General features: G+C 42.6%; 5 protein-coding genes across 9 annotated transcripts in view; 2 read left to right on the forward strand and 3 right to left on the reverse strand.

Moving 5' to 3' along the window:
* Positions 1-38767: 38767 nt before the first annotated feature.
* kcnc2 (potassium voltage-gated channel, Shaw-related subfamily, member 2) lies at positions 38768-158308 on the reverse strand. 4 transcript variants are annotated; one of them, XM_085376684.1, is made up of 6 exons: positions 157754-158308; positions 47443-48376; positions 45172-45345; positions 42774-42779; positions 40811-40813; positions 39696-39841 (listed from the first exon to the last, which is right to left on the reverse strand). In XM_085376684.1, the coding sequence occupies exons 1-6, from the start codon at positions 158306-158308 to the stop codon at positions 39696-39698; spliced, it is 1818 nt and encodes a 605-aa protein (XP_085232810.1). The 4 variants fall into 4 exon arrangements, with proteins under 4 accessions (XP_085232811.1, XP_085232810.1, XP_085232809.1 ...); XM_085376683.1 differs by lacking the exons at positions 40811-40813; positions 42774-42779 and adding an exon at positions 44790-44801 and having other exon boundaries at positions 45175-45345; XM_085376685.1 differs by lacking the exons at positions 39696-39841; positions 40811-40813; positions 42774-42779 and adding an exon at positions 38768-38829 and having other exon boundaries at positions 45175-45345.
* Positions 158309-186978: 28670 nt separating this feature from the next.
* On the reverse strand, positions 186979-203217 carry LOC146614411 (uncharacterized). 2 transcript variants are annotated; one of them, XM_085375928.1, is made up of 6 exons: positions 202919-203217; positions 192836-193032; positions 192689-192758; positions 192517-192607; positions 192227-192336; positions 186979-188792 (listed from the first exon to the last, which is right to left on the reverse strand). In XM_085375928.1, the coding sequence occupies exons 1-6, from the start codon at positions 203058-203060 to the stop codon at positions 188455-188457; spliced, it is 948 nt and encodes a 315-aa protein (XP_085232054.1). In that variant the 5' UTR covers positions 203061-203217; the 3' UTR covers positions 186979-188454. The 2 variants fall into 2 exon arrangements, with proteins under 2 accessions (XP_085232054.1, XP_085232053.1); XM_085375927.1 differs by having other exon boundaries at positions 192836-193035.
* Positions 203218-233420: 30203 nt separating this feature from the next.
* LOC146614412 (cytidine monophosphate-N-acetylneuraminic acid hydroxylase-like) lies at positions 233421-255852 on the forward strand. The gene is made up of 14 exons (XM_085376418.1): positions 233421-233626; positions 233705-233796; positions 237131-237240; positions 237474-237664; positions 238399-238479; positions 238569-238635; positions 238772-238853; positions 238932-239069; positions 239245-239380; positions 252707-252850; positions 253371-253545; positions 254802-254918; positions 255092-255207; positions 255714-255852. Exons 1-14 carry the CDS (start codon positions 233421-233423, stop codon positions 255850-255852), a joined length of 1794 nt encoding a protein of 597 aa, XP_085232544.1.
* LOC146614413 (uncharacterized) lies at positions 242008-242743 on the reverse strand. The gene has a single exon (XM_085376079.1). It carries the CDS (start codon positions 242741-242743, stop codon positions 242051-242053), a length of 693 nt encoding a protein of 230 aa, XP_085232205.1. The 3' UTR covers positions 242008-242050.
* Positions 255853-273816: 17964 nt separating the features above from the next.
* Positions 273817-288358, forward strand: part of LOC146614414 (NXPE family member 3-like) — a 15045-nt gene continuing 503 nt past the window's right edge. Inside the window, exons 1-7 of the mRNA XM_085375625.1 lie at positions 273817-273930; positions 278299-278311; positions 278538-278950; positions 286771-287063; positions 287202-287272; positions 288006-288212; positions 288308-288358. The exon at positions 288308-288358 is cut by the window's right edge and continues 503 nt beyond it. Of these exons, the coding sequence (XP_085231751.1) occupies positions 273817-273930; positions 278299-278311; positions 278538-278950; positions 286771-287063; positions 287202-287272; positions 288006-288212; positions 288308-288358 (1162 nt within the window). The remainder of the gene's footprint in view (positions 273931-278298; positions 278312-278537; positions 278951-286770; positions 287064-287201; positions 287273-288005; positions 288213-288307) is intronic.

Consider the following 288358-nt stretch of genomic DNA (forward strand, 5'->3'; position numbering starts at 1 on the left):
TTGGATGGTTGTTGGTTCAATCTCTGTGTGCTCTAGTCTGGAGTTCTTACCAAGGTGTCCTTGGGCAAGTTACTGAACCCCAACTTGGTCTCTGATGCATCCATTGGCATGTGAACGTTAAAAAGCAGAATACAAGCAGAATACACTGTGTATAATGCTTTCAGTACTCGAGTAGAAAAGCCACTGAAGGAGTATGGGACCTGGCACATGTGCTTGGACTGTGGTAGATCATCTTTCTCTGAGGCACATGAGAGAGTCATGCATCGTCTGTCACTGGGAAGGTTAGAAGACCAGATCAGTGTTTCCTCACATTACTTTCCTCACATTACTGTACTAGCGCACATTACTGTGCACTAGTACCACTTGCCATGTGTACCTACAATCCTTTGCAGTTTCACCCCGGAAATGACATCACATTTTCAGTCTCTATTGGGACACAACCCTTCACTCAGCAAACTGACCTGCCCAAATGAGAGACAGCTTCAGTAAGTGAATGAACCGTTGTATACACCAAAGGTGAAAACCACAGAGATAGTAACTAACCATAATACAAGAAGGAACCCCAGCCCCCCTGCGTGAACACTATAGATGGTTAAGTCCATGTTATTGGCCTCTGCATTCAAACCAGCTCCACCCTCAGCCTCCTCTGTTACCCTAACCAGGAAGGACTGCAGCGGCAGCCAGCTAATTCAAAAAGAAACCATAACAAACAGACTCTATGCCATCATTTGGCCTGTAGCTTACTGCTGTCATGTATTACAAACTAACTCAAAAGTTTAAATTGGTTAATATATAATCACTGAAGCTTTACAGCACAATGCAAAAATAGGAAAGAAAGGTAAACATGAATATTATTATTAGTATTTCAGCTGTGTGGTTGCATGGAGCCTTCACAATTGTTTCTCCCAATTTTAATTTGCACAACAAGAAATGAAATAAAGCTTTTTTTTCCAGATCATCTTGGTGAATAAGCATCAACTCTATGAATTCAGTTTTTATTACCAGGAAACATAAAGGCTGTGCCATTCTCTACAGTGGATTAAGACTAGGTGCTGTTTGTATCACATCAGGTAAGGACCCAGTCATGTGTTCGTCGCTGTGCCTCTCTACTTGTGATAGCAACAGCAGATGACTACAACGCCCGGGATTCCTTTTCTGCGCCTTCGTCCTTTTCCATAAATGGGTTTTGTGTCACACAGCTTAATCTGTGGTTACGTTTCCTACTCTGAGGCTTTTCTCACTCCCTCTTGTTTTTCTGTTTGTTCAGACACAACCTGACAAGGCAAAAACCAGGTGAGCTACTTTGTGTATCTAATTTTATGTTTTTCATTGCATTTTAAGCTTATGCTTTGTGTTTTGGTTTCCAATGTGAATGTTTCTGTGATTATTGCTGAGACCTGCTGTCTTTTGCTTAAGCTTTCATTAGTTAGTTCATGACTCAACCCAGAATTTAGCCAGTTACAGTCTCAGGTCTTCCTGCCCTAGTTCTAAAATAGTTCTAATACTATGAAAATCTACTCAATAATGAAGTATGATTAATTTGTTTCTTGATTCAGGTTGGCTTATCTTAAAATAGAGCCTAATCCATATTAAATCCAAGCACAAAAACCTTAAAACAGACCTTTTTCCTAGAATACTCCTTGGCTTCTACTGAAATCACAACCAGGACAGGAGTGATATATGTCAACATTCATTCCTCTCATGAGAACAAAATCCTTTTTGTAAACAATATAGGGCTGCTGCACAATCTCTAAAGTCTAAATCAACCCTTTAAAAGGCCTAAACAGAGAAAAGAAATTACATTTTTGGCCCTAAACTTTGTAAATAACGGCATTACTGACTTAAAACTTTACATGCCTCAGGTCAAGTGTCACTAAGAAAAAAACAACTTTCATTTGTAAAGCATTATAAGTAGAGCCGTTTCTCAGGACATTTCTAGGCAAATTAGGAACAAAGTTGTACAAACGCACTACAAAACTAAACAAACTGCAAATGACCTGATAAAATCCTGCTTGGTATTCACCTATTTTTCAAAGAACGACTTCCACTCAGCTATTGCTTTCTTGTATGCACAAGTAGCAATCATGGATGGCATCCGTGATTACCTCAGTTTGTATGGCAGAGAGGACCGTTGCAACACATTTCGGGTATGTTAGGTGCAAGGTGTAGTAATATGCCATCAACACCAACATTCCTTCCCAGAAATCCTCCAAGGGGAGAGTGGTCACTGGTATGTTTCCTACAGCAACAATGCTGGTTGTCCCAGCAAAAAGCAGCACTGGGGAGGAGAGAGGCCGCTTCTCCAGGTATATCATCTTCACCCGGCTAGAAAAGCACAAAAAAAGGACAAATTCTTCACGATTTTAAATGAAAGGGTTGCTGTGCATCCAAACAGCTTAAGACACAAAAAGCAAAAGCAAGAATGTTTAGAATGATTTACTGTTGGAATAGAAGAAATAAATGAAATTTTGGAAATGTATTAATTCTGAGCATGAATTTTCTCTAGTTTACAGCCTTTTTATCGTGTATATTTGTGCTTTTTTTAAAAACTTTGTTACATATTCTAGTTTTTGAAGGCCTTTTTAAATATATAATTTTACCCATTTTACTTGTATCCCGACTGCAATGTGCTTTTGCTCTGTGCTGCCTCTCTGGAGTAGGTTTTAAATGACAATTTAGAAATCCTGAATAAGGAGTAATTTAATCCCTGCTGAATTGAACTTTGACCCTCTCTTATTAAGCATGAAAAGCAAAATAATAATATAATAATAATAATAATACAAGTAAATGGAGTACAAGTTACAGTGGCTGGTATTGCAGCTGTTCTCACCTTGAGGATATGAAGGAGAGCCTCACTGGCACTTCGGTGGTGTAGTTGGTGAAGGAAAAAGAGATGGAAGTGCATTGAAGAGAGTGACAGTAAACTCCACCGTGGACAGAGAAAAGTATCTTAATAAAGTAATCTGAACATATCTGATGGATTTAATGTATGAAAAGGCCACTTACCTCCAAGGGGAGAGGAGGTTTCAGGACCTTCTTCTAAATGCCAAAGAACTGCACCTTCGATCAAAACTCTGCCCATCGACCCTCCATGTGATCTACCGTATTTTCACGACCATAAGGCGCACTTAAAAGTCTTAGATTTTCTTCAAAAAGTACGGCGCGCCCTATAGCGCAGTGCGCCCTGTGTGTTGTAATGAGGACGTAGTAGAGAACACAATGAGAACGCTAAAGGGTGAAGTGTGTCCGAGTTGGAGGAAAGACTCGAGCGGTGGATCATCGAGCAAAGAACGAGCGGGAGAAGCGTTTCGACGGTCACCATTCGGCTAAAAGCAGTTTCACTTTCACTTTTTATGAAACGGTGCCATTTTTCCATCCGGACCAGGACTACGGTAGCGCAGCAACTTCCAGCGGATTATAAGGAAAAGCTGGCCATCTTCCGCTCCTACTGCAGCAAACACATCGGCGACAAAAACATCCAGCCCAGCCACATCACAAACATGGACGAGGTCCCGCTCACTTTTGACATCCCGGTGAGTCACACTGTGGAGAAGCAGGGGACCAGCACGGTAGCGATACGCACAACGGGGTATGAAAAGTCTTCTTTTACTGTTGTGCTTGGCTGCCATGCTAATGGACAGAAACTGCCGCCTATGGTGATTTTTAAGAGAAAGACTTTGCCTAAAGAGAAGTTTCCAGCAGAAATCATCATTAAGGCAAATGAAAAGGGCTGGATGGATGAGGAAATGATGAAAGAGTGGCTGAGGGAGGCGTATGTAAGGAGACCAGGTGGTTTTTTCCACGCATCACCATCGCTCTTAATCTGTGACTCTATGCGTGCCCATCTCACAGCCGATGTGAAAAAAACTAGTGAAACAAATGAACTGTGAGCTTGCTGTCATTCAGGAGGCCTGACAAAGGAACTCCAACCGCTGGACATCGGTGTGAACCGCCCGTTCAAAGTAAGGCTGCGAGCGGCCTGGGAGCGATGGATGACCGGTGGAGACCACAGTTTCACTAAGAGTGGAAGGCAGCGCCGGGCGAGTTACGCCACAATTTGCGAATGGATTGTAGATGCTTGGGCTAACATGTCTGCTGGCACTGTTGTTCGAGCTTTCGCAAAAGCCGGCATCATTTCCGAGGAGCCGCACGGCACGGAAAGTGACTCTGACAGTGAAGAAAGTGAACTTGGCATGTTTGATGGAGATTTAGCGCAGCTGTTCAATTCAGACACAGAGGATGAGGACTTCGATGGGTTTGATTGATGATAAAAATGTGAGTACCAAACTTCGTTTTGCTCCTGCTTTATTTTTAAATACGCACACTTGTATGCTTGTGTGTTGTTGATGATGACGATTACTGGTAATAAAAATGTGAGTAAGGTACCGAACTCAGGTTTGCTCCCGCTTTATTTTTAAATACGCATACGGTACTTGTATGCGCCCTATGATCCAGTGCGCCTTATGTGTGTGTTAAATACAGTAATGGCACACATAACTGAGACTGCGCCTTTTAGTACAGTGCGCCTTATGGTCGTGAAAATACGGTATGTATTTGCACTTGGAACCACCAACGATGCGATGCAGTTCATCCATCGCCTATGACAAGGTTGTGCTCAGTTAGTCAAGAACTAACTAAACCTATCCAGAGAAAAGCAAGGAATTTAACTGAAGGTAGTTGAACTTACATTTCCTATGTCTTTGAAGCACAGGTATGCTTCAAATATGTTTGTGGGCCTGTCTTCTTCCCTTGTAACATCTGCATCAATAAAAGCTCGTGTGGCCTCAAACTCCAGTCCAAAATTTGAGCAACGTCACTTTGGTTGGGTTTTGCATTGGGTTTCCTGTACATGTTGCTCAAGGTTTTGTAATGTCTTGCCTGCATCTTCAGGCTGTCATGGTCTGCTAGGGAAAGCAAAGAGCAATTGTAAGACAAGGTGTAACTAGACTTCAGAAAATCCAGATTTTTCTAATCAGTCATTTCTAACAAGGTTGTAGGATTATTTTTAAGTGACTGTTTTCAGTTTAATATTTATGAGAATTAATGTTTGGGTTAAATATGTTTAAGTAATGAACTGACCCTACATGTCCTGATGATTTCCCTTTATGTCCTTGTCCTATAATGATCATGGATTTATGTTAATTGTTACTTCGAACAGAATCAAATATTAAAAGGAAAGTTAAAGATGCCCATGAATAAAATCATTGTGAAAACAAGGTACAGTTTGTTTACTGTGTATACCGTTCACAACAGTGTGGACAGTGATTATGAGCTGATGGATAAAAATCTTTTAGGTAATTTGATCTATGACAGAAACACTGTGATAAAGCATGATAGATGTGACCAGCATGAGGATTTACATGTGTAAATAATCAGTACTGAATAACACCCACTACAACACAAGGTATTAAAATATATACTACTGTCTGGTGATTGTGTGCAACACTGTGTGTGTGCTATGGCTAACTGGCAAGATGGTATGAGGGATATATCATATGTTGACACACCATTGTGTGGAATACACATTTAGAAAGGGGTTCATTGTTGTAGCCATATAGTGGAACAGTTTGTAAGAGGAGACAGTCAGCAGATAGAGAGGTAGCTAAGGGTGACGGTGGACTTACCAACATCGTCATCTGGAGTTGGTGGACCTATAGCAGCCCTGGGTGCAGAGCATGAGGCTGACTTAGATAACAGTGGTGAAGCCTGGGTATTATTGTTTGACTGTGTTGGTACAGTAGAGTGTAGCTGGAATTTTGATGCTTTCTCTGAGAAAAAAAGTAGAGGATGAACAGAATTTAATAACAGGAAATGGCTAGAAAGTTAAGGCAAATATTCAAAACTGTCTAAATCTTGCAATACACTCTGAATAGAAAACTGAGGACAAAAGTTTGAAGTTTTATATGTCCAAAAGTCATTACTACAGCAGACCAGAGTACACACCTGCATTTGAGTTGTCCTTGCTGAGGTCAAGTATGGTATAGTCACTTGAACCACTTGCTTCGCCACTTAGGTCCCCTTCAGTCCCATTGCCTGTGTCGTCTGAGCTGAAAATAATCTTCCTGGGCCTGCCTCGCTGCAGCATGGAGCCCTGCTTCCTCCTTGGAGACTTCATATTTTGGAGTCGTTTGTACAGTTTGGTGTAGATGGTCAGCTGTGGTAAAATAATATATATTTGTACATCCTTTTTTTATCTCGCTCAATTTTAGATATTGTAGTGGGTAAAGAATGACTTACATATGGCATGTGTGTGTCAGCATCACGTAACATGGGGTAATAGTTGACAATCTTCTGTGACATTGCTCTCATTTCAAGTTTGGAGGGGTGTCTTACTTCTTTCCTCATGGGACTAGCATGGAGGATTGCAACCATGCTGGTGACTGTGCTCCTTATAAGTCTGCAACAGAGCTCCTTCGACATCTTACAGTCCTTTTCCTTTCCACTGTGAAGCAATGCAAAGTACTGACTGCGCACCATGTCCAGTTCTGAATCTGTATACACCACATACTCCGGTGGGTCTGGCATTTTCATTGTTTTGTCTGCAGTGTAGGAAATGGGACTGGAAGTTTGAGGCTGACATTCAGACACATCAAAGCCTAAGGGGTTACTCCCACTTCGATGGCAAGTGTTGGCATCTTGTTCAGCAGTCTTAAGCAATAACAGTTGCGGGATATAAAAAAAATACACAATTAGGCAAATTAATGCTAGACCGTAATATATTCTAGCATTAATTATAATATTAATAATATTAATGATAACATTAATTATAATATTCTTAGTTACAACACAGACAGTATGGTCAAACGCATCCAAGCCGTGACAGCGGTTCTCTAGCTCGATTCCAAAGCCTCCGCTCACAGTAGCAATATGCCACAGCTGAAGTTATTTAGCTAATGATCATGTTAGCTAGCTTGCTAACTAGCGGCCCTCACAAAACACGACTTTATCTTAATAGCACAGTTATACTATAGTGTCGTTCATAAATGTAATTATTGAACTTAATGTTACCAACCTTAAACTATTGTTTTTTTTTTTTAAATAAATGATTTTTATCTTGTAACGGTCCAGTTGGTTAACAAAGCAGGGAAAATGATTTGGTCCCAAGAAAGTAAGGTCATGACAGGAACTGAGAATGTGCAGAAAATTATTTATATATTTTTTTCAAAGTACACAAAATTCAAAAATGAAGTCTAAAATGCCTATTGCCTAAAAATAAAAATAATTGACATAATTTAAAACTGAAAAATTGGATAATTAAGGAAAAATATATTTTTAAAATTGCCTACATTTCCCATGGTCCCACGCTCTCATCTGTGGCCTTCGGTGGAGAGCGGTAAAGTATGCCGCATGGCTACAGCACATAAACAGTTCACCATGGCGCTCTGGAGATGTATGATCTGTTTGATCTTTGTTTCTTTAACTCTGAATGTGCTCCTAAGCCACATGAATGCAGCTCGTGGTCGAAGGCAGGATTTGGTGGTTTATTGTGGAAAAGATGGCTGTGAACAGGAGTTTTTAACTCGTTCTTTCGCCACATTAAACGGACGCACCCTCTGTATTTGACGAATGGAAACCCACCAAGAGGATGGAGGATCCCCCCAACGTCCCACTCTGTAGGATCGGAAAAATTGTCTGGTTCTGTGTTTGCCAACCGTGGTACTACAACAACAACCAGCACTGTGGAAATATCAACTCGTGGATCTTTGCCTGAAGCGCAGGAGCCTCAGGTTGACAGCCCGGTCACAGTAAGTAAGATAAGATAAGATAAGATAGAACTTTATTAATCCCTCGGGTGGGTTCCTCTGGGAAATTCGACTTCCAAAAAGCACAGCAACGACCGAAGTTACAGTTACAGAATTGTTTTTTATATATATATATATATATATATATATATATAGCAGCTGGATAGCGTAGTGGTTAAACTACACGCCTTTGGAACAGAGGATCGCAAGTTCGATTCCTGCCTGGGGCGTCTGTATCCAGTAAGGGTCCTAAGGCTAGACCCCCTATGCTAAGCAAGCCTACCGCAGACATGAGCGAGACAGATAAATATGAAGGCATGCCGGCTCGGACGTCGCCCGGATCAACAAGGTCCGCGTCAGGTGTTGAGGAACCAGGGCACCCTGATGAAAAGTGGGCTACTGGAACAAGAAGGCATCGGTGGGCAAGGGACGAAAACAGGGCGTTGTTGGAATGCTACTACGCAAGTAACCCCGGCGGAAGGGGCTACATGAATAGGATGAGGGACCTATGGAGGGACTGCTCTCACAGCTAGAGATTGACGAGGTACAACACAAATGCTACGGCAAGGAGGAGTCAGGACGCCAGGTCAGGGGGGAGATATCATCACCCCCACCCGAGATTGGGTACATAGCCCCAAGTGTGATAGGAGAAGGATCGTTGAGTGCGAGAGGAACTGACCTGAAAAATAGGATCATGGCCAAGCTTGAAACCTGGATCCCCCGTAGCCGGTTACCAAGATTACGTGAAGTACCCTCAGAAGGTCTGCTAGATGATGTTAATGCAGCACTACGGGCAATACCTACAACCACGATTACCGACACTAACAAGCTGATCTACAATACGGCAGCAGTGATCAGTGAGATGCTTGGCTACAAGTTGAACAGCCACAAGGGGCAGTACCCTCCATGGAGAAGGAGGCTAGAGGGCAAGATCAAAGTAGCACGGAGAGAGGTTAGCCAACTAACGGAGTTGCAGAAAGGTGCGACGAATAAGGTGCCTAAGAAATACAGCAAGCTGTCCATACCTGAGGCCTTGAAAACTGCCAAGCAAAGACTCACAGCCTTGGCCAGCCGCTTGAGGAGGTACACCAGAGAGATAGAAGGCAGGAGAATAAACCAGCTGTTCTCCACAGAACCAGCAAAGGTGTACTCTCAGTGGCAAGGGAACAATAAGAGAACAGCACCACCAAGGCTGGAGACGGAGCAATACTGGAAGAGCATATGGGAGAAGGATGCAACCCATAACGGCAATGCTCAGTGGCTAGAGGATCTGAGGGCAGACCACAGCGACCTCCCTGAACAGGGTCCAGTAACCATCACAGTGGCAGATATCCAAGAAAGGGTCTCCAGTATGAAGAGTTGGACAGCACCAGGGCCCGACATGGTTCACGCCTACTGGCTGAAGAAGCTAACTGCACTCCACGAGCGTCTGGCAGCACAAATGAACCAGCTGCTAGTTAACGAGAGACACCCGGAATGGCTAACTGAAGGCCGGACGGTCCTGATCCCCAAGGACCCCAAGAAGGGACCGGTCCCCTCCAACTACCGACCAATAACCTGCCTCAGTACTACATGGAAGCTCCTGTCAGGCATCATATCGGCTAAGATGAACAGGCACATGGGTCAATACATGAGCGGGACACAGAAAGGAATTGGCAAGAATACCAGAGGCGCAAAACACCAGCTACTGGTAGACAGAACAATCAGCCGAGACTGCAAGACCAGACTGACCAACCTGTGCACTGCCTGGATTGATTACAAGAAGGCCTATGACTCAATGCCCCACAGCTGGATACTGGAATGCCTAGAATTGTACAAGATCAACGGGACCCTAAGAGCCTTCATCGGGAACTCAATGGGGATGTGGCGTACAACACTAGAGGCCAACTCCAAGCCCATAGCACAAGTCACCATCAAGTGCGGGATCTACCAAGGAGATGCTCTGTCCCCACTGCTGTTCTGCATAGGCCTGAACCCCCTCAGTGAGATCATTAGGAGAAGTGTAGTCGGATGGTAACAAAGAGAGGGAAGGTAGTCAGAACTGAGGGGATTGAACTACCAGAAGGCAACATTGCAGACATAGAGGACAGTTACAAGTACTTGGGGATCCCGCAGGCGAATGGGAACCATGAAGAGGCCGCTAGAAAAGCTGCAACCACCAAGTACCTGCAGAGGGTCAGGCAAGTCCTGAGGAGTCAGCTGAATGGTAAGAACAAGATCCGGGCCATCAACACGTACGCCCTGCCCGTGATCAGGTACCCTGCTGGGGTAATAGGCTGGCCAAAGGAGGAGATAGAAGCCACTGACATAAAGACAAGAAAGCTCCTTACCATGCATGGAGGGTTTCACCCCAAGTCCAGCACCCTGAGGCTGTACGCTAAGCGGAAGGAAGGGGGCCGGGGACTGGTGAGTGTCAGCACCACAGTCCAGGATGAGACAACGAACATCCAAGAATAATGGCCCCAACTGACCGAGTGCTCAGTGAATACCTCAGGCAGCAGAAACCCAAGAAAGAGGAGGTAGACGAGGAACTATCATGGAAGGACAGGGCCCTGCACGGTATGTACCACCGGCAGATAGAGGAGGTGGCTGATATCCAGAAATCCTACCAGTGGCTGGACAAAGCTGGACTGAAAGACAGCACAGAGGCACTAATCATGGCAGCACAAGAACAAGCTCTGAGCACAAGATCCATAGAGGCTGGGGTCTATCACACCAGGCAAGACCCCAGGTGCAGGCTGTGTAAAGATGCCCCAGAGACAATCCAGCACATAACAGCAGGGTGCAAGATGCTAGCAGGCAAGGCATACATGGAACGCCATAACCAAGTGGCCGGCATAGTGTACAGGAACATCTGTACCGAGTATAACCTGGAAGTCCCGAGGTCAAAATGGGAGATGCCCCCAAGGGTGGTGGAGAATGACCGAGCTAAGATCCTGTGGGACTTCCAGATACAGACGGACAAAATGGTGGTGGCTAACCAACCGGACATAGTGGTGGTAGACAAACAGAAGAAGACGGCCGTAGTGATCGATGTAGCGGTTCCGAATGACAGCAATATCAGGAAGAAGGAACACGAGAAGCTGGAGAAATACCAAGGGCTCAGAGAAGAGCTCGAGAGGATGTGGAGGGTGAAGGTAACGGTGGTCCCCGTGGTAATCGGAGCACTAGGTGCGGTGACTCCCAAGATAGGCGAGTGGCTCCAGCAGATCCCGGGAACAACATCGGAGATCTCTGTCCAGAAGAGCGCAGTCCTGGGAACAGCTAAGATACTGCGCAGGACCCTCAAGCTCCCAGGCCTCTGGTAGAGGACCCGAGCTTGAAGGATAAACCGCCCGCAGGGGCATGCTGGGTGTTATATATATATATATATATATATATATATACACACACACATATATAAATACAGAGACAAATATAAATAAAATATACAAAGGGGATAAATAGAATAAATAGGAATAAAAAATAAAAATACAAGTGAATTGCACATTTCAAGTATTGAGTCTATTGCACTGTTGACTATTTACAAAAAGTATTGCACAAGGTATTGTACAGTGAGGTGAAGAGGCACTACAGCTTAGTTGTTCCCCCCTCCTTTGTCCTCCTGTTTCCCCTCCCTCTCCCCTCCAGAGAGGAGTTAAACAGTTTGATGGCGTGTGGGACAAAGGAGTAAGTGTTAACCTAAATAAAATGTAGTGTGACTTCTGATGACACAGCCATGGTCCTATATTACTTTTACTCATTTTCTCCATTTTCAAGTGTTTTTCACTATGGTTGGATTGTAAATCACCAGGATGAGTGTAAAGGTCACGTTGCAGCCGGAGCAGGCACGCACTCTGCGGCTGGCATGTCTCCTGGTGTAGTTTGCATCAAAGACACTTTGCTTGTTTAAATCGTTCATGTGGCAGCAATTTGGGCATCTCGTAGGAGTTACAAATGTTCAGTACAGTTACAGATAAGACAGTATTTGAAAGCCCTGTAAAAAAAGTAAACAAAAAATACAAAATCTATTGGCCAGAAATACTGCCAAAACGTATGCGCATGATTCTTTGGAAAATTAAATAAAATAATAAATGCATACAATAAAAATATGACATATATATTTATATAAACATCAATTCTACGTGAAAATCTAAATTACATTATTTTAAAATACATAAATAACGGGCACGGTGGTCAGCACTGTTGCCGCACAGTAAGAAGTTCCTGAGTTCAATTCCACCATCAGGCCGGGGTCTTTCTGTGTGGAGTTTGCATGTTCTCCCCGTGTTTGTGTGGATTCTCTCCGGGTACTCCGGCTTCCTCCCACCGTCCAAAGACATGCAGCTTGTGGGGATAGGTTAATTGGATAATCCAAAGTTCCTACTAGGTGTGAATGTGAGTGTGAATGGTTGTCTGTCCCTGTGTGTTGGCCCTGCGACAGACTGGCGACCTGTCCAGGGTGTACACCGCCTCTCGCCCTATGACAGCTGGGATAGGCTCCAGTGCCCCCCACGACCCTGAAAAGGATGAGCGGAAGCGAATGGATGGATGGATGGATGGATTAATAATTTAATAAATACAACAAATATGTAAACAAACTAATATCTAAGTGCGAACAAAAATTCCTTAATTACAAGATAAAATCTCGTTCTCATGAACACAATCTCTTGTCTTGTCTCATCAGAAAATGGGCAACCCCTTTTTTATTGTCTTTAACTACTTTTCCATTTCTTCCATTTCACAGCTTTAACAGTAATCACTTCATTCACTTTGTTTTTGTTTCTTTGTTTTTATGGTCTAATCATCAGGTGTAACTGATTATACCTGTTGTGTAAGAATTTTAGAATTGGCCAAGTGTTTGGAGTAACTTTGTTTGTCAAATATTTTCACAGAGAACGGTCAAACATATCATATCAGGAGTGCAACAATATCAGGCAGTTCTTCTGGATACGCTCAAGGAAAAATTGAGGGCAGTGTTTGAAGATCATGCTGAGAGAACCACTCAGCTTCAAGATGAGGCGTTGGCTACATTTGATAAGTTCATGGATCCTTTCTCCAGCATTGCTATGGACAGAGTAGAGCCATAGGGGAACTGTTCAGCCCAGTCAACTCACAGGAAGTAGTAGTATCCCAGAAGATTTGTTGGGTAAAGCAAGGTCTTTGAAGGGTCATGTCCATAAGCAACAAAAGTTTTTACTACGTACCATTAATTGAAAGTGTAAAGCAGTTATTGACTGATGAGAGAATCTGTTGAACACTGCACCACAAAGAAGCAGAGAGGGATTCTTCCATGATTTAACAAACGGATCCCTCTTTACATCTCACCCCATATTTACAGGCCAAATGCATTGCAATTAATACTGTACACAATTATAATATGTAACCCGTTAGGGTCCCATGCTTCTGCAAACACATTGGTTATGTTTTATTGTACTTTAGAAAATATTGATTCCAAATTTAGGTCAAAGTTAGCTGCAATATGACTTTCTTGCTATCGCTAAAGGAAATGACATTGCTCAGTGGGGTGTTGATGTTGTACCGAAAAGAATTCTTCAAGATCTATCACTGCTTTACAGGTGTAAGGATTGAAATGTCAAATGGTGAAATTGAATAGTTTGGTGTTTTTTATAGCCAGTTGCAGAAACATGCTATCCCAGCATGAGATTGCTGGCTTTAAAGAAGGGGTTGGTTTTGCTTATAGCAAATACAGACACTGTGAATACAGCGACAACAAATTGAAACAGTCTTGTGGACAGATGCTGATTCTTTTGAAAAAGCAAGAACAAAGAGCAAGAACAAATAAGTTCCCATTATTTCTTTATAAACTGTACTGCGACTGAAAAGTAAGATTGAAGAACACCTGTATCAGTTCATGCTACAGAATTAGCACACGAGCTCATTGATTATACTTCATACTGTTCTGTTAGTTTCAGGGAAATTGTGTTTGTGCCAATAACATAGAGTCTTTCTGATATCATTTCCCATAGAAATCAGCCTTAAGATTAGAGCTGCACCAACGTATTTTCTTAGTGTAGTGTTCTGATGTCGGTTAACAAACCCTCATCAAATGTTCCTTAAACCAATGTTAGGGTTGTGCCACAATAATGCTGGCATGCTGGGACAAACGGCTGTCTCTGAAATGAGATTTGTATCATGGATTTTGGTAAAATGTTTTCTCTTTTATATAAAAATTTGAAGTCAGACATGATTTTTGTATAAATCATTCAACAGATGCCTTGTGTGAATTTTTATTAAATCAAGCAAATGGAGTTTGTCACTGCATCTTGAAACAAGTTATATTTTGAGAGAGATCCGGTGAGAGACCTAATGCAGGCTATTTTAAGAGTTATTCTTTCCATTTCAGGATTTCTGTACTAATATAGACACAATTATATGGTTATTCTTGATTTAAGTTTATAATCTAAAATCAAGTCTTAGAAACAAACATATCATTTTCAAAAGAAGGCAAATTACCTGGCCTGTCTAAAAATAAGATTTTAAATCATGGTAAGCACCAGATAACGTGCAGTGCAGTCACACCAATATGCTTTATTGACTTTATTGTCCTTGTTTTGTGTTTCAGTGGCTACTGTTTACTTAAGCATTAATGGACCTTTTCAGTGCCAAACACAATACATAGAGAAGTTACTTTTCAGTCTATGTTTATGTATTCAGATTACATATTACAGCACACACAGGCCCAGATCTTCTGGAGGCTTGTGCATGGCAAAGTTGCCACTCTTAAAGTGATTATGTTTCATTACAGTGGAAATGGGAGAACAGGATTTCCTGGTGCCTCCGGATCAATAACCCAGCTCTCGTTCTGTGAACACACGAACACCTGCTTTACTCTCATGTCCAGGTTTGTCAGGATGTTCATGAAAACGGTCCCTATCCTCTGAGGGGTGTGGATGACGATTATTGCTTATAGATTACCAGTATTTATCTTCTGTGTATCATCTCTTTTCATTTGCATTTCTCACAAATTGATCTAATTTGCGACTCCAGTGAAATCCATTGTGTTGTTTTTATGAGCTGCAAAACAGGTGTTTTGTATGCAGATTTACAGTTCTGTGAAAAAGGGTTTGTCCTTTCCTCATTTCTTTCTCCTTTTCGGCAAAAATAAACAGTTTTAAATGATTTATTTATTAAGAAAAAAAAAGAGATCCAAACCTATCAAAAAAGTAATTACCACCTGAACCTAATCACCCTGGGCAGCAAGAACTGCAGTCGAATGTTTGTGATAACGGTAATGAGTCTTTTACATGGGTGTGGAGGAACTGTTTGAATTCAGCCAGGCTGGGGGACTTTCACTTCAGTTCAGTTTGATTTATAAAATGCCAAATGACAACAACAGCTGCCTTCATTACGTATCCTCCACGCTCCATTCAGAAGCATAACCCCTCTGGGACGGCCTTTTGTCTGCCTTCCTCTCTCCTGGTAGCATTTCATGCAGGACACCTGTCAGCAGCTTGTTTTGAGGTTGTGTGAAACCATCTCAGTTGGATTTAAGGCTAAACGTTGAATAGGCCATTCCATAATGTTCATTCATTGATTTAGTTTAACAATTCAGGGGTGAACACCCTGATACGTTTCAGATCAGTGTCCTATTGCATAACCTTCATGCTCTAAAGCTCATAACCATTGTCATTCGGGATTTTCTGTTAGTGAGCAGAATTCGCAGAGTTGTGGTCCAGGTCCTGAAGCAGTAAGTTCACTTCACCACCACCCTGCTTGACTATTGGTGACGTTCATTTTATGAAATGCTATTATGATTTTATACTACATGTAACTGGATACATTGTTCTGAAGAACCACAGTGACTCTGTTGGTTGTTTTACTCAGTCTGTACGGACTGTAAGCTGCATGTGATGTCACAGGGTGGAATTGACATGTTTTAACTTGGTGGGTTTTTTCTAATCTTTCTGCATGGGTTGCTGTGTTTTATCATTTCTAATCTTTTAATAACGTAGAGTATTTTATTCCTACATTTTTATCGCATGTTTTATTGTGCATATTGTTCCGGGCACACTCCCTACCCCTACTGATCACTAATTCGGCACACCTGAGCGGACTACAACCAATGAGGGTTCCCCTTTTGGCCGCCGAAGGCCAATAAGAAGGCGCGGCGGAATGGACGAGAGGGAGAGCCGTGGAGCGGTAACTGGCAGTAGGATGGCTGGCGTGGTGAGGGGCACTGAGACCCGACTAAAGGAAGCCTGGTGGTGGCCAACAAAGTGGGGGCGGAAGGACGTCCCATCTCGGGAGATAACGAGACACCACCCACGCGTGTTGTTTGGGATAAGTTCCCACCCGGTTAATTAATGGAGACGCTCCGCGTAAATAAAGAAACGTGACTGCTGCTGTCCCTTTTCTTCAGTGGACGCTGGTGCGAAGTGATGGAGAGGACATCTGAGGGCACTGCCGCCTTTTTAGTTGACTTTTCTTAATTAGACTTTTATTGATTTTAATTGATCGGCCGAGACTAGGACTTGTAGTTGTGCTGTTTTATATATTTAAATCCTTGTGTCCCTGGCCAGGGTATTTTAATTGTTGGTTTTAAGTTAAATAACTTATACTTTAGAAACCTAGTTTTTATCTTTCCTACTGCCTTCGCTCCACTTTTCCCATTCTTACTGTTTCAGAAGTTTCCCTTCTCAGAGAACACCTCGTGATACTAACATCAACTAAAAACAAACAGTATAAGACAGAACGCAAACTTTGACTGAAATTAGTTTTTTACCCATGTGATCTCTACAACCCTCTTCTGTAAAAGCCAAAAAGGTTTGAATGTATAAGCTCAAAGTGCTTAAGTAAGGCAGCTGGAATGGAAAAGCAAAGTACTGTGACCTGGGCACAAGAGCAAGCTACTAGTAAGTTCACGGTTGTTTGGCTGCATTTAAATCACAGGCATCTGAATTATTCACAATTCCGAGGAGGGAGGAGACGGATACTGGGTGTGGGAGGCTTCCATGCTGTAATTACTGCCTTTTTTAAAACCTAGCATAACTATTAAATATATTAGAATTTATCTCTGACACGGTTTCTGGCAATAATCCAGAACAGCAAAAATGGATTCTGTGAATTACAGCTCCCACACCTCTAATTCTATATTAAACACCCTAACCCTCAGTGCTCTCTGTCTCCCAGACATGATGACTAATTGATGTTGCTGAGCTAAGAGATTCAAAATGGTAATTTAGTCCAATTGTTCAAATTTGTATGTCCTGATTAAAGTTGAAACTTCTATGAATATCATGTGTAAAAATGGTTACTGAAGAGATGTTATAAAATTTTGGTTAAGTGCACCTCCATAACCAGAAAACCTGCTAAAGCTCTGTGTGACACCTGCCAGTCAGACGTCTAAGAATCCACCTTTAAAGGTTGTGTCTCCTATATGACATTAAAATTGTTTTAATGAGTAGAAAGATGCACATGAGTTTTATAGTTTTACAGATACGTTTGAAACACATTTCCACTCTACAGTGGATGTTAGAAAAGTACAACACTGACGTGATCTGCTGTTGTCAAAGTCGGGTCCACTCTCTGGGGAACACTGTTTTGGACAGTACTGATTCATACATTGCAGAATGGGCCTCTCACTGCAACTTTCTTATTCCTCTAAAGGCATAATAAGAAAGTTGCAATCTTCCTCACTATTTGGAGATCAACTAGATACAGCAATTTATGGTTGGGGATGAGGTCCCAATGCAAGGCTTTGGAAACTGAGTCGTATAGGGCTGCGCTTTAGAAACTGCAAAATAGTAGGCTTCTACTTGACCCCAAAAACAGACCAGAAGTTGGCGTTCCAGCAAAAGTGCAGGAATTTAAAGGCACTTTTGCAAACCAGGCACCTGTGCCAGAACATTTAAGATGGAGATGGTGTGGTTCAGTTGAGTATTTAACAGAAAAGTCATAACTAGGAATTTATTTCAACTTGTATAGTTCCATTTTGACAGTATTAGAAAATATAAGAATTAAAGCTGACAGTCTGTTTCAATCACTTTTTTCCATAAGTGTCAACCATTTCATTTGCACTTCATATTCATGTGTGACAGGAGTCATAATGCATAATTGCTGTGTCCTAAAACCTAGGCCGCATCCTTCGGAGCACCCGGCCTTCACGGGCTACATGGGCCGGGTCCTTCGAAGAACGAGAAGGCTGGAAGTGCGAGGCTGTGAAATGGGACGGTCTCGCCTTCAGATCTGCAGCACCGCTGTCACCGCCGTGGAGTTTAATAAACTCGGCCGTCTGCTCCTTGCTATCTAAAATATAACAGGACACTGGAGTAAATTTTCGACCGTCTCACACTTCTGTTTAACCAGTTGTCTGCTTGACGTTTATTCAGAAAGCTATAAACTATTGTGAAAACTAGAACTTTAATCTCAGGCAAACTGATTTACTCATAAATAAAACACTGAAAAAAGCCAAACAATAACTTTAAGTTATGTAAATGACTTGTATATCATGTTTAACCTGAGTAGTGAAAGACCACGGGGGTTTGAAAACGATGTGCCAGGAGTTTGCTGTTATCGCCCCAGTCAGCTATCGAGCTATCGAGCTATCGAGCTATCGAGCTAACCCATCAACCACCAAATCATGCAGACTGCTTCTACAAACATTTGTCAAAGAATGAGTTACTCTCAGGAGCTCAGTCACTCTCAGCATGGCACCCTGACAGGATGTCAAGACCAGTTGTGAAATTTTCTCACTACTAAATATTGTATTACTAAATAAAATCATAGTCAGCAGATGTTTGCCACCTTTCTGCAGAGGCATTGACTACAGATCTCCCAACTTCATGTGACCCTCAGATTATCTCACAAACAGCTTCAAGGAATGGCTTTCAGTGGCCGAGTCCTGCATCCAACCCAACACAACCCAAAGTGGTTTAAAGGGCACTGCTACTGGACTTCAGAGCAATGGAGACATGTCCTCTGGAGTAGTAAATTACCTTTTTCCACCTGGCAATCCAATGGAGGTGTCTGGGTTTGGCAGTTGCCAGGAGAATGATACTTGTGTGACTGTATAGTGCCAAGTGGAAAGTTTGGTGTCAGGTTGTTTTGTTTTTCGACTCAGCCTCTTAGTTCCAGTAAAAGGAACTCTTAATGCTTCAGCATACCAAGACATTTTGGACACTTTCCTGCTCCCAACTTTGTGGGAAGACTTTAGAGATGGTCCCTTCCTATTCCAACATGATTGCACACAAGTGCACAAAACGTCCATAAGTCCAGAAGGACATGGATGAGCGAGTCTGTTACAGAAGAACTTGACAGGCCTGCACAGAGTCCTGACCTCAATCCAATAGAAAACCTCTGGGATGAATTAGAACAGAAACTGCAAGCCAGGCCTTTTTGTTCCACATTAGTGTCTGACCTCACAAATGCACTTCTGGAGGAACGGTCAAACATTTCCATTAACACACCTTCAAGGTTCAAGGTTCTTTATTTGTCACATGCATAGTTATACAAGTATAACAGGAACTGACCTGAAAAATAGGATCATGGCCAAGCTTGAAACCTGGATCCCCCGTAGCCGGTTACCAAGATTACGTGAAGTACCCTCAGAAGGTCTGCTAGATGATGTTAATGCAGCAATACGGGCAATACCTACAACCACGATTACCGACACTAACAAGCTGATCTACAATACGGCAGCAGTGATCAGTGAGATGCTTGGCTACAAGTTGAACAGCGACAACGGGCAGTACCCTCCATGGAGAAGGAGGCTAGAGGGCAAGATCAAAGTAGCACGGAGGGAGGTTAGCCAACTAACGGAGTTGCAGCAAGGTGCGACAAATAAGGTGCCTAAGAAATACAGCAAGCTGTCCATACCTGAGGCCTTGAAAACTGCCAAGCAAAGACTCACAGCCTTGGCCAGCCGCTTGAGGAGGTACACCAGAGAGATAGAAGGCAGGAGAATAAACCAGCTGTTCTCCACAGAACCAGCAAAGGTGTACTCTCAGTGGCAAGGGAACAATAAGAGAACAGCACCACCAAGGCTGGAGACGGAGCAATACTGGAAGAGCATATGGGAGAAGGATGCAACCCATAACGGCAATGCTCAGTGGCTAGAGGATCTGAGGGCAGACCACAGCGACCTCCCTGAACAGGGTCCAGTAACCATCACAGTGGCAGATATCCAAGAAAGGGTCTCCAGTATGAAGAGTTGGACAGCACCAGGGCCCGGCATGGTTCACGCCTACTGGCTGAAGAAGCTGACTGCACTCCACGAGCGTCTGGCAGCACAAATGAACCAGCTGCTAGTTAACGAGAGACACCCGGAATGGCTAACTGAAGGCCGGACGGTCCTGATCCCCAAGGACCCCAAGAAGGGACCGGTCCCCTCCAACTACCGACCAATAACCTGCCTCAGTACTACATGGAAGCTCCTGTCAGGCATCATATCGGCTAAGATGAACAGGCACATGGGTCAATACATGAGCGGGACACAGAAAGGAATTGGCAAGAATACCAGAGGCGCAAAACACCAGCTACTGGTAGACAGAACAATCAGCCGAGACTGCAAGACCAGACTGACCAACCTGTGCACTGCCTGGATTGATTACAAGAAGGCCTATGACTCAATGCCCCACAGCTGGATACTGGAATGCCTAGAATTGTACAAGATCAATGGGACCCTAAGAGCCTTCATCGGGAACTCAATGGGGATGTGGCGTACAACACTAGAGGCCAACTCCAAGCCCATAGCACAAGTCACCATCAAGTGCGGGATCTACCAAGGAGATGCTCTGTCCCCACTGCTGTTCTGCATAGGCCTGAACCCCCTCAGTGAGATCATTAACAAGACTGGCTACGGATACCAACTACGGAACGGAGTAGTTGTCAGCCACCTCCTGTACATGGATGACATCAAGCTGTATGCCAAGAGTGAACGAGACATCGATTCACTGATCCACACTACCAGGCTATACAGCAATGACATTGGAATGTCGTTCGGACTGGAGAAGTGTAGTCGGATGGTATCAAAGAGAGGGAAGGTAGTCAGAACTGAGGGGATTGAACTACCAGAAGGCAACATTGCAGACATAGAGGACAGTTACAAGTACCTGGGGATCCCACAGGCGAATGGGAACCATGAAGAGGCCGCTAGAAAGGCTGCAACCACCAAGTACCTGCAGAGGGTCAGGCAAGTCCTGAGGAGTCAGCTGAATGGTAAGAACAAGATCCGGGCCATCAACACGTACGCCCTGCCCGTGATCAGGTACCCTGCTGGGGTAATAGGCTGGCCAAAGGAGGAGATAGAAGCCACTGACATAAAGACAAGAAAGCTCCTTACCATGCATGGAGGGTTTCACCCCAAGTCCAGCACCCTGAGGCTGTACGCTAAGCGGAAGGAAGGGGGCCGGGGACTGGTGAGTGTCAGCACCACAGTCCAGGATGAGACAACGAACATCCAAGAATACATTGGGAAGATGGCCCCAACTGACCGAGTGCTCAGTGAATACCTCAGGCAGCAGAAACCCAAGAAAGAGGAGGGAGACGAGGAACCATCATGGAAGGACAGGCCCCTGCACGGTATGTACCACCGGCAGATAGAGGAGGTGGCTGATATCCAGAAATCCTACCAGTGGCTGGACAAAGCTGGACTGAAAGACAGCACAGAGGCACTACTCATGGCAGCACAAGAACAAGCTCTGAGTACAAGATCCATAGAGGCTGGGGTCTATCACACCAGGCAAGACCCCAGGTGCAGGCTGTGTAAAGATGCCCCAGAGACAATCCAGCACATAACAGCAGGGTGCAAGATGCTAGCAGGCAAGGCATACATGGAACGCCATAACCAAGTGGCCGGCATAGTGTACAGGAACATCTGTGCCGAGTATAACCTGGAAGTCCCGAGGTCAAAATGGGAGATGCCCCCAAGGGTGGTGGAGAATGACCGAGCTAAGATCCTGTGGGACTTCCAGATACAGACGGACAAAATGGTGGTGGCTAACCAACCGGACATAGTGGTGGTAGACAAACAGAAGAAGACGGCCATAGTGATCGATGTAGCGGTTCCGAATGACAGCAATATCAGGAAGAAGGAACACGAGAAGCTGGAGAAATACCAAGGGCTCAGAGAAGAGCTCGAGAGGATGTGGAGGGTGAAGGTAACGGTGGTCCCCGTGGTAATCGGAGCACTAGGTGCGGTGACTCCCAAGCTAGGCGAGTGGCTCCAGCAGATCCCGGGAACAACATCGGAGATCTCTGTCCAGAAGAGCGCAGTCCTGGGAACAGCTAAGATACTGCGCAGGACCCTCAAGCTCTCAGGCCTCTGGTAGAGGACCCGAGCTTGAAGGATAAACCGCCCGCAGGGGCGTGCTGGGTGTTTTTATATATATACACTCAACAAAAATATAAACGCAACACCTTTGTTACTGCTCCCATTCCCCATGGGATGGACGTAGAGACCTAAAATTCATTCCAGATACACAATATAACCATCCCTCCCAAACAGTGGTCGCAAATCAGTCCAAATGTGTGGTAGTGGGCACATCTTCTATATTGAGATAATCCATCCCACCTCACAGGTGTGCCACATCAGGATGCTGATCTGACATCATGAGTAGTGCACAGGTGTACCTCAGACTGCCCACAACAAAAGGCCACCCTGGAATGTGCAGTTTTTTGCGCTATTGGGGGTCTGGGGACCCAGAACCGGTCAGTATCTGGTGTGACCACCATTTGCCTCATGCAGTGCAACACATCGTCGCATGGAGTCCATCAGATTGTCAATTGTGGCCTGTGGAATGTTGGTCCACTCCACTTCAATGGCTGTGCGAGGTTGTTGGATATTCGTGGGAACTGGTACACGCTGTCGTATACGCCGGTCAAGCACATCCCGAACATGCTCAATGGGTGACATGTCCGGTGAGTATGCTGGCCATGCAAGAACTGGGACATTCTCAGCTGCCATCTGCCCTGAACAATGTGAACCATGATTCATCCGTGAAGCGCACACCTCTCCAACGTGCCAGACGCCATCGAATGTGAGCATTTGCCCACACAAGTCTGTTACGGCGACGAGCTGGAGTCAGGTCAAGACCCCGATGAGGACGACGGGCATGCAGTTGAGCGTCCCTGAGACGGTTTCTGACAGTTTGTGCAGAAATTGTTTGGTTGTGCAAACCAATTGTTCCAGCAGCTGTCTGGGTGGCTGGTCTCAGACGATCTTGGAGGTGAACCTGCTGGATGTGGAGGTCCTGGGCTGGTGTGGTTACACGAGGTCTGCGGTTGTGAGGCCGGTTGGATGTGCTGCCATATTCTCTGAAACGCCTGTGGAGACGGCTTATGGTTGAGAAATGAACATTCAATGCACGGGCGACAGATCTGGTTGACATTCCTGCTGTCAGCATGCCAATTGCACGCTCCCTCATTGCTTGTGGCATCTGTGGCATTTTGCTGTGAGACAAAACTGCACATTCCAGGGTGGCCTTTTGTTGTGGGCAGTCTGAGGTACACCTGTGCACTACTCATGATGTCAGATCAGCATTCTGATGTGGCACACCTGTGAGGTGGGATGGATTATCTCAATATAGCAGATGTGCCCACTACCACACATTTGGACTGATTTGTGACCACTGTTTGGGAAGGATGGTTATATTGTGTATCTGGAATGAATTTTAGGTCTCTACGTCCATCCCATGGGGAATGGGAGCAGTAACAAAGGTGTTGCGTTTATATTTTTGTTGAGTGTATATACACATATAGTATATACACTGGGTGAATGTGCATTAGTAGCAGCAAGCAGGTGAATTCTGTACATTAATATGAATAGACATCTGACTATTTTACAGGATAGACAATATAAACATATTTAAAATTAAAGGAATTGAAATGTACATTGTGCCTTGGTTTAGTGTCTGGAAGAGTCCTGTCTCAGTCAATTATAGATGATGTGAGAGGGCGGGTGTGTGTGTTTAGGGCACGGATGGCTTGGGGATAGAAGCTCCTCTTGAGTCTCTCTGTCCTTGCCCGGAAGATGCGGAACCTTCTACCAGATTGCAGAAGTTGGAACAGTTTGTTGCCTGGATGGGACGGGTCCTTCAGTATCTGCGCTGCTCTAGTCCGGCATCTCCTGGTGTAGGTGTCCTGAAGCGGGGGGAGAGCATACAGCGTTCTGCTGTATGGATCACTCTCTGGAGAGCTTTTTGGTCCTTCACACAGCTGTTCCCAAACCACGATGTCATGTTCTGTGTGAGGATGCTCTCCACAGCGCCTGTATAGAAAATCCTGAGGATCTTTGGAGAGACCCTGAACTTCTTCAGTTGTCGTAGGTGATACAGGCGCTGCCTAGCCTTTTTGGTCTGGACCTGAATGTGGGCAGCCCATGTCAGGTCTGAGGAGATGTGGACACCAAGATACTTGAAGGACTGCACCCTCTCCACTGGAGCTCCATTGATGATAATGGGCTTGTAGTCTCTGTGCTGACCCCTTCTGAAGTCCACCACCAGCTCCTTGGTCTTGCTGACGTTCAGCTGGAGGTGGTTGTCCTGGCACCACGATGCCAGATTCTTCACTTCATCCATGTAGGCCGCCTCATCGTTGTTGGAGATGGCACCCAACACCACTGTGTCGTCAGCAAACTTCACAATGGTGTTGGAGCCGTGGGTGGCCACACAGTCTGAAGTGTAGAGGGAGTAGAGCAGTGGCGAGAGGACACATCCCTGAGGTGCTCCTGTGTTGATGGTGATGCTGTTGGAGAAGCACCTGCCCACCCTCACCACCTGAGTTCTGCCAGTGAGGAAGTCCAACACCCATGCACACAGACGGCTGTTAAGTCCCAGATCCCCCAGCTTCGTGAACAGTTTGAGAGCATCCTCACTGGATGCATCACCACCTGGTATGGCAACAGCACCGCCTACAACTGCAAAGCTCTCCAGCGAGTAGTGCGGTGCTCTGAACGGATAATTGGAGGTGAGCTTCCCTCCCTCCAAGACATCTACAGGAAGCGCTGCCTGAGGAAAGCGGGGAGGATCATCAAGGACTCCAGTCACCCCAGCCATAAACTGTTCAGACTGCTTCCATCAGGAAGGAGGTTCTGCAGCATCCGGTCCCGTACCAGCAGACTGAGAGACAGCTTTTTCCATCAGGCCATCAGACTGCTGAACACTTCATAGACACCTCAGCTTCACTACTGGAACTTCAACATTATGCACTCCACACTGTATATAAATGCCACTTGTTTTGCACATATTCAACTCTGTATATTTTATATATTTTATTATTATTATTATTATTATTATTTTATTTTATTTTTTTACTATTTAATTTGTAAAAATGTGTATACACACACACACACACACACACACACACACACACACACACACACACACACACGTAGGAAAATATTTAGTATACACATCCAGAAATGCATACACTATTATATATTGTACATATATTTATTAGTTTCAGGTTGGCCATTCTTGTATTTTGCTCGTTTGTGTTGTTGTGTTTGCACATCTCTGTTGCTTGTGGGGCTCGCACACAAGAATTTCACTCGCATGTGCTGTGCCAGTGTGCCTGCACATGTGATGTGACAATAAAAAGTGATTTGATTTGATTTGATTTGAGTCTGCAGGGAACTATTGTGTTAAACGCTGAACTGTAATCAACAATCAGCATTCGCACATAGTTACCCTGTTTCTTGTCCACATGGCTGAGAGTGGTGTGTAGGACGTGGGCGATGGCATCCTCTGTGGATCTGTTGGATCTGTAGGCGAACTGCAGCGGATCTGTGGTGTCTGGGATGGAGGAGGAGATGATGTTCTTCAGCAGCCTCTCAAACACCTTCATTACTACCGAGGTCAGTGCAACTGGCCGGTAATCGTTCAGGGATGAGGGTTTGCTGTTCTTGGGCACAGGGATGATGGTGGATCTTTTGAAGCATGTGGGGACCACAGACTTCGCCAGGGACTCGTTGAAGATGGAAGTGAACACACCTGCTAGCTGGTCAGCACAGCAGCGCAGCAGACGGCCGGTGATGCCGTCTGGCCCCGCCGCTTTCCTTGTGTTCACTCTCCTCAGTGCCGCTCGGACGTCATGCTCCGCGATGCTGGTCACCGGTCTCTCGCTGATGACGTCACTGTCCTCGGTAGTCAGGCGGTAGATAGCATTAGCCGCCTGGCTAACCTCGAAACGGGCGTAGAACTGATTCAGCTCGTTGGTGAATGCAGAGTCGGCGTTGATCGGCGCAGTGGATCACTTGTAAACACCTAAACCTTACTCTGTCCTTAAAGCAGTCCAGGTTAACACAGAAGCTTTCACTTTTTATTTTCTGATCTTTTCACAGTGCAGGAACAGAGTAGACTCCACACACGTTTACTTGATTAAATTAAATTATACCGTTTCTTATGAGGAACTAAAATTACCAGAGGTACTGCATTCCTACTACATGTGGCACACGTGTAAAAACAAGCAAACCTACAGTTGCAAATAGGTTAAAAGTTTCCTTTACCTTCTCTTGATTATCCAGTTTCTAATCTTATAATAATATTTCCCCTTAAAAGTAAACCTTGTCTACATACCCTCATCACATACTGCATGTGTACTAATTTTGAGTTGTTCCAGTTCTGTAAGCTCAAACTGACTTTTTTATGCTTAATACTTTTGACAAAATGTCTTTTTGGCTCAAATCTCCACATTCAAAATTAAGAGCCTAAAGCTGTTCTATACACTACAAAAATATCAGACACTTAAAAGCTTCAGAGCATCCTCAGGTACTCTGGCTGCTTAACTGTGACAACAGGAGAAAAGCTCAGCAACCACTGTGAGATCAAAAATCCACCATGCTAAATTTAACTGGCTGATATGAGTGCCCCTCGCAATGCCTGATGCAACGGTGTGCATCGGCTCACTTTACTCCGACTGGCTCATTAGCATGCTGCTGGGCACATGCTGTCTGTGATCTCTCTTTGTGTTATAACACAGAGGCAGCTGAGCTGGATAAAGGCTGGGCTGATCAGTGGGTATGTCTGACGCCAACCCCCACCCACCACTCTGCTTATCGTCAGGATATCAAGGCTCAGGATGTCAGGTGCTTCACTTCTACAGTACATAAAATGATTCTGGGAACCTGAAGATACTCGAAATTGACTCAGTATGTTGTAAATCTTCATCATTTGTTCAGTCGGTGATCTCATTTGCTTTTCAGTACAGGCTTTTAATGTATTTTTGGCAGCAATACAGTAGGCACTGAAAAAGTACTCATCAAACAGCTGAGACACTCATTTCGCCTCATCTTAATGGTCTTATTCTGTCTCTGGATATTTGTGTCTCATCTGTGGTTATTGTCACTTCGGAAAGCTCCTGCGAGTGTGACTGTAGCAAAAAGTGTTCTCATGCTACAGCGACACTATGAAAAACAACTGTCATTGATTTTGAAATGGTTGCTAAAAAAGATGCAGAAGACGTCTGTGACCATTAGGTTGTTGCAGTTTTCAAAGTCACTTCGAGTCAAGGCAGCAAATGTGACAACAAAATGATTAGTCTGCTACCAGTCTGCTGTCAGTTTGTGACTTCAAGCTGGCAACTACCAGTTTTTTTTTATAATCAGATGGTGATAAAATGTGACAAATAAGCAAAAATCGTCATCTGTGGCAAATTTGGCATTCACATAAAACATTGAAAGTCCAGCCAAAATGTCACTGTCACGGTCTGCGGGTTAGGGTGGGTTAGGGTTAGCAAAACTCAATACATTGACAAAGGACATGGACTTTCAAAGTAAAACAGGAAACAATGACGCAGACTTAACGCAGGACTTAAGCTATACTAAAAACACGAGTGTACAAGAACAAAACCCTTAACTGAAACATAGACTAAGAATAATAATAATCAACAAGACACAACCAGAGATTAAGAATAGCCCATAATACAAAATCAAACCAAAAGATAAGAACTCAAAATGCTGGGTCGATATGACCCAGAACCTTGACAGTCATAGAAACTCAGGAAAGGAAATCCTGAAATTCCTCCATAAATAGTGAACTAGTTGCTTCAGGATGATGATTTAACTGCAAAATGACATGGCTTGGCAACCATGCTTTTATAGAAAGTAGGAATATAACCATATTACAACCAGTTGGCAAGCAGCTGTGTCACGGTCCTGGGGCAGTGACCCAGTGTTTTGAGTTTCTTGTGTCTGAGTTTTTGTATTATGATCTTAGTTCTCTTTGTTGCCCCAGTTTATTCTTTAGTCTAGTGTCTTAGTTTGGCTTTCTTGTATTCGAGTATTTCGTAGCTGCCCTCTGTGTTTCTTCGTTGCTCTGTCTCCCCTAGTCAAGTCTGCGTCTATGTTACATTTCCTGTTTTACTTTGAAGGTCTGTGTCCTACGTGAATGTATTGGGCTTCGCTTCCCTTGGGTCTCGTTATGTCTGATTTCTCCCAGCTGTGCTCCCCGTCTGTGTCTCATTCCTCTCGTTATTTCCCGGTGTATTTGAGCCCTGTGTTTCTGTGTCAGTGTTGTGATCTCCCTCATGCTGTGTGTGAGTCTCCCTGTGGTTCCTGGTGAGCTTTATGTTTAGTTTTCCCAGTTTAGTTTTTTATAACTTGTGATGTTTTTCCAGCAATAAAGCTGTGCTTTTTAGTTTATCACCCGTGTCCCCGTGAGTTTGCGTTTGGGTCCAATTCCTGCCTGCCACACAGCCGAATCATGAAAGCTGAGTTGAGTCATCTGTTGCAAAGAAACTGGGATGGACCGCAACCAATCTGTCTGAGAAAGATTCCAGTTCGCCCAATGCAGGACTCTGATTTTTTGCCACCAGGTGACCTACGCTATCACCTCACAGAGTGGTTGCAACAGCTAATAGCAATACTAATGTTTCTTGGACAGCTTTTCTAGTGTGCCTGACCCATGACACCGACAAACCACACACTACATTGTCTTTAAAGACTGTAACTTTAAACATCTGCATTTCTATTTACACTAAGAAGTATAAAAAAACACATCAAAATAAGGCAGCCTCAACAATGTAGAGCTTGATAGGAACATTTCAAAAGCTTTGAAAGGTGAGAGAACCAAACAACAGCTTATTTCACAAAGTCAAACGCTTTGTTTTTCTTCCATCAGACATAGTGGTCAGCTCTGGTCAGTTTAACCCTCAGGGCCCAGAGGGGATAGTTCGTTTTAGAAGTGGTATGCTGAGACAGTGGCTCTCATTGTCTGTGTCACAAACAAGGCCTCAAAAACCTCTTTCAGTTCCCATAAGTGTTGATGAAAATGTTAATGGAACAGAACAAGAATCAGGAGGACAGGTGTTTCGCAGTGTGCAGTTCCTGCTAGAACGTCCCGTGTTTCGAACACCTGTTTCACATTCAAACATTGATTTCCTCTAGATGTTCCCATTGTATTCAGACAGACACGTGAGACGTTGCTGTGACGCTTTACACTATTTAGTAATACAGATGAAGAAGCAGGATGGCATTAACGTCAACGTAAATCTATCTAGTATCCATCCCTCTCTGGGGATCATTTACCTGCCACAGGGTGACCTCTGACCTCTCTGTGAAAAGAGAGACAATTCTATGTAGGAAATTAATAAAATTAATAACAGCAAAACAACCACAACAATGATGATGATAATAACATACTAATTATTATTATTATTATTATTATTATTAACAACAACAACAACAACAACAACAACAACAACAACAACAACAACAATAATAATAATAATAATAATAATAAAGCCTTGAAGTGATGAGAAATACTTTCTTTGTTATTTTGTATCTACACCATTCTCCTGGTGTGCTCAGGGATCATTAAAGTCCTGCAAACCTTCACAAAGCAGTACATAAACAAATATTATGAAACCGATTTAATGTAGCTGAAGAGAACATTTGCACTGCCATGACTCCCTCTTCCTGCAGCTAAATAAAGGATGAAAACTCTAAACTATGGAGGAGTACACATTGGTAACCCACATACTTACAGTCATGAAGTGGTGCGCAGGATCGCTCAAGGGCCGCTTCCCTGCGAAGCTGATGTGTGGACTCATTTCCTGCTGCAGCTGGAGTGTCTTTGCAGTTTGAAGTTCCTCTCATTTCTGCGGTGTATTTCTTTCTATCTTAATTGTTAACTTTCTGTCATCTCCCAAAACTGATGCTGGTATTTAGAGCCCTAGCAGGTCCTAACACTTAGCGCAGGCCACTACATGCTGCCCTTCTGGTTTTCAGTGAGGGTTTCCATGTCAGTGTGTGAGTCATTTACAGTGTCCCTGTGGCTTTTTGAGTATTTACCTATAACAAAGCCTGTAAACGGAGCCCCTACTCTACTGCCTGACTCACTCTGCCCTGGACGACTACGCCAGTCTCAGTACATGGTACTTATCAGGATTTAAATGCCACACTGCCGCTGTGTAGCAGCTCCAGGACCTAGCATCTTGCTTGCATTTCAGCAGTGTGTATAAATATACAAAGGGTCATGATTACAACAGTCATTGTCAGGTACCTTTTATCATGACACTTACCAGGGGAATCCTTTCTTAGCAATTAACCTTATTTCTTACCTTTCTTTTCCCCAGTCAAGTCTGCCCCGTATTTAGCAAGTCAAAATAAAATAAAATAAACAATAAAAGGTGAATCAAATAGACCATTAAGGTAAGGCTGGGATGGTCCATTTGGTAAAGTAAATCCGTTGGGCATCTTTCTTCACCTTTAGACAACAATTCTGATGGCAAAAGAGCCAAACGGGACAGGCAAAAAAAAAAAAGAAATTAACCTTATTTATTTTTGTCAGTTTATTTTAATGCAACCGCTGCAGTTCTATGGATTGTAAATGCTTGGGGCTGATTGGTTGTTATGTGATATTTTCTGTTGATTTTAATGACACTTCGTGGATGAACTTCAGCTATTCTAGTTCCATTCCTCATCATGTAAAGTATACCATGTGAAGTCTTTAAGAAGAGATGTAGATTTGAAGGGTGGCAATCAATGATTGAGGCAGTGCAGGACGATAGTGTTGCTGCCCCTACAACGCTGAAGTGGACGAGCAGGAGAACATGGATGGCGTGTCATTTTTGTGTACTGGACATCTTTCTTTCTTACCTGAAATATATTTACTATATTATGTGTTGTCATCCATGTATAATCTATGCAGTGAGGGAGGGTCCTCTACACTCCTGTGTGAATCCAATGTATTCATATGTGTTATTCTCTAAGACTTCCTGATGCTTTTATTAATCATCTATCATGACCATGGTATTAAACTCCTGCTTGTTAGAGAGAAGCTCCCACAGGTGTTTCCGGGTAGTCATTACTATTCTTTAAGTGTGTTTGAAAAGGTTATTAACTGGTTAGTAATGTGTTGATTAATAGAAACAAGCACTTATTACACAGAAACTACCCGAGGTAATTGAGTGTTACCCTACTATTACCCCTTTATTACCGGGTTGTAACTAACATACAAAATGCGCATAAACATGCCTACTTATTCCCAATATTGTCACAGTTACCTGTTTGCAGGAGAGTAGATGTGCAGTCTCTCGTCTCTGAACAGCTGGCAAGAGCTGGCTAAACAACAGCAGCTGGTTTATGACGTGACATTGTGCCAGCTAATGTTAGGCTTGAGTGTCCTAAAAAATTACACTTTCACTCTGATAAACAATTACTTTCTCATATCATATGAGTTTATTCACTAAGACTCCAGCAATGTTACATCCACTTCAAAGAAAGTTTCACTTCTGGCAAACGACAGCTAACAGATGCTAACAGAAGCTAACAGTGCCAGAAATGCTTAACGACAGTTGAGGATGTCCTCAACAACTCACAGTTTTATGTCTGTTATCAGTCAGAAGTGACGAACTCTGACTCATAGACCGATCTCAATTGGGATCCAGTCCGAACTGTAGTAGAAACAGGCGAGACATTTAATTTTAATGTGCAACACATCTTGCTTACAAGAAATACAAAAGGGATCAGTGGTTCAAGTGGCCAATGGAAAGGCTTGTTGCAGTAGTAGTCATCAGTACTAAGCATATCATACAATTAAAATTAAAGTAATCGTACAATGCAATGACAGTAGACCAGTAAAAATGTAGAGGTTACTTTGGTAAAATAAGAATTTTCAGGGTGCCGGTTTAGCTCAGAGTGCGATGAGCGGGCGCCTACATGCATTATGGCTGAGAGCAGCCGTCCCAGGTTCGAGTCCAACCTGCCGCATGTCTTCCACCTTCTTTCTCTGCCACTGATCTATCTAATAAAGTTGCCCCCCCCCCCCCCCCCCCCCTTCCAAAGATGTTTAAAACAGCCCATGATGCAATATTCCTGCCACGAATTTGGTATTTTGGATTTCAGCAGCGTCCCCCACCCCCACCGTGCCAAGGTTGAGGCAGGGTTGGTGGGTGGAGGAGAAGAAGGGAAACGCAGAGTTCCTGTCCTGAAAAACACACTCCCAGCTTTGGGTGTTTACATCTCCTTGGCATGTCTGTGGCTGTTTCCATAGCGACTGGAGTAAAGGAAGTTGGGATGTCTCAGAGATATGGTGTGCCGAGTGCTGTTGACTGTTGAACCCGAAGTGGGAAATGATCAGGGAAAACAGGAAGTGGGAGAGGAAGGTGCTGACTCACCATTATCTCAGCCTGAACCTGTGGGAGTAATCAGAGCTGGTCTCCATACAAAGACCAGCTGCTTTGTTTGTCTGTTACTCTCATTCACAGCTGCACTGGCTTGGCTTTAAACACACCTGTGTTATAAGAGTAAATGGGAAAGTGCAGCTACAACAATCAGCTTCCCATCAAACTGGAGTACTGCACATTTTACTGAATGACAGTTTGACCTGAGGCAATACATTAGACATATTTTGCTTGAACCACATCAGTGAAATATGATCACATACATAACGTTTTTAAAGATATGAGTAAATTTTCTCTCCAAAAAATCTCCCAAAAGCTTTATCCCAATAAACTTTTACATTTTTGGGGATCTAGTTTCCATTCTTTCTGCAGTATATACTTGCCATATAATAATTACTGGACTTGATTTTTTTATTTTTTTTATTTGCAGAATGCAAAAAAACTCAAAAAACAAAATGTGATGAAGCTCTGCACAGCTGGATAAAGACCCCTCTGCTGAGAGAGGAGAGACTCATTTTGGAGGAACGTCTTCAGGTCTTCTTTCAAGAAGATGTCCAATTGTTTTCTACATAAAGATCTTTCCTGACAGTTATCGCTGAAGTCCATGACTGAATCTGTTTGGTAAATGTGTGTTCTGCTCATCTTGGCAACCTTTCTGACGTTTTTCAAACATTATGAGCAAAACTCTGGAAACCAGACTAAGTGCAGTCTGTGGTTCTAAATGTTTAGACAACAGAACTATTTTTAGATGCTAATTCCAAGTTCATCTCTGATGCATCCATCAGATTGCTGTGGAGCACTCAGAGTAGAGCACTATATAGCAATATCAGAACCAGTCTATACCATTAATCTAAAGGAATAAAGTGATGGAACACAAACTTGCCTCCTGGCTTTAATTCAAGGTTAGAGTATACACCAGTACACCTCCAGCGTTGGTCACACGTGTAGTCAGTGATGTCATTACATTGCCACCTCTATTTATGCTTCATGTATGCAGAAATGGGACTAGCGATGTTACAATTTTACATCATCTTTGTCGGCCAGCGCTGTTGGTGTGTTCACGGCAAGTGTCAAATGACCCTTACACCCCCGCCATCGCTCAAATGTCCTCATAAGGAATGTCACACTAAGGACAACAGCAGTCAGCATGGTCACCACGACACAACCGAAATTACGGGGGGACCAGGTGTGTGACCACTCACAGCCAGCTGCCATCTTCACATCCACTTTGTGTTGAGGCGTCAATAAATGAGCGATTAGATGGATCAGTCTGGTTTCAGTAGTTAACTGAATAGGAGCAAGTTGGCTACTAACTGTAATAAACTTGCAGAAATATCAAATCTATAAATGATGAAAATCATATATCATGGCAAAAAAATGTATCTGTTTGAGATTCACTGCAGTCAGTTTAAGTCGGGCAGGTTGGCTCAGGTTGGACGGCTGATTCAATGTTGGGTGTGTTTCACACAAACTCCCTGAGCGGACACTTGGACCACTGTGAGCAACAGCAGACGTGTGCACTGTGGTCACGCCAGCATCCAATCCATCCAAGTCACATGTTTATTAAAATAATCAAATTACAGTATTTACATTTATGTTAGACGACTTAACTGCTTTATCCCACTTACAATGAAAATCAAAAAAAATCTTGTTCATGTGCAGCATGTTAACGCTATTGGAAGTAAAAATAACTTCAACTCCAATTTTGAAAACACAACTTTCTTTTTTTTTTATTTATTTATTTTTTTTTTTATAAAGCTCTGACTGCATTATGAGTCTGTGGTTTTTTGCAGCTGTTTACCTGAAAATGCAGCCAAGGCGCTTTTTAAATAAACATTTCAAAGTATTTACAGAACAATCAGCTGTTCTGCATCAAATCTGATGCCACACAAATTATTTGTGCTGCTCCAAAAAATAATTTCTGTCCACTATGAGATGAAGGAGAACAACAGCCTGATACCTGCAGGCCTGACAGCAGCAGATGTGTCACTGCTGTAACACCTGTGACACTCAGCAGGCGCCTCATTGTTCTGACACACAACAACACTACTGACTACACTACACACTGACTACACACTAACTACACACTGACTACACACTAACTACACACTGACTACACACTAACTACACACTGACTACACACTGACTACACACTGACTACACACTAACTACACACTGACTACACACTAACTACACACTGACTACACACTGACTACACACTAACTACACACTGACTACACACTGACTGCACACTAACTGCACACTAACTGCACACTAACTACACACTAACTACACACTAACTACACACTAACTACACACTGACTACACACTGACTGCACACTAACTGCACACTAACTGCACACTAACTACACACTAACTGCACACTAACTACACACTAACTACACACTAACTGCACACTAACTACACACTAACTACACACTAACTGCACACTGACTACACACTGACTACACACTAACTGCACACTAACTGCACACTAACTACACACTAACTGCACACTAACTGCACACTGACTACACAGTGACTACACACTAACTACACACTAACTGCACACTAACTACACACTAACTACACACTAACTGCACACTAACTGCACACTAACTACACACTAACTACACACTGACTGCACACTAACTACACACTAACTACACACTAACTACACACTGACTACACACTGACTACACACTAACTGCACACTAACTACACACTGACTACACACTGACTACACACTAACTACACACTAACTGCACACTAACTGCACACTGACTACACAGTGACTACACACTAACTACACACTAACTGCACACTAACTACACACTAACTACACACTAACTGCACACTAACTGCACACTAACTACACACTAACTACACACTAACTGCACACTAACTACACACTAACTACACACTAACTACACACTGACTACACACTGACTACACACTAACTGCACACTAACTACACACTAACTGCACACTAACTACACACTAACTGCACACTAACTACACACTAACTGCACACTAACTACACACTGACTACACACTAACTACACACTAACTGCACACTAACTACACACTAACTACACACTAACTGCACACTAACTACACACTAACTACACACTAACTGCACACTAACTACACACTAACTACACACTAACTGCACACTAACTACACACTAACTGCACACTAACTACACACTGACTACACACTAACTACACACTAACTACACACTAACTACACACTAACTACACACTAACTGCACACTGACTGCACACTAACTACACGAGGACAACACACTATGTTCAGACTCCAAACACGCTAAATGTCGCAAATCTCCGCCGTCACTCCTAAAACTCCCCCCTTCCTAAACAACTAAATGTCATGTTGCCATATCATTTTTTGATTGGTCGACCAGGTTTCATTTTTCCACCAATAGGAAAGGCTGGGGGGGTTTTTTTGGCGTTGTTTTTGCTGACAGGCTTTCGAGCGTTTTCCTTACAAAACGCCGTTTTTACCGTTTCTTCTGCAGTAAATATAAACAACGACAGTATTCAGGAAGAAAAACAAACATTGCAGATATTTTATCATAACTCTGGTTTTACGTGGCCGATCAACACAATTTAAAATCTGGTATAAAGTCCACACTTTGTCCGTCAGTTGTTCCGTCTGTCCTGCTCACATCTCCAATGGTTGTACACGTTGTCATTAACCTGGCTTCACTCCACATCAGCCGCTTTGCTCGCTAAAACTCCGGCACATGAGGACGCTGTCAGAGCCTGTCAACCACGTTGATTAGCTGCGTATATACGAATGTGAATCGCATCATTGGCTGGACTGTGGGATAAGGCGGCATCGTTCTGATCCCATACAGGAGCAGCCAGTCACTGACTCACACTGTGGAACAGGATTGTTAAAGTTTTAATTTTAATTTCAATTCAGGTTAGATTTTTTTTTTTTCTGTGCGCAGAGACCTGAGTCACTAATGTAAAGGGGAAAGTTTGAAGGTGGTTTAATAGGTGAAGTTAAGCATTATCAAAAGAAATAAGTCGATTTTCTATTTAGAAAAGTGGAGACGATTGACTCCTATATGAAAAGTGAGGGTTTGTGTGGTGTGCGTGAAGGTTAAACACACATTTGTGTTTTTCTGACAACCAAGAAGAAAATAGGTGAAATTAAGCAAAGACAGAGACCATCTGTTAAAAGATAAATAGTTTATGTGAGTCTCTCACATAGTATTTACCTTTACTCTATACACATTGTTTTGAACGTGATATACAATATGTCATCTTATTTTATTTTTTTTTACAATTTGACATAATGATTTTTCTTTTCAGCATGCACTTGCCAACAAAAGGCTCCACAAATACAGAATTACAAAAACTAGAATTATGCTCACAGTAAAACATACGAAACATGAACTTGGATCAAAAGCCTGACAGTTGGAGGACACGATGTAGAAGCACAGCATCAGACTACCAGGACTTTACAGGAAAGAGCAAAGTACTCCACAGTAAGACACAAAAATACATGTTCTGGTTTCAAAAAAATAAACACCTTTTTTTTCAAGTTATAACATCATCCTAGAAATACACGAAGAACGGTACCCCTTTGTCAATTCAAAGAGTGAAGCAGCGTGTGTACTACATGAGGAGGATGGTGGGTTCAGGGCGACACTGGAACAGCTAGCCTACAACTGTGCCGGTTGTGCCACTTTCAGATCTCGCCTGGCAGCTTCTCCAGCTGCTTTTTCACTCGTTTTCCTTCACCTTCCTGTTTTAACAGGCTCCTGAAATCACAGTGTGGATCGGTGCTTTTGTTTTTCGGGTGCTTATTGCGAATCCAATCTGATTGTGTGGGTATGTGGGATTGCTACGGTGCAGATGTAGCCATTCTAGAAGTCCCGCTGTATAACTTGGCAAACTTCTGCTACACGTTTGCTTCACCCCCACAAGGGGAAAGATCTGGAAGAATCAAGTTATTTTTGTTAGCCACCAGGAGTCATGAGGAATAGTCTGGTCAGAACAATTTGGTTTGTATAGAGATGAACGTCTGCAGCACTAACGCAGGGTAGAGAGGGGACTTCTACAACGGCACTGCATCACAGGGGAGCTCTGTCTCATTTCTGTTTGTGCTAAATGTACAAGAGTGACAGCATCGAGTCCACTCGCTGGTCTTCTCTGACCGGGCCTTTCAAGCTATAGACCTTACCCTGGATTGTTAGGACACGCACACACGCACGCACACACACAGTTACACACAGCAGCAATTAACCTACTGAAATTACAGAGAGAAACAAAAGCAGAGATGATCGTAATGTCACATTTGTTCAACGTTGCCTCTCTACACTGTATATACTCGGTGTGGAATTTCATATATGAACACACTCCTTGTTTTGAACACAAAGTGCCTCGAGTGATGCGTCTCAATACATTTATTGCAAGGAGGGATATCACAGCAAGAAATATGATCGACTCAGAGTGTCAACGGCGCAACGTAGCAGCGAGCCGCCTCGTACCTGACTCGCTATATCAAAAGACAGATGTGTGGACAGAGCCACATGGCCCAGATGTGCTGTGTTGTTTTGTATTTACAGGAGCAGAATCTACACACTAGATAGTCTCTTTTAAGGACGAGCCCAGTTTGCTTTCCTCTCCTTTTCAAAATAAGAATTTTTTGTGAGTCGTCCAGTCTGCTCACCGACAGCCTGTCAGTCAGTGGCTCTCGGGTGCGTCCTCATCCTTATTGTCCTGTAGGCGTGGCCTTATGGCTCCAAATGAGGTCTTCCCACTGCAATAGGTCCTCATACTGATGACAATTTATCCCACTGTTATTCAAATAGGAAATGAATTGTCTAAATAAAATATAAACACATGTCTGGATGAAAGAAATGCATCAGATCTCACCATGCACACGCTGTCTGTTTAAAAATATATGCACAAAAATCAAAACAGTACAAAATTTTATTTCTAAAGGCTCGTCTGTGTGCTGGGGTCGTTCATGTAAGGCGTGAATCAATAACTAGGTGCAAAGACAAAGACAAGCTCCTCTTTCTGATAGTTTGACTTTTTGCCGAGCTACGTGGAAGATGCATCTAGTTGTGAGCCAGTTGCTTAGCAACCTCCTGCTACTTCTATAGACACACTGTAGTGATGGGCGAGGCACACTGCTGCATGGTTACGTCTGCTTCCCCACACCTGTTGGTACGCAGAGGCAGTTTATGCCTGTCATTGTCAAAAAGACTGATTAGCTTCAATTTCAACTGTGTAGTCTGGGGACGTACATCTATTTATTTTTTGTGGACATTGTCTCATGAATAAAATGCTACCTGTCTATGCCCCCCCCCCCCCACACACACACACACACACACTGAAAAATAGCCAAGAAAAGGGTGAGATGGCACCGCACCCTCATTCCTTTACCTTTCCACTATGGCGGTGCCTTTCTTCAAGCCATTAAGATAGAACGCTGCTCTCTGCTTGTGTAAAACCAGTAAAGACAACCTCTTTGCAGTTATCTGTGAGTAAACAACCAGAAACACAACAGATTTGGTGGCACTACGTCAGAGGAAAAAGAAAATTAGACACAGAGGAGGAGAAAGTTATTCAGAAATAGCAGCAAATGAGCAGAAAGCAACGCCCAGCTGGGCTTCTGTGTTTTCAGTCTCCTCGTGGATTGTTGCTGAAGCCAATGGCAAAATGAGACATGGTACGAGTCGGGTACGCCCTCCCTCGCCTAAATCCCAACATAACAACATTTTCTAGAAACAACTCCAAGTCTGTTCTACAGATCCTCGAGCTCTCCTCCCCTCCTCTGTGCACGCTGCTTGAAGACGATGGTTACAGGATGATCCATGCAAAAACATGAGCAGGCCCAACAGCGGGTGAAAAGCGACTTGCCCCTCCTCTCCAACTCCAACCCAATTATAACACAGTTTACCATCAACAAAGTCACAGTTTGTGTGAGGTTAAAACAAAGTGACATCTCTCTTTCTTTTTCTGGAAGCACATCTATTTCAAGGTATCTAAATATAACAACATCTAATATCCCTGATTATTAAATGTCCTTTATTACACGTTATGGCTGCTACCTCTGAAGCCACCAGTAACAGTTTTTTTATTGCAAGACTCACATTATGATAATATCGAGCTAAAAGGTACATCAGGAGATGAATGTGAGCTAAGCAGATGTACCTCGAAGGAAAAGCGCAGAACTTGCTCAGGTTACTCGAGACATTTACACGATTCTTGGCTACGATGGTGGAGTACTTCTCCACTAGTCACAAGAACTAAACAGAGTTCGGATTTGATGCCAGAGGGATGTGGTTTGTTAGTGGAACGGATATGGGTTGGTTGGGGTCAAAGCGGTCCAGAGGTGGACATCTCACAGGATGGAAGGGATAGGGGAGCGAGAGCGGCGTAGCGGGCAGGGCGATCCATAGGGCGAGGTCACAGGAGACAGCCTCAGAGTGTTACCAGCCATGCCAGTCATGCCCGCTATGTTGTTTAAGCTCCGGGATTTCTCATAGCCTTCAGATGAGGGGGGCGACAAAGGTGGTGGTGGTGGTGGTGGAGGTGGTTGTGCAGGAACAGGACATGAACACACACAGGCAGGCAGGCAGGCAGGCAGGCAGGCAACGATCCAAATCCGAGCCAGCCGAGTGAACCGAGACAAGACAGGAGACAGGAGTGAGACATAGCAACAGTAGCATACTGTATGGTGAGTGCATGTACAGCACATTTCATGACACTGGCCATAAAGCATATTGAAATTCTTAGGCCTGGAGCTGCTTGAGAGGAAGAAACAACCTGACTGGCTCAAAAGTGCTTCTTAAGATTGCTTTAAGTGCAAACTATCTATATTGTTGCTGAAGTAACTGAAATATGAAATCCATTACATCTACAACAAATACAAACAACACTGGATACACCGATAGCTGTTCACATCTTTAGTTCCTGCAGTAAATCGATGCATAATTAAATTAAATTCTCTTTATTTAAATCTTTGCCTACTCTGAAACAAAATAAGTTTGTGTGGCGACATTTTAAACCCGAGCTGTTCTTTATGCTGCATTCATGCTATGCTAGCAGGGAGTTACTGGTAGCCTTGTCGTCACAGCAGATGTTGAAAAAAAGGCTACTTTTATTGTTGAACAATGCACTACTATATCAATTTATTGCCCAATAATATTATATTTTCAGATGGCAAGAGAATCTCTATGCCACATCAAATCGTCTAAATGTTTTAAAATTGAGCGATGAAAAAGTGGAAGACTTTAAAGCCCCACCATGCACAGTATTCATGTTTTTCTCTTTAGGGTCCAAAAATGTAACAATGCCAGCAGTTTAGCATGTCAGAGTTGAATCTCACTTGTGTTTGCTGTTTGGCCAGCTGTGCTATTTATTTAAAACTTTTAAGATGAAATATTGAATTTCAACAGTACGAAATGCTGTCATTTAAAAAGATCAATATTCCTTTAAGTAGATTCTTAAGAAAACATTCTGCTTTAATGAACTTGTTCCTGCTTTGACCCACATCTGCAGATCTTGATACAGAAAAGAAAGCTCTGTGATTTGTTCTGCAGCATCTTGGACCACAGGTTTGCTAACTCGTGGATGGTCAGTGAACAAGTGAATTAGTCATGGTAAAGGTTATCTGTTTCTACTGGCGTGTGGCTGCTCCTCTCTATCAGCGGCAGCGACATGTCCATAATTTCATCAGAGATGCCCCTCATAGCTGCACGACGTCACAGATGGCAGCTTTGGTGAAACTAAGTTGAAGAAAGAAGCTGCACAGCTATCTTTGGTTAGGGAGTCTGAGGTCAGTGATCAGGCCAGTGTTGGACGCACAACAGGAACATTCGTGGGATTTGTAGTCAGTCCTCTGATGCTGGGAATCTACTTCATTTCTCTTTCACTTTACTGACAATCTTTCCTCTGAAAAAGTGGTGCTTAGTTACTTAATGAAAAGTTGATATGGGACGGAAGAGTCAGCTTTTGATTTTGTTTATATTGTAGACAGTGTTTCTGTTTCTTGGTGCTTGTAATGAAAACTTAAACTAATAATAGAGCAGTCGTGCTACCCTGTAGTTAGCTAGGTAATTAGTAAGTAGCATATCTATTATATGTGTTGCCATTTGAAGCTGTATGTATCTTGAAGTTCTTTGAACTTTGCAAGCCAGCGGAGCTCCTTCGTAATTGTATTTCTGTAACTTGCACAGCAAGCTCCACCCCTGAGAAATACCTCTGTGAACTCTGTCAGAGTTTTAGCTAAATGAGAGATATTATAATTCTTTAACTTTAGGGCTGAAGAAAAAAAAAAAGTCGTTCATGTTGTGGCACCAGTGACAGCATCATTAGTATTTTCTCCCATTAGAAATGGATAAAATTTCCAAGGAACGGTTAAAGTTAACAAGTGCACATATAAACCACCAATTCATATATTGAGCCACAATATGTAGCTTAAAATGAACAACATGCATGTGTCTTAGATTATGTATCAAATGTTACTGTGTGTGTATGAATCCAGACACATACTGATGATGATGATAATCGACACACCGTAATTCAATCATCTTAACAACAACAGCTCAAACTTCTGAAAATGCTGCATGTGATGCACATCAGTAAATCTGCATTGGGTTCAAAATAACCAAACAAGCCACAGCAGCCAGCGCAGTGATGGAGCATGCCAATCGGCTGATGAGGAACAGCAAATGGAAATGTTGCCTCATTACCACTCTGCATACACCACCATTTGATTCACTGAGAGCATGGGTGCAAATTAAACTGGGGCTCTTTCAGAATGAGCCAAGCGAGCAGAACAAAAGAGAGCCTGGGTCTGAGCCAACAGGTAGCGGGAACAAGAAAGGAACCCATGTTTTATGCATTACCGTCAGTGTGGCGGCAACTGCAACCATGATGGATAAAAGGGACAGCTGCTCACCTGACTTCACTGAAAATCATGATGCGCTGTCGCTGAAGATGTGGACAGGTTAACCTGTTAGACTACTCCAGTAATCACCTCAAAGCCATCAGCAGTTGTTTTTTGTTGTTGTTGTTGTTTCTTTTGCTTAATGCAATGAAAAATAAGGCTCTGTTAGCAAGCCTAATGAATGATTTGCATTCATTAGAATTCTTGTATAATGGGTGCTTTAGCAAAATAATCAGTGGAACAGAAGCACTGATTTGCCTGCCATCCAATGAGTGCTAGGTGGCTTTACAGCAATAACATTAGGAGCCGGATATTCAGCTAGGCTCCTGGAGATGCAGCTACCTTCCCATACAAGGCAGTTAGCCAAGGCTTAACACTTCCACTTTACTTTGCAGATTAACACAAGATTCATGTCTCTGCAGGTAAATAGAAGAAGCAATCTGAATGACATATGTTTCACATAGCATCCAAATGACATTTTGGTATGTTCTCTATTTAGCAGAGATAATCTGCATCTATCAAAAAAACTGCAGTCTGAACTAATCTCTGCTCTGCGAGCTGCTTGATTTATGTGCTTTGTTTCCTGTAGTGATGTGTCGGTCGCGAATGAAATGGCTCTTAGAGCCAGATCTTTGACGTGAACGAGGCGAGCCGGCTCCTTATCGCGAGCCGTGGGTTTTTTTTTTCTTTCTCTCTCTCTCTCACTCTCTCTCTCGCACTTTTTTCGCTTCACTCCGCACGCGAGCCTTGTGCTTTGCTGGGCAGAGGAGGGAGGGGCGATAGTTAAACTCGCAGTAGCACAGGAACAGAGCGGGAGGGAGAGAGAGAGAAAGAGAGCCAGGGACAACAACCTCCCATCAGAAAGGTATTGTATCCACAACTATTTTCAGCTGTGGATGATAAAGGATTCAGAAAGTTTATTCATGCAGGTCCATATGACAGAGAATATGCATCTTCTTTTTGTTTTCATATTTTAATTTATATTTAATTGTGTTGTGGTTTGCAGTGTTTTGTGTTGTTTCACTTGAAATTTGTTTAAAAGGAAAAAGCTGAAAATTTAAATAGTTAAAAGTTGAACTGTGACTAGTTGGTTTTTGTATTATATGATTTATTTATTACATTTTATGTGGAGTGAATAAATAAAAGTATATTTACGGTGGCCCCTACAGACAAAGCACATAAAAACTCAAAACACGTACAAAACACAACAGAGGTGCTCCAGGATGCTAGGGGGCAGTGTTGAGCTTTTGTTACCTAGTGGCTACACAAGCCAGCAAGTACCAACGACCGGATTTGGCGTGTGGTAGTAACAGGTAAATGAACATTTTTTAAATTATTTGAATATATATGAGTGCCTGTGTATAAATACACAAACACATTGCGTTCAATTGTGTAATTTAAGTGATGTAGGCAGCTCTGTTTTGGAAGTTCAGTTAACGCTAGAAATGTGTTTTGGAGTTTGTACGTGCTTTGTCTCTAGGGGCCACCGCATATTGGTATATGTAAACATGTATAAATAAAACCACTCTTTTTTTTACATTAGTAATTACTTTTGTGCATAATTTCATATTATTGTTAATAATAAATTAATTAAAGCAACAAAACAACCTGAAGAGCCGGTTCAGGGGGCGAACGAGCCGGCTCTTTTTAATGAGCCGAGCCGAAAGAGCCGGTTCTCTAAAAAGAGCCGGAAATCCCATCACTAGTTTCCTGACCTTTTCTGCCTTTGATATCATACAGAACAGCAACAACACTTTTAGGAAATTCAGCAGGTGCAAACTTAACAATAACCTTTAGGCTGGGTCAAAGTGTTAGCAAGCCCTTTCTGAGTCTGACCTTTTCACAATGTACTGGCACAAGGTGAAATGTGCTATGCAATTCAGGAGGGCAAGTCTGACAGCAAATAAAGATGAATTTTATTCCTGTAGTTTTATGAAAAACATTATTTCAGTCATGCAATCAGAGCTATTTCCAACTCATAATATTTGGGAAAGTGACTTCTTCATTTTTCTGCAAACTCAAATTTAAAGAACTGCTTTATTGGAACTGATGGTTTGCTAAATAATGTAAAAACCAAAGGTACAAGGGAAAAAGTTTAAGAAACTGATAAATAGTGTATTTATCAATTCTAACAGGAGCTGATAATGTAAGCTTCTCTTCCTAGCTAGCTTCAGTCTTTAGAAATAAATATTAGCTTTATGGCCAAGAGTTACAAACAGAAACTAAAACCTCGTCTCTTTCCTGCAGATCCTCTGATGATGATGTTTGGTAGGGCTCAGCCAGTACAGGATTTGTAAGAACGGTAGCCAGAGCTATAAGACTGATATCCATTGGTGATTTATACCCTACCCTATAAATATGTTTATGAGTTGACTAAAGACACTGGGTCAGAAATGTATTCAACTGTTTCCAGGCAACCAGAAAACAGGAATAAATTGTGAAGAAAGCAACAGTTCTGAGTCAGCTGCCGGGATGCGTTTGCCCCTTAGAAAGGCCAAAAATGTTATGCAGTGTGTCTGTGGAGAGTCGCGACAGCACGTCAACAGGTTACGTTACCTGAGCTGACTAGGGCTGAACATAAAGCCTCCTCCCTTCCTGGGATGTTGGTGTGCCACTCACTAAGAACATGGATCAGCTGATGAGCATTTGGACAAGTATCTGTGATTTTAATAGTACCTTCTAAAATGATAGGCGGTTTATTCAGACCGGTGGTTCCAGGAAACTGAACTTTACTAATGATGACTGATGATTCAAGCAACTAATCAGTAGCAGTGCACAACAGCAAGCGTGGATTTGACAATGATTTCCCAATAAACAACAGATCTGCATGCTTTTTAGAATACTTTATAAAATCACATCACAATGTTCTAATTCGATGTTGAATTAAATGACATTAAAAAAGTGAAATTTTACATATCAGTTAAACTACCTGTCTTTCGTATCCCTCCGTCTGCAGGGCAGGTGTAATCACTGGCAGCAAGCAGGAAACAGGTCCCCCCACTCCGGCGGTCCTGTTCTCGGGTGCTGGACCTACGCATGGGAACCCTCTCCTCAGGAGACATGGTGAGGTCGCTGCCCCCGCTGCAGTCTACAGACAGAACTGAGAGAAAAATCCATTTGCACATCCATATTTGCTTTTGTTCATTCATGCAATTTACACCAAGCTGATGATTTTGTGGTACTTTTCCCTCATAGACATGACAACAGAAGAAGTTACCAAGCAATGAAACTACAATCCTCACGTCTGCCTTCAACAGAAAGAAACTACGATCTGAATCCATGGAATAACGACACTCTGTGGATTTCAAAGATTTCAAGAAATCTGTTTTTACTTTAACCTTGTGAAAAGATACAGGTGAGACTGATGTTTCCATTCTTACCCAAAAAGGAAAACCCTGCCAAACAGCATAATTCATAGAGCCAAAACCTGATGTCGTTTTTGCCTTGTCTATATAAAAGAGCTATGACTGTGTATTTGAGTGACATTTTCCATCCATTATTAGGAAGGAGATCAGGCTAATACATTCTTCTTAACGTGTAACTACATGCTCTGGCAGTCATAGAGCTCCTCTTTGGGGACTAAAGACACGTACTGACAGTTTCACAATTGGCCATGTCAATTTTTATGATTAAATATGTAATAAAATTGAAGGGCTGGTACATTTACGTGGTTCTAATAGTTTGTGGATGACAGTGGAGGTCCTTGGTATAGCAGTGTTTCCCTTTGCAGGAGAATCATATCAATTTTTGGGGGGGATGGTGAAGATGAAAAAGTATCAAGATTAAATAACACCAGTGTGGAGCATTAGCAATTACCATAGCTACACAGATTTATACATCTGTGCCCTCAAACGTATTAGATTTTAAATCAAACAGTGAAGACGTGATTGGTGCAGACTTTAACTGAACGGGTGCAAAAACTGTATTATCTGTTCAGGAATTAGAGTCAATTGTTTGACATAGTCTTAATTTCAGATGCACCTTCATGGCTCCAATGAATTAACTCGCATATATGTTACCTGGACAGGTGAATTCTCTATATTTGATCCAAAGAGACATCAGTGCAAGGAGCCCCTCCCCCAAAAAAGCAAAACCAAAAACTGAAGGCACAACTTACAAACGAGTGGCAATTAAATAAAGACCTAGCAGAGCATCTCAGTGGCGGAAATATACATGTAATGAGATCCATGGGCTCCAGACTTGAAAGGACTGTTTTGAATCCTTTCATTTAAAATTATGTTAGTTTGTCCAATTACTTTGAGCCTCTGACAATGGGAACTATGGCTGTGATTCATAAACAGTAAATGCAAACATTATTGTAAAACTCTTTGAATTAAAAGCTACAATTCTGTACTTTGATTACACTGTGATTGTTTGATTTAAAAAACTGCAAAAATATGTAATTGTTCAGAACAAGTTGTATGATTTGGAAAAGAAATATGTGTGCCATTACCAACAACAGTTAAAACAACAACATATTCTGATGTCATAGGGTTGGGGGTTGTATGAACTATCAGACTCAGTACAAAGCTGGTATCTATATGTCCTATCTAAAGGACACATGAGAGGAAAGTATCTTTGCAGCCTTAAATTCTAAATGACCTTTGAGAAAATCCGAGAGGTGACTACGGCAGAATGATTCTGTTTGTGCATCCAGTCAATGAATCATGAAATATTCTGCGGTTATTAAATGTAAGTTTCAGGGACTTAATAAACAGATAGTAGGGAGCACCAACCCTGAGGAATGTCTGTATTAGAATTGAAAGAAAGCGAGTATACAGAGGTCAACATTAATTTCCATCAATATCAGATGTGTCAGAGTCAATTACTGATATGGTACTGGAGGGAAAAACAGCCACCTACGGTCTGAGCACCAAATGAGCAATCCTTACAGGAAGAAACACTTGGAAACAAGGAGTCTGAATGCTTATCTCCCACTCTCTGTACCTTTGGCATTGGTGCTGTAAAAACAGCTCAGTCATCTGTAGGGAAACTGCTTTGGAGCTTATGGGTCACATGGGGAAATCAGTAGAATCTGTCAGATGGCCACGGCTTTCTAACTGAAAGGAAGTCCCTCATGAATTCTCTTCATTGTCACTACATAAACAACCCCCTTCAGTGTAATCTGAATTAACTGTTAAACAAAGCGTCTTAGTTCTGTTTTCCATATGACCTTTGTCTAAACATATGGTCTTACCTGAACGGTTGCGTTCTAGTACCCTGCTCCCTTTGACGTGGCACAGGTCACCTTGAGTACTGTTGCAGGTGGTGTTGAGATCAGCTTTGCAGTAGGTGGGGGACCCTCCCTGCACTGCTTGAGGGATATGTTTCTTCCTCTTTTTGGGTAACTTCTGCTTGGCCATAGCCAGAGAATAGTACATCCCAAAGTTATTGACGATAACGGGCACAGGCATGGCTATCGTCAGCACACCAGCTAAAGCACATAATGCGCCCACGACCATACCTGACCAGGTCTCTGGATACATATCACCATATCCCAGTGTTGTCATGGTTACCACGGCCCACCAGAAGCCGATGGGGATGTTCTTGAACTTAGTGTGGAGGGTAGCCGTGGGATCATTGGGCTTGGCGCCGATTCTTTCGGCATAGTATATCATTGTGGCAAAAATTAACACTCCCAATGCCAGGAAGATGATGAGCAGCAGGAATTCATTGGTGCTAGCCCGTAACGTGTGGCCCAGTACTCTAAGTCCCACAAAGTGTCGTGTTAACTTGAAGATACGCAGAATACGAACAAAACGAACCACCCTGAGGAAACCCAACACATCCTTGGCAGCCTTTGAAGAAAGGCCGCTCAGCCCAACCTCCAAGTAGAAAGGCAAGATAGCCACGAAGTCGATGATGTTAAGAAGACTCTTAAAAAACTCCAACTTGACTGGGCAGAAGGTCACACGCACCAGGAACTCAATGGTGAACCAGAAGACACAAACACCTTCCACATACGTAAGAGCAGGATCCGTTTCGATCTCATACTGTGGACCTGAGTCGGTCACGTTGCTGTCTCGCGCCACATCAGTCTTGTTGATGATTTTGTTGAAAGCCTCATGAGTCTCCAAACAGAAGGTGGTAATGGAAACCAGGATGAAGAACAAAGACACGAAGGCAATAAACTAAGAGAAAGAAGACAAAATAGAGAAAAACACATTATCGCCATTACATTTCATTTCAACCATGGCTTCCTATACTATTTAGGATAGATTTGACACCAAAATCCTTCATTAAGTGTTCTCATGAGAAAGGGACAAACTACAACAGGTTTATTACATTTGCATCATTTTGAAGAGCGGAGACTCAATCTGGGAATGCAGATCCAGTCTAGTAAAGCAAGAAAGGTCCAGTAGACTTCAAACCCAGTGGAGAAAGGTGACGGGGAATCTCTTCATTTGGTTTTGCATATTGAGTTACACACCCGCTCTCAAAAACATACTTCATTCTGACCTCATAGTTTAGCTGCTGTTACTATATTAGTCTAGAGCCAATAGCTCAAAGCTTACAGGGCAAATTAAAAAGGCTATTCTGCTGTAGGATGTTCAAACCCTGATCTCTAATACATCTGGGCATGTCTATTAGCAACACGTTATAAAAAATGATCATCTTAATTATAGATCGACTGACTTTGGCCTTATTTCTGTCACTTATGTTAGTGCTAAGCAATCGTCTTTGGAGTAAGATGTGACGTATGGCAACTGGGAAAATGCCATACCTTATCAAACCCTGTAAGATGCAGTATTATTTGAAAGGTCAATAGTAAATTGCTATGCTATAATAGGTTAACTGGCACCCAGTTGCAGACTTGTTCTTAACTCATTCACTGGTAGCGTACCTTACTGGACATCCTTGAGCAGATAGAAATTTGTTGCACAGTGGTAAAGTCTAAATCTATAGATCTACGATAAAAATATCATTGACATCAGTTTGGCATTAGCAATCTATTCATTTTCCCAGAGGGAGTCTGCATGTTATTAAAGTAACATCGATAATTTCCCAAGCTATTTTACTTCATGTTTTTGACATATTTTGCAAATCCTTAATGGAAACAGCTTCCTGAGCTCAAATCCAGACATTGAGCTGCTGTGGAAGAAGACATGCTCAACCCTCTCTAAGAGCTAGATGGAGCAGATTTACAGCCTGGTATGCTGCTTCTCCACCATCCTCCCACAGTCCCTCCACTGGTGTGCTCTACCTACTGTGCTCTAAAGAAGTCGTTTCACACTCTGCCTTGTTTTGGATTGCATGACTCACACGCTCTCATAAATATCATTGCCACTATTTGGGTTACTGTGATCCTGAACTGTGTGTGTGCATTCACTCAAGTGCCTCTCTTTATGTATCTTTACTACCCTGTAAGTGTTTTTGTTCATACACTTTCAATGGCACAAAGTTAAAGCCTCAGCACAGTGTGTGGGGATAAGTCGGTATCACTAAACACCATGTACTGTGGATTACTCAGTTTATATGTATTTTGAGATTGTTGATTATATAGTATATGTAGATAGATATGCAGAAAGTGCTGTAAAAAGTTTGACAGAGGCAATATAACAAGGCTGTTCAGTTCCCACCTCTGACATTGGGCTATGAGTTTATTTTTCCTCTACTACAGACTGATCCAAGCTGTAGGCGAAGGTAAACAAGACGCCATTGCTGCAGTGGGATGTCACTTCTGAACTAACACAATAAATCTCTGCAGTACAGTGCACTGCATGTGAAGGATTTTACTCTGATTTTGCTAAGAAATTAAGCAAATCATCGGACTCAATCTGGATGCAATCAAATTCTGATACCTGCTGCAAAAATAAACATCATTCAGAAGAATAATGCTCCCTCTCGAGGGCCGTGGCTGAGTCTGTCCAAACTGTTTGAAGGATTCCAAAATGCAAGATCTAAACAACTGAGACGGGTTTTCACGTCATGCACGGTTTGAATACAAAATATAAGCGTAGTTTTTGAGAGCTGAATGAGTAAAAAGTTTGTTTTTGTGGTTTAGAGCAGCGGTCTCCAACCCCCGGGCTACGGACCAGTACTGGGCCGTGCGAGAGTTGATGCTCAGGTGTGAAATTCATGGGTTTTAGGTTTTTATCGGTTTTTAGCGTTATTTTTTTAATCATTTTTATCATTAACTCTGTTTCCCTGGGTCTTTTCCTGTGTGTTATGAATAAATTTTTTGGTACCGGTACTGGTTTTATTTTGTTATATTTATCTGCGACACCTGAAAGGCCGGTCTATGAAAATATTGTTAGACATAAACCGGTCTGTGGCGCAAAAAAGGTTGGGGACCGCTGGTTTACAGGGTTTACAAGTGTGCTTATCAGCCACAACCACAACAGGCAACATGACAAATACTGATCACGTTATTAGAATGCAATGTATTGCTAGAAATCTAAGACTACTGCTGTACGTGTAGATATTATTTTTACATTTAACCCTACCAAAGACAGGCACCAACCCATGGTAGCAGCCTGTGCCTGCAAGACACTGCACCCCGCCAAGGTGTTGACCCAGCTTTGAAAATGCAGATTTGAATCTGATGGAGCATATGTGGCATGCACTGTAACATGCTAACCAGCAGGACCAAACAATCCTTTGCCAGCACCACAGGATGCCACCATAGCTCCAGTTTGCATGCCCCGATAGGTCAGAGCTCCTGTGGAAGCTCTTTTAAATTTTCACAGTGTTTGTTTGTTTTGTTTGTTTTGTAGTCGCTTCTTTGTGTACATTAAACAGAAAAATGGAAAAATTCACTACTTCAAAATTCATTCTTTTTTCCTGTGTTTCTTTTATGATGTCTTTATTTCACCTTCCCTGCTGTCTCCATCTCTGTCTTATCATGACATTGGCTGAAACGAGCAGCCTGAGCTGTTTCCTGTAGCTGTGTGGATGCTGCGCCAACTAATGACTAGTTCTGTCTCATGCTGGGATGTAATTCTGATGTGTTCACGTCTGTAGAGAAAGGATGTAGCATACAGCAGCCTTTAAAAGCTGGATCACGTCACAGTACAGCAGCTGGACCTGAACTCACACTCACATGCTGGTGTAGCACTGATGCCCCTGTTTACACACAGCCTCACAAGGTTATTTATGGTAGGTGTTAAAAATGCAAAAGTGCTAACTTATCATGTGATTGCAGCACATGCACTCTGCATGATGAAGAAGTCCTGTGCTTCTATGAGTCGCTGTTTAAAGCCAGCACAGGGAGCATCACACACACACACACACACACACACACACACACACTGTTCAGTCGATTTCAGAACAATGCAGATCTAATTTAGCCAGAGGACGAGCTCCATTTGTGTGGCATGCTTCTTCAGAGAGTTTTTCAGACACAGTGATAACGGCTGCTGAGGAGCTACGACCTGTGACCTTCATGTACGGCTGCCACGTCACGTGCACATGGGGTAGAGACTGTAGATTTGACAGTAGAAAAAGTATGTCCACCAATACTGCTGACAAAAACTATTTGCTTATTTGTCACTATAACAAGGCAGCCCTTAGCAGCTGGATTTACAGTGAGAAACGGGACAATTTTAGTGGAACAAACTTATATTTATTTGCCATACAGCTCTCCTTAAAAACAATTCACTCTTGAGCTTCTTCACAGCACAATCAACCCTCTCTAATGAGAGCTGGCAGCCTTAAATACCTTCAGCTGTCACAGACTAAACCATTATTCCACTCACAGGTGAATTCTTAAATCCCAACCTTCCACCACAGTATACAATATACCAATTTGAATAAATAAATAAATACATACATTTCACATTTAATAAATATTATAGACTTTAATCCTACACCAAACCCAATATTATAAAACCCCAAAAACCCAAGCACAAAGGATTCCCCACACTCCCTTAACCCATGGTCTCTCCCGGAACCTTTAAATGGTGTCTGGACCCCGGGGAAACATTTGCCCAAACACCTTGGAGAGAACACAGGTTTCCTTACTGGTAAAAGCTTATGTTCTCTCAATCACCATTCCTTTCTCCTCACAGACACCACCACGTTCCTAGATGAAGAGCAGCTGTGCAGGATCTGAAACAAGGCTAGCAACTGATTTTGAAATTCCCAGTAAATATTCAATTAAACTTCTTGTGTGCAAATGTTTAACTGTGCAAATCCATGCTGAAAGTGCGATGCTAAATGAAGTGCTTGATAAGGTGCCTTTAATAAAGTGCAAGGTGTTCTCTAAAGTGCTATACAGATTATAATATAAATAATAGTAAGGCAGTCCTCTTCCTTACAGTCACACGTCGATGTTTCAGTTCATTAAACACATTATAAAATTAGACAAAGTAAAAAAAGAACCCAAGTAAATACAACATGCAGTTTTTCAAAGCTGTTCCCTTAATAAAGTAGTTTGAATAACTTTTCACTTAAGCTGGATTTTGATTTTCCTCGGGTTATCTTTGTCTAATTATATTTTTTGTCTAATTCTTGTGCTGATCAATTAAAAAACATTAAGTATGAAACATTCTTCATTATGTGTGAAGAGAGAATGGGGGGACAGTGGCTCCTTTTCTGCCATCATGTTGGATAAGTGTGAGAAAATGGATCGATAGATTATTTAGATTTTATTTTACCAGTTTACCAGTCCAGTTAATCAGGAGGGCTCTACTACAGAACACTGTATGAAAAACAAATTAGAAATATGGCCTTTTTTTAATCTCCTGCATTGAAAAATTCCCCTCAAAAAGGAAACATCCATCAGTTCTACTAAAGGACCAGAGCTGTTGTATCAGTGAACTCTAACATGGTCTCTATGATTGAATGCACTCTTGGCCTAAACACGATGAATCTCAAAGGTGCCTCTGAAGCTGATTTGGTGTTTTTAACACACTAACAAAAAAAACAAAACATCATCACTGTGTTGTTTGCTCAGTTTGTCCAGTGGATTTATTCTGCAGACTGAATTGAGCATCTTGGTCTCCAAGGGCAACTAGCACAGCAATAACCTTTGGCATTGCTTTAAGCATGACTGAAATCTCAAGCATATCTTTCTCTCCCCTTACAATATATATGCAGCCGTTTGTTCTTACTGAATATCAACAAGTGGCTTGGAAAAAGATGAGACCTTCATGTTGCTCAGGCGCTGATTTTGTGTTATTTTATTGTGTCTGAGCTGAATGCTTTCATATCACTGCTGCATCACGTTAGGCTTGGTTCCCTATCTGCCACTCAGAGGAAGAACTGTCTCCTTCAGGAAAGACTTTATTTTATTATTTTATGATGTAGTGTTAACTAGGGATGGGTACCGGTGTCCGGTGCCATGATGGCACCGGTTCTGACATAAACGGTAGTAACCAGACCGAAAAGCAGCGCACATTTCGGTGCTTTATTTCGGTGCTTTTTTTTCCTGAGCTGTGATACACTTCTAGCCAATCACTTTACGTTTCCGAGGATAGTAGGCGGGGCCAGGTACGTACGTTCTGTTAGAGCAGAGCTACAGATTAAAAATGCCCAAGGCGAAGCGGTCAAAGTCTGGCTGTACTTCACAGCAAAAGATGCAAACTCAGCAGCAACAAGTGCTTTAAGCTGATACTGTGATACTGTCAAAGGAGGTAACACCTCGAATCCGATGAAACACCTGGCGACGCATAGCGGGGTTTTTTAAAGCCGAAAAATGCGCCGTATTTGATAGCTTGCTGCGAGACCTCACACCGAGCACATCTACTGCAGGTGGGTTGCCTGTTATGCAACATCCCCCAAAAACCCGAAGAATAGAGTCCTGGCCCCTAGCCCTGCCAGTGTAGCAGAATGATGAGGATGATGATGCAGCAGCAGCCGTTCTTCTCTGCGTGAGAAGCTTAATGTTGTTCGAGTGTAATTTACGTTGAGTAGGCTAACCACGTTATTACATTAATGCATGTAAGGTGAACTAGCAAACATCATCATAGCTACATGCGGCTGTCTTCTTGTTTGATGGCAGATACTCCCTTCACCCTGGCCAAAAAGGCTAAAATGACCAAAGAAAAAGTGGAAAACAGTTAAACATGAGAGGTTTTTGGACAAAGTTTGTGTTTATTCCATTGTTTAAGCACTGCTTCCAGCCAAGAGTGATACCATATATGCCCCATAGCTGCAGAAAAGGCTAACATTGTTATCTTTTTACAAAAAACAGCTGAACATGAGAGGTTTTTGGACCAATTTTGTGTTCTCCATTCTTTAAGCACCGGTTTGAGCACCGTTTAAGCACCGGCACCATTTCAAAAGTACCGATTTGGCACCGGTATCGGATGAAACCTAAACGATACCCATCCCTAGTGTTAACTCTGATTATTCAGAAAAACCATAAGCAGCATCATGAAACCAGGATTTCATAATGACTGAGAAATGAAAAGCAGGAGATGTCAAGTCATCCATGTAGTACCTCTGTTAGACGCACTGTACAAACAGAGTGATTCATTAGGAGTTTCTGTCAGCAGCCCCATCACCTCCCCAAACCCTGATGGGGTCTGATAGTTGTCAGACTTGAACCGTGGAAGCCATCCACATAATCACACAATTTTTCACCTGACATTTCTGCCTCGTGTCTCTTCTCGCTGTCCACAGCCAGGAGAAGAGACACGAGGAAAATGCCAGATCAAACTGCTGCAAACACACCAGCTTCCAGTGCATCACAACTGCCTTTGGCCTAGTAGCACAACAGATGTCACATTCAACACCAGTGTGTGTGGACTCCACAGCTTTCTGCAGTCAGGGTTGATACATGAAAGAAAGCCTTGTCCTGATTTAAACATGAAGTCAAGGCTTCGTCTACTCTGCACATCACATCTGCTGTGTTCTCGCTCAAGTACATGGTTTTAAAAAACAGAAACACTTTGGACTGTGTTTGATTCACCACCTCCATCTATGCATACTGGGTCAGGTGCTTCCATTTGTAATAGTGATCAGACAGCAGTTGGATTTATTATAGCGGAAATGTAGTAAATACCACAGAGACAAAACTACATCCTCTACAGTGCAAGAGCTCAACGTGTGTCAGAGGTTGCAGTACTGCTGAACTGTCATGGAGAGATCCATGATTATTAGCTGCCAGTCTGGAAAGACATTTACAGTCCGTTGTGACGATAAATGTCTTAAACCCCACGATTTGAGATATTCTCTGTAAATCCCGGTAGCTTTGGGTCTCAGTCATAGAGCTAAAAACAGAACGACTCTAATGGACAATACATTTGTTTGTATACTGGCACAGCAACACGTAGGATGGACAAATCTTGGCAGTCTCCCAGTGAAAAATCCCCCACATTCACATGCACAGACACAACCAGCTCACCGCGCTGCTCAGGCTCTGTTTCAGAAACTGCCCTGCTGGCTTGGCCAATCAGCACGCTTGCTGTCCTCACGTCCACCATCTGTTTGACACTATGAGTGGAAGCTCTGTGTTCAGTCCCTGGACCCGAGACCACCATCCACCACTGTGATGGTGAAGGCCCCTGTAAAGCTGTTATGACATGATGAAGCTAAGGGGACCCTGGAGGTGCTAACACAGTCTGAGAGGAAGTCAGACACATGCACACACGCGTGTGCACACTGACATGATGAAACCTGTGGGGTTTGAGCCTGTATGTGAGCTGTCTTGTGTTTCTCTTCTGATTGTCTGGTTATAATTTCAGTTTCAGGGCTTTTCCATGTCTCAGCTTAAACTGCACGTCCACATAGTCGCAGCCCTAACTCCCAGTATGCAAAGATAGCATGTACTGGGAGGGTGCATTCACCTCGAGACACCTGATCCCTCTGGCTCTGCTGCTACTCCACTAGCTCTTTAGTCCAATCCAACATTACATGAGGTTTATGACATTGTAACACAAAATGGGCAGTTACCAAGTCAATGAACTTTATCCCAGTGGTGAACAGCTGTGCTGGTGTAGTTCTTCTTCCCACCAGCAAGAGTCACTACAGTTCTTTCATGCCAAGATTTGTTTGTTATTAGCTGTAGAGTTAGTAATGCAGCATACTTTGAGAAAAGACTGACTCAGCATGTTGTTCTGATAAACATCTACATCCATCCTCTTCGTTGTTTTACAGAAAGCATCGCTTATGAGTATTTAAGTTGAACAAGAGTTAATGCAACTATATTTGCTATTATTTATGCACTCTTATGGTTAAAGGTGTACTGTATTCAGATTTACTTTCTTTCCAATGTTAGCTAGTTCAGTCAACTGATTTGCATTATCGTGTGAATATATAGACTGAATATTGCTTATTTCTTCTGTTTGTAGTTTCACTCTGTTGATAATTGAAGGCAGCGTCAATAAAAGGGACGATACACCTGTCAGTGTTCGGGGAGTTTATCTATCTGCATAACTGTATGGAGTGTAGCAGTGAGGGCAGAATAACAGCTACCACTGGGAGTGAGCACCACAGTCCTCTGGTGACCAACTGTAATGAAGAAAAAGGGATAAATATGCAGTTCGTCTAATGGCCACTTGGCTTCAGGTGAGTCAGTCGCCTGCTGCATAAATGGTTTCAGACTTCAGACCAGCTGTAGGGTTGGTCTTTTTTAAAATTCATGATTCATCCATTTCACACCAGCAGCTGTAACTAATGTCTGCCAGGCTCCGCCCCCACCAACTGGAGTAACTGAACTGGACCTATCAGCATTTGGAGAACGTTTGAATGAATGCTACGACTATCATATGGCTGTCTGTGTGATGCAGACTGTGCAAGAAGTCTGTTCTTCAGTTTGGGTGAAAGTCACACGGAAACACGGATCTATGTGCTGCACCTGCTTGCACTGACCTGCTGCAGTCATTAGATTCATTTAGAGTCAGATTTCAAAAGCTCTGATGAACTCAATTTATACTTCATTTATAATACTCATAACAACACAGCATCCAGAAGTAGATGCTGAGCACACTGAAGGTTTCGCAGCTGAAAGAGCCAGACATTTCTCAAAGAGAGCCAAAAACACGACTCCCAAATAAATACTAGAACTGCTCCGTGTGTTCGAGCTCGGTGAGCTGGTGATGGTTAAATATTTTGTTATTTCTGAAGTGAGCAAAACAACAACAACAACAACAACATTTTCATTTCAGTGTTGAAAAAAATGTAAAAATAAAAGCATTTTTCCATTAAACACAAATTTAATTGATCAAAGTTCAAACAGATCCTCTCAGTGTAAATATGTTGCTACCTTGCATTACTCTAGCTGGATCAGGCAGAGATCAGCGTGCAGACATCCAAAGCTTTCTGCTCCTTCAGTCGCTGAGCTTAGCTCCAGCTGGAAGCAGAGACCCCCGGGCAGAGACATCCCTCCGTCTGTCACTCAGTAGTGTTGTGTCTCTTCAAAGCAACTCCCCCTCCTTGCTTTCACATCACTACAACCCACTTTTCTGACAACACACCAGGGAGCGACACTGATCACCTACATAATGACGAGAGCGTCTAGCGCTGTATCTAACCCTGTCTTCTTCCTCTCTTTGCGCTGCCTAGTAACCAATGAAGTGAGTCTCGTAAACATAAATCAAACCGATTCCACAGCTGCTTGTTTTCTGACTTTTGGAAGTCTGTAATCCGAGCAGATTAGGGATTTTTGCAGCTAGCGAGAGAGACGGACAAAACAGATGGACCACATATTCCAGATGAACCGTTAGCTGTCTCCATATCTAGAAAACCTCCATGTATCTATGCCACAAATCACTTTTAAGTGTCTTTTATGGACAGAGAATTAAATTATAAAGAGTTGTTCACATTTGACATTTTAACTGTCATTGTTTTTTTTTATTTATTTATTCATTTGTTTATTTAACAAAAACATATTTGGATAAAAGTTTGGTTAGCTTGATCAGCGAGACACATTGATGCTCTGCATGTGTGGACAGGTCTACACTGATGCCTGCAAAGAGGTGCAAACAAGTGAACAATTAACACTAGGATTTTATTCGTAGGACTAGCAGACCGCTAGCAGCTACTGTCAGTAGCCTTACTGAAACTTAAACTAGTGAGCTATAAACACTTTTCATAAAGTTTGGAAGAAGCTTGTAAACGTGTTTGCAATGAGCTTCCAGTTACATGATCCCATTAGAGTCAGATTTGCGTCACTTCTTGTGTCCACACACATTTAAAAAAACAAAAAACAGAAATTCTGTTTCATCCCAAATGTATTTGGGTCAAATCTTGATAATAAACGTAAACATGATTATCATTGATTGTATTGTTACAGTACTCACTGTCGAATTTGTAATAATATACACAACACATATGCAGGTAACTAATGTTTTAGTGTTGACATCAGACAATCAGACGAGGAAAAACAACCCTTGCAAATCACAAACAGGCTCTATTTCAGCTTTTTCTGCTTTCATGTGAAAATTCCCACATGGAAAAGATATTTATAAATCGTATAAAGTTTGTATCTGTCTTGTGTGAAACTTGTATGAAAAGCATATAAGAGTGAAAACAGATATAAGATCCCTTGAAAAATTATATAATGAAACTTGTATGTTTTGGATACTTACTGGAACGATGTATGAAAGTAATGAGAAAGTGGCCACTTTCATGAGTAATCACATATAAGTTTTTACTATTTCTTTTCCATATGGGTTGATTTGAATTGAAACATCAAGTTTGATGGCAGCCCTTTCTTTAAGGACAGGCTCAGTCTACATGAAGATATTCTTCACTTGTTTGACCTTTCAAGTGTGAATAAGAGGCCAAGTGACTGACACAATCCTCCAATGATGCTGTTTTCAAACGCTGAACATGCTGCTGTCCACTCTGTGTAGTCAGTCTGCTGAATACTAACACTGAAAGCTAAGTGAACTGAGTAGACAAGGAGAGAGTATAGAAAACTGGCACCGATATAGAAGATTTTGAAATCTTGAAGTAGTTTAAAGCTAAAGTTCTGTAAAGCTCACTCGCCCTGTGGGGATCGAGAACCTTTGGATGACTGCATCCGGAGAGTCCAGCCCGTTAGCTGTATACACAGTTCGTGTATGTTCTTAGGCTTGCTGTTTGCTAGCTGGGCCACCCTGTAGGAGCACTGTGCATGCTGTCGCATTCAGCTCCCAATCTAAAATCAAACAGCAGCTAAATCAACTTTAATCAGTGTAGTTAACTGAATGGACCATTTAAAGATCATCGTACCACATACATAATTAAACCGCCAAGTAACTGATTTCCATCTCAGCCTTTATTTAATAAAAGAAAGCCCTGTGTCTATAAAATAAGCAGGGGAAAAATAGAGCAAGGGGCTGCGAGGACAGTGATGAGTCCTGGGGAATATCAGAGATGGCAAAAATAGAGTCTATTAATCTTACATTACAGTAAAGTCCTCCCCAAACGCATGTTTTTGTCAGACACAGGACTGCACTTTTCTTCATCCATGTCAGCTGCCACCATGGAAACAGCACCGTTCCTTTTTTCCTTTTTGTGATCGCTCACGATGGTGAATCGCAAATGAGGAGAGAGAAAGGGAAGAAGAATGGGAGGCGGAGGAGGCAGCAGAGGGGTAAATGAATGCTCATGTTCTTTAGCAGGGAGAGGGTTTCCCCTCACTGTCACTTCCTGCCTCGGTCTCCCTGAACTAAAAACATGTTTTTGTTGTTGTTAGCACAGACTAATGACAATGCAACATTAGCTGCTGTCTCTCAGCCTAAGAGACTGGTTTCAGCGCTTACTGAGAACCAACAGATGATGCAGGACAGATGTTAGCAAGCAACATCCAACCCCACACTGCAAACCGAAAACCACAGAATGTTCTCTCTGGCATTAGCTCCCTCATTATACTGCTCGCTGTGACATGACAGCCAGCTTACAGAGGGAACCCTTCTAAATCCACAGATTTTGGCAACCAGCCACTTGTTGGGGCTAAAAATAGCCTATCAACATTTTTTCCAGGCATGCTAATTTGAATAATTCGTTGTCACTTTAAGTGGATGAAGTCAGCGTTGGAGGAAATGTTGGGGAGCTGAGGTAGAGACAAATGAATCCTTGCCAGCCCCTGCTGTTGACTCAAAGGGTCAAGACAAATGTAGAGAGATTCAGCTTTAATGAGCACAAGGCCTAATTTATGCTCATATGATTTCTTTGGTATTGTGCAATACATCCATTCACTTCCGCTCATCCTTTTCAGGGTCGTGGGGGGCGCTGGAGCCTATCTCAGCTGTCATAGGGCGAGAGGCGGGGTACACCGTGGACAGGTCGCCAGTCTGTCGCAGGGCCAACACACAGGGACAGACAACCATTCACACTCACACCTAGTGACAATTTGGATTAAACAATTAACCTATCCCCACAAGCTGCATGTCTTTGGACGGTGGGAGGAAGCCGGAGTACCGGAGGGAACGCACGCAAACACGGGGAGAACATGCAAACTCCACACAGAAAGACCTGATGTTGGAATTGAACTCAGGAACTTCTTGCTGTGCGGCAACAGTGCTAACCACCGTGCCACCGTGCTGCCAATTGTGCAATAAAAAGTACGATGTGACAAAGCTAGGTTCATGGAGCATTTAAGATAGATTATGTTGATAGGATTCAGCCTGTGTTTGCCATTAAACCACATCTAGTTCAAACCAGGCAGCATCTCGAGAGAACTGCTGATCAACAGGGTCACAACAGTGGCTGTATTTTTGGAAAATCACAGCCTGTTAGAGCCTTTACATGGACATTTTTATTTTAATACAAACAGAATAGCTTGCTACTTCCAGTCACCTGCCTGCATTTTGTAGGGCTTGCCCTGTTTCCAAGCCTTTTCATTGCACTGTGTGACAAACCATCTGATGTGAAAAGTTAAAATAACAAAAGCTGAAGTAATAGTTCCATTTAAGGAATCAGAACAGCTAAAACCAAAGAAACTGGCCGGTGTTACATACAGAAAGGGTTTTTTTGCATATTTTTGTATACGTGGATCACCACAGTGGATCACAAATAATCAAGATATAACTGAAGTGCAGACTTAATTCAACTTATTGAGCATAACACTATATTAATCTGTTTTTTTAGATACAAAGTATTTATATAAGTAACTGGAAAAACTAATATAATTTTATACATAAGGACTGTTTGAAGTCTTGGATCCGTCACAGTCAAAATCAATGGCTGAAGTCTAGAACCAAAAGAAATCACCAAATAATGCGTACCTTCATTTACTGCAACAGCTTTTACTTGTTGCGTGTTTGTGAGTCTCTGCCTAGAGATGGACCGATCCGATATTACGTATCGGTATCGGTCCGATACTGACCTAAATTACTGGATCAGATATCGGAGAGAAATAAAAAATGTAATCTGATCCATTCAATATCACAAAACCTGCAACGTAGTGTAACCCAGCTCATAACCTTAGCGCGCCAGAGGAGTATGCGTCTCGTGATAGAGCGGTTGTGGCATGCGAGACCTGTCGGCGGTCTGGTTGAGCATTTGGAGCCTCACTACGTGCTTCCAAACCGGCATTTCATCTCCGAGACAGTTATCCCAGAGAAGTAAAGCAAGTGTGTAAGTTCATCTCTGAATGTTTGTAAAGCATTCCCAGCGACTGCCTCTCTCCCTCCCTCTCCTGTTGCTACTTCAATCATGAAACTGATCAATGATCAGCTGATTGGCTTTTCTCTCTTGTTTATTTATCGCCCACTTTGCACCAGAAAGAGGAAACCAGGCGCTAAACAACAGCAGCACGTTTAAGCTTGATCAGCTGTTGGTAGAATTTATTTAATGTTACTTTCTACACCGGCTGGTAACTGTGCAGGGGCGGGTCTAGCAAAGTTTTGCCAGGGGGGCCGATAGGGCATTAACAGGGAAAGGGGGGCACAAAGAAATACTTTTCTTTCTTATTGTCATTTAAATTGTCTAGCTTTTAATAAATAATTATCTGAATCTTTCACCCAAAGTTTTAATCTGATGTAAAATATATAGAAGTCCATTACTGTATATGAACTATTAAGTCAAATTTATACCCTAGTAAGCTATAGTACTTTTTCCTTTGGGAAGGTACCATCTGTGCAGTCTGCAATTCTGTTGAAGAAGATTTTGAATCTATTTAATATTGTAGAAAAACAATTGATTTCTGTGCATTTTTATTTATTTATTTATTTATTTTACACATGCATTAAATTAAAGTTGATTACGTCAATTAAGCATCACGAGGCGGAGAGTGGGGGTGGTTCCCTTTTTTTTTTTGCTGGGAGTTTGTAACCCTATTCAGGGCTCTAGACTAACTTTTTGCCATGGGCGTACCAGTACGCCTAACTTTAAAAAGTTGTGTTTACGTCTTTGTGTGGAGTCCGTGTACCTGCTCTCATTTGCTGTTTGGTTGTTGTTGAAATGGTTTTGTGAGCTTTAATCTGAGAATCTGGCGTTTCTGGCAAAACACAGTTATGTTTAAAAGTCGATTCAGGATTTAATGAATTGATATCGCTTTATTCAAGCTACTCACCTCCCACTTCCACCTGCACTTTCAACTGGACCACGGCCAATCAGAGAGGTCCCGCCCCTGACTATCTCTGATTGGTTTAGTCCACGATAGGGGCACAATGTGTGTCTGTTGTTGACCACAGGGAAGGTTGCAGATTTTTTATTTTTTTTGTTACCTGAACAGTTGGTCGCACAGGTGCAACCAAATATTTTTTTTAGTCGCACCACTGAAAAATTTGGTCGCATTTGCGACCAAATTGGTCGCACTCTAGAGCCCTGCTATTAGTTAGGTTGTTTAACCCTTTACAGCCGATCGGAGCGGGCACGCTCTGTTTTGCGTAACTATTTTTAAATCCCAGTAGCACTGCAACCACGTAAGCTAGCGCAAAAATTTTTTTTTGCATATGAAACCGGAGGAGTTGTACTTACATCTTATGCCATCAGCTTGTCCTCGGTCACGGTTTCCTTCCACATAAAGCTTTGCAAAAACTGCATAAAAAGCGCTTGCAGGAACAAAAACATAATATTCCAGAAACACGCTGTGCCGGTCCGATCAGCTGTTCATAACACTTCCTACGTTGGAATAGACGTCAGCGCGAACTTTTGCATTTCCGCCATTACCTGCCCAAAACCGGAAGTGACGTCATTTTCGCGGAAATGTAGTCTTTTTTACTATCAGGCCCTCAGAGCCTATACTCGTCTTTTTAAAAGTTATCTTTGACTTTATGACTTTCTGTGTCGTTTCTGGGATGCTTAGGACTCATATTGCACTGCTGGAAATAGTTTATTTTGATGCATATGCTGCTTTTTTGCAAATTTGCAGTATAATATTTATTTTCGTTTTTCCTGCAGTGTATAAAAATTGGTGTATTTCAAAAATAAAACTATGAAGACACTCAAAATAAATTTCCTGTGGTGGGAAACTATTTTGTGCAACTTTTTTGTATTTACAGTTTTGAGGGATAAGCCTCTTAAATTTCTCTAACTAGAAATATATGTTAAAAAAACAAAAATGATTTTCAATTTTTTTTGTAGTTTATTGCACTTTTTTGCAATTTATGTAATTACTATGCACTTAATGAACACATATTATTAAAATCTGGGCTATAATGGTTGTATTGATGTATAGCAACTTGAAATGCTCCCAAAAATGGCTCCACAGCAGGTAAAAATATGATATAAGCTCTGGCGGACTTGGTTCTATGGTAGGTCTTAAAGGGTTAATATTTCCACTAAGTACTCTTTAAAATACCAGAATAGGAAGGATGGAGCAGGTTTAAGTTTATTAGATTTTGCTGATCTATGAAATATTTTGGGTGCAGTGTATTTTTTGCATACAGGTATAACAGAATAGCTTTAGTTTTGTTTTGTTTTTTAAACTTGAGTATGAACTTATACAAAATGCAGCAAGATATTAAAAAAAACATTTTACTGATTATAAAATTCGCTATATCGGATTTATATCAGTATCGGCAGATATCCAAATTTATGATATTGGTGTCGGTATCGGACATATAAAAAAAAGTGGTAACGTGCCATCTCTTCACTGTACCCGGACAAATATCTAAACAGTCCAAGTTGCATCCTTTTAACTCATTTCTTTAAAGCCTATAGGCTCCATAGGTTGTGCAGTATGGATTAGGGAGGTGTGTAACCTGTTAAGAATGAAGCACTGGTGCTGAAATGCCCGTATACATCCCTTACATGAACAATGAGCAAACCAGCTAATAAAACTGTGTGTCACCACAATGTTCCTTGTATCTTAAACTAAGCACATTTCTCAGCTGTTGTTTCCTGTCAAAGCTGGCCCAAATAATGCCTGGTAAAAAAAAAAGAAAAACAAAGAATTGAAGACAAAGATTAAAGTGAACAGCAGGCAGACAGCATGTGAACGCTTATCGTAACATCACTCAAAAACCTACAACAAAAGCTGTATTCAACCTCTCCAGTCAGACAAAAATACTCCTGCTTGAAGATCCCAGTGAGAATGTGCTTCTAAATATAACCAACAAGCCTCTCTTACTGCTTTGCTCTTTCATCTGTTCATCTAACCATCAATATTTCAGCTCTTTGCCTCAGACAAATCACTGACTCATGAATGTTGATACTTATTTGAGCACGTTTACAGTACAGTGGCATGAATAGTAGACATAATGGTGCTGATGTATTTAAGAACCCGTATGTCACAAAAAAAGGTTCAGCTGGGGAAAACATGATTTGAATCCCTGCTGGTTTTATACGTTTGCTCGCTAACAAAGAAACGATCAGTCCATGATTTCAATGGTTGAACAGTGAGAGGCAGAACAAGCACCAATAATGCATTTCAAGAAAGTAATAAATTTAGTTATAAGTTATACAAAGTTATACATTTTCATGAATGAAATAAGTATTTGATCCCTTTGCAAACTGTGCTTTAATACTTGGTGGCAAAACCTTTGTTGGTAATCACAGAGGTCTGGCGTGGATCGTAGTCGGCTATAAATTTTGCCCACACCTCAGGGGGGATGCTGTCCCACTGCTCTTTGCAGAGGATGTCATTAATGTTTCGTGGCTGATGTTTGGCAGCTCGAACCTTCACCTCCCTCCACAGATTTTCTTTGGGATTAAGGAGACTGACTCAGCCACTCCAAGACCTTAATATTCTTCTTCAGCCAATCCTTTATTGCCTTAACGATGTGTTTTGGATCACTGTCATGCTGGAATACCCATCCACGACCCATTTTCAATACCCTGGCCTAGGGAAGGAGGTTCTCACCCAAGATTTGATGGTACATGGCCCCATCCACCCTCCTTTGATGCGGTGCAGTTGTCCCATCCTCTTGGCAGAAAAACTACCCCAAAACTTAATGTTTCCACCTCCATGTTTGACGGTGGGGGCAGCATTCTTAGGCAGGTCTTATCTGACCACAACACTTTCACCTCTGAATCGTTGAGATGTTCAGGGGCAAACTTGTGCTTTCTTCAGCAGGGGGACATTGCGGGCACTGCAGAGTTTCAGTCCTTCACGACATGGTGTGTTACCAGTGGTTTTCTTGGTGACTGTGATCCCAGCTGCCTTGACATCACCTCCCGAGTAGTGCTGGGCTGGTTCCACAGCGTTCTCATTTTCATTGAAACTCCACCAGGTGAGATCTTGCGTGGAATTCCAGACTGAGGGGGATATTTTATGGTTCCTCCATTTGCAAATCACACCAGCTGTTGACACCATCCCGCTGCTTGACGATGGTCTTGTAGCCCATTCCAGCCTTGTGTAGGTGCAAAATCCTGTAGCTCTGTGGTCTTGACCATGGTGAAGAGTTCTGGATAGACTGATCACTTCTATGGACATCTGCCTTTTATAAAGGTTGGGAAGACTCCCAGTGTCAGCTTATTACCAGTATAAAACACACCTAGGAGGCAGAAATCATCCTGATGGATCAAATACTTATCCCCTTCATGAAAATGTGAATTCATTTATAACATTTCTGAAGTGAATTTTTCTGGATTTATTGGTGATTGTTCTGCCTCTCACTGTTCAAATACACCTACCACTGAAATAATAGACCGATCATTTCTTTGTTAGTGGCAAACTTACAAAATCAGCAGGGATTCAAATGATTCTCTTACTGTGCTGTGTTTGGAATCTTGACAAAATAAATAAATAACAGTTAAAAAAATAGAAACTTACAAAAAGTAAAAATGTATACTTTTCCTTTAACTTAAAAGCAGCAGTAACAACATTTCATTGCTTGGACAAGTCCTACACGATCATGTGAAACAGACCAGGATCAGAGACGAGGCTCCAGTGGAAGACGAATAGCCTCATTTGACTTAACATCCTTGATGTTTCGTGGTCCACAACACATCTGATTCAGGATGGCACAGAGCGCTCTGGGCCTGGCTGTCTGGTAAGTTGAGGAGCCTCAATTTGACAACAGGATTGTCGTGTGAGCCACAGTGGAAAAAGGCAGACATACAAGCCAGTGGTTTTTTTTGTTTTGTTTTTGCCTTTCCCGTTTGGATCTTTAGCCATCAGAATTGTTGTCTGAAAGCCAAGAAAGATGCCAAGCGGATTTACTTTACCAATTGGATCATTGTGCAGCAAGCTAGATCGACAACGCACAATGTGCTTTGAGCAGCAGCCAAGAAAGGTGTAGTTTGTGTCTGTGTACACCTGTGTGGATCAGCACGCTTGGATTCCAAAGGTTTCTCCATGTAACAATCTGCTAGGGAGTGTGGGGAGCCATAGTCTCGTCCCCCAGGGCATGAAGCAGGTATGGAGGAGATCCAGGCCCCAGACATCCAGAGGCCTCAGAATACGAAGACCCGAGGAGGACCACCAGGGGAGCAACCATGCCACCCTCCTGGGAAGAGCTGAGTAGAGCCCCAAACGAGAGGTCACCCAGCAGACACGGAGCAGAGGCCAGAGGGGGTTGCAGTGGCGTGCCCGCGGGCTCTGCCGGCAGCCAGCTGTGCCAAAGAGGACCGGGCCTCATGCCCAGAGGCCTGAGGGCATCCCACCCCCCGGAAGGGGCCCAGCCAGGCCCCAGGCCCCGCCAATTGGCCACCAGAAATGAGCCGGTACATGCATGAGCGCCCAGCCCCAGACACCAAGGACCACCAACACACCAACGTCTGAGGGCGTCAGCCACCGGCATGGAGTGTGGTGAGGGGAGTTAGGCCTCCGTACTTTGGAGGGCCTGAGATGTTCCCAGAGAGGTCGAGTCTAAGACCCAACCTGACATATAGACACAGACGAACAGGCGCACGCGGACACAAACGTGCATTCCCACCCCCATATACACAAAAAAATACTCGGCACTCACCCGACGTGGAGACAGACACAAATAGACACTGTGCACACATTCACACTCCCCAAACATACTCTATATCCCAGGTCCAGGTACCCCCGTCCCCAGAGGGGCAAACCGTACCCAGACCCAGGAGATGTAACCCTTCTCTCTGGGGTGGAAAGCAGGCCGCCTCCTTATCTGCAGTAGCAGGGAGGCCCCGCATCTCAGACCCCAATCCAACGGCCAGCACCTCCTCCCAGCCCCCCAGCTGGAACTCACCCCCGTTCTGGTTAACAGAAAGGGGGTGAGTGAAGACCACAAGACCCCAAACCTCCTTCCGCCCGCTGATATGTAGTGTTGCTGTGTGCTGTTCTAAAGTGCATTTAAAACACAGGAGGGCATGGTACTAGCTTCCTCTCAGAGAGCAGCACGGCTCCTCCCGAAAACCCTCAGTGTCTATATGCATTTAAAATTGAGGGTAGGGCACCAGCGCCAGAGGTGGGTTTGAATACACAGAACATCCTCTGGATGCTGTAGAACGTGCTCACCCCCAAGGCCCTATATGTATGTGTTATGTGAGAGTGTGAGTAATGTGGATGTCTAGGTTGCAGAATAAAATTGAGGCACAGGCGGCCAGAAGGGGACAGAGGGGGAGTGCCTCGCCTGCACCCTGGTGACACACCTGCACCCCAAGCCCTGCGTGTGGTGGAGAGGGAGGCAGCTGAGGGTGGGGAGGGAAGAAAGGGAGGGGGAAGCGGCCCCTCCCTGGGGCCAGCTCCCCCGCTGACCCCAGGAGGCACCCCCACACTCTGGAATCCACCAGGGCAAGAGGGCCCAGGCCCATCCGGATCGGGGCCCACAGCAGCAGCACCACCCCACCCCACAGAGTCCGGGGCAGCCCACCCGACCCCACCGCAAAGAAAACTGCACCCACCCCATCATCCAATCTTCTCCCAGACTACACAAGACAATAGACACCCAGGTTGGGTCATTCTCCACCTCTCCTATATCTCTCCCCCACCCACAGAGTGAACTCCTGTTTTTGCTGAAAAGGAAGCAGATTTTTTTGACGTGTGTTATTCCAGGTTTATTCAACACTACCTGCTTCTGTCAGGAGAAATACTGACAAGTTGGCAAAGTCAGAGCTGGAAAAGTCAGAGCTGGAAGGGAATCGTTTTTGGCAGAAAAACTAATTTCACACTCCTTTGACTACCTTGGAACAGCAAGACAAATAAAAATACCACTGACAGACTTTAAGAAATGCTTCCAAAATCATAGGAAGCAAGAAATAGGTCAGACAGCAAAAGTAGTGTCTGTCTATCCTGGATATTCAAATGGGGCTTTTATGAATTAACTAATGGAGCTGTTATTGACACAACGTGTTTACTCTAAAGTCTAGCGGGGTGTTGCAGTACTCATTATTTAAACGTGTTCTGATTCCCTTAAGATCTGACCCAAGTGTAGAGATGTCCAGTAGCAACAAATTTGATTCTTAAAGGAAAACTTGTCTTCACTGATTTGAGACTCTATATTTCTTGGACTTGCCAGACTTGAAAATTAACTTGGAGTCTGCTCACCTGACTTAAGACATGAGACCATCATCCTGATGAATCTGTCACTTGACTTTAACTGGAGAAAAACCCCAGCAAACAGTGAAGCACATTTCCTTACCACTGTGAGAGCTCATGGTATTCATTCAATAAGCAGCGCTGGAAGTGGGCTGCATTTAAACTTGACTAAATCTTCATATTTTGGGACTAATTTGCTTGCACTGACTGAGGACTTGCAATGACCAAGGTTAGACTTTGTTTCCTTCACACTGTGAGACTGTGTTGTTCAGTGTAATAGGATTTTCAAACACATTGAATAGCAATGTAATAAATATGGATTATGTGCCTTTTTCCTGTTGTCAGTTTATAGATGAGCGAAAAGGAACATATGATTTGTGTGTTTGTCTTTGTGATAGAATGTTAAAAATTCATGTCAGTATCTGCCCTCTTTTCTGTTGTGATTAAAAGCCTAGCTGGCATTTACTCGTCCCTCCCAAGATTTCATGAATACATTATTGTCTTTTAAAAGAAACAAACATGCAATTATGTGGAGGATAAGAATAAAGAAGAGAAACAGGCCTATTCAAATGGCTCTACATACCCTCTTTGAGTGTGACTGAACACACACACACATACAGACAGTACCCACTGCTGACTTCTGCACCACTTCCTGTCAATCTCATTTTGCTAAAAACAGCCTTTACGTCACATACATACTTTTATCTGTCACTTTGCTATTATTTATGCTGTGACAAGTTTCCTGCTCCAGATTTCATCAGCTTAATTTAGACAAAAACTACACTGAAGTGGATCACAAACACACAAATAGCCCAGCTGGCAGTGTCCAAAACAGAGCAGCCTGAGTACAGATTTCTCTCACTCCATCATGGAACAGCTAATACCACACTATGGAAAATTCATAACCCCAAGCATCCTAACTGTGGCCTCCCAAAACTAGAATATTCTTCATTTTCAGGCTTTGATAAAATCCTAAAATGTGAGACAACTGCAGCCTGAAATTATGATATACTGCACACGTAGGGCACCATGAAGGACAGGGAGGAAGACTGGGAGGGGGCGATTCATCCAGTGAATACCAAAACTGCAGGTTAGTTAAGACTTTAGAGGTGCACTAACAGAAAAACTGCAGAAAGAGGTGCTGTTTGTCACTCATCATATTTTGTTCCCTTCTGTGTTCACTCTGACATCATGGCTTCTAGTGATCATTTATTCACTAACAAGGTACTCAGGAGTTTCTATAGTACACGTTCACATACTTGTATACATGCAAAGGACACCAGTGTTGTGAGGAATGCTCCTAATGAGACCATGAATGATGTCCTGGGTGATCTCCTCCCAGACCTGAACCAGGGCGTCTTTGAGTTCCTGGACAATCTGAGGTCCAAGATGGAACGACCATCTTTGAACAGAGGGTGGGGCTTACGACACCAACTGTCTGCCATCTATAATCCAGTGATGAGATCCCTTCCCAGACGCCTTAACGCCCACTCACATCCTGGGCCTTTTGACCTCAGGAAATCACATGATAGGGTGGGGCCAGGTTTCACAATGAGTTCACCTGAAACCCTGGCTGATTGTGACCCTCAGTCGGGAGGAGTGTGAAGTCAGTCAACTGTATCGATTCCGTCATCCTCCAGGAACTGCCTGCATACTTGTGTCACATGAAGTCCAGGCCTTGTGTTGCACCAGAAGGAATCCAGGATCCACGTGGATCCAGGCAATGAATCCAAGGAATGCACACTTAGGGTGTCAAGGAATATTAAAAGTCTTAAATATGAAGGTCCAGATAAAATAGACGGACAAATCCTTAAGAACGGTGTTGAGCAGTTGGCTGGGATTTTTCTTTCGTCTTTTCTCAAAGTCTCTTGAGTTTCGCAGTCCCTTCAACCTGGAAGGGCTCCAGGTTGACGCTAAATGATTTTCAGCCTGTTGCTTTGACTTCCCTTGTGATGAAAACTTGAAACTAGCAAAAACGTAACTTTTGCATGGCACTCAGGAAAACCTAGACGTCCTCCAATTTGCTAGAGAACAGAACAGGTAGAACAGGTAGAGGGGTAGACGATGCTGTGTGCACCTTGCTCTAGATGGTTCTGAAGCACCTGGATGGCATGCAAAACTTTTCCTGCTTACTTTTTTGGATTTTCCATGTACTTTTAATGACACCCAGATCTATCTGTCCATGAAGCCAGATAACACACACCAATTAGTTAAACTGCAGGAATGTCTTAGGCCCTGAAAATCTTAGAAATATGGTATCTAACCAGATTCTTACTGTCATGATCCTGGGTCCTTTTGACCCAGCGTTTTGTGTTTTCTCTTCGCGATTTTGGTTCTGTTCTCTAATTGGTGTTTACCCTGTTCCCCCCGTGTGTTCCTGTTTTATTGTGAAGGTCTGCGTCTTATGTGAGTGTTTTCAGTTTGCCTCCCTGGTCTCGTCATGTTAATCACTCCCAGCTGTGTCTCCCACCTGTGTGTAATCTCCCTGTGTTCTCTGAGTGTATTTAAGTTGTATTTTCTGTCTTAGTAATCGCTGGTTCGTCTGTGTTGTTTCCCCTCGGTCTCCCTGCGTCTTCCTGTATGTATTTCTCTGGACCTCCCTGCATCCTCATTCTGGTTTGTCTTCTTAGTTTACCCAGTTTAGGTTTCCAGTTTCATGTTTTGTCGCCACCGCTGATTGTACTTACCCACCACTGTAAATAAACACTCACCTGCACCAGAGCTGCTGCCTTTTTGGTCCTTTCCTACAATCCCACACGGCTTGCCTCGGCAATCCGTGACAGTACGAACCAGCCACCATGGACCCTGCAGCAGTAAATCCGTCCGAGGAGCTCCGGGACGACGTTACATATAACGTGGAGATTCTCCTCGGGCTGTGGCTTGAAAACCCTCCAGAGGAGCTTCGCCGCGCCGTGGAAAGTCGGCTACAACGGCTCTTTTCCGGCCTGCCATGGCTTCTAACTTCGCTTCCTCCGACCATGCAGGCTTTTCTCCGGCTCACACCCCACCTTCTCTCAGCCACTCCTGCCTCGCTGCCCGACTCGCCGGATGTGGTCTTGCCCGGCCCGTCGGAGCCATCTGCGGGGAAGAAACGCCGATCGCGCCGCGGGCGCGCCACCCCACAGCCGGACGTTCGGACTTCTAATTCGCTGGCTGTGGTGAGTGAGGACTCTGTGTCGGTTCCAGACTTTGTGACTGTTCATTCAGGGGCTGTGTTTTGTGTGGCGGATGTCAACGCGAGCCGCTTATCGCCTGTGCAGCTACCGGCAGCTCAGTTAGCTCAGTTAGCTCCCCCGCAGCCTCTCTCAGCTCAGTTAGCTCCCCCGCAGCCTCTTTCAGCTCAGTTAGCTCCCCCGCAGCCTCTCTCAGTTCAGTTTCCAGAGCCTCCCTCAGTTCAGTTTCCAGAGCCTCCCTCAGTTCAGTTTCCAGAGCCTCCCCCAGTAGCTCCAGTGCCGCCTGTAGCGCAGGCCCCAGTAGCTCCAGTGCCGCCTGTAGCGCAGGCCCCAGTAGCTCCAGTGCCGCCTGTAGCGCAGGCCCCAGTAGCTCCAGTGCCGCCTGTAGCGCAGGCCCCAGTAGCTCCAGTGCCCCCGCTACCCGTAGCTCTGGCTCCAGTATCATCGGCTTCACTCATTCACTCCGTGCAGGGAGAAAGTTTAATTTCACCTCAAGGTGCTTTTCATGGTTCAGCCGCCATTGGCACAGTTTGCCGCTCCAGGGCTTCCCCAGAGGCTAGGTCTCAGTCCCCAGCTGATTCTGGACCCCTGAAGTCTAAGCAGCTACATGAGAACTGCGCCATATCAGCATTGCCTGTGCAGAGCCCGTGCTCAGTGCATTGCCAGTTGCCTTCGTGTTTGCCAGAGGACTCCATGACTGCTGGCTTAGTGATGACTTCTGCTGGAGGGTCCGAGGGGCCGCTCCGGCCTTCGTCTCGTGTCTCCGCTGGAGGGTCCGATGGACTGCTCCGGCCTTTGTTTCCTGTTTCCGCTGGAGGGTCCAAGGGACCGCTCCGGCCTTTGTCTCCTGCTTCAGCTGGGGGGCCCGAGGTGCCCGTCCAGCAGCCTTCCTCGTCAGCTGGTGGTTCCGGAGAACCACACCAGCCTCATGCCACGTCAGCTGGAGGGCCCGAGGAGTGGCCGCCGTTGCCTTCCGCACGGCCGGCCCCCGGACCGCCGTCGCCTGAGTGGCCGCTGTTGCCTTCCGCACGGCCGGCCCCCGGACCGCCGACGCCTGAGTGGCCGCCGTTGCCTTCCGCACGGCCGGCCCCCGGACCGCCGACGCCTGAGTGGCCGCCGTTGCCTTCCGCACGGCCGGCCCCCGGACCGCCGACGCCTGAGTGGCCGCCGTTGCCTTCCGCACGGCCGGCCCCCCGAACTGTGTCCACGTCGCCGCCGTTGCCGTCCGCACGGTCGGCCCCCCGAACTGTTTTGGACTCCTGTGCTGTCGGCCCCCCGGCCGGCCCCCCAAACTGTTTTGGACTCCTGTGCTGTCGGCCCCCCGGCCGGCCCCCTGAACTGTTTTGGACTCCTGTGCTGTCGGCCCCCCGGCCGGCCCCCCGAACTGTTTTGGACTCCTGTGCTGTCGGCCCCCTGAGCTCTTCTGTTTTGAACTCTGTTTTTTCCTGTGTTCTGGTGTGCTTCGTTTCTTTTGGTTTTGGACTCGTTTTTTGTTTTTGTCTTTTTGCCTTCTGGTGCTCCGGTTTTGTTTTGCTTCGAGCCCTCCTTCCTGGGCCCCCGCCGCCCGCCCTGGTCGGGTTGTTTTCTGTTTTTTCTGGCTGTTTTTTTTCTTGTTGGGCTGTCTGGGGCCAGCCTTTTAGGGGGGGGTACTGTCATGATCCTGGGTCCTTTTGACCCAGCGTTTTGTGTTTTCTCTTCGCGATTTTGGTTCTGTTCTCTAATTGGTGTTTACCCTGTTCCCCCCCGTGTGTTCCTGTTTTATTGTGAAGGTCTGCGTCTTATGTGAGTGTTTTCAGTTTGCCTCCCTGGTCTCGTCATGTTAATCACTCCCAGCTGTGTCTCCCACCTGTGTGTAATCTCCCTGTGTTCTCTGAGTGTATTTAAGTTGTATTTTCTGTCTTGGTAATCGCTGGTTCGTCTGTGTTGTTTCCCCTTGGTCTCCCTGCGTCTTCCTGTATGTATTTCTCTGGACCTCCCTGCATCCTCATTCTGGTTTGTCTTCTTAGTTTACCCAGTTTAGGTTTCCAGTTTCATGTTTTGTCGCCACCGCTGATTGTACTTACCCACCACTGTAAATAAACACTCACCTGCACCAGAGCTGCTGCCTTTTTGGTCCTTTCCTACAATCCCACACGGCTTGCCTCGGCAATCCGTGACACTTACTCTGGATGGCATTACCTTGGCCTCCAGTAACGCTGTGAGGAACCTTGGAGTCATTTTTGACCAGGACATGTCCTTCAACGCACATATTAAACAAATATGTAAGACTGCTTTCTTCCATTTGTGCAACATCTCTAAAGTTAGAAATATCCTGTCTCAGAGTGACGCTGAAAAACTAGTTCATGCATTTATTACATCACATCACGTCTGACACAGTGGTCAGCAGCACAGGAGCACCACAGGGAACTGTGCTGTCCCCTCTTCTCTTCACCCTGTACACCTCTGACTTCTGCTACAACTCTGAATTATGCCATATTCAGAAGTTTGCAGATGACACAGCCATCATGGGGTGTATCTGGGATGATCAGGAAGAGGAGTACAGAAGTCTGGTGAGGAACTTTGTCGCATGGAGTCACACAAACCACCTGCAACTCAACACCTCAAAGACTAAGGAACTGGTTGTGGACTTTGGGAGGTCCAGAGCAGGTCCACTACCGGTTCAGATAGAGGGGGAGGAGGTGGAGGTGGTCAACAAGTACAAGTACCTCGGGCTGTGGGTGGACAATAAACTGGACTGGTCATGCAACACAAAGCACCTGTATAAAAAAGCCCAAAGCCGACTGTACTTCCTCAGGAGGCTGAGGTCTTTTAACATCTGCAGGAAGCTCCTGAGGATGTTTTACCAGTCGGTGGTTGCTGGAGTACTTTTCTATGCTGTGGTGTGCTGGGGGAGCAGCACAGCAAAGAGGGACTCATCCAGGCTGGAGAAACTGATCAGGAGGGCTAGCTCTGTGGTCGGCATGAAGCTGGACACTCTGGTGACAGTGGCAGAGAAAAGGACATTAAAGAAACTGATGGACATTATGAACAATGCTGGACATCCTCTGCACACGGCCATTAACAACCAGAAGAGTCTGTTCAGTGACAGGTTGCTTCTCCCCAAGACAAGAACTAACAGACTTAAAAACTCCTTTGTCCCACACGCCATCAAACTGTTTAACTCCTCTCTGGAGGGGAGAGGGAGGGGAAACAGGAGGACAAAGGAGGGGGGAACAACTAAGCTGTAGTGCCTCTTCACCTCACTGTGCAATACCTTTTGTGCAATACTTTTTGTAAATAGTCAACAGTGCAATAGACTCAATACTTGAAATGTGCAATTCACTTGTATTTTTATTTTTTATTCCTATTTATTCTATTTATCCCCTTTGTATATTTTATTTATATTTGTCTCTGTATTTATATATGTGTGTGTGTGTGTGTGTGTGTATATATATATATATATATAACAGTTCTGTAACTGTAACTTTGGTCGTTGCTGTGCTTTTTTTGGAAGTCGAATTTCCCAGAGGAACCCACCCGAGGGATTAATAAAGTTCTATCTTATCTTATCTTATCTTATCTTATTACTTCCAGGCTGGACGACTGCAATTCATTATTATCAGGAAGTCCTAAAAACTCACTGAAAAGCCTTCAGCTGATCCAAAATGCTGCAGCAAGAGTCCTGACAGGGACTAGAAAGAGAGAGCATATTTCTCCTGTTTTGGCTTCCCTTCATTGGCTTCCTGTTAAATCCAGAATTGAATTCAAAATCCTGCTCCTCACATACAAGGTCTTAAATAATCAGGCCCCATCTTATCTTAATGACCTCGTAGTACCATATCACACTATTAGAGCACTTCGCTCTCGCTCTGCAGGCCTACTTGTTGTTCCTAGAGTATTTAAAAGTAGAATGGGAGGCAGAGCCTTCAGTTTTCAGGCCCCTCTTCTGTGGAACCAGCTTCCAGTTTGGATTCAGGAGACAGACACTATCTCTACTTTCAAGATTAGGCTTCAAACTTTCCTTTTTGCTAAAGCATATAGTTAGGGCTGGACCAGGTGACCCTGAATCCTCCCTTAGTTATGCTGCAATAGACGTAGGCTGCCGGGGGATTCCCATGATGCATTGAGTTTTTCCTTTCCAGTCACCTTTCTCACTCACTATGTATTAATAGACCTCTCTGCATTGAATCATATCTGTTATTAATCTCTGTCTCTCTTCCACAGCATGTCTTTATCCTGTCTTCCTTCTCTCACCCCAACCAATCACAGCAGATGGTCCCGCCCCTCCCTGAGCCCGAATTGAATAAAGTGTTTATATGAAAATGTTTTAAACTTTCCTTTAATCTGCTGGTTTGGGTTTCTTAGTTTGAGGAATAGAAAGACGTTGGAGCATATTGTTAAATTTTGTTTCAAAGTGTGAGGCATAACGCTAAATGATCTTGCCTTCTGTATAGAGGGAGGGTGACCCTGAAGGCAGAAAGGAGTTGGGGTGAGAGCAAACATCCTGTGTGAGTATGAGCAGTTGCCTTCAGGGAGGAGTTATTCTTTGTCTTGTTGTAAAACAAATAGATTTAAATTCACATTTGTTCCTACCACTATTAATGTTTTAAATTCTATAATGTGATTTGTGGGTTTTTGGGTGTATGTGTTATGTGTGATATTTATGCTGCTGGCTACAAATCAGATTGCCCCTCGTGGATAATCTTGATCTTTCCTATCTCCTGGAATTTCCTCCATGCTCTTGAGACCGTGCTGGGAGACACAGGAAACATGCTGGCAATGGCATGTATTGATCTGGCATCCTGGAGGAGTTGCAGTGCCTGTGCAAACTCTATAATATCCATGTATTACAGTAGCAGTCAATGTGATTGCAGCCAAATGCAAAACCAGTGAAAAAACATAAGAAGGGAAAAGTGTCCTCCACCCATAAAACCATTCTTGTTTTGGGGGCTGTATCATTGTTGCCCCTCTAGTGTCCCTGTTGAAGCAGTTGAAACTGATTAACAAGTGACCAGATCAACACCCCTGAAGTGTAAAACCCCTTTTCCATTAGGACCTACTCGGATCGACGGTTCACTATGGTTTTCAGGGTTTTCCGTTAGTTAATAGTACCAGGTACTAAAATAGTACCTGCTCAGCCTGCTCAGCTGAGGTTCCCAGCGATATGAGCAGGTAGTAAAATGTGACATTGTCAGACTGCATGTCTCAGATAGGCTGGTCAGTAGCGTCACTCGATGAGAGCATCTCATTTCTGGAAATAAAAACAAGACAATGAGGGAAATGGCTAAAAGAAACCCGACGCTGTGGTCCCCGAGTCTGACGAAAAGACACAAACCAAGCAGCAGGTATTTTCTTGCCTCGGTGTCCACCTTTGTTATAGTGTTCATGTTACATATTAATTACGTCACCATGCACGTTTGGAGGTATTGTAATGGGAAACCAGTCCATCCAAGTTGAGTCGTGGTGAACCGTGGCAAGACGATCCAAGTAGTACTAATGGAAACGGAAACTGACTTTATGCTACAGCTGATTAAAAAGTGTTCCTTTCCTTTTTTTCACTAGTGTATAAAACCTTAAGATTGAAAGAGCGTGTGCACACAGCTAATGGAAGGAATGTTTAAACAATGTTTTGTGCAATTCTGTCATATTTGAAGCTCGTCTGATTTAACTTGTGATGCCATACATGCAGTTTTATGTCTCAGAACGACTATTGAAACTTGGTTCTGACTTGTTGATTTGTTTTGTGTTTTCCACTGACACACAAAGGTAATGTGCAATTCTGAATACCAGGAGTAATGATGACTTTATGACATCATCGTCTGAGTCACATCCTACCAGTCATGAAGGAAGTCTGAATTGTTGGATATGTAAGACAAAGTCATCACATCTGCCCCATTCACTGATTCCCACAGCAGATCAGCAACATTCAACATCTTTAGGGTCATGGCTCTAACTGAGAGATGAGGTAGGGAAAGGCACTGTTGCTATGGCGATGAGGAATGTGAACACGGTGGCTCAGGAGCACTCTGACAAAAGACGAGGCGAAATCCAACAACGACTGCACTGAATGCTAATGTGTTTTTACACGTCACCGTGTTGAACTAACATCCAACTGGAGTGCCATACCTCGGGTTCTTTACTCTCATGGCATATGCTCTAAATCAGCAGATATTTAGACATTTACACACTGATTGCATGTCATTATGTCAGACTGCAGTAAAATAATCTCAGAAAAAATACCTAAACCACAGTGTACACCGACTGACATCATACGGTGTAGACTGCTGTATTGCCATAGCTCGTTTTGTTGTCAGGCTGCAGATGTTGCTTAACAATGTTTAATTCAATAATAACACAATAGAGACTTATCACAAACACAGTGAAGCTGGCATTGCTCGATTTGCTGTTATAAAAGAAAACACAACAAGAGTTTATTTTAATAAAAAAAATTCAAATCACTCATCAGAAAAGCAAATGTTGACATTTTGCTTATGAACGACAAACTCAGACTTGGTTCCTTTGAAGGCCGGCCGTGTGATCTGATCTGTGCTGAGGTTTCTGCAAAGACTTCAGAAATAACTATCAGCACAAATCTGTTGCTGAGCATCAGCAGCTTATTTCACATCAAAATCTACTTTACCAGGACACAAACACACTCACACAATTCAGAATCACACTTTAACCCCACTAACCGCACGTCTTTGGACTTTGGAGGAAGCCAGAATACAGAATACCAGTTTAGGACAGGAGTTCCAGTCAGGCTGTACAGGTATAATTCTACCAATGGACAGAGGCTTAATTACAAAACACAATGGCCTGTATGAAACTTATTTAGATTTAATAACTCATTTGGCAGTGATGTCACAAATCCTTTGTCATAAGATGATTTTATGACTGAAGTGTGTCTGCATACACTTAACTCATTCACTGCCATTGACGTCTATAGCCGTCAATTGCAGTGAATGAGTCAATGGGTTTAACTCATTCACTGCCAATGGCTGGCAGTGAATGAGTTAAAAATGATCCTTCGGCAGTCACATAGAGGGAACCACCCTGCAGCTTATCATTTCTTATCTGTCTACAGCTGGAGAGCAGGGAGGCCCCTGATCGAGTCTGGTTGCTGCCTCATGTGTTACCTCTCTCCCCCACCCCAGGAAAGTTGAAATTGCAGGTCCCACATTGCCATCGTGCTGTGCAGGATGAATGCCCACATACTAACAGTCAGTGACTATAGCTACTTGCCATATACAGGGAGTGCAGAATTATTAGGCAAATGAGTATTTTGTCCACATCATCCTCTTCATGCATGTTGTCTTACTCCAAGCTGTATAGGCTCGAAAGCCTACTACCAATTAAGCATATTAGGTGATGTGCATCTCTGTAATGAGAAGGGGTGTGGTCTAATGACATCAACACCCTATATCAGGTGTGCATAATTATTAGGCAACGTCCTTTCCTTTGGCAAAATGGGTCAAAAGAAGGACTTGACAGGCTCAGAAAAGTCAAAAATAGTGAGATATCTTGCAGAGGGATGCAGCAGTCTCAAAATTGCAAAGCTTCTGAAGCGTGATCATCGAACAATCAAGCGTTTCATTCTAAATAGTCAACAGGGTCGCAAGAAGCGTGTGGAAAAACCAAGGCGCAAAATAACTGCCCATGAACTGAGAAAAGTCAAGCGTGCAGCTGCCAAGATGCCACTTGCCACCAGTTTGGCCATATTTCAGAGCTGCAACATCACTGGAGTGCCCAAAAGCACAAGGTGTGCAATACTCAGAGACATGGCCAAGGTAAGAAAGGCTGAAAGACGACCACCACTGAACAAGACACACAAGCTGAAACGTCAAGACTGGGCCAAGAAATATCTCAAGACTGGTTTTTCTAAGGTTTTATGGACTGATGAAATGAGAGTGAGTCTTGATGGGCCAGATGGATGGGCCCGTGGCTGGATTGGTAAAGGGCAGAGAGCTCCAGTCCGACTCAGACGCCAGCAAGGTGGAGGTGGAGTACTGGTTTGGGCTGGTATCATCAAAGATGAGCTTGTGGGGCCTTTTCGGGTTGAGGATGGAGTCAAGCTCAACTCCCAGTCCTACTGCCAGTTTCTGGAAGACACCTTCTTCAAGCAGTGGTACAGGAAGAAGTCTGCATCCTTCAAGAAAAACATGATTTTCATGCAGGACAATGCTCCATCACACGCGTCCAAGTACTCCACAGCGTGGCTGGCAAGAAAGGGTATAAAAGAAGTAAAACTAATGACATGGCCTCCTTGTTCACCTGATCTGAACCCCATTGAGAACCTGTGGTCCATCATCAAATGTGAGATTTACAAGGAGGGAAAACAGTACACCTCTCTGAACAGTGTCTGGGAGGCTGTGGTCGCTGCTGCATGCAATGTTGATGGTGAACAGATCAAAACACTGACAGAATCCATGGATGGCAGGCTTTTGAGTGTCCTTGCAAAGAAAGGTGGCTATATTGGTCGCTGATTTGTTTTTGTTTTGTTTTTGAATGTCAGAAATGTATATTTGTGAATGTGGAGATGTTATATTGGTTTCACTGGTAAAAATAAATAATTGAAATGGGTATGTATTTGTTTTTTGTTAAGTTGCCTAATAATTATGCACAGTAATAGTCACCTGCACACACAGATATCCCCCTAAAATAGCTCAAACTAAAAACAAACTAAAAACTACTTCCAAAAACATTCAGCTTTGATATTAATGAGTTTTTTGGGTTCATTGAGAACATGGTTGTTGTTCAATAATAACATTATTCCTCAAAAATACAACTTGCCTAATAATTCTGCACTCCCTGTAGAGTATCCAGCCAGTGATCCAGTCCCCTGTGGGACTGCTGAGGGTCACACAGAATGTAATACAGGTGAGGTATAGAGTTTCTCTGCAGCCTCCAGTTTCAATATGTATTCCTGGATGACAAAAACAGTCTTAACAAGTTCCAACATCCATCATTTGACAGTTCTTTGGCAGATCCATGCATAATAAACAGGATAAAATTAGAACAGTGTTTACTGGCAAAAATAGCAAATGTTCAAAAAGGAAACTGCTTTGCATTCTGCTTGGATTCATCAGAGGTGAGCAGCTGCTTTTATACAACTTTCACATTTTGGAGGGGACTTAAGTAAATACGGTATTTACTTAAGTCCGAAGTCTTGCCAAACATCTGCAGCTTGGCAGTGTATACAGCACTATAATGACCAGACCTGATTCTTTTGAAAACCTTACATCTTTCCACAGGTCTCCACTTCATCAGACATCACATAGACACAGAGCTGGATGAGACCAGCACAAACAGCAGCCTAACCGACGAAGATGATGGATCCATGGGGTCAGGAAAGCCAGAAGCAGGGCTGGAGAGGTACCTTTCATGTCCATTCACTGGAGGTGTGGCTCTATTGCATGGCGTTCCTCACATCAAGAAGCTGTCGATCAAAGTCAGTACAGCTCTTCCTGCATCTGGAGCTTGTGAAGGACTTCTCAGTCATGCAGGACTCCTGTTCACTGCTGAACAGTCACAGCTTCACAGAAAGAACCTTGAGAGCAAACTGCTGCTGAAGCTTAACCATCACCTCACTGAGTGAAGAAATGGCACATTTTTGCTGAATATGCAGAAATAGATGCACACCCATACAACTTATGGTAAACTGAGCTGCCTTGTATGAACATACGTTGAAGCTGCCTCGTTCTGTTTTCTCTGAGGCTGCTGTGCCATTTGGAGCAAAGATGAATATAAAGTTTGCAGCATATCTTGTCACTGGAAATTGTTTGCACTGTTTATATGTTTATATTATTTACTGCAGGTATTGGTGAAAAAAGCTTTATGTTGTGAAAAACTGAAACCTGGAAATTAGAATTGTTGTGCCTTATTTAGTTGTTTTTACATATATTCCTGTTGAAAATACTAAAATTTGTATATTTATTTATTTTTGTTTGATAGCAGTTATTTAAAAAATAAATTGGACATTTCAAACAGTTACTCACTACTTAAGTAGTCTTTTCACCAAGTACTTTTTTACTCTTACTTGAGTAACTTTTTTGACAACTACTTTTCACTTTTACTTGAGTAATAATGTTTTAAAGTAATGCTACCCTTACTTGAGTACAACTTTTGGATACTCGACCCACCTCTGTAAATACCAGACATTTATTGAAGAACTAATCAGATAAGAACAGTTTCATTTAGTACCAAAAGTATTTTTCCCCATAGGATTTATATTATGGTATCTCCATTCATAGTATCAGACAACTTTTCTATCACAGTACTAATACACTTCTTTCTTTCTTTCTTTCTTTCTTTCTTTCTTTCTTTCTTTCTTTCTTTCTTTCTTTCTTTTGCAGGAGTATAAACTTCTCTCTCCTTGTCAATTTGAGCTGCTTATATCGAAGTCCAAGCCTCCCCCATAGTTCAGTAAACACTGCCAGAGAAAGAGCATCACCCTGGGATACATCACAACTAAAATGTGGTTTTTGCCACTGATTTCTCCCTTAAATGCATGAATGATTCAAAGGTCAGTGCAAGTTGGTAACAAAGAAACAAAGCAAAATTCCTCTGAAAATAGCCAACTGCAAGGACTGGAGTGAAAATTCAGCTAATATCCAACAAAAAATAATTTGAAAGGCGTTGAAAGCCTGGGGAGCTCCTGGCTCCTTGGGACAAAAATGCAGATAATGAGCGCTGGCTGAAGACTATTGCACAGTACTGCCTGCACTCTACTTTCTTCTGTGAGTTGAAAATCTACAGCGTGGGTCATTTATATGAATACATCGTAATAACATGGGAATGGTTGGTGATATTAAAGTCCTGTTTGTGGCACATTAGTATATGTGAGGGGGCAAACTCCTCAAGATGGGTGGTGACCATGGTGGCCATTTAGAAGTCGGCCATCTTGAATACAACTTTTGTTTTTCCAATAGGAAGAGGGCCATGTGACACATCAAACTTATTGGTAATGTCACAAGAAAAACAATGGTGTGCTTGGTTTCAACGTAACTTTATTCTTTCATGAGTTATTTACAAGTTTCTCTTTGTTCACAGCCATTGACATGTCGAAGAGGTTAACACGTGAGGATCGAAATTGTGTTGATATCTGGTGAACGCAGTAACCGGGTCATTGCAGCAGATTTCAATGCAAGACACCCTACGAGACCACCCATCTCACATGCTACAGTTAGCAAACTGCTTGCTAAGTTTCGTGAAACTGGTTCAGTGTTGGATTTGCCAAAATGTGGACGCAAGAAAACTGTCACTAATGAAGAAACATCAGTGGCTGTCCCAGCTTCATTCAGCAAGAGCCCACAGCGTAGCACTCGCCGCATGTCACTGGAGAGTGGCATTAGTCGAACATCCCTTCGGCGGATATTAGCTACTCACAAATGGCACCCTTACAAACTCCAGCTACTGCAGCATCTCAGCGAGGATGACCCAGATCGGCCACAGAATTTGCAGAATGGGCAAAACAAAAATTGGAACAGGACCCTCAGTTCACGCAGAAGATTTTGTTCAGTGATGAGGCAAACTTTTATGTGAATGGTGAAGTTAACAAACAAAACAAACGCTATTGGTCTGACACTAACCCACATTGGATGGATCCCTCCAAGACTGTTGGAACAACAAAAGTGACGGTTTGGTGTGTTTTTTTTTTTTTTTAAGAACAGGCTCAAGACCCACCTTTTTAATTTAGCTTTTACTTAGCGTTTATTTATTTTATGCTTATTTATTCTATCCTGTTATTCTATTATTAATTTAGGCTTTACCTAATATTTATTGATTTTATTCTTATCCATTTTTTTAATCTTCTTACTCTATTTATATTTATATTTATATTGTATCCTGTTCTTATTTATTTTATCATTTTACCCTGTATATATCCTATTGTGTCATATCTCCAGTGTTTCCTCAGAGGGGGTCTCTGCACCGGGGCTGTGATCGACCGTGGCAGCTGGGGCTCTGGGGGTCCTCTCAGCCTGGCTGGGGGGCTCCTTTGCCTCCCTCCTGCTGTGTGCCCAGCCTGGAGGCTGCGGTCTGTGACCGGCTCCCGGTGCAAACGGCTCCCTGTGATAGTGTTTCCTCACTTGGCTCATGCGAACCCAGCCCAATTTTTACTCTTTAAGTGTGCGTGTGTGTGTGTGTGTGTGTGGGGGGGGGGATGGGGGGGGGGGGGGGGGGATGGGGGGGGGGATATGTGTATATTCACATCATTTATGTTAATGACAGTGTGGGGAGTGAGTTGGAGGGTGGGGTGGGCTGCTTTTAACTATGTAAAGCACTTTGTGCTACATTTTTTGTATGAAAAGTGCTTTATACCGGTAAATAAAGACTGATTGATTGATTGATTGATATGGGGTACAACGATAGTGGGTCCATTCTTCATCAATGGAAACCTCAAGGCCACTGGATATTTGAAATTGCTACATGATGATGTGTTTCCCTCTTTATGCACTGAAGCTGGCACGTTCCCTGAGTTTTTCCAGCAAGATGGTGCACCACCACATTATGGGTGCAGGTCCGAGCATTCCTAGATGAACCGTTTCCTGGAAAGCGGATTGGTCGTCGTGGGCCAGTTGAATGGCGCACAAGGTCTCCCAATCTGACCCCCTTAGACTTTTATCTTTGGGGTCACCTGAAGGCAATTGTCTATGGTGTGAAGATACGAGATGTGCAGCACCTGAAACTACGGATACTGGATGCCTGTGCTGGCATTTCTCCTGCGGTGTTGCTATCAGTGTGTGAAGAGTGGGAGAAGAGGGTTGCATTGACAATCCAACACAATGGCCAGCACATTGAACACATTTTATAAGTGGTCAGAAACTTGTAAATAACTCATGAAAGAATAAAGTTACGTTGAAACCAAGCACACCATTGTTTTTCTTGTGACATTACCAATAAGTTTGATGTGTCACATGGCCCTCTTCCTATTGGAAAAACAAAAGTTGTATCCAAGATGGCCGACTTCTAAATGGCCACCATGGTCACCACCCATCGTGAGGAGTTTGTCCCTCACATATACTAATGTGCCACAAACAGGACTTTAATATCACCAACAAATCCTAAGTTATTACGGTGTATCCATATAAATGACCCACGCTGTATATTACTCTTTTAAAATAATTTATTTTTTATCATTTACTGTCCCCCCCTTTTTTTCCCGCTTATTTTAATCTCATCTATTTTTCTTTTTTGGCTTTTGCACAAAATCACTAGACTTTCCTCTGGCGCTTCACTGTCCCATCCTCCATGCAACATTGCAAAAAAACAACGACATGCATGTTGGTATTCAATCATCTCACTTTACTGTAATTGCGCATGACCACTTCGTCTCTGTCCTGTCTTTGTTTATTATACATTGATATAGTTAATAATAGCACATTTTTATCTCTTAATTCTCACCCAAATTTAGCAAGTTATTATTTATTTGTAATTCTTAGTTTTATAGCTCTTGGAGATATATCATTTACATTATTATAAATGCACCATGGGGGGCTTGGGGTGTGTTATGGAAGTTTTCCATTAAATAAAGCCTGCAGACAAGCAATGAGCGATAGCCAACATTCTTTAATCATAACGAATGTTATGGGGCGACCGTGGCTCAGGGGGTTGGGAATCGCATCTGTAACCGGAAGGTCGCCGGTTCGATCCCTGGGCTCTCTGTCCTGATCGTTGTGTCCTTGGGCACGACACTTTACCCTACCGCCTACTGGTGTTGGCCAGAGGGGCGCAATATGGCACTGTAGCCACAGCCACCCTGGGGCGCACTGACAGAGGCGAAGCTGCCGGACACTGGCGCCACCGGGCCCTCTGACCACAACCAGTAGGCAACAGGTGAAGTGTCTTGCTCAAGGACACAACGACCGAGACTGTCCAAGCCGGGGCTCGAACTGGCAACCTTCCGATTACAAGGCGAACGCCCAAACTCTTGAGCCATGATCGCCCCAGTGAATGAATAGTGGTATTGTAAAGCGCTTTGGGTGCCTTGAAAAGCGCTATATAAATCCAATCCATTATTATTATTATTATAACAAAGAGCAGAAAACCAAGCTTGGGGGAGAGCATGCATGATTGCGGGGCAGACGGTCAGCAGAGTCTCGCTGAGCCTAACATGGCTCTCAGTTAAATACCTTCTCCAGGAACAAAAGGCAGTACACGTCTAAGGCCACGTCCACAAAATGATGCGTTTTCATTTGAAAACGCATCATTTTCTCTCCATTTTGGCCTCCCGTCCACACTGAGATGGCGTTTTCCTCAAGGAAAAACGCAACATTTTGAATTTCAATTCAATTCAATTTTATTTATATAGCACCAAATCACAACAAAAGTCGCCTCAAGGCGATTCATATACGCTCTTGAAAACGCATACAACGGAGCTGCCCCGTCGCAGTGTGGACACTCGAAAATGCAGACTTTCTAAAACGATGACGCATTTTAGTCATGTGATGCAGTCATGTGACCAATTAAACAAAGATAGCGGAGTGCATTATACAACAGTTGTTTTGTTTGCTCTCAATTTTGACAGCTCTTTGACAGTTCTCACTCACTTTTGCGCAGGACTGGAACGTCAGCGTTTTGGGCCGTTTCAATGTGGATGCTCAACTCTGTGAAAACGACTGAAAATGCGAGTGTGGACGCGGAGCGTTTTCAGACAAAAACACCATTTTGGTATCTATCCAGGCCAGTGTGGACGTAGCCTAAGAGACAAAAGACTCAACAAGAGACATGTTAAAATCCAGTGGCACCAAGGCATTATACAATAAAATAATGTGAATAATACATAAATAAAAGAACTTATACAGGTGAAACAGCATTTCAGTACGCTGTATAATGTGTATATTGTTGTATTGACAATAAATTTCTTGAATTTTGAATGTATGAGTAGCTAATATTAGCAAGTTAGCTAAGAAGAGACAACTTGTAGCATAAACAAGACAACTGCAGAGGACAGCCTATGTGCTCCCTCTGAACTTATAATACAAATATATGACACTAACATTAAGTTAGTTTTGAAAATAAAATTAAAACAGAACAAGGTCTTTTATCAGAGTTCCCAAGGGTCACATCTGCTTAGATTTAGGCACAGCAATTAATACGACCCAAATGTTGATTGTTAACAATCATTGTTCCCCTGAAGTGGAATTTGATGTCGCTGCCAAATGGAGTAGATCTGGGCTCATTCTGCAGGTCCCCCTGGGCTTAACAACCTCAGCAATGAATAAATTCATGCTTGATGTAGCTGCAATCACATCCCCCTTTTACCTCTACACACACACACACACACACACAAAACCTGAATGTTAATGCAGATGAAGGTCACGGCAGTGTGTTTTGCTCTGGGATCTAGGCCTTTTGACTGATGACTGTCCCCCGGCTAAATGTGAACACCTCCTTTTCAATCTGATGTACTCCATTTGCCATGTCACAGGGAGATATAGCATTCGGTTTATTTCTACTCGTGGGAGCTACGTGCAAAATAATTGGAAAGGAGATCAATTATTTATCCATGTAATGTTTAAAGTCCTTGTGCTGACACGGTATGACAGAAAGCATTCTTGTTTTCCACCTTCTGTCCATCTGCTTTTATGTCTCAGTGATAAACCATGGATGACACTCAGTGAGCAATAATTTAAATATATTCCTGCCATTTGTAACTAAATGTTGACAAACCCAAATTGAGCTACTGTATTCTAGTGTCACCTCCACTCACAGTGTGTCTAAACTGTAACACTTTTTTTGCCAGTTAGTCTTAAATAAGTAACAAATTTGTAAATGTAAACAAACAGAATTATTAATATCAGATGATATCTGATACCTTTAAACAGGGTCACGTTAAAACAGTTATGTCTAGAGGTGTAGATGATTTTCAGAAGTAATTTTGGAATTAAAGTGTTTGGCTAAGATCAAAGTATTACTAACACTTTATTTCATGAAGTCATTTTTAACAGTTTACTTGTGTAGATTTTGCAATTTTTTAATAGTTCACAGTCTTCATCCCTCACCTGGTTCTGCCGGAGGTTTCTTCCTGTTAAAAGGGAGTTTTTCCTTCCCACTGTCGCCAACTGTTTGCTCATAGGGCTGATTGTTGCAGATGTCTCTCTGTAATGGTAGAGTCTTTACAATAATAAAGCACCTTGAAGAGATTGTTGTTGTGATTTGGTTGTTGATTTGTTGTGATATAAATAAAATTGAATTGAACCAAATAATCAAATCAAATCAAATCAAATCACTTTTATTGTCACATCACATGTGCAGGCACACTGGCACAGCACATGCGAGTGAAATTCTTGTGTGCGAGCCCCACAAGCAAGAAGTTCCATCCATCCATCCATCTTCATCCGCTTTATCGGGGGCCGGGTCGCGGGGGCAGCAGCCTAAGCAAAGAGGCCCAGACCTCCCTCTCCCCAGCCACCTCCTCCAGCTTATCCGGGGGAATACCAAGGCGTTCCCAGGCCAGCCGAGAGATATAATCTCTCCAGCGTGTCCTGGGTCTGCCCCGGGGCCTCCTCCCGGTGGGACATGCCTGGAACACCTCACCCAGGAGGCGCCCAGGGGGCATCCTTGTCAGATGCCCGAACCACCTCAGCTGGCTCCTTTCGATGTGAAGGAGCAGCAGCTGCTCTACTCTGAGCCCCTCCCGGATGGCCGAACTTCTCACCCTATCTCTAAGGGAGAGGCCAGCCACCCTTCGGAGGAAGCTCATTTCTGCCGCTTGTATCCGCGATCTCGTTCTTTCGGTCACTACCCACAGCTCGTGGCCATAGGTGAGGGTAGGGACGTAGATCGACCGGTAAATTGAGAGCTTCGCTTTTACACTCAGCTCCCTCTTCACCACGACGGACCGGTGCAGCGTCCGCATTACTGCAGCTGCAGCCCCAATCCGTCTGTCGATCTCCGGCTCCCTTCTCCCATCACTCGCGAACAAGACCCCGAGATACTTGAACTCCTCCACTTGGGGCAGGAACTCATCCCCGACCCGGAGTGGGCACTCCACCCTTTTCCGGCTGAGAACCATGGCCTCAGATTTGGAGGTGCTGATCCTCATTCCCGCTGCTTCACACTCGGCTGCGAACCGTTCCAGTGCGAGCTGGAGGCCCTCACCCGATGAAACCAACAGAACCACATCATCTGCAAAAATCAGAGATGAGATTCTGAGGCCACCAAAGCGAAAGCCCTCCGCCACTTGGCTGCGCCTAGAAATCCTGTCCATAAAAATTATGAACAGAACCGGAGACAAAGGGCAGCCCTGGCGGAGCCCATCACCCACCGGGAACGAGTCCGACTTATTGCCGGCAATGCGAACCAAGCTCTTACAACGGTTATATAGGGATCGAATGGCCCGTAGCAATGGGCCAGACACCCCATATTCCCGCAACACCTCCCACAGGACACCCCGAGGGACACGGTCAAATGCCTTCTCCAAGTCCACAAAACACATGTAGACTGGTTGGGCAAACTCCCATGCACCCTCAAGTATCCTGGAGAGGATAAAGAGCTGTTCCGCGACCAGGACGAAAACCGCATCGTTCCTCCTGTATCCGAGGTTCGACTAACGGACGAACTCTCCTTTCCAGCACCCTGGCATAGACTTTCCCAGGGAGGCTGAGGAGTGTGATCCCCCTGTAGTTGGAACACACCCTCTGGTCCCCCTTCTTAAAGATGGGGACCACCACCCCGGTCTGCCAGTCCACAGGTACTGCCCCTGATCTCCACGCAACATTGCAGAGGCGTGTCAACCAGGACAGCCCTACAACGTCCAGAGCCTTCAGGAACTCGGGGCGGACCTCATCAACACCAGGGGCTCTGCCACCAAGGAGTTGTTTAACTGCCTCAGTGAACTCGCCCCCGGAAATTGGCGGGTCATTCCCCTCATCCCCAGACTCTGCTTCCTCCTCGGAAGACGTGTCAGTGGGATTAAGGAGGTGCTCGAAGTATTCCTTCCACCGCCCGACAATTTTCACAGTCGACGTCAGCAGCGCTCCGCCAGCACTATACACAGTGCAGGTAGAGCACCGCTTTCCCCTCCTGAGATGCCTGACGGTTTGCCAGAATCTCTTCAAGGCAGTCTGAAAGTCTTTTTCCATGGCCTCTCCGAACTCCTCCCACACCCGAGTTTTTGTTTCAGCCACTGCCCGAGCCGCATTCCGCTTGGCCTGTCGATACCTGTCGGCTGCCTCAGGAGTCCCACAGGCTAACCAAGCCCGATAGGACTCCTTCTTCAGCCTGGTGGCTCCCTTCACCTCTGGTGTCCACCATTTGGTTCGGGGATTACCACCACGGCAGGCACCAACCACCTTGCGGCCGCAGCTCAATGCAGCAGCTTCGGCATGAACATGGTCCATTCGGACTCAATGTCCCCAGTCTCCTGTTGAAGCTCTGCCGGAGGTGTGCGTTGAAGATCTCGCGGACTGGGGCCTCTGCTAGACGTTCCCAGCACACCCTCACTACGCGTTTAGGTGCACCAGGTCTGTCCAGCGTCCTCCCCCGCCACCTGATCCAACTCACCACCAGGTGGTGATCAGTTGACAGCTCAGCCCCTCTCTTTACCCGAGTGTCCAGAACATATGGTCGCAGGTCTGCTGATACGATTACAAAATCGATCATCGACCTACGGCCTAGAGCGTCCTGGTGCCACGTGCACTTATGGACACTCTTATGTTCGAACAGGGTGTTCGTTATGGCCAAACTGTGATTAGCACAGAAGTCCAATAACAAAGCACCGCTCGGGTTCAGATCAGATAATCAGAAGTTGACTTATTAAATATTAACTACAAACAATAGCTACGTCCCAATTCAGAGGCTGCATCCTCTACGTAGGCCGAGAAGGCCACAAGTGCGAGGCAGTGAAATGGGACGGTCTAGCCTTCAAGATTAGCGTCACCGCTGTCTCGATGGAGTTTAATAAACTCATCCGTCTGCTCCCTGCTATCTAAAGTATAACAGGACACTGGAGTAAATTCTCGACCATCTCACACTCACACTTTACTCAGGAACAAATAAGACCCTGAAAAAAGCTAAACAATAATATTTTAACTTATCTGAGTGACTTGTATATCATGTTTAACCTGAGTACACTGAAAAAAATAATCAGTGGGATAAACATAAAAAAATTATTGTAATCGGTTGCACGAAATTAAGTTATGTTTGGTTAACCTTAGTTTTTTATGTTATACCTGCACACATTTTTCTGGTAACACGAACATGACTTTTTTATGTTGTTGTTATGTTTTTCATTCCGGTCAAATATTTATAGAAACCACTTGTTTATCAGACATGAACTTTTTGTGTTAATTGTATTGGACTACTATGTGTTATATTGACAAGATTATTTTATGGTAAGCTTATTTTATTTTATAACAAATTTCTAATATATAATATATAATCTAATATATAATTGAGTGTTCAATAAATGAAACTAAATTAAGGCTGATCTTACTGTATGTACTGTACACTTTCTCTTCAATCAAAGAAATAAGCACAACATTTTTGAACAATGACCTGTATTTTTGAAAATACTACACAGTTGTAACAATGGACTTTCAATTCAGGCTTCCAAAATATACATGAGTCATATTTGTACAATGCATCTCTTGAAAAACATTCCACAACATTCCTCAAAGTTATCTGCTGTAACCTGAATTCAACATTGTGGGGCCTTATGACATCGCGCTTATGTAAAAAATAGTTTTATAAATGTAAGAGCCATGAGGTAATATGGCAACAGGGGTGTAATTATTAAAATGACACAAAGAAGAGACTTAAAATAACATTATAACACACAGGCACACAACCAAGAGACCTAAACTGATTAGTATTGGCTTGCTTCTATCACTAAACATCACAATCACTAATACTAGACGATGCAATCTGTTTGTAGTGGTGCACCTTGGGAAAAAAATTGCAAACTGGTGAAACTGGTGCAAGGCACCATTTCCATTGAGAAAAATGGACATTCAACGTTTGAATTTTTAAAAAAAAAAACAAAAACCATGGCTTAAAAAGTGAAAACTGCAGGAATAAAGGCCCCAAGTTGAAAAGTGCCAGAAAAATAAGTTTCACTATGTCCTGCAACTTTACCAGTGCTGGCTTAAAAGAAAGGATGGTATATATTCGAAGAGGTAAACATGTTGTTCCCACATCATAACTGGAAAACTGTTCAATCGTACAGTCTGGTCCTGAAAACACGGGCCTTCTTTGAAAGGCTGTTCCTTTTGAGCTCCATAACCAGTTTCAATAATACCTCGAAGGTATACTTTTCCAGTGGGTAGGTGAGGTTCAAAGTGTACATTAGTCCAAACAGCATTGCAGCTGCTAGGGTATAGTTATCCAAATCCTGCCAGACTCTCTGGCCTTCAAGGACTATCCCGGTGTCCTCAGGGCTGCCATTGGCATCTCTTGACTTTATGATGTAAATTCCCATGGTTGTTTCCTTATTAGATCGTTGGATAATGGCTTCATCTGTGGCCTAGAAAATGCAGAATTCCAAAATTTAATTAAACAGAACACTGGTCAAAGAACATTATATCAAATCTTATTTTAATCTGTGTCACTATTCCAAAAAATGTTAACATTAACACATTAGGTGAACAAAAATGGATTCATTACAGCATGTGATTTGAGTCCTCAGAATGCTTAAAAAGGTAATGCATGAAGTGAAATCTCCATGCAAAGAAGCAGAATACTGTCAGAGCATAGAGAGGTGTTCAACTATGAACTCCACACATAGTTCTAATGCAGGTAAAAGAAAAAAAAACAAAAAAAAAAAAAACGCACCCATGGTAAATTGTGAAAATCCCAGGTGATTTTCAACATACTCCTGGCATAGAGTGACAAGCAGCATTTTGTTAAAATTATTATTTTCCCTAAAGTGTATATACAAATGAATTTTTTTCTTACCTGGGCTGTGGGCTCCAGAATGTTCTGAAGTCTTCTTCCTATTTGTCCTCCTCGCCTTTTGAAGACCTTTATTAGTTTGTCAGATAGCACATCTATCTGCGAGAGTAATCTAGACTGCAGTGGCATGGTGGTAATGCGCTTAAACTCTGCATTTATCTAAAAAGAGAAGTTGTCACATAAAAATGCTGTCAAAATCTCAAATCTCACAAGGTTACATCCACACAAAGTTGTTATTTTTTGTCATATTACTATTTATTAGCTATGGGTCCCATGTTGCTGAGCAGTTCCATAGTTGCCCTTACTTCCATACCACCCAAAGCCTGTTTGCAACCACAGCAGTTGCCTCCTTCTGGCCATTTTGCAGTTCTGCCAAATGACCCAGAAACTACATCTAATATTGTCATATACACATCAAGGTCTTTCATTAATACTTAGTTAAATTAGTTAATTTGACCTTTCCAGAAAATTTACCTTACAGAATGTGAGATAACATATGTAAATCTTCACTAGTAAATAAAATAATGTTATTAAAAACCTTAACTGTAACACCTCTACATAACAGCGCTAGAGAATTGTTCTGAAGCAACACCAATCTGCCCTTCAGCAGGGATAAGCACCATATATCGATACAGAAAAAATAAATTTAACATGTTTATATTGTCATTATTTTTATCTCTTTAAGCCCTCCTCTCAGTCTCTCTATAAATCAGTTAAAATAATTTGTTGGGTTTTTGTGTGTCTTTAACATGTTATCAGTACATTACATTCACTGTCCCAGAACATGAAATAAAGCCCCACGTCATGCACTTCCTCTCCTAATGAGTACTGCATAGGTGTCATGCCCTAAATCAGGGGTGCCCAATCCCGGTCCTCGAGAGCTACCGTCCTGCAGCTTTTAGATGCATCCTTGTTCCCACACACCCGAATCAAATGAATGGCTTGTTATCAGGCCTTTGCCAAACATGATGGCATGCTGAAGAGGTAATCAAACCATTTGATTCAGCTGTGTTGGAGTAGGGATGCATCTAAAAGCTGCAGGATAGTAGCTCTCGAGGACTGGGATTGGGCAGCCCTGCCCTAAATAAACCGACTTTAGTGAAGACACCCCCCCCCCCCCCCCCCCCCAAACACACACACACAGAGCCCACCCCATGGCAAACTAGCTTATTTAACTGTTTAACTAAAACATTTTAGGTACAACCAGTTAACTAAATGGACACAAGTTTGTTAGTCTGTATTCACTGAGAAAAAACAAGCGAATGTGACTGGGCACACACTGAAAAAAAAGCTAATGCACATAATATTGTCTCGCAGCTTAAGCTAGCATTATCGTTAGTTAACTTAAGGAATGACTTGTTTTTTCCATTATGTTGCTCAACAGCAATTCATGAGAAAAACTTCCCCATCTAATGGATGTTCTCTTCGTTTCCTCTCAAACATGTAGTTTTCAGTTTACCTTGACAAAGTAAAGCTCAGCACCAAACGTAAACAAAGCGAAGACAAAAAATGGCAGACCGCCACAGTGAATTTTCCCTCGTAGAACACACCCTGGGGGGTGGAGTTTCAACAGAAAACGTAACTATTTTCTGTTATTTTGATATGACTGGTTTTAAAAGACTGAACATCCTTCTAAAACAAGTGAAAGGCGTGAGACTTAATTATGTTTAGACCAAAAATATAAATGATTCATGTTGGATATATTTACTGTATTTTTACTAACTTAACAACCTCATCATTGCATTAGTTGCTTTATGCTATAGCATTACGCTTACATTAGCTTGAAGCTCAAGGTCGTCATTTTATTTAATTTCTTTTTCTGGGCTTACAAACAGGACACACAACATTTAGATAACCGTTAGACTGAATCTTGGGTCTGTGTTGAGTCTTCCAGCTGCTGACTACAGAAGCTAGATTGACCTTTCAGCATGTTTATAGCGGCTGTGGCTATGTGCTGGTAATGTTACCGTGTGTGAGCAGTCACATTGGCAGCAGACATGTTTCAACAAACTAGTCATATCCCGGCCCTACATTAGCTTGTTTAATGGTTAAGACACTGCAGGTACCACCACTTACTACAGACACCGATGCAAGTTTGTAATAGTCTGGTAATTTAGACTGAAAGAATATACAAACAATATTAACTCACATTATATATGTTAATTACTAATTTGCTTATCGCATAATTTCGGTTACCATTAGCTAACTGGAGCCTAACATTAGCCTTTCATGGTTTTCGATAAACAGCCCACATACCTGTAAAATAACAACACCCAGTAAAAGTCCACATATATAAAGGGTCTACACTCTTTCTCACTGGTGTGTTAGCTTTAAAATCTTATTTACCTTCAAGTGTAAAACTCCAGATGGTAGTAGATTTTCCAAAGCGAGAGACAAAAATGGCGGACAGTGCAGCCGATTTTTCCTTTCCAGGGGGCGGAGCTTGAGGATAAAACATGACTAACTTGTTTCTTTTCAACATGATTTGTTCTAAAAGAATGAATATTCTTAAAGAATATGTGAAAATTAAAAGACAAAAATATGTTTAGATGTGAAATTTAAATTAGTCATGCTGGATATATGAAGTAATTCTATGCAAATTCAACAACCACCCTATTGCATTTTTTTCAGTGTAGGGAAAGACCGCGAGGGTCTGAAACTTTGTGCCAGGAGCTCGATGTTAAATGGACTGGACTGGTGCTTATAAAGCGCTTTTCTACTCTCCCAGAGTACCCAAAGGACTCTATACAACATGCCACATTCACAGTCTTCTAAGGTTCTTAGTGCTTCCTAACTACATACACATCACACTCCGATGGACACATATCCTTGGACTGCCCAAGGATACTTGGCATGTAGACTGGAGGAGTCAGGGATTGAACCACCAACCTTCCAAACAGTAGCGGACCTGCTCTACCACCTGAGATACAGCCACAGATGTTCTCGCCGGCTCATCGAGCTCCCGGCTAGCTATGGAGCTGGTGGGTGACAGACGTCTCTGAAAACGTCGGAGCACTTTTGAAAATATGTGGTGTCTTGATAAACCGAGCAGATATTTGAAGTTTACACAGCTACATTCTCGCCTGAAAATATGTTAAAAGTGTATTTTGTTACCTAGAAAGAGTAATAAGAGCAATATTAAAACAAGTAGCTGCCGCCATTGTTGAAAACTGGAATTGGCTGAGCCGCGCTATGAATTCTGGGATATGGTGGGCGATGAAGGATACACCTGACCCATCCTTCAAATCTGGGGGAATGGATGTCGGCCGCATTTGGACAGCCTTCGCGTCGCTGTGACCTCAGGAGGATCAAGCCCATGAATTTGGACACCCCCTTTGTTGCATCTGGCCATTTGTCTTCCTGTTTCTATAATTTTCTGGGGTTAGTCGATAGGGGTGGCTGTAGCTCAGGAAGGTTGGTGTTCAGTTCCTGGCCATTCCAGTCTGCATGCCAAATATCTTTGGGCAAGATACTAACCTCTGATGCATCCATCAGAGTGTGAATGCTAGATAGAAAGCACTTAAGCATAAAAAGTACTTGCATAAATAGGTATATTATTTTTTAGAAAGTGATTTGAGGTTTCAGGTAGAGCAGGAAAGTGCTGTAAAAGAACCAGTCCATTTCTCAAATAGGGAAATTTGATTTTCATATTTTCATAAGAAGTGACCAGGCTGGACGACAAGAAACAGGAGTATCACCCCAGTTCGAGCAGTTGTAAATAAAAATTTGGTGAAGGATTTTAAAGATGGAGCTGCAAGGCAAAAGGATTTAATGGTTTTATCAGGAGTTGAAGCTGTATTACAACCACTTTTGTAGATATTTCAGTTAGTGGGGCAGTTTGAGCTCTTGTTAGCAGAGTAGGGACAATCTGTGAAATCATTTCAGAGAGCCAACTGACCTGGAGCTGCATCAGCTGTATGTCTGAGATAAAGTAGTATTATTTTACTATTTCCATGCTCGGTACCGGTGTGAGATTTGGGTTACGAGAGCACATGTTGTCAAATTTAATCATTTGATTGGTTAGATACTCAGACATACAATATTGTTTATATGCAGAAACATAATTTAACCTTCAGAACTGTTTTGTTTTACTTTAAACGTCAGTTAGTCTCGAACAATGGCCTCAAATTATTGCGTTATGTATTGTTATGCTACAAAGGTAGCCATACTGCTTAAAAATGTAAAAAAAAAAGCTTTATACTTGTTTTAAAAAGAGGTAAACATGTTCTAAATTTAAATTACTACACCATGGTTACAACTTCTTCCTGCCTAGTTGTAATAGCAGTGTGCCAGAAAGCTCTCAGGGATAAAATTTACACTTAATTCAATAATTACATTTCTGTAATTAGATTAAAACCCTCAGAGAAAAAGACACAGATCGAGTCAGTGATAAAAAGGCTGTGAGTACAGGAAGTAACAGTGAGTGATGCTAAAAGGAAGGCACGAAGACTGAGGGAAAAATAAGATATCAGAAGTAACAAAGGAGGAAAACAAAGAAAGGCAGAGGGTGATGATAATAATGAACGGGGTTGATGGCTGTGCTCACACAGAACAATCCTAACCCTCCATGGTCCAACTGCTCCGTGTTAAATAATATAGATAATAGAGGAAAGCAGCTTGTTGTCCACATCAATTTAGTGAAATCGCCCTGTATTGCTGGGAAAAAAGTGCTTAATGATTCATGAGCTCCCATTACAATCACACCAACTTCCTAAGAAAGCCTCAGTAAAGGACGTGTGAGGAGCTGAACTATAGCAATATGAAGCTTGACTTTCATTAACAGAAAGAACAGGGTTGGTGAGCAGGTGGAAAAGTATGCACACTATGTATGTGGCAGATGATGGATCGAACATTTGACCTTCAGTCCTCACTTTCTTCTCGCTGCCCAGCAAAGCTAAAGCAATGACTGCTGGTGGTGTATGTTATAGGGTGTATGTTAGTATTACACCACCAATGTAATAATAATATTTACACTTCTGTCCAGCAAGGCGGCAGCTTTTCAGCCCTTTTTGAGATGTGACTGTGATTGCTGGGAGTTTGGCCATTAAAAACCAGCATATTAACAATGCAAAACTGAAGTATTTATAGATGGTGCTATACAGCAGAAGGTTTATCAAGGAGAGAGCACTAAATCACAGACAATGGGACCTGAGAACAGAAAGTCAAAAGTTGTATGAGAAGAAAGCCAGATGCAGAATGAAAGGCAGATTTTGGATTTGCTGTTAATGTGACTGAATAAACTGAACTGCAGTGCAGTTGGTATTTAGGTAGAGAGCTCAGAAACAGCACTGCACAAAATCTGCTTTTAGATACATAACTGAGCGACCAAATGACCGGCTTTACCCCAAACCTTTCAACAAGAATTCAGTTACTTTCAGCACTTGATAAAAAATGAACAAAATAATCTTCTACAGGAGTCATAACAAAGAAAGACTTTAACTGACATCTCAGCTTATTTCAGTGCTTCAGAAGCTACTGTCACTTTAAGTGCAGAAGCTTTCACTCCCATACTTTATTTAGCTTGCAAAGAATAAATAAAGAATGGCACCCTTTCAAATCTAACACCCATGCTTGCTATTTTATGATCTTTAACAAATTTCACATGGAGGTTTGTTATTTTTTCACTAAGACTCTCACAGCCCCCAGACTACAGCAATTACAATAATGAGTTATTATTTCCAGTATTAGGCTTAAATAATGAGGTTTGGAATTATGATAATCTGGCTAAAGAGTGAGTAAATACGCAGCGATTTCACTACAGCTTCTCCAATTAACGTGCTCAGTCAACCTGAACATTCTGCCAGGCAACATGCACAACACAAACTGACATTTCAGAGCAGCCATTCGATATGTTAGCGCTGTACCATGGAGATATCTGGCACACACTTGCAGACAGACACACAATATTGCAACCACACACACAGTCTGGTGCACAAGCAGACACGCAAGCCACCACTACCTCACTCCCCCCCTCTCCACTGTCTGTGTCTCACGCTGAGGCAGTGAGGTGCTTTTGCTGAAACAGAAAAGAGCAGCCTCCCTGCCCAGCAGAAAGATCAACACAGGCATCACTGATGGACCTTTCTGGTGTAGGAAGGCAGAGGAGCCGGCAGTGATTAGAATGAACTGTTTCCCACCATGAAGTCCAAGCTTAATCTTCTATGTTAAACAGATAGATAGATAAAAAGCTTGTAGAAGCTAATATACATAACCTCCTGTTGTGCTCACAAAAATCAATGTTTGACTGAAGGTGCTACTGTGGATAACCTCCAGGCCATGGATTGGGTGTGCAGGTGCTACATGCAGATTGTAACTCATTTCAGCTTCTAGAATGTTCTTCTTTTCAAAAACTTAGTTGTGGAATGCCGTTGGTGTTTCTGGATGTGGTGGAGATGAAAATTCAAAGTATTCACACCCCGAAACTCAAGCACCCTTAAGGAAAGTGACTGGAAAACACACCAGCAAGTCCACTTCTGAATGGCCCAAAAACCAAAACATAAAAACGTCTTTGGTGAGACCGAGTCAAAGTCTCTACTCTACTCCTCCTCATCTAAAGAAGCCAGCTGTGGTGGTTGACGAGGATGCCTCCTTAGACCACATCGTTGGATGTCATATGTTGAAAATGCACTCAACATGTCAGGCCGAAAATTTTGTTCTTCATAAATAAACTTAGAGTTGAAATATTTTAAAAAATGGTAAATGATCCACTCTGAGACAACAATTGTCCGTATGTTGCCCATGAACTGAAGTTTGTCACGCCTGTTATAAATATGCTCCGCAGGTAAGTCAGATTATAAGATTATACTCTCTCCATGAACCTTTGTGTCACAGCACCAGCCAATGGACCGCCTATACTGCAGCCACAAACAGACAAATGCATTTATCACCCCAGGAGTGTGTCAAACGTGTCAGGATCAACAGGATTTGATTATGATACATTATAATAATAATGGCAATAATCAATATTTAAGAAACAGGCCTCAGAATTAAAACTCTAATAAAAAACCAGGATACAACAATATTCTTGTCCTGTATGTTTACCATAAGTACAGTATGTCTGCTGTTCCCATCTCCCCTTGCAGATTTCAAACAGCACTTCACAGACAGACAACTACAGCACCTGTGTGTAGCATGAGCGAACCAGACTGCTTTCAGTGTGCAGGGATTTCACAAGCACTGCGAGGTGGAGGTGATCTAAGCGCTGAGGCAGGATGGATATAAACATCATTTGTTTTCCCTGAAGGTGACTGAGATAAGCAGCCCAGCGATGGATGTGTGGAGCGAGAGGGCAGCCCTGCAGATTGATGTTGTGTTAACATGAAATGAATTGCCAGAGGGAGGGAAGCTGTATAGTGTTTGGAGATATGATAAGAGATCAAGCAGAGATGGAGGTTGTGGGCATGTGCGTCACCATTCGTACGCGTGTGTGGGAACATGAATTGTTTGTGAATGAGCAGCTCTGAGAGCAAACGGCAAACCATCGTGTGAGATTCAACGGCAGTATCCAAATGCACCTCCGCTGCATTTATGGGAAAGTAGAGAGAGCAAAAAGAGTGCGAGAGAAAAGAAAGTTGAAGACAAGAAAATGTGAAAGACAGTCAGAAAGAGAACACCAAAAATGGACACGTACTCTCATCTGGGATCCTGTGCCCCTTTCCCCTCCTTTGACTGTCTGTAGCTCCAGTCTGTCTCCCTCTCACCGGTGGGTCCGAGTATCAGCTTCTCGTAATGAAAGCACACACTTCCCCTGCTCACACTACCCAGCTTCCAAATGAGGCCTGGGATCTGCCATCGACATCCATCCCTCCCTTGACTGTCTAACGGGTTTGTGATTTCCAAATTCTCCAATGTCTCAAGGTCGTTGCCATCCAGGAGGAGGGAAGGGGCTGTGACTGTGAGCTTTGTAAGCTCCTGTTTATGTAGAGGAACTTACAAACAGCTAATTTATAGAGCTTAAAAATGCAGCTGCAAAACCTGCAGTTCCTCCAGTTGCTGCTGGTTTCCCAAAAAATCCCAAATTTAGAGCATTAAGAAGTATGTCTAGGGTCTAGTACAAAGTGCAGATTGACCCCGTTGATTGTTTCTGCCCATCTTTCTTCTTTCCAACAAACCAATCACAAGGTAGTTACTGGTGCACCTTACCCATTTTTGCACCTGAACACATGCATGCCCGAGCCAGTTCAGTCAGGTGAAACCATAAATATACATCTTTAGAAATCCAGCATTACTTTGGTTTACCCACTGATGTAACTGCCATAGTGTAGAAGCCTTAGATGTAGAGGCAGCAGATGTGGTGTCAGTGGGTTCTTTGTTATACAAAGTGATTTTGCCACCAACTCTATATCACTTCATAACAACATAAATGTCTGGAGTAAATGGTGACCAATGAGGCTTTGTGCTGGAGGGCAGTTCATGCAACGATTCACTGCACATGGAGTTAAAAACACCTCACACACCATCCTTTATCATTCCTATCCCCGCCCCAAAACCAACCCCAGTAACAGCAAAGGTTCACATTTGTGTTCACAGTGGCAGAGAGAGCGTACACAGAGACACGTGCTGTTTTAAGCCAGATCTTTACTGTGCTGACATTTAACCCACAGCAATCTGAGGCAGACAATTGGTCTGTGACTATCCAGTTACTCATGGCAACCAGGAGCTATGTAAAGCAGCTAGCATGCCTCACAAACATTTTATTGCTAATTAATGAACACTCCAGTGTTAATGAGCAGAGCTGTATTTCACTCCGGTGAGAAGTGTTGCTGTATTTTTGTAACCAGTGATATCAGAGCTGCCGCTGCACAAACTCTCCTCCACTTGCACTTCGGCTGATAATCATCACAAAGCTACATCATTTTAGGACAAACCGCTGTCTGCCCTGAGACACTGACGTCTTTAACACAAGTATGGAAGCATTAATAAAGAGTTGCACCGCTGCCTGCCTTCTCATATAACTTATAGAGAATTGTCTTTCTACACTGGGTGAAACCACACTCAGTGTCCAAGTCAGCCTATTGGCAGCTACAATAAAAAAAACTGCAGTGAGCCAACATGCTGTTCTACCCTCGGGGGTAGTCTGAGGTCCTGGACCGATCTGGTAATGTACATTGCAAGTATACCTGCACAATACATTTTGCTTGTTGTTTTGTTGTTTTGTTTGCTGGCATATTCTGAACGTTGCATTTTGACTCCATCAGAGCAGCTGTAGTCCTCAGGACAAGTTTCACATTTTAGGAAATATTCTCCATCCAGCCAGGCTTTCTGCTACACTGTGCCTGATCACTTGATTGATTGGTACAGATAATGGGGTGTCACCTTTACTTTCTCTCTATTATACTGTTGTGTGAGTACGCCTGAGCCTGCTCCAGCTCATGTTGAAAACCATGAACAAAACTTCTGCTTTAGAAATAAGTTTTCCTGCCCAGCATTAACCTCCTAGCACCTGCCGTACACATATGTGGACATCACATTTTGGCTTGTCTAGACCACAATACTAAATTTTCCTCTACAAGGCCCTGATGTCATCTTCTCAGAAACTACATCAGGTAAAAATATCATTCTTTGTTTTTACATTCATCAGGTCCCAATCAGCCCAAAGAGCAAAGAGAAAATAAAAATGCAGTTCAGGTCTTTGGAGATTAGGATTATCTCCTGAACTTTGTTTGTTTCATTAAGCAGCATTAGCATTAGCAGGTTAGTACCCTGAATTTAAGGATGTGGCCTTTCAGTTTTTTGTTTCTATCTACTGATGAAGATGTCAGTGGTCTTCCACTCCCACACAGTCTGAGGAGCAAACAGGGAAAAGAACTGTTTGGTTTTTAATAGTTATGAATACTAATATACACTCAACCTGGATGCCATACACAGTTAATATTTCAAACCAAGAAGCATCTTGTTTGGCCTTGTCTTGTTTTTCATGCACAGAGAAAGTGACCTCCTCCTGCTAATCTCAGCTGCTTGCAGCTTCAACATTCATGCACTGCTTTGCAGGTGATAACAGAGTTCAGAGCGAATGTCTTATTATTACCGATCTGGGTGAATCTGCCTTATAATGGAACCCAGTTTTTGGGAAATTGAAGTTTATGGTTAGAGCATGAAAAATAGAGAATACCTGCAAACTGTGGGACAAAAAGGAAAACATGTTTTGCCAGCGGCCTGTTTTACACCTTGGGGACTGGATTCAACTTACATCCACAGCATTCACAGGCACTTTTGCACAGTTGGGGAAGATGTGAGCTCATGGTGGAGATATTGATGCCTTTGCATTTGGTGGAAAATGCCTGAATGCCATGTGAGACAGGAAAGTTGAAGGAGAGCCTCAAAGAACTGGCTCCCCAAACTGGCCTACTGGTTCCAGTAGATTGGCTTGAGATGACGTGGCACTCCAAACAAAGCTATTTCTGTCTTTCAAGCTTGCTTACTTCATTCTGATGACAAATGGCCAAAGTCTGACCTCCCATAGAGGCCATTTTACACTTTAACTCAATTCATTAATGCTCTAAAAATACCAACATTCAAACAGCAGCACAGCTCCAGATGTCTGAAGGTTGGAAAACAAAGAAACCATGTAAAACCATGTTTTCCTGAACAACAAACACTTGGAAAAAAAGGGGGGATTAGTGGATATGCATCGAGAACTTCGGCTATGCGTAGCTGGAAAACACACTTTGGTGTTTCCAGGATGTGTCTGCGTGGCCACAGAGGTAAGCAGAGCTATGCTGTCTTCTTATGCAAAAACCTTTTCCTTCAGAATAAAACTGAAGATACAAAACAAGCACACATCAAGTTAGGGCTGGGGAATGAGTCAAAGCTGTGTCCCGTGTCAGTTATTTTGGGTCTTTGTTTTTAAATGCTATTAATTCTTCAGCACTTTAAACACTACGTGACCCTGACCTGTCCAGAAACATCGTGGAGGAAAAGTCAAACGCTGGCTGACTGCAGGGCTGGAGCCATTTGTACCAAATGAAAACGCTGAGTCGGCTGTTTGTAAATAACAAAAGATGAAATTAGAAAACTGTGTGAGGAATGGCTTTGACAGTAATGCCATTAAAACCATACCTGAAACAATATAAAATAAAATAATGACTGAGATCAAATGGGAGGTCAGATCAGCCAACATCAGTCTTACTGCTGGTGTCGTGGGGTGCATGCTGTGCACAAACACATCCACCAGATAAAGTGCAGCAGGAGTTTAGATGTGTTTAGAGTCTGATGCTCAGTGATAAGAGACAGCATTCAGACAGCTACAGGAAATCTCTGAAAGTCATCTAATGATAGTGATTCCATATATTCTGCCCGTGAGTGTAGTCAGGGATGGGAGGCTTTTAGCAGGTCACATGATCCTGTGGGCTTTGTGAGAACATAACCAGAGAGCATGCAGCTGAGGTAAACACTTCCAGGTCATAGGTCACCTTGGTTGGGGGAAAGCTACTCTCTAAGCAAAGTGATGTGGAATGTATGTAAGGATGTGTTCATGAATGTTGGGGAGGTGAAGGCTAAAGAACCCGACTTAAACTCAGAAGGAACGAATGCAATGGATTCTGTATAATGACGTATGTTTGCATGAATGAACGTCTGACGTCCAGTTTTGACACAGACACGGAAAAAGATCAAAGATCAGGCCTGGTCCAAGCAAACACAGGACAGGGATCATTTCATTTTACACAAAATTAGCTCCTAAACATGGGAACTCTACAGATGGAGCACATCTAAGAACACTGTGAATGTGGGCCAAAGTCAGAGACAGAGCGTAGAGAGAACAGAGGTTCAAACTGGTCCCTGGTGTGTCTGTGTTCTTCCTGTTCCTGACTGATCACCCTGCTTCCTCTACAGGTGAGGCTTCCTGCTCCGCTGCTCGCTGCGACCTGAGCTGGGAATAGATGCTGCCTGCAGAGCCGAGGGAGTTCTGAGAATCTGAACCCAAGAGGACGTTTGGCAACAGCTCGGTGTTAGAGAGCAATTCTGCGCTCAGTCAACTGAGATACCTGTGAAACTTTCTACAGCCAGTCACCGCGCAAACCTGCTTCATTGTTTATACAAATCAAAATGGCCGACTGGAAGTTTTAGTTTCACTGAAGCCTGGAAGATTGTCCATATTCCCGACAGGCAGGCAACAGGAGGGGACAGTGGGAGATGTGATGACTGAAAACAGAATCAAAGACACAGGACGTTAGCACAATATTATGTCATGTGACTGGTTGGGTACATACAGACTGAAGAGTGCACAGCTTGTAAAATCAGGTTATCATACTTTAGGGTAAAATACTACTGTCTTTGATAACTTCTGTTCTTTTTTTGTTCTTGTGTTAAAAGCTACAAGAAATCAAATTAAAGTTTAATAAAAACTAAAAACTAAGAGCACTCGTGCAGCATCCTTTGTTATATCAGGGCTGCATGAGGTTTGTCCTGTCTGTCAGTGCTGAGATTGTTGTGCATGGTGCCGTACGACAAAGCCGCCGTTGCTGCCAGTCGTGTACGTCTTACTGTGCCGCTTTGGTGACATCAGAAGCGCAGACATTCACAGATTGGACAGAGCGAGATGTTGCAGCAGTTTGAATTTCTTCTCCTCTGCTACCTGTACTAACAAGGAGAAGTGAATGAATGGTGACACCTGTCTTTCAGGAGAATGCTGCATGTGCCATACCGGCATGCATAATGCAGGTGGCAAAGCAAATAATGCAGCAGGTGCATGTGGCCCTAACTCTGTTTGTCTCCGAGTCTGTAGTGGCAGTGAGTCGTGTGACAGACATCGAAGGTGTTGAGCTGGTCATGAACTCACTACAGAAAATCATTCTCCAAATGATCGCATGTTTTGGGGAAGAACTGAAGGAATGGATATTTGGGGGTCCTCTTCCTGACCGGGGAAGCCGGACAGCCATCTGTGGGATTCTGTGTATTTTGTGCCACGACGTCTGTAAGGCTTCATATTTTCTGAAGAGTAATCGAGGTGATCATTGACAGACGAGCGGCGTCAAGCTTGTAGCTATGATTATTCCTTAAAAAAATAAAAATGTATTTTAAAAAATCAATGTCACGAAAAATGTTTTATTTAAAGTTTCAATAAAAATGTTACATTATACATTTTTTATTGAAAAACGGGTGATACGTACTGATCGAACCGTGATGTGTGAGAGGTACAGAACAGTATTCACTAAATATTGATTGACATGATTGGTAATAATGAGCTATAAACCCACTTGTGTGTAGCTGCCCTGGGTCAGATTAACCCAGGAACATCATTGCTGTGCCTGACAAACACATAATGCAGAGCGGTTATTAACATCGTCTCCGTGACAAACTTCATGCATGAAATCCTGCCAATAACGTTCTGTTGTTATCAAGGTTTGGACTCGGGATGCTGTTGAGCGATGTTCTCGTGGCATTCCCACAAAGTGATTTATTCCACAGACACGTTTGAGGAGAGGACACACCAAAATGACTGGGAATGCATCCAGCCTTCTCAATCCAAGGAAAAGTCATCTTTCTTGTCACAGCAGTGTACATTATTCTGTCATTATGGCTGCCTGTCCCATGGTAATCATCTTAGGCCTGAGCTGATTTACGGAGGCCAGCGCTTCCCCGGAAACCGTTGAGCTGTAATGATAGACACGTCTTCCTTTTGTTTTCCCCCAGCAGCTTAGACTGTGAGCTCTACTGCCATTTAAAGCACTTAAACATTAGACTTTGCTCTCTAACACCTATTGATTTAGACCGCTTTCCACACAGCTTTGATCATCTATGAACTGTGGCTGCTTCCAAGTATCATCAACGACTGTTCTGCTCTTAACATTCAGTAGAAGTCACCGGTGTTTGGCTCAACTGATGCTTTTGGCACTTCTTACAGGCCAGTAAATTACTCATTGATTACCTAACATCACTTTCATAGGGTTCCATCATTGTAGGAAAAAAACGTCTGTAGTCCAGCATGTGATTAAACACAAAATGACCCTGAATTAAATGGAAAGAGGGCAAGTTTAGAAGGTGCAGACAGATGATGATTCCAGGAATAGGATTTAAGTGAGGAGTGTTATTCTGTGGTAGCACTTTGGCACAGGTGGCTCAGACGTGATTCACATCCAATCCTTGTGGCTATCTTTGTCTGTCCCAGTGACAGGAACTCTGCCTACCCTATTCTTTTTCAGGCTTAAATGCCAAACTGATCCTTTGTGCCCTTCTTGAAATAGAAAATCGAACTGAACTGAACTGACCTGTGAGATAAGGCTCAGTCTTAAGTTTCAAAGTGAAATTATCTGCTTCTTGAAAGAAATGATGCCACTGTACAGGAAACTCTATCCAAACAAAGTGGATACTGTTGGTATTCAAAGCAACGTCGTTCTGTGTTTAAGAAAATGATTCATTTTAGCTGATAAAAAAGTCCAACAAGAAGTAGCTGCAAAGCTGAACCAAAGACTAGAGTTCACACAATTCTTTAAATAATCAGAAATCAGAAAGGAATCAAACCTCAACCCAACAGCCAGAAAATAAAGACACTAAATCGTGAACACTGCGACAGCGACAGTTAGTAATATCATCACAGATATCATAAATGTTTGATTACAAATATTTATCCGTTTGTGTTCAAATTTCCTTTTATGGAGCAGAATCTCTGCTCGCCATCTGAGGCCGAGGCGTGTGCACAGTGGGACCATAATGGAAGCCTATCAGGTTACTGCATGCAGCAGGTTGGTCTTTGAGTGCCATTCAAGACTCGGGACATTATACTGTCGATTTTAGAGCCATGACTGTTGAGGCATTAATAGGCCCCTGTGATTGTTGTTATGTGAGCATAAGGTTAGAGGGAACACATGACAGCAGGCCGCTGGCTATGTGCTCTCCTCCATAATCACCTCTATTTGGAGGGGTTAAAGGAAGGGCCATAAAACATGACCTTTCCAAAGGCTCTAATCTCTGTCCTTGGGGCTATTCCGAATGTGACGCTTTTACAAGTCCCTTCTGACACCATTGACTGTGTTCATGGTCACTAAACATGGATAACTACGGATTAACACAGTCAGGGATGACAGGAGGGGAGGGGTGAAGGGCAATAGAAGGACTTCCTGACATATGGTCTAAGGCACTATGACAAACATCAAGAAGGCAGAGAGATTAAGATGCTGATTAGCAACAAGCATCTGGTTCAGTTTCCCTCCATTACATAAACAGTCATCTTTCATTTACACACTAAAGGAACAGCCTGTACTAACATAAAGGCCAGCATATATACAGTGTACTTAAAGTCATCAACCATCATCTACAGAAAGCACACTTTTCAGCCTCGGGAAGTTTTTTGTTGTGTTGGCTCAGTGTTTGCTTCTTTTACTTACAGAATAAAAGCAGTGTTAGTTCATGTCTTAAATATGGTGGCCAACTTAAGAAAACACCAGCTGATAGAAAATGCTGCAAAAATACGCCAAACATGATGGCGCCCTGAAACACTTCCTTTATCCAGCACGTTTTCTGTATGTATTCTGCTGTGTTTTGGGAGTTTTTGTTATTTTTCTAAAGTTGCAGTGCATTTGACCTCTCAGGGCCACCATACTTCAACCCTTTCAAAAACATTTGTGAATTTGGTCCAGCTAATTTATTTTTAACACTGTCATTTTTAGCCAATATCTCCTCCTATCAGCTCACCGTAACCATCTTTGTCTTTGAGCAGATTTCAGCAAACCTTGTATATATCATTCATTCAATGCTGCTATGACTGCATTCATGTGAAAGTGAAAGCCTACAGTGTAAAAGCAAAGGTAACACTTGTAAGTGAAACACATGAAGTGATGATAATTTTTTGGTCGTCTCTGTATATGCCGAGACATTTCTCACATTGAAAACAGATGTGTGACATGTGAGAAGGTAAAAGGCCGATAAAGTCAGAGCACTTCAGTGAACAAGAGAAAACAATGAAGCATGTTGCTTCAACCACCAGTGCTGACAATAAAACACTGCAGTTCCTCTTATGGCTGCTTTACATTGCCTCCAAAGTGAGACAGTTCCCACAAACACCCATGTTTGCATCCAGGCTGTATGGATACTCCCCCCCGTATGATGGCTGGTACATCCTGTCCAGGACACTTGTGCTTGAGTTTCAGACAATAAAGATTAGTATGTTATTATTAGCAATAATTTCTAATTAGTGCATTGCAAATCAAATCAAATCAAATCAAATCACTTTTTATTGTCACATCACATGTGCAGGCACACTGGCACAGCACATGCGAGTGAAATTCTTGTGTGCGAGCCCCACAAGCAACAGAGATGTGCAAACACAACAACACAAACGAGCAAAATACAAGAATGGCCAACCTGAAACTAATAAATATATGTACAATATATAATGGTGTATGCATTTCTGGATGTGTATACTAAATATTTTCCTACGTGTGTGTGTGTGCGTGTGTGTGTGTGTGTGTGTGTGTGTGTGTGTGTGTGTGTGTGTGTGTGTGTGTGTGTGTGTGTGTATACACATTTTTACAAATTAAATAGTAAAAAAATAAAATAATAATAATAATAATAATAATAATAATAATAATAATAAAATATATAAAATATACAGAGTTGAATATGTGCAAAACAAGTGGCATTTATATACAGTGTGGAGTGCATAATGTTGAAGTTCCAGTAGTGAAGCTGAGGTGTCTATGACGTGTTCAGCAGTCTGATGGCCTGATGGAAGAAGCTGTCTCTCAGTCTGCTGGTACGGGACCGGATGCTGCAGAACCTCCTTCCTGATGGAAGCAGTCTGAACAGTTTATGGCTGGGGTGACTGGAGTCCTTGATGATCCTCCCCGCTTTCCTCAGGCAGCGCTTCCTGTAGATGTCTTGGAGGGAGGGAAGCTCACCTCCAATTATCCGTTCAGAGCACCGCACTACTCGCTGGAGAGCTTTGCAGTTGTAGGCGGTGCTGTTGCCATACCAGGTGGTGATGCATCCAGTGAGGATGCTCTCAATGGCACAGTGATAGAAGGTCCTGAGGATGCGGGGGCTCATGCCGAATCTTTTCAGTCTCCTGAGAAAGAAGAGGCGCTGCTGCGCCTTCTTCACTGTTTTGTTTGTGTGTACTGACCACGTAAGATCCTCAGCCAGATGTACTCCAAGGAACCGGAAGCTGCTCACTCTCTCCACAGCAGCGCCGTTGATGGTGATGGGGGTGTGTACTTCTCTGCACCTCCGGAAGTCCACTATCAACTCCTTTGTCTTTGCGACGTTGAGGGTGAGATGGTTGTCTTGACACCAGTGGGTCAGGGCGCTGACCTCCTCCCTGTAAGCCGTCTCATCACCGTTGGTGATAAGACCCACCACTGTAGTGTCGTCCGCAAACTTCACAATGATGTTGGAGCTGTTAGTGGCTGTGCAGTCGTAGGTGTAGAGTGAGTACAGGAGAGGGCTCAGTACACACCCCTGTGGAGCACCAGTGTTCAGTGTGACGGGGGATGAGGTGATGCTGCCCAGTCTGACCACCTGGCGTCTGTCAGACAGGAAGCTAAGGATCCAGCTGCAGAGGGAGCTGCTCAGTCCTAGATCCTGCAGTTTCCTGTCCAGCTTCGAGGGAACGATGGTATTGAATGCTGAGCTGTAATCTACAAACAGCATCCTCACATACGTGTCTCTCTTCTCCAGGTGTGACAGGGCAGTGTGTAGTGTCAGGGCTATGGCATCATCAGTGGACCTGTTGTGGCGGTATGCGAACTGTAGAGGGTCCAGTGAGTCGGGTAGTGCAGAGCAGATGAAGTCCCTGACCAGCTTCTCGAAGCATTTGCTTACGATGGGGGTCAGGGCTACAGGTCGCCAGTCGTTCAATGAGGAGATGGTGGAGGATTTGCGTACAGGGACGATGGTGGCCATTTTGAAGCAGGCTGGGACTACAGACAGAGAGAGGGAAAGGTTGAAGATGTGCGTGAACACTCCAGCCAGCTGAGCCGCGCATGACTTGAGGACGCGGCCGGGAATCCCGTCCGGACCAGTAGCTTTGCGTCTGTTCACCTTCCTGAAGCACTTCCGCACATCCTCCTCAGACACAGTGTGCGCACTGACGTCATCCGCGGTGCGCACACTGTCCGGTCTCATGGTGTTCGCTGTGTCGAATCTAGCGTAGAATACGTTTAGATCCTCACACAGAGAGGCCGTGGTCTGCGGTGTGCTGGTTTTCCCTCTAAAGTCTGTGATCGTGTTTAGTCCCTGCCACATACTCCGAGGGTTGTCAAACTGTTGCTCCACCCTGTCCCTGTACTCACGTTTGGCTGCTTTGATCGTCTTCCGGAGTTGGTAATGTGCGTGTTTGTAGTCCGATGTGTTCGCGGAGGCAAAGGCGGTGTTCCGTGCCGCCAGTGCCGTGCGAACATCTCCGTTAATCCAGGGTTTTTGATTTGGGAAGGATTTGACTGTTCTGGATGGGACGACATCTTCCACGCATTTCCTGATAAATCCACAGACTGAGTCTGTGTACTCATCAATGTCTCTGGCGGCCACGTGAAACATTTCCCAGTCCGCGTGATCAAAACAGTCCCGCAGCGTAGACTCCGATTGGTCCGTCCAACAGTGCACCGCCCTCCGGGTTGGAGCTTCCTGTTTCAGCTTCTGCCTGTAGGCGGGCAGGAGCAGGATGGAGCAGTGATCTGATTGGCCGAATGGGGCGCGGGGGAGGGCTTTGTACGCATCCCGGAAAGAGGTGTAACAGTGGTCGAGTTGCCGGTTTCCACGTGTGTTGAAAAGGATGTGTTGATGGAGTTTTGGTGAGACTTTCTTCAGGTTTCCCTTATTAAAGTCTCCGGCTGTGATAAACGCTGCCTCTGGGTGTGCGGTTTCCTCGCTGCTGATCGCGCTGTACAGTTCCCTGAGTGCACGGTCAGTGTCGGCTTGTGGGGGAATGTAAACAGCCGTAATAATCACTGCTGTAAATTCCCTCGGTAGCCAGAATGGCCGGCACTTAATCATCAGGTACTCCAGGTCCGGTGAGCAGAAGGATTTGACCGGGTGCACGTTCGCATAATCACACCAGCTGTTGTTGATCATGAAACACACACCACCGCCTCTGCTTTTCCCAGTAAGATCCTGTGACCTGTCCGCGCGGTGCACAGAGAACCCCGGCAGTTGTATTGCGGAGTCCGGTACTTTGTCCGATAGCCAGGTTTCTGTGAGGCAGATCACGCAGCAGTCCCGCATCTCTCGCTGGAATGAGATCCGTGCCCGAAGCTCGCACAGCTTGTTCTCCAGAGACTGCATATTAGCCAGTAATAAACTGGGTAACGGTGGTCTGTAAGTGCGCCGTCTCAGTCGGCTTTAATATGGGTGGATTATGGCTGTAGCCTGTTTTCTCCTAGTATTACAGTACCTGCAAACTTCTCTGGCCTGCTATCCAAGTGAGGAAATGTCGGCTCCAAAAAAAACACTGCAAAATGTTACCATTAAGGCTTCAAGATGCAAAGTCCATAACCAATGGGTGAGTTATGGTCATGTGTTATACAAGCCGCACTCTTATATTCCATATTAACATGAATCCAGTGCGACTCATCGTGACTGACAGTTTCAACAGTGACAGGAGTGGCTGGCTTCCTCTGGAGTGAACGCGTTAGGGTGCTAATTCAGATGTACTTTGTAACAAATGGAGACCTCCTTAACGTGAACTCCTCTGAGATTGTCGCTCGGAGATGAGCCATGACAGAAAATCTGTTCTTTTTAGTTCAGGGAGCACAGTTGGGAACTGGTCAATGTCCAGAAGAAAGCATAGTAACAAACTGCATTAATTTAACAGTACGCAGTCCAGCATCAAGAGTCTCACCATACACTTTAACTTGAGGAGATCTTTAGTGAGAAACTAGAAGCTTGCAGTGACATAAGTGTGTACTCAAGAGTTCATCTGCAGTGTTTCTGCATGGCAAGCTTTCTAAATGTTGAAGAGGGAAATCTTTTTTGAAAGACCCAAAGAACAAGGACTGACAAGGCACTGAATAACAGCACAAAATACCTATGTTGTTTAGCAGGTTGGTTTCAGTTTGAGAGGATAACAAAGCCACTGACCAGGAAAGTATATAAATATTAATTAAGTGATCCTCTAAATATAGAGCAACTAAGCAGTTGTATAGGTAGATAAAGGACTATTTATTTGGAGTGTAAGAATTGGAAAAACAAAAGTCTGACGTGTGCCTGTCATGGCTGTCATACCGCAGGCTTAGAGCTCTTTAAGCAGTTGTTGGGAAACCCATCAGCACTTTGTGGCCTTGGTCGTGAGGTTGCTGAGTGTGTGAGCGTTGGGGTAGCAAGAACACCCGTATGTGAGTGACTTTACATGCCAACACCTATGAACAACACAATAACCAACAATTCTGAAAAAGCTTTGGACACTCTGACCTGAGGAAACCTTTGGGTGAAGTGGCTTACATAAGCACATGACCTGCTCTAGGACATAAATATCATAAAAGGGACAATGTGGCAGCCAATCAAATATCTGACTTTCTATGTGTCTAAGCACAAATTCTTATAACAAAAAAATCTATAAACTGCTAAGAGATGCTTGTAAAAGTGTCATTTGTCATCCAAATATTAATTCCCATTCATCAAAAATGTCTACACACAATGCCTACACCCTCAGTACCCTAAGAATTATTATGGTAGTTAAACACAGTGATAGTCACATATCATATCACTTCAAACAGAGGTGATCCAGTAATGCTGCACTAATGAATTAGACTAACTATTCACTTTAGCTAAAGTTATTAAGTTAGCTAAAGAGTTGGGATGCTGTGTAAGACATAAATAAAGCTAAAACACAAAGGTTTGGACACCGTTTTGCATGTTTCCCTACTGTAGGGGTCTCTGCAAGCATACAGAGGGGGTACTCTGAGAGGGTATAAGATGACAACTTTGGAATTCTACTAGAAACAGTCGATCATATTTGTTTGTCGAAGCTGAATCCAGGGCAAACTACGCTAAATTAGCGTTTTTAGCTAACAGCTACAATAAGCCAGGGGCGATCTTAGCCCATTTTTGGTGCTTCAGCACCCCCAAAATGAATCAAAGCACCCCCAAAGATTTCTTACTTTTTTGACAATATTTGCTGTTTGTGTGACACACTACTAAAAATATAAAAAGCATACAGTACTTGGTTGAGACGTAACATTTTAACAACAAAAGTATAGATACCCCCCCCCCCCCCCCCCCCCATAATGGTTTGTTCCGGCTCTCCCCTGCTCTGGCTCTTGCGCCGTTGCTGCCAGAGCGATGGTGGCTGAGACGCAGCGGAGTGGAGGTGTAAGTGTCTGGCTTAAAACAGGACATATTAGCTGCATTTAACCTTCAGTTACTCTTTATATAGTTGGGTAGGAGTCAGGCCATGAAAACATTACACCAGGTAACCTGCAGTGTTGGAAACATGTTTTTCAACGATGTTTGCTGCCCTACAATCCGTCCTGCTCTGTAGTAAAATCATCAACATTTCACCGTCCTGCTGCTCCCATTGAAATGTATACAGCCTGTTTAAAATCTAAAACTTAAAATTGTCCGTAGCCTGCTGTTGTTACCACTGTCCTGTTTGAAATGGATACTAACTAGCTAACTGACTGAATGCCCATTAACCTTATAACTCCTGTTGTGTGTGTGTGTGTGTGTGTGTGTGTGTGTGTGTGTGTGTGTGTGTGTGTGGTTGTGCACAGAGAGAGCCAGGTTCATAGGTTGAAAGTACACTGAGAGGACTTTTTGTTAGCGATCGTAATAGTATTTTTTTCATATTAATGTAATTTTTCATCTAATTGAATACAATCTATTTGTGTATGATTGTCAGGCCAAAGAGGGAGAGAGGAAAGAGGGAACGTGAGGAGAAAGTACAAGGTCAGGAAGAACCAGGTAAGCAAACAGACAGGGACCAGTGACAGGCAGAAACTGTTAAACGGACAAAGACAAAAAACCTGATTTTACTCACAGTCTGGAAGTTGTGTCCTCCCTATATTAAAGCTGCTGTACAGAATCTGCAAAACAAACTGGGTTGAAGCATTTTGACCCTCTTTAACAACATCCCAACATAACATTATCATTGATTGGGGAGATTCAAATTAACCCAGGCACAGAGAGACTTGATGAATTTAAGAATCTTATGATTTAATAAAGAAATTTGCAGACTTGCACAGAGATGGTAAAGCTCAGCACCCCCAAAGCTCTGATCCTAGAATCGCCCCTGTGTATGGCTATCATTTGTTAACATGACGCTTGTTCTTATACATGTAATACATTTATTACCAACCTGAGAGTTTATCCGCTGGTGATTCGACATGACGAATGACTTCTGAAGTCTTAATTCAGCTCAAGACGCTGTAGATTCCTGTCAGTAACACTTTCGGTCCGCTAGTAAAACGTAGTTCTATTAATCTGCGCTCATTACTCCGGATGTACGTCCCAAAAACTGAATTTTGGAACTGAAACTGAACGGTGAGAAGTGAATCTGAAATTATTCGAGAGCTAAACTTTTAAAGGATAAAATACAGTTTCAAAGCAAAAAATTCATTTTAAAAATATAAAATTCTATTTCAATTTAGTGATGATCATTTTCAAACCAATAAATTGAATTTCAAATTAGGATAATTCATATTCAGTTTTTAAAAGCATTTATTCAAGTTACAATTCAGATTGAATCCAAGCGATTCAAATTTAAATTTAACTTATTCAGATTCAGTTTCTGATGGCACAGATTTCTGCCCATACAGAACATTTGACTTAAAAGAGCACTGCAGATATTTTTCGATTAAAAGCATTTAGTGCTTTCTGCAGATTTTTACTCTTCTTAGTGTGGAAGCACCTCTGAGACAGCATTTTGACTATAACGGGATGCTAAACCTGAGTCATATTTTAAGAGTTGGTAAGGCACAGAAGATGACTCACCGGAAACACTCAGTGAGAGGAAAACACTGGGGTATATTTCACTTCAATAAAGAAATATCAGACAAACAACAAAGGGACTCTGCTGCTTTAGCTTGTTCCTTTTTTACATTTTGATCGGAGAAGAATGACCCATATCGTGTTAGCACAGTACTGAATAGGTGAGATCCACTGAAAGTTGCCTCTAATGTTTTCATTTCCCCATCGGGGCTTAGAAAAGGGTTTTTTTCCACCTTGTTTCATGCAAGCCAGTAAATGTAAGGCTTCTGTATACGTGGATTACAAAAACCAGCCACCCAAGCCATTTTAAACTTTAATGGCATCTGAAAGTAACACGGACATAGACCTCACCTGTTTATATGTGAGCGGTAAAAGTCAAACCCAAACTCAATGCACACTTTGACTTCTTGCCATATTTCTGCCGATGCAGAAATATGCATAATGCATAAATGCATAATTCCTAAGTCTTTGGATACAGAAGGATATCTGAATCTGGTTTTGTTTGGGATTTTTTCTTAACAATATAAGGCATAATGACTCAGTGTTTTCTTATTTCAGTTGATATTTGTGTATTTGTGAGGTTATTGGGATACAGGTTGGAGGAACTGAACCGAGTTCTTACTGCAGTTAAATAAACAAAGCAGAATCTTGGGACTCAGATCAGGTATTTTAATAAAGCTTGGTCCAACTGCACGAGGGCAACGGTCACCAACAGTCGACAAAGAAACAGGACAGGTTTACAGAGTTGTGTCAAAATTGCTGCATAATACACATAGAAAAGAATAAGGGGTTGTTTTTGCATGACTGCATACAGCTGCTCTAACTCTATAACAACTAAAGCTTTGCAGGAACTGGATCATGCAACAGGATAGTTCAACAGAGTGACTCAATCAAAGCCAAGAACTCAACTGAGAAGCTGTGATGGGAACTTAAGAGAGCTGTGCATAAACAAATGTCCACCATCTTCAGTGAACTGAAGCAATGATTTAAAGATGTGTGAGCTGAGGCTGCTCCACAGCAAAGCAAGAGACAAAGTCTAATGTCTCCTTAATGAGACAACTCCATGGACGCAGTGTGATGAAATGGCTTACCCATGACATTTAGAGAATATGCCTTTGAAACACATACTCAGCTGGACCCAGTTAGATATCACGCATGTTTCTGAATCACATAGCAACATATGACAGCAAAGTAAAGATATACACTGAGAGTCCATGAGGGCAGATTTCATGTGAAGGATAACAAGACAGACATGTAGACAACCAGACTACATCCTGTCAGATAGGAAGTTCTGACAGCAGCCTTATACTTACATGCTGGGCATGAATTTCATTGCTGTGCTGGGAGCTGGTTAGATTGAGAGCATGTATGCCGTTAATGTGTATGAATGCATGTGTGTTGCAGCAGGTGGTGCAGTGACGTTAGTGTCATCATGTGATGTTGATCGTGGAGAGCCAGAGCTGCACAGATGGTGTCGAGGCAGGGCTCCTCCAGTGTTGTGGCCCCGCTGCCGTCTGTGCTCACAGACGGTGAGCAAGAGATCAAAAGGGATGGCAGAGATACGTCACATGACTGAAACTGCTAACCATGTTCACATTCTTGGGTCTTTAAAACAAGGCTCCATCCACTGATTTTAGACTGGTCTCCCCGATGAAAGCTAAGGCGAAGCGGTAATCAGGGTTTGGGAGAACCCTGGTTGGCAAATAAACATTAATAGAAGTAATTTCACTATTTGATAGGACAGAGCATTCCCATTCCCGCAACATACCGACGATTTGTCCCGAGGCGTCTCATAGTAACGCGAAAGGTGCCCTTCGGCATCCTTGTGATACGCTCCAGACTCTCAACTGAATCCAATAGAATGCTGCTCGCAGCGGTAACACACGCTCCAGCCATCTTAACCATAACCATCAGATAGAGTTTTCCAAAGTGATCAGAGCGTAAAACACATTTACATGTATAGATTCATTCCAAATGGCTCTCGTGCCTCCGAACGCTTAACATAGCGGCGATTTGTCACATAGTGTCGGGATGAGAACGTGTTGCCTTTTGTGATAACTTTCATCCTTTATGAGTGTGCAAAAGCTTGAGTAGTACAAAAAGCACAAAACTGTTAGACTTGACAAGAAGAAAGTTCATGTAGTGATGAACTTAAACCAGTTGAACCGTTCAGGATGTAAACATCCTTAACAGTGCCTATTAGATCCTTTAATTTATTTTGCATTGCCTCTAATGATTCTCTGCTATGATCATAATTCAACAGTTGCTTGGTGATTCTGTTCAGCCTGCTTCACTCTGAGGGTCTCTGTACTCGGGCTAGACCAGTCTATCAAAAATCTACCCGCTGTTTCTGATCCAGTCCAGAAGATTGGTGATTTTGGACATTTGTGAAGCTAGTGGCTGAATTTGAATTTGAGAATATAATATTTAATGTAACATAAGTCACATTTCATGATCTTTCATTGTGTTTTTTGCTAAGGGGTGCTGTAGCTCAGGAGGTAGAGCAGGTCACCTACTGATTGGAAGGCTGGTGGTTCGATTCCTGGCTCCTCCACTCTGCATGCCAAATATCCTTGGGCAAGATACTAACCCCAAACTCCAGTGCATCCATCGGAGTATGGATGTGTGTGTGAATGTTAGTTAGAAAGCACTAAGAAAATATGCTTGTGCGAATGGGTGTGATTGGGTGACTGCACAACTTGTGTGATGCTTTGAGTGCTCAGAAGAGTAGAAAAGTGCTATATAAGAACCAGTCCATTTACCAAAACGAGGCTAAGCACAAATAATTATGGAAGCTGTAAAGGCATGGACATGGCCAGCAGAAGTACTCAGGTAGTCTGTGACATTTGCTGAGGGGCCCAAAGTAGGTACAGAAAACGTCCCCCACACCACTGCACCATCAGCAGCAGTTTAAACTGGTGATACGAGGTAGGGTGCTTCGTGGCTACCATCCACCATCTACCATCCAAATGTTGCTGCAAAAATCGAGACTCACCTGACCAGGAAACTCTTTCCCAATCTTCTGCTGTTCAATACTATTGATCCTGTGTTAATTGTAGCTTCCTGTTCTTAGCTCACAGGAGTGGCACACGGTGCAACTTTAAGCATAGCCCCAAACTAAATGAGAACGGAGGAAATTAAAAGTTGGATGTCTAAAACTTTCCTGAGCGCAATTTAACCAAGTGCTGAAAGCTGAAGTGGGCAGGAGATGAAGCTGGAGCTTTATTGGCTGTCACCCTCATTAGGATGTCTTAGTGTTTGGAAAGCTACTTATACGCACACTCTAAGTGTAGGTCTAAGTGAAAAAGAGACCCTCTCCACAAACGCACTAGCCTCCTTCAACATGCTGCTTAAGTGACTTCTAACGTGAAGAGAGTCATGGATGGAGGTAGAGCTTGGCAGAGAATGAATAGCATAATTGCCTGTGTCTGAGGAGGGTGGGGATATGAGGGTGCTACAGAGGAGAGGGTTATATTTACATGCTGGGTGGTGCGCAGACACACCATTTAAATCTGACACTGCACGTCACACAGACCTGTAGATCTCACACAGCACCTCGTTGTGTTTTACTCCCATGACTGCTCGGTGCATAAACAGTGGGATGGCTTTAGTGCAAACATGCTGCGGTAGAACACGTGGGAACTCGCGCTGCTCATTGATGACATCACTGACTTCAGAAAATGATTAAGGGGTGAAGGTTTAGCTCCAGTTTGTGCTCCACAGCCTCCCAGTACATTGACCCCAACAAGTCAAAGAAAGACTTGAGGAGCTGCTTAGATTGCTGTCACCTGGAGGACTGAGAACATACACAGAAAGATTTTATTGTGCTTCTAAATCACAAAAGCCTGGGATGAACAAAATCTAGAAAGATCTATTTATCAGAACCCTGGAGGGTAAATGAATAAACAAACCTTGGAGTAGTGAAGGGATGGTACTATTCAAGGAAAGAACAATGCAATTCTTAAGCTTTCAGATTAAAGAGATTATATTTTTATTTCTCCTGCTTATCCAACACTGGAGGTCCTGGACGGGTTGTCAGCCTATTGCAGGGCTAACATAGAAACATACACCAGTTTGCATCCACAGTCTTCCCTACAGTGAACTTCGATTAACCACTGAACCTAACATGTTTGGATTGTGGGAGAGGAAAGCCACATGTGCACATGCAAACTCCACACAGAACGGCTGGAACCAAGAACCTTGTTGCTAACCGCTCACTGCTTATGTCTGATGAATTTGAAAACATAATCCCAAATATTTACAGTCTTGAAGCTTTTTCTCTTTCTCAGTATTCTTAATAGTATGCACTTGTAAAGCGTGGCTGCATATACCGCTGGCCTTTTATTGACTTGAGTCAACGTTTTTATGAAGATCAGACCATTAAATGTGCAGTGGGACGAACTCAGCATGTTGACTGTTATTCTGAGCAGCAGATTTCTAAATAGTCTGCTGTCCTTCAGTGACCCACACCTGAGTAAGGCTTATCCTAGCAAGGCTTCTGACTTTCTGCTACCTCAACTTAAAAGTGTAATCCCGTCAAAGTCAAGCCATTTACCTGAACAGCAGACCCATTTCAGCATCTGGGTGAATGTGATACCGGAGGTCATTTAAATAAAACTCCAGACATGCAGTGACTTAGCTCTTTCTCTTTTTTACAGCAACCATCCTGCCTGCTGTCCTCTCTTTCTCATCTAGTGCTCATAAAAGGCCAACAGGCTGCAGGTATTTTAGGTTGGTGCTTTAGTAAAATAACCCATTTCTTTTTTTATTATATCTTCCAAATGAAGATGGTAGCGCTGGCTGATGGATCCACATTTTTCTCTCATGTCTCTGACTGACCTGGGCTCTCACAAACATGGTCATTTTACATATTAATATTGTCAGTTGCACTACGAAAGTTCTTATCTTCTTGCTAAATGATAAAATAAGATTTTTAAGTAGTGTATGCTGATTCTTACTGCATGCATACATAAATGTGTTCATTAAACCCGTGACTATGTGTGACATACAAACCTCACATCACTAAACAAACAGATACACACAGTCCAGCCGGACTACAGGCTACACACAGGCTCTTCTGCTTTCAACAGTATTTTCAGTTGGACACATTTCATCACAGCTATATTCACAAGACTGTGTTGCTGTGCACATGATGCTCTATACCCTGATAAAACTATGGAGTAGCTGTTGTAATTGGCCAAGGGATTTTCAACATAGTATTTCTAACACGCTAGTTTTCCTTAGAAAGCATCCATTATTTATATTTGCACACAATAACAAAATGATTTCAGAAACTTTTCCAGAGTTAAAATCAAAACCATTCACCTCCTGAAAAGCTGACAAACCACTGCTGTGCTTGCTTTGCTTCTAAAATTAAGTTCAAGCTGAGAATTATCTCCTCAATTTATACACACTATAAAAACTTCAGCAAATAATAAAGTTTATTTGTTTGTTTGTTTGCTTGTTTGTTGAAGCTGTCATTTATGTAAACAGAAAGACATCAGTTGAGAAAAACAAATGATTTATGTTCACAAAGTAGGAAACACATATATGAAGTTTTCATAGCTTTTCCAAGTGTCGAGAACTGGCGTGAGAAGAAAGAGAACCACACAGCACAGAGCAAGCATGGTTTCAAAGACTTAGGAAGGAAATCTAATGAGAGATGTGTCCAAAGACACAAGTGAAGACACATTCAAGCCAGACTGAAGTATGTTGGGGACAACCTGGACAGAGACAGTGCGTCATTGAAACTAGAGCTGATTGGAGAAAGAAGGGAGAGGAAGCGAGGAAAACGCTGAGAGGAGAAGATTCGCTGCTTATTGTCAAGGTGGAAAGAATTATGAATGATGTGCGAAGATTTTGAAAGAAAGCCTCAAGCAGTCATCAGTGTGTGCACCAGCACAATAACAACATGCCTCGCTCCAGGTGAAGACCACATGAAATGTTGCTGACTGGCCTTCACAAAGCTGTGACATCATTTTAAACATAATATTATTGGTCTCCCAGGATAGGGTTATCGGGGTCCTGCCCTGGAGCCAGGCCCAGGGAGGGTGCCCGAAGGCGAGCGTCTGCTGGCCGGGCCTTAGTCCATGGGGCCCAGCCGGGCACAGCCCGAAAAGGGGACATGGGCCACATCCTCCCACAGGCCCACCACCCGCAGGAGGCGCCGTAGGGGTTGGGCGGCGGCCAGGAGCGGAGACCCTGGCAGACTGATCCCCGGCAACCAAGACTGGAAATTGGGACATGGAATGTCACCTCTCTGGTGGGGAAGGAGCCTGAGTTAGTGCGTGAGGTTGAGAGGTACCGGCTAGATATAGTCGGGCTCACCTCTACACATGGCTTGGGCTCTGGAACCAGTCTCCTGGAGAGGGGCTGGACTCTGTCTCAGTCTGGAGTTGCCCCTGGTGAGAGGCGGCGGGCTGGGGTGGGTACTCTAATATCCCCTCGGCTTGCTGCCGGTACGTTGGGGTTCTTCCCGGTGGATGAGAGGGTTTGTTCCCTGCGCCTTAGGGTCGGGGAACGAGTCCTGACTGTCATGCACTGAGTGCATTCTTTTCTATTTCTATTTCTATTTCTTCGATGTATCTTTTTGAACATATGGGAACCCGCACTTACACAATAAACATGGTTTTAAAAGAAAATAACAGTTGAACATTACGACTGTAAATCGTATTAAACAAGTGGTTAAATAAAGTTTCAGTGGAAATGAAACAGACTTTTTTGGGCATCAAGCAAAGCTAATTCCTGGTTCTTAGCGGGGGATGATCACATCATCTTTTCCATGGCAGAGAAAAACCCTGTGAAACATCGACCCAAGTTAAGAAAACAAGCAGAGGTTCGAGTCGACGTGCTAACTTGTGACCAGTTCATAGAACAGAATCACCCGGAGTCAGACTAAACCAAGCAGCTTTAGAAGAGTATTTTCTGGACAAAAGAAACTTGGATAAAACGATGTCAAAATAATTTCATTTTTTCACATATGGAGAAGGATAGTGAGGACATATTACACCTGTAAAACAAGCCAAAGGCAGAGTGATGGATGGTTTCTAATTTCCAAAGTCACTTTTATTTACTGGTGACAAAAGACAAAAGCAGAGACATAAAGACAGCCTGCTCATACTGAGCCATAGCAGTTGTGCTGACTGACACTCCTATTGTATTGGCATGCACACATAATACTGTCTGCATGCATTCTGTTGCTGCCTGAAACATTACAGCTCTTCTGGCAGCAAACAACAGTGGCAATTTAAGATATATGACACAGCAGGAGGCACTAGCGTCTGTGAAACAGTGTCATGCACCTGGTCAGGTGAGGATTACCACACACTGGGAGCCTGGCACCGATGCAGTTGTCCTTGGATAACAGTAGGCATAATGCCGAGAGGCTGCATTTGGTGCACTTGAGTGGTTTTGAAGTCAAACTCTTTAATGGCTCCTCGGCCTGCAGGAACAGACGCCCGGTGACCCTCTACACCGAGCCATATGTGGGAAAATAATCCCACAACATTCAGTTTACTGTTCCAGAGGAGCATTCAAGGAACAGGTGGGAGCGCTCAGGCTGGAAGTGAGTTTCATAGAGACGTGCGCATCAAGCAATCTGCTGAAATTCATTTTTAGACTAACTCAAAAGTGAAAAGTGCCTCATCGTATTCAAACTCCAATACATACAGTGTGCAGCTCCAGAGTCACAGAAAACCTCTGAAATATACAGAATACCAGGAAGCATCCTTCACTCCTATTAGCACAGAGGTGTCCAACTCCAGGCCTCGAGGGCCGGTGTCCTGCAGGTTTTAGATCTCACCCTGGATCAACACACCCGAATCACATGATCAGTTCATTCCCAGGCCTCTGGAGAACTTCAAGACATGTTGACGAGGTCATTTAGCCGTTTGAATCAGCTGTGATGGATCAAGGACACATCTAAAACCTGCAGGACACCGGCCCTCGAGGCCTGGAGTTGGACACCCCTGCATTAGCAGTTCTTTCAGTCATTCACTACAAAGTCAAAGAAATGCTTAAATGTGTGACTGCATCACCAATGGTTTCATCTGTTGTTTCTTCACAGTCTGTGTGAAGGCTTTCCATAAAACCAGAAAAATCAAAAGCTCTGCTAACTGCAACCTTAATTATGCACTTTTCCCTGTATCTTTTATTTATAGAGATCTGATATTCTCCAAAAACATCAAAGATGGAGAGTTAAAAATAATTTTTCAATCGTTAACACAGGTATTAGAAGCTCTGAAGTACACTGCTGTCCAACATGGACACGGCCACTATCATGCAACACAAAGTAAGACACAGCAGCAGTTAGGTCCTCTGCTTGTTCCACCATCAAACGTTTCCTCGGAGGACGGGCTGATTATGAAACCGTCTGCCAGGTGCAATCAATCAGTGAGCTGACCTGCAGCAGCGGCGTGCTTCTCTCTGTGCCACATGGTTACGCGTCACTGACACAGGCATTTGGACCATAAATGACTTTCAGAGTGTTATCATTAAACAGCTGAATTTTGGAGTCATTTATAGAAACGGCCGGGGGCAGTGATGTCATGCCAGCCTCACACCTGCAACACTGACGTGGGAGTGAATCAGCGGTGTCCTTTGAGAAAAAAGCTCCTCTTTTGGAACATTTACACAGAAATTATGCAGAATATTTTTTCCAAATGGATCGACTCCACCTCACTCACACTCAGTTTTTCTCCGGCTGAGATAATATCAAGGCTCCCATCCATATCATCTCTGCATAAACAGGTGCTGTTTGGACGGTATGTAAGAAGACTACAAACATGGTGCCCCGTGTGCTGCCTATCAACACAATAAGTTCATCTTTAACCGAACACCAAGATAACAGTGGGACAGTCGCACACTGGAGCATTATAACACTTGTATTAGACTGCTTAAACTGCTGCTAAACCTTTAATTTAATACATTTTCATTCCAGGTGTGTTCAAAATGTGATCATAACTAATGGGCCATAGTGTATTCAGAGCAAATGATTTTTTATCATGATGCTGGAAACATACTGGGAAGGACTCTGTGGTGGATAGTGACAAAACAACAACAGATGACCGCATCAATATTTCCAATCCTAAACAAAATAAGTTAAAGAGCAGAAATATAAATAATGTCTTTGCTTATAAATCAAATCTCTGCTAATAAACTAATTAAGTTATATTATTAAGTTGACTTCATTAATGTAACTTGATTTCAGTAAATGTTTTTAAAACACTGAGTTTCACATTGTTGATGATGAAATAAATAACAGTTAGTCACAAACACCGTGTTCTTTGGCCCATTTAGTCCCATATCAACCATTTATAAATCGTACTTGCCCTTCCTTCATAAGTCATATGAACTATTTACCTGGATTTATAATAATAATACTGTCATACTAGTTGGTCTACTTGATGCTGTGTTGTGTTCAGATTCATGTAGACGGTCGTTTGCAGTGTCAGGAACTTTATAACGTTTTAACATTATGAGCTCATCATCAGGGCAAATAATTAGAATTTACACACAGAGACAAAATGTTGTCATGTTGCAGTCAGTTTGTATTAATGTGTGCACATCTGCAGTGTGTGTGTGTGTGTGTGTGTGTGTGTGTGTGCGTGCGTGCGTGTGTGTGTGTGTGTGTGTGTGTGCATGCAGCAGCTGGCTGTACTCTTTTTGTCATCCTGGACAGAAGGATGTTTGCAGATCTTTATTATTATTATCAACGATCCTCTGGATGAACTGTAACATTTATTTTTATTACATATTTCTATATATGCAGGTTAGCATGCTGATCAACATTATCACAAAAATGCAAATAATTCCCATTATATGCATTTAGTTTATATCCATGAAGTCACAAACTATTTCAACATCTATTTCATGTCATCTCGATGCACCAAAGTAGCTCTGACGAGGATCACAGACCTGCAAAGCAACCAGATCACCAACTCACTGCACACAGCTGCAGTCAATCTGTGTGGTTGTGCTTTTAATCAGGAGATGATTCCAGTCAAAACTAAAACTGAGATTTCCAAAAGTTGATTCTGTTCATCTGGACGTAGCGTTTTGTGGGAGAGCGCTTCGTCACTTGGATCTCACACACCTGAATCAGTTCATTAGTTCCAGGCCTCTGGAGAACTTCGAGACATTTAAATGAGCTGTGTTGGATCGAGGACACGTCTAAAACCTACTGGACACCGGCCCGCGAGGCCTGGAGTCGGACACCTCTGATCTAGAGCTCTTTTACTTTGGTATGAAAGTACCAAAGTAAATGTGAGTTCTATGTTCTCAAAATACACAGAATAACTCTTAATTGAAAAACATTTAGTGGTCATTGTTACATTTATATGGCTTTTATAAATTGTACTTCAGGTTATGGATCATATTTTTAAAAGTGTGACTTTTGCTCCAGGGCTTATGACTCTTATGAAGTCGTTCATGTGTAAATGCTGCTCGTTATTGCTGTTACTTTGTATTCTTTGCCTCATGCAGACTTTTCCATTGGTTGGTCTTTATCTATAAATCTGTAGTTGGGCTGGTTCCCTCTTATTATGTGTTGATGTGGGTAAAAACCACAACCAACAAAGCCTTCGTTCGCACAATATCATACAACTGATGGTCCCAAAAATCAGAACAGAATTAGGAAAAAAGGCTTTAAATACACTGCCCCTGTTTCCTGGAATGAAATGATCAGAACTGGTTACCTTGGAGGAGTTTAAGTCCATCTTAAAGGAACGAGAGAACGACTCTTTTACTCAGTGTGATTGTTTTTAATGTCGCTCTTAATGATTTGTTATTGTATATTTTTCACGTTTGTACAGGATATTGTATTTGTTTTAAATGTTATATTCTTATGTAGTACGTGTACTTTGACTGCTGTTGCCATGACGCCAGGTCTCTTGGAAATGAGATTTTTAATCTCAGTGAGATTTTTACCTGGATAAATGAAGGAACCGACTGTTAGTGCTGAATTTCAGGTTTTATCGCTGATAACTGAGGAATGAGTGTGTCAGAGTGAGCGGCCTGCTGATATCATAACTCAAATTCAACATTGTCACAAAGTATTGCATTTTGGTGACACTTACGTCCAACTGACAAGTAGTGAGCGGAGTCAGCTGAGAAGCCCCGGGGCAGCTGCCCAAAATGAACTCTGAAAGGTAGAAGCCTATAAACGCTGCCATGGTTGTTTTTTTAAAGCATTTAAGCATTTATTAGAGCGCTGGAGTCTGGGCGGATGCTGAAATCTAAATTTGATGACATACTGATCTACAGACATGTAAACTGTACGTCCACAGCTTCTGTCTTTGTTTCAAGGCTAATGTTAGTCTCTCCTTCAGGAGCAGAATTCAAATAATATTTCTTTCTTCTTTTACATCTTTTACATGTTTATTGGTGCCAAACGATCAAGGATAATTAGTACTAAATGTCTCATTGGAAACTCCCTGCTTTGCATTAATTAGTATGAATTTCTGTAGCAGGCCGTGACACTGATCTCTGGGTTGAATTGGGAAAGTGAGGCTTGTGATTGAGGCTCAGATTTCACCAAAGGCGTCATAAAAATCATTAAATATTTACCATCCTGCCATCCACCTGCCCGAAGCTCGGTCTGATCTTTCCATTTCACCCAAACACGTTTTTGGAACTGCACCATCAGTTCGAAACAAAGAAGACTGCTGCTGTATTTTTTGCTACCAAATCACAACTGTGTCACGTAGATGTGTAGTGTAGTTAACACATTGACTAACAAGTGACAGATCTGTGGTTTGAAGAGAAATCCCCGTCAGGTGGAAAGAGTCCATCTACTGTGGCAGCCCGTTCTCACTCCCGAGGCGTAACATGTCGACGTTTTGTCACGTCCCGCGGCGTTCCTGAGGAACACGAAAGGAGACCTTCGGCGTTCTTATGGTACGCGGCGGGTTATGGCTGGAATCCAGTGCAATGACGCTCCCGTGGTAATAGACGTTCCAGCCCTAAACCTAACCTTATTCCTGATCTTATCCAGGACTATAATGATGTTAAATTGCGTGTTTCTAAGCGATTTGAAGAAAAAGAGCGAACATGTGTAGACGGAGTCCAGACGGTTCTCATATTTCCTCTTTTTTCCGAGGTCGTCATTTAGGAACGTGGTGGGTAGCCGAAAACGTAATATGGTGACGATTTGTCACCTAGCGTAAAATGTTACGCTTTGGGAGTGAGAACGTGTTGACTGTGGTGATGCACCAAACATTCAATTGATCACCCGTATCATTTACAAAGGCATCGTTAAGCCTTTCAGCTATGATAGCAATCTTTACAAACATGCCGAGGCTTCAAATAACCTGCAGACATCTGACATATTTAAAGAGCATGAGGGAAATATATGTTCAACTCCTCTTAGTCCTGTTTTATCTTGATTTTTTCCTTAATAAACGCAGTGATGATGCATCTTCCAACAAAAGTCTTATCAACAAGAGGATGCAGGAGCAATTCAGCTGGCCACCAGCTGCCATGAATGAGGATAAAAGACGTTTAAAGGATGTTGCAAACACAATGAGAGAACTAGAGCGTCCCCGGCAGCGGCCTCTTAAAGTCCTTCTTCACAAACAGGACTCCAACTTTGTACCGGCAAAGCTTGTGTGGTTGTTACTGAACAGCACTCAGGCATGAATATCCTCTGTCCTGGTGCCCGTCAGAGAGAAGAGGATTGTGTGAGTAGAGGGCTCCTCTGAGACCACAGGAACCTGAATCCGGTAGAGAATTACTAATGGGATGGATTGTGTCAGGTCTGTGTCAGTGAACCACAGAATGCAAACTGAGAAGCTAGGGTCAGCTCGCCTTCACTTCAGCCACGAAGCTGATTCAACAACAGAAATGTTCTTTTTTCTGTCACTGAAGCTTAAGTCATCATTTTCCAACATCACTCAAGCATCACATGTGAGCTTCAACAATGAGGAATTTTTAAATGTACCTAAAAATATTCAAACGTTTGGATGTCTGCTGCATGAATGCTTCTACTCTCAGAGCTGCAGATCCACCCAGCATCACTGCTAGGTTTGTTGGGTTAGGGTTGCATTAAAAATAAATCTGAGGCATATTGTTTATTTAATATGTTCAGCACACTTTGTCCTCAGACTGATCCCAACATGCACAGTTCAGCTTTTCTCTGGTAACCTTTAATTTCACCACTTTGTGTCCGTACATGTGCTGCATCCTGTTCCTTTATAATGCAGGCAAGATGCATCAAATATGTTCTTGGTTGAAGACGTTGAAACCTGTTAACTTGTTATGATGAATAACTGACTAATCAAGCTGATCGCTGGATTCGAGCGTTTCGATCTAAATGTATACGTCTACTGTAGAAGGCTAAACTTAAAGCAGTATTGTTATTTCAGCAACAGGCTGGTCAGACAGTACAGACATGCTATTCCAGTGTTAAATAGTGTTTGTTTGAGTGGGTGTGAATGAGGCCTGTTGTATAAAGTGCTCTGAGGGTAGAAAAGCTCTATGTCAGAATCAGCCCATTTACCTTTGAGATCAATTGATCACATGATCTCCACCGTCGTGTGGAAAGAATGTGCTGCTGATCAGCAGCCGAGTGCTCAGAGATGTTCACAATGACACCGGGCTGCCCCTGTGCAGAAATAACTGTTCAGCAGAAACATAAATAGAATATAGAAATATTGACCATCAGTGAGCACAAAATAAATGGTTGATAATAACTGACAAACCAAAGGATTTGTAGATTTGGGTTTAACATCCATCCTTTTCCAATCAGGTTTTTTCCTAATTAGAGAACATCTAAATGTGAAAGCTTGTAAAAAAAAAACCAAAAAACCAAAACCTTACAATAACAAAAATAATCTGTACTCTTAATTCTAACCCAAGGACAGCTGACCACTGAACAGATCGAGTACCGTAAAATTAAATTTTGCCTTTGCCTTCCATAAAGCTTTTTCTGTATGGATACATACAGTAATTACACTCTCAGCAGGGTTTATACCACGAGAGACGTCCTATCACTGTGTGCAGTGAGTAAGAAGAGAGTGGATTGTTCAGCCGAGCGTAACATCTACCCAACAACATTTTCCGCTTCAAATCAAACAAGCTGCAGATCCCAGGAGGGAAACAGACTTAAGTGGTAGAGGTCTGCAGTCTGGTGAAGGTTCATCAGCAGAGGCAGAAGAGAACGTCTTCGCTCTGATTCATACAGCGATTGAAGCCTCAGCTATACATCTGAGTCATTATTTACATTATTGTGAAAATGTGTTTTTATCCAATTCCTTCTTACGTACTCAACAATATCCATTTCACATCTTATGCAGATTTCCTCCTGGAGGAAGCTATGAAATAAAAAACCTTTCTGCAGCTCCACCTCAGGCCTGACTGTGATGTTGTCAGAGGGCAGAGGCTCTGCACAGACGCCTCGTGTAGTCGACTTTCAGAGAAACAACCCACTGGGAGGACTCTTTCACTGGCTGCAGTCACACCCTGTATTATTACTACCAGCCAGAGAGACTCCTGATGATGATGACAGAAGTTTCATTAAAAGTATTTACAGTAACTGGTTACAGTTCTTGAGTCTGCCCAAGAGAAAAGACATGGAATAAATGGTAACAGGAAAACAGACAAGATGTAAACACATTTTTACTTTTGCTTTTATGAAACAAACATGACTGATGGAGTCGATGCAAAATGAATCTATTTCTTTTCCATACTGGTACCTTCCACGGTACCTTAGAGCGCTTTGAATGTTTACTGTTGTTTCTCTCTTTGACTTTTGGTAGAAAGCACAATTCACACTTTGAGTGGACACCGAGCCGGCACACTCATGTCACCTTACACCTTAGAATTAATTCTAAAAGTTCCGTAGTTTAAGATAAAGATATTTGATCCCTTTAATAAACTGTTGCCAAATTACCAAAAAAAGAAAAAAGGTGTTTGTGTCTGACTTTACTGTTTGATAACTCACTGTGAACTCAGACGATCAAAGTAACTCCCAGGTGGATGCAGGACCCAAGGTTTCCCAGCAGGACGTTACCCAAAGCTTGCCTTTATTCCGTTGTGTATCCTTGTGCCAGGTGTTCCCAAGGATAAGCAATGCACACACACCTGAGCAGGCCACCTTCTTCCATTGCTCTGTGGTCCCACAGGCCCATTGTTGGTGCTTTCAGTGGTAGACAGGTGTCAGCATGGGCACCCAGAGTGCTTTGTGGCTTTGCAGCTTCATAAGCCACAAACTGTGATGCACCGTCCTATCAGAACCAGCTTTACATTTTTGACAACTTGGACAAAGCTACAGTAGCTCGTCTGTTGGATTGGACCACATGGGGCAGCTTTTGCTCCCCACGTGCATCGAGAAGTCTTGAGTTCACTTCACCTGTCAGTGGTGTGAATCTTATGCCCAATCAGTGGATGCTTTGCAGTCTTTGTCCTTGTGTTGTCTTGTGATGGATTCTGTGACACTATCGGCGAGACAGTCCCAGCAATAGCTCAGTTTACATTTGACTCATTTGGAGCATTAAGCTTGCTGCTGACCAAGTGAATCGTTGATTTTGTCCAAGGACACAAAATGATGAAATATTTTCTCTGCATTGTCTGAAACCACAGGCTGGAAAACAAGCGAAAACCTTCAAATCAACACTGAAGCTACATATGTGTGATTCACAAGATCAACTTCTTTCCACACACTTGTTACAGGACTGTTTTGTCCTCAGTTGTCTGGCGGTCTGTCACTTTGGTCTTTTTGAGGTGTGGATTTGTCTCGCCATGTAACTGAACACCTGCTCGCTCACATGTGGCTGCATTTGACAGTGGACCCCCTTTAAGCCAGCATAGACAGACAGAGAGATCCAGGGGCTGATGCTGCCGAGTAACCAGGCACTCAGTTAGCATCAGATAAAATGACCAAGCAAACGTCACCAACGTTACTGCGCTTCACTTTGTAGGGACAGAAATAAACACCAACAACACCTTCAGCTGTTACGGGGTCAGCTTGCTCCATTATTAGGAGATGGCAGCTCGTTTCATACACGTCTGTCTTTTCCTTGTTTGTATGATATTTTTGAAGCCTGACCCTTGTGTGTCTGACAGTGTACAGTCTGTACAATGGATATTTGGCCTTTTTTCAAAGCTGTGAGGATAGCTGAGCAGTGTGCTGTCAGCCAAAAGCCTGTGTGCAACAACTGTGACTCTTGGCAGATAAATAAGATGCCACTGAGCATAAACACGTCTTTAGAAATGCAGCCTGACCTTTGCCCAAAGTCAGAGGCTCTGATGGTGCGCTCCTACAAGATGTGAGTTAATCTAAGCAGCAGGAAAGCATTTCTTCAACACTTACTTTGGCTTAAAGAAAAAAAGGTCTGAAGGATGTGCAGCTTATTAGATTTCATCAGCCTTCAGTTGCTAAGTGACTGGATTTCAAACCCTGGGTAGGAGAAGCAGACAGACAGAAATATTCTTTTACATGACTGAAAGCATTTCACTATTGGGTCAAAACATTAGCTTCACCAGGATGTCCAGCTTTTTATTGAGCTACATTTTATTTGATGATGTTTTAACTTGATGATAAAACATTGATGTATTATAATGCTTTTTAAAAAGGCCTCGTTGTCTCACACAGTTACACTTTAACCAAACCCACAGATGACATGCTCACACCGAAGTCTGGGGGATCATCATCACAGCTTAATAGATTAGAAAGAACAGTTCTGCATATAATTTTTTATCTGAGTACTGGAAATAAACAGCGTCCATTTATCTGAAATACCTCATGTTACCATATCACCCTATTAGAGCACTTCGCTCTCGCTCTGCAGGCCTACTTGTTGTTCCTAGAGTATTTAAAAGTAGAATGGGAGGCAGAGCCTTCAGTTTTCAGGCCCCTCTTCTGTGGAACCAGCTTCCAGTTTGGATTCAGGAGACAGACACTATCTCTACTTTCAAGATTAGGCTTCAAACTTTCCTTTTTTAAAATATTATAGTTGTGGTTGGATCAGAGGATCCTAAATCCTCCCTTAGTTATGCTGCAATAGGTGTAGGCTGCCTGGGGATTCCCATGATGCACTGGGTGTTTCTTCTTTACTCGCTTACCCTGTGTTTATACACCACTCTGCATTTAAGCCTTAGTTATTATTCATCTCCGGTTCTCTTCCACAGAATGGTCTTTGTCCTGTCTTCCTCCCCACACCCCTGGTTGAGGCAGATGGCCCCGCCCCTCCCTCAGCCTGGTTCTGCTAGAGGTTACTTCCTGTTAAAAGGTGTCATGGTCCTGAGTCTGCCGACTCAGTGGTTTGTGTTTCTTCACGCTTTTGTTTATCCTGAGCATGTATTCTGTTATGATTTGCCATTTGTTAGGTTTCTGTTCTGTGCCTGTCCTGGTGCCACTTCTGTCTATGGTGTCACACTGTGTGTGAATCTGTCTGTTCAGTTCAGCGTCTTGTCCAGTTCTGTGTCTGTGAGTTTCCTGTTTTATTCTGAAGGTCTCTGTCTCATGTGAGTGTGTTCAGATTACGCTTCCTCTGTCCCGTCGGCTCTGATTTCTCCCAGGCAGGGGCGTCACTATGTTTTAAGGACAGGGGGGGCTTAGCCCCCAAGAGATGCACACGATATGAACGAACGTAGTGAATGAGCACAAAATTTCACAAACAGAAAACAAGACTGAGAAATTGTTTTCGTACTTTTTTGGATAAATTAAACATCCTAGGCCACCAATAGATCTATTGTTTTATTTCAGTCTGTTTTATAATACAGTGCAACAAGAAAACAGGAAATGTGTTTGCTGCATCAATAACAAGAAAAAAACTGCACCATCATATGTTTGTGTTACACATTTAAGCTCTGCAAGACCATAGTTTTGGATCTGCTGCTGAATCTCATTTGCAATGGACTGGGCATCAAACGATTTTATCTCTGCTAGTGCAAGGAAACCTTCACTGCCCCCTCTGACACGTACCTGACACAAACAGCTAACTGCTCTGCCTTTTCATCCCTTGCCTCATCTGCCATGATGGCATAGACTTTAGACTTTGTCATTTCAGATACAATGACACCAGTAACCAGTAACTTCCTGGGCACAACAGTCAATCATGTCATTCTGGGATGTTGGCGAGATATACTGTGCATTTGATGGGGGATTATGTTTTTGAAGAAAAGGATCAAACTCCTTCAAAAGCTCCATGCACGCAAGAAAATTCCCTCTGTTGGTGCTGTCTTCACCTTCATCATGGCCACGAAAAGGGAGTCCCTGTCTCCCTAACATGGAGGTGAGTAGTAATATACCTATACTTCCCCCCCCCCCACCCCGAGGGCATTCCCCCCCCCCCCACCCCCCACACCCCCCACCCCGAGGGCATTTTCCCCCCTCCCTATCCTCCGCCGCGTCCATGTGCGTGTGCACGTGCGCGAGAACGGACTTTTTGCATGTGCGTGTGTGTCCAGGGGTCATATGAGTTCACATGTGTTTAATAGAGTATTATTTAATGAAACCATTATGTGTTTTAATTAAACTCTTTTTAAAGGATTGTATAGGTCTCAGAGTTCTGTTATTTAGACATAGGTGATTTAATTTAACTACTTTAGGGGTATTTTAACTAGTTAGGAGTCTTTTGCATTTTCTTCAGTGCTATTTAGGAGCAAATAGTTTTCAAACAGAGGTCCGCAAATAACATGTATCCCTTTAGAAATAAACAGTGATACTTTTAAAAACCGTGTATTCCCACACAGCATTTAATTTAGCTAGTTTAGGAAGATTTCACTTTTCTAATAGTTTCACAGGCTAGTAGTTTTTTTTTTAAATAGAGCACCACAAACAACATGTATCCCTTTAGAAATAAACTGTGATACTTCTAAAAGTACATATTCACACTAGCGCTGTATCAACCTCAATGTGGCTTTAATGCAACTAGTCTTATAATTATCTACTAGTCTGCAACAGTTAGACTCGATGATTACACATAGCTGATTTAACTACTTTAGTGGCATTTCACACTCTTTTTAAAGGATTGTATAGGTCTCAGAGTTCTGTTATTTAGACATAGGTGATTTAATTTAGCTACTTTAGGGGTATTTTAACTAGTTAGGAGCCTTTTGCATTTTCTTCAGTGCTATTTAGGAGCAAATAACAGGTATCCCTTTAGAAATAAACAGTGATACTTCTAAAAACCGTGTATTCCCACACAGCATTTAATAGCTAGTTTAGGAAGATTTCACTTTTCTAATAGTTTCACAGGCTAGTAGTTTTTTTTTAAATAGAGCACCACAAACAACATGTATCCCTTTAGAAATAAACTGTGATACTTCTAAAAGTACATATTCACACTAGCGCTGTATCAACCTCAATGTGGCTTTAATGCAGCTAGTCTTATAATTATCTACTAGTCTGCAACAGTTAGACTCGCTGATTACACATAGATGATTTAACTACTTTAGGGGCATTTCACTTTTCTAAAAGTTTCACAGGCCAATAGTTTTAAATAGAGCACCGCAAACAACATGTATTCTTTTAGAAATAAACTGTGATACTTCTAAAAAGCACATATTCCCACACTCTGTAACAGTTAGACAGAGGGGGGTACAGTTAGGCTCCCAACAGTCTGTAAAAAAGGTATGAAGCAACAAAAGAGGAGACCTTATCAAGAGCATCCCAGCCCAAAGGTGTTTCTTCACAAATAGTTAATTCCCACACTCTGCAACAGTTAGACCCGATGATTACACATAGCTGATCAGAGGGGGTGCAGTTAGGGGCCCAACAGTCTGCAAAAGAAGTCATGAAGCAAACAAAAGATGCTCCTTATCAAGAGCATCTCAGCCCAAAGGTGTTTCTTCACAAACAGTTAATGGCTTTAATGCAACTAGTCTTATCATGTCAGAGGCCAGCAGAAACCATGTCCAACAGAGTCTCCAAAGGCCTGCCACCTTTCTTCCTTACATCATGCTCTTTTATCTCTACATCTCAGAGGTCAACTGAAAGTAGCCCCACCTATATAAAAACACCCCATCAGACACACAGTATTTTCCTCAGCACTTCCCAACTGCCGCAAGGTATAGCGTTTTAACTTGTTATTTTTTCACCTGAATGTGCGTTGGAGCCGACTTTGCTACCCGCACAGAGCGTTTCTGGCAGTCGGGCGCTGCTTATACAATAGAGAAAAGCAACAATACAGAGTGTTTCTCTGCTCCAAGAAATCCGAGGGCCTTTCACAAGGTAAGCATGTCTGTTATACCCAGGGCATAAATGTCTGTATGTCAGTGCTGATTATTCAAACATTGTTTAAAATGTGACACATATGTTGTCCGAAAACAATTCCTCTAAATTTGCAAAGTTACTGATTTAAAAAATATATATTTTGAATTTTTAGTTCCATGTCAAACATATGATAGACTCTTGAGCATATTCGTATAGCTAAATTCACAATGGTATAACCGTGCTAAATAAAAGAGGCCCAAGCACCAATGCACTCTAATCCACTCCGCTAAACTGTATGTTGATAAGTACATGTAGCGTACCTCTACCTCTACAGCTGAAAACAGTTTGTATCCGCACTCTGAGGGGCTGCTGAATTGTTTTTAATACGGCACTTTTTGACGAACAGCAGATGATGAAATCCTCTTTATTGTAGAAACTGTCCCTAAGCTATTGTTGCTCATACTTACTGAGGTCCCTAGCTACTTCCTTACTATGTCAGTAAACTTTTTTGAAAAGGAAGCTGTTGTAGATTTAAAGAAACATCTTAATTGAAGCAAAGGCAAAAAAAAACTGGAATGAATTTTATGTGACTGTTCATATTAAAGCCAACAACAAGTGAAAATCCAAAAACGGCTCCAATCCTTTGTATTAATGATCTCCCCCCCTCTCTCTCTCTCTCTGTGTGTGTGTGTGTGTGTGTGTGTGTGTGTGTGTGTGTGTGTGTGTGTGTGTGTGTGAGTGTGTGTGTGTGTGTGTGCCCTCACAGAAGGAAGGTCACAGCAGGAGCTTTTCTCAAACGCATTATCAATCAGTTTTTTACAAGAAGTGTAGCTCATACAATGGTATAAATGTATTCTTTGCGATACTTTATAAATATGAAGCTAAAGATTTTGAGTTCGTGCACATTATGAAGCAAGAATCTAAATATCTGTGTCACAATGATTTCTATAAAAGCGTGTTGTTTATGGGGATAATGTAACAAATCTTTTGTGCGTCCTATTAATGATCAATGGTGATTGAAGAGGAACCCTGACTCAGGACATTTTCATGACAAGTGACAGCGCAGACAACTACTAATGAGAGAACATGTTTTATCATCATAAACACGATGATATGAAGCATCGTTAAAGTGTCACTTCAGTAATGTTGACTCATGTTTTTAATAATGACTTTAAAACACTAAACTCTAATTTCTGTGGTTATTTTAAGTTTACAGAATATAACATGTGGTAAGACGACGAGTTTTACTTCTCACTGTCCGTGTTATGTGTATCTATTTATCATGTATGCTACTTTGCTCTGTGGACTGTAAAATGTTTCATTGTGTTCATGAAATAAACCAGACTTTCACCGTCTGCATCTTTTACTGTTTTTCTGCTTTTCTCCTTCAAATCTCCTTCAGCGTTCAAATGACCAAAGTGAGGCCTACAGGCGTTTCTCTCAGTTGGTTGTGTTCAGGGAAAAAGCAGCTAAATACACTGAGACTGCTCCACATTGTTAGTGAGTTAACTCTGGATATCTGTAGGTTTTGTCAAACTTGGAGTGAACAAAAGCAGAAAAACAGTAAAAGATGCAGACGGTGAAAGTCTGGTTTATTTCATGAACACAATGAAACATTTTACAGTCCACAGAGCAAAGTAGCATACATGATAAATAGATACACATAACACGGACAGTGAGAAGTAAAACTCATCGTCTTACCACATGTTATATTCTGTAAACTTAAAATAACCACAGAAATTAGAGTTTAGTGTTTTAAAGTCATTATTAAAAACATGAGTCAACATTACTGAAGTGACACTTTAACGATGCTTCATATCATCGTGTTTATGAGGTGACTGCAACAATTCGTCTGAGATACTCTCTTCTTTCGACTCTCTCTCACATTTGCAGTTGCTATCATCTGTGCAACGTTTCCCTGTTTGCTAGTTCCCTGGTAGCTTTTCCATGTAACAACACTGTCCTTGTGTGTTTGTGCCATCTCATGCTTGCCAAAGATGACTAAAGCTTTCTTCCAGTTCTTGCAACCGTTACTGACCAAACTATCATGTTTGATGTTTTTGCCAAACACTCTACATGGGAAGCAGAAAGCTGCATTCTGGTTGACTGAATATTCAAACCAGCTGTGGTTAAATGCTCGCTTCTGTGTACCAAAAGTATCATGTGGATAGCTCTTCAGCTTCACCTGTCTGGGCCCTGTGTCTTTGTCACCTAAATCAAACCCTGTAGTAGAATGAGTTGCTGCAGCTGCTTCATCATTTTCCCTCTCTTGGCCTGTTTGCTCTCCTCTCTCTGTAATAACTTGATCTTCCTCTGCCTCTCGATCTATTTGCTGCAGCTCCTCTGTCTCTCCTTGCTCTCTCTGACTTGAACTTGCCTGTTGACCTTTTTCTCCCTCAGCCACTCCTTCTGCCTCACCCTTCAAGATACATTAAAACATACTGAATTGTAATGTAAATTGCTAATATCATGAGTTCTGCTCACGCCCCACAGTAATTTGTTGCTCCCAAATATTTTGAAGTTACAAACATTACATTTTGAGCACGCATGTGACTAAAATGGTTGCAATTTAAAGCCCTGAAAAATATTACTAAATTACTTGAATTGAAGTAATATTAAAATAGAACCCTCAAAATATGTGAGTCAGGCTAATTTGACTTATATATATATATCTTTGTTCTCTCCACTTTCTAACCTTGACTCTCCTAAATAAAAGCTCAAGTTAAACAGGTCTTATATGTTGTACCGTGACTGAAATGTTTCATATTTCATATCCATATTGAGTTCCATAACATTCTAATCAGACTGTCTGCATCACAAATGACTCCATCCTGTGAAATCTTAGGGATGATCTGATATCCTCGTGTTGGTGTTGTTCCCACATCATCATGAAAATGTTGTTCCAGGTTCAACATTGCAAGTGACCAATCACATTGTTGTGACGTTATTCTTTTGCGCGCCAAGCCATTCGTGCATTTATGAAATTCCAATGTTGCGAGGACAATATCAATTCTGCTTACTGTTTATTAAAGGGTTACGGTTAGGGTTAGGGTCAGGGTCCGTTGATCGGCGGACAGAGGCGGTTTCATGCAGCTTTAGTACAGTTTTTGTTTTACGCCGGTTTTTTACGCAAAAGTATGACGTCACAACATTCTGATTGGTCACTTGCAATGTTGATCCTGGAACAACATTTAGTATGATGATCTGGGAACAACACCGACACGAGGATATCAGATCAACCGAAATCTTAGACCCACCTCTCCAGCAGAGGTCTCTCCCTTCTCCCTCTCTGTGATCCTCTGCCCTGACTCCTACAGGTTAATGGGGATGGAGGAGTGATTATTATTATTTCCACTGATGATAACCATACCTGAATGAGCTCAGCTCGATTTTTCAGAGCTACAACGAGTGACAGAAATTAACATTATGCTAACAATTTAACTTAATGCGCTAGCCAGGTTTTTATTTATCAGAATGGGGAGCACCTGGTTCATTATTTACATGGCACTCTCTGCTGTTAGCTGGAGCTAACTAATTGTTACTACCAGCCAGTGATGAAGACTTACTTTCTTGAAAAACTTGCATATATCCATGATTTCTTGCTGTTTGGCGCATGCACGCTAGTGTGTCTGCAGGTGTATACGAGCGGAGTGTAAAGTAGCAGTGAAAACGAGGACTGGATTTTCAGTAATGTGGATGTCCCCTGTGAACAACTGGAACGGATTGCATAACGAAGCACTGACGCTACCTTAACAGTGTAAAGCGAAAGGGACCAACTGAGTTATGATCATATTTATGTGAATAGCGACAGGTTTATATTATTATTTCTTTAAACTCATATTCCTGCATCTTTATATTGAATTTGTCTGCAAGTTCTGTAAAAAAAAAAAAAGTTGAATTAAAAAAAAAAAAACTAAAAAAAAACAAACAAATTATTTAGGGGGGCTTAAGAATATTTTAGGGAGGTTTAAGCACCCCTAAAATAGCCTAATGACGCCACTGCTTCCAGCTGTGTTTCCCTCCTGTCTCTCATCCCCTGATTGCTGCTGTGTGTATTTAAGCCCTGTGTTCTCCTGCCTGTTGCCGGTTCGTTTGTGGTCCACGGTGTCCTGGCCCTCGTCCGTGGCGCCCTGCCGCTCCCCCCTGCTGCCCCCTGCTGCCCCCTGCTGCCCCCTGCTGCCCCCTGCTGGTACCCTCTCAGGTTTGTTATTTAGTTTTCCCAGTTTCTTTAGTTTTGTCATCCCTCACTGCCTGTTTTGCCACTACACCACTTTGTAAACATCACTAGCATTATCATCTACTGCCTGCATTTTGAGTCCTTTCTCCCTCCAACACCACACGGCTCGCCTCGGCAGCTGTGACAAAAGGGAGTTTTTCCTTCCCACTGTCACCAAAGTGCTTGCTCAAAGGGGGTCGTCTGATTGTTGGGGTTTGACTGTCTTTACCTTACAGTATAAAGCACCTTGGGGTGATTGTTGTTGTGATATATATACAGGTGTTAGAACATCATCAAAAAGTTGATTTATTTCACTAATTCCATTCAAAAAGTGAAATGTGTATAATGTGATTCATTCCACACAGACTGATGTGTTTCAAGTGTGTTTCTTTTAATTTTGATGATTATAACTGACAACTAATAAAAACCCCAAATTCAGTATCTCAGAGAATCATTGTGAAAAGATTCAATATTGCTGCTGCTGAGCAGTGAAGTGATGTTCTCTGGTGAAGGAAAATTCTGCATTCCTTTGGAAATCAGGGTCCCAGAGTTCCAGAGGTGAAATGTTTCCACAGTCAGTGATGGTTTCGTGTTGCTCCACTGTGTTTTCTGAGGTCCAAGGTCAACACAGCCATGTACCAGGAAGTTTTAGAGCAATTCATGCCTTCTGCTGCTGACCAACTTTATGGAGATGCAGATTTAATTTTCCAACAGGACTTGGCACCTGCACACATTGGCAAAGCTACCAGTACCTGATTGAAGGATCATGGTATCCCTGTGCTTAATTGGCCAGAAAACTCGCCTGACCCTAACCGCGTTGAAAATCTATGGGATATTGTGAAGATGCGATATATGCCAGACCTAACAGCTGAAGACTCCTATCAGAGAGTCTGTCATAACACCGGAGCAGTGCCACAGACTGATCGAATCCATGCCCCCCCCCCCCTTAGAACTGTTGTATTATAATACCACCATTATCATGGGCAGTGTCACATTGTTCTCACTCAGCTATCCCACCATTAATGAAGTTATTATTCATGGTTGCAGATTAAATTGTGATCTGTAGTGAGAGCAGGTGGAAGAGAGCCTGGAGAGGTGGTGGTACGCTCTGGAGAGAAGAGGAATGGAAGTCAGCAGAAGCAAGACAAAGTACATGTCTGAGAGGGAGACTGGTGCAGAGGTAGCAAACATGGATGGAGGGTGGACTGAGTAGAGATGAGTGCAAGCGATGATGCGTGACAGAGCGATGGCAGCAAAAGTGAAAGGGAAGATTTATATAATGGTAGTGAGATGTGCTATGAGGTCTTGTTTGGAGACAGGATTAGAGGTAGAGCTCAGGTGGAGTAGTTTGGAGACAAAGAGCAGTGAGTCTGAGATGATTTGGACATCTGCAAAGGAGGAACTGTGGATATACTGGACAAATCATGTAGAACACGGGAAAATAGGGACCACAGTGAAGATTCATGGATGTAATGTAAGAGGACATGGAGGATGAATAGGTTGTTCCCTTAAGGGAGCAGCTGAAGGAGGAAGAAGTAAAGGTCTAATTTTTTGACCACTTTATGTCTCTTTTATAATAGAAATCCAATATTCAGTGTTGTGGCCTTTTGTCCCTGGGGCATCAGCTACAGTACAAAGGTTACACATTCCACTGTCGTGGCAACAAATACAAAATCATACTCGTCTTTTCCTCTGCGTGCTGGATGTTTGCATGGAGAGGATTTCTTGTTGTGGCGCCCACACATGGTCAAAACAATGAATACCCCTTTTGTTACAGAAGCTCAGGTTCTCAGACACTGTTTAGATTCATAAATGTTCAGTATCATCTGCATCAGCTGATGAATGACTCGATTTACTAACAACAAATATGTGATGTGTTTGGCTAAATTAACGAGTCAAGGGTTTATGACCCACAATTTACACACAAAATTAGTAACTGCTGAGATTTAAGGGACAAAACAGGATCATCAAACCAAGCTTAAGCTGGTCCCAGTGAACTCGTGCTATGCTATGTAAGGAGCACCTGAGCTACAGTCAGCCAACTGGAGTACAGACTTGAACACAAATCAGACTAAAAGCCTGATTTATTAATTACCTTTTAATGCATGAGCCTTGAGGTTGTGCAAATGGTGCCAGAGGAAAGAAGTTTCAGTAAATCCATTGTCCTTGGGAAGCGCTCAGTCTCTTAGAGTGAATGGATAAGCATTAATTATTCAGCAGTAAGCCCAAACAAATGGCACATCTAGTGTCTCGGTGCCTGCGTCAGGGCCCCTCCTGGCAGTCGATGGGTAGAGCACACGCAGACAGGAGGAGCACACCTTTAGCATGCATCGCATTACATTCATAAATGCATGATACATAGCTTGTATCTCACCCACTCCTAAGTGCACTTCTGAAGCATGTCTTTCTACTGTATAACTGAGTATCTTTCAAGGTGTCCTCCTGCTGATACAGACATCAAAGAACAAGACCTATCTCCTTCGCTTTGATCCGTTCCAGTTCCAGCAGCACTCCTCGCAGTCTCCACCCATGGTCGCATCATTTTTTGTTTGCAAATTGAACATTAAAGCTCTTCCAGTTTGGGCGACATCGAGCCATACGCTTTCTGTGAAAACCACCACATTTTTGTGGTGACTGTCACACAAACTGGCTGTGTGCAGCAACCCATCCCACCCACCTGAGGTGTGTGCTTAAATCCAAGTCTGGTTTTTAATGGAAGACTCTAACTACCATCAGGACACAGAGGAGTGTGGCAATCATGGAAGTCAAACATGCAGTAATTGTGTCATGCTGCAAAATGCTTCTACGTTCACAATCAAATGCACATCATGCCGACTGCCTTCCACATACTGTATGTATTTTACATGAAATGCAGGAACCTTGTGGTCTTTTTTCCCAGCTGCTCCATTGAGGGCGAACACATTCAGATCAAACTGAGGTTATTGTACTCGGCCCTGAAAAGCTTAGAAATATGGTATCTAAGCAGATTCTTACTCTGGATGGCATTACCTTGGCCTCCAGTAACACTGTGAGGAACCTTGGAGTCATTTTTGACCAGGACATGTCCTTCAACGCACATATTAAACAAATATGTAAGACTGCTTTCTTCCATTTGCGCAACATCTCTAAAGTTAGAAATATCCTGTCTCAGAGTGACGCTGAAAAACTAGTTCATGCATTTATTACTTCCAGGCTGGACGACTGTAATTCATTATTATCAGGAAGTCCTAAAAACTCCCTGAAAAGCCTTCAGCTGATCCAAAATGCTGCAGCAAGAGTCCTGACAGGGACTAGAAAGAGAGAGCAGATTTCTCCTGCTTTGGCTTCCTGTTAAATCCAGAATTCAAAATCCTGCTCCTCACATACAAGGTCTTAAATAATCAGGCCCCATCTTATCTTAATGACCTTGTAGTACCATATCACCCTACTAGAGCACTTGGCTCTCGCTCTGCAGGCTTACTTGTTGTTCCTAGAGTATTTAAAAGTAGAATGGGAGGGAGAGCCTTCAGTTTTCAGGCCCCTCTTCTGTGGAACCAGCTTCCAGTTTGGATTCAGGAGACAGACACTATCTCTACTTTCAAGATTAGGCTTCAAACTTTCCTTTTTGCTAAAGCATATAGTTAGGGCTGGACCAGGTGACCCTGAATCCTCCCTTAGTTATGCTGCAATAGACGTAGGCTGCCGGGGGATTCCCATGATGCACTGGTGTTTCTGCTTCACTCACTATGTGTTAACAGACTCTCTGCATTGAATCATATCTGTTATTAATCTCTGTCTCTCTTCCACAGCATGTCTTTATCCTGTCTTCCTTCTCTTACCCCAACCAATCACAGCAGATGGCCCCGCCCCTCCCTGAGCCTGGTTCTGCTGGAGGTTTCTTCCTGTTAAAAGGGAGTTTTTCCTTCCCACTGTCGCCAAAGTGCTTGTTCATAGGGGGTCATGTGATTGTTGGGTTTTTCTCTGTATCTATGAAGCGCCTTGAGGCGACTTTTGTTGTGATTTGGCGCTATATAAATAAAATTGAATTGAATCTCCACCGAAGTTATTACGCACAGTCCACTACTTCTCTTTCATTCAAACTGCCGTTGCATCAACTGGGATTTTTTTTAAACAACTGACTGCAAAGCGTGAAGATTAAAGACAAATATGTCAGAACTAACAGTTACTAAAAATAATTCCAAGCAAAATGTGATAAAAAAATTCATGAAGAACATTATTTTTAAAAGTGATTTCAAATCGCCCCGTGAATATTCAACAGTTCTTACAAAGAGAGAGAATGACGGAAACCCACATTAGCGTCTTAGAGTGACAGTCATCATGTATGCCACAGCTGGCACTTTCATCTGCGAGGTAATAATTTAAAAGTCTCTGTGTTCTTCAGTGAAATGCTTGTGACTGTGAATATGTGAGAAAGGGTGAGTCTGTCAGAAAGACCGAGAGTGCAAGACCTGCATATAGCAAACAGCGAGACCTGTGAGGAAAGGGATCCAACCATGCATGCTGAACACTCTCTGTCATAAACTATCCAAAAGGCTCTGTCTTACCTCTGCTTTTGATTGTGCACAACAGCACAATCCTCCAAATCATCTTTTTGGTGGTGAATGCTCACTGCATTCTCACAAAGGATAAATACTCGCTTTGCTAATCTATTTGCCAATTCATAAAACACAAAAGTAATGAAGCCACTTTATTATCCAAGCACAAAAAGGTGTTTATTTATCAAATGCTTGATATTCTGATTGGTTTGGTGGGTTTGGATACAAAATGTTCTGTTTGACTGTGATAAAGCAAACAATAGATGGGTCTTCAGCTCCTGGCAGTATCTCATGTGCTTATATACAGTTATGTGGCATTTTATAATATAACATGTTAGAAGTGTTTTTATTTATAATCTTCAAACAAATTAGTAAACAATGATTTAAAGTGAATGTTATGAAATGTAAAAGAAGCAGCACATATCATAAGTAGAAATACTAGAATATAGTCAAACTGCATTTCAGTAAAGTACTTGAGTACTTTCTATCACTGATGCATCGTAAGACTAAACGACTCTAGCCCAAAGCCATTTGAGATGGGCTAGTGAGGGTCCAGACATAGTTTGGAGGGCGGTACCATCACATGACCTCCCTGTGGACACGCCCCCATTGATCAGGACAAAAGCCAAAACTTTTCAGGGGTGACTGTGTAACACCTGTGACTTATAACATAATTCCTTAGATGGGATCATGGGATACTGAATAAAAATGTGGAAAAATCTAATATTCCTCAATGATTTTAGGATAGTTTCCTTTATATGCCTAATCTTACTCATACTAAACTAATTACCACAGCTGCAGCCCCCCACGCTTCCCCCTGCACACAAGCTATTATAGTCCACCAAAGCAGCGCAGGATGATGATTGGCGGGGCAGATTAACGTGACTGGCAGCGGCTACAAACATGCCCAGCGGCGTGCCGTCACCACCCACACTCGGGCAGCCATTCGCCCTGTTCTCCTACCCAGTGTCAGGTCTGCTACTGTTTACATGTCAGACTCTATTTACTCAGCGTGGCCTTGCAGTCTGTTTGCAGTGGATCAGGAAAATTTCCTGTCTTACAGCCTCAAACTCTGCATAACAGGATTCAACAAGTGTTTCTGATGAGGCACAAGGGCCTGTACACCTGTAGCTCAGACAGAGAGTGACAAAAAGTTAAGAAGCTACATCACAATCAACATGTGTCACCTCTCACAGTGATAAGAAAACAGTTAAAGAGACATGCAAATGCAGATCTGTTGTGCAAGTGACTCTCAAACACCCTTTTTTTTGGCATCACAGAACTAACAAGCCAGCACGCAAGGGGTTACTGAACATTAAGGGTTCACGGTCGAGCAGGTTTCTGAAATCAATCAGTTTCACGGACCGGACACATCTCAATGAAAACAGGCCGTGGTGATGAGCAATGATGTTGCCATGACAACAGGAAGGCTGAGCGTGCAGCCTGGCTTCGGTATCTTCAGGCGTGCGGCAGGCGACACCCAGACGGTTTGGGTTTTTAACCTTTTAAGTGGCAGAAAGCAAGCTGCGGTTTCAGATGGGATCATGGAAAAATGGGGGCTGTGGGCGTGGGTGGATGGGTGAGGCGTTTGTGAAGAATTGGGGGTGTGGGGTGTCGGTGGGGGGCACAACAAAGTCAGGCATCATTTAAAACTGTGCCTCAAAGCATACACAGGGGAAATGGAAAAGCTAGTGGGTGGGCTGTTTTGTTCTGTTTTGTTCTTTTTTTTTGTTACCCTCCTAATCCAGCCATGGCCAACTACAGAGACATGAGAGGGACAAACAAACAGGTTAACACAAATACACACAGAGACACACAACCAAAATACATTCACTTTTCCTTTTCAGAATCATAATCAACCAGAAATGTTCAGACTTCCTACTATTAGAGACACACACACACACCAGTGGACATGCTGACAGTCACTCTTAAAACACACTGCATGCAGATTAAAGAGACAGCACTGAGAGTGAGAAGAGAACAGGATGGCTACAACAATAGAAACAGTGTGGGGAGCTCAGAGAAACACGCCTGCTACCACTGACTGCTGGCACATGAACACTCGCATACGAGCTGGTTAAAGGAACAGCTCAGACTTTGGGATTTGAGCTTACCTGCAGAGACAAACACATGAAAGGCTTTCTGACAGCTATAGACGGCTGATCTGACACAGAGCTATGCCCTGGTGCCACTCATTCTGCTGTTAATGAAGCTGTCATGTGGAGAATTGCCACACTCGTTGTGATATCATTGTAAACAAATGATCTTGTGCAAGACAAAACTATAGCATCTGAAAATGTACCTCTTTACCTTACAATATAAAACACCTTGAGGGAACTATTGTGTATGAATGTGAGAGTGAATGAATAGTGGCATTATAAAGCGCTTTGGGTGCCTTGAAAAGCGCTATATAAATCCAATCCATTATTATTATTATTATTATTGTTGGGATTTGGCGCTATATAAATAAAACTGAATAGAACTGAATCTATCAGCTAAACATCGAGCAATTTACCCTTAAATTTGTAGCACTGTTTGCAAGGTGGATGTTTTGGTCGGTCCATTTGTGAAATAGTGCATTTATTATGGGGCATGCTTTTACAGCATTTGCCATCTGCGAGCATTAAAGACTTTGAATGATCGGAAAGAACTTTTGCTCGGTGAGCAATCACAAATTTTTTCCAAAATATCTCCCCAGTGGCTTATCCAGTCTTTAAGTGTGACATCATTAGCCGTGCCTGAGCCCAAACTCTGCTTCAGGTCCCAAAGTCAAACAAACACTGCGGCATCACTGAAAGTCGTCTAAATTCTTTCATCTGTAATAGAATGATCAGCGTTCTGCTCTACCAGGTGTAACAATTAAGTTTAACATCCAGGCATCCATGAAAACAGAATTTAGTAAATTTAACGGAGTTAGAAGTTAGCAGGAAGTTAGCTCGCTAGTTTCCACCTAAGCATGATATTGCATGTTCTGACTGAGAGATTTCTGAAAAAATTCAAACGTACAGCTCTGCTATCACTTCCAACATAAATGAAAAATGGCCTGTATTTGTAAAGCATGGAGACATAAAACTAAACAGCAGTGACGTTTGTAGGGTCACTGAAGTTGAGCTAGCTGATATATAATGATGTGCTACGTGATCGCTAGCTATGCTAACAGAGGGATGTTAGCATAACATTAACTGTGAAGCTGGAGGATGAACGCTAACTTTTTTCCACTCGATAAAAGTTAACGTGAAGGTTCCTGATGGTTAGAGACAAATGCAATCGCATGGCAGGATGCTGTAAACGGACCAGACTTCAGTCAGGAGAACAACTGAGATAATCCATCCACAATTGACTATGTGCACGTTAGCATATGCTACTTCCGTTGCAGAAACTCCTGTGGGGAGCTTTGTTTCCGGTGTCCTATTCGCGCCTGGTTTACGGTCCAAAACAAGTTAAGCAAATGAATGAATCAAGCGGCGATTTACATTTCTATAGATGTCTTGGGCATTTACCCAATATATCTGTAAATGATGTTCATCGACTTGTCGATATTTTTCCCCCGCGCCTCAGAGCAAAAGAGAAAAGGGATTCAAATGTTATATTTCTCAGCTGTCCCTCGTTTATCACGGGTGTTATGTTCTAAAAATAACCAGCGATAGGTGAAATCAAGTAGGTCACACTGCTAACGATCGATGCAGCGATTCTGTACTGTACAGGAGAGACGTCACGGAGGAGATCGTCTGCAGCGATCAGGACACAATGTGACGTAAAAAAAAAGCATGCAAACTTGCACTAAAAAATCTGTGAAACAGCGAGGTGAAAGGTGAACGTTATAGCGAGGGACCGCTGTAATTTTGAAGGTAAGTCACAACATACCCTTCGTACATACTAATGTATAGAAACCGTTACCAGCAATCATTCATTTTTTGTGTGGCTTTTTTCATGGTTTGTTAACATGCTGTGTAGGTGTGTACTGGACTAGCTGATCTCGACATAATGGGGAAACATCTGGTTTGACTATTCTTCACCTGTAGTTTGAATGCTGAACATTTGCCTGTTTAGATCATGAGACCAGTCACTATACAGAGATGTGCTTCTGAGTGTGGACGAGGTGTCTTCTGCTGCAGTGATGCAGTTCTGCTTGTGCTGAGTGATGTAAACAACTGATCGATCTAAACGCTTTAAACGTCAAAATTGATCATTAGATTTTTTATGACACAACAGCGGTGAGTTTTCCCACCTCTGCTCTTTGTAACTTAACGCCATCTTTCCGTTTTCGAGTTTTGGACATGATTGTGGAGGATATCTTCGCAGTAGCGATTGACCGCAAAGTAAAGCTACCGGAAATGCACAACCCCACATCCGGTCTCAAACCAGGAAGTTAGCATTGTCTCGTGCACAGGGTCAATACGAGGTTAGTCATTCATATACTGCTGCATGGGCTGGGCTGTAGTTGCATCGTAAGGGCTTACAAACTGAGCTTTAAAAACGGAGAGAGGCCGACAGTGATCACCGACTGTTTTTAGGGGCTTTTTGAGATTAAATAGAACAAGATACAAAGCACTAAAACATGTTAAAAACACAACAGCCTTAATAAACTCTGAGTAGTTTGGACCCAGAAGCAGGGTTCATACGTCATCACTTAAAGCCCAGATAGTTCTTTTATCACTCTTTCACAGATCCAGTATTACCTTTAGTTACTTTCAGTACTGAATATATAATAGGTCACCCTAGCGGACTCGGGGTTTAGGGAACATCTCTAAGTTTGTGTCTGTAGAGGGACAATCAGAAATTAAAACGTATTTGTTCAATAAAAAAAAAAGGACTGAGATTTTTTGAGATTATTAAGGAAAGCACAACAGTTTTGAAGGTCATATCATATGAACACACAGTTCAACATAATTGAATATAATTTGCATTTTCTATCAGTTTTCCTGTTTTTGTCACAAGACGATGATACTGCACACTAGAGAGGTCAGTTACTTCCAAGAGCACAAAACTCAATAACATCTACAAATGTAAGGGCATAAAATTAGGTAAAGCAGATATGCTCCTGTGACAGGGTTCACCTCTGTGGTTTCAGTGACTGTGATCAGAAACAATCCCAGTTCACATCCAGCTGTTGCTTCTTCATCCAGCTTGCTCATTGAAATGCAGTGTAGAGGTCTGAGGTCAGTGTTATAACTAGAGATGGACCGATCCGATATTACGTATCGGTATCGGTCCGATACTGACGTAAATTACTGGATCGGATATCGGAGAGAAATAAAAAATGTAATCGATCCATTAAATATCAAAAAAGCATCTCACAAAAGTTGCGACACGGCGTAACTCGGCTCATAACCGTAGCATGTCGGAGCAGTGTGCTCACCTGATAGAGCAGCTGTGAGTATTTGTAGCCTCGCTACCAAACCAGCATTTCATCTCCGATGAAGTTACCCCAGAGAGAAGTAAAGCAAGTGTGTAAGTTCATCTCTGAATGTTTGTAAAGCATTCCAGCGTTAAGCTTAACAAGCGATATATGGAGCGACTGCGTCTTCTTGCTGCTACTTCAATCATGAAACTGCTTAATGATCAGCTGATCAGCTTTTCCGTCGTGAGTCCGTCTCTCTTGTTTGTTTATTGCTCACTTCACGCCAGAAAGAGGAAACCAGCAGCTGAACAACAGCAGAACGTTTAAGCTTGATAAGCTGTTGTTAGAATTTATTTTATATTACTTTCTACACCAGAATCTTTTTCTACGCAGCTGACGTAACTGTGCAGGGGCGATCTAGCAAAGCTTAGCCAATGGTCAATGGTAACTTTATTGTCCCTAACGGGAAATTGATTTGCAGTATGTCCGTACAAACAAACAAACAGACAACCAACACGTCACCTCACCAAGAGCCCTGTGTACAGGAGCTGCATGCAAAAAGATATTTTGTTAAAAGGGTTGGCGTAATAAGCAAATGCTTCAGCCAATACCTTTTGATTAGCCTTGTCTCATGCTTTCTTGCTTGGTGGTAGATCTTTGTTCTGTTTTCACTGAGATATTTGAATGCTAATCAATAAAAATCAAATCAAATAATATAATATAAGCCTGATAAAACAACCTAGATTTTTCATCAAAAAAGCACAATGTGCAATGGCAACAACACTCATGGTTTAGTGTTATTAACTATGATAATAGCACTAGGTACAAAAGACAGTCTATGTCTCTTTGTCTTCACTGCAGGCACTTTATAACGACGACCTGATGGAAGCAGTTGAAAATCATTAAAGAGAGGGTGATCTGAACACAACAGGACAGAGGTTGCCTTGCTCAGCACCGGCCTGTTATAAAAGTCCACAAGCTGGACCTGAGACCTCCCTGAAATCTTGACAGACACTTTAACCAGGTTGTTAAGTCTGGTCTTATTATTCAGGGACATATTACCGTACCAAGCAATGATGTGTAATTGTTTGAGAGTAGCACTGACTCCAAACAACCGTCAGGATTGCCAATAATAAAACCATGCGAAATAAAAAACCCATCTTCATTAAAAGAAGTTCCACAAAGCACAAGCCGATGCTATAGGATTTCCTCAGGCAAAAAAAAAAAAAAAGATAAAATAAAATAAAGGAATAAAAGAATGAAATAAAAAAAAGTAAAAACACTGACAGACAAAGACAACCTGCTGGTCGCCGCAAGAGCAGCGCCCTCTCCTCCTGACTGAGGCCTGGGACGACTGCCACCGGGAGCCGGGGGGGCCGATAGGGCATTAACAGGGAAAAGGGGGCACAAAGACATACTTTTCTTTCTTATTCTCATTTAAAATATCTAGCTTTTAATAAATAATTATCTGAATCTTACACCCAAAGTTTTAATCTGATGTAAAATGAATAGAAGTCAATTACTGTATATAGTAACTGTTAAGTCTAATATACCCTAGTAAGCTATAGTACTTTTTCCTTTGGGAAGGTACTATCTGTGCAGTCTGCAGTTCTGTTGAAGAAAGATGTTGAATCTATTTAGTTATTCTTGAAAAATTATTTATTTCTGTGCATTTTTTTTCACACTGCATCAAATTAAAGTTGATTATGTTGATTAAGCATCATGAGGTGGAGGGTGGTTCCCTATTTCTTTTTGCTGGGAGTTGGAACCCTATTAGTTAGGTTGCTTAATATTTCTGCTAAGTACTCTTTAAAATACCAGAATAGGGAGGATGGTGCAGGTTTAAGTTCATTTGATTGATCAGTTTTGCTGAACTATGAAATATTTTGGGTGCAGTGTATTTTTTACATACAGGTATAACAGAATAGCTTTAGTGTTGTTGTTTATTTAAACTTGAGTATGAACTTATACAAAATGCAGCAAGATATTAAAAAAACTGTTTTATTGATTAAAAAACACTATATCAGATTCATATCGGTATCAGCAGATATCCAAATTTATGATATCGGTATCGGACATAAAAAAGTGGTATCGTGCCATCTCTAGTTATAACTCACATTATTGACATGTTCCCTGGATATAAAGAAAGTGTTCGGTTGTTAGCTGTGCACTTCGTTTGGCCAAAGCTACCCCCTGAAAATCCTTACAACATCACGCCGTGCATGGCACCCTGCACAGAGGTGAACCCTGTCGCAGGATGGATTTCAGCTTGTCTTTGATTTATGGGTCCCTGAACACAGTGAGTTAGAAAGAAAACTGGGACTGCAGCAGATCACAACCCTGAGACGTTTTACAACTTCCTCAGCAGGTAATATTTATCACATACAACTACAAAAGGAAAAATATGTGGAAATCATCTACTGCTGTATATATCTGTGAAGGTTCTCAGTCATCCAGGTCATCGTAGTCAAAGGAGCTTGCAAAGAAAAGCGTCTGGACTTCTTTAAGTTGCTTGAAGACGTTTCACCTCTCATCCGAGAAGCTTCTTCAGTTCTAAGGTCAAATGGTGGAGAGTCCCAGATATAAACCTAGTGGGAGTGACCCCCCACAGAGGGACAAAAGGACCCCTGATGATCCTCTAATCGCCTGAGCCAAGGTGTGAAACTGGGTGTGGGCCCCAATCAGCCAGAGTTTCAGGCATAGCTGGACTGGCCATCGGGCATACCGGGCATTTGCCCGGTGGGCTGCTGGCGATTTTTTGTTTTTATGGGCCGATCGATTTTTTTTTTTTTTTTTGGAAGGGTATAAATAATGAAAGGTGTTGGATTGGCCAATTGGTCATGATCGACTCTGGGCTGGACCAATTACAGCCGAGGAGGTCGGATGCACCCTCCCCCTTGTTTAGCAATCTTATAGACGAACTAAAGAAAATGGAGAACAAAAAAAGGAAAGGAGGTGCAGAAAAAATTAGGGCCAAAAAGAAACAAGCCCTTCAGGCAGATGCTGCCAAATGTGTAAAAATAACTGAATTGTTTGGCGGTAGCTATGGCAGAGCTTCCACAGATTTAGCAACATCAGCAAGTGGTGGAGGCCAGCAGGTGGATAAGGGAAAGGGGAGGCAAGAGGAGGAGAGACCGAGGCGGCCGCCGGTCATAGTGGCAGAGGAACTGAACTTCAGGTAAGAAGTTATGACCTGCTGTCTGTCTGTGTCACATATAAACCAAGTTAAGTTGTAGTTTGTTTTCGTTGTGCTGACTTTTTACAGTCGCTTAGAATAACTGGTACTGTGTACTAGCTAGCATGACGGAGTTTAAATACTGCTGGGCGGGTGCTATGAAGTTACTGATAGTACATTTTATTTTATGCTTAAGGTTAGTTTCTCAAACTCCTCAAAATCTTAACAAATTGTGCCAATCCTTACATGTTGCACCAGGCTGATTTATCATCTAAAGTGGAGAAGTCTGTGACAGGAGACAGAAGAGCAGCAGAGAGAGAGATGGAGATGGAGAGATGACTTTATGTCATCCGTGAGGGATGCATTTGACATGTGTTTCACATATTATAGCCCAACAAGTTACTCATAGCAATTTAAATACGAGCAATCAGTTTTTGGCAAATACCGGAAATCAGTTTTTGGCAGACAATCACTTTTTGGCACAACACCGGCTATTGCAGTTAATAATACAACAGCTTCTTGCCATTTTTTGTGTTTCTTTTTATCGCTGTGTAACTGAGTTCAATTGAAAGCCTGCATGTGCTAGTACCTCTTGCCACAAGTTCCCAGAATCCTTTGCGATTTTACCCCTGAATGACGTCACATTTTTGGTGGGCCGGTCTCTAGTCAAAATGCCCGGGCCGATTTTTTGTCCCAGTCCAGCCCTGGTTTCAGGTGAGCTCATTGTGAAACCTGGCCCCACCTTATCATGCAAATTCCTGAGATCAGATGGCCCAGGATGTGAGTGGGCGTCTGGACTTCAAGAAGCCAGATGCTTCTCTATTGTACTGGTGGCAGGAAAATACGGTTGGTTAGTGTTGCTACAGGAAGACAGACGTATGCGTGTTGTAAACACGAGCATTCATCTCCATCTACTCCGTCCTGCTACTAAAGCGACGCGGAGACTAACTCAATATTTACCTCTTACACGTCTGCTCCTTCCTCTGTCAGCAGGGTAATCGCCAAGAAACACTTCCAAGAAATTAGCAGCCACGTCTGGAGGAACAAAAGGCTGGAAAGATTGAATTTTGTCCCCATCAGTTAGAGTTTCCATTTACAGATTAATGATGTGAAATAAATCCAAGCTCAAATTTGTGTGGGAACGTCAGCCTTTTCACACACAGGAAAAATTCCCTGCCGTCATCCTCGCTCAAAGTCTGTTGATGGACTGAAAGAGGAGGACAAGCGATCTGGGGCGAGGTCACCTGCCCACCCACACACTCTCATCCTGCCCAGCACCTCCACTTTGGTAAAATTATAGAGTCAGACTCTGAAATGACGAGTGAAAGGACATTTACATTTCCTGCTGATCTTTGAGGACTCCTCTGACCTGAGAACATGGGCTCGTAGCAATTCCACGAGTGAACAAATTTACACTGATATTCTGGCTTTTCTGCAATTTTTCACAGTTTTCAGAACTGGAACAATTCTTATCTCACCACAGAATTATGATAGAATTAGCGTATCAGTACAACATAATTAAGAAATGTATGTTTGCCTTATCACCTGCTGTTACGGCAAACTTTGTCTGATGAGTTGTTGTGCGAGGCAACAACTCTGCTTTCTTTATTTAAACATCAGCCTCATGGTGGTCCTGCAGACGCTGAAGAGGAGGAATGATATAATGGTGAAAACGGACTCTGCTGTTCTCTTTTTAGATGGATGAGCTGCTGCGTGAAGAAGGCAGAGCCTGATTCAGCTTACTGATGAAAGGAAAAGCAAACGCTCAAACATACTGAGGGGAAATTTATCAATGAGCAGGATGTGTGGTGAATATATAACAGCAGCTCTTATTGTTCTGTACAGACGCGGTACGATAAATGCTCGAAGCACAGAAATCTACTTTGTGCTTACATGTTTTCACCAAAAAAGATAAAAGCATATTTTCCCTCAGCTGTAGGTTATATCTAGCCTAATATCAGCCTGTGGGCGGAGCATTTGTGCCTGACTTACGGACGCCTTCAGAGCCTCCGAGGATTATGGGTGAAAAAGCTAAAGAGCTGTACTGGATGCAACAATCGTGCCGTGGTGAGGATATTCAGTTTCCAAGTGGCACTGCAGGAGCCTTCACCACCTTTCTATTGGCCGATCTTCTCTGAGATGATTTTGTCCCCGGTTTAAAGACCAGTGGTTGTTGACATTTTGGATATTATATATGCTGTAAAAACTTACAAATGTGGGAAAACCAACTTCAGAAAGAAATAAAAACAATATCAGCTAACAGATATTCAAGTCCATCCAACCTCTCCAGGGTGGCGGGTGCTGGAGCCTATCCCGGCTAGCTCAGGGCGCGAGGCGTCAGGTGGCCAGCCTGTCACAAGGCTGAGACACAACCACTCACAGCTGTGGGGATTCAAACCCAGGACGTTCTTGTTGCTGTGCTTACTGCGCTGCCTGTATTTTTTCAAAATGTATTTATTTTAAATAATGCTAAGAGAAATATTAATCTTGTACTAACATCAAGATCACAGTGTGTTGAAACAAATAGTTTTATTAAATCCACAGATGGATGATCAAGTAGTGCCGCTGGTGTCGCAGAGAGAAACAAGCTGGCATCAGAGCTTTGACACAGCAGCTGCAGCAACGATGGACACCAAGACAAAATGCTCTTTTTGAAAGGCTGATGAAGGAGGTGTGAGGAGTGGCGCTGGCATTGCAAAATATCACAATACTGTCAAGCAGAACTCTGATTCACGTCCACAGTGGGAGCCTCGTTTTAGCACTGCGTTTTTTTATTTATGTTTCTTTTTCATTCACTGTGGTTACAACAAACAGCTCCATTACAACAAAGTGGACCTAATTTATCATGCCTTTTTCTATACATAATATATGCATGTAACAGTAACAATATACTGTTACTGTAAAAGCTTCGTTTCAGACAGTTTTCTTCTCTATCTGTGGCTCTCTGATGTCAAACACATCCGATATGATTGATGTAGTCTTCTCATGATAGTACTATCTGCCTTACATTTATGAGACAGCGAATCAGAAGACAGTTAGTTAAAAATGTCAGACAGTGCATGAGCAGAGAGACTGCACAGAGTCCCAGCACGACATAAACAAGGTTTCATTTGAACTGTAAATTATGCCAGGTCACTCAGGTACGAGTGGAGGAAGAATAATGTGATACTGGCACGTTCCTTTAACCACGCACAGTGAAACATGATGCCGTTCATTTCTATGTGACAGATTTGAGCCCTGGTTTGTATATATATCATAAATGTGGCCTCAGCTATGAGCACTTCAGGAGCTCTTCCAGCCCCCCTGACCTCTAACCACACCCTGAACAGTGATGTCAGGTCAGATGTTCGTTGCCCTGACACTTAGATCAAACCTCGCCAGAGCGCTTTGTTCCTGCGTCGCTGTCTTTGTGTTTAATTACCCTTCAAATCACCTACATCACTCAAACCTGTGCAGCAGCAGCATGCTGTCTGAGACATCCTGAAGACTGTGAGGCATCATTTCCATTTACACAACATGACATCACAACTTGCTCATATTCCCTCTTACAGCACATCAATCAGCCAATGAGGGAACAATTTGCCCCAGAATATACCAGCAGCCTGAGGCGAGCTTACCACAGCTCCTGCTCTGAAAGCAGACAGGCAGCTGTTCCAGATGTGGACTTCTGCAGAGAGACTGAATGAACTATTCCCAAACTTTTGCTGATTGATTTATAACACCTGAGGGCAGCGTGTGCTTGTCTGGGTTGGTTCTAACATCTTGGTGTTGCACATTCAGTAAACAACAAGCCTCGTGAGCCGGGTGGTTAAATCCTTTGATTTCACATTGTGCTCGAGTCTAAAATAACTAAAAGATGAGCAGAAAGGAAAGATGAAGATGCCACATGTGGCCTATAAGTTGACATCACTATTATTCCCAGCACGAGGCACTGCTCTAATTTTAGAAAAGATGAAAGTCCCACACATTTCTTTGGAGCAGTGCTGAGATGCAGTTTATTAGAAAAGGCTGGCTGTGATCTAAATAGTGTCAGTGATGGAGTGATATTTCCCAAGCTGGGGCCGATAAACAGGAAGCACTGAGAGACAGATACAGGATACAACACTGCTGCTATGAATATCCACCCTGACGGTGTTGGCACCTTGTTTGATCATGACTGGAAAAATCTGCTTATTTTTAAAGTGGCATAATTAAATCTGGAAATCAGCAGGACTCGCTATAAAGCAATGGGTTCTTCCTATTCACAGTAAAGCTTTGGTTGCAAAGAAAACACTTCAGGAGCGCCACGCTCACATTTTGGGGAGGTGGACAAGTTTCGAGACAACTTGCCAACTTGTGAATTTGACTCATGCAGTGAAACTGTGGAGCTACCCTTAACAGCGTGAGCTGCTGTTTGTTTCTGTGAATGAAAGGCAAAGAGTTAGCAGAGTGGAGCTCATTGTGTGTTTTGGAGAGCCTCAGACGCAGCGGTGCGCTCTTACCCTCGCCGCCCTGGATGAGTAGGGGTCCTCGAACAGATTCCAGATTACCGGCTGCCACTTCCTCCACAGGCTGACATTCCCGTCGGCAGCCACGTCCTCGATGCCGAGTCTCTTCCCTATCTCGTCGTCCTCGTCTCCGTTGTCCACGTTGAGCTCGAACACGTCCAGAGCCTCCTCCGCGTCCCGGTGCTGTCGGTATGTCATCCAACAGCAGGGCTCCACGTCCGTCTCATCGATGCCCCAAAAGGAGAGCTCCTCCTCGAACAGCGGTCCGCACACATCCGCCGGGCAGTGAAGCTTGCCGGTGCGGTAGTAGTTGAGCACGTAGGCGAAGACGCCCGGGTGACGGTCGAAGAAGTACTCGTTGGTCCGCGCGTTGTACTCGATGAAGCCGGGGACTTGTTGCAGCTGATCCAGCACGGAGTCGATGTCCGAATCGGAGGCGAGCAGGGCCAGTCGCGTCCCCGGCAGCGTCTTTAAGGTGGTTTTGTAGGTCTCGTGCCTCGTCCCCCCGACGTTGAGGATTATCCTCTCGTTGTCGTCAAACTTGCCCATCGCTCTGTATCAGACATGACTTGATGAAAGCGGGGGAAGTTGGCGAGTGCAGTCTGAAGGTTTAACAGCGAGCCTGACGCGCACACACCCACAGCCCTGTTCACAAAAGCTCCGGGATTTTGGCCGCCGTGCGCAGCATCTCCGATTTCACTCACCCGTCGCTGTCGTATCTTTTGGGGGGGGCGAGGAGGACATCCATCTTTTGTTGACGGATATTTCACAGAGACATAAGGAGTCTGTTTGTATCCCGCTATCTGTTCAGTCGGCCGGTCGGTCAGTGCTGGGAGTGATGAATGATCTCAGCCGGTGGCTCCAAACAGACTGAGCTCCTCATGCCGTTGCGCGTCTCCGGCGTCCAAGACGCACAGCCGCTCGTCATCGTCGGGCTCGTTACTTAAAATGTGTAACGTGTCGACACCTTACATATTATCACATGATTAAAGTCACCCATTGTGGCACCGCCTCACTCTTTGCTTCAGAAAATCAGGACGTTGATCTGCGCCCGTCTTCCGTGCCGTCACGGTTTGGACTCGATCAAAGAATCTGAAGAGGAAATTTCCACCCAGGAAAGAAAAAGAGCCTCCAGGAGGCTCCAGTTTCAGCACAGATCGCACAGCTCGCTGTGAGTGATGGTTTAAATACTCCCATCTACGAGGACTTCATGTGTGTTCATGCAGAGGCAACACCACAGAGACACCTGTTGTAAAGGTTTGCCTATAAATGTGTGCAGATGAATGAAATACTGACCTTAAAGAAGACATCTGTCCTCCTGACAGCACATCACACGCACAGTAGCGAAAACACGTGACGCGTGTTTTAAACAATAAAGTAAGTATTAGTTTAGTCATGACGCTCAACTAAACAGGAGAATAACAGGGGCCGACACACAGACAGTAATCATGTAACCAGGGCACCGATTAAAGCTTTAGTGCGTAAAGGGCAGGCTGGGACGGAGGAGCTGATCCGTCCTCTGCCACCACAAAACCAAAACTGTGTTAACAGTGGCAGAAGAAGCAACAACAGCTGTCTCTGCATTGTACAGGTGGTGCATTACAAAATCTAGCTGGACAGAGACAATTATGGCTCAGATACTGAATAAAACCTGCATAGAAAGTGTTTGTTTACAGCAGCACTTAGTATGTTTGTAAATGAAAAGCCAAAGTAAAGACTTCACATTTATATCACACAAAGGAGCATTTTTATGTTTTTTTTTACAAAGGACAAGAAAATCTTTGCACAATCCCGACGAAGAAACAAAGTGACCAGCGAGAAAACTGAAGGCAGTAACTTCCTTTCACAATCAGCTTAATAGGTGTCATAAAAATTGGGTTCTGTTTTTTTAATATACATTTTAAAGTGCAAATCATACTTGACAACATTCAGTGACATACAGTTATAATATAAAATTCATATTCTATAATCGTCTGGGATAACTGTGGTTGCAGATGAGCCAGTATCGTGCAACTCTGCATGTAGTTTTCTTTACTCTGATATAAAACTCTGTGTAGCATTTTCCTTTACTACTGTTATGTTTTTGATGTATTCTTTATTTATTGATGAAAGCAAACGAGGCCCTGCAGAGCTGTCTCAGACTCACCAGTCTGAGCATCCTTCCATGTCAAAACCAACACACAGAACTGGTTACCACTGCAGCTGTGTATCTGTGTGACCGATGTATCCGTTCCCATCTTCAACCTTTGAAAAAAGGAACCTCAAAGGCCTGAGACCTAACCACAGCAGCCCACTTTACTCAGGCTGCCATCGAGTCTCAGATGCGTGGAGTGGTAACATCAGTAGTACAACTTGTAACAAAAGTACCATAAAGTACTTCATGGTGTGAACAGAAGTCATAGCAGCAGTTCAAATATAAGCTGTATATGTACTTTAGTGTCAAGGTAAAGTGTTGCTTATTCACAAATTATTTGTGATGTTTTTGCATCAGGTGGCAAACGTCAGTGACAAAACCAAGAACTTTCCTTTTCCTCAGTGAAACTCATTTAACAGCATTTGCGTGGTTTTCAGCCAGCAGGTTTTACAGCTGAGACGCTGCCAACCAGAAGGCCCGTCGCCGTCTCCCCAGAGTGCACGAGCAGGAAACAGTGACATCTCTCAGCAATCCAAGCACAGCTCAATCAACAAGTAGACACAGCAGCTGATCTGTCTGTAATTACATGCATCATTATTCCCTGACGTACGGCTGTTCAGTGAAACTCTGAGTAACCGAGTTACTCTCCCTCTTCATCACATCTATAAAATCTGGGATCAGAATGAAACACAGAGTATTTTAGTGGGGCTGATGTTGGTCTCTCATTTGGTCTTGGTTAGCTTCTAACTGCACTGGCAGATAGAGAGGGAGGAAGTGGAGCGAACAGAGCTCCAACAGAGCTCTTTACGAACCCCTGTGAATGATCCCCACAGCAGCAAAACATTCAGCACACTGTAGCACATCAGTCAGACACAAACACCACAGGACAATCAGACACGTTTCACCCTTCATTTCTTTATATTGTTCTGGGAAAATTGAAATAGGCCCCACTCATCGTATAATTACTACTAATTACTTACTACTTCTACTTCTACATAGTACAGGATATTCCATAGTATACTATCAAATGTTTGCAAACCTCATTTCAGGATTATGTTACCTTCAAAATCAACTTAAATAGCTGGATGACCTAAGAATAATGAATTATGACAGATTTTAATGTAATGCACCAGTTTTAAGGTGGACTTGAATTTTCAATCCTAATCAAAGGGTTAATCATGTTGAACAACTTGTGAGGAGAGAATCACACTGCTTCTAGTCAAGGTGTTTGGAGGAGCGAAGTAGTAACTGTGTTTACTGTAAAGTGTTTTAATTCATGCAAACGATCATTTCTCAGCTCAAGGGGCTTTGCAAGATTTTCTCCCTTCTTTAGGCCTGACACTTATTTTTGTCCTCTACATTCCTCAACTTTCTTTAGGACACATTGCAGCAGTTTGGGAAACACTTTGCTACTTCTGTTTTTTGCCTGTCAGATTATGTAGTCTTTGATATTTTGCATAGATTTTAAAAAAAAAAGGGAGCAAATTATATTTTTGCAACAGGCTGCTAAAAACTAAGGTGCCCAATTTAAAATAGGTTCTTTTTATGTTGTAAACACAACTCTGGTTCATCTCTTGAGTTAGCTGTCTTTTTATATTTCAGTTATTCGGAGGTCAGTTTTAAGTAGTTCAACTACCAAAAACCAAACAAAGAATAATCCTCTGAAATGTTCAGGCACAAGGACTCAAAATGGGTGAAAAAGCAGCCAATGTCCAAAGGAAAACTTTGAAAGATTTGAGAACTACGGCTCAAGAAGACTGGCAAACAAAAAGAAATGCGGGGCACAGTACCGTACACCATATAGTGAATGTGGTTTTAGGACAGTGGGCGTCGGCTTTGCCTGGAATTCTTGTTGATCACCACCAGAGGTCGGATCAGGTCACGAACTCTTTCTGTCATAACGTTTCTCATTTTCCACAATGTGCCTTATCCCATTTCAATTAAACACAGGCGACTGAGTTCTGAATGTGGGGAGTTGAGACCCTTTAATGTTTTGCTAATGAGGCCGATCATCATATAATTTGAAGCGTCGGGCACAGCAGTGGGGTTCAGACAGTGCTTGCTGATGAACAGCCATCCCTGATGATGCAGGAAGCAAGCAGCATACAAAGCTGGAGTCTCCATCCCCTCCTTGCCAGTAATATCTTTACTAAAAATAGAGCAGCCAGATTGCTGATCTTTATCAGGAACTGGACAGTTAAAAAAACACAGGGTCCCTGGAAGGCCAGCGTCCTTCAGCTGCAGAATCCGACCTGCTCGGGGCTCGCCCCCCAGCCTCGGGGTATGGTTACAGTTTCTGTTTTCTAGCAAAGAAAATTAAAGAATTTGTTTTAATGTCTCATTTTTTCACCTGCTTTGAAAATAATCCCAGAGAGACATTTTTAAGGCAACAGCAGCAGGAAGTCTCGTCTCTGAAAACACAACACTGGAATATAAAAAGGACAGTAGCAACAGAAATGTAAAGCTGAACAGTTCATAGAATACAAAATAGCACAATGTGAGTTTCAAAGAAACGACGAGGGTCGCTGTGTCGTTGAACTGGCGCCACAAAGGCAGCGGTCCAGTCAGACAGAGAGCTTTCTGCCCTTTCACTCTGAACTTTCAGTGCTGTCTGCTGCGATCATATCTGATGAAGCGCAGCACCTCTGCCTCCATCCCAAAGCTCCGACAGCACCATCCTGCTGCCTTTGAACACATCCTGGGACCAAAAGAAAACGTCTCTGTCTGAAGCCTAAAATAGAAACACTGCCATTTCAAGTGGCGCTTCAAATGATGACAACAAAATGAAGCTTGCAAGCTTGTGTTATTTCTGATGTGACACGGTGACCTGCACCGCAGGAGTGCAAAATGATCTCAGCCAAAACACCGCATGCCGTTGTCATATATCTGCTTTAACTGGTACTCGTCTTTGAGCTTTTTTAAGGCTGAGAGACTCAGGAGAGACAGAAAGGAGGAAAAAGAAGCTGACAGTTAGTTTCTAGCATGAACACATTTCCTATAATCACCTTCAGTGCACTCTTTATGCAGATCCTCACTGCTTGCTGAACATCCGTACTGTGAGTCAGGCTCAGGTTGATGAAGTGTGTAAGTCTCTAATGTTTCTGTGACAAAAGGCAGAAATTTTCATTTGAAGCAGCGTGTCTCACAAACAACGTTATCTTTACCTTCAAAACAGCTTTTATCCTGGAGGCCAAAGAACAAATATACTAAATTCATTTTTTTATTTATACGTATTAATTTATGGTAATGGTAGCCAGCTTACAATTAACAGCAACTTGGGAGTCTGTATGGGAAACAGTCAGAGGTCAGTCATGCTGGAGTATTTCCTCTGTATTGTAGGAAACAGAGATGTGATCACAGGATGTAAATATGGTGAACCTAACGCTATCAGTAAGCGTGCGCGCTGCATGAAAACATAAACATCTGTCTTTACTACCAAGCAGTCACACATTCAATTATTCCCAGGTGCATTTAACTAGCAGTTAAAGGAACAGCATTAAATTATGTGGAAAAAATGAGGATGGGAGAAAAAAGCCAGAGACGCACAGCCGTCAGCTCAGGCGGTACAGAAGCACCAAAAACGAACACAGCAAGAGCGACGAGGACACAAAAACTTGAATGTTTTGGAGGCTAAATGGTAAATGGATGATTCATCTTTATATTTTCTAAACTCCCAAAGGGCTCACAGTGCATTTTATGATGTTTTATGACAACATGCTGGCGTCAGCTTGTTATGGTGTCACTGGGATGTAAGACACCGTATTGAAAAGATAAGACGTGGTTGTTCAGCTCTCTCCATGCCCTTTTATACCACATACTCAATACGGTTTAGTCAGTGTCCAGATGAAATACTTAGCCAACCTAGGTACTCATGTCCCCCAAGACCCAGAATATTGCTGTGAAGTTTGAAGATGATCCATAAAAGCGTGTGTGGTCTTAAATAATCAGGCCCCATCTTATCTTAATGACCTTGTAGTACCATATCACCCTATTAGAGCACTTCACTCTCACACTGCAGGCCTACTTGTTGTTCCTGGTGTATTTTAAACCCCCAACTGGTCGCAGCAGATGGCCCCGCCCCTCCCTGAGCCTGGTTCTGCTGGAGGTTTCTTCCTGTTAAAAGGACATCAGAGCTGAAATCGATTTCTTGAAATCTGTGGACACTAGACCGCTAACAAACGGATAAACCAAGAACAAAAATGACTGAAAGCAGAACCAACAGCCTCTAAGACAGCTGGAATAATAATAATAATATAATAAGCTGGAATAGTGGAACGCTGTAACATTATCGAAGGTGGAATTCGTTCCAGGTCAGATGTCGACACGTACAGTCAATTTTTCAAAGTTTGCAGTTTGGTGCAGTGTTGGGAAATAATGAAGCAAGACTACATCCACATGTACACAGGTAGTTTTTATAACAGGTGGTGATATGACCCTAATCGCTGGCCACTCAGAAGCCTCCGGACAATAACACAGTCTGATGTCAAAAAGGGGAAACAGGCGCACGGCTGGTTCCTTTGTCTGCATGTAAATGTAGAGACAGAGTTTCTGAAAAGCTTCAAAATTCTGTTTTCAGTGACCTAAAACACACTTAGCATGTGAACAAAAGGCTAGATAAAAAATCTGAATAGCTTCAGGTTACTTTGTGTTACATTTCATTATTCATTATGTAAAAGTAACAGGTTTTTAGTTGTTGTGTTTGATGTGATAACGGAACAATCAGAATTCACATGAGGCTGGAATATTGACTCGTCAGTTAGCTAAATTTTAATGCATTGCATATTAACTCAGTACTTTTTTTTCTTTCTTTTTTTTTTTTTTTTTTTTTTTTTTTTTTTTTTTCTTTTTCTTTAAATGACATCAGAAACAGCAGTATGCGACATTACGTGATGGCAGAGCTTCAGTTCATCCTTTGTCATTTTTTTTTTTTTTTTTTTTTTAATAAATAGGACAGGGGGAATGAATGAGAGAGAGAGGGGGAGAGAAAGAAAGAAAACCCAAGGGGAGAAGAGACGGTGAGAAGGGGGGGGAAGAGAGACAAAAAAAAAAAAACAAAAAAAAAAAACTCCTGGGTCACCTGTATGGAGAAAAAAAAAAACAAACAAACAAACAGAGGAGACAGCAAACAACAAAGAGCAACATAATAATAGAGAAAACAAAGCACCATCACAATAAACTAGCTAGTCATAGATATCAGTATTTACTAAGTAATAAACGATATTGTGCAGCACGCAAGATAGACAGCGCACAGTGTGCTTTGAGGCAGCAGCCAAGAAAGCTTTAGTCCGCGTCTGTGAATACCCATGTGTGCATACCTGTGTGGATCAGCATGCTTGCATTCCAAAGGTTTCTCCATGTAATGATCTGCTAGGGAGTGTGGGGGGGCCACAGCCCCGTCCTCCAGGGTGTGAAGCGGGTATGGAGGAGATCAAAACTCCAGACATCCAGAGGCCCCCAGAACACAAGAGACCATGGAAGACCAACAGAGGGCCAGCCGCGCCACTGTTCCAGTAAGAGCTGAGGAGAGTCCCAGATGAGGGCTCACTCAGCAGCCGCGGAGCAGAAGCCAGGGGGGGTTGCAGTGACGCGCCCGTGAGCTCCGCCGGCCCCCAGCTGCGCCTGAGTGACCGAGCCCTAGGCCGAGAGGCCGGGGGCACCCCACCTCCAAAGGGGCCCGAGCGAGCCCCAGGCCCCAGGCCCCGACAAGCGGCCGCCAAGGAGTGAGCCGGTGTGTACCCGGACGCCCACCCCCAGACACAAAGAACCACCAACACACCGACACCTGAGGGAGTCCGCCACCGGCAGGGGAAGTGGTGGTGGGTGGAGATAGGCCTCCAAACCTTGGAGGGCCTGAGGTGTCCCCAGAGAGGTGGCGTCTGATACCCAACCTGACATATAGACACAGACATACAGGCACACACAGACACAAACATCCATTCCCACCCTCATGCTCTCATATGCACTCACTCCACACTCAACCAACGTGGAGACAGACATAAAGAGACGCTGTACACACGATCACACTCCCCAAGCGTACTCTACAAACCGGGTCTAGGTACCCTTGCCCCTGGAGGGGGGAATTGCACCCAGACCCAGGTGGTGTTACCCTTTTCCCTGCGGTGGGGAGAGGCAGACCACCCCGACTCCGCAGCAGCAGGGAGGCCCCACACCCCAGACCGCAGTCGGACGGCCAACTCCTCCTACTAGCCCTCCCGCTCCAGCAGGCCGCAGAGAATGGGGGTGGGAGAAGACTCCAAACCTCCCTCCACCCGCTCATTGTAGTGTTGATGCATGTGTGTTCTAAGGTGCAATTAAAACCCAGGAGGGCATGGAGCTACCTGCCAAGGAGCAGCAGGTAAGCGCATAGTCCCTCCTGCTAACCCTCAATGACTAAGTGTATTTAAAATTGAGAGGTGGGCAACGACGTCAGGGGTGAGGTATACACCCTGATGGTGATTTGGACTCCGTGATTGTGCCCACCCCCAAGATCCTATATGTATGTGTAATGAGAGTGTGAATAATGTGAATGTCTAAGTTGTGGGATAAAATTGAGGCAGAGGCAGCCAGAAGGGGACAGGGGGGGGGGTAGCCTCCTCTGCACCCTGGTGACATACCCCCACTCCAAGGCCCTGCATGTGTGGGTGGTTGTGGTGGAGCGGGAAGAGGGAGGCAGCTGGAGATGGGGAGGGAAGGAAGGGAGGGGCAGGTAACCCCTCCCTGGGGCCAGCTCCCCCGCTGACCCCAGTAGGCACTCCCACCCTCCGCGACCCGCCAGGGAAGGGGGGCCCAGGCCCATCAGACCGGGGCCCAGTGCAGTAGCGCCCCCCGGCTCCACAGAGCCCTGGACAGTCCACCCAACCCCACCACAGAGAAAACTGCACCCACCCCACCAACCACACATCTTCCAGACTACATAAGACGGTAAACGCCCAGGCTGAGATCTTCCTCCACCTCTCCTGTATCTCCCCCTCCTGCAGAGAGTTCCTGAGAGAAGAAAGCTCCTGCCAGATGTGACCATCCCCCCCACCAGTTGAAGAGCCCCCCAGGCGGCTCGATGCACCGGCGGCACCCTGCTCCAGGGCCGGGCCCCCATGCACCCACCCGCCCACAACCCCGGCAACACACCAACCAGGACCCGAGCCCCCGAGGCCCGGCCCGGGCCCCCGCCCAGAGACGGAGCACCCCCAGAACCTCACGCCCATCCCGGACCCACCCAGGGGCAGCCAGGTTGCCAGGTCAGTAACCCACGTCCGTCAGCACAGACCCTCCCCTAGCCCCGCTGCACGCAGCTGCGAGGAAACAGTCACCTGAGAGCCAACAGAGCCCTCAACCGGACGTGACCGCTACCCCGGGTTGAGCCCCCCAAGGAAGATGCCTCCGGGGAACCCCCCGACGCCCTAAGCCTGTCCCTACCCCCTCACCAATCACAACAGTGAAGGCGGGACCAAACTATGACCCCCCACCCCCACTAGGTGATGGAGCTGATAAAAGGGGCCCAGAGCAATTGATCTGATGTGGTGGCAGAGGCTGTATCAAGACTAATGTAATCTAATAGATAATTTCTATATTGGTTAGAATTAAGATTATTTTTATTTTTCCAGTTCATGAGGACTGTTTTCTTGGCTATGCATAGGGCAGTGAAAACCATATGGGCTATATTCTTTTCTGAAGTGACATTATCTAAGCTGCCCAGTAAACACACTAAGGGGGAAGTTGGAATGTTACATTTCAGACACTTTGATAAGTCTTCACATATCTCGCGCCAAAACTTTTGCACTGGTGGACAGAACCAAAGAGCGTGGATGTAATTGTCTGGTGTATTGCCTTGACAGTGTGAGCAGTTGTTGGAAGATGTAAAGCCCATCTTGAACATCCGATGACCTGTATAGTGCACTCTATGAAGTATTTTGTATTGTATTAATTGCAGACTGGGATTTTTAATTAATTTAAAAGTTTTTAAGCAAATCTGAGACCAGAAGTTTTGGTCTAGGTTGACTGATAAATCTGCTTCCCACTTTGCAGTAGGAAGGGATATTGATTCATCTAATTTAGAAAGTGTTCTGTATATTTTAGATAATAATTTGGGGGATTTAAGAGTAAGAAAATGTGCCGCACTTAGTGGTGTTTGTAATTCAACTTGACTGAGGTTAAATTTCTTTTTTACTATGGATTTAATTTGTTGATATTCTAAAAACCTTGTCTTGTTGATCCCATATTGTGCAACTAGTCTGTCAAATGGAATAAATTCTGTTCCCTCTAATATATGTTCTAAGTATTTAATTCCTTTGCAACTCCATTCTGGGAAATTAATCATATTATTGTTTTGTAATATGTCAGGGTTATTCCAGATAGGTGTACGTTTGCATGGGATTAATGAAGACTCCGTTATTTTTAGAAACTCCCACCATGCTGTTAGAGAAAAGCTGATGTTGATACTTTTAAAGCATTCATGTCTTTTGATGTTTGAGCTAATAAATGGTAGGTCTGAAATCTCTAGATCCTTGCATAGTGCCTGTTCAACATCTAGCCAGGGCTCAACTAAGAAGGTATGTTTTAACCATTCTGAGATGAACTGAAGCCTATTGGCTAAGAAGTATTGGTGAAAATTAGGCAGATCTAATCCTCCTCTATCCTTGGTTCTTTGTAGCGTTTTTAAGCTAATACGCGGGGGTTTATCTTTCCAAAGGAATTTGGAAATATATGAATCCAGAGATCTGAACCAATCTTGTGATGGTTTGTTAGGGATCATCAAAAATAAGTAATTTATTTTTGGCAAGATCATCATTTTTATAGTGGCGACCCTTCCCATGAGTGATATGGGTAAAGATTTCCATCTAGTCAGATCGCCTTCTACTTTCTTTAGAAGTGGGATGTGGTTTAGTTTAGTTAAGTCTGAAAGCTTAGGAGAGATATTAATACCTAAATATTTAATATTTCCGGATTGCAGTGGGGCAGAGGAAGAATTATGGAAGGAGCAGTTAATGGGGAGAACTGTAGATTTTGGCCAGTTAATTGAATAATCTGAAACTCTTGAAAACCAGTTTATTAAAGTAATTACCTCAGAGAGGTTGGTTTGTGTGTTTTGCAGAAAAAGCAACACATCATCCGCATAGAGACTGATTTTATGTTCTATGTTCTTACATTTTATGCCCTTAATTGTTGTAGCCTGTCTAAATGCTGCTGCTAGAGGTTCGATAAAAATTGCAAAAAGTGAGGGGGAGAGTGGGCATCCCTGTCTGGTGCCCCTCAGGAGACAGAAGCTGGAGGATGTCTGGTCATTTGTTCTGATACGAGCCGTTGGGGAATTGTATAATATTCTTATCCAGTTTATGAAAGAGTTTCCAAAACCAAATTTGTGTAAAGTTGCGAATAAAAATTTCCAATTAACTCTGTCAAATGCTTTTTCTGCATCTAGAGATAATATTATGGCTTCGATGTTTTTATCGTATGAGTAGTCTATTAAATTAAGTAATCTACGAGTGTTTGTTGAGGAGTGCCGACCTTTTATGAAACCAGTTTGGTCAGGATGAATTAAGAGGGGGGTCATTTTCTCTAATCTCTTTGAGAGAGCTTTGCAGATTATTTTAAGGTCTACATTTAAAAGAGAAATTGGACGATAGCTTGAGGGAAATAAAGGGTCTTTGCCTGGTTTTAGCAGGAGACTAATGTTGGCAGAATTCATATTTGGTGGTAGTCTGCCCTTTTCCTCGATTTCCTGCAACATGCTGTGGAATACTGGTGCCAAAATTGTCCAGAATTCTTTGTAGAATTCTGCAGGGAAGCCGTCTGGACCTGGAGCCTTATTATTGGGCATACTTATCAGGGCTTCCTGGAGTTCACTTGGCGTCAGTGGCGAATCCAATTCCATTGCTTGACTGTCTAGTAATTTTGGAAGAGTTACGTTGTCAAGAAACAGATCAATTTCATTTTTAGATGGGTTTATTTGTGGTGAGTATAAAGTTTTTTTTCTTTCATGTTTTTGCTAACATGTAATATATAAGCTTGCATTACATCAGAACCACTAGCTGATCTCTGCACAGGGACCTAAACAGCCAGCTAAGCAAGAATTATTCATTACACTCCTTCACACAGCACAAAAGCAAAAATCCACTGTGTTAAAAACACACTTAACAAAAGTTCAACAAATGATGTCGATTATATCTTCAAATGAAGATAAGAAGACCTGACTGAAACATTTCAGTTCCACATACATCCACTTTATAAATGCTCTAACTGCTTTGAGAATGCTTTCAGTGTGATTAGAAGTCCAGCCCTGAAGGAAGCTGTGAGGGAATTAGTTCTGTGTACAGGTCGTGCTGTACTTTCAGCTTCTGTCTCACAACTGTGGAATGCAGTCATTAAAACACACACACACACACACACACACACACACACACACACACACACACACACACACACCTGCTAACCATGGGCTCTTGGATGGAATTAGGCAGAAATCCCAGTGGAAGAAAACTGAGCTGATTAAATGTTGCTTTCCTAATTGAGAGAGCCAGGCTAATTTGCAATGAATCCCAGACCTTTTTTTCTGTGTTTCATGGGAGGAAGCTATTAATAAACTTTGTTATGTTTAATTATAAGTTTGGATTAGAAGAGCAGGTTCGTATCACCAGGATGCTTCTGAGAAGGGTCCTAAAGAGGTCTGTTGTACTGGAACATTTATTGTTCCCCATGTAACTGTTTTCTGTTTGACTATCCATAAATAAATAGATCCTTTTTTAATGCATTAAATAAATAGAAACCTATGCACACCCAGTAAACAGTGCTGAGCCCTTTTGCTTTTGCTGTAATTATGTTCCTGTGGCGCCATCTGCAGGTAGTGCTTTGACATTTCGTCTGGAATGAACTCATTGATACTTGCTGACTGTGCGTCTGCATCTTTTACTATAATGGCTGAAACAATAACGTTTCATATTTCACTATGTAAGGTCTTTTCACCTGTTATTCCTCAAACCTGTGTGTCTGTGGTTGCAGCCATGTCCTCTCACTTCTGATCCACTTACCGTGTGTTCATAATCCTCTGTCACAGAGAGCTTAAACGATCCAGTGACTAAAATGGCAATGGGGTGGTTCTGATGTAACTCCACTCTTACCCACAAACACGTTTAGTCTGATACAGTTTCCCTTATTTGGGAAGACGGGAGACGTACAGGAGTCTGTTCTTCCACGATGGTTCCTCCTCTTTCTTGGGTTTCTGCCCCCTGAGGTACCAGAGCAGAGTCACAAATTCTTTGGCACTCTTTGGTAATATTGTAGAAAATGTTAAACTTAATCATCATCTTGGCCTCCTCTGACAACCTGTTTGCTGTTGTCTGCTGCTGAAAGGCAGTGGGGAGAGGGGAGACTTGGGCAGTGCATTTATAGCAGCATATAATGTGTTTCTGGATACACTGCTGCTTTTTCAGCATTCAAATATTGATGGCTCCGTGTCAGAGCTGGCTATGAATTTAAGACGGATCAGGCCTTAACAAAAAAGTTATCAATAGTTCTTTTCAGGCTGCTCACTGGGGCTCACTGATCATCACTGATTTCTACAATCTATTCGATTCCGGTTCACAAGGTCCCGGTTCGATTCAATTCAACTTAGCCTCAGACAGTCAGAAATATTATAATTCTGAACATTTATCAGTACTGATACATGTGAGACTTCATCAGCATTGTGAACATCACAGCAGAGACCTTTGTGTGAAAGTAACTGAGAATAAAACACAGAAAAACATGAAGGAGATTTTCCTGGTCTGGCTCTTTGTGGCAGATAACCATAAAAATATTCTGCAGTTTTGCATCATTTTAAAATGTTTAAATTTCTTCAGTATTGAACAGCAGAAATGAGGCTTTCTTGTCCGAGGTCATTTAAATGAAAAAAAGCAGACAGCGCTGTGAACAACAGTAGACTGATGGGTAATAAGCGAATGAATAATGCTGAAAAGAGAAATTTGAGATGGGAAACTGTTCTTGAAGTACACACAGAGCTGTGCAGGAAGTGTGGTTTTTATCGTGGTGGAAGCAAAATAGTAAAAGTCAGAGGGAATTCATGACGGTATTTATCAAATGTGAAGCGTAGTTTGCTGCTTCTTTTGCTGCTGGTTCAGTGAATTTTGGTCGGAGAGAGACAAAACCTGCAGCTTCAGAATCGAGCGCAAAAAAGATGTAAACACAAAGCGCAGACCCAACGCATCAGAATCAGTGAGCTGTCGGCTTTCAGCCCCGATGGCGCGTCCGTGTACGGGTGGTCGGGTGAGACAGCTGAGAAAGACAAAGCTAATTCTGATGCGTCAGGTCCGCTTTGTGTTCACGTCTCTGTGCAGAATCCGTGTACCTGCTCTCAATATGAACATCTGCATGGAGCCATTCGGTACATGAAGAGAGGTAGGAAGTCCTCTTCCTTTTTTTGGGTGGAACAGCTAGGCCCTCCAGTTCTCAACTGCATCCCCATCAGCCGGAAGAATGTTTGTGGCAGCATCAGATCCCACAAACGGGTGAGCATCCATTTTTATTTTGTCTTCTGCATTGTGAGTCGACATGGATCCAGAATTGGCATCTGTGACTTTCAGTGATCCCACTGTTGCCTCATCTTTGACCTTTTCTTTTGCAGAACAAATACGCATATTTCCCTCGATGAAGGAAAGATGACGAGCAATGAAGCGATCGACTCGAAGAGGCAAGTTGTCATGTTTGAAAAGGCCGTGTTTTGTTTTTGAACTCAGCTTCAACAGTGGCTGAAAGGTACCATCTGTGCAGTCTGCAGTTCTGTTGAAGAAAGATGTTGAATCTATTTAATTATTCTTGAAAAATAATTTATTTCTGTGCATTTTTTTCCCACATTGCATCAAATTAAAGTTGATTACGTTGATTAAGCATCATGTGTCAGTGCGCTACAACGTAGCTGCCATCACCAGTGTGTGAATGGGTGGATGACTGGATATGTAAAGCGCTTTGGGGTCCTGAGGGACTAGTAAAGCGCTATATAAATACAGGCCATTTACCATTTATCATGGGGTGGGGGTGGTTCCCTATTTTTTTTCCTGAGAGTTTGCAACCCTATTGGTTAGGTTGCTTAATATTTCTGCTAAGTACTCTTTAAAATACTAGAAATATTTTGGGTGCAGTGTATTTTTTGCATACAGGTATAACAGAATAGCTTTAGTATTGTTGTTGTTGTTGTTTTTTTAACTTGAGTATTAACTTGTACAAAAAGCAGCAAGATATTAAAAAACAGTTTTATTGATTACAGTTTTTGCCCGTTGCTTGAACACTATAAACCCATGCTTAGACTAAAGTAACACAACTTGAAGCTTTTGTTACCATACCTCAAACACATGTACCCATACCTTAAACAAAAGTGCTGCTTTGCACTCTAGTTGCAATTATGCAACACTCCTACTCCTTTATGCAACACACATGGTCCTGCATACTACACTCTATTTCATACATAAGACACTTTGTTCACAAAATGAAATTTCAGGGTGCCATTTGGAAAACACATGTATCCAAAATACAAAACACATCGGGTAATTGCAACCACTCAAATACACACCTGAAGGCACTTACTTGCAAAACCGAACACCAATTAGCCAACTACAAAAAGCCCTCAGTTTAGCCAATTCAAGAACTTTGCAAGCATGGATGGAGGGAGAGCAAGAGGAAGAGGAGGAGGAGGAGGAGGAGGTCGAAGAGGCCATGCACAGACCCATATTTCTGATGATATAAGAGCAACTTTGGTGTCATCAACCATGGCCTGACTATGAGGGAAGCTGGGCAGAGAGTCCACCCACATCTAAGCCGCTTCACAGTGGCATCTGTAATACAGTTTTTGCCCGTTGCTTGAACACCATGAACCCATGCCTAGACTAAAGTAACACAAGTTGAAGCTTTTGTTACCATACCTCAAACACATGTACCCATACCTTAAACAAAAGCGCTGCTTTGCACCCCAGTTCCAATTATGCAACACACCTACTCCTTTATGCAACACACATGGTCCTGCATGCTACACTCCATTTCATACATAAGACACTTCGCTCACAAAATGAAATTTCAGGGTGCCATTCGGAAAACACATGTATCCAAAATACAAAACACATCGGGTAATTGCAACCACTCAAATACACACCTGAAGGCACTTACTTGCAAAACCGAACACCAATTAGCCAACCACAAAAAGCCCTCAGCGTAGCCATTTCAAGAACTTTGCAAGCATGGATGGAGGGAGAGCAAGAGGAAGAGGAAGAGGTAGAGGAGGAGGAGGAAGAGGAGGAGGAGGAGGCCAAAGAGGCCATGCACGGACCCATATTTCTGATGATATAAGAGCAACTTTGGTGGACCATGTCATCAACCATGGCCTGACTATGAGGGAAGCTGGGCAGAGAGTCCACCCACATCTAAGCCGCTTCACAGTGGCATCTGTAATACGAACATTCCGACTAGAAAACAGGTCTGTCTTCACCTCCATACCTTCTGCTCTACTCAGATGGTTTTATAGCACTGTTCTACAGTATATCACATTACCATATCAAGTGTACGGGGTGCTAATGCTCCTTTTGCAGCCAAAGTGGCTGATTCCTTATATTGAAGTACAGTGTTGTACAGTGGATGACACAGTACATACAGTAAAGTACTGTAAGAAAAAAAAGCAAACCGATGACAATATGTGGTTGTATTCCTCCAGAATGACTCGAAGACCTTCTGGGGGAGGACGGCAACGCCTGTTCACACAACAGCAGGAACTTGCCGTTGTGGACCTAGTGAGGGCAGACAATGCCATCCGTCTCCACCAGCTACGACGGAAAATACTTGCAGACAGGCGAGTGTTCAGCAACATAGACCATGTGAGCATCACCACCATCAGACGCATCTTGGGTAAACACAGCATCACCATGAAGCAGCTCTACAGAGTCCCATTCGAGAGGAACAGTGACAGGGTCAAAGGACTTCGAGCTGAATATGTACGGGTACGTGTAACTGTCCCTTACATTTACAATAGAGTATTGGTGAAGTCCAGTAGCAGCTGAATATGTACCATATCAGTACCACATGGATCTATTCTGAGAGCTACACAGGTACCTGTGTGATGGGGTGAGGGTGCTGCATGTGTAGCACTGTAGTACAGTGACATGTTCCCCTTTTTTTCAGAGAATCTCGGCCATGGATGGAGCTGCACAGCCTCATGAATACATTTTCATTGATGAAGCTGGATTCGACCTGAGCAAAACAAGATGACGGGGTCGTAATGTAATTGGCCAAAGGGCAATTGGGGCAGCGCGGGGGAAATATCACATTGTGTGCCGCCATAAGCCTTCGAGGGCTTCTGCACCATCATGCAATACTAGGTCCATACAATAGCCAACACATACTCACATTTCTAGATGCTCTCCATGATATAGTTGTACAGAACAGACCAGATCAGCCCAGGTTTGTGGTGATATGGGATAATGTCAGTTTCCATCGGGCTGCTCTGGTCCAGGCCTGGTTCTCCAACCACAATCAATTTGAAGTGGTATACTTGCCCCCTTACTCACTATTTTTGAACCCTATAGAGGAATTTTTTTCGGCTTGGAGATGGCGAGTATATGACCGCCAACCACATGCCCGCATGCCTCTTCTGCAGGCAATGGAACAGGCCTGCGGCGACATTCAGGTGACAGCAATCCATGGATGGTTTCGACATGCAAGAGGATATTTTCCCCGGTGCCTAGCGGGAGAGGACATTGCTTGCGATGTTGATGAGGTCCTGTGGCCAGACCCCAACAGATGGCGGGATCCATGAGCCCACTTATGCACAATTGTCATGGTTTTTTGTGTTTACAGTATAGTGTTTTTTCTATTGCAGTATTATTGTGTTGTTGTTGTTTTTTGCTTTATCTGAATTCATGGTACTGCAATGTACAATATTGAGTAGGTCTATTTGCGTTTTTGGTTGTTTGAAAATGTGTCTCCTGTAAATGTGCCTTCTGAATAAACAATGGAAATCAAGGACTGCAGTGTTTTATGTAAAGGAGACTAGTGTGTTCCCCCTGATCTGTCAGTGTTTGCATATGATGCAAGTATGTGTCATTTTGTCAACAGAGTTACATTTTGACAAAGGAATGTCAGGTTTTGATAGCAGAGTTTAGGTTTTGGGAGTAGAGTTTCAATTTGGCACAGATGTGAATGGTATACAGTGGGGCAAAAAAGTATTTAGTCAGCCACCGATTGTGCAAGTTCCCCCACTTAAAATGATGACAGAGGTCAGTAATTTGCACCAGAGGTACACTTCAACTGTGAGAGACAGAATGTGAAAAAAAAATCCATGAATCCACATGGTAGGATTTGTAAAGAATTTATTCGTAAATCAGGGTGGAAAATAAGTATTTGGTCACCTCAAACAAGGAAAATCTCTGGCTCTCACAGACCTGTAACGTCTTCTGTAAGAAGCTTTTCTGTCCCCCACTCGTTACCTGTATGAATGGCACCTGTTTGAACTCATCATCTGTATAAAAGACACCTGTCCACAGCCTCAAACAGTCAGACTCCAAACTCCGCCATGGCCAAGACCAAAGAGCTTTCGAAGGACACCAGGAAAAGTATTGTAGACCTGCACCAGACTGGGAAGAGTGAATCTACAATAGGCAAGCAGCTTGGTGTGAAAAAATCAACTGTGGGAGCAATCATCAGAAAATGGAAGACATACAAGACCACTGATAATCTCCCTCGATCTGGGGCTCCACGCAAGATCTCATCCCGTGGGGTCAAAATGATCATGAGAACGGTGAGCAAAGATCCCAGAACCACACGGGGGGACCTGGTGAATGACCTGCAGAGAGCTGGGACCAAAGTAACAAAGGTCACCATCAGTAACACACTACAACGGCAGGGAATCAAATCCCGCAGTGCCAGACGTGTTCCGCTGCTGAAGCCAGTGCATGTCCAGGCCCGTCTGAAGTTTGCCAGAGAGCACATGGATGATACAGCAGAGGATTGGGAGAATGTCATGTGGTCAGATGAAACCAAAGTAGAACTTTTTGGTATAAACTCAACTCGTCGTGTTTGGAGGAAGAAGAATACTGAGTTGCATCCCAAGAACACCATACCTACTGTGAAGCATGGGGGTGGAAACATCATGCTATGGGGCTGTTTTTCTGCCAAGGGGACAGGACGACTGATCCGTGTTAAGGACAGAATGAATGGGGCCATGTATCGTGAGATTTTGAGCCAAAACCTCCCATCAGTGAGAACTTTGAAGATGAAACGAGGCTGGGTCTTCCAACATGACAATGATCCAAAACCTGCCAGCTCCATAGCAGACCGGGAGGTCGAGGGTCACTAGAGCTGCCGAGAACAGCGGACTCCTGACAGGGGCGGATCTAGAAGGGTGGCATGGGGTGGCAAGTGCCACCCTAAAATGATCCCTTGCCACCCCAAGTGCCACCCCAGTTTTGCATATGACAGTGTTGGTTATTAAAATAAGATAGCATTAACAGTAGGTATGGTGTTCTTGGGATGCAACTCAGTATTCTTCTTCCTCCAAACACGACGAGTTGAGTTTATACCAAAAAGTTCTACTTTGGTTTCATCTGACCACATGACATTCTCCCAATCCTCTGCTGTATCATCCATGTGCTCTCTGGCAAACTTCAGACGGGCCTGGACATGCACTGGCTTCAGCAGCGGAACACGTCTGGCACTGCGGGATTTGATTCCCTGCCGTTGTAGTGTGTTACTGATGGTGACCTTTGTTACTTTGGTCCCAGCTCTCTGCAGGTCATTCACCAGGTCCCCCCGTGTGGTTCTGGGATCTTTGCTCACCGTTCTCATGATCATTTTGACCCCACGGGATGAGATCTTGCGTGGAGCCCCAGATCGAGGGAGATTATCAGTGGTCTTGTATGTCTTCCATTTTCTGATGATTGCTCCCACAGTTGATTTTTTCACACCAAGCTGCTTGCCTATTGTAGATTCACTCTTCCCAGTCTGGTGCAGGTCTACAATACTTTTCCTGGTGTCCTTCGAAAGCTCTTTGGTCTTGGCCATGGCGGAGTTTGGAGTCTGACTGTTTGAGGCTGTGGACAGGTGTCTTTTATACAGATGATGAGTTCAAACAGGTGCCATTCATACAGGTAACGAGTGGGGGACAGAAAAGCTTCTTACAGAAGACGTTACAGGTCTGTGAGAGCCAGAGATTTTCCTTGTTTGAGGTGACCAAATACTTATTTTCCACCCTGATTTACCAATAAATTCTTTACAAATCCTACCATGTGATTCATGGATTTTTTTTTCACATTCTGTCTCTCACAGTTGAAGTGTACCTCTGGTGCAAATTACTGACCTCTGTCATCATTTTAAGTGGGGGAACTTGCACAATTGGTGGCTCACTAAATACTTTTTTGCCCCACTGTATACAGCCAGGAGCAACCCCTCCCCCAAGTTCTCCACCAATCTACACTTTCATATTTTGTGGAATTTTTGTTTTTAAGATGGAGCTATTGAATTTGTGAGTTTATTAAATTGAGTCTGAGTATTTAACCCATGTACTGTACAGCACTTTAGTCCAGTGTGCTACATGTTTTAAAGTGCTTTAGGCTACGTTCACTCTGCAGGTCTTAATGCTCAATTCCGATTTTTTGATCAAATCCGATTTTTTTGTCTGCTCGTTCACACTACAAATAAAATGCGACAGCAAACGCGCTCTAGTGTGAACGCTCAAAGCGGCCGCATGCGCAAAAGAAGACGTCACACACAACGCGCTCTGTTTAGACCCAGACCAAACAGTATTGTTTGATAGATGGCCCTTAATATAAAGACTTTACGTTTCCCAATTTTTGCTTTAAGTTATTTTGTTATTTACATAATAATGTAACTAACCTAATAATGATCCTTATTGCTGTTTCAGAGGAGCGGTGCTTCAAAGGATAGTTGCAGATTTCTGTCAGAATCTGCAGATTATACAGTACAAATAAAATGTTCACGTTTCTCCAACATTGTCTTCCCAACAGTTTCACTGATATCTACACGGGAAGCGTTCGCGATGTCTTCTCTGGCGCTGATAATTGGTGTCTGTCTTGTGTCGGTGACGTAAAAGACGGATTTAATGCGACCTGACCGTTCAAACAGCAGTCGCTTTCTAAAACATCGGATATGTATCGGATTCAGTACCACATACGAAAGTGACCCAGATCGGATTTGAAAATATCGGATTTGTGCCGTTCACGCTGTCATACCATGATCGGATATGGGTCGCATAGGGTCAGAAAAGTCGGATTTGATGCGCTTTCGCCTGCAGTGTGAACGCAGCCTTAGAAACTTTTTTCTTGGGCATTTTTGAAAATGTTTAACATTGAAAAAAAATCCTTTTGATCCAGTTAGCTATATCATGTATTAACTCAGTAACTAAAACCTCAGTATTTTAAATGTAAGCTTACCTTGTTCAGAAATCAGATGAACGCTGTTCTAAGAATCCTTCAGACACAGTAATGCCAAATAACATTTTTTCTGCCAGAAAATGTGTATTTGATGCAAAAGACTGCTAGCTTGTTCGTTTCTCAAAAAGTGTTCATGGGAGTGTAAAATGTTCAAATGTAGTTTTCAATAAAGTTTTTTTAATCCACTCTGAAAAAAATAAATACTCAAGCATTTGCATCGTGGTTTTATGAACAAAAAGTAAGTAAAGAAATTGAAGTTTAAAAAAAATACACTCATTACAAATTTAGCTGATTAAATACAACAAGAGGGTTTTTTTAACAGAACTTTATTGAACAAGTGAACACACAAAGTGAAAGGTCATATGAAAAAGACATTTTTCAGCAGTAAACCATAACAGGATATCTCAAATCATAGCAGCATAAACGCTAATTTTACCTGCACAAATCAGCACAAACGTAGCACTAAAAAAGTAGACCATTTTGGTTTGTTTTGGAGCAGTCTGGGGGGATGGTGACCTTTGAATGACCTATAAAATAATGTTTAATATCTCAAAAACCGTAGCAGCACAAACGCTAATTTTACCTGCACAAATCTGCACAAACGTAGCACTAACTGCTATTTGCCTTTACGTTTCAAGTGGGTGGGGGGTCAGCTTCACTCTGCTGGAGGGAGAGAGAGCCAGGGACAACAACGTCACATTAGAAAGGTATAGTAATCATCCACAACTATTTTCAGTTGCAGATGATAAAGGATTCAGAAAGTTTATTCATGCAGGCCCATCTGACAAAATATGCATCTTCTTTTTGTTTTCATATTTTAATTTATATTTTAATTGTGTTGTGGTTTGCAGTGTTTTGTGTTGTTTAAGTTGAACTGTGACTAGTTGGTTTTTGTATTATATGATTTATTTATTACATTTTATGTGGCGTGAATAAATAAAAGTATATTTACGGTAGCCCCTAGAGACAAAGCATGTACAAACCCAGAAGCACGTACAAACTCCAAAACACGTAAAAACTCCAAAACACGTAAAAACTCTAAAACACGTAAAAACCCCGAAACACGTACAAAACACAACAGAAGTGCTCCAGGATGCTAGGGCGCAGTGTTGAGCTTTTGTTACCTAGTGGCTACACAAGCCAGCAAGTACCAACGATCGGATTTAGTGTGTGGTAGTAACAGGTAAATGAAAATGTTTTTGAATTATTTGAATATATATGAGTGCTTGTGTATAAATACACAAACACATATGCTTTCAATTGTGTAATTTAAGTGTCTAGGTAGCTCTGTTTTGGAAGTTCAGTTAACGCTAGAAATGTGTTTTGGAATTTTTACGTCCTTTTTGGAGTTTGTACGTGCTTTGTCTGTAGGGGCCACCGCATATATTATATATAAACATATATAAATAAAAAGGCCCTGGGGACTTTTTGTGGCTTTCTTTTTCCGGTTACAAGCCATTTGCACTGTGTTGAATGGAATATAGCCAAATTTTACAAAAAAAAGTTTGGTATAATTTTATTTCAAAATTTAAGTCTGACTTCCTTAAATTAGCTTCAGTGGCTAAGCTAATAATGCACATCCTCTTAAGGCCCTAGTGGCCCATTTGTGCCCCATTGAAACCCATTATAAACGCTATTTTTCACTGCCCAATCATTACCATCAAGTTAAATGTCATCTTTTCACTTTCACTGAGACTTTGAAGCAGGGGTCTTAGAATTGTAATTCTTTTTTATTTGTCCACCAGGTGGCGCCCTTGTTTCACATTTGACACCTGCTGGAAAATACAACATTTACAGCTGGAAAATCCCACATTTACCACAGTGTCTTTATGCTCAAATGATGAGTTTGGGTCACTATCAATGTGGGTGTGTCTTAAAATAAAATAAAGGAGTGTGTGTCTAACCTCAGAATCAAAGAGTGTGTGTCTAATTTCAAACGTTTTTTCTCCTTTTGAAGTCCACACTGCAATGCAAACAAATCAAATATAAAACTAATACCAAAGCCAAATTAGACTTGTTTTGTCTGCAAGCTCAGGTTGTTTATGCAGCTGCACTAAAGCCGTGGTTATAAGAATGAGCAGTAGCGCGGGAGTAGTCTTTTTCACAATGGCAAGACGGTACAACACGGAGGAAGCGTTGCAAATGATCCTGGACCCCGAGTGCGAGGATAGCGCCTCATCATCCACCGAGGATTCGGGGGATGACGCGGAGATTTCTTCGGAGGAGGAAACGGAGGAGCTGGAGTCCGGTTCCGACTCATATGGATCAGAGTCTGAAAATGAGAGCGGAGAGATGGAGGAAGAATCAGCAGGGTGGATTTCCGAAAATGGAACAAAGTGTTCTCCGACAAACGCTGAGACGCTCCGCTACGTTCCAGCGGCCACGGGACACACCGGACCTACTTTTCATGCCACCGCCGGGATCAGTGACCCACAATCCAGTTTTTCTCTTTTTGTCACCGATGAAATTATCCTGCATATCGTCTCAATGACCAATATCCAGGGGAGACGTACTATCGCTGACTGGAAAGATGTGGACAGCGATGAACTGCGTGCGTATGTGGGGCTACTAATTCTGGCTGGTGTTTACCGTTCCCGAAACGAATCAACACTCAGTCTCTGGAGTGAGAAATCCGGCCGGGTGGGTTTCGGGCTACCATGTCCGAGAAAAGGTTTCGCTACATCAGCAGCGCTCTCCGATTCGATGACAAATTTCCGAGACCAAGACACCGTGATGACAAACTGGGTCCATTTCGCAAAATCTGGGATATGTGGACCCATCGCCTCCAGATGATGTTCTGCCCAAACAGGGAAATTTGTGTGGATGAACAACTTATTCCTTTCAAAGGGAGGTGCGCCTTCATGCAGTATGTGCCCAAAAAGCCAGCAAAGTATGGTCTGAAGGTATGGGCGGTCTGCGACGTAGAGACGTCTTATGCCTGGAGACTGCAGCTCTACACGGGCAAAGCAGTCGGTGGGAGCGAGATCAACCAGGGGATGCGAGTGGTTCTGGAGCTGACAGAGGGGCTCCAGGGACACAGCGTCACGTGTGACAATTTTTTTACTTCCTTCCCTCTGTCAGAGGAGCTGCTCAGGCGAAAAAATACCCTGGTTGGCACCATTAGGAAGAACAAGCCCGAGCTTCCGCCACAACTGCTGCAGACAAGGGGGAGAGGAGTGTTTTCCGTCTTTGCTTTCACTACAACGCACACGGCCGTGTCATACGTCCCCCGCCGCGGCAGAAATGTCCTCCTGTTGAGCTCCAAACACCGCACTCCAGGAGTATGCGACGACCCGAAGAGAAAGCCCCACATAATAAAGGATTATAACAAATCTAAGGGAGGTGTGGACAAACTCGATCAGGTAGGTGTCATTACGCATCAGTTGCGCACGAATTTATTCATTCTTGCTCATATATTCTTGTGTAAAATATACGTAGGTTTAATGTTTTTTGTGTGTGTGTGTGTTTTGTTTTTTTATTAGGCTGTTGCCACCTACACCTGTAGAAGGCGAACGAGGCGGTGGCCGTTAGCCCTTTTCCACCACCTGATCGACATTTCGCTCTATAATGGTTACGTCCTGTGGACCGCGGTTGACCCAGCCTGGCAGCAAAGCAAAGCTTACAGAAGGAGGCTCTACATCGAGGAGGTTGGAGAAACCTTAGTTCAACCGCATATTGCCAAGAGAGAGCGACTTCCCCGCTCTTCCCATTTGTGAAAAATGCGCAGGGTGCTGCTGCTGCTGCTGCAGGTCCCTCTCCAGGCCCCTCTGCAGCCATCAAATCTAAGGTGAGGAAGCAATGTGACCTTTGCACAGGAAAAAGGAGGGTCGTTACCACCTGCTGCAAATGTGGGAAGGCCACATGCAAGGACCACAGCCTGACCATCTGCAGCAACTGCTCCACCTGAGCAGGACTGCCCCCCCCCCCAGCCCCCATCTCTCACTCTTTATCTCTTTCTCATATCTCTCATACCTTTCCCCATTCCAAACAGTATATGTTCATTGTTCTAAAGTTCTAAAAATAAATGTTTTGTGGTTCAAAGTGATCTTGTATTTTTATTTTCATATATTTTTTTTTTATTTTAGAACACAACAAGGTAATAGTATTTAGTGGTAATAAGCAATAAGTAAATAATAAGTGCTAATAAGCAGTTAACATAATCAAAAAGTGAAAACATGATCACCATTATATTACATTTACTGTGCTCCTAGAAAAAATAGTAATTGATCAGAATGAATGTTGGTGCCAATCTTTGGTCCATCTAAAGGCCTAATTATAATAACAAACGAATATTACTTCAAATGTTTTTTATGGAAAATATTTAGTTTCTTTGTTTTTTGGGGCTAAAAAAACAGTGCGCTCATGTAATAAAACTGCGATTTAGAGGGTTAAAACAACGAAAATATAATTAAAAATTTATATGAATATTTCAGGGAGAAGTAGTTTTAAAAGACTGACCAATTTAAAGTGGAAAAAAATATGAATATATAATATTTTTATTGCACTTTTTGGGGCGTGGCCGTTTTGGTCCCTTAGAGCCTTTAAAGGGTGCATTTTTTTAGGGCCTAACAACCGAAAGAGCCGGAAATTCTATCACTAGTAAACTGCCATTAAACAAAACAGAAGAAGAAGAAAACCCCTGCACATGCACGGTACGGATCGGGTAGACCCGATTTGTACGGTCCGACTTTGCACATGCGCAGGGAGTCCTGATCCGTAACTATCTTTTTATTTTTCGTTTTTGTCTACATTATATTGAAATGTTTCATTATTGGAAACATTTTAAGACATATTTATTATTCTTAAAATCTTAACAGATACTCTGACCTGTAACTATTGTAAAATGCTTCGAGTGGAAGCAGTGGCCTTTTGGCAGAGGTGGGACCAAGTCATTGTTTTGCAAGTCTCAAGTAAGTCTCAAGTAATGTCAGGCAAGTCAGAGTCGAGTCTCAAGTCACTGGTGTAAAAGTCCAAGTCAAGTCACAAGTCTGAAATTTTGAATTTCAAGTCCTTTCGAGTCTTTAAAAAAAAAAAACGAAAAAAGCATGTTGCAGTTATGCTAAATGTAAATATTAGACCATGTAATTTTAAAATCTGTGTTTTTCTCAACACATGACAAAATAGTGAACTTAGAAAATATACACAAATTGTGAAATTGCACCTCTTTAAAATGCAGCTCAATTAAACCTAGCTCCAAGAATAATTTTCACCGACAGTTCTGAGATAAGCTGCATGTTATTCTTGGATGCGGTTGTAGGACCGGCTTTAAAATCGCATGACAAAAATATCATACACATTAAAAAAAACTGCATCACCAACGTAGCCTGGACAACATTTGCTAGTTAGATGAAGTCAGCTATCTCATCTTAGCATATTTATATGCATATTTATAATTATACGCTTCTTGGAGTGAGTGCATACACTCATGAAGTTTAGTAACTTCAGGTCACTGCAACAAGCCCAGGTACAGTTTACCGCCGGATGGGTGCAGGACCTTGAAATGCACCGTGTAGAAAGTAAAGACCATCGTACGTATCATAAGTTTACCAGTCTCACAAATCGTCGTCATAAATACAGATTCGTTAACCGTTTATTAATATAACCTTTGAGCTCAACGGTAATTAATTAGTAGTGGAAATAATTTCTGGTTCGCATCACAGAAATGTAGCAGTGACAATAATACTGTATGCTGTAATCGTACTGGGCAATTAGTGATACAAAAAACCTGTTTTATCCTGTGAATAAAAGTATATGTTTTTGTCAATGTACCATAATAACAGAAGCGAAACGCAATATTGTGTCAGGACAATTCACTATTTATGCACAATAAACAAAGGAGCATAGCGCGACAATTTCTGTTCAGCACCAGACTTGCTTGTAACCTATATCACCAATTATGTAATGAAAATGACGTATTAACTACTAAAAAACACTGACCTTTGTGGAAATGCTTGGAGCAGACTAACATGTGAGCTGGAGTGTTCTGGGACGTTATATTTGATCTTTGAATGGCTGCAATCCAGTCGCCTCTTTGTTACTTCGGAAACATGGCTCGAACAATTTCTCTTCAACGACGTAATCCGATAACAACCGATCTCTTTACCCGTCGGCTTCCCGTGGCTGTCATGCGACCGGCTATTGCAGTTAATAATACAACAGCTTCTTGACATTTTTGTGTTTCTTTTTATTGCTGTGTAACTGATTTTAATTGAAAGCCTGCGTGCGCTAGTACCTCTTGCCACGAGTTCCCAGAATCCTTTGCGGTTTTACCCATGAATGACGTCACATTTTCAATCTCTATATAATATGTATGTTAAATTTTATATTTGGGGTAAAATATCAAGTCTTTTCAAGTAAACCGGTTCAAGTCCAATTCAAGTCCCAAGTCATTGGTGTAAAAGTCCAAGTCAAGTCACAAGTCTTAGAACATTTTTTCAAGTCAAGTCTAAAGTCATAAAATTAATGACTCGAGTCCAAGTCATGTGACTCGAGTCCACACCTCTGCCTTTTGGACATGCGGGGTACGGATCGGGTTTCTGATAGGTTTGTAGCTTGAACCTATCCACTGGAACGTTGAAGACAATATAATTACACGGCAAGCAAGACACGAGTAGGCAAAGTTCTTCATGTTTCTCGTGCACGGGAGAGAACCGGACAAACGCCGTTCCTTCGCTTGACCCCAGTTGCTCTCGTCCGTTCTCCCGTAACACTGCTCTTTTATTGAGGTTACATGAATATGCATAAGTTCATTAACATATGATGTCTACATACACACAAAGAGTACCTTGCCTTTGTGTGTGTGTGTGTGTGATTTGTGTGAGGTCAAGATGTGACCCTGTGAAGACTCCCCAAAGCTGGTGCCAGGAGTCTAGCGGGTCCATCTGAACAAAAGGCTCTCATACTCAAAGAGATATACGTGTGTTTGCTATACCATATAACAAGAGAAGATAGGACCTCTCTTATACTCCCAGAGTGCTCTCTAATGCACACAAAGTTTGCAGACTATCAAGGATCAAACCTCTACCAATCTACAACTAATTATAAAACTCTAAGCATATATAAGTAGATATTTCTAAGCATAAATGACAATCAACAATACAAAAACTAACAGTTTCCGTTACGGATCGGGTAGCGACAGTGACAGACCGCATTTGGAGTACACTTCGGATTGGGACAGCCGTCGTCGCGTCGCTGTGACGTAATAGGTCTTTCAATGCGTACTCCGAAGCGTGCGGTCGCTGGATTGGGACACAGCCTCTGTCTCGAGCCTTGCTGTTCTCATATTGTTCCCTGCCACTGAGAGTACACCTTGGATGGTTCTGTAGAGAACAGCTGGTTTATTCTCCTGCCTTCTCTCTCTCTGGCGTATCTCTTCAAGCAGCTGGCCAAGGCTGTGAGTCTTGGCAGTTTTATATGTGTGTGTCGCACCATTGATGAAAACTTCTTTATAAGTGACATGAAGGCGAAAATATCGAATGATCCAGCATCGTTTCATATTCACTGAAACTCCGAAAACAAGCAGAACCAAAGAATGACATTGAATTATTTTTATTTCATTCTAAGCCGAGCCAAGTTTAACGACTCAGCAGACACACAAAACACACAACCTTCATTACACAAATGTTAATATGCATAATAGGAACATAACAATATGAAACATGTAAGTAGGTTAAGGCAGACATTAGTGCTTTCCAAAACGTGTTGATGAGTAGTTGGTGTCAGAACTGTGACGTCTTGTTTTTTTATTTCTTCACATATAAGGCAAAGTCGTGCTTTGGTCTGACAACAGACAGTAAAGACCATCGCTCAGGGCAGCCTCTATTATTTTAAAGTCATTCGATTCATTTTACTACATCGGCATTAGTCCCACATGGAGCAAATTTAGATGCAAACCACACACACATGCTTAATATAACCATAGCTTCATTTGTGGAAGTACTACTTGCCATTAGCTCATATCAGCAAAAAGACAGAAGAGAAGCTGCCTTCAAACTACTGAGAACCCAAACGCAGTCTGAGGTGCACAGGAGCCTCGTCACAGTAAGCTCTGACTGTTAAAATGTCATCAGATAAATATTTAAATAAATAACAGCAAGAAGAGGTAAAGTGATGACTCGTGCTGACAGAAATGAAACATAAGGTCAAATGTTTCTATCATACCAGGTGAGGGTCATTGTGGCGTGCATTCACTGCGTACACACAAGGAAGTCACACATGCAATGTTTTCATGTATAAACAACTTTCCACACGTTGGACATATTTTTAGTTCCAAAAGGATCCAGCAGCAGCACTTGGTCATTTCCATTAGCACAGAGGGGATTTAGATCAACATGTTCTTTATGGGGAAGAAATCCTGAAACTATCAGACTCCGCACGAGCGCAGCTAAACCCAGCTGTCAAATCACAACTAGGCCGAAAGCAATCTGAGGGTGGCAGCACAGCCCTGCACTAGAGTCCGGTCGTCCTGCTTCATGGTGAGAACAACAAGCGCACAAGCAGACACGGTGCTTTGTCTCTGCAGGCTGAGCAAACAGCCGGCACAAGCTGCCCCACTGGTAGGTAAACACAACGTGTTTGCATTTAAATATTCAAGTAAGAGCAAAATTAAAATGAATGTCAGGAGTAGATCCGATCAGTGTATAAAAAGCTTAAACAAACTGTTGTCTCTAATTTTCGCTACAGCACAAAGAAGAGAAGCCAAATGTGCGGTGGCTGAGTCTGTACAGGCGACAGGACGCAGACAAAGTTAGACTGCGTAGCATCACTGACAGACTCTGTTAGGATGCAACAGGATGAATTTAAAAAAACATTTTAGGAACATGGAAACTCCTTAATGGGAATCTTTGAGCCTCGTTGAACCTTTTACCTTGTGTAACTGCAAACTGGCACCATTGACTTTATAGGCCGAACTGACTACAAGCTGAATCTTGAGTGTCTTTGTTGCTAAGATTCTTTAAATTCATGGTGGAGCTGAGGAGAAAACAAGATCAGACCAAAGTGCCATCTCCATCTTCGGGAACATGTTACCAGGCTTTCTTTTCCTAAAGACTCTATCATACGTCTTGATGAATATGCAGACAGGCTTTTGGGAAACATCTGAAGCATTTTTAAAGAATAAATATTTGTAATAATGTCACAGTCCAGGTTCATTCAGGCCTGTTGCGTCGCCTGAGGCCGGACACGAGCTGCTCCGCCCCAATCTCCTCCGTCTCACGTGAGGCTTCTAAAGAGGGTATGAGCTCCGAGTGTTCCCACCCTCCTTCCTCCTCTTCTTCCTCTCTGTCACATTCTTCCACTGTTTCGTCTCCATCATATTCCTCTGGTCTCACTTCCTTCGTCTCTTCACCTTCTGCTTCATGCTTAATGTCTGAATGCTCTTCAGAAACTCTTGCAGTAGGCTCTGCTTTCTCGCTGGACGGCTGCTTGTCTGAAGTATCACTTGCCCCAAGGGACTCAATCAGGTCGTCCAGATTACGCTCGCCACCTGGAACAAAGAAGCTGATTAAAGAACAACATTTCTTCTTGTGCACGTACCGGAGAGCCAGCAATAAGCTTTATGAGTCAGGACTACACATGACATTGCATGTTCCACTCAAAGATATTTTTGTGACCAGTTCAACACCTCGACTTACTCAAGTTTGCCAAACATTTACAGCAAAGTTGTAGCAAATTTACTGAACAGTATTTCTTATTTTGCACCTAATGTGTGTGATAGGAGGAGCGCCTAGAGTTTCAAATCTCTGCCCTCTCTACTCCGCGTGCTTAGAGCCACATGTTTTCATTACTAACATTATTGAAACACAGCAGAACTGAAGTGAACTTGATGACAGGAGGACCAAAATCTGCAGATATCTTGTTTTTACAGCGAGCGGTGGATTTCAGTGTTACATCTCTCCGTGCCTTTTCTCAGCAGTGTGCACACAGAGCAACTTCCTGTGAAAGGTGGTGTCAGTCAAAATGCAGCTATAGCAGGGCTGTATTAGTGCGTTCGATTGTGTGGCTGCTGGTTAAATTCATATGCACAACATTCTCAAACCAAGCTGTCCTCTTTGCATTTGACAAGACAAAGACAAACAATTTTATAAGCCAGAAGTGAATCGAGTGCTGTCACTCCGTTTCACTCTTTAATTTGTAGTAATAATAATGTTACAGCGTCGCGGCACAGAATTCAGTTTCAGGCTAAGAAAGAAAAGGAGACGAGATCAGATTCCTTAAAGAGTATCTGCTGTGATGGCGTTTTGTTGCTCCGACAGTCTAAATGTCCATGCTGCGATGATGCAGGGAATGACAGGTTAGTGCGGCTGCTCCTCTCCGTCAGCTCTGACGCCAACACTGAGCGTAGTATTTCTGCTTCGACACATCACACGTGTCAGCTGATTATCTGCAGAAATGGTTTTTAATAACGAATCCTGTGGTGAGCAGAGTCTCTACCAAAGCTCAGCCACAGGTTTTTAGTTGCTTTGTTTTAAAACAACTAAAAACATCTTTTTAAAATTGCATTTCGTTAACTTTTGTCTGTTTTTGTTTTATACTGTGTCATCTCTGAAGCACTTTGTGATCTTTTATCTATGAAGGTGCTATATGAATAACATTAATGACTTTTATTCAGCCTCCTTTCATGTATCTACACTTGTGTAAACACACTGATTTCAGAGTAAAGGTGCATTTTTACTCTACTCGCTCCCTCATTTGCTCCCCAGGTTGCTCGTGGCAGATTGCTGTTCGTTAACGAAGTAAACGAGTTACCTTTGTTTGTTTCTAAATGTGTGAATGAGAGACTGGCCCCACTCTGTAGATGAGACACGCCTGCCTCTGGCACAGCATAACTATTCATCGCTGTTGAAAGATGATCGCAGACTGACTCCATTTTATGTGTCTCGATGTACCAAAGTGGGTTTGAAGATCACATAAACTCAGTTTTGATTTTGTGGAAGTAGAAGCAATGGACAGGATCCAGAGGAACAAATGTCAATTAAAAAGGGAGAGTACGCTCCACCAACACGTGAGACTGTGGAGCCTTCAACTGGAAACTGCTTGGCTGAAATTGGACACCCAGCTGCCATCCACAGAGATGATGCATGTAAAGCGTGAGGTTTGTGGTCAAACAGCAGAGTGCACACTATAAGGGCTTACAGCGAGATCTCCAGGATGTGGCTAAAAATGGTGCAAGAAAAGGCACACAGGCCAAACTGAATCAGACGTGCTTTTTGATTCTCACGGGTGGAGTGGTGGAATATTTGGGTCACACCTTCAGTTTTAGGAAGAGAAACCTGAGGAGAGAGCGACACCAACCAACCCTGCAGCCCACTCTGCTCTGCTGTCAGGTGTGACTGTGGTTGTCAGCTTCAACCACCTGATTTTAAAACACAGCCCACAGTCTACACGCCACACGCAGGATGGATATCGAACAGTGCTGAATGCTGAGTTACTGCAAACCCAACGCTGACCATAAATGCAAAACAGAGAGAAACGAGTCGGCATCCCGGTCCTGACCTGCCTCGCATCAGCCACACACGCCTCTCCTTTCACAGGAGACCTAGAGTTAGACACTGATACACTACACGATACACTACACTGTACAGTGTAGTGTATCGTGTAGTGTATCGTGTAGTGTATCAGTGTACACTACACTGATACACTACACTGTATCAGTGTAGTGTATCAGTGTACACTACACTGATACACTACACTGTATCAGTGTAGTGTATCAGTGTACACTACACTGATACACTACACTGATACACTACACTGATACACTACACTGATACACTACACTGATACACTACACTGATACAGTGTAGTGTATCAGTGTAGTGTATCAGTGTAGTGTACACTGATACACTACACTGATACAGTGTAGTGTATCAGTGTACACTACACTGATACACTACACTGTACAGTGTAGTGTATCAGTGTAGTGTATCAGTGTACACTACACTGATACACTACACTGTACAGTGTAGTGTATCAGTGTAGTGTACACTGATACACTACACTGATACACTACACTGATACACTACACTGTACAGTGTAGTGTATCAGTGTAGTGTACACTGATACACTACACTGATACACTACACTGTATCAGTGTAGTGTATCAGTGTAGTGTACACTGATACACTACACTGATACAGTGTAGTGTATCAGTGTACACTACACTGATACACTACACTGTACAGTGTAGTGTATCAGTGTAGTGTATCAGTGTACACTACACTGATACACTACGGTGCACTGCATCAAGATTTCCTCTCATGGACTGATCTGTGCAGGCGCTGATGTAGAAACATTTCTTTAAGTAATCAGTGATTTATTCAGACTTTTGCACCTGAATTTATTGAGTTTGTGAACAAACTTAGAAGTGCCTCTCACCATGCGTACGAACAAATGTCACCATCACTACAGTAACATCAGCTTTGAGTGATCCTGTATTTCAGCCACAGCCTCTCTTTTAAAAGATGTCCTCGCTGCAGCGTGGACCCTTTTACAAAGCCTGTCTGGGTCACTTTCCCCACTCACTCTTTCTCCTCTGGTGGGTCAGCTCTGCTTATACAGAGACATGTGGGCGTGCCACGTGCAGACAATATGCAGATTCCACAGGCTGGTCGAATTCACTAACATGACACGACAGCAAGAACAAAACAGGCTTTGTTAATGAGGACCATTGTTCTCAACTATCAAACATATCACGCTCCTTCAAACATCGACGATGTGCAGTAACAGTGTAAATCAAACACTGAGAGCGTTCTCCTCATTCGTCAGTAAGAACAATAGAAACTGGGATGTGTTTCTATTTTGCACACAATCTGAAAACAGCAACCACACAGTCTAGAGTCAGGTCTGCAACACCTGACAAATTCACTCTGATCACCACAAAGTGACTGAATTATGCTGCACGGTTAAAAACAAACAACCCACTGGTGGCATGGAGGGGTGGACAGTCCATTCCTCTCTTCTTCATCAGGTACCGAATGGTCTGCAGCTGAGACATGATCTCATTCTTCTGTTCCTGGGCCACCGACTTCACGCTGGAGGAACAAAAGAGAAGAGACGATTCTCACAGGGTCTGTGTTTGTCATAACGGCCGTTTTATTACATGAAACTAAAGTCAGGTGATCAGCTCCACGCCGTCCTGCAGGCGGGTTAGAGTCATGTTTGAGAGCTGTGTGGGGAACACCTGGAGAAACCTGACTGGGAAGGTCACTCACCAGTTGGTCAGCGGGTCCAGCTGGGTGAGGATGGAATTGAGCATCCTCTCTGTCTGTGCAAGCCTTTGTTCCAGCTCGTTCAACTGGTTCTCTGCATGAAAGCAAACACACACGATGGGGAAACCACGACTGAAACCAAATAAAACGTGCAAACACAAATCCTGACACACACCTGCCTCCATGGATTTTTTGGCCCCTTTTGCAAACTTGTCCTTTTGGGCCTTGTCGTCTGTAGACCTGATCTGGAACAAAAACAAACATGACGGCTCAAACTGTAGATGCTATCCGAGACCTGAGGTGCTGCAGTGTACGTAGTTACCTTCAAAAACTTGTATGCTGCAAACACTCCCACTCCAATGGCGTAGAGCGGCATCAGCGTGAACACGTAGCCCTTATTGCTGCTCGATTTGTATTTGTCACTCTTCAGCTCTTGCTCCACCCGTTTCTTCATCTGCTGTAAGTTCTCCGGGGACTGGCCGGCGCCGTTCATATTGATGGGCTGCCCTCGCGCTGGGCCTGCTGACACAACATCGTGACGGACGTCAGAGACACGCTAAGAAATCGCATTCATGGCACATGAGCACCGTTCCAAATCGTTTGTCTTAAAGCAGATAGTGAGGTGAGGGTCAGGGGTGTTACCAACAAGCTAGGGTAGGGGTTTAAGTCACATGTTTACGTAGTGCTGTATGACAGTAGGAGTTTTATAGTGCAATCATCTGCTGTTAAAGGCCGTTCATGCACCACCCTGCTTTTACAGCCTTTCATAGTTTACTTAGTGTGATAGTTCATCTCTAAACAGCTACTTTCAGGCTGTTTCCTGACAGGTGACGATGACAGACAAATGTCAGCATCACATTTTATGGACTGGATTGGAACAGGCACCCATGATCACCATAAGAAGTGTGATTACTGTGTGAAGGAGTCCAATGAGACTGTGTGTGCGTGTGTGTGTGTAAGATTCAAGCTTCAATAATCATATTTGCTAAAGACCTCCTGCAAACAGAAAAGGTCTCCGAGTCATGATGGGCTGCTCGATTATGGCAAAAATGATAATCACGATTATTTTCACTGAAATTGAGATCGCGATTATTTGACGATATTTATTTAACCCTTACGACCTACCATAGAACCAAGTCCACCAGAGCTTATATTATATTTTTACATGTTGTAGTGCCGTTTGTGGGAGCATTTCAATTTGCTATGCAACTGTTATAGCCCATATTTTAATAATATGTATGCATTAAGTGCATAGTAATTACATTAATTGCAAAAAAGTGCAATAAACTACAAAAAATTAGAAAATCGTTTTTGTTTTTTTTACATATATTTCTACTTGGAGAAATTTAAGAGGTTTATCCCTCAAAACTTTAAATACAAAAAAGTTGCAAAAAATAGTTTACAACAACAGGAAATTTATTTTGAGTGTCTTCATAGTTTTATTTTGGAGATACACCAATTTTTATATACTGCAGGAAAAACGAAAAAAAACAATCCTATGATGCAAATTTGCAAAGAAAACAGCAGGTGCATCAAAATAAAATATTTCCAGCAGTGCAATATGAGTCCTAAGCATCACAGAAACTATTCAGAAAAGTCAAACATGACCAGTATAGGCTTTTAAGGCCTACAAGTACAAAAACTACAATTTCCGCGAAAATGACGTCACTTCCGGTTTCGGGCAGGAAATGGCGGACATGCGACAGTTCGCGCTGACGTCTGTTTCACTGTGGGAAGTGTTACGAACAGCTGATCGGATCGGCAAAGCGTGTTTCTGGAATATTATGTTTTTGTTCCTGCAAGAGCTTTTTATGCAGTTTTTGCAAAGCTTTATGTGGAAGGAAACCGTGACCGAGGACAAGCTGATGGCATCAGATGTAAGTACAACTCCTCCGGTTTCATATGCAAAACAAATTATTGCGCTAGCTTACACGGTTCAGGTTCTACAGGGATTTAAAAATAGTTACACAACACGGAGCGTGCTGCTCTGACCGGCTTTAAAGGGTTAACAATGACTTTAAAAAAATAATATAACATAGTGTGCAACACCACTGAAGTTTTTTTTACCTCTCTTTTCAACCAACAGCAGTCACTCTCCTCTCCAAATAACTTCTGCTTAGCTTTCCGAGCTTCCCTCGGGTCCTCTTAATCAGCGGTCTCCAACCTTTTTTGCGCCACGACCGGTTTATGCCCGACAATATTTTCACGACCGGCCTTTAAGGTGTCGCGGATAAATGAGGGAGGGGCTAATAATCGGCTCAGTCATTTTTAATGATCGTTGAAAGCCCAGATCGTAATCGTGATTAAAATTCGATTAATTGAGCAGCCCTAATGTCATCACCAGCCGACCCGTCACACGTCGTGCAGCATCCTCACACTCTGCTTCCACAGGTCCTTTCTTGGCACCCTCTCATATGTTTTCTCTACACAGTACACAACAAGTGCACAAACATACACATAAGGAACACGTAGACGACGATGTGTAGACGATCAGTGTCAAACACTGTGTGCGGCAGTACTCTGCAACTAGACACCGGTGCTGGGAATCTTGACGCTCCATTTGGCCACAGATTTGAACTGACCTCAGTCCTAATGCCACTTAATGGGGGCAACACATATAATCATCATCATCATCGTTTAAGCCACATCTAATGTGCTGCTACATCACCACATCCGTCACCTCTTCCTCTAGCATGTGGAAGGCTTTTCAGAGCAGGTTGCTCCGTTTGCACAAAGCTGTATGAAACCCGGGAGGACGTCATTTCACACGGGAAGCTTTGCCCTGCAGGGCCTTTCAAAGGTTTACTGCTGTTTTTGACAGTTTCTGGGAGGCTGAGAACTTACACTGCACTGTTGGAAACAGTTTTGATGCTGTTTTGTTGCAAATTGTGCACAATAATGTTTATTTTCATTTTTCTTGCAGTTTATCAAAATGAGTGCATCTCAAAAATGAAACTATGAAGATGCTCAGAATAAATTTTCTATGCTTTGAAACTATTTTATGCAGCTTGTTTTGTATTTACAGATCTGGGAGATCAAACTCTGAAATTTCTAGAAATATGTGTAAACAAACAAAAACTATTTTTGGAGTTTATTGTTTTTGCAATTTCCTGTAGACTAATTACACATCATTACAATTTGGGATATACTGCTTGTATTGATGTATAGCAACTTGAAAAGTCCAAAATGGCACTACAGCATGTAAAAATGTAAAAATGCAAAGCTCTGGTGGACTTGAATAGAATAGAATAGAATAGAATAGAATAGAATAGAATAGAATAATCCTTTAATTGTCCCACAAGGGGAAATTTGGATGTAACAGCAGCAATAAAGACAAATACAAACAAACAGTACACAGGACACAGAACAGAAACATACACAATTTTTACATATTTACATCAAGGACAATGGTTACTATAAACAGTGAGTACTGTACAGTTATTAAATTAAATAAAATTAACTACAGATAAGAGGCAAAGCAGGTTGTAGTGCGAATCGGTTAATAAAATAAAATAGTGCAGTTACAGATGTAAACATCTATGTTTGTTAGGAGCAGTTCTGATTGTGCAGTCTGACAGCTGCAGGGAGGAAGGACCTGTGGAAACGCTCCTTCATGCATCGAGGATGCAGCAGTCTGTCACTCTCTCTGCAGCAACATCTGCATGCATGGGAGGGGGAGACTCTGTCCATCAGAGATGTTATTTTGGCCAGAGTCCTTCTGTCTCCACCACCTGCACTGGGTCCAGGGTGCATTACAGAACAGAGCTGGCCTTCCTCATGAGTTTATCCAGCCTCTTCCTCTCAGCTGCAGATAAACCGCTGCTCCAACATACAACACTAAAAAATGACAGATGCCACCACAGAGTCATAGAAGGTCTTTAAAAGCGCTCCCTGGACTCCAAATGACCTCAGCAGGTAGAGTCTGCTCTGACCCTTCCTGTACAGAGCATCAGTGTTGTGGCTCCAGTCCAGTTTATTATTCAGGTGAACACCCAGGTACCTATAGGAGTCCACTATCTCAATGTCCACTCCCTGGATGTTCACCGCTGTCAGTGTGGTGGGTCTGCGTCTCCGGAAGTCCACCACCAACTCCTTGGTTTTCCCGGCGTTGATCAGCAGGTGGTTCTGCTGACACCAGTCCACAAAGTCCAGAGTCCACTGTCTGTACTCTGAGTCGTCCTCACCTGTGATGAGGCGACTATGGCAGAGTCGTCAGAGAACTTCTGTAGGTGGCAGCGTGGGCAGTTGATGGAGACGTCTGCGGTGTAGAGGGTGAAGAGGAACGGTGCCAGCACAGTGTGGGGCCCCCGTACTGCAGACCAGCCTGTCAGAGACACAGCCCTGTGTCCTCACATACTGTGGACGTTCTGTGAGGTAGTCCAGTATCCACTGGGACATGTCCACTCTTCCACAAGGGTTAAAGGGTTAACCAATGAACCCTACGACACCACACACACCCAGTCCACACAGACAGCCTGATGGTGGAGTTGATCTCAGGACCTTCATGCTGTGAGGCAACAGTGCTAACCACCACAGACAGATGAAGGCTGGGGTTTTGAGCACAGTGGAGAAGCAGGCAGGTTTGTGGCTGTGCAGAGCAGCCACAAACCTGCCTGCTGACCCTGAGCACAGGAGTGTGGAGAACTCACCATCCAGGCAAATAAAGAGTGGGCAGAGCAGCCAAAGGTTTGAGGGCTGTGAGCAGGTGAAGCTGCAGACTGAGGCGGAGCGCTGGATGAGAGACTGCAGGTTCTGGTCAGACGTGGCTGAGATGATGAACTCTACTTTTACAATCATTATTTCAAACGTGTTTCTTACATTTTTGTAGCTAGCTGTGAAGTCAGTATTAAAATGTAGGCAGTGCTCTGGTTTTTATCTTTAATCCCACACACTAGAGCTGCTCGATATAACGATATATATCGGATGATGATATAAAAACATCTATCGTTTCATTTTACGCTATCGTTTGTTTCGTGGTGTCGTAAAATAAACTGTTTGCAGTAGAGCTGGGCGATATAAGATTTTTTCATATCACGATATGTTTTTTTCATTTCAGGCGATAACGATATCTATCACGATATATGCCAAATAACTATATTTGTAAGATTTAAATGTGCCGTTGCTCACAAGTAAAATGTGAAATAATCAGCAGCTTGTTTTTAAATATTTATTTCCCATAATAAGTTCAACAGGGTAGATGTACTTAAGGAACATGAGACTTTTTCAGATAAATAAAGGCAAATATTGCAAACTACACAAAAGGCAGCCGCTAAAGCGTTTAAGTTTCAAAATAGAACAAACGAAACAGACTAAACTGTCAATTCCACTTAGAAACAAAATATTAATTCTAAAAATAAATCTTAGTTTGTTTTACAGAAGAACAGACAAAACTGACTAACTTTTGTCAATATCAAATAAACTGAGAACTAAAAGGAAATTCTCAATCTCTCCTTGTTGTATAGCTGAGCTTTTCAAACAGTTTTAACAGTTACTTTAGTCTGACAAAAGCCGAATGACGAATTAGCGCTTCCAGTCAGAGACTGAGGCTACGTCCACACGTACACGGGTATTTTTGAAAACGGAGATTTTCCGTTTTCGTTTTAAAAAAATAATCCCGTCCACACTTAAAGGCAGAAATGAAGGAAAACGCTGCTATGAACATGCCAAAGCAGCAGGTGGCGCTAGATTCCTAACCGTGCAGAAATGTTGGCCAATCAGAAGTCTAGAAGCCTCGGTGGGAAAAAGTAAACAAAGCTGGGGCATAGAAGCAGAACCGAGTCGTATGTGTGGAGGGACAGTAACTGTGTGTATATGTAAGCATTTAAACACTGCAGAGAGTAGAATTAACAGTATTGTAGAAATTCATTTCACCGAAACAATAACGTGGCGCACAGTGTGACGTCAAAAAATGCGCACACCTTTGACGCTGCGTTTTCTCCATTTTTCTAGTCCACGCGTAAATGCAAAAACTGAGTTTTCAAAAATCTTCGTTTTCAGTGACCAAAGACGCCGTTTACGTGTAAACGCATAGAAAAATCTGCGTTTTCAAAAATACCCGTGGACGTGTGGACGTAGCGCATGCACCAGTTTATTGTATTTCCAGACTTGCTTTCGGCACAATTTACAGTGAACGCTACTCTGTTTTTTGTCAGACTTGAAATTAGGGCTGCTCAATTAATCGAATTTTAATCACGATTACGATCTGGGCTTTCAACGATCATTAAAAATGACTGAGCCGATTATTAGCCCCTCCCTCATTTATCCGCGACACCTTAAAGGCCGGTCCGTGAAAATATTGTCAGGCATAAACCGTCCGTGGCGCAAAAAAGGGTGGAGACCGCTGATTAAGAGGACCCGAGGGAAGCTCAGAAAGCTAAGCAGGAGTTATTTGGAGAGGAGAGTGACTGCTGTTGGTTGAAAAGAGAGTTTAAAAAAAAAAACTTCAGTGGTGTTGCACACTATTTTATATTATTTTTTAAAGTCATTGTTAACCCTTTAAAGCCGGTCAGAGCAGCACGCTCCGTGTTGTGTAACTATTTTTAAATCCCTGTAGAACCTGAACCTTGTAAGCTAGCGCAATGATTTTTTTTTTTTTTTGCATATGAAACCGGAGGAGTTGTACTTACATCTGATGCCATCAGCTTGTCCTCGGTCACGGTTTCCTTCCACATATAGCTTTGCAAAAACTGCATAAAAAGCTCTTGCAGGAACAAAAACATAATATTCCAGAAACACGCTTTGCCGATCTGATCAGCTGTTCGTAACACTTCCCACAGTGAAACAGACGTCAGCGCGAACTGTCGCATGTCCGCCATTTCCTGCCCGAAACCGGAAGTGACGTCATTTTCGCGGAAATGTAGTTTTTTGTACTTGTAGGCCTTAAAAGCCTATACTGGTCATGTTTGACTTTTCTGAATAGTTTCTGTGATGCTTAGGACTCATATTGCACTGCTGTAAATAGTTTATTTTGATGCACCTGCTGTTTTCTTTGCAAATTTGCATCATAGGATTGTTTTTTCGTTTTTCCTGCAGTATATAAAAATTGGTGTATCTCCAAAATAAAACTATGAAGACACTCAAAATAAATTTCCTGTTGTTGTAAACTATTTTTTGCAACTTTTTTGTATTTAAAGTTTTGAGGGATAAACCTCTTAAATTTCTCCAAGTAGAAATATATGTAAAAAAAACAAAAACGATTTTCAATTTTTTTGTAGTTTATTGCACTTTTTTGCAATTAATGTCATTACTATGGACTTAATGCATACATATTATTAAAATATGGGCTATAACAGTTGCATAGCAAATTGAAATGCTCCCACAAACGGCACTACAACATGTAAAAATATAATATAAGCTCTGGCGGACTTGGTTCTATAGTAGGTCTTAAAGGGTTAAATAAATATCGTCAAATAATCGAGATCTCAATTTCAGTGAAAATAATCGTGATTATCATTTTTGACATAATCGAGCAGCCCTACTTGAAATAGCCGAAATACCTCCACACTACGGAGCTTCTGTGGCTCTTCCGTTCGACAATCTCTCCGGCATTGGAACCATCATCTGTTTTCTCCTCTGTAACCTTCGGTCACGCTCGGTTGATTTTTCTAGTCGGCGCACTCATTTCCTCCATTACGCGCTGGCTGCTTCCCAAACAAATACACATGTGCGGCTTGGCACTTGTGCTGTACGTAACAAGTCACGTGACGCTGCGGCTGTGATTGGTTCGGCTCTGCGCTACGTAATTTGGATTGGCTGTTCTTTTTTTTTTTTTTTTTTTAAGAGGACAAGAGCGGTGAGGTCTATCGCGATAGTTTAATTTTTCTATCGAGAAAAAGTTATATCGCGATACATATCGTTATATCGCCCAGCTCTAGTTTACAGCTATATTTTTTCATGGTTCTGATGTCACTGTAGTGGTTATATTCATTTCTTAAAGTTCTCTCTTTCTCTTATATTTAATATAACCACACTACAGACGGACAAGCGCCTGTTTTTATGAGTTGTCGTTAGCAACAACGACGGTAAAACCATCGTGTGTCCGCTTGTTTATGTTCCACATAAACCTTTCACAATAAAGCTCAAGATCCTGTTGAGACTTTTCAAAATAAATGGAATCACATGAAAGAGCAGATTATTTACGGATGAGAAGTAAAAAAGAGCCGCCAAGTGCTAAAAAATAAACCTTAGACTCAAACGTTAGAACAGGCTTCTCCCCGCAGCACGCCGTGTAATAAATACTCACAAAGAAAACGGCGCCGTTACAACTTATGTCTAAAAATGTATCGTTTCATGCATCGGTTAGACCAGCGGTCCCCAACCTGATTCGTCATTCGGCTTTTGTCAGACTAAAGTAACTGTTAAAACTGTTTGAAAAGCTCAGCTATACAACAAGGAGAGATTGAGAATTTCCTTTTAGTTCTCAGTTTATTTGATATTGACAAAAGTTAGTCAGTTTTGTCTGTTCTTCTGTAAAACAAACTAAGATTTATTTTTAGAATTAATATTTTGTTTCTAAGTGGAATTGACAGTTTAGTCTGTTTCGTTTGTTCTATTTTGAAACTTAAACGCTTTAGCGGCTGCCTTTTGTGTAGTTTGCAATATTTGCCTTTATTTATCTGAAAAAGTCTCATGTTCCTTAAGTACATCTACCCTGTTGAACTTATTATGGGAAATAAATATTTAAATCAAAACAAGCTGCTGATTATTTCACATTTTACTTGTGAGCAACGGCACATTTAAATCTTACAAATATAGTTATTTGGCTTATATCGTGATAGATATCGTTATCGCCTGAAATGAAAAAAACATATCGTGATATGAAAAAGTCTTATATCGCCCAGCTCTACTTTTAACTCTTCATCATGGTCGTCTTCTTTAACAAAGACATGTTTTGCATCTGTTAGCTGTTGTGTTACTTGTTATACCCTTTGTTTATTAGGCTTCTGTCATATTTTAACTTTAAAATCTGTAATGACAAGGATTCAATGAAAATGAACAACTGAGCTTCATCAAGAAGACGATGTATGTGCCATTACTGCTGTTGTGGTAGTTCTAGTGTATAAAGTAGCTGCCTTTTTGGAGGCTTTGACCTGCCAGGGTGTCTTGTTGTTCGGGCTTTATTACCCTTAATTGATAGAGGGTGAACTGGTAATTCTAAATGAATGTGAGTGGGAATGGTTGTATGTGCCTGTGTGTTAGCCCTGCGACGGACTGGCGACCCGTCCAGGCCGTACCCTGCCTCTCTCCGTGTGGTAGCTGGGAGTTGACACTTTATGTTACACGCTATCACTTGTATGTAAGCAAATGTTATCAGTTACGAAGACAGCCCTGCATCAAAGACCTCGCTTTAGTAGCTAGGAGACTGTTGCAGTTGCCCACAGTTTACATGGAAGATGCCAACTTGTCTGCAAACTTTTGCTAACGACCAACGAGCAGATGTAAAATTAGAAAAAGAGCGGCACAAACCAGAAATGGGGAATCTTGGATTTCAAAGTAAAAGCTGAGGCCAATACATTTTAAAAGGTGTAACTTTTACTCTGAAGGTAAATGGTCTCACCGCTGCTAGCCAACTTTGCAGTCGCCATGTTCCCCCTTCACCAACCTGCCAGCGATCAAAGCAATCCTAACTGGGTTTCTGAGACCGCTCCACATGCTTCTTTGCAACCAATGTCACTTTCTCACTGCCACCAAACATTCACCAGCTGGTGGAGGAATGCACATTTTTACCCACTGACTGGTGGGCTCTGGGTCTAGGTGACAGGCCTTCTTCACCTGACCCTCCAGCATGACACGTCCACACAATGCACTGACATCATTAGCAGTTACAGGACTGCAAACCCTGTAACTCTTTTGTCCTCCTCCTACAAATGAGGGCTTCAGCCATTTTTCAGCTGGATTTCTCAGGACACACTTTTTGCCCCATTCTGATGTTTCAAGTGAACGTTAACTAAAGTTCTGCAGTCCTGTAGAAACACATCAATGATGATGAATAACTGCATGAATACGCAGGTGTGCGGCTAATAAAGGCACGTGTATTTTGGGATGGAAGGACATAATTCATTAATGGCCTCCACGGCGTCACGGATGAAGGATGTCACAGACATAAATACACAAACTCACATGTGTGTACAGATCTCCACCAATCTGTCATTTCATTAGGAATAATGTGTGTAAGCTGAACCGACCGAGGGTGGATCTGATCGCACTTAAACATAAATAAGGTAGAAACACACAGAGAATGTGTAATAACTAAGTTTCTCTGGAAAATTTAATATACTCGCTTTTTCCCCTCACGATAACTAGTACAACGTGAACCTCAAAGCAAATGTGGAAATCAAGCCAAATCTCGCGATAACTAGAGCAAAGTGAACCTCAGAGTGCCCAAGAACCAGTTGTATATTGCTACCTTTTCTGCTGTGACGAGCGTCCAGTTTGGCGTCCTTCGCCGCGGTCCCGCTGCCAAAGCCGTACAACCGCGGCAGCACGACAAACATGAAGAGCACGCCCGTGAAAGCCAGAGCGACTTGTTGTGATGTTGACAAAACCATCTTTCCGTAAAGCCGCGGAAGGAAGGAGCAGCGTAGCAGGCAACTAACGCTGCTAAGTGCTAAGAGAGACGCGAAACAGTAACCTCACACAGTCAGGCCAACGAGAAAACTCTCGGTAACTTGCATGAGTCCAAAACTCAGCCCGCTGCTCTGCAAAACAAGCCTCCCGGAAGCGGACGTTTTCTTCTTCTTTTTCCTGGTTTGGGTGGAGGCTGAAGAATGCACCGTAGTGCATTACTGCCCCCTACAGGAAGACAGATGAGCAGCAAACGTGAACAATGGCTCTTGTCTTAATTCAGACATGAAATGAAGCGATATTAACAGCCATGATAGTCACAGAGTAATACTTGGCCGAGGTGTTGTATTTTATTTTTGTAGTAGACTTGTTTTTATCCTGATGTTGCTGTCATTCGCTACATCGATCACTACGGCCGTCTTCTTCTGTTTGTCTACCACCACTATGTTGGTTAGCCACCACCATTTTGTCCGTCTGTATCTGGAAGTCCCACAGGATCTTAGCTCGGTCATTCTCCACCACCCTTGGGGACATCATTTAGACCTCGGGACTTCCTGGTCATATTCAGCACAGATGTTTCTGTATACTATGCAGGCTTATATACAGTTTATGTTATGGTTATGGCTTCCTTCCGCTTAGCGTACAGGTGCTGGAATTGGGGTGAAACCCTTCATGTATGGTCAGGAGCTTCCTTGTCTTGATGTCAGTGGCTTCTATCTCCTCCTTTGGCCAGCTTATTATCCCAGCAGGGTACCTGATCACGGGCAGGGCGTAGCCTGGATCTTGTTCTCAACGTTCAGCTGACTTCTCAGGACTTGCCTGACCCTCTGCAGGTACTTGTAACTGTCCTCTATGTCTGCAATGTTGCCTTCTGGTAGCTCGATCCCCTCAGTTCTGACTACCTTCCCTCTCTTTGTTATTATCCGACTGCACTTCTCCAGTCTGAATGACATTCCAATGACGAAAAAGAATCAGCTTAGAAGGAAACATATCTGGGAAATCATTTTGTTTTGTCCAACATAATAAGAACATGCTGACCTTCTGCTGAGTTTTCTTTTTACGGCTCGTTCCACCAAAGGGTTGGAAAAAAGCAGTTTGAAAGAAGTTTCTGTTGCTATTGGTCAGTTTTTCCTGGGTCCCATCACTGCTGCAAAATTCTTTACAACAGTGACAAAAGAGACGATACATTTTCCCACAACCTTTTACTTTGTACAGTAAAATACTGTAAAAACATTTGACAGCATCTTATGATACAAATCCTCATAAAGTACTCTTAAACTTACTGAAACTCTTTACACTGAAGCCTCTTCAGGGAGTTTTTAGGACTTCCTGATAATAATGAATCACAGTCGTCCAGCCTGGAAGTAATAAATGCATGAACTAGTTTTTCAGCGTCACTCTGAGACAGGATATTTCTAACTTTAGAGATGTTGCACAAATCACAACTAAGCTGTTACATCACTGAAAGTAGCCTCTGATAAAGCGCACGTCTCACATTCTTGTGGTTTCTGACCTGTAACAACAAAGGATCAGTCGTCTCTACCTTACATTTTTATGTTGTTTTCAACCAGTGAAACACATTTCAGCTATACTCGTGTCTTTGAACACACTCGACTTAAAAACCAGTGTAAGGGCAGATAAACACATCATGATATAATGCATGTTTCTTGTCATGAAGTGTGAGGCAAGTTTATGTTTATGCATAAGATTATTTAAGGCCACTCATTTGTTTGTTTGTTTGTTTGTCAGAATCAGAAAGACTTTATTTATCCTCGAGGGGCAATTAAGATTCAACAGAGAGTTAATCCCATACAGCTTATGACAAAATTTGATCCGAAGTGATTGATGGCCCTAATCACGACCTTTTGACCTCCCGCCCCTCCCCCCCGGAAGCGTGTAATGAGCGTGACGAATCGTATCCGGAGAAGGGGGGGTGGGAAACCCCCCGTGTGACGAATTATATCCTGAGAAAGGGGGGTGAACCCCGGAAGCGCGCCATCTGTTGCTAACCGTGTCGAATTGCACCCTGAAAAAGGAGGGGTGAACCCCCGGAAGCGCGTCATCTGTTGTTGGGGAAAAAAAAAAGTTTTTAGAGGGAGGGGGAAAACCTCCGGAAGCGCGCCATCTGTTGGAGGGGAATAAAAATCAGAGAGAGGAGTCCGTCACAATTTCTAAGGCACAGACACAAGATGGATTCTTTCCTTCTGCAGCGTTCCTGTGTCCGATGAGATCTGCTCTCCCAAAGAAGAAGGTTTTGAATATGACATATTCAATCTCGATCCGGACCTTATAACCCTACCGGAAATACTCCGGAAGTGTCTAGTCATTTTCAGACCTGTTGCGTCATGTTCCCTAAGCACAGCGGTGATGCAGCAGCTGATTCTGTGATGTATAGAGAGACAGAGCGGGTGTAATTTTACTTTCTTAAGCTGCACCGGCGTTTGTAATGGAAATAAAGAGTGACTTCCTGTAGAGATTTCAATAGTATTTTATTTTCCTATAATACAGACGCTGTAAAAAACCTTTAAGATACACCATAGCTTGTGATGAAAAGAAGAACTTTCTATCCGCTTGTAACCTACAGGCTGCCTATGTGTAAAAAATTGAATACTACTTTTCCTTTTGAGAGTCCTTTTTACAAGAGACTGAAAAAACAAACCATAATCGCCGCGACAGGCGATCTTGTTTCACACACACACACACACACACACACACACACACACACACACACACACACACACACACACACACACCCCCCGCGGGCCAAGGAGGAGTTTTTTTCTTCAATACTTTAACAATAAGTTTTCTCAATAGATAGAAAATGATGACGCTGAGGAGTCAACATCCGATATTATCATTGCTTGTAACCCGGTTTCGTACATCTCCCCATAAAACAAGTCTTAGCGGGGAAAAAAGCTCATATTCGAATAAGTTTATTAAAGCACCCCCCTCTGTGGGAAAGAGTCAACCATGAGGCGAGTTTTGTCAACAGCAATTGTCCGTTTGGTAAAACAAATACCCGTCTCAAAGTCATATTTTACCGTTGCAGAATGTGGAAAACAGACGGCGTTCGCAAGAAGGCAATCAAAAAAAAACAAAAAAAACAACCCTCTCTAACTATTGGTATTGTCAAGAGAAAGATGCGAAAAACAGATGCTTCGCTAGACTAGGATAAAATGAGAGAAGAAACGGGAGGGGAGTCGATATCTGCTCAGCCCCCTACTGTGACAGTTCTACCAATCGCGAGGAAGAATCCGTGAATATTATGTCAGCATTCCGTTCAAACAACGCCGCCGATCACACACACACACACACACACACACACACCCCGCGGGTCAAGGAGGAGTGAGACGGCAGAATAGTTTTTTTCTTCATTACTTTTACAATGGGATTTCTCAATAGATAGAAAATGATGACGCTGAGGAGTCAACATCCGATATTATCGTTGCTTGTAACCCGGTAAATAATTTCGTACATCTCCCCATAAAACAAGTCTTAGTGGAAAAAAGCTCATATTCGAATAAGTTTATTCCCCTCTGTGGGAAAGAGTTTTTTTTTTCTCAGAGTCAAGTTTTGTCAACAGCAATTGTCCATTTGGTAAAACAAATATCCGCCTCTAAGTCGTATTTTACCGTTGCAGAATGTGGAAAACAGACAGCCCTCACAGGAGGCACCATAGTTAAAATATTTAAATTTCAACTAAATTTGTAGTAATGATCGGATTTCCTCACTTATCTACACCACACTCCTTGTCCTTGATTTCTTATCGTTCCTCTGTCCCTTATTAGAAACCACATATATAGGTAATGACTTGAGTTCTAATGCTTTTTGTCTCTTGAGTTAGCTGTCAATGTGGGATTTTTTTCCCCTTTTGTCCAGTTAAAGCTGCCTTTCATTCTTCAACACAGCTTAAACTCTAATAGGTAAGCTTTCTTGTAATTTCTTAGTTCTGCAGGCTTCTTGAAAGACATCCGAGACTCTTCTTTGGATGCTGGCTGCCTTTTGTTTTGTTTTCTGTCAAGATGTTCCCACACTGCTTCGATTTTCTTGAGGTTCGAACCCTGGAGAGATCAATCCATGACTGATGCGTTGTTTCATCCAGGCATACTTTGACTACATTGGCAGTATGTTTGCGATCATTGTCGTACTGAAAAATGAAGTTGAAGCCAATCAGACACTACGTGGTATTACATGGTCGATCAAAATCTGGTGGAACTTTTCTACATTCATAATTTGATTAATTTGGATAAGAGCTCCAACAACACTGGCTGAAATCCAGCCTCAAAGCACGGTAGAGTATCCACGCTGTGTTAAAGACGGCTATAGACATTCACTGTTGTATCTCTCTTCGGACCTCTTCCGTGCATATTTCAAATTTGGATTCATTACTCCATAAGACATATTACAGCTGATTTCTTTTTCCAGTCAATTTCTTGTGTAATTTGGCACACCTCAGCCTTATTTTTCTCTGTTCTCCTTCCTTAAGAATGGCTTATTAACAGCCACCCTTCCAACTCAGATAACTTTTGATGAAATGTTTACAGCACTCGAGTTACTCGCCACGGCCATCCTAAATGCTAAAAACACTAAACTTTAATTCTAAATTACGTAATTAACGTTAACCAGAAAAAACAAGCCAAAGTCGAAATGTTGCTGAGCTGACCTGTGGTATGCTATGTCTTCTAAAGCACGTATAATGTAAACAGAACTGGTCTTTGCACAGAAGCCTGTGGAGCTTCATAATTAACCTCAGTGTGTGAAGAGGACTCTCCATTTAATAATAGCTGTAATAAAATGTTATGGCCGACGGTGTTAAACGCTGCACTTGGGTCTAGCAGGGAAGATTTCAACTTTTCAATACGAATGAAGGCTGCAAACTGATTAGATTAATGTCTGATGATCTTTTCCGTGCTTCTTCAAGTTTGTAACACCGAACATATTAAAGGATGATGTAAGGCTCACAGGAAGAGTTTAATTAGACACACACATTTACTATTTTTCTTTATACTCTTTCTTTCTTGACATGTTTAATATGATTACTATCAGAGGAAAAAATGAACCTTGTGTAGTCTAAAAACTTTTTTATTGAATCAAACTGTAATGTTGTTGAACTCTGACGGACGTGTCTTTTAATCTTGTCAACAAATCCTTAATCACCTAAATCTGCCATTTATCATCTTGTAAAATGTTCCCTCTGCTTCTGTTGCACATCTCCCCCGACACTCTCTGCTTCACCTGTCCTGTGCAGGTGGTCCAACCCCTGCCTGCCTCCTTAAACTGGTGTGTTTAAATCTCTTTACCTCTGTTGTGAACTTCACACAAAGTTTGTGGTAACAAAATCAAACTGACGAGGATCTCGTTTGAAAAAAAAAAACACACAGTCACGAGACAAAATAAAAACAGACTGCTCAAAGCAAAAGCAGAGCCCTCACAGCTGGTAGTACAAAAACACAGTGACAACATGCGTATTAGATACCCTCAGTGCCAAAAGCATAAATATGAAAAAATGTGATCACCAAGAATATCCTAAAAATGGCATTGAGGTGCGTGTTACAGTAAAGAAAAAAAAAGTAGCCAAATTTTCATCTGAAAATGTTGAATTTTAGTAAAAACAATGCTCTGTAGTTTGATACTGTCGTTACAGACAAAGCAGATGTTTAAAGCCTTTGGACGCTCATTTGAAATGCACTCATTCTCCTTATCAGCTGGAAACATTAAAGCCGTAAAATGACTTTTTCAAACGGATAAAAACTATTGAACAGCAGCAATGTTGAGCCTGTTCCAAAATTTGAATGTACATGTGTTGAAGGTGCGGGTCTTGTTGAATTATTAAACATACATTCTTTAATTTTTCGAGCCACAAAAACAACAACTTTTAATTTTCTTCTGCTTGAGTATCGGCCTCGGGTAGCTCTACTTATCATTGCTCAATCAGTCGTCTGTTTGTGCTACTTTTTTTCAAGGAGCAGTGGATTATTGGTAAGGGTGACTTTATGTGTTTAGCTACTTAAGTGGAAGTACTGTGGATAGTTTTACCTTACATACATAGATCTACCAGTACAGCTTCTGAGGTAACTGTTTACAAAATGTTATAATCTATCCACAAGTTCTTTGCAATTTTACATTGATAAACATTATCCTTAACACATTTGGCCCACATAAAGTACTATGGCCATCACACTGTCATTTAGAATTGTTTAAATAACTCGTGTCTTAAGTCCTTCCATCAAACAGAAAATTAAAAAAGTCGCATGGTTCACTTTTATATCACAAAATGTTAGAAATATAAGTCGTTCATAACAAACTGAAAGGCCGGGAGTTTAAAATGCAAACTGATGGAAGCAGAAGTAGAAGACTATAATGTCTCAGAGCACACGGTGTCTATTATTGTGTAGACTTTTATAAATAAGAGCTTAATAAAGATGCTTAATTTCTTAAGAAATAAACAGGTGGAGTGATCTTTATCAAAAGTGGATGTTGCATCTGTGGCTAAACCCCTGTACCCAAAAACTTTAAAAATCTACTGTGTGTGAGGCTGTGTAAGTAAAGCTTGCCCTTCACACCCACGTGTAACAAACCATTTGTTGGGGGTTGTGGATTTGACACCTCAGCATTGTGAAAGTGGGGAAACATGTTTCTGGCTGTGCATAAGATTCCTCCTTACAACTTAGAATCTCAGTTCTAAATGAAATTCAGATGTTTTTTTAAGTATGGCTAATGTATTATTTGACTTCTAAGGCACACACACACACACACACACACACACACACACACACACACACACACACACACACACACACATCATAAAAACGCAATCATTCATCTTCCAACTGTATCTTTCTGTTCTGTCTTTAGAATCATAGGTTGTTTACTGAGCCGTACTTTGGGAGTCATACTGTTGTGATACTGAGGAGAAAAGGGTAAGGTTTGATAGACTAAACCATTACACACACCAAACTTGAATAACCTAAAGAGTGTGTGAGACTGCTAGCTGTGTTGTTCAGCATTAAACTCATCTACAAATGTGTTAGTAAAGAGCGACTTGTACTTCTGTCCCATTAAGCAACGGTTTAACAAATTTCACTGCAAACTATAAAAGGAATCTGGATTTATATAGAACATAGTAGTGATGGATTAAGTGCAGGAAACACTAGTATAAGGTGTCTATTGAACAAATCTCCTTCAGCGTTCAAAATGACCAAAGTGAGGCCTACAGGCGTTTCTCTCGGTTGGTTGTGTTCAGGGAAAAAGCAGCTAAATACACTGAGACTGCTCCACATTGTTAGTGAGTTAACTCTGGATATCTGTAGGTTTTGTCAAACTTGGAGTGAACAAAAGCAGAAAAACAGTAAAAGATGCAGACAGTGAAAGTCTGGTTTATTTCATGAACACAATGAAACATTTTACAGTCCACAGAGCAAAGTAGCATACATGATAAATAGATACACATAACACATACAGTGAGAAGTAAAACTCGTCGTCTTACCACATGTTATATTCTGTAAACTTAAAATAACCACAGAAATTAGAGTTTAGTGTTTTAAAGTCATTATTAAAAACATGAGTCAACATTACTGAAGTGACACTTTAACGATGCGTCTTATCACCGTGTTTATGATGATAAAACATGTTCTCTCGTTAGTAGATGTCTGCGCTGTCACTTGTCATGAAAATGTCCAGAGCCAGGGTTCCTCTTTAATCACCATTGATCATTAATAGGGTCACAAAAGATTTGTCACATTATCCCCATAAACAAAATTGCTTTTATAGAAATCATTGTGATACAAATATTTAGATTCTTGATTCACAATGTGCACGAACTCAAAATCTTTAGAGGTTCATATTTATAAAGTATCGCAAATAATACATTTATACCATTGTATGAGCTACACTTCTTGTAAAAAACTGATTGAAAAAAGCTCCTGTCGTGACCTTCCTTCTGTGAGGACACACACACACAGAGAGAGAGAGAGAGAGGGGGAAGATCATTAGGATTGGAGGCGTTTTTGGATTTTCACTTATTGTTGGCTTTACAGTCACATAAAATTCATTCCAATTTTTTTGCCTTTGCTTCAATTAAGGTGTTTCTTTAAATCTACAGCAGCTTCCTTTTCAAAAAAGTTTACTGACATAGTAAGGAAGTAGCTAGGGAACTCAGTAAGTATGAGCAACAACAGCTTAGGGACTGTTTCTACAATAAAGAGGAATTCATCATCATCCGCAGTTCATCAAAAAAAAAAAAAGTGCCATTAAAAACAATTCAGCAGATCCTCAAAGTATGGATACAATCTGTTTTCAGCTGTAGAGGTACGCTTCACGTACTTATCAACATGCAGTTTAGAGGCTTGCATTAGAGTGCTTTGGTACTTGGGCCTCTTTTATTTAGCACGGTTATACCATTGTGTATTTAGCTATATAAATATGCTCAAGAGTCTATTGTATGTTTGTCATGCAATTAAAAATTCAAAAATATAATTTTTAAATCAGTAACTTTGCAAATTTAGAGGAAATGTTTTTGGATAACAAATGTGTCACATTTTCAACAGGGTTTGAATAATCAGCGTTAACACAGAGACATTTATGCGCTGGGTATAACAGACGTCCTTACCTTGGAGCAGAGAAACATGGTGTATTGTTGCTTTTCTCTATTGTATAGCAGCGCCCGACTGTCAGAAACGCTCTGTGTGGGTAGCAAAGTCGGATCCAACGCACATCCAGGAATCCGTGTGAAAGAAAGGTCTCGCTGCAGCTAGGCTCTCAGGATAGTCAGGCTTTTATTTATATTTGCATTCTGGTGCGTTAAAGCAGCCTCTGTGTCCCGCTTGGATCCTCATTCCGAAAATTCAGATATTTAAATAAAATGGTGAATTGGCTAGTGATGAGGAGCCACTTAGATCCGTAAAATGAGGTTTGATTAAATTAAACTCTTATGAACAGCTATGAACTCTACCTCTCTGCTGATGTGTTCCAAACAAGCAATGTTTTCTACACGTCCAAACTGTGTGCTAACTACCTCACACCGCTGTGTCTGGGATCCGAAAAAATAAAAAGTTAAAACGCTATACCTTGCGGCAGTTGTGAAGTGCTGAGGAAACTACTGTGTGTCTGATGGGGTGTTTTTATATAGATGGACTTGGTTTCAGTTGGCCTCTGACATGATAAGATAAAATAAAGGAAACTGATTGTAATGGAACTACAGTGCTGGGATGCTCTTGATAAGGCAGCCTCTTTTATTGTTTTATGACTTGTTTTGCTGACTGTTGAGGGCCTAACTGTAACCAACTCTGTCTAACTGTTGCAGAGTTAAGAATCTGTAGTTTTTAGAAGTAACACAAGAAAAGTTTATTTCTAAAGGAATACCTGTTGTTTGTGGTGCTCTATTTAAAACTATTAGTGTCATGAACCGAAGTTCAGCGCACAAGCTGGACCCAGAAGCAGAGCCAACACACACAGGAGTACGAGAAAATAAACTTTATTTTAACTGAAGGTGTCCCGGGAGGGTAGAAGGAAAACACGCGTGAAACTCGGGAAACCAAGGGACCGGGAGATGAGTCGCGCAGGAACGCCGAAAACGGGACTGTGGGAGGCTGCAACAGAAAAAGGACAAGAATTATTGGGGCGCGGGGAAATAGCAGCATACGTGGGGGAAGAGTATGAGTCTTACGGTGACAGCGGGGCCGTGGGAGCCGGAGGGAGGGGTGAGGGTCCGCGCTAAATTTGCAAAGTTACTGATTTAAAAATTATATTTTTGAATTTTTAATTGCATGACAAACATACAATAGACTCTTGAGCATATTTATATAGCTAAATACACAATGGTATAACCGTGCTAAATAAAAGAGGCCCAAGTACCAAAGCACTCTAATGCAAGCCTCTAAACTGCATGTTGATAAGTACATGAAGCGTACCTCTACAGCTGAAAACAGATTGTATCCATACTTTGAGGATCTGCTGAATTGTTTTTAATGGCACTTTTTTTTTTTTTGATGAACTGCGGATGATGATGAATTCCTCTTTATTGTAGAAACAGTCCCTAAGCTGTTGTTGCTCATACTTACTGAGTTCCCTAGCTACTTCCTTACTATGTCAGTAAACTTTTTTGAAAAGGAAGCTGCTGTAGATTTAAAGAAACATCTTAATTGAAGCAAAGGCAAAAAAATTGGAATGAATTTTATGTGACTGTAAAGCCAACAATAAGTGAAAATCCAAAAACGCCTCCAATCCTAATGATCTCCTCCTCTCTCTCTCTCTCTCTCTCTCTGTGTGTGTGTGTCCTCACAGAAGGAAGGTCACGACAGGAGCTTTTTTCAATCAGTTTTTTACAAGAAGTGTAGCTCATACAATGGTATAAATGTATTATTTGCGATACTTTATAAATATGAACCTCTAAAGATTTTGAGTTCGTGCACATTGTGAATCAAGAATCTAAATATTTGTATCACAATGATTTCTATAAAAGCATTTTGTTTATGGGGATAATGTGACAAATCTTTTGTGACCCTATTAATGATCAATGGTGATTAAAGAGGAACCCTGGCTCTGGACATTTTCATGACAAGTGACAGCGCAGACATCTACTAACGAGAGAACATGTTTTATCATCATAAACACGGTGATAAGACGCATCGTTAAAGTGTCACTTCAGTAATGTTGACTCATGTTTTTAATAATGACTTTAAAACACTAAACTCTAATTTCTGTGGTTATTTTAAGTTTACAGAATATAACATGTGGTAAGACGACGAGTTTTACTTCTCACTGTATGTGTTATGTGTATCTATTTATCATGTATGCTACTTTGCTCTGTGGACTGTAAAATGTTTCATTGTGTTCATGAAATAAACCAGACTTTCACTGTCTGCATCTTTTACTGTTTTTCTGCTTTTGTTCACTCCAAGTTTGACAAAACCTACAGATATCCAGAGTTAACTCACTAACAATGTGGAGCAGTCTCAGTGTATTTAGCTGCTTTTTCCCTGAACACAACCAACCGAGAGAAACGCCTGTAGGCCTCACTTTGGTCATTTTGAACGCTGAAGGAGATTTGTTCAATAGACACCTTATACTAGTGTTTCCTGCACTTAATCCATCACTACTATGTTCTATATAAATCCAGATTCCTTTTATAGTTTGCAGTGAAATTTGTTAAACCGTTGCTTAATGGGACAGAAGTACAAGTCGCTCTTTACTAACACATTTGTAGATGAGTTTAATGCTGAACAACACAGCTAGCAGTCTCACACACTCTTTAGGTTATTCAAGTTTGGTGTGTGTAATGGTTTAGTCTATCAAACCTTACCCTTTTCTCCTCAGTATCACAACAGTATGACTCCCAAAGTACGGCTCAGTAAACAACCTATGATTCTAAAGACAGAACAGAAAGATACAGTTGGAAGATGAATGATTGCGTTTTTATGATGTGTGTGTGTGTGTGTGTGTGTGTGTGTGTGTGTGTGTGTGTGTGTGTGTGTGTGTGTGTGTGTGTGTGTGCCTTAGAAGTCAAATAATACATTAGCCATACTTAAAAAAACATCTGAATTTCATTTAGAACTGAGATTCTAAGTTGTAAGGAGGAATCTTATGCACAGCCAGAAACATGTTTCCCCACTTTCACAATGCTGAGGTGTCAAATCCACAACCCCCAACAAATGGTTTGTTACACGTGGGTGTGAAGGGCAAGCTTTACTTACACAGCCTCACACACAGTAGATTTTTAAAGTTTTTGGGTACAGGGGTTTAGCCACAGATGCAACATCCACTTTTGATAAAGATCACTCCACCTGTTTATTTCTTAAGAAATTAAGCATCTTTATTAAGCTCTTATTTATAAAAGTCTACACAATAATAGACACCGTGTGCTCTGAGACATTATAGTCTTCTACTTCTGCTTCCATCGGTTTGCATTTTAAACTCCCGGCCTTTCAGTTTGTTATGAACGGCTTATATTTCTAACATTTTGTGATATAAAGTGAACCATGCGACTTTTTTTATTTTCTGTTTGATGGAAGGACTTAAGACACGAGTTATTTAAACAATTCTAAATGACAGTGTGATGGCCATAGTACTTTATGTGGGCCAAATGTGTTAAGGATAATGTTTATCAATGTAAAATTGCAAAGAACTTGTGGATAGATTATAACATTTTGTAAACAGTTACCTCAGAAGCTGTACTGGTAGATCTATGTATGTAAGGTAAAACTATCCACAGTACTTCCACTTAAGTAGCTAAACACATAAAGTCACCCTTACCAATAATCCACTGCTCCTTGAAAAAAAGTAGCACAAACAGACGACTGATTGAGCAATGATAAGTAGAGCTACCCGAGGCCGATACTCAAGCAGAAGAAAATTAAAAGTTGTTGTTTTTGTGGCTCGAAAAATTAAAGAATGTATGTTTAATAATTCAACAAGACCCGCACCTTCAACACATGTACATTCAAATTTTGGAACAGGCTCAACATTGCTGCTGTTCAATAGTTTTTATCCGTTTGAAAAAGTCATTTTACGGCTTTAATGTTTCCAGCTGATAAGGAGAATGAGTGCATTTCAAATGAGCGTCCAAAGGCTTTAAACATCTGCTTTGTCTGTAACGACAGTATCAAACTACAGAGCATTGTTTTTACTAAAATTCAACATTTTCAGATGAAAATTTGGCTACTTTTTTTTCTTTACTGTAACACGCACCTCAATGCCATTTTTAGGATATTCTTGGTGATCACATTTTTTCATATTTATGCTTTTGGCACTGAGGGTATCTAATACGCATGTTGTCACTGTGTTTTTGTACTACCAGCTGTGAGGGCTCTGCTTTTGCTTTGAGCAGTCTGTTTTTATTTTGTCTCGTGACTGTGTGTTTTTTTTTTTTCAAACGAGATCCTCGTCAGTTTGATTTTGTTACCACAAACTTTGTGTGAAGTTCACAACAGAGGTAAAGAGATTTAAACACCCCAGTTTAAGGAGGCAGGCAGGGGTTGGACCACCTGCACAGGACAGGTGAAGCAGAGAGTGTCGGGGGAGATGTGCAACAGAAGCAGAGGGAACATTTTACAAGATGATAAATGGCAGATTTAGGTGATTAAGGATTTGTTGACAAGATTAAAAGACACGTCCGTCAGAGTTCAACAACATTACAGTTTGATTCAATAAAAAAGTTTTTAGACTACACAAGGTTCATTTTTTCCTCTGATAGTAATCATATTAAACATGTCAAGAAAGAAAGAGTATAAAGAAAAATAGTAAATGTGTGTGTCTAATTAAACTCTTCCTGTGAGCCTTACATCATCCTTTAATATGTTCGGTGTTACAAACTTGAAGAAGCACGGAAAAGATCATCAGACATTAATCTAATCAGTTTGCAGCCTTCATTCGTATTGAAAAGTTGAAATCTTCCCTGCTAGACCCAAGTGCAGCGTTTAACACCGTCGGCCATAACATTTTATTACAGCTATTATTAAATGGAGAGTCCTCTTCACACACTGAGGTTAATTATGAAGCTCCACAGGCTTCTGTGCAAAGACCAGTTCTGTTTACATTATACGTGCTTTAGAAGACATAGCATACCACAGGTCAGCTCAGCAACATTTCGACTTTGGCTTGTTTTTTCTGGTTAACGTTAATTACGTAATTTAGAATTAAAGTTTAGTGTTTTTAGCATTTAGGATGGCCGTGGCGAGTAACTCGAGTGCTGTAAACATTTCATCAAAAGTTATCTGAGTTGGAAGGGTGGCTGTTAATAAGCCATTCTTAAGGAAGGAGAACAGAGAAAAATAAGGCTGAGGTGTGCCAAATTACACAAGAAATTGACTGGAAAAAGAAATCAGCTGTAATATGTCTTATGGAGTAATGAATCCAAATTTGAAATATGCACGGAAGAGGTCCGAAGAGAGATACAACAGTGAATGTCTATAGCCGTCTTTAACACAGCGTGGATACTCTACCGTGCTTTGAGGCTGGATTTCAGCCAGTGTTGTTGGAGCTCTTATCCAAATTAATCAAATTATGAATGTAGAAAAGTTCCACCAGATTTTGATCGACCATGTAATACCACGTAGTGTCTGATTGGCTTCAACTTCATTTTTCAGTACGACAATGATCGCAAACATACTGCCAATGTAGTCAAAGTATGCCTGGATGAAACAACGCATCAGTCATGGATTGATCTCTCCAGGGTTCGAACCTCAAGAAAATCGAAGCAGTGTGGGAACATCTTGACAGAAAACAAAACAAAAGGCAGCCAGCATCCAAAGAAGAGTCTCGGATGTCTTTCAAGAAGCCTGCAGAACTAAGAAATTACAAGAAAGCTTACCTATTAGAGTTTAAGCTGTGTTGAAGAATGAAAGGCAGCTTTAACTGGACAAAAGGGGAAAAAAATCCCACATTGACAGCTAACTCAAGAGACAAAAAGCATTAGAACTCAAGTCATTACCTATATATGTGGTTTCTAATAAGGGACAGAGGAACGATAAGAAATCAAGGACAAGGAGTGTGGTGTAGATAAGTGAGGAAATCCGATCATTACTACAAATTTAGTTGAAATTTAAATATTTTAACTATGGTGCCTCCTGTGAGGGCTGTCTGTTTTCCACATTCTGCAACGGTAAAATACGACTTAGAGGCGGATATTTGTTTTACCAAATGGACAATTGCTGTTGACAAAACTTGACTCTGAGAAAAAAAAAACTCTTTCCCACAGAGGGGAATAAACTTATTCGAATATGAGCTTTTTTCCACTAAGACTTGTTTTATGGGGAGATGTACGAAATTATTTACCGGGTTACAAGCAACGATAATATCGGATGTTGACTCCTCAGCGTCATCATTTTCTATCTATTGAGAAATCCCATTGTAAAAGTAATGAAGAAAAAAACTATTCTGCCGTCTCACTCCTCCTTGACCCGCGGGGTGTGTGTGTGTGTGTGTGTGTGTGTGTGATCGGCGGCGTTGTTTGAACGGAATGCTGACATAATATTCACGGATTCTTCCTCGCGATTGGTAGAACTGTCACAGTAGGGGGCTGAGCAGATATCGACTCCCCTCCCGTTTCTTCTCTCATTTTATCCTAGTCTAGCGAAGCATCTGTTTTTCGCATCTTTCTCTTGACAATACCAATAGTTAGAGAGGGTTGTTTTTTTTGTTTTTTTTTGATTGCCTTCTTGCGAACGCCGTCTGTTTTCCACATTCTGCAACGGTAAAATATGACTTTGAGACGGGTATTTGTTTTACCAAACGGACAATTGCTGTTGACAAAACTCGCCTCATGGTTGACTCTTTCCCACAGAGGGGGGTGCTTTAATAAACTTATTCGAATATGAGCTTTTTTCCCCGCTAAGACTTGTTTTATGGGGAGATGTACGAAACCGGGTTACAAGCAATGATAATATCGGATGTTGACTCCTCAGCGTCATCATTTTCTATCTATTGAGAAAACTTATTGTTAAAGTATTGAAGAAAAAAACTCCTCCTTGGCCCGCGGGGGGTGTGTGTGTGTGTGTGTGTGTGTGTGTGTGTGTGTGTGTGTGTGTGTGTGTGTGTGTGTGTGTGTGAAACAAGATCGCCTGTCGCGGCGATTATGGTTTGTTTTTTCAGTCTCTTGTAAAAAGGACTCTCAAAAGGAAAAGTAGTATTCAATTTTTTACACATAGGCAGCCTGTAGGTTACAAGCGGATAGAAAGTTCTTCTTTTCATCACAAGCTATGGTGTATCTTAAAGGTTTTTTACAGCGTCTGTATTATAGGAAAATAAAATACTATTGAAATCTCTACAGGAAGTCACTCTTTATTTCCATTACAAACGCCGGTGCAGCTTAAGAAAGTAAAATTACATCCGCTCTGTCTCTCTATACATCACAGAATCAGCTGCTGCATCACCGCTGTGCTTAGGGAACATGACGCAACAGGTCTGAAAATGACTAGACACTTCCGGAGTATTTCCGGTAGGGTCATAAGGTCCGGATCGAGATTGAATATGTCATATTCAAAACCTTCTTCTTTGGGAGAGCAGATCTCATCGGACACAGGAACGCTGCAGAAGGAAAGAATCCATCTTGTGTCTGTGCCTTAGAAATTGTGACGGACTCCTCCTCTCTGGTTTTTATTCTCCTCCCTCGCTGCAGTCCCTCCCACTAAAAACTTTTTTCCCCAACAACAGATGGCGCTCTTCCGGGGGTTCACCCCCCTTTCTCAGGATATAATTCGTCACGCGGGGGGTTTCCCACCCCCCCTTCTCCGGATGCGATTCGTCACGCTCATTACACGCTTCCGGGGGGGAGGGGCGGGAGGTCAAAAGGTCGTGATTAGGGCCATCAATCACTTTCAAATTTTGTCATAAGCTGTATGGGATTAACTCTCTTTCAACAGAGCAGCAAGACGTTGAAGATAAGGACAGGGCATAACAGGCAGTAAGAGTGAGATAATAAATACACAGAATATACAGTATATACACAGTTTTAACATTAAAGTGACCGAATAGGTGAATAAATAACTGTAAGTAACTAAAAGTGAATAAAGTGTCGGCAGTATAATAGAGTAGCTGACGGGCAGCGACCCGGAACCAGATCTCAGCAGCACTTTGTCTTGTAACTTGCTTATAAAGATTGAAACAAGAAGGTAATAATATGAAAATAACCAAGTAATAACCTGCAAACACAATATAAGCTCTGTAATATTACACTGAAATGTATGCAACTGCTAACAATATGATAAGCTGCTAATGTTAAAGTAGTAACATGTGTCAGGTTGGGTATCAGACGCCACCTCTCTGGGGACACCTCAGGCCCTCCAAGGTTTGGAGGCCTATCTCCACCCACCACCACTTCCCCTGCCGGTGGCGGACTCCCTCAGGTGTCGGTGTGTTGGTGGTTCTTTGTGTCTGGGGGTGGGCGTCCGGGTACACACCGGCTCACTCCTTGGCGGCCGCTTGTCGGGGCCTGGGGCCTGGGGCTCGCTCGGGCCCCTTTGGAGGTGGGGTGCCCCCGGCCTCTCGGCCTGGGGCTCGGTCACTCAGGCGCAGCTGGGGGCCGGCGGAGCTCACGGGCGCGTCACTGCAACTCCCCCTGGCTTCTGCTCCGCGGCTGCTGGGCGAGCCCTCATCTGGGACTCTCCTCAGCTCTTACTGGAACAGTGGCGCGGCTGCCCCTCTGTTGGTCTTCCTTGGTCTCTTGTGTTCTGGGGGCCTCTGGATGTCTGGAGTTTTGATCTCCTCCATACCCGCTTCACACCCTGGAGGACGGGGCTGTGGCCCCCCCACACTCCCTAGCAGATCATTACATGGAGAAACCTTTGGAATGCAAGCATGCTGATCCACACAGGTATGCACACATGGGTATTCACAGACGCGGACTAAAGCTTTCTTGGCTGCTGCCTCAAAGCACACTGTGCGCTGTCTATCTTGCGTGCTGCACAATATCGTTTATTATTTAGTAAATATTGATATCTATGACTAGCTAGTTTATTGTGATGGTGCTTTGTTTTCTCTATTATTATGTTGCTCTTTGTTGTTTGCTGTCTCCTCTGTTTGTTTTTTTTTTTTTGTTTTTTTTGTTTTTTTTTTCTCCATACAGGTGACCCAGGAGTTCTTTTTTTTTTCCTCTCTCTTCCCCCCCCTTCTCACCGTCTCTTCTCCTCTTTGGTTTTCTTTCTTTCTCTCCCCCTCTCTCTCTCATTCATTCCCCCTGTCCTATTTATTAAAAAAAAAAAAAAAAAAAAAAAAATGACAAAGGATGAACTGAAGCTCTGCCATCACGTAATGTCGCATACTGCTGTTTCTGATGTCATTTAAAAAAAAAAAAAAAAAAAAAAAGTAGTAACATGTGTACATTAGAATTTTAATGTATAGATTTCAAAGTGGTAATAACCTCATAATAATACTGTTTGATACTATAACAATAATAGGCTAGTATTATTGTAACAGAATGCACAGATGGACTCTGTGGGTTGGGACACAACATCATTTGTGCTGTGATAATCAAACGTGTGCATTGTTATGGAAATCTGAAGCAGATCGATGACACAAACAGCTACCTGTCATGGTCCTGAGTCTGCCGACTCAGTGGTTTGTGTTTCTTCACGCTTTTGTTTATCCTGAGCATGTATTCTGTTATGATTTGCCATTTGTTAGGTTTCTGTTCTGTGCCTGTCCTGGTGCCACTTCTGTCTATGGTGTCACACTGTGTGTGAATCTGTCTGTTCAGTTCAGCGTCTTGTCCAGTTCTGTGTCTGTGAGTTTCCTGTTTTATTCTGAAGGTCTCTGTCTCATGTGAGTGTGTTCAGATTACGCTTCCTCTGTCCCGTCAGCTTTGATTTCTCCCAGGTGTGTTGCCCTCCTGTTGCTCATCCCCTGATTGCTGCTGTGTGTATTTAAGCCCTGTGTGTTCGCCTGCCTGTTGTTGGTTTGTCTGTGTTCCACGGTGTCCAGTCCCTCGTCCGTGGCGCGCTGCCTCGCCCCCATTCTGGTACCCTCTCAGGTTTGTCATTTAGTTTTGTCTTCCCTCTTTACCTGTTTTGCCATCTCACCACTGTGTAAATAAAACATCACTAGCATTATCATCTACTGCCTGCGTTTTGGGTCCTTTCTCCTAGTGATGGGCAGATGAAGCTTCATGAAGCACTGAAGCTTTTCATCCAATTGGTTCCGCCCAGTGCAAAGCATCTTGAAGCTTCATTTGCTCTAGTAGGACACCTACTGGACGTAAAAATATTAGTTGGCATGAATTTGAAGAGTGTGGCCTTTCGCACACAGCCTGTAAATGTCAACAACAAAAGGAGTGTGTAAAACATGTATATTGTAGTGATGCAGTATACTGTGTATATTTATAGTGGCAGTATCGAAAATGATTATTTGGAAATGCTTAAAATGGAAATGATCATTTACTGTGAGGTGAGGTGTGGTTGGGGTGTGGACAGGCCCGGCCCTAACCAATCTGGCGCCCTAGGCAAAATTTTAGGTGGCGCCCCCCTACATCGGCAGTGTAGTGTATGTACTCACAAGAAACCGAATAGCTTTGTCTTTGACCTTTTTTTTTTTACTTAAAGAAAGCAAATTCACAATCAGAATAATTAACAAGATAAAAAAATATATGAATAAATAAATGAATACAAAAAATAAAAAAAATGAATATATGAAATACAATAACACTGCTTGATGCTGCTGCAAAACTGGTGGGTTGTGCTGCTGAGGTGGAGGCAACAGGAAGACCGCTTGATGCTGCTGCATCATGGCTGGGTTGTGCTGCTGAAGTGGAGGCAGCAGCGGTAGATGTGGTAGATGGCCCAGGGGTGGGATTTAGAAACTTCAACAGTGCATCTGAAGAGAGGAGTATGTGACACCACTGAGTATTAAAGTCTAATAATAAAAGCATATGATTCCAGGAATAAAATGAAATGATATAATATAAATGAAAAACCAAAGAGATATATGTATGATCTTAACTGATATGCAAATTAGATTAGATTCAATTTATTGTCATCATTACAGTGAAATGCTGAATAGCAGAATGCAAAGTAACAGTATAATATCATATGAGAATGTTATGTTATGATTATCTTTGACCGAATCACAGCAGTGCTCCTATTAAAAAACAGCATTCCCTCTCATGTGATATTGCTTAATTAACATTAATGATGTGCACTTTAACAACTAGGCTTACAACTATAATATATACAGGGGTGGAAAAGTGACTATTACCTGCAGGGTAAACGTTAGCTAACCAGAAGGCAATAACAATGTAAACAAAAAACACCTGCTTAAAAGATGAATACAAATGAGGAATGGTGGGAAAGGTGCTGTACTTACCTAACGTTACATTATTATTTTCCATAACAATTTAGCCCCCTCCACAATATTAACTGACGTTAAAACAGTTAACTAGCTATTTATTGATTAGCAATTAGCGAATCATGTAACATTAGCTTAATGCTAAAAATTTAGGTTACTATCACATTCAAATAATTTCATGTAGGCTAACGTTACCTACCTCTGTCTTTTTCTCGTTTCTCCTCCTCTTCTTTTCTCTTTTTTCTTCCCTGGGCACCTGACAGTTTTGGCCGTTTTGACATCTTGTGTTGATTTTTTGATGTGGTGACGTCCAAAAGCAACCATGATACGGGAAGGGAGGGGGCGCACCGTGCGGGGAGGGGGGGCGTAATGTTGTAACAAATAATATTTCTATTAAATAAGCTTTACTTTGCATTTTAATTAACGTGGGATTATTTTTTGTATTTAGAAATAATAGTACCAACTTTTTTTTTTTTTTTCAACATTTGTGGCACTGGCGTGGCGCCCCCTGATGGACGGCGCCCTTAGCATTTGCCTATACGGCCTATGCCACGGGCCGGCCCTGGGTGTGGACAGTAGTTGTGCTTTTGTAACGTTGAGGTATGGACAGCTACACACTGAGGCTTTGAGCCTCAGTCCTGCCTGTTCACATTTTATTCTGTAAAAACTAAATTTTCACTGCTTTTATGACCTTTTTAGTGGGGAGAACATAGCTAGGATTTAATGATTTAACAAATCTTTTGAATCCTTTGTCCTCCACAATGCTAAATGGCTGGGAGTCCTCAATCACCATGCTGACCAGGTCTTCATCTATTTGAGATTGTTCTCCTGAGGAAAGACAATAAAGATAAAGCACAAATATAAATATCACACACGTAACTTATAACAGTTGTATAATATTGTTATATCATTTAGTAACATTACAGCATGCTATATTATCATTGCATTTGATGGCTCACCTGGTCTTGCTCCACAATCGGTGTTCCTCTTATTCTCATGCAAAGCTCTGTAGTGCCTAAGCATGGATGAGGTGTTGTTGTTATAGCCCAGCTCCCTGGCACATAGCAAACACTTCACCTTGTACAAAAGTACAGACAGCTTAACATAGGTTTTATTGCAGCATCAGTATTATGGAAATACATCTTCTGTAGAAATTTGCATACCTTGTTGGGAGCAATAAGATCAAAATGTTCACAGGGGAGGACATCCTCCTCTTCTTAGCTGGCTCCAGCTGTGACAGTACCTTTGTCAGGTTTCAGTTTGATTGCATCAAAGAAACAACAATCCAGTGCAGCAGTCTGCACGGCTTCTAACAGAGAACAGAAACAAGCACAGAGTCATTTATAGATTGTGTATGTGCATCAACCCTGTCCCTGTCATGGAAAGATGTGACTGATTAAAGCAACAGAGCGATGATGCATTTTTTTAATGCATGGATAACCCAGAGCCTTATGCACCTGCCATGGTCACAGAACTAAAACAGAAACAGTTTACTCATTTCCTCACCACCGTGTGTGGTGGAGTTTGACCGAAGCAACTTCGTTCTAAGGTTCGTGAGAAGCATCTCTTTGAAAACAGCGTCTTTGACGGTGAGTTGAATAAAAGTCTGACTGATGTTAAAATGCTCTGAGAGGGACTTTAACAAGCTGCAGCACCTCATGGAGCTGATGTGTTCATGTGCCGTCATGCAGGGGGATGTATGTACAGCATTTATTTCTACCACTTACTCTAAAATTAAGTAGCAGAAAAAAACTCAGGTATTCAGTCTGCTGCTAGTGTTAACATCTACACTCCACAAAGTGTTATTTGTGCAGTTTTACAAATGTTTTGAAACATCCTTAAGGTGTGAATAAACAGATTCATCAAAAAAAGTGATTCATTAAGAGCCGAGAATATTCTGCTGTTAATTATAATTTAGCTTTAGCTTGATTGGCGGCTTGAATTTGTGGCTCTGGCTCTCCTGACTGTGGTGAACACGGATAGTTTATAGTGCAGAACTTTGATCGGCCCTCTGCAACACTTCTCTTCTCTGCAGCCATGTTATGTAGATGTTCTTATGTGCTTGGCATCATTGGTGGGGATAGGTTAATCGGATAATCCAAATTGCCACTAGGTGTAAATGTGCGATTGAATGTGAGTGCGAATGGTTGTCTGTCCCTGTGTGGGCCTGCGACAGACTGGCGACCTGTCCAGGGTGTACCCCCCCCTCCTATGACAGCTGGGATAGGCTCCAGCGCCCCCCGCGACCCTGAAAAGGAGAAGCAGAAGCGAATGGATGGATGGTATCATTGGTCTTCATTTAGTAACAGTGTGCTATTTGAGTTATTTGTTGATTGTGCCGTTGGGTTTTGAAATTTATTTGAGTTTTGGTCATTTTTTTGTTTAATAATTTTAGAGCCTCTTTTCAGTTGCATTCATAAGTTTTGGTTAGCTTGTGTTTTGCACGGATTCCTTTTGGTCTCGACGTTCATGTTAATCACTCTGTCTGTCTATGGGTACATATTTCTTTAGCTTTTACAAACATGAGATTGTCATATATTTTATGGGAGTGTGTCATTAAGATAACGGTGTAATAAGACCCAGTGTTTGTCTGCACATTAATGCAGTCATCCACACATGTATGAGAGACAGAGCTCACACTGTATCAATAAACTGTTTACCACAAGTGACCTTTGACATCCGCTCCATATTGACACTTGTTCAGGAACCGTTGATACCACATTTTAATACCTTAAGCATAATTTATTAATATCCAGTAATTTGGGGGAAGAATGTTATGGATATCTGAAATAACACAGATGTAGTTCCAACACAAATCTCTATCCTAATAAAGAAACACAAACAGTCTTTTTGCTAGTTTTTATGTATGAACATAAAGCTGACAACATGTCGCAAAGATAACAAGCAGCACAAAGACATTTCAACGTTATCACCACAGTGGTTCCAGGCGGAAAGGCACTCAGCGTCATCTTCACGCAGGGTTTCTGTGTAGCTTTGCCTTAGTACACTGTGCAGCTGAAGCACATCAGTATAACTGACAAAACACGATCCTTATGTTCAGTCATATCAACTCAACAGAGAAGGTCAGAATCCTGAAACTTTCCATCACACGGTGCAGTTCAGGATTAAAACTATACCAGAGTTCAGGTGAGGTAACCTTATGGATGTCGTTGTGCAGTGTGGGGAAAAGCAGGGCTTAGAGTTAAGGAACATAATCGTTTGTTTGTTAAGCCAACGATCAGCTGATGCACGCTGCTTTTTCAATATTCACTGTTATTTGTGGATCTAGCCAAAATGAATTCAGAGCTGTATAACAGATTTAGATCTACTACAGAATATGAAGCTAGTAAAACAAAGCTGGGGTCTAACCTTGCAATATAAAGTTCCTCGAGGCCTCTGTTTCTGTGACTTGGTGGTACATAAATGAAACTGAATTAGAGCTGGGCGATATGAGATTTTTTCATATCACGATATGTTTTTTTCATTTCAGGCGATAACGATATCTATCACGATATCAGCCAAATAACTATATTTGTAAGATTTAAATGTGCCGTTGCTCACAAGTAAAATGTGAAATAATCAGCAGCTTGTTTTGATTTAAATATTTATTTCCCATAATAAGTTCAACAGGGTAGATGTGCTTAAGGAACATGAGACTTTTTCAGATAAATAAAGGCAAATATTGCAAACTACACAAAAGGCAGCCGCTAAAGCGTTTAAGTTTCAAAATAGAACAAACGAAACAGACTAAACTGTCAATTCCACTTAGAAACAAAATATTAATTCTAAAAATAAATCTTAGTTTGTTTTACAGAAGAACAGACAAAACTGACTAACTTTTGTCAATATCAAATAAACTGAGAACTAAAAGGAAATTCTCAATCTCTCCTTGTTGTATAGCTGAGCTTTTCAAACAGTTTTAACAGTTACTTTAGTCTGACAAAAGCCGAATGACGAATTAGCGCTTCCAGTCAGAGACTGAGGCTACGTCCACACGTACACGGGTATTTTTGAAAACGGAGATTTTCCGTTTTCGTTTTAAAAAATAATCCCGTCCACACATAAAGGCAGAAATGAAGGAAAACGCTGCTATGAACATGCCAAAGCAGCAGGTGGCGCTAGATTCCTAACCGTGCAGAAATGTTGGCCAATCAGAAGTCTAGAAGCCTCGGTGGGAAAAAGTAAACAAAGCTGGGGCACAGAAGCAGAACCGAGTCGTATGTGTGGAGGGACAGTAACTGTGTGTATATGTAAGCATTTAAACACTGCAGAGAGTAGAATTAACAGTATTGTAGAAATTCATTTCACCGAAACAATAACGTGGCGCACAGTGTGACGCATGCACCAGTTTATTGTATTTCCAGACTTGTTTTCGGCACAATTACAGTGCACGCTACTCTGTTTTTTGTCAGACTTGAAATAGCCGAAATACCTTCACACTACGGAACTTCTATGGCTCTTCCGTTCGACAATCTCTCCGGCGTTGGAACCATCATCTGTTTTCTCTTCGGTCACGCTCGGTTGATTTTTCTAGTCGGCACACTCATTTCCTCCATTACCTGCTGGCTGCTTCCCAAACAAACACACGTGCGGCTTGGCACTTGTGCTGTACGTAACAAGTCACGCGACGTGACGCTGCGGCTGTGATTGGCTCGGCTCTGCGCTACTTAATTTGGATTGGCTGACCTTTTTTTTTTTTTTTTTTTTTTGAGGACAAGAGCTGCGAGGTCTATCGCGATAGCTTAATTTCTCTATCGAGTAAAAGTTATATCGCGATACATATCGTTATCGTTCTATCGCCCAGCTCTAAACTGAACTAAAAACTGATAAAGATGAGTGAATCAGCATCGTCACTTTCAGCCTGCCCTGCAACAGTCCAACACTGTGCATCACTGTAAACTAAACAGCAATACTGCAAACTAGCTGGTTTAGCACTAAACTGCTTAGCACACATTTTCATGCAACCTTTTAATAGCATGATTTTGACGGTGTTAACTACGAGAAGACTAGAGGAAATATTAGTTATATTAATGGAAACAAAAACACACTCCCTACACGCCTTTTTTTCCTTTGTATTTTTTTTATTTTTCTGCTTTGCTTATTTCTATTTTCTTTCCTTTTTTTTTTCTTCTTTCATCTTTTTGTATGGATATTTTAGTTGGTTAAATACAGAAAAAAGAAAAATACATGTAGTGACAAATTGTTGAAGTTGGTGGTATTGTACAGTGATTCCTAATGTCAATTAAAAATAAATAAATAATAGCACAAAACCAGCTGAAGTATACTTCAGTTTTGTAGTTTTGCTCCACAAAAGCTTAATCCAGCAACAGATCATGTGTATATGAAATATCTGATTTAAAAACAGATTATTAGGATGTGACAAATAAGATTTAATGTTCACAAAGTGTGACTTGCTGAGCAGTCTTATCTTTGAAAATAATATCTTCCTCTTCTGTCCTTTATTTCTTTCAGCCTCTGTCAGTGCGCCCCAGGGCGGCTGTGGCTACAACGTAGCTGCCGTCACCAGTGTGTGAATGTGTGTGTGAATGTGTGTGTGAATGTGTGTGTGAATGGGTGGATGACTGGATGTAGTGTAAAGCGCTTTGGGGTCCATAGGGACTGAGTAAAGCACTATACAAATACAGGCTATTTACCATTCTTATATCGTTCTTCATCTCTAGGTTGCCTGTGGAACTGTAGATGGTACTGTACTGCTAGCAGGCCTCGGTGTAACTGCAGGAGCAAATAGTTTTCACAAAACAGCATTACAGGAAAAGGTGCAGCAGCATTATGGTAGAGTGCAAAACGTAGCACTGTCTGCCGTCCAACACATTTTGGTAATTATAGACAAAAAGCAGAACTAGGTGATGAACTTGTTGTACGTCACGACTCTGTATATAACCACTCACGCCATACAGGGATAAAGACAAGTGTAGCAAACGAGACAGAATCAAAGTGTAGCACCATAAAGGAAGGATTGATTGTTAAAGATAGACAGAGATGTTTTGATCAAAAGTGTGTATGAAGGGTACAGGAACACAGAGTACCAAATAACAGGAAAAGTAGGCACTGAATTAGAAATTATAAAAAGTATAAATGTAAGAGATCAAGGGACTGTCCCCCGAATATGCAGGCTTTTAAATGTTTTTAAATTTTATTTAATCACAACAAAAGTTGCCTCAAGGTGCTTTATATTGTAAAGTAGACCCTAAAATAACACATACAGAGAAAACTCGACAATCATATGACCCCCTATGAGCAAGCAGTTTGGCAACAGTAGGAAGGAAAAACTCCCCCAAGCTCTTAAATAATCAGGCCCCATCTTATCTTAATGACCTTGTAGTACCATATCACCCTATTAGAGCACTTCGCTCTCGCTCTGCAGGTCTTCAAACTTTCCTTTTTGCTAAAGCATATAGTTAGGGCTGGACCAGGTGACCCTGAATATGATTGCTGGGTTTTTCTCTGTATGTATTATTGTAGGGTCTGCCTTACAATATAAAGCGCCCTGAACTGACTGTTGTTGTGATTTGCTGTATAAATTGAACCGAATTATTTCTGTTGACATTCCTTGAACAACCATACTGTATACAAAACCAAATGAATCATATATTAAAGTGTTTTTCAGCTTCGCTCCCAAATTGGTTGAAATATGGGTTCATTCTTTCTTTCTTTTTAACTGTGTTAAAGTTTTATTCCTATTGATAAGGAGAAATTTGAGTGTCCGTAGAAAAACAAAGGGACTAATGTTGGTGATAGAGAAAATTCTCAATGCAGATAACTGAACTGAAGTAGAGTATGAGATGTATTTGTTGAGCAATGTGCATAAAGGGATTTATAAATGTTTACATTCATTTGAAGAATTTCGACCTGGGCCCTGTTTCAGGAAGCCGGTTTAGAAAACTCAGAGTGAAAAACGATACTCAGGGTTGAGTAACCCCGAACTGTCCAACTCGGAATATTCGGTTTCAGAAAGGCTGATAACAATTAGTTCAGTCAACGCGGAGTTGCTTTAACCCCAAGTGAAGCGCGCGGACGAGGATACATAAAGCCCTGATCAGTGGAGCACAGATTAAGCGAGTCACCATGGAGACGGAGGGAAAGAAGGCGCGGTCAATGTATTTTACAGCGCTTGAGGCCGAAATTCTGATGGCAGCATATGCCGATAACATGCAAATTCCGCGGAAAAAAGTAACACAGCCACAGCTGCAAAAGAAAGAGAGCATGCATGGCAAAACATAGCCGACAGAGTCAATGCGTGAGTGTTAATTTAAACATTGATCGAGGGATTTCCACCCATTTAACACGTTATTTTATCATATGTTATTTTATTTGTTATTTTATACATTTTATTTTGTGATGTGATGTGAGCGCAGGTGCAACCCAACAGGCCCCAAACGTGCCTGGCAGCAAGTAAAAATGAAATATAAAAATATAGTCCAAACAGGTAAGGTGTAATTGTATTATGAGCCATAGTGCTTGGTCTGTTTGTCCCATGTAAATCAATTGCAGTTAGAGGCTACATTAATTTTCTTTCTGTAAGCACTTATTGAAATTATCTGAGCACATTACAAGTACATATTTGCTTACTCTGTATGCTCAAATGTGACCCGTTATAGCCAACAGAAAAAAAGCGGAGGCCCGAAAAACAGGTGGGGGTCCTCCACCACCACCACTCACAGAGGCTGAGCAGTTGGCCCTCAGCCAAAACAGTGGGCGCCCTGTGGCCGAAGGCATCTCTGCGGGGACATCCTCTGAGTCAATAACCCCGCAAGACACAAGTGCCTACATAAGGGGTAAATTCAAAATAATACATGATGTGCATACATCCTTTCTTCACAGTCACCTTTGCAGTGCTGCTCATTCATTTGATAAACTCTTTACCATAATGGATTATTTTGTAGTGAAGTTATTTTCCGACTGATTTTGCCTTCCCTCAGGCTTGGTTGTCTTTGAGAGCATAATGACAATGAAGTGTAAGCTGATTGGTATGTTTGTTAATTGCCATTTGGTCCCTTGTAAGTTATAAGTGACCTGTATGAACCTCATATTCTATCAGTTGATGGTGGTGGTGTACTGCATCTGGTGCAGCCTCCTGTTGAGCCAGACCAACATGCAGTTGTGAGTAATACTCCACAGATTATATGAGTTTACAGTAGAACAGCAATGTTGTTTATTTCTTTACTACAGGAAAATAATGAAGAAACATTGACAGCTGTTACAGAGGAGGAAGCAACAGAGACACTTTATGAGGTTTACATCTTTTAATACTTTGTGTACAGGAAATACAGGCGACCAATAAAGCCAGTTGAACAAAAAATCTGTTTATTCTTCTTTCAACATGTTGAGGTGATGGGTCAAAAGAAATGATTGTGGCATATGGTGTCTCTGACTGCGCTTCCATCTTGTATGTCCGTGGGAGGGTCAGGATGTTCATGGTTTGGATCACTGCTGATGTTTGGTTCAGAAGGACAGTGTTCTCCTCTAATTGTGGCAATGTTGTGAAGAATCACACATGCCACAATAATGTCACATGCCCTTTCTGGGGTGACCCTGAGTCTTTGCAGGCACTGGAACCGGGCCTTAAGCATTCCGATAGTCATTTCAACTCTGGCTCTTGTCCTGCAATTAGCCAGATTATATCGCTGCTGTGGGCCCGGTTCAGGGTCAGGGTAAGGGGTAAGCAAATAGGGTAAACATGGATACCCCCTATCACCAAGCAAGTAGCCAGTGAACTCTCCTAAGACAGAAGGATACACTTCAGTTCAAATGTCCCTGAAGCAATTGGTCTTTATATATTTTACAGTATTCTCAACTCACCATGTCCAAATTTTGTGCTCAGTGTACATTCACGGAATATTTGTGAGTCATGGACAGAGCCTGGCCACTTGGCTTCCACATTTGTGATAATGTTGGCAGCATCACATATGATCTTCACAGTGCAGAGAACACAAATTAGCATCCATTACTATAATGAAATAATTTGTTAGTTTGACATGCTACAGGGAACTATGTACCTGTACATTAATGCTGTGGAAAGACTTCCTGTTCACATAGTCTCCTTCATTTACTGAAGGAGCAATGATTGGAATGTGAGTGCCATCTGTACAGCCAATCACGCCTGGGAACCCTGAAAATAAATGTGCAATTTAAGTAGTAGTTCAAGTATCACCACATCATACATTAAGTTTTGGTCATCCTGATACCTGCAATTTTGTGGCATCCCTCTTTGATAAATCTTGTGGGTCTATGACCGGGGAACACCACAGACGAGTACAGGAGACGTTTCAGTGCAACTGTAACATTCCTGACTGCCCGACAGACGGTAGCCTTGGAAACGTGCTCAGCGTCACCAATATTATACAGAAAGCTCCCGTTTGCAAGAAACCGAAGTGCAATACAAATAATATGTACAGAACTGAGAGCATGTCCACGATGTGTCACATGCGTAATATATGGCCTGAGGATGTTATCCAAATAAATTATAGATTGTGCTGAACAACGGTAACGTTCACACAGGAAATCATCAGGAAATGATAAAATGTCCAAACGCGCTCTGATCACTCTCTCCCGGCGGAGAGCTCTGCGGAGAATTTGGGCTTCACGATCTACTGGCTCTTCAAGGAAGGGGCACGCCATGTCCGACACTTCCTACTGTCAGGTTTCCGACAAAGGGGCGGAGACAGTCAGGGTTAGTTGTAGTAAACCTGCTAGGGGGCAGGTTAGCTTCACGGCGTGTGTCGTCATAGTGACTCACTCAGGCTGCAGCTGAACTCGCTTTGTGAAACCGAAAACCCAGAGTTTTCGTTAACTCAGGGTATACTTACTCAGTTTTTCCACTAAACCGGCTTCCTGAAATAGGGCCCTGAGCTCATATTGTAAACCAGACTTTTGTCCTCCATGTGTACATTGTTCTTTACCTCCTGAAGTTATGCCAGTGCCATTAGCTATCTCATATAGTTTATGGGAGTGTGTCATAAAGATGTAGTTGCCATAAAGAAGCAGCTGAAGGTTAGGTAAAGGTTAACATTGCCAGAAACCAGGTCAGTTTGGACGACACCTTTGAAACTGTGAAAACTCACAAACAAATAACTAGTCAGTTAATACGAGCAACCAGAGTAATACGAGCAACCAGAGTAATACGAGCAACCAGAGTAATACGAGCAACCAGAGTAATACGAGCAACCAGAGTAATACGAGCAACCCATTTTCATTGATTTGACCCTCACGGGTGGATTAAAAATCCATCTCAATAGAAATGTAGGTTAACTTGGTCCTCCAACAGCCTCACTGTACAAAACTTGCAGACTACTCCACACTACTGCTACACATGAGTACAGCTTTTGAGTCACTTTAGGAAAAGTAATCAAATCTGGGCTGAATAATGACATTTGGGCTTTTTTACTTGTACTTAATTATCAAGTTTGACCCCAACAGCATGTAAGGATTAATGCAACGTCCTTTTCAGTGTCTGAAGTCTGTCATTTGAATCAAAGCTATTGTAAGATCCTTTGTGCTTGCATCAAATACTGTGAGTTAAAACTCTTCTTTTTGATTTTTAACATTTAGGTGCAATGGCCTCTCAAATAGCAAAGGTGTTGTTGTCATTGGATGCTGAAGCAGTCGGCTCGCTCAAAGAAGGAGTCAATTTCAAGAAAAGCCCAGAGGACGGCAAATGTTACATCATATTTAAGAGCAACAATGACTTGAAAGCATGCAAAAACCAGTGCAAGCATCAAGGTGGGCTGTTCGTCAAAGACGTTGAAGACCTGGATGCAATGTAAGAACAGGAACAGATTTCAGAGATTATCTGTGGTCGACGTTTGATTATAGCTGACAGAACTCTCTGTTCCCTCAGGACTGTAAAATGCACCAAACACAACTGGAAATTAAACGTGTCAACAATGAAATATGTGAACCCGCCCGACAGCTTCTTGCAGGATGAGCTCGGTAAGTTCTGTCTGCACAGTGCCTTTTCCTGTATATTGATATGCCACTTCCTGCAATGTGGATCTGAAATCTAAATATGCAAACTACAAAGCTGCATTATGGGATGTGTGGTTAGCTTGTAACTATAGCTCTTGCCACAGTCGGCGCTAACAGTCAGAATAGCAACTACTTTCTGTGCTTTTTTTAATTTTAATGCTAAATTGGCAGAGGGCCCCTTCTAATGAATAATTTGACAATTTGTGCCAATAACTGTGAAGCAATGTCAAACTAATTCTTTCCAACAGACATTTTTCCATGCTTCACATGAGTGGAGTGTAAACTTGATAATCTAATTTTCTTCTCTGCAGGGTCATTTTTCCCCTCAAAGAATAGTAAATATAACCAGTTGTTAAAAGGGACAGCTCTCTTAGCCCAGCACTATGCATCTCAGCACTCAGCAACATCGCTGTGTGACTGCACTTGTTCTGATTAATCTGTGTAAAAAGGTATCTCTCTTCCATTTACTTGCATTATCTAAGAGTGTGGCGGTTGAGTAAACAATATATATATATATATCTTTTAAATCCCAGTTAAACATTAGCCAGCAGCGCAGTTATCGTTTCTGTGCAGGTTTCCAGGAATTCAACAGTCGGCATAAATTGCTGTAAAGTACAGGGTGGGCCATTTATATGGATACACCGTAATAAAATGGGAATGGTTGGTGATATTAAAGTCCTGTTTGTGGCACATTAGTATATGTGAGGGGGCAAACTCCCCCAGATGGGCGGTGACCATGGTGGCCATTTAGAAGTCGGCCATCTTGGATACAACTTTTGTTTTTCCAATAGGAAGAGGGCCATGTGACACATCACACTTATTGGTAATGTCACAAGAAAAACAATGGTGTGCTTTGGTCACCCACTGCTGTACTTGGCCCTGGAGTGTCCTCAGGGAGAGAGGAAATAAGGACAGGCGGCCTAATGGAAGGCCTCTGTCCCATCACCTCATCCATGAGGCCAAACCAGGGCCAAGCAGCAGCAGTGGGCTTCGCACTGACTCCCTCACCTGACCCTGGACACTTGCAATCCTAAAGGCAGAGGAAATCAGAAATGACAGACAAATATAAACAATACAACTTTTAGTAAATGTGCATTTATTAAATTTCATTCTTAAATTATCTTCTTGACAGCACACATTCTTTGTATCTTTTCTTTAAGTTGTCCCACTTCTTTTTGGCCTGCAAGGGGGTGACTTTCCCTTGCAGCCCCATCTTCTCGAGAATAGTCCTGATCGCACACAAAAAAATAAGAGAAGAGAGAAAACCATGACAACTGATAATCCCTAAATCCAAAAGTTTTCACAGCAGAACACAAGAGGAATATCGTCTGGACATCACAGGTTCTGTACAGAATGAGGGTTGTTGAAACCGTACTCAGATGAATATGATGTGTAAATTGATTTATTCGTGTGCCTCCATCCCACAGTCGCTGAATTTTTTACCCCAGTGAAGAGGTGATCGTTTTCTCCTCTAGTTTTAATGAAGTCTGCCGTTTGCTCTTTGGTGCCTATAAACATATCACAAAAAAGTGGATTGGGAAAAATGTAAGCGGCAATGAAAAACCGCGGGACCCACCATACAAGCTAGTTTACGGACACTTTTATGAAGATTGTTTAAATAAATATTACAAGTCTATGCAAATTCACAACCCTAACAACATAACCGCTATAAAAATGTAACTTTTGTACCACCAGATTTTCATATACTTACTTTTAAAAGTGTATTCGTCTCCCGGTTTTTCTTTTTGTGCCGCCATCATTACGTGAATGAAGTTCTGTGCAATGAATTCTGGGCCGGTCAGCTATCGAGCTGGTGGGTGACAGACGTCACCGAAAACGTCAAAGCACTTTTGCAAATATGCGATATCTTGATAAACCGAGCAGATATTTGATGTTTACACAGCTACTTTCTCACCTGAAAATATGCTAAAAGTTTATTTTGTGACCCAGAAAGATTAGTAAGAGTAATTTTAAAACTTAGTAGCGGCCGCCATTGTTGGAAACTGGAGTTTGGCTGGGCCGCGCTATGAATTCTGGGATATGGTGGGCCACGAAGGACACACCCGACCCATCCTTCAAATTCGGGGAAAAGGAGGACGCATTTGTCGGCTGCATTCGGAGGAGTCTACGAATTTGGACAGCCTTCGGCGCGTCGCTGTGACGTAATCGGTCTACAAATGCGGCCTCAGGAGGAAGCAGCCCATGAATTTGGACACGACCATGGGTTCACCCACACTCCTGCTCTCTCACACAAACCTGCTTATGAATGTTTAATATAATCAAAGTTTGGTTTGCTCTCACCTTTCTCAAACTTGGTAAAAAATGAATCAAACAGTTCAGTTTCATCATTTATTGATAACAGAAATCTTCCTCTCAGGTTTGGAGTCTCTGAGTCAGCAGTGCTCTCTTCCTCACAGCACATACACTATCATCCAATCTGCCCATCGTCATCATCACAGTGTTAACCACCTGCAGTGCAGCTCTCTTCTCTGCAGTCGATCTCATAAATCTCTCACAGAGGACCTGTTCTTAAACAGCTCCTAACGTCATGTGCACACGGTACAGCACAGATTTGTCTGCTTCACTTATTTGTAGCACAGTGGTGCAGTGAACACACTGTCAAGACAAACGATCCAGTTTGAAGATAAAGCAGAATATAATTAATAATAATATTAATAGTAAAAGGGCAGCACGGTGGCACGGTGGTTAGCACTGTTGCCGCACAGCAAGAAATTCCTGAGTTCAATTCCACCATCAGGCCGGGGTCTTTCTGTGTGGAGTTTGCATGTTCTCCCCGTGTTTGCGTGGGTTCTCTCCGGGTACTCCGGCTTCCTCCCACCGTCCAAAGACATGCAGCTTGTGGGGATAGGTTAATTGATTAATCCAAATTGCCATTAGGTGTGAATGTGAGTGTGAATGGTTGTCTGTCCCTGTGTGTTGGCCCTGCGACAGACTGGCGACCTGTCCAGGGTGTACCTCCGCCTCTTGCCCTATGACAGCTGGGATAGGCTCCAGCGCCCCCCGCGACCCTGAAAAGGATGAGCGGAAGCGAATGGATGGATGGATTAATAGTAAAACCTCGTGTTGTTTAATTGAATCATATAAAATAGTAACTTACATAAATGATGTAACTCTGTAATAAGAAACATGGAAAAGGTGCTACAGTGAAGCTTGTATTAAATACTACTACTATGGGTAGTAGTGTGAATAGCTCTATTTAAAGCATCGAGAATAACAGAATGATAATAATATAAATGCCATGTGAGGTCAACACCTGAGCTTGTTGTTGCACTCGCAGAGGTCGAAGTGTTGGATGATGGGGGGCTGCAGTTGGTGGAGCTGAGCCCTGTTGACCCCTGGATGGCTGATCCTCGAGAGCCTCTGGAGCTCCAGGAGGGAGAAGTCAAAGTACGTTGATGTTACGCTTTAGATAACAAATATTTAACCCCAGTTTTTCAGACAACACTGTGCATACTACTGTGCTACTCTTATGAAACTGTTTGGCAAAATGATCTAAAACTTGAATGATCTAAGTAGTAATAATAATCATCATCTCAAATGTTGTCAATCGTGAATGAACGAAGAGTGAAAAGTGCATCAGCTGTCTCCAAAGATGACATTTTCTTTGACCTTCCTCTCAGGTGACTTACCTAACCCACGCCTGCATGGAGCTACAGCTTGGTGAGAGAAGGTTCATGTTCGACCCCTGGTTAAAGGGTCCCGCGTTTGCCAGAGGGTGGTGGCTTCTCCATGAGCCTCCAGCAGATGCTCTGGACAGGCTTTGTGGTGCAGATCTCATCTACATCAGCCATATGCACTCAGACCACCTCAGGCAAGCTCTGCCAATGCTGCTAAATATACATACAAATAAATATTGCTGCTGATTTTATTTGAAGCAACTAAACAATTCAGAGAAAACACAGTATGGTATCTACAAACTGCTCCAGCTGTTCGGTTCATCTGGACAGGAGCACACACTGTATACCATCATGGCAAAGGGAGGGGAAATGTTCTTAGAGTAAAGGCTGTAAAAGGACTCCACATATACAGGACTGTAATAACGACTCAGGATGGAGAAATATATAATAAAACCAAGACCAGATTACTTCCTTTATGATGTTGTGATATGTAAAACCTTAGAAGTGACTGTGCACGTAACAGAATATTATTAGCAAAGACAAATAAAATCATGCAAATAGTTCTATTGAAAAGTATAGAATATAATTACAACTGTCACTGAGATTCAAAAATACATTTCCAGTTTGTTCCACTTTGTAGGATAACAAACCTTTAACATTACAGGATTTGTATTCCTGTAATTGTTTGTAATTAACAACAAGCTCATTCTGTGAAGAGCCATATGAAGAAAGAGGAGTGGCTCACGACTCCACACAGTCACTGTAAATGTCACTTCTGACTAGAAAAGAAACAAAAGCAGTTTTTGGAATATTAAATAAAAGTTTCTTTCTGGTTAGAAACTTCAGAATCTACAAAGAGTTTAACTTTTAGCCTTGGATACTGTTCATGTTGACACGGTGGCGTGCTGACGTGTTGTTTGCTTTGTAGCTATCCCACACTGAAGGTCTTGGCAGAAAGAAGGCCCGATGTCCCCATATATGTTGGTGACACATCCAGGCCTGTGTTTTGGTCAGTAATGACGTGGAGCTCAATCTTCCCCATAAATTACAGAGGAAATAAATCCGGTACAAAGTGAGTTTGTTCTTCTGCTGTGACAGGTATTTGAAGCAAAGCCAAGTGAAGCTGACCAACATTAAAGTCATTCCCTTTGGTGTTTGGCAAAATGTAAGTCACACCTCCATCATGTGGTCAAGAGTATTTACAATAAGCATGTTTGGAAAATGTTGAATTGTAAAATGATTCAATTCATTTTGGGGGAAATATGATTATGAAGTAAAATGGCTCTTCCTGTCTCACTCAGATTGATGAACACCTGAGGTTCATGATCCTGATGGATGGTGTACATCCTGAAATGGATACCTGCATCATTGTTGACTACAAAGGTGTCATTTCAAATAATATTATTACTGATGCTGTGAAAATCAGTCTGATTAGGATATAAAACGCAGTTTTGATTGCAGGTCACATGATCCTCAACACTGTGGACTGCACCAGACCAAACGGCGGCAGGCTGCCACAGCATGTGGATGTGATGATGACCGACTTCGCTGGAGGAGCTTCTGGATTCCCGATGACCTTCTATGGAGGGAAATACAGCGGTGAGCCTGAGCTAGGTTAGCTTAGTTAGCGTTTAGCTCCACACGCACACAGCAGTGTCTCAGTTACAGTCTTTTGACAGACACATGTAGCTCTTTTAGCCACGTAGGAACTGACTTGTTTAACTCACATGTGCACCAAACTGCTGAGATGAAGCAAATGTTGATTTGTTTCCAGATTCCTGGAAGGCAGAGTTTATCAAGAATGAGAGGAAGAAGCTGCTGAATTACAAAGCTACACTGGCGAAGTCCCTGCAGCCCAGGATCTACTGCCCATTCGCTGGATACTTTGTGGAGGCTCATCCGTCAGACAGGTAGAGTTAGTAACGAGGTTTGCACAGCACCAGAGATGCATCGATAAAGCACACAAGGGTTGGAATGACTTTTATGTTCCCTGACAGGAACAATCCTCACAACAAAGGTAGCTGATCTGATGCAGATAGATCCCAAGGTCAAAGCTGATGTGTAGTTCATCTGGGCAACTCCATCCAATAACTGATCAAACAGAGTCTATATCTGGGATCCTCTTTGTATTTAGTGCCTATTTATCTGTATGAGCTACAGTCTATCTCTGCAACCACGACTCCACCTTCATGAGCTGCTCCTATTGTACTGAATTGTGTTTCTAACTGACAGTAGTTCAGTTTATCATTCGTTTAAAATGTTTTAGCAGGTGTTTTATTGTTTTAGCATTCTTCCAGTCTCCTGTTGCCACTGCGCCAACATTTTTGAAACGTGTTGTTAGCATAAAACATTTAAACTAAAGTTTTATTCTCTGTTTGATGCAATTGTTAAGGTTCAAAATATTGGGGATGGACACCAGAGGAAAAAACCCACAATAACAACACTGGTCCGGTCGGGTTGAGTCAAACGATGATTTAATGGTCACACACGTGGGAGATGGACACTGTATGCAGACAGTCTCAGATCTCATCTCAAAAAACACATCACCATAGTTTTATGAAATCAGGGTATTAGAACGCCCCCTCATGCGTAGTGACAGGTGTAATACAATCAATGTTGACAATTTTATTTAACACAAAGAATAACATTGTCTCCTTCCCGAGGGCAGACGCTGACTGCCCCCGTCTCCTGGAACCGTCTGTACCCTGCTAAGACACAACATGGCAGCTACAAGGACTTTCATTTGTTAAGACCATCAGTGTGTATTGCTCTAAATCAAGTCTATAATATTAAATGAATATTGCTGGATCAGCTACTTCTACTTAAAACATATTAAAACATGACTAAGCACAAAATCACCAAGAATAACATCTTATAAGTGCTGTGTAAGCGCGTGCGGCCTTCCAAGCTCAAAGCCTTTGCCCTCCATAGATCAGTCAGACTCGCGCTGGCTGTAGCTTTTAACCTTTAATTACCTTGAGCACAACTCTAGAAAAAGCAACAAACTGCAATGTGTATGGAATGATCAGGGTTACATCTGCAATGGAAAATCATGTTATTATTCTGGTACCTGCAAGGAAAAAGATCAAACTGAAATTATAGCCATCACTGTAAATGCAAAAGATAATGTAAGGTCAAAAACTTCAATTTATGTTTAATGCAAAGCTGGTTATATACTTCTAATGAACTAATAATGCCATATTAAAATATTAAATGATAATGAGAAAAACATCCCCTCCTTATTCTACAATTCCCTCTGTTGACCTCTGGAGAATCCAGAGGTCACAAACAGTTGTGTCCCTCCTTGGCCTACACATTCAGTTCTACATGCATCATTGGCATCATGGACATTGGAGTAAGGACTCCAGGGTCCACTGCCCTCACAGACATACTTTTGAACATTCTTCTGGCACAAGGGATGAGACAACAACAAATAACCATAATACCCACCACAACAGACAAAGAAAACATGACCGAAGCGATAACCCCCTTCCACCGTCCGAACACTCAGGTCAGCCAGCCTTCCAACGGACTATCAACACCGGAGTGATCATGCATAGTTTCAGAAAGGCTCTTTAGGCCCTTCAGAGCCTTGGTTACCGACACATTTGGAGCAGTCTTGTTTGGAATAAAATTACAACACTGATCGGCCAATATAGGACAAACGCCCCCTTTTTGTCCGCTAACGACATACCAAGGGCCATTCTATTCTGCACTCCCATTAACGAGGTCGGACCCACCTGCTCCGCCAACCCCTCCATGCCGTCTCTGGTGAGGTTAGAGAGCCTCAGTACATTATAGTGAACATAATTGATCCTATCTACGTTGCGTTCTTAACCCTTTTGGATCAACCCCCGCTATTTCCACCCCCAGAACCAAATACATAGATTGTTTGCGATGCCAATTCCCCAATGATAAGGTTAACGCGTTTCCAGAGGGGCTAAAATCCCTCTGTAGTTTAAGCCCGTTTTCTGATCCTAGTTCTAACGGTTCCCAATTTTGCCCAGTGTAACCCCTTACCTGGTCCCAATTACGGCACCAGCTGTCATATGGACGATTTCCCCTCTCGCAGTGCGTACTCACTGAATAATCCCAACAGAGCCACACATTATATCCCCTCCAGGCACTGCCGACGTCCCTACAATTAACAACATCACACAGATCAAACATAAAAGAAATTGTGGGGCCAATAACATAATCTAATTCTAAACCACCATATGTGCTGAGACACTCATCCTTTTTACCAGAGACCTCGCGCTTCACTCTTGCCCGCAGCTTTAAATCACTATAGATCACGCGAGATGTAATTGGTGTATCACACAACGCCGGACTGGCATGGCCTCCGTGCTCAGACTGGTTTCCCGGGTCAGTCTGCAACAAACAAATCAAAAAACAAATAGCCATGATTAGCAACATAGTTAACATCAAACTCATAATAATTTTGAACATTGTGATGGCTTTTGAAACTCTTCTTTCATCACCAGTGTCTAATTGTTGTGATGGCATGGTGGTATGTGAATGTTATGGTGTAGTAAAAAGTTCAAAGCCCTTTATCAGAGCCTCTCTCTTGTTTTAGGTGTTCAGTGTGGTACCGCTCCTTTTCGTTGGCGCGGCGATCTCCTCCTTGACTGCTCTTCTTTCTTCGACCTTCCGGGTAGACCACCGGTCGGCCCGTTGCACAGGTGTGAGGGTTTATTCTGCCGCTCAATTTCACCTGTGTTGGGTGGAGATTGATCCTTCCCCACCAAGCCCTCGTGCGCGGCTGCGCACTGCGTCCAGTGATACCAGGTGTCGCCTTTCCCCTTCAGTTGGACCGCTGTCGCCGTCCGAGCCGATACCTCATATGGACCAGTCCAGCGGGGCTCCTTCCACTTTCGTTTGATGACTCTCAGCCACACTGTTTTCGCGTCCGGGACCTCTCCTTCTCCTGTGGGCCCTTCACCAGCCGCCTGTTTTGTGAAACTGGACACAAGCGCCTTTAACTCGTTCCAGTAGTCTGCGTGGGACCGGTTCCCCTTTTTGTCCCGTTCAACCGAGCCCACCGTCCAAGGTGCCGGAAACTGTCTCCCGGTTTGCAGCTCATATCGTGTAAAACCCACTTCCGGTTTTACTGCTGGCTTAGGATTGTGTGCCCCACAGATTAAGCTCATCCTGGCCTTCTCTCTTATCATTCCTCGCAGCTCAGGATGCCACCAATGACACAAATTTCTTTCCATCTGGGCTCTCCCCACGTGGGCGAGTCCGTGGGCTTCATCCACCTTCTGTTCTGCCATTTTGGCTGTCAGCACGGGGCGCCCGTCTGGCCCCCTCCACAAATGTCCATCCTGCCAGGCTCCTTTGTTTTTCCACACCCCCTTTTCCTCTGGGGATGCCTCCTCCTGGGCCTGTTTGACTTCCTCAATCAGATCAACAGATATCTCCTCTTCTGGAGTTACCTGTATCATTTGTCTCCGTCCTTTGTAGCCTGCGGCCTCCTTTGCGGCTTCGTCTGCTCTCTGGTTTCCTTTTTCCACCATGCTGGTTCCTTGGGAGTGAGCTTTGCATTTTATAATGCTCACCTCCTCTGGGTCAGCCAAGGGCTTTTCCAGTTCCTCCATTTCATGTTTGTGGGAAATAGGTGCATTGGTTGCTGTTCTGAATCCTGCTCTTTTCCACTGAGGCAGCTCCACATGCGCTGCTCCAAACGCATATGCCGAATCGGTGTAGATGTTCACTCTCCTGTTCTTGGCTAGTCTCAAAGCTCGAGCTAAGGCTATCACTTCAGCTCTCTGGGCCGACTGCTTTCCCTCAATCCTTCCTGACTCTCTGACCTGATAATCTCCTTCTACTCTGCAAACCACCGCATACCCTGCTTTCAGTCCTCCTTCGTCTCGGTGGCAACATCCATCGGTGAACCAGTCCTCAGCTCCCGGTATGGGTTCGGCCTTCAGGTCCTCTCTAATCTTTTCCTCAATCTGTGCTCTTTTGGCCTGTGGTTGTCCTGTGGTTCCCCTACACCCATTAAATCTGCCATGTTAATTCCTTCATGTGTAAATGTCAAATTTGGGGCCTCTAAGACTTTGCTCAGTCTCTTTTGTGCCCTAGTGACATACAAAATGCTTGTGAATTCACATATGCCACTATGCTATGTGTAGTGAGTATTTTTAGTGGGTGTTCTCTCACTACATGTGCTGTTCTTTGGATAATTCTAGCGACCCCTGCTGCATGTTGTGTGCATGTAGGGTGCTTTGCTTCTGTTGGATGTAGTTTTACACTTACATACATGAGCACATCTCTACCCCCCCCCTTTTTTCTGAAACAACACTCCATTTACAACTGAGTATGTTTCAGAAACATCCAAATAGAATGGCTCATCATAATTGGGTGTGGCTAAATCTGAGGCCCTTGACAAATCCTGTTTCACCCTAATAAATGCGGCTTCAGCTTCAGGCGTCCAAGGCAACTCAGCCTTAAAGTTTCGAACACCAACTTGCTTCATTAGGCCCCTTAAAGGGGCCGTTTTGCCTGCGTAATCCAGAATGAACTGCCTGCTGTAACCTGTTAAACCAAGAAAAAAAAAGCATTTCTCTCACAGTTCGCGGTTTTGGGTGTGTCAAAATTTGGTCTCTGTGTGTGTTCATCAAACCCACTAATTTGTGTGCGATTACCCGGCCCAAAAAGGTCATTTCAGGGCGAACTAACTGCAGCTTGTCTTTACTTACTTTAAAGCCACATTCCGCCAACCTATTCAACACAACGAACGACGCCGCTGTACAATCCGCTGCTGACGGGGCTGCAATGAGAAGATCATCAACATATTGTATTAATGTATAATCATCAGGCAAATTACATGACGACAGGGCTTCTTTAAGCACCTGATTGAAAATACCTGGAGAAAGTGCAAAGCCTTGTGGCAACCGTGTGTATCTGAGTTGTTGGCCTCTGTATGTGAATGAAAAAAATATCTCTGAATGACTCATGCAGAGGAAGACAAAAGAATGCATTTGCCAGGTCAATACACGTGAACCACTTTTGGTCACATGTGATAGCTGATAAACCTTTGTACGGATTTGGTACCGGTGCAGTAGTAGAGAGTAATATTTCATTAATGGCTCTCAAGTCATGTGTCATGCTGTATTTTCCTGTTCCATGTTTCTCCACTGGTAGAATTGGTGTGTTCCACAGTGAGTGAGAGGGCTCTAACACCCCGGCCCTTAGCAGGCCTTCTATTGTTTCTGTAATTCCTTCCTCTGCTTCAGGTTTGTGTTTATACTGTGGTCTATTGTGCGATCGTGGCTCAAGAGTTGAGCGTTCGCCTTGTAATCGGAAGGTTGCCGGTTCGAGCCCCGGCTTGGACAGTCTCGGTCGTTGTGTCCTTGGGCAAGACACTTCACCCGTTGCCTACTGGTGGTGGTCAGAGGGCCCGGTGGCGCCAGTGTCCGGCAGCCTCGCCTCTGTCAGTGCGCCCCAGGGTGGCTGTGGCTACATTGTAGCTGCCATCACCAGTGTGTGAATGTGTGTGAATGGGTGGATGACTGGATATGTAAAGCGCTTTGGGGTCCTTAGGGACTAGAAAAGCGCTATATAAATACAGGCCATTTACCATTTACCATATTGATTGGTGTGTTTGATTTCAGCTGGAACACGACAGGAGGACACTTAGCTAGGCCAACATCAAATCAAATCAAATCACTTTTATTGTCACATCACATGTGCAGGCACACTGGCACAGCACATGCGAGTGAAATTCTTGTGTGCGAGCCCCACAAGCAACAGAGATGTGCAAACACAACAACACAAACGAGCAAAATACAAGAATGGCCAACCTGAAACTAATAAATATATGTACAATATATAATAGTGTATGCATTTCTGGATGTGTATACTAAATATTTTCCTGTGTGTGTGTGTGTGTGTGTGTGTGTGTGTGTGTGTGTATACACACATTTTTACAAATTAAATAGTAAAAAAATAAAATAATAATAATAATAATAATAATAATAATAATAATAATAATAATAATAATAATAATAATAATAAAATATATAAAATATACAGAGTTGAATATGTGCAAAACAGTGGCATTACTGTACAGTATGGAGTGCATAATGTTGAAGTTCTGTTAAGTGAAGCTGAGGTGTCTATGAAGTGTTCAGCAGTCTGATGGCCTGATGGAAGAAGCTGTCTCTCAGTCTGCTGGTACGGGACCGGATGCTGCAGAACCTCCTTCCTGATGGAAGTAGTCTGAACAGTTTATGGCTGGGGTGACTGGAGTCCTTGATGATCCTCCCCGCTTTCCTCAGGCAGCGCTTCCTGTAGATGTCTTGGAGGGAGGGAAGCTCACCTCCAATTATCCGTTCAGAGCACCGCACTACTCGCTGGAGAGCTTTGCAGTTGTAGGCGGTGCTGTTGCCATACCAGGTGGTGATGCATCCAGTGAGGATGCTCTCAATGGCACAGTGATAGAAGGTCCTGAGGATGCGGGGGCTCATGCCGAATCTTTTCAGTCTCCTGAGAAAGAAGAGGCGCTGCTGCGCCTTCTTCACTGTTTTGTTTGTGTGTACTGACCACGTAAGATCCTCAGCCAGATGTACTCCAAGGAACCGGAAGCTGCTCACTCTCTCCACAGCAGCGCCGTTGATGGTGATGGGGGTGTGTACTTCTCTGCACCTCCGGAAGTCCACTATCAACTCCTTTGTCTTTGCGACGTTGAGGGTGAGATGGTTGTCTTGACACCAGTGGGTCAGGGCGCTGACCTCCTCCCTGTAAGCCGTCTCATCACCGTTGGTGATAAGACCCACCACTGTAGTGTCGTCCGCAAACTTCACAATGATGTTGGAGCTGTTAGTGGCTGTGCAGTCGTAGGTGTAGAGTGACTACAGGAGAGGGCTCAGTACACACCCCTGTGGAGCACCAGTGTTCAGTGTGATGGGGGATGAGGTGATGCTGCCCAGTCTGACCACCTGGCGTCTGTCAGACAGGAAGCTAAGGATCCAGCTGCAGAGGGAGCTGCTCAGTCCTAGATCCTGCAGTTTCCTGTCCAGCTTCGAGGGAACGATGGTATTGAATGCTGAGCTGTAATCTACAAACAGCATTCTCACATACGTGTCTCTCTTCTCCAGGTGTGACAGGGCAGTGTGTAGTGTCAGGGCTATGGCATCATCAGTGGACCTGTTGTGGCGGTATGCAAACTGTAGAGGGTCCAGTGAGTCGGGTAGTGCAGAGCAGATGAAGTCCCTGACCAGCTTCTCGAAGCATTTGCTCACGATGGGGGTCAGGGCTACAGGTCGCCAGTCGTTCAATGAGGAGATGCTGGAGGATTTGGGTGCAGGGATGATGGTGGCCATTTTGAAGCAGGCTGGGACTACAGACAGAGAGAGGGAAAGGTTGAAGATGTGCGTGAACACTCCAGCCAGCTGAGCCGCGCATGACCTGAGGACGCGGCCGGGAATCCCGTCCGGACCAGTAGCTTTGCGTGCGTTCACCTTCCTGAAGCACTTCCGCACATCCTCCTCAGACACAGTGTGCGCACTGACGTCATCCGCGGTGCGCACACTGTCCGGTCTCATGGTGTTCGCTGTGTCGAATCTAGCGTAGAATACGTTTAGATCCTCACACAGAGAGGCCGTGGTCTGCGGTGTGCTGGTTTTCCCTCTAAAGTCTGTGATCGTGTTTAGTCCCTGCCACATACTCCGAGGGTTGTCAAACTGTTGTTCCACCCTGTCCCTGTACTCACGTTTGGCTGCTTTGATCGTCTTCCGGAGTTGGTAATGTGTGTGTTTGTAGTCCGATGTGTTCGCGGAGGCAAAGGCGGTGTTCCGTGCCGCCAGTGCCGCGCGAACATCTCCGTTAATCCAGGGTTTTTGATTTGGGAAGGATTTGACTGTTCTGGATGGGACGACATCTTCCACGCATTTCCTGATAAATCCACAGACTGAGTCTGTGTATTCATCAATGTCTCTGGCGGCCACGTGAAACATTTCCCAGTCCGCGTGATCAAAACAGTCCCGCAGCGCAGACTCCGATTGGTCCGTCCAACAGTGCACCGCCCTCCGGGTTGGAGCTTCCTGTTTCAGCTTCTGCCTGTAGGCGGGCAGGAGCAGGATGGAGCAGTGATCTGATTGGCCGAATGGGGCGCGGGGGAGGGCTTTGTACGCATCCCGGAAAGAGGTGTAGCAGTGGTCGAGTAGCCGGTTTCCACGTGTGTTGAAAAGGATGTGTTGATGGAGTTTTGGTGAGACTTTCTTCAGGTTTCCCTCATTAAAGTCTCCGGCTGTGATAAACGCTGCCTCTGGGTGTGCGGTTTCCTCGCTGCTGATCGCGCTGTACAGTTCCCTGAGTGCACGGTCAGTGTCGGCTTGTGGGGGAATGTAAACAGCCGTAATAATCACTGCTGTAAATTCCCTCGGTAGCCAGAATGGCCGGCACTTAATCATCAGGTACTCCAGGTCCGGTGAGCAGAAGGATTTGACCGGGTGCACGTTCGCATAATCACACCAGCTGTTGTTGATCATGAAACACACACCACCGCCTCTGCTTTTCCCAGTAAGATCCTGTGACCTGTCCGCGCGGTGCACAGAGAACCCCGGTAGTTGTATTGCGGAGTCCGGTACTTTGTCCGATAGCCAGGTTTCTGTGAGGCAGATCACGCAGCAGTCCCGCATCTCTCGCTGGAATGAGATCCGTGCCCGAAGCTCGCACAGCTTGTTCTCCAGAGACTGCATATTAGCCAGTAATAAACTGGGTAACGGTGGTCTGTAAGTGCGCCGTCTCAGTCGAACCAGAACGCCAGATCTTCTCCCTCTGCGTCGGCGTTTGCGGCCTCCAGGGCCAGAGAACAAAGGCGTCTCAGGTGAGATGAATGGGGGGTCTGCAAACGGAGCGTCCGTGTTGCAAAACTTGAACTCCGGAAAGTTATAAGAAAGACCGTCTTTTATGTCCAGTAAGGTTTGTCGGTCGTACACAAGGAGACAAGTGCTGCTCGTGAAAAAATAAAGGAAAAGTAAAATTAAACACAGAAGAAAGCCGTTGCTTGGGGGAGCTCGCGACGAGGCTGCCATACTGCCATACTCGGCGCCAACATCCGTGGGCCCTTTTGACCATAGACTGTCAGGCAGATTCGACAGTCCAGCAACTGCGTGAGGATGATCTACACACTCCTCACCATGTGTTTTTGAAATTTCTTTATGTTCCAAAATCACCGTACCCTCACAGGCACAAGTTATGCGATAGGTTTTACAATTTGGAGCATAAGATAAGTTAGGAATTTGGGTTCTTTGCCACCCTGTGTCGTCCAGTGCTCGCCTGACCATTGGACCTAGATCACCTGCACCATGACCTTGGTGGACCGCCAATGTAATGTGAGGGGTTGAATTTTCTTCCACATTGTACCAAGGCAGTTGTTCATCAGTTAATTTCACAGCCGCGGCTACACCTTCTGGTCCAATGTAGATGTCATGTGTTTGCACATTCCACGTCTGACCCTCAAGATCAGATTGAAATAATTCACAATAAGTGTCGTCATTCTCATAAAACAGGGTAACGTGGTAAGGGTCGCGCGGAGGGGAGTAAACTGCCAAGCTCATTATCCAGGGTCTCCACAGCTGAAATTGCCTCAGAACATCCTCTTTCACTAGTCTCCCCCAGTAGATATCGGCTTTTGCTCTTTCACAGTCTTGAAGCAGATATTGAGTCTTTGAATTTGTTCCCAGGCACGGAAAATGCTGGCCCCCTGGCAGAGTCACAGATAATCCATCTGCTGAACATGTGATTGTGGCGCCCAACTTCACGAGCAGGTCCCTGCCCATGAGATTTACTGGCGCTTGCGATGACACCACATAGTTGTGTTTCAAAGTCTGCTTGCCCAGCTTTGTCAAAGCTGGGTCAGTCACTGGCAGAGTTGTTGGGATCCCGGAAATACACACCACGTTCGCTGTGTGGCAGGACAACTTTGCACTGTCTGGTGCTGCTCTCAAGGTTGAATATGTTGCTCCAGTGTCTACTAAGAAGGGCAATTCTGTCCCTTCTACAGTCATTGACAGCATGGGATCTGCCATCCCCATGCTGTTTGGTCCCTCCGGGTCCCTTCAGTACTGGTCCTCCCTCCAGTCAGCCACTGGATACTGCGCGGCTGGTGCTGCACTCGGGTTTGGGGCCTGATATGCTCCCCTATAGCCATCTCTTGCTCTCGGAGCTCCACGTGCCTGGGATTGGTCGTTTCGTCTTTGATAGTTCTGACGACGTTCTGGGCAATTTCTGTTCCAATGACCCTCTGCTCCACACCTCTAACAGACATTCCAAGGCACACCGCTGAGATTCCTCGTGTCACGAGCTCTTAGTACTCCCTCCGCTGAGCCACCACGCCCTCTGTACGATCCACCGGTTCCCCAATTCCCTGTGGGTTGGTTCTGCCTTGGTGCATTGGCGGGCCATCCGTCATTAGTGCAGGGACCCGGGCCACTGTCTGGCCATTCAGGCCCAGGACCAGGCTGGGTCGCAACTATCATCATTTTTTCTGTTTTTTCTTTTTCCTCTTTTTTCTTTTCGCAGGCTTTGTTTCTGGCCTCCGCCAACTGTAGTTTGAGTAGAGACGCTTGTGCCTCCTCCAACTCTTTTTTCTGCTTGTTCGCCCTGTCCTGCTCCAGCTGTAAACGATGCGAGACATGTCTTTCCCACTGCACCGAATCTGCTACGGCAAAATCTGGGTTTTTCTGTAGATCTTCCATGACCTGGTTTGGCAGCCCTGCCAGCACCGCTGAGCGAAACCACGCCCGATGCTCACCTTCTCTACCCGGATGGGTACCTGTTTCTAACAACCACTGATCTCTGGCTTTTTCTAAAAACTCTCTAGGTGTGTTTTGGGGGTCCCAAATTATTTTAGGTATGGCTCCTGTGTTAGGGGTTGGGTACTTTTCACGGACTGCGTCAGACAAAGCACATTGCACTTCATGATAAGGCAAATCATTTGCATAGCGAGTTGTGCGAGCTATGGCCTCTACATCTGCTAGCCCACCACCGAGCATACACCGCGCAGAAATGGCGCGAAAATCACCAATCGCAAGCTCCTCTCCTTCTGTTAGTCTGCCTAATTCACGCAACCACCTTGCAAATTATAATGAGTGCCTGCAGCTTTTTCTGCTTTGGTCACAGTTTTACACTGTCCCAATTTTCCCTTGCCTTCTAGGGACCTATTCTGATCATAACCTATGTGTGTGTAAGCTTGTTTGCATTTAACCCTCTGCACTCAAGGCATTTACTACACTTTATCAGTCCGGACAGTCACGCCGAATGAAGCTTCTGACCTTCAAAGGCCGAGTGCCAACTCATTATAAGCACATTTGCAAGGTGTGTCTGAAAATTATTTAAACCACTCTTTTTAAATCAAAAACTATTTACATTGTTATAACATCAAAACCAGCAGCATATTTACAAACTTTCAGCAATAAAAAGCCTTCTGCTTATAAGGCTCACACACACTCTGGAAGTGAAAAGCTCCGTTCCCCTCCCTTGCAAATGCAGCTCATTTGCATGTTCACACCGTCTAAAAATAGCTCGCAGCGCAGCAGCTGCGCGTCACACAGAGTCTCACACAAAGCTCAGACAAAACTCTATTTTATATTACAAAGACGTCTTATATTTACAACCACTGACAGGCCTGACAGATTCAGCACCTAACAAATTTCGACAAATTTAAAATAACGGGTCTCACCGAAGAAAGTCTCACTTTTTTGTAATCAATCAAACAGTATCTGTTACTTCTGGGAACAGTTTCTGTCCTAATTTCCCTACCAAACTACCTGAGCCTTCAGCTCAATATCCAGGGACTCAAACCCAACATTATTACTTTCATATTTCTTCAACTTCATTAAATACTCTTAAACAACTTTAACTGCATAACACACGGTGATTCTCATCAAAATCAAAACAGACACTCACCAGCAACGTCAGTGAGTAGGCTTTTAATTTAATGCAGCCCAATTTGGCACAATTTGGGAATCAACTCAACAGGCAGTGCCTTACCTTTAGAAGCACCCGCGGAGCTCACTCACATCAGATCCCTGGTCCGTGCCTGTCCGCTCGACCACCTCAGACCGTCCACACCTCACACGTCCACCCCAATACCACAGGACGAGCCCCCAAAATGTTAAGGTTCAAAATATTGGGGATGGACAGCAGAGGAAAAACCCACAATAACAACACTGGTCCGGTCGGGTTGAGTCAAACGATGATTTAATGATCACACACGTGGGAGATGGACACTGTATGCAGACAGTCTCAGATCTCATCTCAAAAAACACATCACCATAGTTTTATGAAATCAGGGTATTAGAACGCCCCCTCATGCGTAGTGACAGGTGTAATACAATCAATGTTGACAATTTTATTTAACACAAAGAATAACATTGTCTCCTTCCCGAGGGCAGACGCTGACTGCCCCCGTCTCCTGGAACCGTCTGTACCCTGCTAAGACACAACATGGCAGCTACAAGGACTCTTTCATTTGTTAAGACCATCAGTGTGTATTGCTCTAAATCAAGTCTATAATATTAAATGAATATTGCTGGATCAGCTACTTCTACTTAAAACATATTAAAACATGACTAAGCACAAAATCACCAAGAATAACATCTTATAAGTGCTGTGTAAGCGCGTGCGGCCTTCCAAGCTCAAAGCCTTTGCCCTCCATAGATCAGTCAGACTCGCGCTGGCTGTAGCTTTTAACCTTTAATTACCTTGAGCACAACTCTAGAAAAAGCAACAAACTGCAATGTGTATGGAATGATCAGGGTTACATCTGCAATGGAAAATCATGTTATTATTCTGGTACCTGTAAGGAAAGATCAAACTAAAGTTATCACCATCACTGTAATGCAAAGAATAATGTAAGGTCAAAAACTTCAATTTATGCTTAATGCAAAGCTGGTTATATACTTCTAATGAACTAATAATGCCATATTAAAATATTAAATGATAATGAGAAAAACATCCCCTCCTTATTCTACACAATACATTTGTGATGTTAATAAATAAGGATAAGATTAACATGATTTTGAGATTGTAGTATTATTTACATCATACACAGCATCCCAACTCTTCTGCAAACAGGGTTGTACGACACAGTCGTGGCCCAAACTTTGGACAGTGACGGGACTGCTAATGACTGTTACAGATGTAGCATTTAAACAAACATGAGACCTAATTTATTCTTTATGTGTCCTTTTACTTCTCTGTCTGTTTGTACTGTGTGTTGGGTGTAGATACATAAAGGATACTAATATCAAAAACAGTGCAGAGGACCTCAATGCAGTCATTAATAAGCTGGCACCAGCAATCAAGACTTGGACACCGCAGCCAGGTGCTGTGCTGGACCTGGGCCTCGCTCTGAGAGACCCCACCAGCAGGTTGGAACAGCTCACATGTTTGTCTGTGTTTTCCATTCTTTGCCACTGTGGGAAAGAAAGAGACTCTTATTCCATCTGTGTAATACAACTACATAAACCACAGACACTTAAACAGTAATGTCAGTAGCTGAAAGGCCAGTGAATAAACAGATTAGTCTGATGGGAAAAAATCCTCACCGTCTGCACTGCCAATGTAAAATTCAAAAGCTTTGGACAGTAGCTTCAGCCTGTCTTTTTCATCTTTATATAGTTTGTATGTGTGCAGTAACTGTATAAAATGACTTTTATTCTTACTGAGTTACAACAAGCTACAGCTGCTCAATTAGCTCATGTCAATCAGAACATCTGATCTGACTGCATGTCCATGTTATCTGCTGACATCATGTTATTACTTTGTTTCAACTGTTATCACTACAAACAGCACAAGACAACTTGTAAAAAACTAAAATGATCATGTAAATAACACCCAGGTGCTAAATGAAATACTCTTTACAACTGTGTTTGCTATGACCACCCATAGTGAGGCCATCATCAATCCACCAGCCAGTGCAAAACTCTACAAGGACAGCTGGGAGTTCGACTTGTATGTGAACGAGCTGAACGGTGCCATCAAGTCGGACATATTTAAACATCAGAGCTGGATCCAGTTTTATTACACGTGGGCTGGCTTTCAAAACTACAACCTTGTTGTGCGGGTAAATGTTCTCCTGCAGAGCTGTTTGACTCTTTTTTTTGTCAAGAACTGTTCTGCACTCAACATCTGACCTTTGTCTGCATTTACTGTGTTCTCATGACTTTTCCTACCTAAAAGCATTTCTCTGCTTACTGCTTCCAGAAACCAAATAAAACACACGAGCCTGCAAAAAAGGACTGTAAAAATATTTACTTTGTCCATTTTTAATATGGTTGGGGGAAAGCATTAAGAAAAAACAAAATAAAAACTATTGTGCGTCTTGAGATTGGACCGACAACCCGCTCAGAATGTGCCCTGCCTCCTGGCCCGTGAAAGCCAACAAGAGCTGGACAATAAGATGGATGTTCAATAAGGAGAGATCATTAGAAAGAACTGAGCATGATTCATCAATGTACAGAATTCAATTAAGATATTTTGCCATCATAGTCTGAGGGCCCATCGCAGCAGAACGTAATCCCAGCAGTGACGGGGATTAGGGCAGGACCACCCCGGGAGTCTGGGTGGAGGTTTGGATGGAGCTTGAGTAATATGGGAGAGGCTGAGATGGGGAGGAGGTGGGTTGCATGAAGGCGACTGCAAGGGAAATAACAGATGAGATTTAAAGTACGCGGATTGGAGGATGATTGGCCTTAAAAAAGACGATTGGACTAGACCAGTGATGTCACAATCAGGCTGTGACAGTGACGTGAAGCTGAGATTAGCCCCAAAAACCTGGGAAGCAGACAGATGTATGACTAAAGATCTTCCGTACTGAACTTGTCCACCAAGCAGTGAGCAGTGTGATTATGAATGAAATCTTTTTTTTTCATGCACATAGTAGTGATGTGTGCATCGTTTTACTTTCCGTTAACCTTGTAAACCATAAAATCCAATGAAAAATGTAGAAGTTCAACAAAAATCAAAAGAACTGAGACGTTTTCCGGCTAAGCTTCCTTGTAACTATGCTATGATAGAGACGGGCTTCCAGTGTTTTAAAGCAATAAATACGTGTTTTTTTTACACCTGAGCAGAAATTTTATTTTATGTTTTTTGATAATCCCTTTCCCTCATGCTACAGCAGCCTCTGTAGTACCTGAGCAGAAGCTGATAATACGCGTGCAGGTAACATCCTGCAATGATGAAATCTAAAAACAAACAACTAGCTCTCTGCTCTGATCCCTCATCACCACCTCGCTTCCTTCTAGCTGTTAACGATCTCCTTCTCTCACTCGTTTTTCTTTTGCATTGCTGTCTCACTCAGAGTGTGTCTCCGTGTAGGTCATTGAAACAGACGACGAGTTTGAATGCATCACTGACGGTTATGACTATCTGGTGGACTTTCTGGATCTATCGTTCCCCACAAAGAGACCTGACAGAGAGCACGCCTACTTGGAGGTGAGTCCCTAAACAAACAGATAACAGGATGTGAATAATAGTGATTTCCTCCTGACTCCCAGCGAATCGTGAGGAAATGATCACGTCTGTCATCTAACATCTGAAAAACTCCTGTTCTGCCTGGATACTTTATTTACATGCTGTTATGCTCATGCTGCTTCGTTTCATCTAAGATTAAAAACAGGATTGGAGTGATGAGGTACGTGGTGCTGCACGGCTGTCTGTGGGACGACCTGTACATCGGCTTTCAGAACCGCGTCAGCCGAGACCCAGACATCTACCACCACAAGTACAGACATTTAATCTCACGGATTCTTTGTCATGCTGTAAATTGTTCGAATAACTATGCTGCACTTTCAGTGTTTTTGAGCTAAACATGAAGAATTGATAAATATCTATACACACAGATTTATTTACACACATACATACACATATCTGATTATACACACAGATCAAAATACACAATACTATTTAGTAAAATATAATTTTGATGTATTTTACTTTATGTAGGAGGAGCACTCAGACACATGTTGTTACAGCATGTTTATTTTGTTAAGAATATTCATTGCCATTTTCAAGCCTAATAACTCTTAGCTTAGCTATCACAACCATGTAATGTTGTAAATGGGAAATCCTTGATTCTGCTCTTTTTTGACTAACTTCATAATTACCAGCATGTGATGTATTTAGGGTCCGTGTCAGTTACAGCTAAAGAACAGTAACTTAGGCTGCATCCACAGGGACACTGTGCTACTGTGAATGTATGAACTTTAATCACCTCGTCTTGGCCTCTAGGTTCTGGAAGCACTTCCAAGCAGAGCTGCCACTTTGCAGGCCAGACTGGGAACAGTTCCGAAAACAGGTCTTCACCATCGATGAGTCGACCATACCTCTCAGTGATACAACGATGGGAAATAACTGTGCCCTGTCGTGAATTGATTCTGGTTTGATTCTGGATTTGTAAAGATCCAGTTACTGATTTCCTGATTTGATGTAATGCATATTAACTATGCAGTTCCAATTGGGCCTAGGTCACCGCTTTACATTAATGAGATAGCAAAGTAATCAATCAGGTGGCTGTCAGGTAAGGAACTCAGCTCAGGGTCATCAGTCTTTAATAGACAAAACACTGATTTTGCACATTTAATCATCTTTCAGATCAGGAAAACTGTTTACAATCAATTTCTGTGAAGTATAAATCTATGTTTTTACCTTAACAATGCTATGTAATTGATGGTAATAAAAATGACATCTATTTTGCTATTAATGTGCGTACTCACCCGAACCACAGAACATGCTGATTCAATAACTTCTGAAAAATAGGAAGCACATCAGTTGCATGAATACAAGAAACAAGGATGGCTACTAAGCTATGGTGTTATTTTTGTGCCACTATTCTGAGCGCACGTAAAAAAAAATTGCAAGTGCAAGTGTTGCATTTTGAGGAGAAATTTATTAAGCTTGATCATCTGTTGGTGGAATTTATTTAATATTAATTTCTAGTATCAGCTGATGTTTGCTGGAGCCACAGCTGTAAAGCTGCTGGTCATGATATCGGTTTGGATATGTGGTGAGAGGGAAACATGAAGGTGATACAGATCATACATATACCAACAAGACAGCGTACATCACTGTCACAGCAGTGTTTGTTTTCATTCAAAGGCTTTATGGTTTTTCCTATAATACCTGGCGGGCCGGTCTCAATGCCCGGGCCAATTTTTTGTCCCAGTCCGGCCCTGGCTGACCAGTAGACTTGTAGTCAACACCGCCTAAACCAAGACCAAGACCAGAGGATACTGAGACCAAGACAAAAAAGTCTTTAAACTGCAGCCAGATGCTGCTTCGTATGATATTGATAATGATATTATCCTATATCCTCGCATGTGATTGGCCACAATACGGAGGGATTGGAGCATAGCTGAGCCACTGTGTGAGAGCTGAGCAGCAAAAGGAAATTAAGTGAGGAGCGGCTCTCACTCACTACAAAGCGCTCTGTAAGCACGGCTCTTAGAATCAGAATCAGAATACTTTATTAATCCCGAAGGAAAAAGGAAAATATAATAGAGCTGATGCTTTTGCGCACGACACATTATCACACGTTATGTTGTGTGTCATGGATGCTGTTGACTCCAAATCTCCCGACCACTATGCTATGGCGTTATTTTTGTGCCACTATTCTGAGCGCACGTAAAAAAAAGTTTGCAGGTGCAAGTGTTGCATTTTGAGGAGAAATTTATTTTGAGCGAAGAAAAGCTAAATTTGAGATGATGAGATGAGTCTTTATTTGTCAGTTGCAGGTCTTTTGCCCACAACCGAGATGACAGACCTTACCAACCGTACATACAATACAAACATCACATTGGGGAGACAGGTCAGGCCAGGTAGCGAGGAAAAAAAAAACATTGAAATGTGTAACACAGAAGGATAATACAGGAATGCACAGATATCAATCACCACAGCACAATAAACACAGACAGCAACATGGGAAAGCGTTCCAGTGTGTACATCTGATCTGGGACCGCTGCAATCTTCGACTGCGCCTCCAGCTGACCCGATGTCCACATCAGAGGGGAGGTAAGCGTTGGAGGTGGCGTTGGATCCGGGGTAGGGCGGGTGATGCGTCAGTGAGTGCTTATCAGTATCAGTATGTGTATGCGTGTCCATAGTTCAGCTGAGACAGTGTCCTTCGCTTCAAATTTGAGTGAACAAACTTCACTGCTGCATGCAAAAATGTATTTCAGTGTTTGCTATTATCCACACACACACACACCAGCAGCTCCTCTCGCTCAGTTTTTGCATTTGCGCTCACTTGCAATGTGTTGCTCGTGCTCTCAACATTTCTGCCCGTGCGCGCTCAACTCTTTCTCTACACCATTATATTTGTGCCACAAAACCAGCCAATCACAGACTTGGATGCAAAAAAAATCTGATTTTTGCCAGGGCTCTAGACTAACTTTTTGCCAGTTAGGCATACCGGTACAAAAGTTAGGCGCACTCACATTTTTCAACCGCATCGCTTAACATCGCAGTTTTACATGTGCACTTTTTTGGGGGGAAGTTGCAGTCCATACAGACAATATTCATTTCTAAATTATTAAGTAACAATCTTGTGCTTAAAGTGCTTTGTCAATATTGTAGAAAATGTTAAACTTAATCATCACATCGGCTCCTCTGACGACCTGTTTGCTGCTTCCTGCCGCTGAAAGGCCGTGGGGAGAGGGGACACTTGGGCATTTATCGCTGCATATAATGTGTTTCTGGATACACTGCTGCTTTTTCAGCGTTCAGAGATTGATGGCACCGTGCCAGAGCTGGCTATGAATTTCAGACAGATCAGGCCTTAACTTTACAAAAAAGTTATCAATCATTCTTTTCATCTTTTCTTATTACCCACAGCTACATCCACTTCTGTCAGGCCTAGGCTGCTCACTAAGGCTGAGTATAATCACTGATTTCTATAATCCATTCGATTCCGGTTCTCAAAGTCCTGATTCGATTCAATTTCGCCTCAGACAGTCAGAAATGTTATAATTCTGATCATTTATCAGCACTGATACACATGAGACTTCATCAGAATTGTGAACATCACAGCAGAAAAACATGAAGGAGATTTTCCTGTCCTGCCTTTTTGTAGCAGATAACCATATGATATTCTGCAATTTTAAAACGTTTAAATTTCTTCAGTATTGAACAACAGAAAAAAATATGCTTTCTTGTCCGAGGTCATTTAAATGAAAAAAAGCCGACAGCGCTGTGAACAACAGTAGACTGGTGGGTAATAAGCAAATGAATAATGCAGAAAACAGATTTGAGACGGGAAACTGTTCTTGAAGTACCGAGAGAGATAGAGCTGTGCATGAAGTGTGATTTTTATCGTGGTGGAAGCAAAACAGCGAAACCCAGAGGGAATTCATGAGACATTGATCAAATGTGAAGCGCAGTTTGCTGCTTCTTTTGCTGCTGGCTCGGTGAATTTTGGTTGGAGAGACAAAACCTGCAGCTCAGAATCAGCGCAAAAAGACGTAAACACAGCGCGGACCGGACGCATCAGGATCGCTGAGCTCCGACAGCGTGTCCGTCTGCGGGCCGTCGGGTGAGAAAGCCGAGAAAGACAAAGCTGATTCTGATGCGTCGGGTCTGTGTTTACGTCTTTGTGTGGAGTCCGTGTACCTGCTCTCATCTGCTGTTTGGTTGTTGTTGAAATGGTTTTGTGAGCTTTAATCTGAGAATCTGGCGTTTCTGGCAAAACACGGTTATATTTAAAAGTCAGGATCTAATGAATAATATCGCTTTATTCAAGCTGCTCACCTCCCACTTCCACCTGCACTTTCAACTGGACCACGGCCAATCAGAGAGGTCCCGCCCCTGACTATCTCTGATTGGTTTAGTCCACGATAGGGGCAAAATGTGTGTCTGTTGTTGACCACACAGAGTTGCAGAGATTTTTTTTTTTTTTTTTTGTTACCAAATATTTTTTTTAGTCGCACCACTGAAAAATATGGTCGCATAGACCAAATTGGTCGCACTCTAGAGCCCTGCTTGCACCTGCAATATTTTTTTTTGCATGCGCTCAGAATAGTGGAACAAAAATAACGCCAATCAAATATTTTGTTTTAATCTGTAAAAAAATAATCAAAAAAAACTAGTGTAAACTGTATCTACTTCGATGGATGAAATGAGTCTCTCATATATTTGACCTTATCATTATTATTGTGAAATGAACATGAATGCAAACGTGATTAAATTATTCATTTTGGCTTTGTTTGTTAAACATGCTAAGTACAACTGTCAAGCTGTAAAACTGAAACAAATCTTTTCATTAAGTTTACATCAACTGTGGATTTGTCATTCGAACCTCTGGGGAAAAAACCTGATGTGAACAAACCAGTAAAACTGTTGATTTTTTGAGGAATCACTGATTAATCTTGAATCGAGGATTATGAAATGATTGTCTCACATATTGATAGTATGAAAACAATAAATTTGGACTGTCACCCCAGCAAAGAACCATACTGTACTATAGATGGATGCATTTAGATGCATACTGTGCTTTGGATACACTGTAAAAAATGGCAGTGAAATTGACATAAAAACCATGTAAAATTCCTACAGAAATGAATAGTAAACCCCAAAACACAGTTTTTCTGTTTCAATCACAGTGGACTTTTGTAAACTATTAAACAGAATGTTTTTGTTATATTTACAACATCAATGTGTAATTATTAGTGATGTGCGGATCGATCCTGAAATATCGATTCCTCCGATACCAATCATTTATGTTCTAGAATCGATTCTCACATTAAAATATCGATATTTTAGTAATTTAGGGTAAATTTGTAGTTTATCATTAACAGGAACACAGTGGAAAGAAACTATATCATTCTGATTGTCTACATTCAAAGGAACTACTTCCTCTTCCGCCTTTCATAGTCATGTGCGAAATACGGCTGTATAAATGTCTCGCAGCCCCTTGGCGTGCGCACTCACAACAATGGCTGAGCGTAACTGTGCAGACGTATTTTACCTCCACAAACAGCTGAGACATGGTTTGCGATACATGTGGCAAAAAAGTGCTCCAAGAGTGAGGTGTTGTGGCCATACTTGCCAACCTTGAGACCTCAGAATTAGGGAGATGTTCAAAAAGGGCTGTTTTGGGGTGATAAATACATTTTACAGGGTTTATTTATCGGATAAAATCCGTTAAATGTCACCGTTATTGTCACGGTTCTGGGTCCGTTGGACCCAGCAATTGAGTTTATTATGTTTTGGTACTTTTGCATCATGGATTATCCTTTATGTTTCTCTGGTACTTTGTGTTTCAGTTATCTTGGTGTTTTGGATTGTTTTCTCATTCTCTTGTTGTGGTGATGTTTATTATTAGAGTTTCCTGTTTTATTGTGAAAGTCTTTGTCTTAGGTCAGTGTGTGCAGCTTTGTTCCCCCGGTCTCGTTAGCCCTGATCTCCCCCAGCTGTGTCTCCCTCCTGTTGCCCATTCCCTCATTACTGCCCTGTGTATATAAGCCCTGTGTTTTCCCATGCTCTGTGTCGCGTCGTACCATCAGATTATGCCTGTGTGTTTTTTGGTCTCAGTGTTCAGGCCTCACTTCATGTTTTGTTTTCTTGCCTTGCCAGCAATAAAGCTGAGGTTTTTGAGTTGCATTCCGTTTTCCGAGTCCTGCATTTGGATCCTCATCTCTGCCTGCCCGCACACAGAGCCCTGACAGTTATTATTGGCCAGCCCGGAAACAGCGGGGGTGTCCAAATTCAGAGGCTGCTTCCACCTGAGGACCCGGCCTTCAATCTGGGTTAGATCTGGGATTTGGATCTCCACCATAGGTGCATCTACTAAAAACCTCAGAGGAATCGGAGTGACCTCAACCTGAAGGTCAGAGGTCAGGTTTACTGAGCGTCTTGTGAACTCGATACCATGGGTGTTTCTACAAGGAGGCTGAGGGACAGCACTGGAGGACATCCATATTTACTTTAGCTAAGATGACTTAAAGTAAAATGATTACCTTACAGCGGGGATGTCAGAGTCATTTACCAAATACAGCCCATTTTTACCGAATGTGAGTCTGGTGAAATTCAACAGTATTTGCTGTCGTAAATGAAAACAAATGTGTCAGCATGATTTAAACTGTAAAAAATAAATATGTTAAATTACAGAAAAAAGGTTTGGTAATTCAAAGAAAATGCCCGGTTTTTTAACTGTAACCATTGTGAAAAACAAATTTACATCAAGTCCAGCTGTGTGCCAAGCAGCGTAGGACCCAGATGCAGGACTGGGAGATGAGAGATGCAGTAGTGATGCCCAAAGGCCTGTGCCCAGGAAAGGGGGCGTGCCCAAACGAATCCTGTGTCGAGACCCTTATCGGTTTAAGAATATCACATGGCCACAGATAAATGACATAACTGCCTTGTTATGTTACTCAAGCTGTAGAAAAAACGCGGGAATTCAAATTTTGAACTGGATCTGAGGTTCTGAGGATCACCACAAGCACATTAGGAAGCCACCCCCAAAAAATATCAGCTGTCAGGGAGCATTTTGACATGTTATCGCCCAATAATAACCAGTGTTGGTCAAGTTACTTGAAAAAAGTAATCAGTAACTAATTACTGATTACTTCCCCAAAAAGTAATCCCGTTACTTTACTGATTACTTATTTTCAAAAGTAATTAATTACTTAGTTACTTTTTAAAAACACGATTTACAACCTGAAGAGGTGATAAAGCGATAGATCTTTCAGCCCAATTCTACTTTTTCTACATAATCCATCATACAAAATGTAATCAGATGGAAAAGTCTCTTTTTTTAACTTGTTTTATTAGTTTTAATCTTTTAACTTTATGCATCAAGCAAAAATTTAATTATCTGCAACATTCACTGACTGGAAGAAATTAGTTTAACATTTAAACCTATTTTCTGCACATTCCAGCACATAAAATAAAATATTTTGTGTGTTTACACTCACTCTTTCAAATAGATGCAAGTAAAACACAGCAGAAAATAAATAAAATCAAAGACTCAGCGGTCCTGTTGCTCTATTTTCACCTGTAAAGCAGGAGTGGGGTAGGCGGAGGTTTACCCTGGTGCAGGTGTGCCGCGGTCAGTGGAAGAATCCGCGAGTTTCTCTGTGAGTTTCCCATTACGTCGTAGCTACTCGGTGCTTGTTGGAAGTTTAGGGGTTTTTTTCACTGTAAAAAGAAGTTTTCTTCCCACGCACAGCGGACACTAATGTTTTTGTCACTTTTTATGGAATCAAACTCAAAGTAAGGTCAGTACTTCCACGCTTTAAACGCTGCACGCTCATACTCTCTCTGCACTCGATATATGATCCACTGTTGATCTGCACACAGCTGTTGTCACTAACGGCGCACTCGCTTACGTCACTGTCATGAGACATTCTTGCAAAAAAATCACGGTTTTAGTAACGCAGTAACGCAGCGTTCCTACGGGAAAGTAACGGTAATCTAATTACCGATTTTGCAATAGTAATCCCTTACTTTACTCGTTACTTGAAAAAAGTAATCAGATTACAGTAACACGTTACTGCCCATCTCTGGCGGTTACACATGAAATGCAAACTATTTACATGGCAACGCACAGCTGGCACCAATGGTGAATCGTTCATCTAGAGCAATTTTTGGGGCAGCTGCTGAGGAGAAGTCAATGTTATGTGCAACCTGTGTCTGTATCTTGGTCATATGGTGAACGTACTCACAACGTGGAGGCTTAAAAACGGCCAAATCTTGTACCCAACTGTTTGGGTATTAGGTGTGCGCCTCCAGGGATTTATAATTCCGAAAATGATTCACCGTGTGCGAATGGGCTGACTCCACAGACAAGGTACGCGAAAATATCGGGATAGGACAACGGCGGTAGGCTGTCTGGGTTTCCGCTCCGCTGCCTTATTTCAGACGGGTCCACATTACCAATGCACGCTACCATCTCTTGGCGTCTGGGCGCAATCGGTCGCGATACAGCCCTTTGTCTTTTGTGCTGATTTTAAGCATGGTTCTGGCAGTCCTGCTTCCAACACTTACTGTGTTTTGATTTGTGGCCTTCTGTCATGGCGCCGCGATCCCACAATGCACTGCGGCGTGACGTCAACTCCAAAGCCCTATACCGTCCTTTTTCTTTTGAGCTACTTTTCAGAATGGTTCGTAACAATCTTGTTTTGATTCGTGGCCTGCCAAGATGGTGCTGCGCTCCCACAATGCATTGCGCCGTTACGTCAACTCCAAAGCCCTTTGCGTGCAGGAGGATATGCGCATGCGCATTACCATGGTGATTTTAAAAATAAAGATAAAATGAAAAGTAATTAATAAAAAGTACAGATTTAAATATTCCCACAAATGTGCAATGAACGTGCAAAAACTCTGTTTATTAGTTGTTGCTGTTTCTTTCTTTCTTTTTTTTTTTGAAAAATAACTTCGTCTCTGAGGCGCGAATTCCGACAGCGAGAGGAACGGCCGGATACAGGAGACGGGAAGAAACAAGCCGATAGACTATGCACCTTACCATATGCTACTTCCGGTGGGGAAACTCCTGTAGGCGCTTCGTTTCCGGTGTGATATTCGCGTCTTGTTTACGGTCGGGTTTTCCAAAAAAAAGGCCACCAAATGGACAAATCAAGCAGCGAGTTACATTTCTCAAGATGTCTTGGGCATTTACCAAATATATCTGTAGATGATGTTCATCGACTTGTCGATATTTTTCCCTTGCCCCTCAGAGCAAAAGAGAAAAGGGATTGAAAATTCTCAGTATTTGTATATAGCGTTCCCTCGTTTATCGCGGATGTTATGTTCTAAAAATAACCAGCGAGAGGTGAAATCTGCGAAGTAGCCAGCTTTATTTTTTACAATACTTTTAGATGTTTTAAGGCTGTAAAACCCGTCACTACACACTTTATGCACTTTTCTCAGACAGGCATGAACAGTTTCACACTTTTCTCTCTTGTTTTGAAACCAAAGATCAAAACCTGTTTTCAGTCCCAAACATTTATTTGAGAAATAAACATACAGTATATTTGTTTATCTATAAATAATAATGACAGATTTTTGAACTAATGAATTTAACTTTAAGCTTAATTGTTTAATTTAAGCTAGTGATGTGCGGATCGATCCTGAAATATCGATTCCTCCGATAACAATCATTTATGTTCTAGAATCGATTCTCACATTAAAATATCGATATTTTAGTAATTTAGAGTAAATTTGTAGTTTATCATTAACAGGAACACAGTGGAAAGAAACTATAACATTCGGATTGTCTACATTCAAAGGAACTACTTCCTCTTCCGCCTTTCATAGTCATGTGCGAAATACGGCTGTATAAATGTCTCGCGGCCCTTTGGCGTGCGCACTCACAACAATGGCTGAGCGTAATTGGAGTCATGTGTGGACGTATTTTACCTCCACAAACAGCTGAGACGTGGTTTGCAATACATGTGGAAAAAAGGTGAGGTGTTGTGGCCATACTAGGGAGACATTCAAAAAGGCTGTTGGGGGCGGTGTTAAATACATTTTACAGTGTTGATTTATCAGATAAAATACGTTAAATGTCCGGAAATAGCGGTGGTGTCCAAATTCAGAGGCTGCTTCCACCTGAGGACGCGGCCTTCGCAGTCTAAAGAAAGCTGGATAGTACATCATGAGCTCCCTCAGTGGAGTGAAACTCTGCCGTCTGCTCCTTGCTATCTAAAATATAACCGGGCGCTGACGTAAACTCTCCACCGTCTCACACTTTGTTTAATTAGTTTTCTGTTTAACGTTTATTCAGCTGTGTGAAAACCCCGGAGGAATCCTCCCGAGGGATTAATAAAGTTAAATTTAATTTAATTTAATCTAATAACTTTAATCTCAGCCAAACCGATTTACTCAAGAACAAATAAAACACTGAAAGAGCCAAACAATAACAAGTGACTTATATATCATGTTTAACCCAAGTAGTGAAAGACCGCGGGGGTTTGAAAACGATGTGTCGGCTCAGATGTTTGAAGTTTACACAGCTACATTCTCACCTGAAAATATGTCAAAAGTTTTTTTGTGACCCAGAAAGAGAAATAAGAGTAATATTAAGACTAAGTAGCTGCCGCCATTGTTGGAAACTGGAACTGGCTGGGCCGCGCTATGAATTCTGCGATATGGTTTTCATTTTTGTTGCCCGGGTGGAAAATCAGGAGAGTTTCGGGAGGGGTTGGCATGTATGGTTGTGGCAACATCACTAACCTTGTCAAACACCTCAGAGTAAATCATATCACAGAATATGACGAGCGTATGTTGAGGCGAACTGAAGAGGAGGACAGGGACAGGTGCTGCTAGGGCGAGACAGACGTCTCTCACGGAGTCCTTTACTGCTGCAGGCAGGCAAGCTGTTCAAATAGCACAACTTCAGTTTTTTTTATTTCTATATGATGAACTCTGCATTATTAAGTGATAAGAACAAGTAATCTGATGTCCTGTAATCATTATGACGCTATAATTTGAGATACAATAAATAAAACAAGCTTTTGTACAAAGTATCGGTATCGGATCAGTATCATCGATACCAAGCCTGAATATTACTTGGTATCGGATCGGAAAGGAAATCAGTGGTATCACACATCACTAGTGATTATAATCAAATTTAGGAGATGAGCTCCTAGTTCAGTACAGTGAACGACCCAGCAGCAGCACACACTATCTGCAGAGTGGAGAGAACACGGAGCAGAAGACGAACTTTTACCAACGACGTGTTTAGGTCAAATCACAAATATACAATTTTAAGTGTATCTTTGACGATTTGTGGTTGTTCATCTGAAGGTTTGCATGGTAAGTTTAACATCTATGCTACTTTTTTTTCTAAACCAAAACATCACCAGCACCAGTTGATATTTAGACTAATACTTGATAACTAGGTGCTAGCAGCTAGTTCAGCTGAAAAGCACGGGCAAACTTTTGAAATACTAAAAATGATCACCTGCATCTTTTGTAAAAAGATATTGGTCACATTAAGAGGCTGTGTACTAGACTGCAGAGTGCATACGAATGAGCCTTGTTGTCTTTTCAAATGCGTTGTAATTGTAGTCAAACATTCACCACTTTGCTTTCAAGGGGCATTTTTTTATCATGTGTCCAATGCACCTGCACTTCAAGCTGCTCCTAAAGCTCTTATTGCAGATTTAAAATGTGCGGTTTCATTATGTGCCTGCCATTTTCACACAGTGAAAGAGCTAGTGTCTCACTTAACTGATCATATTGCAGAGGGCCGGGCTGTGTCATGTTCACTAAGTGGTTGTACGCATGTGTTTACAAAAAAGTCATCATTTACTTCTCACATGTGTAGGAAGCATGATGCATGTTCCCCAGATGGTATTAATGACATGTACAAGGAATTTCGCCCTCAGCCCCCAAATGACAGTACAGATTATTAAGAAAACACACATGAAACTAGGGCTGCGCCATATCATACCGTTCACGGTAATACTGGTATAATTTTGGGCAACAATAGGAAAATGAAATATGGCGATAGAATATGGGTAAAACGCCCATGTGCGGTGCCTTTGTTTACAGAAGCACATGGCGGATAAAGCATGGCGGCGATAGTGGATCGTTGAATGAAATAGATGAACCAGAACTGGTTTGTAAAAATGCTGCAGCTTCAGTGGTGTGGAACTGGTTTGGCTTTTGTCCGTCAGATACACAACAAAGCACTATTTTTGGTAGCACATGCTAGCGGGCCGTCGTTGTTACCGTGTTGTTTGGAAAATACGGCGCACTTAAAATCAATCCTTTGATTTTTCTGAAAATCGACAGTGCCCCTTATAATCCCGTGTGCCTTATGTACGAACTCTGGTTGTGTTTACTGACCTGGAAATGATTTTATGTGGTACACGAAAATCTGTCAGATGTTTCAGTACGACTTTGCTGAGCTACGAAGCCGCACCGCTTGATGGATTGTTGGAGCATTACGGCTATCGTAGGCGGAGCCTCGCGGAGTGATACGTACTGTGCTTCAACATAATATTACCGTATTTTAAGTTTAGTGGATATTATACATGGTTATGCTGAGGATGTGTCGGCCAGTTTCCACTGGAAACGCCTTTTGGTTAAACTGTCAGCGAGGAGTTTGCATTTGCACTGTTACATTTTTATATAACTTTAATGCACATAAGAAACAGCTGCTTGTTTAAGTGAAAATACATTGATGGGGATCTTTGCACTAATAAAGTTGAGGTGTTGTAAAGTATTTTGTCTGGTGTCAATTATATTGTCAGTTATATCGTTATCGCAAATGTTCAAATGTATATCGTGATAAATATTTTTAAGTCATATCGCCCTGCTCCAGTTTGCAGTACGTGTTTGAAATAAACTTGACCTTTCACCAGCAGGCTGGCTGTGATATTTTTTTTGCCTCTAAAGATCGTACTTAAAGGGAACATGATACTGCTGTAAGCCACATCATACTACTTATTATAAGGAGTATAATCAGTATGTAGTTTTAGTTTGCATTATACTTCTGAATTAAAGTGTGAAAATCATTAGATTTATTAGATAGGTTTGTATTATCCTATACTGCTGATTTACTGTTTCATGACATTTCATACTGCTGAGGTAAGAAGAGAATATTGTGTGCAGAGAGCACAGAGCACATTCAGCTTCACCCCCACCTTTGTTGGAAGCAAACAGGGAGCCAAGGTCATAACTCAGGCTCACTGAGAGTTAGAAAGTATGTGATGTTTAGGTTTTTACGACTAGGTGGGGGCCACTAGAGGCTATAAGAGCTTGAGTAACCCTCCACCATTTTGAGATTTGCTGTGACCCTCTTCGTGCATGTCTCCCCATCCGGATGGTTTGTGCTCATAAAGTGTTGAATTGTATGGAATAAAAGATTGTTGATTGAGCATTTATACACCGAGTATTGTCCTTCCTTCAGCCCAGAGATTAAAAGAATTGGGAGGATTTAACAATAGTATATGTCCTAATAAGGTTGCAAAAAAAACGGTTCTTATATCTCTAGTTGTGTTGCGTGTATGGGAACTTTGAAGTGAGATCTGTGCTCTGTGGTATTCAGCATCTCTCAGGGGCAAGCGGAAAGTGGTGTCCCCATAGTCCACCACCTGGACTGGTTTGGAAAAAGTGTCCTTACAATACATAGAAACCCGTATAGGTGTTTGTGTGTGTGTTTGTATATTTATATGTGTGTATATGTATCGCCAAAATCCAACAACAGTTGCCTCAAGGCACTTTCCCTTTTGTACATTTGAATTGACGCCTTTTTCTAGATTTCAGTGCTGCTCTGCCTGCCCTGACAGAATGCCACTGCAGTGTGTTTTTCTCTTTATTGCTTCTTGTCTCTGCCTGATCGTCTACACCTGTGTATTGTTCATTTTATGTATTAAAAGGTTGTGGTAATTATATGCATTTCAGTGAGAACATGTTGCAAAACTCTTCTCTTTCCTACCGGGTGACACTAGTTCACCCCAGTGAACAGCTGCAGAGACTAACCAGAGAAGAGGATTCACTTTATGACCCGTCTGTTTGGAACTGACTCAGCAGCCTGTAAGCAGCTACACTGACCTCCACAGAGGTGTTTTTATGTGATTCTACGAGCCACAAGAACCTAATTGAGATACTTGGATTAAATACTCGATGTGAGGATTTCAACAAATCATCACAGCCACATTGATGAAAAATATCTGAAAAGTAAAACCCTGACACTGGTCTGAATCACAATAAATGACTTAAAGTAAAAATAGGGCTTCAGGTTTTTAAGGTGCTTTTCAAAGTTAGCAGACTCAGAGCAGCTCTTCATTTGTACTTGCGTTAGTTACCACCCACCAACTCCACTTTTCACTCTGTGTTCTGCTCTCCAGCTATGAAACAAAGAAATATATTCCTCTTAAGCTGAAAATGATCCACTATGCTCACCACCTTGTCTAATAGATGTTTCTTCAGTGGTTATTAGGGCCATTTTGCTAAAACAGCTACCTGCTGTGTCAGGTACAATCTGTCAAGGAGTGACTGAACTGAAGCTGTAAAGTCATAAAACCAAACCAAGATAATACTGCAATGCTCAGCTGTTTCTCAGTTATCAGCTCTTAAATTGTTTTATTAAGGCATTTTATTACATGAACATAAAGGTCTCCATTCTGGCTTCAGGATCTGTGGTACCAAAATAACAAAAACAAAGCCTTAATGCCAATATCCATAACTAAACTAAACAGAGAGCTGGCAGAAAGGAAATATTTGCAGATCATTTCCCAGACAGTTATAGAGTGTATGTCTATAAAGAGATGTGTTTAGACGATAGACTGCATAAAACAACTGGCCGCACCTTCTGAGTTGAAAAATGAAGAAATAAGAATGTGCCTTAAACTTAGATTGTCTCTATGGGATACTGCTGTCATTATAAATGTATAAGTTCATGGAGAAATTCATGTCACCTGTTGTCCATGCTGCAATGTTAAATTTCTGTATATATGATTATGGTATGAAATACATTTCTCTAAATTCTAGTTTCAAATCCTATTAGTTCAGATTTTTATCCCGTAGACTTGAGTTTCCCTTAGTATCTCTAAGGATGCTGAAACAGGATGTGCTTAGCAGTGAACCTACCTTGTGATTGACAGTTAGGTACCACATAAATATGAGTGTCCCTTGGTTTCACACTTGCGATGTCTAGTTCACAAACCAATGGCCAAGTCTGTCTTTTATATGCACTCAGTGTCTTTTTTATAATCTTAGCTAAAACAACTTTGACACATAGAGGAGCTGGTTCTCAAAGAAACCAAAAAGCACCCAGAAGTAGTTTGAAACAAAATAACACTCACACTCACGTGATGCTGCCGAAAGTATTTGCTCGCCTGCCTTCACACATATATGAACTTAAGTGACATCCCATTCTTTTGATGTCGGCTCTGCAGCTGTAACAATTTCAAGTCTTCTGGGAAGGCTTTCCACAAAGTTTAGGACAGTGTTTATGGGAAATTTTGACCATTCCTACAGAAGCGCATTTGTGAGGTCAGAAACTGAAGTTGGATAAGAAGTCCTGGCTCACAGCCGCTGCTCTAATTCATCCCAAAGGTGGTCTGTCGGGTTGATGTCAGGACTCTATGTGGGCCAGTCAGGTTCTTCTGTACCAGACTCACTCATCGATGGGCCTGGCTTTGTGCAGTGGTTTACAGTCATGTTGGAACAGAAAGGGGCCATCCCCAAACACTCCCCTGCACCCAACTTGACATTTGGTACAACCTAGTCAGACGAGTACTGTTCTCCTAGCTCATCCATTGGATTGTCAGATTCAGAAGTTTGAATCGCCACTCCAAAGAGCACGTTTCCACTGCTCACGAGTCTTGTGGCAGTGTGTCTTACACCATTTCATCTAAGGCTTTGCATTGTAGTTGATGCTGTAGGATTTGGATCGAGCTGCGCAGCCATGGAAACCTATTTCATCTAGTTTGCTATGCACTGTTCTAGAGCTTATCTGAAGCCCACATGAAGTTTGGAAGTCTGTAGATATCATGATGAACCAAAACGTGATGGATTGTCAGTTCTTGCAGGTGCCTGGAGGAGAGGTAAACTGAACTACAGCAGTCTGATAATAATTTCACAACTAACCTGAACGATATCTCTCTCAGTCATCTGCCTGGTTTGTTGACATAATAAAAGAACACCCTCTGTGCAAAGATTAGTATCCAAAGACCTTTCTCTCCACCCACTTCCTGACAATGATGCCAAAAATTAAATGAGCAAGATATGTTGGTTTCACTCAAAGGCAATAATTACCTGGAAGCCAACAAGATTGAAGCAAAGACAGGAAAAAAGGACTGAACTGCAAGTCAGCATCAGAACTGGATCCTCGGTAAAATCATTTCCTCCACTAAAGTAAGAAATGTCAGATTCTGATTTACTGAGTATTACTGACATTGTTCAAACATTAAGAAGACTATTTAACACAAATTCCTTGGATAAACTCTGTGGGTAACTTTACACTGTTTATCCACATTTTCCTGCAGAAAATATTCCAGTTATTACATATTCATTACTTCTGTGTCTCATACTTTGCTCTTACTTGTTTATTGAACTGTATATTTCTATACCTTTGACGTTCCTCTTTCCTGATTGAAATTTTAAATTTATTTACAAAGTATTTTATGTTTATTAGATTATGTAGCACATGACATTAGACAGTTTTCCTGATATCTTATAAAGAAAGTAAGTTGTTAGAATGATGAAAGCATTGGAAATTCTGTTTTGTCCACATGTGCACTCCCTGTACACTACAGCATTTGCTATTTCAATTCACATAACTTTTCTTTCACTACAAATATTTCTTAGAGATTCGTCCAAACATTTATAGTGGGGCAAAAAAGTATTTAGTGAGCCACCGATTGTGCAAGTTCCCCCACTTAAAATGATGACAGAGGTCAGTAATTTGCACCAGAGGTACACTTCAACTGTGAGAGACAGAATGTGAAAAAAAAATCCATGAATTCACATGGTAGGATTTGTAAAGAATTTATTCGTAAATCAGGGTGGAAAATAAGTATTTGGTCACCTCAAACAAGGAAAATCTCTGGCTCTCAGAGACCTGTAACGTCTTCTGTAAGAAGCTTTTCTGTCCCCCACTCGTTACCTGTATGAATGGCACCTGTTTGAACTCATCATCTGTATAAAAGACACCTGTCCACAGCCTCAAACAGTCAGACTCCAAACTCCGCCATGGCCAAGACCAAAGAGCTTTCGAAGGACACCAGGAAAAGTATTGTAGACCTGCACCAGACTGGGAAGAGTGAATCTACAATAGGCAAGCAGCTTGGTGTGAAAAAATCAACTGTGGGAGCAATCATCAGAAAATGGAAGACATACAAGACCACTGATAATCTCCCTCGATCTGGGGCTCCACGCAAGATCTCATCCCGTGGGGTCAAAATGATCATGAGAACGGTGAGCAAAGATCCCAGAACCACACGGGGGGACCTGGTGAATGACCTGCAGAGAGCTGGGACCAAAGTAACAAAGGTCACCATCAGTAACACACTACAACGGCAGGGAATCAAATCCCGCAGTGCCAGACGTGTTCCGCTGCTGAAGCCAGTGCATGTCCAGGCCCGTCTGAAGTTTGCCAGAGAGCACATGGATGATACAGCAGAGGATTGGGAGAATGTCATGTGGTCAGATGAAACCAAAGTAGAACTTTTTGGTATAAACTCAACTCGTCGTGTTTGGAGGAAGAAGAATACTGAGTTGCATCCCAAGAACACCATACCTACTGTGAAGCATGGGGGTGGAAACATCATGCTATGGAGCTGTTTTTCTGCCAAGGGGACAGGACGACTGATCCGTGTTAAGGACAGAATGAATGGGGCCATGTATCGTGAGATTTTGAGCCAAAACCTCCTTCCATCAGTGAGAACTTTGAAGATGAAACGAGGCTGGGTCTTCCAAAATGACAATGATCAAAAACACACCGCCCGGGCAACAAAGGAGTGGCTCCGTAAGAAGCATTTGAAAGTCCTGGAGTGGCCTAGCCAGTCTCCAGACCTCAACCCCATAGAAAATCTGTGGCGGGAGTTGAAAGTCCGTGTTGCTCGGCGACAGCCCCAAAACATCACTGCTCTCGAGAAGATCTGCATGGAGGAATGGGCCAAAATACCAGCTACTGTGTGTGCAAACCTGGTAAAGACCTATAGTAAACGTTTGACCTCTGTTATTGCCAACAAAGGTTATGTTACAAAGTATTGAGTTGTATTTTTGTTATTGACCAAATACTTATTTTCCACCCTGATTTACCAATAAATTCTTTACAAATCCTACCATGTGGATTCATGGATTTTTTTTTCACATTCTGTCTCTCACAGTTGAAGTGTACCTCTGGTGCAAATTACTGACCTCTGTCATCATTTTAGGTGGGGGAACTTGCACAATCGGTGGCTGACTAAATACTTTTTTGCCCCACTGTATAGTTGGAAACAACTAATCACTAGACTCTATGTATTTGTTTGTCTCTTTACCTCTCAGGAATCTTTATAAATTAACTGTAACTTATGTCAGGATCTTCCTACTTATCAACAAACATTGGAAAAAAAAATGATAATGAATATCTTCTCATTTGTTTAATGGTGATGTCAGAAGAAATGTGAAAATACTGGAAAAAGTCTTACTCTGTTTCAGAGAATGGTCACTCATTAAGCAAAGAAAACATCTAGGAGTCTGCTGAAACTGATATAAAAATCCGATCCATTATTAAAACCTGGAAGGATCCACATAACTCTCCACTTAACCATTGCTATGTTTAACTGTGAAAGTAAGACAGTTTCCACATACATAATGCAGAGCACTTCTACATTCACTACCAGGTGAACTGGTCACACGGCACAACGCTGCAACAAGACATGAGGACTGTTTTCCAATCATGACGTTCCTACTTTATAAACACTCCACCTGCCTTCCGAAGCCTGGTTACATCTTCGTATTCCTCATTGTGTTTGTCCTGATTCTGATTATATACATCGTGGACATTCTGGATGTGAGTTTTTTTTTAATTATTTGTTTTTGTAATTAATTTACTAGTTAATTTTCTTAATTTTATTTACTTTCTCAAAATCAGAAATGAGAAAAGAAAGAGCAACTAGCACAATTTAAAAAAAAGGGGGGGGGGGGGGGTTGGGTGCATAATTTATTTTACAAAGACTCCTTTTGTAGCTTTGCTTCATTAGTTAATATAACTGAAGTAGAAACTTTAAGCTTTAAAGACTTCAACCCTGAAGTTATGGAGGACCTCGAGTACCAAAATGAACTTAATACATAATTAAATATTTGTGTTAATTAAATAAATATACAAATTATTCATTAGATGTTAATACAAAAAGTACTTAAAATTCAATAATAATAATAATAATAATACATTTTATTTATAGGCACCTTTAAGACCCTCAAGGTTACCTTACAATAGTACAGAACAGTAGCAGCAATACAATACAATAAAACGTGGCAAAATAAAATTTAGCCATAATGTGAATAACAAAAAACTAAAAAGCATGAAAGTATAAAAGCTGAGCAAGGTAAAAATGGACTAAGACAGAATCAGCTGTATGAAATTTTGAATAGATACAATACAATACAATACAATACAATACAATACAATACAACTTTATTTGTATAGCACATTTAAAACCAGAGGTAGCCAAAGTGCTTCACATAATCCAATAAAATAGTAGTAAAGTACAAAGGTAGATAAGCTAGCAGGTGGGAGGCATTGATTAACGATTAAGTACGTAGATAAGCAAGCAAGACTTAATGATTAAAACAATAAAACAATATAAGCAAAAGAGAGGAAAGGGGAGGGCAAGAAGGGACACTTAAAAGGCCTGCTCGAGCCAGACACGTGAATGGTATGAGGGAGGTTATTCCAGAGGTTAGGTGCAAATGAAGCAAAGGCACAGTCACCTCTGGTTTTCAGCCGTGACCTAGGTTGCACCAAGAGCAATTGGTCAGACGATCTCAGCGTTCTACTGGGGGTATACACGCTAAGGAGATCAATAAGGTAGCTAGGTGTGATGTTATTTATGATTTTATAATTAAGCAGTAGGATTTTGAAATCAATGCGGTATTTAATTGGAAGCCAGTGGAGGCCAGTGAGAATTGGGGTGATAGACTCAAACCTTACGAGTACCAGTTAGAAGGCGAGCCGCGGCGTTTTGGACGAGTTGCAATCTATGAAGAAGGGCAGAATGAAGCCCAGTGTATAGGGAGTTGCAGTAGTCTAACCTGGATGTGACAGGCATTGATAAGCTTTTCTACATCCTCATGTGGTAAGTATGTCTTGGCCTTAGAAATTAAACGAAGTTGATAGAAAGAAGATTTAATAACAGAGGACACATGTTTCTCAAACTTAAAGGAGCCGTCCAGGTAAACACCCAAATTACTTGCGGAATCGGAAATCAGCAAAGGGCCCGAGGACACCAGTTAGATGGGCTCCAGGGGTGTGACTGTCAAAGATTACAATTTCCGCTTTCTTGTTATTAAGGATAAGGGAATTGCTCAGCAGCCAGTCTTTAACTTCATTTATACAATCGAAGAAGCGAAGCATCGATGAAGTATCATCCTCAGTCAATTCAAAATAAATATGAATGTCATCCACGTAGCAATGATCAGAGAGTTTGTACTTGTCAATAATACGACCAACGGGTAACATATATAGAGAAAACAGCACAGACCCCTGAGGGACACCACAGGTAACGGGGGCAGTGGAAGAGGAGTAGGTACCCATCGTGACAGAGAAGGACCTCTCCGATAAGTAGAATTTAAGCCAACTAAGGGCCATACCCGTAATGCCAACCAGATGTTCAAGCCTCATTAAGTGGATATTATGGTCCACCACATCAAAACCAGAGGACAGGTCCAACAAAATGAAGACCGCGGGGCACCCAGAGTCAGTAATTACAAGATCATTGAAGACCCTCAAGAGTGCCGTTTCCGTAGTTTAAACCCAGACTGGAATTTATCCCAGATGTTATTCACATTCAGATAGGTCTGAAGTTGTGATAGGACTATCTTCTTGAGGATTTTTGACAGGAACGGAAGTTGCGAGATAGGTCTGTAGTTAGCGAGGTTTGAGTGATCTAGGGAACGATTTTTAAGACCAGGTTTCACTACGGCATGTTTAAAGGCAGCCGGAACACAACCCAGTGACAAAGAAAGATTGATTAGTGATAATATACAAGGCCCAATTACATTAAATCCCTCCTTAATAATGTGAGATGGGAGAATGTCGTGAACGGCCAATAATTCCCTTAAGGGTAGGAAGTGACACTGGTTCGAACTGAGCAAGTGTCATAGAGCAGCGTAAATCAGGGGCTTGGCACATCACCGGAGCTTTTAAGGTAGAAATTTTATCAGTGAAGTGATTTAAAAACTGCTCACAAAGATGAACAGTGGGTTTTAAGATGTGATTTAAAAGTGATGAGAGAGTTTGTGGTCCGGAGATCTGGTGGAAGTGCATCCAAAGTCTCGGGGCAGAACGGCTAAAGGCTCTGAGTCCCATGGCAGTCAGGCAACCAGGTGGAACAGACAGAAGGGAAGCTGAAGCAGAGCGGAGTGTACGAGGAGGCGAGTATGTGTGGAGAAGATCAGATAAATATGGAGGAGAGAAATTGACACGGAGGTGAACTGGAAGCCAGTAGAGCTGTTTATGAACAGGTGTTATACGTTCAGTGGATCTCATTCTGGAAACAACAAGTGCAGCTGTGTTTTGAACTGGCTGCAATTTATGGAGCGATTTATCAGGTAGACCATAGAGAAGAGAATTACTGTACCTTCCGTTTCTATTGCTCACCAATTTTTTTAATAAATGGCTCATGTTTTGTTTCCATGTGTCTGTTTTTGGTCCACAATCCAACCTCCACACAGTCTGCAAACACAGACTCTGACACAGGATTTGTGGTCCGAGACTTGAAAAAATACTTGTAAACAATTTAAAGCACAGCACCCAAATTTTTCCACAGACTTACAAGCAAATAATGTGTTTGTTATAAGCTTTAACCTTCTGCCCAAGGTTCAAATTCTGAGGTTGATTCAAGTTTCTGTAATAATGCACTGTAAGTAATGATGTACTGTATGTGCAGCCATACTATGATTCATATCAAATCAAGGGAGGTTGAAACACATCTGTTGATCACTTTTTGAAGTATATTTGTAGTGAGCAGCCACCTATAATTCTATATACTTAAACATTACTGTTATGGCTGTGCTGTGTGGCAGGCAGGCAGGAGAAAGGACCCAAAATGCAGGACTCTCAAAACGGGACTGGAACTCAAAATGCAGCTTTATTGCTGGCAAAACGTCCTCGTAAAATAAACTCACAAAAGCAACACAAAACAAAACTCAGAACAGAGGCGCTGGAAGCCTCGACATAACAAACACACAGCATGTTGAGGGTATGACACGACAGAGAACAAAGGAAAACACAGGGCTTATATGCACTGTACTCCTGTTTCCCATTCTCTGATTACTATCAGAGAATGGGAAACAGGAGTACAGCTGGGAGAGATTAGGGCTAACAAGACAGGGGCAGGTAAAACTGAATACACAGACATAGGACTTGGACTAGCAAAATAAAACAGGAAATACGAAACAAATCACAAAAACGCAAACTTGACACCGAGAGACAGACTGAAAGAATATAACACATGAAACAGAGAAGACAGTGACTTAAACTAGAGGCCAGAACAACAAATAACGTCAAAAGAACACAACCATGAATAACCCTTAATACAAAATCAGACCAGCACAACTCAAAAATCCGATCAAATCATAATTTAGAAAAAACCCAAAACAGAAACAGAAAATGCTTTTGACCCAGAACCGTGACAATTAGATTGTTTACTTTTAATTGATAACTACTTTGTAAGTGTACAGCATGCTTGCCTTACTGATAAAAAATATCTGCTGAAAAAAGTTATTAATCAAATATATAGAATAGAATTGAATAGAATAGAATAGAATTCAACTTTATTGTCATTGCACATGCACAGGTACAGGGCAACGAAATGCAGTTTGCATCCATCCAGAAGTGCTTTAGTGATATAGATATATTACAATATATATTAGCAATAATATAGATATGTGAATATATTACAGAAATGGGTCTATTATGGTATGTTATAATGTACACGGTATGAAGTATGTTGTGAATATTCTATAACTATAACAGGCTGTAGTGAGTACAAGCTATGAACAGGATATAAATTCTCTCTTCTGTAGCTCGGCATTAGCTGTGCTGTTGTTTGGTTTTAGGCAGCTGGTTAAGAGGAAAACTCAAAGTGATAGATTAAGGCAGCAGTCTTTACTCTTTTTGAAACTGGACAATGGATCAAGCAAGGCTAAAAATACACAGAACAGTATTATATGTATTCATTCCATGATTATTCTATTGAAAAACAAGGTGGCAGACAAACTGCATTAACCTATGAAAAACAATGAAAGAAGGGATACCTGCACAAAAATAATCTTTCATCATATTATGTTAAAAACTAAAGCTGAATTATGAATGAGTATATTTGCTATTTTTTGTATTTGCCACACAAATTTTTCAGTTTTGGGATAAACTGGACATCACCATCATCATCCCAGGAGCTGCCACTGTCACCCAACCTGCTGACATGTATTCTAACTTCTGCAAGTTAAAACCACTGTCCCCTGAGGAAGCTCTTGAAGAACACCTTGTACTAGAGTCCATCGCTTGGCCTAAAACTCCACCATTACCATCTCCTCTTTCTCTGAACAACACCAGTGATCCAGCCCATAGCACCTTCACCATTCTCCCAAGGAAGAGGGGAGAACAGTGGTACATAGGTGATAAACTGGAGGTTATGATAAAAATGTATGACTTTCAAGGCTATCCAAAGAAGTCCGGCGGAGATGTCTTACTAGCCCGGCTGCACAACTTGACTCTTGGTGCAGGTGCTGCAGGGCATATAACAGATTATCTCAATGGCACCTACTCTGCTGTATTCTCTCTACTCTGGGAAGGAAGTGCACAGGTTCAGGTAATGCTAACACTCATCTTGAATGTGATTGTAGGGACCAAATATGTCTGTGAAGGTTCTCAGTCATCCAGGTCATCGTAGTCTAAGGAGCTTGGAAAGACAAGCGTCTGGACTTCTTTAAGTTGCTTGAAGACGTTTCACCTCTCATCCGAGAAGCTTCTTCAGTTCCAGGGTCAAATGGTGGAGAGTCCCAGATTTAAACCTTGAGGGAGTATCCGCCCAAAGAGGGACAAAAGGACCCCTGATGATCCTCTATCTAATCACATGAGCCAAGGTGTGAAAATGGGTGTGGGTAACAATCAGCCAGAGTTTCGGGTGAGCCCATTGTGAAACCTGGCCCAACCCTATCATGTGATTTCCTGAGGTCAGATGGCCCAGGATGTGAGTGGGCGTTAAGGCGTCTGGGAAGGATCTCAAAACTGGATTATAGATGGCAGAGAGTTGGTGTCGTAAACCCCGCCTCTGTTCAAAGATGGTCGCTCACAGTGGACATAGATGCTTCTTTCACTCCTCTTTCAAACCATCTGAAGGTTCTCAGTCACAGACATATTGCCTGTTTATTGGTCATAATATTGACATATTGGTCATCCATCCTTTTGTCCCGCTTTGGGCGGATACTCCCACAGGGTTTAAATCTGGGACTCTCCACCATTTGACCCTGGAACAGAAGAAGCTTCTTGGATGAGAGGTGAAACGTCTTCAAGCAACTTAAAGAAGTCCAGACGCTTTTCTTTCCAAGCTCCTTAGAGTAGGGACCTCTTTCTTTCACTGTCTGTCCTTTTTTCAATCACTGGAAAATTTATCAAGGTTAAATTCAAGGTCAAGCTTATAACCGCAAAAAATGCGCGTGCTCTTTGTGAGCTCGTTCCCGGCTCGTAACCAGCGCGTTCTGCCGTCAAGGGCGATCATTGGTTAAATGTGATCATGTGACTGATGCAAGCCAGATCCTTTTATTTAGCAAAACTGTGATTAATAGTTAAATATTATTGTTGAGGGGCACAGACAGGACTCCGCACGCACACACACATAAAAAAAAATAATTTTTTTTTTTTAAAAAGTTGTCTCACCAAAAGGGCACTGTGGGCACCCATCAGGAAAGGGACGGGTGCTCAAGCCCCTCTATCCCCCCCTCTGCACTTCACTTTGTGTTAAATACATCACTGAGCTCAGCTGTGGTACCTGCATGCCTCAAAACCACGAAAATCATCCCGGTGCCAAAGAAGTGCACTCAATGACTACCGGCCGGTGCCACTTACGCCCATCTTCACAAAGTGCTTTGAGAGGCTGGTATTGAGGCACATTAATACACAACTTCCACCAAATCTGGACCCACTACAGTTTGCATACAGCCCAAACCCCTCCACAGACGGTGCCATTTTGTCTGCTCTTCACCTTTCTCTCTCCCATCTTGACAAAAAGGACACTTATGTCAGAATACCGTTTTCTGACTTCAGCTCAGCATTCAACACAGTCGTTCCCCAGGAGCTGGTAAAGAAGTTGGACTGACAAGGATAAACACCCCCCTCTGCAATTGGATCTTGGACTTTCTAACTAGGAGATAAAACCTCAGACTGAGTACAGGATCGCCGCAGGGCTGTGTGCTTGATCCACTGCTGTTCACCCTGCTAACACATGAGAATACTACACAGTACAGCTCAAATCACATCATCAAGTTTGCAGATGACACAACAGTGGTGGGTCTCATCACCAACAACGATGAGTCTGAATACATAGAGGAGGTACAACACCTGGTGGACTGGTGTCAGAATAACAACCTGTCTCTAAATGTTCAGACGACTAAAGAGATGGTTGTTAACGTCAGGAAGAGCTCAATGACCAACACCCACTGCACATCATCTGCTGTTAAGATGGTCAACAGTGTGAAGTTCCTGGGTGTGCACATATCAGATGACCTCTCTTGGAACCTGAACACCACCAGCATCATGAAGAAAGCCCAACAGTGTCTTTCTTAGGAAACTGAAGAAGGCCAGTCTCCCTCCTCCCATCCTCACATCAGTCCTCTGCTGCTACATACTATCTAGTAAGGAAACTGCACCCTCGCTGAAAAGAAGTCTCTGTAGCGGATGGTGAGGACAGCAGAGAGGGTCATTGGAGGCCCTCTCCCACCCATCTCCCAACTCTATGACAGACACATCATCCGACGTGCGAACAGCATAGTGAAGGACACTTTCCACCCCTCACATGCACCGTTCTCCTTCTTTCCATCTAGCAGACGGTTTTGAAGGATCAAAACTGTAACAGGAGACACTGCAAGAGCTTCTTCCCCCAAGCAGTCAGAGCCCTCAACTTGATACCACCAAAGGACTGATAAACACATACACCTTTACAAACACCTTACAATACTCGTGAAAAAACTCAAAAACAACAAAAACTTACACAGTCCACCTGGGAACGATATGCTTATTTGCACACTCAGTCACGTAGGGACTAAACACATATCTAAACTAAACTACATTTGCACATCTTGCACATGTCTTTGTCGTGTCTCGTCTGTAATATCCTGACAATGACTCAACCTGGTATTCAATATCACTGCACAATCCACTTTGTATTGTCTCTGTCCTGTCTTTGTTTGTCGTACAGTTAGTATTGTATAGTTAGTAATTAGTACCTTTGTATCCCTTAATTTTACCAAGATTTAGCACGTTATTTATTTGTTGTTTCTAGTTTTATATCTCTTGGAGACATATCTTTCATATACTTACAAAGGCGCTGTGGGGGGAACAGGATGAAACAGAATTTTGGCACACTGTATACTGTGTATACTGCTGTATTGACAATAAAGCTCTTGAATCTTGAAGGTTGTGACTTTTGGTAACACACGTGTGGCCAGAGCTTCTTCAGATCTTTGGTTGAAGAGACAGGGTGACAGGGAAAACCCTTGTTGCAGTTCGGTGCGACTTGAAACCCACAAGATGTATTCTGAATATGGTCCCATCTCGTTTACTGAAAGATGTTTTTGACACTGTGGGTATGAGTTTACTGTCTACTGTCAATAGCAGTCTTCAGTCTGAGTGTGTCCCTACCGACTTTAAACATGCAGTGGTGGAACCTATTAAAAGACCTAACCTGGATCCAGCAGTTTTATCCAACTACAGACCAATTTCTAAATTGCCTTTTCTTTCTAAAGTCCTAGAGAAACTTGTCTTTCTTCAGCTCCAGACCTTTCAAGATAAAAATGGTGTTGGGTCTGTGTTTCCACAAGCCCCGCTGGTTTTAGAGACTTATTCCCCACCCCCTCCTGGTGACCAGGTGATGACTCTGTCCCCGGACAGCGTGAGGAGATCCCTCAGCAGGATCAATGCACGTAAAGCTCCGGGTCCTGACAACATTCCTGGTCGTGCACTGAGAGACTGTGCAGTGGAACTCACTGATGTCTTCACAGACATCTTCAACATATCACTCATCCAGGCTGTCGTCCCCACATGTTTTAAAGCCACCACAATCATTCCGGTCCCAAAAAAGTCATCTCCCTCCTGCTTTAATGACTACCGTCCTGTTGCACTTACTCCCATCCTGATGAAGTGCTTCGAACGACTAGTCATGCAACACATCAAGACTGTCCTGCCCCCCTCCCTGGACCCCTTCCAGTTTGCGTATCGGCCCAATCGCTCAACCAATGATGCCATCTCCACTGCACTCCACTCAGCACTCACACACCTGGACAAAAAAGACTCATATGTTCGAATGCTGTTCATAGATTTCAGTTCAGCATTCAACACTATAATCCCCCAACAGCTCACTCAAAAACTGGTCCAGCTGGGGCTCAACACCTCACTGTGCAACTGGCTGTTGGATTTCCTCACCGGAAGACCTCAAGCAGTACGGGTCGGCAGTAATACATCCAGCACCATCATTTTAAACACGGGGGCCCCGCAGGGATGTGTGCTGAGCCCCCTCCTCTTCACTCTGCTGACCCATGACTGCACTCCATCACACAGCTCCAACCTCTTCATCAAGTTTGCGGACGACACAACGGTGGTGGGTCTCATTAGCAACAGGGATGAGACCGACTACAGAAGTGAGGTGAGACGCCTGGCCACGTGGTGTGCTGACAACAATCTCTCTCTGAATGTGGAGAAGACGAAGGAGATTGTTGTGGACTTCAGGAGAATGCACACCCAACATGCTCCTCTGACCATTGACGGAGCGTCTGTGGAGAGAGTGAGCAGCACCAAGTTCTTGGGTGTGCACATCACAGAGGATCTCTCCTGGACGTACAACACCACAGCACTGGCCAAGAAATCACAGCAGCGTCTCTTCTTTCTCCGCAAACTAAGAAGAGCAGGAGCTCCAGCCCCCATCATGTACACTTTCTACAGAGGCACCATCGAGAGCATCCTGTCGAGCTGCATCACTGTGTGGTTTGGAGCCTGCAATGCGTCCTGCCATAGAACCCTCCAACGCATAGTGAGAGCTGCAGAGAGGATCATTGGTGTCTCTCTCCCCTCCCTCCAGGACATTTACAGCACCCGTCTCACTAAAAAAGCCCTTTGCATAGCGGCTGATCCCACGCACCCAATGCAAAGCTTCTTCAAGCTGCTGCCGTCAGGGAGGAGACTGCGGAGTCTCCAGGCCAGGACCAGCAGGCTGAAGGACAGCTTCATCCATCAGGCTGTCAGGAAGCTTAACTCCCTCCCGATTCTGCCCCCCTCTCCCCTCTCTCCTCCACGGTCTCACTGAACTCTGTCACACACACACACACACTCACTCTCTGACGCACTCACTGGCCTGCTCCAGTCACTTTGTGGAGCATTGGACTGCCATTACCTCATAAGACTTTGCTGTTACACTATCTCTTACCGTACACTACTAAATCTCCATTTGCACTATTTGCCTATTTTGCACCACTATGCCTTCTTACTTGAATATTGTATATTGTATATTGCATAGCTTTTTTTTGTTATACGTAAAATTGTATTGTATTTATTTAAATTTTTACTTTTTAATTATTTTATTTGCATTTTTCTAATCACTAGGGTTTGAGAGTAACGCAATTTCTATTCTGTGTATGTCCTGTACATGTGGCAGAATTGACAAATAAAGTTGACTTGACTTGACTTGACTTGACTTATTCATCATGAAAGAAAACAAGACAGTCAGCGATCGATCGATTACTTGCAAGGGAGGCCTCGTCTGTGTCCGCCACGAAAATGACCCCAAATCCGGCCTCCGATTGCTGCCTTTTATTGGGAACACAGTTCACACAAAACAATAGTACCTCCCCTCATAACCCCCCTTGGTTACAAAGACAAGGCAATGTGTGTGTGTGTGTGTGTGTGTGTGTGTGTGTGTGTGCAAAATGTCTTGTGCTTAAGACTCTACGTGAAAGTTAAAATATATATATGCTCAGTGCACAATGATAAATAGTGTATACAGTTACATAGTTATACATATCATACAAAAGTCCCCCAGGGGTCCATTCTTGGTCCAGTTCTCTTTTCTATTTATATGCTCCCTATGGGTTCAATTTTTAAAAAACAATTCCATTGTTATGCAGACGACTCACAGATTTACCACTGAAATGTAAATCTGTGAGTGCTCTGAAGGTTTTGCTAGATTGTTTGGAGGATGTTAAGGCATGGATGGCTTTAAACTTCCTAAAGCCAACCCAACAGAAAACAGAGGTGATTGTGTTTGGTCCACTGCGACTTTGGCCCTTTAAATATAAAAAAAACCTTTGCTAGGAACCTATGAGTGTTTTTCGACTCTAATGTTTGACAAACAGATTAATGTTGTAATCAAGTCCAGTTTCTTTCATCTTTGACTACTTGCCAAAGTGAGGCCATTTTTCTGTTTTGGAGACTTTGAGAGAGCTATCCATGCCTTCATTTCATCTTGCCTCGACTACTGTAATAGTCTTTACTCTGGTGTTAGTCTGTCATCAGTTAGCCATCTGCAGCTGGCCCAAAATGCTGCAGCACGGTTACTAACTGGCACACGCAAGCGAGACCACATATCTCCCATACTGGCTGTGGTGGGGCGTGTCCTGTGGTGCTGTGCAGGGAGGGCGGACGCACCTGCACGGCATCCCTATTCACGCCCGCCCAGTTAAAAACACGGGGAGTCAGGGGTTTGGAGTGTGGTGTGTTGTGATGTTAAATAAAATGGCTCAAAACCTATGATCCCTGGACCCGCCATGTCTCATTCCCACCACACTGGTGCCCAAACCCAGGACGCGGGAGAGGCTGCTCGAGCCAGGAGTGGCGGAGGAACCGCGCGAGAGGCTGCTCGTGCCGGGAGTGGCGGCGACGAAGGAGCCGCGCGAGGGGCTTCTCGAGGCAGCAGCAGCAGCAGCAGCAGCGGCGGTGCGTGAGCTGCGCCAGCTGGGAGAGGCAGCGGCGGAGAGGCCGGTGTGTGGTGTGGTCCGGCGTGCTGGACGCCTGCCCAGCTGTCCATGAGCCCCGGCTCAATGCCACGCCGGCTGTGTCGCTGCTTGCCACTGTCATGGTTCTCAAGATCTGGAGAGGTCGTGGTGTGTGTGTTTTTTGTCTTCGCCTCTCCCACCAGGGCGGAACTGGACCTTGAGTCCCCGCCTCTGAACCTGCCCTGAACACACACCTGTGGCTCATTCACACTGATCCTGGCAGACTACTTAAGATGGCAAGAGAGGCTGCTTCCTCGCTGGAGCGTAACACTACCTAGCGTCAGTGTGGCCTAGCCTTTGGAAGTATTTCTTGTGATCACCTAGAGGTTCCTCCTCACGTTGTTTTTCTCTGTGTACAGGCCTTCTAGATTCCCTGCCCGTCTTCCCTGCTGTCTGGATTTCTGTGGATGTGTGTGAGTGAGCGTTTTGGAGTGGTCATTCAGAGTGAGTTGTGGATTAAGTTGAAGAGGAGCATATGTACCCCGCCTTGGACCTTCCCCTCGGACCCCCCTCCACCCCCCGGAGCCCGGTGTTATCTGTCTCACTGTATATATGTAGATATCCTCACTTGGTGCCGCACTGAAAATAAACCCTCACCTTCTCTCTAAACTTCAGAGTCCTGCAAGTGAGTGCTCTGCCTAATAATCTGTGACAACCACATGGGTGGCCTCCGGTCCAGCTCCGTGGGCGACCCTTGGACCCACTTCATCACCGGCGCCGCTGGATGCATGGGCGGCCACCAGAACAGACACCTCCCTGTCGCTTGGCCAGGGCCCGGGGGCGCCGCCGGTCCAGGCTGATCCCCTCTCCCGCTCGCGGTGGGTGGAGTAGGTTTGGCCGGATGGCTCCCCGGCCTCAGTCGAGCGATGGGGGTATGTGGTGGGGCGTGGCCTGCGGTGCCGTGCAGGGAGGGCGGACGCAGCTGCACGGCATCCTTAATCACTCCCGCCCAGTTATAAACACGGGAACTCAGGGGTTTGGAGTGTGGTGTGTTGTGATGTAAATAAAATGGCTCAAAACACTGATCACTGGACCCGCCGTGCCTTATTCACACCACACTGGCATCATTGCACAGGCTGCCAGTTAGTTTTAGAATTAATTTTCAGATTTTATTATTTGTTTTTAAGGCTTTGCACAGATTAGCACCCTCATAGCTTTCTGATCGCTTAAATTGGTACAATTTCATGATTCTTTTTCTTAACTCTTATCATGTCTCCCTATGTTTTTATTTTTTAATTATCTTAATTGTACAGCAATTGTGATATAATTGTGATATATAAATACATTTGACTTTGTCATTGTCTTCATGCTTGCATGCATGTAATCTGAATGAATTACTTACCATCAAAAAGAAAGTCTGTTCTAAAAGGTTGTCGTCATTATACATATTTATGTGATACTGTTTCAACACTCTGATTCTTTGTCCTACCAGGTGATATTGGTTCATCCCAGTGAGGCAGTCACAGAGCTGCGCAGGATGAACAAAGAGGAACCTGACAGGATCTTCTTCAAGAGCCAGTTCCGCTCAAGCTTGTTCACTAGAACGACCACGTGTAACGTATGTTTACGTCCAACTGAGCAGCCTGTGTGTAACTACACTGACCTCCATACAGGTGAGCCATGGTTCTGCTACAAGCCAACAAATCTGAGTTGTAATGCCAGGATCAGCAACTACAATGGAGGATATAAAAAAAACCTGACAACTATGGAGAAGCTTTTTCAGAGGTGAGCATTATCTGTGGTGTTAAATTTCTGGAGTGACTAAAAATGTATATACTGTGCATAATACATTTAATTTTCTAGTTCAAAAAGATGTTCTTTCCAAATTTTGTGAAGATGTTAATTGTGTATGCTTTCCTTCAGAGGTGTAAATATGAAAGTCTCCATTCCGGCTTCAGGACCAGCCAGCGTCACCATTTTGCCAAAACAGAAAGGTACGCTAACATCTATATCTCCATAATGAAATATTTAAAAAAGGTTGTGATATATATTATAAGCAGTTGGCAGGTCAAACATTAATAAATAAATAAATTAAAACTCCCACAACATTTACTAGCATCTTCTTGATATTGGACACCTATAGGATGTGTCAAGGTTATTTTAAGAGTAAGTGATCAGGAGATCTGGAGAACTTTATTGATGCGTTATTGATAACACTAACAGCTGGGGGTGTTCTTATGAAAGCATAGTTCAAGATGTGGATGAAATTAACTTACCGTAGGGGTCTCTTATAAAATTACAAAGAAACTTCTGGGAATTGGGCAGTGCAGTGAGGTTTACCTCATTAAAATTAGATTGATCTCTCATGTAGAAGGGCAGATCGTTGGAAGCCAATCAATGACTAGTAATGGGAATTGAAAATAGCACAGTGATTCTGCTATAGAAACATGGACAGGGAGAAACAGAGGTGGCAACCTGACTGCTCATTAGTTTCTTACAAGTTGAAGTTCAGGTTCTGGCTGCTGGGCTGGGGTCAGCTTTAACATCATTCTAGAACACGCCATCGACCAGATGTTTCATGAAATCAAAATTAGAAAAATACAGCAATACATTTGTAAGAATTTGACTTGGGTTTGAATGCTACAGACAGGTTAAAGAAAGGCTTTGTTTTGGTCTTTTCATTTTAAGTTAAAAACACACACAATTATTTGTTTTCCTGCTTACCAGGTCAGTCAGAGGTGAGCAGCAGCAGTGGGGGGTCTAAACCCTCTGGCTATTACTACCAGGGTGTGTGGCGAGCACTAGATGGTTCCACAGTTCAACAGTTCAACACTTCCTCAGCCATCACTCAGTGTCTGAAAGGAAAGGTGGTCCATATGTATGGAGACTCCACAATGAGGCAGTGGTTTGAGTACCTTAATGCATCACTACCAGGTAGCTTCTCTGCAAACCCTTCTGTAAACCAACATTATGATGTTCACCCCATTTTATTCATGTAGCTTAACTTATTCCCTTTGGAATTCTTTTAGATCTAAAGGAGTTTAACCTGCATAGCCCCAAGTCTATCGGACCTTTAATGG

Source organism: Diplotaxodon limnothrissa, linkage group LG17 (genome assembly GCF_057381915.1).
Source record: "Diplotaxodon limnothrissa isolate DT_005_m linkage group LG17, D_limnothrissa_male_GT1.1, whole genome shotgun sequence".
In the NCBI taxonomy this organism is placed as follows: domain Eukaryota; kingdom Metazoa; phylum Chordata; class Actinopteri; order Cichliformes; family Cichlidae; genus Diplotaxodon; species Diplotaxodon limnothrissa.

Bases quoted from the DNA above. Each gene is read 5' to 3' on its own strand.
- kcnc2 (XM_085376683.1), bottom strand. From the start codon at position 158,308: ATGGGCAAGTTTGACGACAACGAGAGGATAATCCTCAACGTCGGGGGG. The intron at 48,377-157,753 runs GTAAGAGCGCAC...TCTTTCTCTTAG, and splicing joins ACTCATCCAGGGCGGCGAGG to TTTATTGCCTTCGTGTCTTT. The intron at 45,346-47,442 runs GTAAGACCATAT...TTTTTCTCTCAG, and splicing joins ACTAGAACGCAACCGTTCAG to TTCTGTCTGTAGACTGCAGC.
- LOC146614411 (XM_085375927.1), bottom strand. From the start codon at position 203,060: ATGGTTTTGTCAACATCACAACAAGTCGCTCTGGCTTTCACGGGCGTG. The intron at 192,608-192,688 runs GTGTGTGTCAGG...GCTTTCATGCAG, and splicing joins CAAAAAATCCATGGAGGCAG to AGAACCAGTTGAACGAGCTG. The intron at 192,337-192,516 runs GTGAGTGACCTT...TTGTTCCTCCAG, and splicing joins CTGGACCCGCTGACCAACTG to CGTGAAGTCGGTGGCCCAGG.
- LOC146614413 (XM_085376079.1), bottom strand. From the start codon at position 242,743: ATGGCAGAACAGAAGGTGGATGAAGCCCACGGACTCGCCCACGTGGGG.
- LOC146614412 (XM_085376418.1), top strand. From the start codon at position 233,421: ATGGCCTCTCAAATAGCAAAGGTGTTGTTGTCATTGGATGCTGAAGCA. The intron at 238,854-238,931 runs GTGTCATTTCAA...TTTTGATTGCAG, and splicing joins CATCATTGTTGACTACAAAG to GTCACATGATCCTCAACACT. The intron at 254,919-255,091 runs GTGAGTCCCTAA...GTTTCATCTAAG, and splicing joins GAGAGCACGCCTACTTGGAG to ATTAAAAACAGGATTGGAGT.